General features: G+C 37.4%; 1 protein-coding gene across 1 annotated transcript; it reads left to right on the top strand.

Annotated features, from left to right (window-relative positions):
• Window positions 1-79,676: 79,676 nt before the first annotated feature.
• On the top strand, window positions 79,677-185,253 carry LOC121312743 (cadherin-12-like). The gene is made up of 12 exons (XM_041244471.1): window positions 79,677-79,927; window positions 126,736-127,108; window positions 141,638-141,932; window positions 148,861-148,977; window positions 154,270-154,437; window positions 156,693-156,880; window positions 162,452-162,705; window positions 168,537-168,673; window positions 178,284-178,405; window positions 180,349-180,466; window positions 183,006-183,257; window positions 184,077-185,253. Exons 2-12 carry the CDS (start codon window positions 126,875-126,877, stop codon window positions 184,574-184,576), a joined length of 2,385 nt encoding a protein of 794 aa, XP_041100405.1. The 5' UTR covers window positions 79,677-79,927; window positions 126,736-126,874; the 3' UTR covers window positions 184,577-185,253.
• The last annotated feature ends 103,105 nt before the right edge of the window (window positions 185,254-288,358 follow it).

Here is a 288,358-nt window from a genome sequence, read left to right as displayed (position 1 = left end):
CATAAAATGATAATTGTCAGAATAGGTTCTACAAATACTTGTACTAGTACATGTAAAGTGTGTAAATGCATGGACAAAAGTAAAACTATAATTAAACACAAGAACAACACATATCCACTAAAAACTAATACCTACTGTAAAAATAACAATGTTATTTATGGAATAGCATGTGAAAAATATTATGAAATAAAATATGTATACTGGAACAACTTTATATGAAATAATTCAGAACCACCTTTCATTAATTAGAAATAAAAAAAAGAACCAATAGTACAGCACTTCACCAGTCAAGGGCATGACATAAATGATGTAAAGTCGTCGGTAGTATTAGAACAGCTACACACACACACACACACACACACACACACATATATATATATATATATATATATATAGATATATATATATATATATATATATATATATATATATATATATATATATATATTTGTAGCAAAAGTTTTGCTTTGGTGGATGAGGAAAAAATTGCAAAAAATAGATGTCTACAATTATTTATTCCAGAATTTTTTTTTTGCAAAACTCCAAAAATGCTAATTGAAAAGTATTCATACCCTTTGATGCTATGATAGTATTGTCTACAAGTTGCTAGAAATTTCAATATGATAATGCAGAACCTAATTCTAGAAAAGTCTAGAAAGTGCTGGATTGTAGGTGAACATTCTTAGAGAGTATAAAAGGACTAGGCATAGGATGATTGCTGTCATTACTGTCAATATGGGAAAAAGTAAAGAGCTTTCTGAAAATTATTTATTGTCATAGTGCTAGAGAAGAGCAAGAAGACTCATGGTACTGTCACAACATCCCTTCGGTCTGTAAGAAAGAAGGTTCTTTCACCAAGAAAAGTAGAAGAATTATGAGGAAGGTTAATAACAATCAGAGATATTCAAAGTGAACTGGCTGCAAGTGGGACTGGGGTTTCCATTTCAACCATAGATCAAGTATTGCTAAACTTTTGGCTGTAGTTTGATGATCTTACTGTGATTGGTTTTCTGTGTGTTTGCATCCTAATATGATTGATTGGATAACTACTCTAGAGATTTAGAGAGCTGTTATATCTTTATTATGCACAGTTGGGAGACCTTCTTTTTATTAGATGAAGGAAAGGTATCCTTTATTGTACATTTACAGCACCTACTGTATCTTATCAGAAGAGATTAATCTACAGTGATCTATAGCAGTGTTTCCCAACCCTGTTCCTGGCGGCACACTGTGTCTGCTGGTCTTCATTCCAACGCAGTGCTCAACTTCTTAAATGAACCATATTAACAAACAAAGAGCTTGAAAATAAAGGGAAAATAACCAGTTAATCACTGTATTAGTTCAATGAAAGGTGCAATTAAGCAGTAGAGTGCTGCATTGGAACGAAAACCAACAGACATGGTGTGCTGTCAGGAACAGGGTTGGGAAACACTGATCTATAGTACTTTAAACAATAATTACTAAATAATATCTCTGTTTGAATAAATAAAAAATATCTTAGCATGTTTATATGTTTGTACAGACAACATATAATGGTAGCTGTTGATTTACATATACTTGGCACATAACATCTGATTTCACTATAGTAGTGGCAACAGTAGTATTTCTATCAGTCGTTTTATAGAAGAATCATTGAAAAAGGACCCAAGGTGCTCAATGTTGAAAAAAGCAAGAAAATACAATGTGTGTTTTAAAGTGCCCAGGCTCATGAGAATGCATAGCAGACATATGCCCAGGGATTATAGAGGGGAGTCTATGTCATCAGCAAGTGAACATGCATCTGTTTCTGCAGGTAATTTCTTTTTAAATACATTTTTTTTAAATCAAGATTCGGGATTGGAACGCATAGGAAATATCAAAACACTAGATTACGTACCACATATTCTGACAGATGAGTCGGCATAAACAAATGTTACCTCCAAAACTAAAGTATAAATACTTTTGGATCTTCTGGTACAATTCAGTACCTTGTTCTAACCAGTTCCTGGACTAGTCCATGGCAAAAAATAAATAAATAAAATAGAAACTAATACAATAAAAAATATATGTTCCACACAGATGTGGTACTGCTTCTTTGAATAGTAAGCATTACATAATCTTACCTAGCTATAACTAAACTGGATTAGAAACTTGCATTAGTTATACACCCAACCCAGGGTTCAAGACAACATCAGTGGCTCTAACCATCTTTGTTTGGCATAGTTTCAAGTTAGTACAATTTTACACAGTATAAAATGAAACAGACTCCCAATATTCAAACTACTTAGACTCCGTTCACACTACTACGCTGGCCCAAGGCATATTTAAGTCTGCAACCTCGTTCACATTTGTGGATTAAGGTGCTTTTGCTTTCGTACGTTCACATATGTGACTGAAAAGAAAGTAGGCCTAAAATGTGGCGCATTGCTTTATTTATTTATTTATTTATTTTATTTAAAATTTATTTTAAATGGAATGATATACAGTAATCCTTGATTTGTAGCAGATGTTTCTTTTTTTTTTTTCTTCAATGCAGCACAGTAGCAATTTTTTGGTATATATATATATATATATATATATATATATATATATATATATATATATATATATATATATATAGAGAGAGAGATAGAGAGAGAGAGAGAGAGAGAGAGAGAGAGAGAGAGAGCACAGAAAAGAATCTTGCTGTTTACGTTTTCCTTTCATTCAGTTTGCCTAAAAGTGTAATCTACAGTCTCACTGCATGATGTACAAAAACAGCACATTACGATCAACTTGAAATTCGTCCTTGCCAAACTGGTTGATCCGATCTTTAGGGGCGATTGTTTGAAAAGCTCTGGATACTGACTGAAGTAAACAGAAGCCTCATTCAACACTGAACATGAATACCAGAAGCAGTTTTATTAGACAGGTTTGTTAATTTAAAGCAAAGTTGCCTGTGTTAATATTTATATATGGAACGTGTATTGATTTGGTTGTCATCAAACTAACAAAGAAACCCTTTGAATGTTTTTTTAGCCCTTGCCAAACGTAAAATAATAATAAAAAAAAATCTCATATAGATATCATAGAAAATCTGCATTTGTCCGTGTTATCATAGAAAATCAAATTGGCAGCCTAAGAGTCTGCTTTGCATTCATACACATATGTATGCCTAAATCGCAAGTGTGAAAGGGGTCTTACTGTACTGATCGGTTTACTTCTTCCCTGAAGTATTTCATTCCAGCTGTTTTAAATTAAAAGAAGTAAAACATTTCATTGTGGTTTTGTTCAATGTTTATTCTGTAAATAAACATATGCTTTATAATAATGAATGCATATGTTAATGAAGGGCAGTGAGGCAAGGGAGAATTAAATGGAATGTCCAGACAGTAATTTATGTGTACAGAAATAAAATAATTTATTTTTATTATCTATACACAACAAAATAATTAAATAACAAAAGAAAACAAAATGGTGTGAGGGAAGGAGTGCAGGGGTGAAATCCAAAACAGATCGTGATAACTCGTCTTTTATCGTCTTCGTGGTAAACCATACATAAACAAAAAAAGACAAATGAAATGTAGTGTTTTTTTTTTTTTAAAATCCCGCTGCACCAAACCAGTCTCTCCCTCCACCCGTTACTCCTCCTATTTTACTTTCGGACCAACCCCGAACACAGTAGTACGTTCCCTTTAGTATGTAATGTCCCGCCTCTGTAGTCAGTGGAACACCAATCCCCGACTGACACGTGTCCTTATCCTTCACTTCACTCCAGTGGCTGGAATTTACATACTCGTACTTCCGCCCCTCACCAAGGTGCCGCCCCTCAAAAGATGACTTTTGCCATGGTCACGAGATCTTTGTAAGTGAAGTCCCGAGTTGGTTTGATGCCATCTACTGTCGGGAGGCTGAATCACAGACCGAAATCCCTTTGACTCATCACAAGGACGTTTTGAGTTTTGCAATTTTTAAAATGTATTTAAAATCAGTTGGATAACTTTCAGACAGGTTGGAATGGATTGTTTGGAGTTTGGATGTTGGAAAATCGAGTTAAGCTGTTTGCATGGACATGTATGTCTGTTTACAGCAGTTTCATTATTTTTGGTAAAATAGCAAGGTTAGCAATCTATCTTTAAACATGAAATATAAATGTAAAAAATAAAAAAAAAAGCTTTTACTCTTGGAACCTGTTTTTTTAATTTACTAATTACATTTCACGAAAAGGACTGCCTTCTTACATTTATTTAACCAATTCCTTGAACAGGCCAGTTTTAAATACCTGCCACAAGTTCTTAATTTATTTTCCTTAGACAAATCTATTATCTGTGGATTTATTCTGTAATGAAAACATTAACAATTCACTTAATACAATGTTACCTTAGGGTCAGTTCTTTATTCCCTGATCTAGTGTTACTCACCTTAACAATTGCATGCTTGCTTCAAGATATTTGCATATTGCTATGCTCATGACGTTAATAAAAGTTGTCAGCTTTGCTCACTAAAGTTATAATAAGATAATTATTTTTGTGGATTAAAAAGACCAGTCGAGGGTAAATGTAAAATTTCAGGGATAAATAATATACCACTAAGGATGTGAGTTTCAGTGTCATGGATCTTAACTGTCAACTGAAATTGAAGCAAATTAAAGTTCACAGAACATACTCTAATCTCAAGCAGTAAGAGTTGATGGGATTACTTCCTTTGAACCTCCATGTAAAGGGGTTCCTCAGGGTTCAGTTCTTGGACCAATCCTCTTTACCCTCCATATAAACGATCTGATATCTCTTTGGGTAATGCTAATATACGTTTAGGTACTGATGACACTACTGTGTATACATAGGCAGTACAGAGGAATTTGTAGTTTGCATTTAATATTGCACAGCACAGATTATTTCAGGACAGATTATTACTTTAGGTTAGTCAAAAATTATGTTCTGTTATAACAGGAGAAAGATTACAAATTGGTCTTGGGTTATTATTACACTACATGGTGAATTACTAGAGAACATTTCTAAATATTAAGGTATGTGAATTGATGAACATCTTACTTTTAAATACCATAGTGATACATTGGTTTTAAATTAGGATGTATTTTTAGGAACAGGGAGGCGTATACCTATCTAGCAGATTAAAGTTAGTGACTGCTACTATTTCCCCTGTTTCATGTTATGGTGATTATATGTAACATGTTAGCTTGTAAGCAGTTTCTACATACATTAGATGTATTATATAATTTATGTGGCAGATTTGTTCAGCTTTGACATACCAATGTGTTATGTATATACAACTAAACTGCTCGCCTGGTGTTCTCTCTGCCTCGCTACTCCATGGCTCCACTCACTCCACTGTCTCCTGATCACCACTCGCATCTAGTTCAAGACTCTTGTACTCACCTACCGGTGCCTTGACCAGACTGCACCCAGCTACCTCCATAACCTTTCTTTCCCTGATTTTAAATATCATAATTTGAAATTAACTTGAACCTCCTGCCAATGCTTCTCCTTCAGTCCACATTAACACATAGATATATGCCAATCTTATTTATTCTTTCCTTTGATCTCTGTAAACTGTTGATGAAGCTGGAACCACACACAAATTGCATTCATTCAAAATAATATGCCGTTCTATAGAGAAAAAGCTTTATGACTGACTTAACTTCATCCGTAATGGAGATGCAAAGTTTCAAGAAGTAATTAGACAGACCTTGATTTTCGCTGTCAGATCAAGAATTTGGTAATTTAATAATTTAAACGTAGGCCCAGTGAATGTAGGCTATTTTGACAGTCATCACATTCAAATCTTCTTAGCCACATGTCGCTATTACGGGGTGACCAGACAGCTCTGTGTCACCGGTGAGACATTTTTCTTCCAAAGACATTATGTGGCATAACAACTGGTTTATTACAGACTCCCATCATCACCAATGCATAACAGACAGGTGTGTAGGGTTGTTCAATTGATCTGTGCTAAGCATTCGTTTAGCTCAATTACAACGGTGAAATGTATTAATAATAATTATAAACTATTTGATGTTGTTCCCTCTAGTGGAGGAAGCCCAAAGAAACAGCCACTGCTCAGTATCCTCTACTATACACTGTGGGATGGCTCAGTCCTGCTATACTAACTATTCTAAATAGTCAAATTAAATAACCGTTGCGTGGCTTGCTTGCACCGCTGGGTCTGTCTCACGCTGGAGTTCCGCTGTTAAGTCATGCTCCACTATACTTCCTGTATGAGCCAGAGAGGATGCAAGAACAGTGCCTTTTTATTTAGTCATTCACCCTGTATAGTCTCACCCCCCAGCCAATCACACAACGTCAGCTGACTTCTGTCAAAAGACATAGCCTGACAGCGTGGGAATAGGAGGGGTGTCCGAACCCCCCCTCCAAGCTCATGCATGCGCATGACAGTCAGTTCAGATCCCTCCTCTTTCACACCCATATGCCATGGGAAACCCAATTTAATCCAATTTATCTGTACATGAACCCTACCATTTTTCAAAACATAAACCAGGTTATGTATGAGCACACAGGGTGATTGCAAAATACAAGCCAATTCAAAAATCTGTTGATTTTAAAAATAAATAAAATAATCATTACATGACGGATATAAGGGTGCCAAGTTAGCCTGTGCCTGGGGCAGCACGGTGCCTAGCACTGGCCCTGCAAGTACTTAGTTATTAGTCGATGATCTAACCTGTGCACCAATAAGTACTACATTATAATTTATAAATATAGTGTTTAGATGGTTTTACATAGTGTCCACTGTTTACAAGCATGAGATGGTGACAGTCCTGAGTGCAGTCCTGTTAGTGTCAAATGCCTTGGTTAGCCCACTGCTAAAGTTCTGGATGAAAGGAAATCGATTTACCACTTAAATAATATAACAGTTGTGTGCCAATAGAGTCTGGCAAGGACAATGGTCAGAACCTATAGCTTGGCTGTGTAAATGATGCAACTTTTAAATAAGACACTGATTTTATCTTGCATAAGTACCTGCACAACTCATGAAAATTGAATCCATCAACAGGCTTTTCTGAAATTATTGAGAAAATGTAAATATCAAGACATATTTTCAATTGTAAGACCTACTAAAAGTTATTTAAATCTGGATTATAATTACTTGCACCTTATAGTAAACATCTGAAATACTAAAATGGTATACTTTATTTTTCTAGCTGTTGCTGATAACTTCGTACAAATTTAAACCTATAATAAACACAATGTTTCAGAGTTAATTGAAAACATGTCTTTATTCATAAAGTCTAATTGGAATACTCCATTATCAACAGATCATTAATAGCATTGTGAACATCATAGCAATTTAGCAAGCTAGTGGGAACTTAATCAAGTAATTAATTAGCATTTGTTTTGTGGGCACCCTCCTTTACACAAATGGCAATTAGATAAATTAACATCTCAGTATATTTGAATGTGCAAACAGGGCTGTTGAGCTTTTACACTGTGTCACTGTGCTGACAATGTGAACCTTTTTTTATGTCCCTATGGCAACATTTGCATCATGGCATTGGAGTGCCCTTGTGCCACATTTTCATCAAAATTGTATTTCTTGAAGGCCACTAAGAAATTTGTTGTGACCAGGTATAAGATTCTACAACTGATAATTTGATCTAAAATGTGAGTGGGTGAGTTCTTTATTTATTTATTTTTTTCCTTTAATGTCCTTCGAAAATAACGCTAGAATCCTTTTGGATGTAATGTAATGTAAATAATAATAATAATAATAATAATAATAATAATAATAATAATAATAATAATAATAATAATAATATTATTATTATTATTATTATTATTATTATTATTATTATTATTATTATTAGCATATTTAGGTTATATGATATACATAATTCTTACCGGTCATCTGCTGAGCACTATGCAGTTTATCTATTTATTTATTTATTTCAAAATGTATTCATGTTGTTTGTGTGTTGTGTTGGGGGCTCAATAAAGCTATATCTAAATCAACTAAATAAATGTAACCATGTCTTTGTAAAATATATCTCTCTTGTAGCTTTATTACTGTGTTTTATTTTAATAATTGCCTGCATTCACACTGACAATCTAACTTGGTAGCCTGCTATTTGTTTTATCCTATAATGTATTTTATATGGGATTGTTTTATCCTTACATCGACCTATTTGCATGTTCCATGTTATATTCTGAAAATACACCAAAACAGCCAGGTGGTACTGTAGTAAAATAGCTACTTTTTAAACATGTTGCAGAGGATTCAATTTGAATTTTGTTGAGATAGGATTTGAACCACGTGCTCTGGCTGCAAACACAGTAGCTTTACATAACTGGCACAATGCTACTTGTTAAAAACAAAAGATTGCAAAGGAGACTTCAGACGTCAGTGGGAGATCTGCCTCGGACAAAATTAATTTACAAAAAAAAAATGTTATGTTCTAAATATACTGTGGCAGATACGACGGAGGGAGTCTAGAAAGGTGAAAAGTTGTAGTCTAAGCTGCAGGACTACAACTCCCAGAAAGCCACTGGACTGCAGGAGATCAGAAGCAAGTGAACTCAATTAAGCCCGCATAAGAGCAGGAGAAACCCTGTAGGAAGGAAGCGACTGACAGAGAAAAGCCAGGTGCACTCAGCGGAGTACAGAGTGTACAACTAAAAAAGAAGAGGTACTGTGTTATTTCGGTAAGAAAGTGTCAGTTAGTACTCCGAAAAGGAGTTAGGGTTTTGTTTATTTTTATTATTGTAAACAATAAAAGTGCATACAAGTTCTGTGCCTGTCTCGCTGGTGTGTGCAAGGTGAAAAGTGGACCTGTAAGGCTATGTTTAAAATATATTAGTCCCAGGCCTGGTGACCACAGTTGTCTGGTGTGGACCTTTCATTTTAGCCTTTTATTTAAATTGCAGAATAACCCAGATTTTTTTTTTTTTTTTTTTTTTTTTATTATATATATATTTTTTTATTGTGGAAAACTAGGATCCCTGCTTATCACATATTAGAAAACACTACGCTGCCTCACAGCATTTACAGTACTGGCATCCATCTTGTTTACAGTTACAAAGTTACAGCAACTATAAAACGAACTACCATAAAATATGGATGACTCTAAAGATACTGAACCACCAAAAAATCCTAAAAAGTAGTAAGTAGACATATCAATTTAGATGAACAATTACATAAACTTGAAGATAGCAAAATGGAGAAAAATACAAAAATAAATTACAAAATGGGCAACTGCCATCTTTTCAGGACTGTCTAAAACAGAAACAAATCAACAAAAGTACATCTTAACAAAATACTAAGGGGTTTCTATGAAAATGGAAGAAATACCCAAGGAGAAGAATATACAATTTCAAACTACATTGGTCTCTGAGCTGGAACAAAACATTGTCTAAATGAAAAAAAAAAAACTGGGGAATCTGTCAGATCAAATAATAGTCTTTTTAGCAGTTTGTAAACGCTACTGAAAAACACAAAAGACACATCTGCACATTAACCACCCTCTCCGACACAGACCTTTAAAAAAAGTTAAATCTGAGATGACACTGAATTTATTTTTATTCCTCCCATTCCTCTGTTCTGCTAAAAGAACAGCGTCTTGCACTGAGAGAAAAAAAATTTAAAAAAATGAGTGCCGCCTGGTGGATCTTTTCAATGGCAATGTACAATTTAACACATATCAAATATAAAGATGTACTTACTTTTGTATGGTTCAATTAAATGAATTTACTCAGCTTAATTTCGTGTGTAGTTTAAAGTTATAAATTGTGGACTACTTTTTTGATACCTTTGTTGGCGTAAGGATTTAATAAAAAACAAAAACATTTGCACTAAACATGATTTGTGCTTTTTTTTTTTTTTCAAATCCACTGTTTGACCTGGATTACAAATGCAATAAGGCCCTTCATGGTGTCTATGTAAGTCCAATATATGGACTTCTCAGGGGTTGGAGGCACTCAGTTTTGCCTTGTGATGCACAGTGTCCGAGGCATCCATATTTTGGATGCATACAGACACCCTGTTGGGCTTTATTGCATATATACTGCAGTTATTGTGCATGACACTGTGCTTTGTTTGATAACTACATGGAAAAACATAATGACAAAAGCATTCAGACTTGACTGAGTCCATTCATTAACAGATTCAACTATATCAGCATACTCCACAATTATTTCTTTCTTATTTCTATAAGCAGTCATATATAATTCATCAGTGTCTCTTGCCACAGGAACATAGTAATTGGGTCAAACAAAGATGCACTTATTACCTACACCTCCAAGGCAATTACTGCCTTTACAATTAGACGCTTCCATATAATTAGCAATCAGATATCTGATATATGACGATGTCTTGATTGAGTCTTTTCAACCAGTCTACTTAAATATACAAGAACTAAAAGATGGATTGATTGTATGATTTATTAAAAACAGTTACATGAAAATAGTCATATTTTACATACTGTTAGATGCTATCACTGGTGGAGATCAGATTCAAGTTGTGAGTTCTTCCTGAAAACTGGATCAGTCAGTGAAAACCTGGTTGTATCAAAGTGTGCCGAGTCCATAATGGTTTGTAGAAGTTGTGGACGTATTGACAGTACAGTGCCTTGGAAGTAAAATTCCAACGAATCTGCCAGCTCCACAAGTTGAAGCATGCTTGTTCCATTTGTTGACTTTGAAAAAAAAAGCTTGTAAATGCAGATAATGTACAAACATTTTTTTTTCTACTTTGATGAAATTTACTGCAAATGATGGGCATAACAGTGTATAAAAATAGCCATGGGCACCTTTTTCTTAACCTTTGCCTCCAAGCCATTCAGTTGGAATGCCATCACTGCAGCACCATCATACACTGTGCTACCAGTTTGTGTACATAATCCAGCTCATTCATTGCACGATCAATACAATTAATAATTATTCACCCCCCCCCCAAAAGTCAATACTTTGTAGAGCCACCTTTTGCAGCAATTACAGCTGCAAGTCTCTTGGGGTATGTATCTATAAGCTTGGCACATCTAGCCACTGGGATTTTTGTCCATTCTTCAAAGCAAAACTGCTCCAGCTTTCAAGCTGGATGGGTTCCGCTGGTGTACAGCAATCTTTAAGTCATACCACAGATTCTCAATTGGATTGAGGTCTGGGCTTTGACTAGGCCATTCCAAGACATTTAAATGTTTACCCTTAAACGACTCGAGTGTTGCTTTAGCAGTATGCTTAGAGTCATTTTCCTGGTGGAAGGTGAACCTCCGTCCCAGTCTCAAATCTCTGGAAGACAAACAAGTTTCCCTCAAGAATTTCCCTGTATTTAGTGCCATCCATCATTCCTTCAATTCTGACCAGTTTTCCAGTCCCTGCCGATGCAAAACATCCCCACAGCAGGATGCTGCCACCACCATGCTTCACTGTGGGGATGGTGTTCTCGGGGTGATGAGAGGGGTTTGCGCCAGACATAGCGTTTTCCTTGATGGCCAAAAAACTAAATTTTAGTCTCATCTGACCAGAGAACCATCTTCCATATGTTTGGGGAGTCTCCCACATGCCTTTTGGCGAACACCAAACGTGTTTGCTTATTTTTTTCTTTAAGCAATGGCTTTTTTCTGGCCACTCTTCCGTAAAGCCCAGCTCTGTGGAGTGTACGGCTTAAAGTGGTCCTATGGACAGATACTCCAATCTCCGCTGTGGAGCTTTGCAGCTCCTTCAGGGTTATCTTTGGTCTCTTTGTTGCCTCTCTGATTAATGTCCTCCTTGCCTGGTCCGTGAGTTTTGGTGGGCGGCCCTCTCTTGCCAGGTTTGTTGTGGTGCCATATTCTTTCCATTTTGTAATAATGGCTTTAATGGTGCTCCGTGGGATGTTCAAAGTTTCGGATATTTTTTTATAACCCAACCCTGATCTGTACTTCTCCACAACTTTGTCCCTGACCTGTTTGGAGAGCTCCTTGGTTTTCATGGTGCTGCTTGCTTGGTGGAATGCTGCTTGCTTGGTGGTGCCCCTTGCTTAGTGGTGTTGCAGACTCTGGGGCCTTTCAGAAAAGGTGTATATATACTGAGATCATGTGACAGATCATGTGACACTTAGATTGCAAACAGATGGACTTTATTTAACTAATTATGTGACTTTTGAAGGTAATTGGTTGCACCAGATCTTATTTAGAGGCTTAATAGCAAAGGGGGTGAATACATATGCATACACCACTTTTCCGTTATTTATTTTTTAGAATTTTTTTAAACAAGTTATTTTTTTCATTTCACTTCATCAATTTGGACTATTTTGTGTATGTCCATTACATGAAATCCAAATAAAAATCAATTTTAATTCCAGGTTGTAAGGCAACAAAATAGGAAAAATGTCAAGGGGGGTCAATACTTTTGCAAGCCACTGTATATCCGAGTGTAGTTTACATTGGAAAAGTGAAAAATGCCTTTTTTAACATGCATCATGAATAGCTGCAACCATTTAACCATCTACTTTATGAAATTTATTGTAATGTTTTAATAGATGACTTGTACTTGGAAATTCAATCACATCATCACAGACAGGTCATTTGTAATTGTAACTTTTTCTTCTTGAGGGGAATTGGATAGGTTATTCTATTCTGCCATAGTTAAATAAAATATAATACAATTAAGAATTTATAGTGATTAGTTGTTGAAAATGATGCTGAGAGACTGAAAAACATGGAAGGTATACAAGAACAAAAACATCTGTGGTTCAAAGGTTCACAGCAATAGAGGAAGTGGAAGATGTGACAGAAATCACATTTTTATTTTTTTTTTATTTTTTTATATACAGGAAGTGGGCAGTCATTACAAACTATGACTATGGCTTTAAAAAATAGAATGGTGCATGTATGAATGGAACAGAAGTATTACAATTAGTGGAGGAAATCCTTCTGCATGGTAGAGCTGTTATTTTGATAAACACATTGCGTAATTGGCAATTAGGCTGAAAGGTTTCTCATATAAACTTTCCAACATTTCTGTATGTTTAACATACCTTTATCAAGGGCTTGCACACAATTGGACAAGCAACATACATTATATATATATATATATATATATATATATATATATATATATATATATATATATATATATATATATATATATCAGTTGGTCTGCTGTAATCTAGCAGGATATCAGCACCCCTGTAATAGATGAGAGGAGGACTTGCATAAACACAGCTAGTGGTGAACCTAATGATCCTTGTGAACCCGGTCAGACGAACCAGCATAAGAGAGAAAAGAACCTCAATGGGCACAAGCCTGAAGTTAAATGGCCAACAGCTTCTGAGAAAACAACGTGGGGCACAGTAAACACAGATCTCTGTTTTGTATTAGAAAGGTTAGGTGGAACAGTCAAAAAGAAGCTGGATACATTTGGGGATACCATCTACACATATGGAAGCAAGAGGTTTGGAGTTAAAAAAAGAAAGGAAAAAGTACAAACTATTCATGTAAAGTCTAGACTGCAGCAGAAGATTGAATGCTTAGTTAGAGAAAGGAGGCAGCAGAGGAAGCAATGGAAGCGCTCAATCTGTTACAAAGGGTCATAAAAGATAAGTTTGCAACATCGTGCAGAGCTGAGTGCCTATGGAAACACTGCAAAAAGAAGAAGCGTACGAGAAATAACGTTTATAAAGACCCATTCAAATTTGCAAAAAAATGTATTCACCAGGGATAAAAAATGGCACACTAAAAGCAAGTAAGTCTGAGCTGGAGAGATATCTTGAGGTTTTTTCTTCAGCATTTTTGCTCGGAGATTGTTAGCTTACCTATTGAAGAACTGCTTCATTGACACATCAGAACAGAAAGCTGGTACTTCAGGTTTCCCAGGATGCTTAGAACACATCAGTGTGATCAGGAAGCAAATTCAAACAGATAAAAAGGAGAGGAAGGAGCGCCATTTGACATTCCTGGATTTAGCTAATGCATATGGTTAATTGCCAAATGAGCTTCTTTGGGCAGCATTTGATTTTTTCAGTGTACCAAGAACAATAACAATCTTAGTGTAAGCCTACTTCAGAGATTTGGAATTTTGTTTGTCAACTTAAGAATTCACCACTACATGGCAATGTCCAAGAATTGGAATAATGGCAGGATGCACCATTTCTTCACTGGCCTTTACCATGGCAATTGAAGTAATTATTAGGGTGTCAAAATGAGTAGTGGGAGGAGAACACTTGGCTTCTGGAATGCGACTGCCACCAATTAGAGCATACATGGATGAAGACATGGTTATTGGGGAAACTAATCAATAACATTGAATGGGCATGAATGCAATTCAAGCCCACTAAGTCATGAGCATCTCTATAATTAAAGGTAAAGTAGTGGCTAAGAGGTTCTTTATTATAGGTGAAGCAATAACAACAGTGTCTGAGAAGCCTGTGAAAAGTATTGGGAGATGGTATGATGGGGACCTAAAGGACAGTTCGTGTAGGAGAAGTCAGACAACAAGCAGTGCAAGGATTGAAGAGCACAGACAGCAGCGCTTTATTTGGCTTAAACTCTGGTGCTTTCAGTTTGGTCTACTACCAAGACTTCTGAGGCCACTCACTGTGTATGAGGTTTCCTTGACAACAGTAGAGAAGCTGGAAGCGTTAATCAGTTCATAAGTCAGGAAATGGTTAGTAGAGTGTGACTGTATGGTAAAGGAATACTGCAGCTGCCCATCTCAGCTCTAACCGAGGAGTTTAACTCTTTGCAGTCAATTTATTCAGTGCTTGTCAGGCGTGTCGGGTCCAATTTATTTTCACACACATTTCATACGCATTTAAAATATTTTTTTCAGAACAAAACAGGTTTAAAAGGCATAGTATCGCACAAGGACACTCAGTACTGTATCCCCAGCCAAGCCCCACCCCTTGTTCACTGTATTTTTCACATACCACTTTATACATACTGCATACTGATAAATCCTCATTTTATGACCAAACATCGGACTGGAAAGGGAAAATTCTAATGTCGGACCTGGTCCGACATAGGACCGCAAAGGGTTAAGTGTGCCAAGGTTCGATTGGAAATGACATTCGTAGAGTCACACAATGAATTTGTAAAGGGAGGCAGCACCTGTGTTGAAAACTGGAAGTGGGACGCAAAGGAAGCTGTGGAAGATACAAAAGCTGCCCTTCGTATTAGTGATATCATGGGGCAAGTACAGCATGGACGAGGAGTCCTTGGTCTCAGTTAAGCGCCTCCTGCATGGCACAAAGCAGCCCCAGCTCAATCGAAAGCAGGAGGAGAGCATGAGGTGCATAAAGGCAGCTTCCAAGGCCAAGCAAGGAGAATGGACGAGATGGGAGAGTGTGGAACAATGCAAGGTCGGCTGGTGAGATCTATGGGACAGTGGGACAGAGCAGGATCAATTTCTTTATTAGGTCAACATATGATATTCTCTTATCACCACAGAACCATAATCTATGGGTAGGAGATGATCTATGGTGTCCTTTGTGTTCATTGCTAGCTACACTGATACATTTTGACAAGATATAAGGTGGTCTTCTTTGCACTCTTTCTAGAGCAGCAATATCTTTTTTATAGCGAGGTGACCAGAACTGCACACAATATTCAAGATGAGGTCTTATTAGTGCATTGTACATTTTTAACATTACTTCCCTTGATTTAAATTCAACACTTTTCATAATGTATCCGAGCATCTTGTTAGCCTTTTTTATAGCTTCCCCACATTGTCTAGATGAAGACATTTCTGAGTCAACAAAAACTCCTAGGTCTTTTTCATAGATTCCTTCTCCAATTTCAATATCTCCCATATGATATTTATAATGTACATTTTTATCTCCTGCGTGCAGTACCTTACACTTTTCTCTATTAAATGTCATTTGTCATGTGTCTGCCCAGTTCTGAATCTTGAATGACCTTTGCTGCTACAACAGTGTTTGCCACTCCTCCTACTTTTGTGTCGTCTGCAAATTTAACACGTTTGCTTACTATACCAGAATCTAAATCATTAATGTAGATTAGTAATAGCAGAGGACCTAATACCGATCCCTGTGGTACACCACTGGTTACCATACTCCATTCTGAGGTTTTTCCTCTAATCAGCACTTTCTGTTTTCTACATGTTAACCACTCCCTAATCCATGTACATGTGTTTCCTTGAATCCCAACTGCGTTCAGTTTGAGAATTAATCTTTTGTGCTTTAAATTTGTCAAAAGCTTTCTGGAAATCTAAATAAACCATGTCACATGCTTTGCAATTATCCATTATCGATGTTGCATCCTCAAAAAAATCAAGCAAGTTAGTTAGACATGATCTCCCTTTCCTAAAACCATGCTGACTGTCTCCCAGGACCCTGTTTCCATATAGGTAATTTTCCATTTTGGATCTTATTATAGTTTCCATAAGTTTGCATATAATAGAAGTCAGGCTTACTGGTCTGTAGTTACCTGGTTCAGTTTTGTTTCCCTTTTTGTGGATCGTTATTACGTTTGCAATTTTCCAGTCTGTCGGTACCACCCCTGTGTCAAGAGACTGCTGCATGATCTTGGTTAGCGGTTTTAAATTACTTCTTACATTTCTTTGAGTACTACTGGGAGGATCTCATCCGGCCCAGGGGATTTGTTTATTTTAAGAGCTCCTAGTACCTTTAACACTTCTGCCTCAGTTATGCTAAAGTTATTTAAAACTGGATAGTAACTGGATGACATGTGGGGCATGTTGTCAGTATCTTCCTTTGTAAAAACTTGTGAAAAGTAATCATTTCATATATTTGCTATTTTTTTTCTTCATCTGCGATTATCTCTTAAACATTTAATGTCCTCTTTGAATGTTCGCTTGCTGTTGTAATATTGGAAAAACATTTTGGAATTGGTTTTAGCTCCCTTAGCAATGTTCATTTCTATTTCTCTCTTGGCCTTTCTAACTTCCTTTTTGACTTGCGTTTGCAGTTCCGTGTACTCTTTCTGCGTACTTTCTTTTTGGTCCTTTTTTAATGCTCTATGAAGTGCCTTTTTTCGCTGAATATTTTTTTTAATTGATCTATTAAACCATTTTGGCAATTTAGTTTTACATTTAGATTTGTCTACTTTAGGGATATAATTGTTTTGCGCCTCTAGTACTACATTTTTGAAGAACAACCATCCTTCTTCTGTAGGTGTTTTCTCTATTTTACTCCAATCTACTTCTGTTAGTCTCTGTTTCATACCTTCATAGTTTGCTTTTCTAAAATTGTAAACCTTAGGTTTAGTCATTACTTTTGGGGTTTTAAAAAACACTTCAAATGAGACCATGTTGTGGTCTGAGTTTGCCGGTGGTTCTCTGACCTCTGTTTTAGTTATTCTATCATCATTATTTGAAAAGACTAAATCAAGGCATGCCTCCGCTCTAGTCGATGCCTTGACAAATTGTGTTAGGAAGCAGTCATTTGTCATTTCCACCATTTCAATTTCATCCTTCGTGCTACCCACCGGGTTTTCCCATTTTATATGGGGGAAGTTGAAATCCCCCATTAGTATGGCTTCTCCTTTGCTACACGCATTTCTAATGTCATTGTATAACAGATTATTTTGCTCACCGTCTGAATCTGGCGGTCTATAGTATGCTCCTATTATCATGCCCTTTGACTTTTTGTCCGTTATTCTGACCCATATTGATTCGGCTTTATTTTCTTTGTCCAGGTTTAACACCTGGGCTTCAAGACTGTTTCTTATGTATAGTGCTACCACTCCTCCTCTTCTGTCCTGCCTGTCTTTCCTATACAGTGTATATCCACAAATATTATATTCGTCCCCATCACTCTCAGACAACCAAGTTTCTGTAACACCTATCACATAATAGTTACTTGTTAGTGCAGTAGCTTCAAGTTCTAGAATTTTGTTTCTGATACTTCTAGCATTTAAATAAATACATATAATGGTTGTCTTACCTGAGTTGTTGTTCTTGTTTTGATGCGGTCTCCCTTCTGTTTTTTTGTTGATTTCTCCCCCCTTCCTTTCTAGTTGAAATGCTAAATTTAAGGTTGATGCACTATGTGCCATGATAATTCAACTGCCCACATGTTTGCCAGTTACCAAATCCTTGTGAATAAACGATCAAAATATACATCAAATGACATAACATTTGCCTTGAATGCAGCTTTGAACTACTATTATATAGGAATGCACTGATGGAGACATAACAAAGACATTGTGAAGGTGAAGATGTTACATGATTGTTAAACAAAACCCATAATTTACTTGCAGATGTCTGAGCAATTTAAACTGCTGCACGAGAACCACACAGTGGTAACACTCAGGGGAAGGACACTTGGGGAGTCATAAATCATAGCAAGAATTAAAGGCAATGAACATTAATCTTCTTACCCTCTTAAAGCAATATTGCAAAGTCTGGGATTACAACCCAGCATGCATGTAATCATTGTTCAGGGATAAATTTAGTTACATCTTTAAAACTTTCAGTTAGACAAGATGAAGGCAGTTTTCTGCATTGGGAATAATGTATGTACTTATATGCATATATAAATAGCAAAAAGCCCAATAAACGTTAATAACAATTTAATATTCCCAATTAAGCCCAGCATTGTGTGGCTGGTTGAACGATTGCTTTAAATAGATTTTTAAAAAAAAAACATGTAGAAATTGGGCAATTCGACAGTCTTCATTTTGGCTTGGATTCATAAGAGTCCAATTTTTCTGTTCGTCATTTATCAAAAAATATATACTATTCATAGATGATAGATATTAGGTATATGTGCATAAGATCCAATAATGAAAATGCTTAAACTTTTCATTTTTTAAGTAGCACCAGAAATCATTATATTTTGTCTGAAAGATTAAACAAAATATTTTGCATACTTCATCATAGCTAGTTTCAGTCTTCAAAGCAAAAGCAGTTGGTTCTATTTTTGCAAGCCGAAATACTTTGTTCCCTTCATTCACCACCTCATATGCATACATCGGCTTTAACTGCTTATTTTATTGTCAAATTTAAATAATTTGCTCTAATGAGTAATTATGGTGATGTCAAAATAGTTTTAAATATAGGTAAACTGTACTAAGCTAACATATTTTGCAATAAGATGCCTTGGAATGTTTAAGGCTCAACAAAATAGCTACTGGGAAAAAGGGAAAGCTACATAAATTGATTCAGAGATAGAAGATGTGTCTATCTTGGTTCAATATATTTTATGAAAAATTGTTATTTACTTCATGCTAATATTGGACTTGAACATTGCTAAGATAAAATTAGATGTTTCCATCAAATGATGTGCACAAATGCAATGGATATACTTTCCAAACACATTTTATGAACTAGTGCATACTTTTCCAGTCATATGGTGGTATTTACTTGGTCAAAGCAGCACAACTCTAACCAGGCGGGGCACTTAATTAAAACTTAATAGCACATATCATGTGTCAATCAAATCTATAGCTATGGCCAAAAGTTTTGCATCGCCTAGAATTTTAAGACTGAGACAGAATAAAAAAAAATAAACTACATGAACATAATTTTGATATTTTACTTAGATTTAGATATCAATTTAGATAAACAAACAAACTACAAAATGATATCCCAAATGTACCATAGCAGTACAGTATCTCATGTTACATTTTGAAATGTCACATTTTGTAATTTTTTACAATTTTTTGTTAAGTATATGGTAACATTATTCAACAGGTTTCATTCAACTTTATGCAACACTGGTTCATTCTGTATGAAGCTGCAAAACTTTTTCCATAGCTTTAATTGTCACCCATAATTATCCAAAAGATTGATTCTTGAATAACCTATGTTTTTTGTAATATTAAAAAAAAAAAAAAAAAAAAAAAAACCTTGCTTGGGGAGCACCAGACAGAGCAGTTCCAGTAATTCAACTTAAATAACACATCGCAGGGCTCGACATAGTCATGTTACATGACAGACACCTTAGGAAATACTAACCTCACTAATGGACATGATCATACATCATATGACGTAAATTTCATTATAATATAAAATAAACATACTTTATAATGCTGTGCTAGCATTACCGACATGCAATCCCATTTAAAGCCCAGTTTTCTATACTGGATAATTATTTTGTTCATTTTCCAAACAACTGAATATGGCTGCACTCAGATTTTCTGTATTACAGCACCCAGATATTTCTGTTGGTTCAAAAACTCAGAGCAAACCTGCTTCAATATTTATAAAGCCATGGTAAATAATAAGTCATATCACTTTGGTCAGTGCTTTTATCACTCATTCTGCGCAAACGGTAGATCTACCCCTGATTTCAGAGTTTTGCTGAAAAGGCAGTCCTCAAATTTCTCATTGTTACTGGCAACAGTTTATGCACTACAGTGAAGTTTTTGGACGGCAGTGGAATTGGGGTCAATTTTTGTGGTGATTTCTTTAAAGACACAAACTGTTTCCAATCGTAACAGCTTAACAGAAAATGTATGCCATAACCGTTTTTGTAAAACTCATGACGTCATTACGTACAGCTGTTTGTGCACCACAAACCAGTTTTTATATGATAAGATTCGCATTTATTATTGTGCAAAATTTAGCAAGTTCACTAGAACTTTGTTCAGCACTGTAGGAAATTGAGTCAGATGGGTACTAGAGCAATAGATATTCTAGTTTTTTTGTCCAGGTCTATATAGTTTATATAATTATTTTGTTGGTCATTTATTTAAGTTCAGCAAAATAAGTCGATAGGTTGTGTTTGACTTTTGTCACGTATAAAAGCTATATTGTTGTATATAGTGCATTTTTAAGCAAAATTTGTTTAACAGCCAAACTAGGGTAATAATGTTAAGAAGATATGAAGTGTGTTGTCACTCAAAATACAATAATTCTTCTGCTGCTTGGGGGCTGTCCCTGTCCCCACTTCCCCCCCCCCCCCCCCCCCATTTGGCCACCAGCCACCACTGATTATAACTGTACTATTCAAATAACATAGGGTCAACTTTTGAAGATAAACTTTTAAATGAAGTCATATGCCTGAAGGCCTAAATTACACTGAACAAAAATATAAATGCAACATGTAAAGTGTTGGTCCCATGTTTCATGAGCTGAAATAAAAGATCCCAGAAATTTTCCATACGCACAAAAAGCTTATTTCGCTCAAATTTTGTGCACAAATGTGCTTACATCCCTGTTAGTGAGCATCCACCTGACAAGTGTGGCATATCAATAAGCTGATTAAACAGCATGATCATTACACAGGTGCACCTTGTGCTGGGGACAGTAAAAGGCCACTCTAAAATGTGCAGTTTTGTCACACAACACAATGCCACAGATGTGTCAAGTTTTGAGGGAGCGTGCAATTGGCATGTTGGCTTCAGGAATGTCCACCAGAGCTGTTGCCAGATAATAGAATGTTCATTTCTCTACCATAAGCCAACTCCAACGTCGTTTTAAAGAATTTAGCAGTACATCCAACCGGCCTCACAACCGCAGACCACGTGTAACCACACCACCCCAGGACCTCCATATCCGGCTTCTTCACCTGCGGGATCGTCTGAGACCAGCCACTCGGACAGCTGATGAAACTGTGGGTTTGCACAACCGAAGAATTTCTGCACAAACTGTCAGAAACCGCCTCAGGGAAGCGCATCTGCATGCTCTTCGTCCTCACCAGGGTCTTGACCTGACTGCAGTTTGGCGTTGTAACCGACTTCACTGGGCAAATGCTCACCTTCGATGGCCACTGGCATGCTGGAGAAGTGTGCTCTTCACAGATGAATCCCGGTTTCAACTGTACCGGGCAGATGGCAGACAGTGTGTATGGCGTTGTGTGGGCGAGTGGTTTGCTGGTGGTGGGGTTATGGTATGGGCAGGCATAAGCAACGGACAATGAACACAATTGCATTTTATCGATGGAAATTTGAATGCACAGAGATACTGTGACGAGATCCTGAGGCCCATCACCTCATGTTTCAGCATGATAATACATGGCCCAATGTCGCAAGGATCTGTACACAATTCCTGGAAGCTGAAAATGTCCCAGTTCTTCCATGGCCTGCATACTCACCAGACATGTCACCCATAGAGCATGTTTGGGATGCTCTGGATCGACGTGTACGACAACGTGTTCCAGTTCCCGTCAATATCCAGCAACTTTGCACAGCCATTGAAGAGGAGTGGGACAACATTCCACAGGCCACAATCAACAGCCTGATCAAGTCCTTGCGAAGGAGCTGTGTCGTGCTGCATGAGGCAAATGGTGGTCACACCAGATACTGACTGGTTTTCTGATACCTGATACCTTTTTTTAAAGGTATCTGTGACCAACAGATGCATATTTGTATTCCCAGTCATGTGAAATCCATAGATTAGGGTCTAATGAATTTATTTCAATTGACTGATTTCCTTATATGAACTGTAACTCAGTAAAATCTTTTAAATTGTTGCATGTTGCATTTATATTTTTGTTAAGTGTAATTTGTCCATTCTGTAAAATGAAATGTTTCTAAGAGTTCTATTTGCTTGATTTCAACATTGCTAATGTAAAAATGGCTGCTGTTTAAATCTTTAAACTAAGATCACCGCTGGTGTAATGTATATGTTTACATATACTTTATACGTCATAAAAGTACTGTCATTTGGATCAGTTTCTGTTTTACACATTAAATAGAACATTTAACTTGTATTGATGATACTGTGATACATGTATACGCGGCAAATTACTGTTTCTTGTGATGGACTGCAGTTTCTTCCTACTGGAGGGAAAACCAAAGCTTCAGATACAAGTCGACAAGGCCCACTTAACCAGGACCTGCCACTGACCACCAGCTGCTATGTGTGGACACAGCTTTCCCAACCCTGTTTCTCAAAACAGGTGTCATTTCTAAGCAGTGTTAATTTAAGCATCCAGTCTGTTGAGTCTCTTTGGTGGTTGAGTACCACTTGTTTGTTTTTTTTGGTCAGTTTTCCAGCAGTGCCTAGAAAGTACTAGGCAGTGATCAAGGAAGGACAATCTGTAAAATATTATTGTGGGCAATATTCATAGTTATCACAATATTTTAAACTGCATTATTTAGGAGATAGAGATCCGAAGAAAATGAATGCCCAAATGATTAAATCCTTTTAACATTTTTGGTACATGTAATAAAAAATAACTTTAATAACCAGTTTTATTCAAACTGTCATGTTCAGTGCAGCCAAAATCAAAATCAATGTATTAGCATAATAACCAAAAACAAGTTATGCATGGGTTACACAAGTTCCTTTTCTCATTTATCATCAGAATGCCCTTTGATACTCCTAATCAGGAGTTCAAACTAAACTAAGTTCCATCCCGGGGTGTTACCTTTGAACTTCATCATAATAATTATAGTCATTTTTCAGCTTCTCAATTTGAAAGATGTGAGACAGCCAACCTACAGATAAATCAAGAGTCTTGCAAGTGTACCTACTGGTTTAAATTAGGCACTAGAGATTTCTGGCAACAGCAGATCTGAAAATGAGAAGTCTTAAAATGGTGATGTAGCAGTACACTTTCGATAGTTGTCTTTGTTACCCATTTCTGACTTTTCTGTGCATGGGGCTGCTGGCACACAAAACCAACACTATATATATGTGTGTGTGTGAGTGTGTGTATGTGAGATCGGGTGTTTATTCATACAAAACATACTTGAAACACTGGAAGATTAATTAATTACATATTTTATTTTTGGGCCTGTGTCTATAATAAAATTTTACTTAAGAAATTGCTATAGCGGAAAACAAACCAAAAGAGTAATGCATAAAACTGATTGTTTTTGACAAAGAATGCAGTGCTAGCATAACATAATTGCACCCAGTTATAAAGTGATAGTGTGCGACATGCCAGTGTGAGTTTATATAACAGAATGGGGAAAATAGTAAACTTCAGCAAAAAAAGTGGTGAAATAGACTTTTAGAAAACACTGGTGAAGCAAAAAGGGAATGAAACGCACGTTGCCCAGAAGAAGAGAAGCACAATTCATTAATAAGAGACTGGGGGTACAGCGAGCAAAAGAATACTGTTAACCGGCTGCCCCTGGTATTTCCCCTTTGTATAGTTTCATAATGGAACAAAAACATGAAGTTCACACAAGACAGATTTCTAGGTTGACGCTGCACAGCGTATTGTTAATGTGCTTTTCCCGCATCCACAATAAATCACTTTCATTTTGGTAAATTAAGTGGTATTATGTTATTCTGTCATTCTTTTTTATTGCTATCAATCAATCCTTCTGTCCTATCAGTCTGTTTGACCATAGGCAATTTTTGACTGAATTTGCCAGGTGAATTCATTGACGTTGCTTGCAAACATTGATAGCGTGTTCTGGGAACGAGTGGAGATTAGAAACAAAACACAGACTACTAAATCACATAGTGACTTTCTGATATGAATTAAGAAGCTTTAAAAGTATGATTATAACTTATATGATTATTTTTCATGTGTTTTTGTTTTCAGTAAACAATTAAATTACGTATTTTTCAAGAATGCAGTTTTAGAAATGTATTTCTACAGTGCTTAAAAAACTTACTACACGGTTTAAAGTAGTATAGAAAAATAAGCACTTACTTGTTTACTATCCTGATATCATTTATTCCTGTGAGGGGGTGTTTTGCAGCCAGTTGTATTTTAGTGGGCGGGGGTACGCTACAACCTACCTCGCTTCCAATTTCTTATTCTTACTATGATTGGCTGCAAAGACAACCAGTGATTGGATAATGTTTTGTTGCATGTTTTTTTTTTTTTTTTTTTTTATTGTGCACAGGTTTCCTAGTAACTGTAATATTATTTGTGTAATAGAAAATAAAAAAAGTACTCGTTGTTAATATTTATGAATCACGGAGCCCAAATGTTCGAGTCCGAGTTACACAAGGTGACTCGAGCCTGACTCAAGTCTACAGATATAGATATATATTAAATATATATATATATATATATATATATATATATATATATATATATATATATATATATATATATATATATATATATATATTATATATATATATATATATATATAATAGGATTACCTGCCACAACAAAATCTGCAACGTATTGGCAGACAAAGCAACCAACTTGGGATGGAGGGTTTATAAGGAAACAAATTTAAGGAATGCAGAAGGAGAATTGAGGAAGCCCAACCTTATATTCACCCAAACCACAAGAGCCCTAGTCATTCATGTGACAATATGGTTGGCTGAAAAAGACAAATTGCAGTACTAGTCACCACTTAAAAGTCAGGTAGAAACATTGACCAACTCTTCGGATATACAGTTCTTTGGGTTCCCAATTGGAGCAAGAGGGAAACGACTGCTCAGTAATAATACACTGTTAACAGAGATTGGAGTATCAGAAAGCCAGAGTAAATATTTAGCAAGGCTGTTAAATCATGGAACACTCCTGTATTCTCTGGATTTATTGGCAATGTTTTGTGGAAACAGCACCATATTTGAGCAGTTCGCCTAGAGGTAGGATTAGGAGGACCAGACCTGCAGGCGTTATAAGGTTGTACAGTTATATTTGGACTTGCAATAATGTTGTACAATTGTATTTGTACCTTTAAGAAAGACGTGGAGATCTTGTAATGATTAAATGGCTTGCAAGTCTTTTACTTGACGAAGTGGACAAGCTACATAACTCAGAAAGGTACCTTACCAAATGCAGCTTCTCCGGGGACAGTGGCAGATGCAATGTTTGACTGGTGTGGTACACCTATCAAACGGTAATGCAGGTGTCCTAAGGCAAGCTCAGGGAGGACAGAAACCTCCCATAGAGCAGAAAGGCAAAAGGTCGCTTGATCTTGATTTTCAGTATCAACACAGACCATGAAAGCGGGGCCTCATGATCGTTCTGTCTTTTTGGGTTTTAAGCAGGAGGTGTCAGAAAAGTTACTACAGGGATAACTGGCTTGTGGCGGCCAAGCGTACATAGCAATGTTTGCACCAATAGTCATAGAGTTTTCACAAATCTGTTTACGCAATTGTAATATTTTTCTAGTTCAGTGGAAAAATTTGGACTAGGGGTTTTAATCTTAAACCTTTCTATTAGTCGATTAATGTATTAATCACATCTATTTGCTAGTGATATAAAATTGTACTGAAAGGCAATTACAAGTAGTGCAAAGTAACAACATTATGTTATTGTAGCTGGTCGATTGGTGAATGAAAACCACTTCTAGAAAGATGTTTGTGAAACCAATCCACATAACCTTTATTCTTCTGTCTCCCGGATACACAGTAACTTGATTATGCTTTTTCTTTTTTCAGGAATATGAACTGATATTCTTGCATGCTTCAACTTCTCCTTAACTCCTCCACCGACCCTGCAAGCTCCGTGGCACATAACATCAATCTTTTAAAGCTACAGCAGCTAAATTATAAATCAGTAATACAACTATAATACAAACTGTGTTTTAACCCATTGCAGTCCATTTATTCAACGCTGGTCAGGCGTGTCAGGTCCAATTTATTTTCACACAATAAATATTTTGTACACACGCCGTTTAATTTAGTTATTTTTTTTTTCTCAGAGTAAAACAGGTTTAAAAGGCATTGGAAAATGCAAAAGGACACTCGGTACTGTATCTCCAGCAAAGCCCCACCCCTTGTTCGCTGTATTTTTCACCGTTTTTAACAGATTAGGTTAAGACAGTCTATAAAATGCTTAAATGTGATGTACTATAGAATGTTATAGATTTGGGTGAGTCGCCCCCCCCCCCCCCCCCCCCCCCCCCCCCCCCCCCCCTTATCAGGAGGTGTGTTGAAGGTGTGCGATAGCAGGGTGGATCCATACTGATTAGAAGAGAGTAAAAGAAATGGGGTGGAAATGCTAATATATTCATAGTATTTAATGTAATGATTTTGTTTGAATCGTCAGTCAGTTCTTTGATTTGACTCCACGGACGTCTGTGTTATGATGGAAACGTATACATTAGGGTTTGGTAATAAAACAAGTAAACAGTAGAGGATTTATCAGTATACACGTCTATAAAGAGGTATGTGAAAAATACAGCGAACATGGGGAGGGGCTTGGCTGGAGATACAGTACTGAGAGTACTTTTGCAATTGAGTGCCTTTTAAAGCACAAAACCATGCAAAATGTACACCTCGATGCACGTGTTAACATACTATTGTGAATGCTACAATGCTGCTAATGTTGTTTTTACTAAAAATTCTCAATGAGCATGATAAATAGTTACTAACAAACATTAACATTACATCCCATATAAATACAATTCAAAGTGACAAGCAGTATTAATAGGATTGTTACAGTTGCACTCAGCAGAAATTCAGATTGCTATCTTTAAATGAAAACACTTTCTTTTTTCATAGGACAATAAATAATATATGTTTTAAAAGAAACAGAAGGCAAGTAGTCTCCTAAAAGGTATCTAGAATTAAATGCACCCATCCAATATAGTTAATGCACTAGATGAGTAATCAGCTGTCACCAATGCATTGTCCCTTGGGATTGAATGCTCTAAGTGTCTCTAATATAACATGTACAGCAGTTTCCTAATTTGGGTATGTTTCTACTTCTGTGTCTGTTTCACTATTAATTAAAGCAAGTTTTAATTGTAGTGCGCTGTATTAAACTTGCAAAATACAGCACACACCACTCATGCCCAGAACCAACTCACGACATGTCTTGTGTGATAACTTTCGGACCCATGTTGCTAGCTTTGCAAATATAGCTGTCTGAAAGCCATGATCACTCTTTAACTAGATATCAAAACGTTTGTAACAAAACATGCTCAACTCAACTTCAATAAAGTTCTCAATGGGTGCTGAAGACCGGAATCAAATGAAAATTGAAGAAGTCAGGACTCCTTTTACTTTTATTATACAATCTGGTGACCAAACAATGATTACGGGGTAAAAGATAACAGGCTTGTAATCCCAAACAATAAGCACAAGTGTCCCTCCCACAATGTACAATCACAGTCACCAGTCCTGGGTGCGTGCTGTAGTGCTTGTGGTGGGTAATACAGTTTAATGCGTGACAATAGTGTAGTGCTGTTTGGGGTTTTGCTGGAACATGTTAGTCGTATATTAATATAAAAGCAACAATTATAAACAAGACAAAAGAAAAACTCACAATACGTTATCACAATACTGCACGGGTCCTTCCGGGTTATTTCTCGTACCCAAAGAGAAGGAACAGATGCATCGCTTCGGCCCCTGTTTATACCGTCACTTATGATCCCTTGGTAAACAATTGCTGTTTTTTATGATCTACAGTTAGTGTACTGAAGCTCTGTCTCTTTTCAACATGACCGACTTCCTTTTAACCCTCGGAACGAAGTGTCAGGCCAAATAGTCCAGAGTAGTCTGTTCCCGTTACTTAGTGCCCTCACAAGTCAGGAGGGAGATTTACCACCAAGAATCATTGTCTTTCTGTCACAGCAGGCGACAAAAGAAAAAAGATAAAATAGCAGACGAGTTGCGGCTATCAGGCCTTCATCAGTGCATCATGAAGGAACAAAGAGACTCAACTATACAGGCTTAACAAGAATTAAGTGTATGACTACTATGTTAATCAAGTCAGGAAGATCACCAATTAAACTTAATTAGGAGATCAATTAAGTAGAAAGAGAGATTGTACTGAAATACTTCCTGTGAAATAATTAACCCAAATTAATTATTTTAGCCAGTCTTAAGTGATTTTCCATGCAACGTAGTGATTTGTGAGCAAATTAACATTTGAATTTAGCTTGTGGTGGTGAACATGCAGGATTATGTAAACCTCCCTCAAATTTGAGGGAAAAGCACTTGCGAGAGAACAATTTATTTTGAATCTCACTCAAAAGTGCAACTTTTTTTGCAAAAAGTATTTGCAGGAAAAAATCTCTACATCTCCCTTGCGACACACGCAAGGCATTTGAATATCTGGCCCAATATATTAGATTTATACAACACTATTGAGCTACGATTTATCATTTTTATTTTCTTATTGTTTATTTCTTTCATTATTTCTTTAGTTTAAATTGGTTCTTTGTTTCCCAGGGGCAGGAGTTGTGGGAATGGCATTTATTTGAAGCTCAGTTGAGCTCTGTCAGGAAAGACATTTATGTCTTTGTTATTGTCACATGTGCTGCCTGCTTTCGGAGGTGTACTATTTGCCAGTTCCTGTTCCTCGCTCATTGGTTTGGTGTCATTTTGTTTTGATGTTTTCTATTTGTAGTATATAAAAACAAAACTACAGTACTTATTAAACTGAAATAGTCAAATCTGATCAGGCTAATCACTATTGCGACAAGAGATAAACAAAACAATTTAAACCTTGGCTTTCTTTGCAATTTCTCTAAAGGAAAGACCTAGACTTTTAAGGGTTATAATGGTCTGGCTGTCTTCCTTTATTAATTGCCTTTTTCTCGCCATTATGATAGCAATATACTACTTCCTGCAGTACAATACTGTCCAAATAATGCTTAAGAGGGTGTAGTAACACAGTCTGTTCCAACACTGCCTTTATACAGACAGAGGGTTTGTAAGTAATCAACAAAAGTTGGGACACCTGTAGGAATTGTTAATCAACTTCCATTGCTGCAGAACAGCTGTAAGTTGTTAACCCATTACTTGTTCCCTGAAAAAGGCCTTTTTGTATAACTCTGAAATGTATATTATTTTTCAGTTTTTGGTAATATAAACTTTTTTTTTTTTTTTTAACCTTTGGCAGTTTACCACTTACCATTGTACCATTTCAGGTTATTCACTGGACTTGAACTGCTTAAATTTCAATAAAAACTAGAAAAATGGGGGTGTTCTAAAACTTTTGACCGGTAGTGTGTGTGTATATATATATATATATATATATATATATATATATATATATATATATATATATAATATATATATATATATATATATATATATATATATAATATACTATATTACTAATTAAGTGATTAATGATTAATCAATTAATCTTGGCTACCTGAGTGCAGTATCAAAAAACTAAACAAAAAAGAAATCTTGGAAAATGGCAGAAGGTACTTACTGGAAGGCATACCCAAGATTCACAATGTCTCAGAAACGAAGAAACTACAGCCTGAAAAATTTGCTCACCGGTGCTTTCCTTTCATGGTAGGTAGTATTACAAGTTAATCATATCATCTTAGTTGCACATAACTTCGTTTTTCTTTTTATTCAATGTACATCATTTCAAAAGGTATCAGCATAATAATATTGAAAATCATGTTTGTCTGAAAATCTGGCTGGCTTAATGATTTAACTGCTATGTATACAGTTAGTGTTTGCTGTCAGGAGCGTTAAAACAGATGCTGAAAAAAGCTAAAGAAATGTCCAATGCTGGACATTTTTTTTTATGCTTTTTACTTTTAAATGAAAATTCAATTAATCAATCATTAAAAACATGAAAACAAGAGTGAATCAAATAAAAAAAAAAATAATACAGCTTGTCATTCCAAACAACCGACCACTTATCTTTGCCCTTTTTCACTTTTAAAAGCACTATACACTTTTTTACCCGATCTTAACACCAGTGATAAAAAGAGAAAGAAAACCCTCCCTGCATATTTCAGATGCTTTTTACTTTATTCTTTGTCCAAAAAGTATATATTACAGAAGATGCAAAAGAAGCTTTCTGAATAAGAACTTTGTGTTTGTGTTTTTCGGGGGCTGTCAACGAGCCTGATATGGAGACTGGATTTTTTTCAGCAGTTCAAAAGCCTTTGGGATGATACATTATGAGTTTTAATTTTAAACACCAGCTGCAGTACTGTGGCTTTCAAAACCCCTTCTGTATTCCCACAATATTACACTTAAAGTGTCCAACCTTTTTTTTTTTTACCAATTAAGCATGTTTTTGCACAAAAAACATGCTTAATTGGTAAAAAAAAAAAAAAAAAAAAAAAAACAGGTAAGCAAATATTGAATTTACATCTCACTTCCTTCAGCCACTGTAGCCATAAAATGTTAAAGTCCCACATTCCTAGTGTTATTTTCATAATGTACTTTACATAACATTGTTTCTACACTGTTTCTACAGTGTAGGAAACTGTAAATTGTGTAATTAGCTTTCCTGTTCTTGGAACCTTGTTTAATCAATACTCTACACTGAAACATAGCATATAAAACTGCTGCTCAGGTTTTTGACATAATAAATATGTAATAGAGGAAATGATCATATATGCAAGGTTGAATAATGTACTATACTTTATGCCTTTTTGTTAGATGTCTGCAAGCTTAGCATTTTCTACACAGAGAACTCTGCCAGTGAATGCAAAAGACATCTTTTTATTTTTTCTATGGTTTCCTATTTATTTTGTGTTGTGGAACAAACAGAACCCATGGGATGGTCCTGTCTTCATGAGGTAAGTGGAATTGGAAGTGAAATATGCAGATCAGTTGTTTCTGTTTGAGGGATCAAAAAGCTACCCTCCCCCTTTCATGTCCCCAGACGATATTTCATAGTGCTCTAGAAACAGATTTCAGGTAAACACCCAAGTTTTCCTATCATCAATCGTTCTGCTTGTTAAGTACTGTGCATCTTCACTGTCATACAGCAGAATTCAGTTAAAAAAATACATATGATCCATGTGAGACTACTAACCCTTTTCAGGTTTGGTTATTTATCAGTTATTAAATTTCTACCCCAAAATAAAGTTTGAGTTTAAGCTTTCTCTATTTCATACTGCCAGTCAACAGAACATATATTATATATTTGCCTTTTGGGATTAGGAGCTACATAACCACCCTCTCCCACAGGCAGTGACATCTAACTGATAAACACTTGATCCCTTCTTTGTCAGGGATAAGGCCACAGGCTAAATAGGCTTTTCTCCCTGGCACTAGAGAGATCCAACAGCAAAATAATCATCATATTGATTTATGTAAGGTATGACTAGTGGCAAAAACGTCCGATGTCTAATTTCAAGCTATATAAACTCAAAAGTTATATTACAGCTAAATACACACCACATCCAAATTATATATTTCCATACTAGGGGTAGAACAATTACTAATTTCACAGTGTCAAAGAGCTAAAGCAAAAATAGTCAGATAGGTCGACTGGTCGCCACTCTAAAACAAATAATAATAAGTCATGCATTTGAGCATGTCTGGTACTCTGTGAACAAATTGTTGTAGTTTCTTTCTGTTGGTGCACTATATTTTAAAACAGCTTGGAATTTTTTAAAACTATTTATTCATGTTGTAAAATGTTATTTACATGTCAATGTATTGCAACCTCAACAGCACTTCCATTCATCTGAAACCACATGCTTTACAATTACATCACAATTAGGTGACGTGCGATTAGTTAATACCCAGCTTTCTAATCAACTGTTTGGAGGTACCCGTATACCATACCAGTTTATTTTATGTATCATTCCAAGGCTTGTTTATATAACATGTTGAAAATATCTCCATTAAAAAGTCAATTTAAAAAAAAAAGGATTATTTTTATTATCTGCTGTTCCTCCAGTTCGCAGAGATCATACGTTTGGGGAACAATAAAACTAAATACAATCCTCGTCTCAAGCAAGCAAGCTGTAAGTAGAGTGGTCACTATCTTACAAACAGGTTCGCTCTAAAAGCTATCAGGACTAGAATCTTGAAACTTAAGTAATTTAAAACAGCATTAATAACATCTGTTGCGGTCATTACCTGGAGACAATTACCTTGTCTTTCATTAAGGACCCTTGCCTTCGACTTGGTACACCTAACTGTCGCCACAGTTAATTATCTGATAGGTAAAAACCTCTACATTGTACATTTTACTTACTTAAACCAAACACACATATCTGACCAAGGAAAGCATTACCACTCCAAAATGTCAGCCTCATCAGGTTTTATTGTTGAATAAATGTCAAAATGAATAAAAAAAAAAAAATAAAGATTTTTTCGATGTTATTGTTATTTATTTAAAAAAGCTAACTGGAGTGTGTTTTGCTTTTGTTCAACACAACAATTTTCCTATAAGTTAAAAAATAAATAAAATGAGGTTGCATTCCAGCTGGGTCTGTTTTAAATGGATTTGGTCTGGTTCGTTTCATTTTAAACAATGGATCAATTTGCTTGCTGTCCACACTGTTCAAATGGAGCGAGTTCCTTTGGATGCAAGCTAAAGTTAGTTTTGTTGGTCCTTTTTCTTTTTTTTTTTTCAGGACAGAGTTCATAATGCAGTTTGTATGTGCACTTGGTTTGTTTATATTGTCTGTGAACCGGATAGTTACAATATCCTGCAAGGCACTTTGTATCTTGTATTGCTCCAGTTCTTCGCTAATTTAATTCATACATTAGTCGAAGGCATACAGTAGGAGAATAGTGCACTATTCAGTTGTGCCATATGGCACTGTTCTCCTACTGTATGCATTCAACAAAGTAATTTGAGAAAAGACTGAGTATATTTTACTATTTTGTGAATTGTCCAGTTCGGCTTGGATTTTGGTGTCTGACCAAATTTCTATCAGGGTTTTAGTCCATGTAGTTTAGGGTTTCCAGAGTCATTTAACAATTTTACTGTTTCCGACTGGGACAATCCCAATGTTCCTGGGATGCCTGGTAACCCTAATGTCGTTCCCCGATACATTTAGTTTTTTGCTCTGCTTGTTCCCTCAGAATATGAACTAAACTAAACTACGACTACTTCCGAGTCAGATTACCTTGTATGTACAAAAGCCTTGTATGTACAAAAGGACATCGTCCAGCAGTTGTTCACATTGAGGTTGAGAAAAGAACCAAACTACGGTTTGTTTCACAAGCAGACTTTGTTGTTCATATCTTCACACCAAACATACTGAGCTGTACCGGGTTTGGACCAATCCCCTTAAATGGACCAAGTGTAAACAGAGCCTTTAAAAAGGTGTTTTCACAAATTTCTAAACCGTTTAGCACAATGCAATTAATACAGTCAATACAGTGATAATAACAGAGCTGAAATGTAGTAATAACTCATATATGGAATGGCATACATCCTTGTTTTATTATAATAATATTGAATTTTATCCGTCGTTGAGAATGCAGATCCAAAAACAAACACCACTGCAGAAAAATACATCCCAGGTTATTTAATTTGTATTTTAAGCAGTTTAAACTAAGAATTCAGGGGCATTGCGTTTTAATCCTACTGTGACCATGTTCTTAGGGGAACAGAGGTTAGCTCCCCTCACTAGGTAGATTTGTAAAGAGTTTGAAGACCAAGGTATCTAGTGCCCGCAGCTGCAAGGCTTTGTGTTCTTTTTAGTAGAAAGTGTTTTTTGTTTGTGCGGTAGGGGGCCAGTACCCTAACTTAATAAATGTACACCACCCCATGTTTCACTGCCAACCTGGTCTTCACCTTTCTACTTAACCATCCCTACAGAAAGCATGAAACGGTCTGTGTGGAGCGCTGACCACACTTACTTTCTCAATACCACTGCAATGGCCATACTAAATGCTAATAGTTGGCATAAGAAACTACTGCAGTAAACATATTCATCACATCAGCACAGTACAACAAACAAAATAGAATCAACACACTGCAAAATAATGAAGCCTTCTGTATACTCTACCAATACACAATTTTTTTACTGGGATTAAAATGTCCCCATCTCGCAATTAACAGTATTTTTGCAGTATCAAACAATAACTAAAATCTAAGTGGAGATAGACTTCGACAGGGGGAAGGAGACACTTCTTTACACAGAGAGTGATGGGGGAATGGAATGCGCTTTCTAGTCATTAGCGCTTACAAAACCCAACTTCACAAAGTTCTCAGATCAATCAGCTACTAGGAACCAGACGAACTTAGACAGGTCATCCTTGATTGTAAATGTTCTTACAGGCCAATAAAACTGCAAAGGTTTATGTTTTTTAAACTATTATTTTCTTACCTGGTAAACTGCAATTTATTTTCCTATAGTTGTTTTCCTAAACTTATTTTCAGGATAATGGTCCCATAAATATATACAAGTACAGTTAAGTTAAATTTATAACACAATATCTATAAATTACAGTCAACGACTTTTCCAACTTCACAGATGACCGCTCCTCATATTGGGATCTACACTTGAAAATCACTTGAGAAATACAGTTAGAGAACTAATTGTGCCTGTCTGTGACAGACGGAGATCAACAGGAGAAAATCCTTCTGCTATGAAATTAAACCCACAAAATATAAAGCAAAAACTATTCAGTCAAAAATAAAAAAGAATCCCCTGTCAAACTGTCAAAGATGTAAAATAAATCATACAATGAGAAAACAATCTGGTTTAAGAAGAACATAAGAACATAAGAAAGTTTACAAACGAGAGGAGGCCATTCGGCCCATCTTGCTCGTTTGGTTGTTAGTAGCTTATTGATCCCAGAATCTCATCAAGCAGCTTCTTGAAGGATCCCAGGGTGTCAGCTTCAACAACATTACTGGGGAGTTGATTCCAGACCCTCACAATTCTCTGTGTAAAAAAGTGTCTCCTATTTTCTGTTCTGAATGCCCCTTTTTCTAAACTCCATTTGTGACCCCTGGTCCTTGTTTCTTTTTTCAGGCTGAAAAAGTCCCTTGGGTCGACACTGTCAATACCTTTTAGAATTTTGAATGCTTGAATTAGGTCGCCACGTAGTCTTCTTTGTTCAAGACTGAACAGATTCAATTCTTTTAGCCTGTCTGCATATGACATGCCTTTTAAGCCTGGAATAATTCTGGTCGCTCTTCTTTGCACTCTTTCTAGAGCAGCAATATCTTTTTTTATAGCGAGGTGACCAGAACTGCACACAATATTCAAGATGAGGTCTTACAAGTGCATTGTACAGTTTTAACATTACTTCCCTTGATTTAAATTCAACACTTTTCACAATGTATCCGAGCATCTTGTTAGCCTTTTTTATAGCTTCCCCACATTGCCTAGATGAAGACATTTCTGAGTCAACAAAAACTCCTAGGTCTTTTTCATAGATTCCTTCTCCAATTTCAATATCTCCCATATGATATTTATAATGTACATTTTTATTTCCTGCGTGCAGTACCTTACACTTTTCTCTATTAAATGTCATTTGCCATGTGTCTGCCCAGTTCTGAATCTTGTCTAGATCATTTTGAATGACCTTTGCTGCTGCAACAGTGTTTGCCACTCCTCCTACTTTTGTGTCGTCTGCAAATTTAACAAGTTTGCTTACTATACCAGAATCTAAATCATTAATGTAGATTAGGAATAGCAGAGGACCTAATACTGATCCCTGTGGTACACCGCTGGTTACCACACTCCATTCTGAGGTTTTTCCTCTAATCAGTACTTTCTGTTTTCTACATGTTAACCACTCCCTAATCCATGTACATGTGTTTCCTTGAATCCCAACTGCGTTCAGTTTGAGAATTAATCTTTTGTGCGGGACTTTGTCAAAAGCTTTCTGGAAATCTAAATAAACCATATCATATGCTTTGCAATTATCCATTATCGATGTTGCATCCTCAAAAAAATCAAGCAAGTTAGTTAGGCACGATCTCCCTTTCCTAAAACCATGTTGACTGTCTCCCAGTACCCTGTTACCATATAGGTAATTTTCCATTTTGGATCTTATTATAGTTTCCATAAGTTTGCATATAATAGAAGTCAGGCTTATTGGTCTGTAGTTACCTGGTTCAGTTTTGTTTCCCTTTTTGTGGATCGGTATTACGTTTTGCAATTTTCCAGTCTGTCGGTACCACCCCTGTGTCAAGAGACTGCTGCATGATCTTGGTTAGCGGTTTGTAAATTACTTCTTTCATTTCTTTGAGTACTACTGGGAGGATCTCATCCGGCCCAGGGGATTTGTTTATTTTAAGAGCTCCTAGTCCCTTTAACACTTCTGCCTCAGTTATGCTAAAGTTATTTAAAACTGGATAGGAACTGGATGACATGTGGGGCATGTTGTCAGTATCTTCCTTTGTAAAAACTTGTGAAAAGTAATCATTTAACATATTTGCTATTTTTTTTCTTCCTCTATGATTTTGCCATTTGTATCTCTTAAACATTTAATCTCCTCTTTGAATGTTCTCTTGCTGTTGTAATATTGGAAAAACATTTTGGAATTGGTTTTTAGCTCTGTGGCAGGCTGGCGAGTGGATAGAGGCCCAGAGACAGACTGCAGTTCAAAAAAATAACTGTTTTATTATAAATAAACAAAAATAAAGTGCACAAGGGCAAAATAACAGATACTCAAACACAAATAAAGCAAAAAGAAAAACTTACAAAAATAAGGTTTCCAGGCTGGGCAATGCCTTCACTGGATTTAGAAAATTCAAAAAACCACAAAACAAACACCAACCTGCTTCCTCAGCTCCCTCCTCCCCAAATGAGAAGCTGAGGCCTCCTTTTATATCAGGTGGCTGGGCGCTGATTGATCGTTAATCAACCTAATCAACTAATCAACCCCAGCCACCTGAACATAATAAACCCAGGCAGGCAGGGGAAGTTAACCCCATCCCTGCCAATTTAAAAAGGGCAGAGCTTTGCTCTGCCACACACCTCCCCCCATGTACAACGTACACCGGCCGCAATCGGCCAACTCCCCCCTTCCCCCCCCCCCCCCCCACCCTCCTCCCCCCAAGAGTCCAATTATGTCCCTTGGGCGGGCTGTTATGGTGGGTGGTGGTGGGCGGGGTTGATGTCGGAGCCCCCAAGCCTTCTTTGGTTGAGGGGGCCCCGAATGTCCAAGGTAGCATGGCGACGGCGGCCCGGCTCCCTCTGGTGGCGGAGGCGGCGGCGGCGGCCCGGCTCCCTCTGGTGGCGGAGGCGGGTGGCGGAGGCGGCGGCCCGGCTCCCTCTGGTGGCGGAGGCGGCGGCGGCGGCCCGGCTCCCTCTGGTGGCGGAGGCGGCGGCGGCGGCCCTCCTCCCTCTCTGGCTCTGAGGACGACGGCAGATCCTCCTCCCTCTCTGGCTCTGGGAGCGACGGCAGATCCTCCTCCCTCTCTGGCTCTGGGAGCGACGGCAGATCCTCCTCCCTCTCTGGCTCTGGGAGCGACGGCAGATCCTCCTCCCTCTCTGGCTCTGGGAGCGACGGCAGATCCTCCTCCCTCTCTGGCTCTGGGAGCGACGGCAGATCCTCCTCCCTCTCTGGCTCTGGGAGCGACGGCAGCTCCTCCTCCCTCTCTGGCTCTGGGAGCGACGGCAGATCCTCCTCCCTCTCTGGCTCTGGGAGCGACGGCAGATCCTCCTCCCTCTCTGGCTCTGGGAGCGACGGCAGATCCTCCTCCCTCTCTGGCTCTGGGAGCGACAGCAGATCCTCCTCCCTCTCTGGCTCTGGGAGCGACGGCTGCTCCTCACCCCTCTCTGGCTCTGGGAGCGACGGCAGCTCCTCCTCCCTCTCTGGCTCTGGGAGCGACGGCAGCTCCTCACTCCCTCTCTGGCTCTGGGAACGACGGCAGCTCCTCACCCCTCTCTGGCTCTGGGAGCGACGGCAGCTCCTCACCCCTCTCTGGCTCTGGGAGCGACGGCAGCTCCTCACCCCTCTCTGGCTCTGGGAGCGACGGCAGCTCCTCACCCCTCTCTGGCTCTGGGAGCGACGGCAGCTCCTCCTCCCTCTCTGGCTCTGGGAGCGACGGCAGCTCCTCACCCCTCTCTGGCTCTGGGAGCGACGGCAGATCCTCACCCCTCTCTGGCTCTGGGAGCGACGGCGGCTCCTCACCCCTCTCTGGCTCTGGGAGCGACGGCAGCTCCTCACCCCTCTCTGGCTCTGGGAGCGACGGCAGCTCCTCCCCCCTCTCTGGCTCTGGGAGCGACGGCAGCTCCTCACCCCTCTCTGGCTCTGGGGACGACGGAGGCTCCTCACCCCTCTCTGGCTCTGGGAGCGACGGCAGCTCCTCACCCCTCTCTGGCTCCCGGGAAGGCGGCTCACCCCTCTCTGGCTCTCGGGAAGGCGGCTCACCTCTCTTTATTGGAGTGACCGGTGGATCTCCCATGTCTACCGCCAGGTAATTAACCACCATGAGAGCAACCTCTGGGAAGGATATTGGGTGGTGTTGTTCCTCCCACTGTTCCCACCTCTCCCCATCTCGACGCCACAGCGTGTTGATAACTATGGGGAGATCGTGGACGAGGTCTGCCTCAGGGTGCATCAACCAGTCCCAGATCTCCTGGGACGGTGGTGAAGGTGGTGGTGCTGGAGGTAGTGGGGTGGCCCCTGATGCCCGGGGTGAACAAGGCACCTCTTCCTGGGCCTGGTTGTAGGGGCATCCTGCCCAGTTGTGGCCGTCCTCCTCACACCGGCCACACCAGTTTGCCGGTGGCACGTCTGGGCAGGACCGCCAACGATGGTCCTCCTTCCCGCACCAGGAACACCAGGGGAAGAGGCTGGCCGGGTCCTCCAGCGGTGGCTGCAGCAGCTTACATTTCTTCAGCTGCTGCTTTTCCTGCCTTTGCCGCTGTCTGCTCTTCTTTCCCATTTTTTTTTTTTTTTTTTTTTTTTCAAAAAAAAAAAAAAAATAATAATTATCCCAAAAATTCCACAAAACAAAACAAAAATACTGCTCTGAGCCTCTAGGTGGCGCTATCCCACTTCTGACACCAAATGTGGCAGGCTGGCGAGTGGATAGAGGCCCAGAGACAGACTGCAGTTCAAAAAAATAACTGTTTTATTATAAATAAACAAAAATAAAGTGCACAAGGGCAAAATAACAGATACTCAAACACAAATAAAGCAAAAACAAAACTCACAAAAATAAAGGTTTCCAGGCTGGGCAATGCCTTCACTGGATTTAGAAAATTCAAAAAACCACAAAACAAACACCAACCTGCTTCCTCAGCTCCCTTCTCCCAAATGAGAAGCTGAGGCCTCCTTTTATATCAGGTGGCTGGGCGCTGATTGATCGTTAATCAAACTAATCAACTAATCAACCCCAGCCACCTGAACATAATAAACCCAGGCAGGCAGGGGAAGTTAACCCCATCCCTGCCAATTTAAAAAGGGCAGAGCTTTGCTCTGCCACAAGCTCCCTTAGCAATGTTCATTTCTATTTCTCTCTTGGCCTTTCTAACTTCCTTTTTGACTTGCGTTTGCAGTTCTGTGTACTCTTTCTGTGTACTTTCTTTTTGGTCCTTTTTTAATGCTCTGTAAAGTGCCTTTTTTTCGCTGAATATTTTTTTTTAATTGATCTATTAAACCATTTTGGCAATTTAGTTTTACATTTAGATTTGTCTACTTTAGGGATGTAATTGTTTTGCGCCTCTAGTACTACATTTTTGAAGAACAACCATCCTTCTTCTGTGGGTGTTTTCTCTATTTTACTCCAATCTACTTCTGTTAGTCTCTGTTTCATGCCTTCATAGTTTGCTTTTCTAAAATTGTAAACCTTAGCTTTATTCTTTACTTTTGGGGATTTAAAAAACACTTCAAATGAGACCATGTTGTGGTCTGAGTTTGCCAGTGGTTCTCTGACCTCTGTTTTAGTTATTCTATCTTCGTTATTTGAAAAGACTAAATCAAGGCATGCCTCCCCTCTAGTGGGTGCCTTCACAAATTGTGTTAGGAAGCAGTCATTTGTCATTTCCACCATTTCTATTTCATCCTTCGCGCTACCCACCAGGTTTTCCCATTTTATTTGGGGGAAGTTGAAATCCCCCATTAGTATGGCTTCTCCTTTGCTACACACATTTCTAATGTCATTGTATAACAGATTATTTGTGCTCACCGTCTGAATCTGGCGGTCTATAGCATGCTCCTATTATTATGCCCTTTGAATTTTTGTCTGTTATTCTGACCCATATTGATTCGGTTTTATTTTCTTTGTCCAGGTTTAACACCTGGGCTTCAAGACTGTTTCTTATGTATAGCGCTACCCCTCCTCCTCTTCTGTCCTGCCTGTCTTTCCTATACAGTGTATACCCACAAATATTATATTCGTCCCCATCACTCTCAGATAACCACGTTTCTGTAACACCTATCACATCATAGTTACCTGTTAGTGCAGTAGCTTCAAGTTCTAGAATTTTGTTTCTGATACTTCTAGCATTTAGATAAATACATTTAATGGTTGTCTTACCTGAGTTGTTGTTCTTGTTTTGATGCGGTCTCCCTTCTTTTTTTTTGTTGATTTCTCCCCCCTTCCTTTCTAGTTTAAATGCTTCCGAACCTGCTCGAGGATCTTTTCTCCAAGTAGACTAGTTCCCTTGTTATTTAAATGCAGTCCATCCCGTCTATACAGATAGTCCTCGTTGTAGAAAGTGGTCCAATGATCAAGATAGGTGAAGCCTTCCCGTGTGCACCACGTCTTCAACCATTGGTTTTGATTTATTATTTCCAGCTGTCCATATGGTCCTTTGCAAGGTGCGGGTAGTATACCAGAAAATACCACAGTTTTGGTTTTCTCTTTTAATTTCCTTCCTAGCTCTCTGAATTTGTTTTGCAGGGATTTTGGTCTGTCTCTTCCAATGTTGTTTGTACCGATGTGGACGACTACTACCGGGTCGTCTCCTGTTCGTTCTAGGAGCCTGTCCACGTTCTCAGTGATGTGCGTGACAGAGGCTCCCGGAAGGCAGCACACTGTTGTAGTAAGGGGGTCCAAACTGCGAACTGAACTTGCTGTGTTTCTCAATATGGAGTCCCCAACAATCATGACCTCCCTTCTTTTTGCTGTCTGGTCACCACTGTCAATGGGGTCCTGGATGTTGTTTCTTTCATTCTCTTGTTGTTGGTTCTGCTCATCACAATTCTGAAGTGACTCAAATCTGTTGGTTGTTTTGATTTCTGGTGGTTGTGTTTGACGAAGTTTCTTTTTTTCCCTGCTTCTGCCTACCTGAACCCAGCTGTTCTGACCTTCTATCTCCCTGGTGGCTTTCAGTCTGTTAGGGGTGATGCAGACTTCCATGAATTGTGGGTGTGCCAGTTCCTCAAGATCTTGTTGCTGTCTCACTTCTTCCAGCTCCATTTCTAGCATACTTACTAGTTTATGCAAATCCTGGATCGCGCGGCACTTTACGCACACTTGGTTTAGCTCCGCTGGGTCAAGCAGGTGTCACAGATTACTGGCTTGAAGACCATGTTGAGGGTTTTTTTTTTTTTTTTTTGAAGTTTAGTTTCTTCTGCAGCCGTCAACCTGCTTTCAAACTGCTTCTAAGCAATTTTAAAACTGACCTGCGTGCGTAATATATATATATATATATAATTATATATATATATATATATATATATATATATATATATATAATATATGTCCAAATTAATTAATTTATTTTCCAAGGGGCCACTCTGGGTATTTTTGCTGCCATCCATAGCATAAGACAGCTGATTTAACATCGGAAGTGATGTTAAACCTATAAAAAGGTAATGCAGGGTTAATTTTAAACAATCAGGTACCATATCTCAAAGCTGTCTGTGGAGAAGGTCTCTCAGGGACTCACTTCTTTTCCAGGCACGCTTTCAGGCATCAGGGATTTGTATTTCAAATAGTCATCTTGGTGACAACAAATGCCACATCACAGCATAGTATGGGTACAGAACTGTCAAGATGTGTGAAAAAACATTTGTACATTTCCTTTTTCTGAGGAGTATGGTATCACCCGTACTTTTAAGTTTTTGCTCTGCATCTCAAATGTTAAAGCTGTGCTCCTGTAATGCATATATTGTGTTGTCACTTTTTCATCCTCAACCCTTTGCAAATTGTGAAAATTCTACCCTTTTGAGGTCCGGCTGACATAACGACTAATCAGGTTTGTCTCGGTGCAAATATCCACTGAAAGTATATAGTATTATACCTTTCTAAACAGCAGAGGGTCAGAAGATTATTAAGAAAATAACATTTTCTCTCTATGATGAAATATATCTTCTGATAGTTTTAAAATTCAATCAAATTATTATTATTTATTTGTTAAATGTCTCCGTAAGTTCATTTAATCACCGCCTACATAAAAATTACCAGTGGTTGCCACAACCCACAGGAATTAGGATCAGAAAGAATTTTATAGATACTGTGTATGGTTTTGATTTTACACCTAATTGTTTGATGGATGTACAGGCTTGTCTACTTCAGATGCTTTACTGCAATCAGTGTGAAGTAGTTCGTCATCTGAGAGATCTGTCAACATCTTTTTTTTGGGTTGGTAAGCATTCTTGGTTATGTAAAGCAATTTAGTATGCTCTCCGGTAATGCCTGCACTTTGAAGCTATGGTATACGTTAATCAAAACCATAGATACTGTGAAAGTCTGCATCCCTAAAGTTTCTCTATGAATATTTCACTGCAGTACATCTTGTTAACCCTTAACAGTCCTATGTTGGACCAAGTCCGACTTTACAATTTTCCCTTTCCAATCCGATGTTGGACCCTGTCCAACATCATTAAAAAGATGTAAAGCACAGGTCTCAGGTTTTTTCTCTGGCCGAGTGAGACCGATAGGAGCCGAATGAAGCTGGAAAAAAGGGGCGTATCTGTTTTTTTTCTCCGGAAGAATATCACAGACATTTGCAAGCTTTTTGAAATGTTATAGAAAACCTTTCAATGGGAGTTTGGTGAGACGAGTGATCAGGAGCCGAATGAAGCACATCTAAAAAGGGTGTATCTGATAGCCCCATGCAACACAGAGAAAACACTTGGCATAAGATGGAGTAGCTGAGTGCTTCTGCATCTAGCGCTCAAAGAATATCACAGACATTTGCAGAACTTTTTGAAATGTTATAGCGCGGGGGAAAATAAATTGTACCTGACTCGCCTGAAAAGCGCTGAATAAATGGACCGATAAGGGTTAACCTAATCTAATTTTGTAACATTGAAATAAACAAAAGTAATTTAACTTTTAAACTAATTTGACTAATCTTGGTATTTTAATTGAATTTATTTAACTGGTAAGCGTTGGATAATTTTTCAATTAAAGCTATTATAATTAATTTAGATACCAGTATCTGTGTTTAACTTGATTCCTCCTTGTAACAGGGTCTTGCTCGTGTCATGTGTGTGGGTAGCCGCTTTTCAAGCATATAGAGAGACAACTGGGGGTGAAGTTGAAACGCTGGCACAGACGTGCAGGTTTTATTAACACAAACACAAACGAAAGTAAATAAAGGTGATCATGTGACATTACCAGCGATGGTAACACACAGAGGACTAATACAGCAAGCATGTACAAAAATGCAAAATAAAACACAATACAACAAACTAAATCAAAGGTGCCGTGAAAACGGCAGGCCTTGCAGCAGCCCTGAGCTATCTCCCACAGTTGTTTATAAACTGACGGACACTCGGTCATCCTGCTGATTGAGGACCAGCACAGCCAATCACTTGCTGCCCTTTCCCTCAACCAAGCCTAGCAGGCAGCAAATCTAAACAATAAACAATAACTCAATCAAACAAATCAACTCCAAACGACACACAATAAACCCAGGCACACATACAAATCACACCAACACTAATTTACCATTGTGCAGGGCAGTCGCCCTGCCACACTCCTAAATAATCAATATTTAGTTTTAAATATCCAAAAAGCTTTTTAAATTTGTTTAAACCTTAAGTGGACAATCAATGAGTTCCTCCATTATGTAATTTACAATCACATTTTCACAGTCAGGTAGATATTTTTTTTTTTTATTTAAGGTTTTTCTCAAGCTTTAGCTTTCTATTCCCAGGAGAGATCCAGCTATTTTTGCCATACAGAGTACCAAAACATATTTATTCTCACAGACATGACATAAAAAATAAAATTAACTAAGGAAATGTCTTTCAACTTGGATGCTCAACTAAATCATTTTTTAATCAAGTGAGTGCACTTATTTAATAAACAGCTCTACTGGGATGTGACTTCATGCTGTCCTTGGTGGGATCTAGCCCTCATAATTCAGTTACTTATGCAGTCATTGTATAATTATAGACATAAATCACAGCAAACTTTTTACTACCACATATATCGTCTAAGTGGGTCAAGCAATAATAAGAAGCCTTCACTGATCTATGGGAGCAAAGAAAGCTTCTAAATGTAATGTCTTCAGTTAATTTAGCCATAACGGAAAACATCAATAGGCCCATTGCTATTCCCTGTAGAGTTTGTCAAAAACATAAAGAATGACCATGTTTGCTGAAAATGATTATACAAGCCCTTTATGTTTTACATGTATTTTTAAAGATTTGGATGTGTTGTCAATGAAGGGTCAGGGAAACAATGCTATATCAGTTCCTTAGGTTATCTTAGTAGCTAGCACACCATCCTGTAAAGATTCACTTATATTGTTTTCTTTAGTACAAAAACTAATTCTTGTTAGAGCCATGTGGAAAAATGGTGTGCCATAAATATTTTTGCAAGGTTGGCAGGGATGTTGTTTAAGACCTCTGCACACTATGAAGTTTCAATACACAACCTTTTTATACCAAACTGCAAACTGAATTTCCGACCATTGGTCTGTGGAAAAGAAGATTTGCGTGAAGCTCCAAGGGTCCAAATCTCTTTAATGTATCATTTTCAGGGTTGATTTTTTTTTTTTTTTTTGACTGGTTATTTTAAAACAAACTTGTATTGTATTTAATTGTTCCCCACTTTCTTGTTTTATTTTGTGTGGGGTTAGTTTCTCTGTGTCACACAAGACTTTTCAACTGATGTGTGTGAGTGGAGTACGTGATGTCTGTCAATCATTCTGCAATCTCAATGTCTGAGGCAGGAAGCAGTTAGCTTTTGTGTTTGGATTTGAGCTACCCTTGTCAAAACAATGTCTTCTCATAGTCATACCATAAGATGTTCTGTATTTTGTATAACGGATTTAAAACATGTAATTCATTTTATTATGCGGAATAAATGCGGAATGCCTATGCGGAATGACCATATTTGGTCATAAATATGAACATTTTCTGTTTAAGTGCTTGTAGTTTTGAAACCTTAAATCAGAAATTAAAACCCAATACACCTATAGAAAGACATTAAGTAGATCTTTGCAGTAATGTAACTTTTTTATGGGGTGATGTATTTGTTTTTCATATGTGCTACACTTTCCAAAAAATTATCGAAATGTGAAAAATAATAAATAATATTTTTTTTTTAAAATGGTCAATTTCAACCTCTTTCCAAGATTTATATATATTAAAAAAGACAAAACTTATATTGAGCATATATTGTAGCTGCACAATTTTCCAAGGATTTCAAATCTAAAATTAGAATTGAAATATCTTGAACAGTTTCAGATCTAGATACGCTTTTACAATGCATAGTATTTTACAAAAAACAACCTCCCAAATGGCAAATATAAAATATAAAAAAAAATAATTTTATAAATTGCTAATTTCAAACTCTTTTCAAGTTTTATAGAAAGAAAAAAAATAACTTGAGTATATTGTAGCTTCACAATTTGTCAAGGATTTCAAATCTGAAATCAGAATTGAAATATCTTGTAAAATTGCAGAGCTAGATAAGCTTTTACAATGCATAGTATTTTACAAAAAAAATCAACTTCTGAAATGGCAAAGGTAGACCAAGACTTGCCAAAAAATGAGACTGGAAACATTATTGCCCTGTTTGAGGTGCAATTATATTTCAGTATAAAAATAAAAGAAATAACACACAAGTTATCAAGTAAAATGTTTTATTTATTAGAAGAAAAAAAATCATATTACAAATATTACAAATAAAACTTTGAATTAAAAATTTTATTTGGGAGAGAGACAAAAAAAAAAAAAAAAAAAAAAAAAAAAAAAAAAAAAAAAGAAAAAAAAAAAACTTCATATTGTGCTGTATTTATGTATTTTCAAAACTACCCTGTAGCTGAAGTGCTGGGCTGGGGCTCCTCCAGGTCATTCTCCTCCTCCTCCTCCTCCTCCTCCTCCTCCAGCTCTTCATCAGGGAGGGCCCCCTCCATGGTCCAAAGTGAAAGTAAACTATAAATAATAATAATGACTACAGCTAAATAATGTCTCTCTGTTCTTCACAAACACACAATAAACAAATAATAAAATACATGGCTAAATAATAATAAAAACAACAACAATTTAAGCTAAATAATGTCTTTACATGGGCCGCATACACAAAGTACAAATAAAAACTAAACCAATAATAAAAAAATAAAAATAAATAAATAATTATTCCTCTGTTTTACACATTGAATAAAAATATGTTAAAAATATAGTAATAAATGCATAGCTAAATAATAACAAGTACAGATAAATAATGAATTGACTAGAAAAAGTAAACACAAATAATCTAATACACAGACGTACACAAACACCTAACTTTTGGCATCACATGCGTTAGACCTTATGGATCAATAGCAACGAACTGAAAGCAGCGTACTAACCCTGTACTAATCCCGTGGTTAGTATGGAGCTACGTACTAAACTAGTACACAAGTTAAGACCAATTGCAACAAACTTGGCAGCACAAGATAGTCTCCAGCTGCATACTGAAAGTGATATCAACTGCAGCGAACTCAAAATAATTGCTGCAGCCCTCTATAGGATATTAAGTAACCCTTTCTAGACTAACGATTTATAGTACCATACTAAGTGGAACAAATGTGAAAAACCCCAAAATGTATTGACAACTTTTGTAACTGAGCAATTCATAATCACAAATCCATACCGTGTACCTATATTTTACATATGAAAGACGTATTTACTTGTATTTTATTTATTTATTTTTAAATAAGAGATAATATTGCTGGCATTGCAATATATTCGTGTAGCATTGAAACGAGTTTCGTGACATTATAACAATAAGGAAAACGAAACTCCTACTCCTATTTTACTTCCACAGTGGAAAAATGATCCACTGGCAAAATATTACAATTATGGTTGAAATGAATTAATACAAATATCGTAAAATAATTGACAATATATTTAAAGCTGTACAGTAATTATCTGTATTACCCACATGGAACAGAATTGCAATATTTAATATATGAGTCAAAGTATGCTTTTAGTATCCAATGCTACATATTATTAAGCTGTAGCATGCATGGGGTAGGGTTCAGGACTGGTAGGTGACGCAACACAAGAATATTGATACGCTCGTAACTGTGCAGGGGCCAGTTTTTCAAAATCCTAGATTTTGTGATCGAGATTCCTTTAAAAACAAAACAAATTTCATAAGCATAATTATTTGTAATGTGGATACGAGTTATCCAGCAATTACATTTTCTGAAAAAAAAAAAAAAAAAAAACAGGATCAAAACGATCCATATAAAAGAAATCTGGAACACAAAATATCGGGGGGAAAAATCTGGACCACTGTTATCCAGATTAAAAGTTTTGAAAAACCGGCTCCTGGAGGTGCCCGTTTCAATCTCTGCCTCTGCAATACTTTTTTTTTTTTTTTTTTTTTTTTTTTTTTTTTTTAATAAATACTGTATTCAATATTTAGACTATATACAACACCAAACAAGTTGTTGGTCCTTGCAGGCGAGGTCTCATTTTGATATAAACAATTTAAAAAGCTCAAGGGACAATTCAGCCTGTGTATTTGTTGTGCATAAATAGACCCTTTAAGTTTAAAACATAACCATGAATAAATCAAAATAAATAAAATAATTAAGATGTTTAGGTTTTTTAAAAAAAAAAAAAAAAAAGAAGAAAACAAAACAACCTTTATGAAAAACCACACTTTTAAAATATAATTTGTAACAGTAGCTCAGATTTTGAGCTCCGGCCCTCTTCAGTTCCTGTTTGGAAGCACGCCTAAACAAACCACAATCCTTAGTTCCGTACTAAATCTGGAGATCAGCTAGTCCCCAACTTTGTTTCTTTTTTCATTGCAATTGGTATTAAATTAATACGCAGCTGGGGATGATCCTGAGATAGTACTGTTCTAGCTGGTGCGCAACTTAATACGCAGCTCCATACTAACTCTGCAAGTTCGTTGCAATTGACCCATTTAGTTTTGCCTTCTCTCCTGAGAAGAAACAAGTTTTAAAAAATGGAAAAACAAATCTGTATGTGAAAAAAAACACTGCAGATGTACTCAACACACAAAAAAACTAATATAAAGTTGAAAGAAAAAAAACAACAACAATATGGCTAATTAGCCCAAGTACTTATCAATTAGATGACATGTAGATTATCACACTTGGAATTGTAAAATCAGAAATACAGAACTTTGAATCTGCTGTACACTAGGTCATAATGGCGTTGGTAGAGACTACTCCTTGTAATCAAAATGTTATATGTCCCGCCCATCCTAGCTCTAAACCAATGGTATCATTACACATCCCGTAGTCATAGCTGTAACCCACACTTAAAAAAAATAAATAAATAAAATTTTAAAAAATGTGTTGGTTGGACTGTCGAGATATGACATGCTTTGTCATCGTAACAAAAGTTACGAAATTACAGACCGTTGGCAGCAAAGGGTTAAGGGGAAGTAGCCATCAGTGGCTGTCGGGGTGCCATATGCTTTTAAAAAACGGAAGAGGTTACATTTGCAATTGTGTGTTTGCAGAAGCATTGGGGCATGAATGTACAGTTTGGGTCCATGTATTGTTAGTGGTTTATTTTAGATTTAGTCAGACAGCATTTCTGAGTGTTCAATGCAGGTAAAGTACCAGCTGTTTTATGTGAGCCACACCCCCTCAAAACTGGTTAAAACATCAGTGGGGTGCAGCTGGGCTACATGGTTGTTTCCTGTTGTTTCTTATCTATGACAACGTTGTAGATCGGGGTATAAATTAACAAACTTGTCAAATTTACAGAGGACACCAAGCTTGGGTGAGAGGCTGACATGCTTACAGCCACCAAGGAAATCCAAAACGATTTAGACAGCATACAAAACTGGGCAGAAATGTGGCTATGAAATTCAACACATGTGGTACATGCTGGTATAATAAAATACCCAAATACCAAATAAGGGGTATAGAACTAGAACAGGCTCACCAAGAGAAAGACCTGTATCTCCACCTGTCTGCACGATATCCTCTTTAAATACAGTTAAAAAGTATTCACATAACATCTACTAAAACAAGACACTGCTTACTTGAGAAATTACAAGGTAATTTGTTATAGTATTGAATTACGAATTGAAGCAAATTATTTATTTATCTTGTCTTCCCTGTTTCCTTACAAAGCTTTTGGAACAGATTAATCATACAAACAGATGTTTGAATTCTCTATAAGAGAAGTGAAGTTTCAAGATGAAGTATTGCAAAACCACAGGTGGAAACAAGTGATTTGGCATGTTCAATAAAATGATAGAACATGAGCTCAGCAATGGGACACAGAAATTAATTTACAAAAAAGGTCAAATAAATACACTTTTAAGAAAGCATGGGAACTGTGTGGTTGATAATAGCACTGAACTGTGAGCATCTGTACGTGGGAGTAAAAACCACCCAGTCAGCAGTATTATATATTATCTTCAGGATGGCTGGCAGGATGAAAAGTGGAAGGTTAAATGGTGGAGAAGCATGCCTCAATAACAGTCTGGTTCAGTTATGTTCAGAGTTGGGCATATTACTGAAAAACATACTGTAGCTTATTACTCATTACTTGTGTCTTCAGAAACAAAAGTAATACAGTGTCCTTATTTATTACTTAATAAAAAAGTAGTGTGTTATATTACTTGTTATATTTTTTTCTCTTTTTTTTCTGAAACAGTTGTTGTAACTATTCATTACTTTTTAACTGTATGTGTGGTTCATTTTATAAATGTGCCAAGCAGGTTTCCATTTTTTTTTTTTTTAGTATAACAAACAAACTCTTAATGTATTGACTATTGCAAATAATAAGCATTACAATACATGTGACTTTGTGGAAGTATATTTCCAGTGTAAACATAAAATGAAAATTTTAAAAACACAACTACAGAAACATAAAACGCTTTTATAAGAGAATAGTGAGCATTAGTTGAAAAAAAACGTATAATGTATATAAAACATTGTTAAATAAATCACCTAACCCCGTAATAGACACGCACATATATTTTGTAGCTACTTAGTGTAGCATACATGGGGGTAGGGGTCAGGGCTGGTAGGTGACACAATCTAAAAATGGACACAGTGTTATCGGCGCTATGCTTCAGAGCAAGCGGTCCCAGGTTCACTTCCGACCTCCTCCTAGTAGATGCCCCTGCCTGCGGGAACCGAAGTTCACACAATATTATATATCTGTGCATCAATTAAACTATAGTATTTGTCATATGCATGCAATTTCAGTTCTTGAAAGCGTACATTCAGTTAAACTATTTTAAACGTTTTGTTTTTATAAATAAATCTAAACAGTCCTTGTTGTATCGCATCAAAATTGGGATTGCTGTGCTTTTATTAAGATGTAGTACTCGAGCCAATTAATCGAATTGTGCACATGCACGCAATTAGCCAGATAAAAATTAAACTAAGACCTCTGTGCTAGGTGATGAGACAAACTTGTTTATTTTTTGTGTACAAGTAACTAACATTATTGCTCACATAAATAATCTAATACATTATATTATCTCGTTATTTATGACAGAAATAATATTACAGTAACACCCCATGCATGTAAGGCACATCCGTGCTGTGCACATGTGTTCTCCGCGCACACCCGTTCCCATGCACCCCATGCACACCTGTGCACATCCGTGCCAGTACATCTATCCACGCACCTGTGGCTTGAGCGCTCTCCGTGCACATCGGTGCCCGTGCGCCCATGCATCCGAGCACCCCATGCACTCATCAGTGCACATCTGTTCTGTGCCTGTGCACTTATCTTGCACCCCGTGTGCATACCCGCTCCTGTGCTTTTGTACCGGCCGTACAACCCGGGCAAGTACTGTGCACTATGTATGGTTTCCATAAATGCGGCTCTTGTAGCCAAAAAATGCCCCCAGAGGACCCGCATGAATTCTGTGTTTCATGCCTGGGTCCAGAACATGCTGCTTTGGCTCTGTCTGACATAGCATTCTGCGCTATCTTCGGGAAGTTCCAGAGGCGAGTTCTAAAGGCTAGAGCCAACAGTGGGGCTGGGATCTCGTTCTAGCAGGGGATCTCATGATGAGTCTGTTCCCCCTTCATGTGGTACAACATCATCTCCTGCCCGCCTGCAACTATCCAGGTCACCCTCCCCGTCTCTCGGGCGACGCTCTCACTCACCTACCAGGAGCGTGGGGCAGCTTCGGCGTTCCCCTCCTAAGGAATGCTCACCTCCCACACGGAAGCTTGCGTGCCCCAGGTCCCCTAGGGACAAACAGCCTAGCGGGACCTCGGCCTTCACAGACCAGATTGGTCGTTTTATGGAGGTGATGATGGGACAACAGTCATTCATGATGAGTATGTTGTCGGCCCCTGGCACCACAGCTTCGCCGGTTCCCCAGCCGCACGTTCTGACTGTTGAGCCTGAGCCTGAGCCTGAACTTGAGCTTGAGGCCATCTCAGACTATGAAGAAGACATCCTCTCTCTGCAACCATCTGGTGATGACGAGCTTGTGCAGGAGGGACCTTCTTGCAACTCGGTGGACAGGCTGCAACAGGAACCGGAGGTATCTCCAGGGCCAGTGTTTGAGGCTTTGGTTGAGCGAGCGGCTCAATGTCTACGGGTGGAATGGGCCAGAGACAAGAAGCCCCAGGGTTCCTGGTTCTCCTCAGTTAAGCCAGTATAGGACAGGACACTTCCCCCTTTCCCCGACTTTGTCAGGGAGATCCAGTCTTCCTGGTCCAGTCCAGCGTCAGCACCTAGCATGGTGGCTGGAGCTCAGGTTTTTTCTTCCATGCCGGGAGCGGAGGGTGACGGCTTGGCAGCCTTCCCCCCAGTGGACTCCGCCATTGCAGCCCTTGGACCGGCCAAGGACCTACAATGTCCTAACAGATAGTGTCGGACAACAGAGATGCACTACAGGAAGGCGTATTCCGCTTGCTCCCAAGCTGCCATGCTTTCCAGTGTATCAAGCATGTTCTTTGTAGGTTGCAGTTTGGTGATATCCCAGTCCTGCTGGAGAACCCTGCGTTGGTGGAGGATCCCCTTCAAAATTCGTCAGGGGACAACTATGGGTCCCATCTTCTGGAGGGAAGTAATCACCACAGACGCCTCCAGCCACTGCTGGGGCGCAGTCTGGAATAGTGTGGAGACTCGGGGAGTGTGGACAGGGCCTTGGGCCTCAGCCCACATCAATGTCCTGGAACTCAGGAAAGTAGATCTCGCCCTACAGTACTTTCTTCCAGTGGTCCAGAACAAACAAGTGCTGGTGCTGTCAGACCACTACAGTCGTGTCATATATCAACCACCAGGGCGGCCTGAGATCTCCGAGCCTTCACCACATGGCAGTTCGGCTGTTACTGTGGTAACAGCCCTGGCTGGCTTCTCTTCGAGCAGTCCACTTACCGGGCCGCCTCAACCACGCCGCGGTTCACCTCTCCAGAGGAGGTCCCCTGGCCTCGGAATGGTGTCTCCACACCAGGGCGGTGGAACGAATCTGGTAGTGGTTCAGCAGAGCAGATGTAGATCTCTTCACCTCGCGGGAGTCTATACACTGTCCTCTTTGTTTCTCGATGAGATACCTCGACAGTCCCTCAGGATTCAACCAAACTCTGCATTTTTGCCAAAAGTAATATCCTCGTTCCACGTGAACCAATCTGTGGAGTTGATTGTATTCCATCCTCCTCCCTTCTCTTCTCTGGAGGACCAGCGGTTGCACATGTTATGCCCGGTGTGGGCATTGAGGTACAAGGGGTGTCAGACACACTGAACAGTTGTTTGGGTGCTATGGTTCTACGATGCTGGGTCAGGCATTGTCTGAACAACGCCTGTTCCATTGGATGTGGATGCTATTGCTGTGACTTATGAATCTGCTGGCCGTTCCCCCCGGGGCAATTGAAGGCGCATTCTACCAGAGGTATGGCGACGTCCTGGGCCGTCTTTCGAGGTGTCCCAGTGTCTGAAATATGTGCTGGGGCTAGTTGGGCTACGCAACACAATTTCATGAGGTTCTACTGATTAAATGTGGTGGATTCCTCTGCTCCACTCTTTGGAGCTTCGGTCTTGAACTCTGTTACACCAGTGGAAGAGACCACTTAGTGTTAGTCTGGATTAGACTGCTGTACAATTTGAGTATGCTCTCCAGCTTTACCCATATGGTAAGAGTATCCCGGTACGATATTGTACTGTTAAAGACTCTCTGTTCATAGAACAGTGTTAGGACATATGTCTTTCGAACAACATGCAGAGGCGCTGTTCCGTGTATATTTTTTACATGTAGACCGATCCTGTCCTACTGCCGCATGTTCTCCCTCTCGACTGCTTTGGTACACAGTACCCATTAGTTGATGGCTATTTTCGAATTGAAAGAGAACATAAGGTTGCGGATGCAACCCCAGTTCTCTGAAAGAGAAAATAGCCATCAGGCTGCAAGGTCTCTTCAGTAGCCCTTGTGGCCTGAAGAGGCTGGGCTTCCTATGTTCTGCATAGTCATTCAGCACCCGAGGGGCAGGGCGCTGACGTCAGAGCTACGGAGGCCTAAAGGCAGCTTTTATATTAAGCTCAGCATAATCCTATCACCTGACGGTGATACCCATTAGTTGATGGCTATTTTCTCTTTCAGAGAACCAGGGTTGCATTCGCAACCTTACGTTCGTTTGCCACAAAACAAAAATAAATAAAACAAAACCACTTGACCAGTACTAAACGATACTCTGTTTTCTTCAACTAGCTATAACTGGACAGCTAACTGTTATCTTTACCAACAGCCCAGTACAAACATTCGGTTCCTGTTATATACCTGCCTGCTAATTACAGACATGTGACACCCATTAAATTAAGTGAAACAAGTATATCAGTATACCTGTGGCTGTTCAAACACAGCCACACACCAACATTTATCTGGGAAGGACAGAAATTACCCTATCCTTGCCAACCACCAACACATCTTTTTTTTATATACTGTTATGTTAAAAAAAAAAAAAGTTATTTTCAAAATAGTTTATTTTTATTGATGTAAACATATATTTTTAAATACCTTTCAGTGCCAGTATTCCTTTATATGTATTAGAAACAAATTGCAATACAGTCAGCCTGGTATTTTAAAATTACATTCAGAGCTTGGGGTCCAATTAATGTATCAAGTATTAAATATTTATAAACACAAATGTATTGCAACAGGGAAAATAGTTTTAAATGCTCATATGGTTCATTAAAAATTAAAATAAAGAGGAATCAAATCATATCCTATTGAAAAAGCCTGAATCAGAACATCTGTTCAATATTAGCAATGTAATTTAAGCCCTCCATTTAAGATGAGACTTTATCCATTTTTTTTTTCTAAATTGATTTGAACATTTCAATATCCACTTGATGTTTATGTTCTTCCCTCCAGAGGTAGAATGACTTTGCAGTTCTGAGTGTCGATTCACACAGGGCACAGATGAAAAAAAAACTACTAGTTTCTTAATAATAAGTTAAGTAGTAGAAGAAAAAATGAGACTTGTTGATCCCAGATTAAATTACCTGACCATTTATTTATTTATATATTTATTTTTTTAAGTAGCATTGGTATAAAAGCAGTTCCTTTTTTAACAGTTTTCACAATTGTGTTTCAGAACATATTAATTATATTAGACTAGTTCAAGGGTAAAGCCTCCATCCCACTTTTCTCTGTTTCATTCAGTGACTTTAATCTAAAACTACTTAGATCTGTTTTACATGAGAGTAAAATTATTTTAAAACTAAATCCTGGTTTCTAGGGGATCCAGATCATAAAGTCACAGAAGTTTGTCACTTTACCTGGTTTAAAAAGGTTAAAAAATGGTTTCTTTTCATTTCTTCACATGATCTCAATGCAGTACACAGTTATAATTTAACAGCTTTTAAAGTAGTACTTGTAGTACTGCTTTAGTAGTAATGCCATACTTTAATGATGATGATACGCCATGTTAATTCAGAAAAGACCATTCCTCTCTTACCATCTCATTTGCTTAGGGCAGTCCTTGACTTGCCTCTGTGAACCTTACCAGTCCCAGAAGGTATTTTTATCCAATATAATGTGAACAAAAATGCAATCCTTCACAAGAATAACATTTTTATGATTTTTATATTTTATAATGACGAAAGTGTTTTGAAATACCTGCAAAACAAGTGTAAAATCTACCATTCAGAATAATGATTTAAGATTGGTTTATAATATTCTCTCAAAACTTCAGTTGCTAGCTGATATAAGAGAGGAACGACATGCATTGTTATAAGAATTTCCTGTTATCTGTGTGTTTAAATGTATCTGGCAGCAAACATTGTATTTTAGCTTACACCAAATAAAGTGACACTTTATTATAGTGGGGAAGTGTATTCTAAAGCAGCTTGCAAGGCTTCAGTACCTGAGTACTAATTATATTCAAACTGAACCTTTTCAACCTTGTGCTTACATTATGGAATAATAGCAGGATTGAATATAAAATACAGCAGGAGATATTCACATTATTAGATTCAACCGCAAACTTTATTTTAAGTTCAACTGTTTTCATTTGGTGAAAACTGAATATACATATTTTATATTTTACAGATATCAACTGAAAGCTTATAATCTTAAACTTTTGCCTGTACATTGAAAAAGACAGTGGGGGTATTTAGCGGTACCTTCATTAGTTATTAAACTTTGGAAGTGTTTTGATCTGCCAATATTTAGGTAAACCGAATATACCTCAGTAGGTTACACCCAAGTCAATTTATAAGGCAGAACATTATTTGAAAAAAAAATGTGCTAGGCCATTTTTTTATTAGAAAGGTGTTACGTGGGAGAAAAGTAATCTAATGTGATATGTAGGAGACAGCAACAGAATGAAGGATGTGCCTTGTAATGTGAGAGGTAAGGAAGGGTTGGTAGCACAGATAAATAATTAGTTTACTTACCACCTAAAAGAAATCTAAATAGTTTAGTGAGTCAGGATCCCATGAAAGATACATTATATATCAAATACACTTGAGCTGAATAGGAAACATTTCTTTGGTCTCACTTCTCTTTCCTGGGAGACATTGCTGAGGCGTTCAACCTGGCTGACTAGATGAGTTTATGGAACCGTTCGAGTCCTCTGCTCCAGGAAGACAGAATTGCCACATATTGTTTTCTGGAAGTCAAAGGTCTCTTGAAACAGAAAGCTAAATGTAGGTACAATAAAACCCTGACCAAACCGGGGTCATTGGATGAGACGTAAAGCAGAGGTCCTATTGTAAGTGACTCTGCAAAAACAAAAAAGGAAATACAAAGCAAAGAATTTTAACTTTTAACATGTGCATCAAATTTCAATTTCACATTATGATAATAAATAAGAATAACTATAAATAATTTAATTTGTGTGAATGGTTGTTCATTGTTGTTAAATAACATTTTGTGTTCAAAGCAAAGCACACCATTTTATTTAATCTCACAAATCCTGACTAATTTAATTACCGTTTGAATGGAGCAGGACTGCCGGTGGTAGCTGCTAGCTTGTTGTCTTTAGACGGTTCATCGACAATTTTCTGCCATTTAGACAAATTAGGGTGACCAAAACAAATTGTTAATTTTTAAAATATTTTTTCCTTTCCCTTATTTCTCCATTTGGACTGTAAGGTGTAAAAGTTGTGCGCATTGTCCAGTCAGAAGAGTTCAAGGTTGAACCTCTCACAAATAACAGTAAATAGCCCAATCACAAACAGAAATTTGAAGTGCGCGCTTTGTCAGACAGCTAGCATGTCATTGGTCAGATAGTGAGTTCGGTTCATGTGTATACTAATTGAAAGCGGTATTGATTGAAGCGTATTGAGGGCACCAAAAAAAAATATCTGGTCAGCACTTTTTTTTTTTCCCTGGCAGAAATCTGGGGGGGGGGCACATGACCAGGGGTGCCCCACCTACGTGTTGCCACTGTGTGTATGGGTCTTTTACTGGGATGTGACTCCTATGACATAGTCCTATTCAGAGTGGTGTATATAGTATTACCGTTTGCGTTGTCCATGATCACAGATCTCAAAGTTTAACCAAAAATGCCCTGTTGTATGTAGATTTTACTTGATTTATATATTATTTTCAAAATGTTTCATCATCTAGAGTTTCTTGATGTAATTTGACACTTGATGGGGATATCAATGTAAAATTTGAAATCAATACAAAAGTACAATATAATTGTGACTACAAATACTAATTAATACTTACTTTTGCTTACTTTTTCTTTGGTTGTTTCCAGGGTCATTACTGTCATTGTATAATACCAATACCACTCACTAGGGCTGAGTTTTATTTCTTACAGCCATTTGATGGTTGGTACAAAAACATCTTAGATATACACTACACTGACTTGTTAGTGACAAAGATCGATCCATGTATCATTAACAGTTGGCAGGCTACAGTGCACCACTGTAAGAGTTTCTTTAACTAAGCCTGCCAAAATTGAAGATAGCAGATTCAGGATTTAGCTCTATGGCACTTTTTAAAAATGTATTCCCTCACTTTCAATTTACTGGTAATGTGAATCAATTGAAGGTTACAGTTCCAAGAACTTTTCACAGTAAGTAATTGGACTAGTAATTGCATTCACCGAGCATTTAGATAGTGTTGGACTTGAATGTTACAAACAGCAGGATATGGTGAGCAAACTAACAGCTATTGTTCGCAGCATGTTCCAGATAATCATCTGAACCTCCCTATCATTAATCCTATCATAAACATGTTGAATTATATATAAAATATAATAATAATAATTTACTGCTGTTCTGTGACAGAGCAGAGCTCTGCCCTGTATAGATTGGCAGGGATGGGGTTAAATGTTTTTTTTTGTTTTTTTTTTTTTTTTTTTTGGTCCAGTGAAGGCATCGCCCAGCCTGGAAATATTTATTTTGTAAGTTTTGCTTTGTGTTTTGTTATTTGTGTTTAAATACCTTTGTTTTGGCCCTTGTGCCCTTTTATTTTGCGTGTATGTGTTAATAAAAGTATTATTTTTGAACTGCAGTTGTCTCTGGGCCTCTATCCACTCGCCAGCCTGTCACACGTGGTGTTAGAGTGGCATATAGTGCATAAAGGAGGCTCAGAGAAGTACAGGGTTTTTTTTGTTTTCATTTTTGGGACAGTTTAAAAAAAAAAAGAAAGAAAATGGGAAAGAAGAGCAGGCAGCGGCAAAGGCAGAAGGAGATGCAGCAGCTGAAGAAATGTAAGCTGCTGCAACAACAGCCACCACAGAAGGACCCGGCCAGCCTCTTCTCCTTGTGTTCCTGATGCGGAAAGGAGGACCACCGCTGGAGATCCTGCCCAGAGGGTCCACCAGCTGACTGGTGTGGACGTTGTGAGCTGGATGGCCACAACTGGACAGGATGCTGTTGTGTGAAATTTAATTACTTTAAATTTAAAAGGAAGTTGGTGTGGAGGTAAATAAGACAATTACTTCACAGAGTAATTTCAAAAGGTCCTTTATTATTTCACACACACACACAGTTATATACACAGTTGCTATACTGCGAATAACGATATCCCTAACGGGACACAACCCAACAAGGTTACATACAAAGATTATATTAATCACAGATCAATACAATCCATGAGACGCAACTGAACTAATTCTTACCCTTCCAAGCAGATCGGGAGAGCCCTTCGACCCTGGTAAGAGAAAGCAGCTGTCTCCAAAAAATACCGAGCAGGACTGCGCGCTAATCCTCACGGCTGACTCTCATCAGAGCAGGGGAGAACTCCGTCCTTTTTATAACTTACCAAGTTAGGCTTCTGCGTGCGAGAGAGTAATTGGCCAGATCACTCCCTCGAGGCTCGGCCCTCTGAATAAACCATCCCTTTCCCTAGAACATTCTGACAAAAACAAGTTATATAAGCATGACTAAGGCTTAGTTATATCAAATACGGGTTATAGTAGGGCAAGGGCACAGATGAACTCGAATGCATTTCTAGAACTTTCTAGAACACACTTTTTTTTTTTATTACAGATACCCCTACTCCCGCGCCCAGGAAGAGGAGCGACCCCAGACACTGGCAGCCACCCCTCTGCCACCACTGCCACGGGGTTCACCACCATCCCAGAAGATCTGGGACTGGCTGGTGCACCCATAAGGGGACCTCCACATGGACCTACCTGACTGGAAGAAAAAGTAGCACCCAGTGTCCATTTACGAGATTGCAGCCATGGACTGGGTTACCTGGCTGCCGAGAGGTCCCACCATTTCCAGAGGGGGAGGAGCTGCCACTGCCAGATCCCTGAAGGGAGGAGCCGCCGCTGCCAGAGCCCTGAGGGGAGGAGCCGCTGCTGCCAGAGCCCAGAGGGAAGTAGCTATGGACCAGGGAGCCAGGAGGGGAGAAGGCTGACACTCCACAGCAGCTTCTACATGTGCTGCTGAGAGGAGCCCAGCTGAGGCGCACCCAAATGTTATGGCAGAAGGTACCAGCCCTGCCTCAGAGGCCACTAGAATGGTCACAGCAACCACCACTGGTGGCGGAGTGGCTGCAGCAGTTGCCATTGAAGAAGCTGGAATTGTTGCTACCAGAGTTTTTGCAGTCTCGTCTGCTGTTCCTGAGGGTCCGCCGGTCCCGCCAGCTGTTCGAGAGGGAGATACGCCGCCGTCCAGGGGTGCTGCCTGCCCGCCAGCGCTGCATCTACTGGAGGGTCCAGGTCCCCTGACAGCGTCGTCTTACTTCTTTGGAGTTTCAGGGCCCTCTCAACCAAAGAAGACTTGGGGGCTCTGAAATCAACCCCGCCCACGCAAGGGACATAAAGGGACTCTTGAGGGGGGGGCTTGGGTTTAAAAGGGGGGGGGGGTTGGCCGATTGCATACTTTGTACGTGGGGGGAGGCGTGTGGCAGAGTAGAGCTCTGCCCTGTATAGATAAGCAGGGATGTTGTTACATTCCCCTACCTGCATGGGTTTATTGTGTTCAGGTGGCTGGGGGTTGATTGGAGTAATTAACTGTGAATCAGCAACCAGCCACCTGACATAAAAGCGGGCCTCAGCTTTCCATTAGGGAGAGGAGGGAGCTGGGAAAGCAAGCTGATGTTTGTGCTTGCTGTTTTTGGTTTGCTGTTTTTTTTTTTTTTTTTTTTTTGGTGTTTTGTTTGCATTTTTCTGGTCCAGTGAAGACCTTGCCCAGCCTGGAAACCTTTTATTTTGTAAGTTTTGATTTGTGCTTTGTTATTTGTGTTTAATACCTTTGTTTTGGCCCTTGTGCCCTTTTATTTTGTGTTTGTTTGTTAATAAAAGTATTATTTTTGAACTACAGTCTGTCTCTGGGCCTCTATCCACTTGTTGGCCTGTCACATGTTATTAATACTTTTTTTTTTCTTCTGCTGCATTCACTATTTTAAACTGACAGATTGCCAAGTTGTCAATGGATGTGTGGTTCTCTGCAGTGATGGTTAGCAACCCCAATGGGAGCCTGTTTTCAGATAAAAGTGTATTTTGTTATTTATATTCCTGACAACTTACTAATTAAAGTTCCAAAACTGTAAATGTTCAGATCATACATTTAATTTGAGGACTGTTAAATAACTGCATCCATGAAGCTGTTTGGAAAAAAATACAAAGTACAGGAGTCCATCGTGTGTCCGACTGCGGTGGGACCAGAGTAAGGGCGGATATGTAAAAAGACAGATAAATTAATCCTGTTTTAAATACCATTGTACATAGCAATTACTATATTCACATAATTATTGTTTTGAAATTCAGCTTTTATTAAGAGCTCCTCTAAATCCCTTGTTTAGAAAGATACAGGGTGTTAACCCTCCTATTAGGATTCGGGTCTATTTGACCAGACTCTAGTTTCCAATTAACTTAAATGCTATTTTTCTTTTCATTTTCTGTGTAATATTTTATGACTTTTCCTAAATTGGGGTCATGAACACAGAACACTGAACCTTTTGAGATGTTTAGTTTTTTTAGAACAGGTCATGTATGCAAATAAGATGTTTCAGGTCACTGTGAACCATGGCATTTATCTATCTAGATGTGTGCAGGAAAAAAAAAAAAAAAAACATTTTTAATTTGTTATTTTATTATCTTATCTCTGTATTATTTCTGAGAATGGCTTCACCTACCTGGAGATATTTATAAACAAAAAAGCAAACAATATATATCTACAAGGAATAGCCTAATTTTCTCTGTCAGTATTGCAACAGCATATCACTGGTAAAGACATTTAAAAATGATGAGCTCCCAGGTTGGCAGTCAAATAAGTTTTATCACAGCTCCTGGACTAAAAGAACAGAAAAGAGTAAAACCTTTGCAAATAAAAACATTTAATCAATTTAAGGCTGTTTTAAATTAGTTTGAAATTGCAGCGGGTCAATATGACCCAAAACATAGCAGATGTACCTAAATTCTGAACATAATAGGAGGATTAATGCTCGTGACAGGGAAGCCATCTGCCATGTGGGTGCGTGCATTCGCTGCTGAGTGACAGGCAGGAGATCAAGCAGAGGTTGTAGTTGCGCAGGCAAGCAAGATTTATTTACATTTCAACATACTGAATAGCTCACGTGACACCAGCAACGGTAGCCACAGAGTTGTTGTAACACAGTGTATGGAAACTTTGGGTGGCTCTACAATCTCCAAACTAATTTTCTCTGGTCAATAATAAACGAAATGTGGCTACTCACCGGCGGTTTAGACTTGCTTACTCACAATTCAGTATCCAACCCTGGTTCTGGTTCTCTCTCACTCACTCACTCTGAAGATCTTGATCATGGTGGATAAGTGGTTGGGGTGGACAATGGATTACTGTAGGTGTTAGCCATACATGTTACATGTGCTATCTTCTATCACCTGATTAATTATAACATGTAAGTTAAATCGTGACACTGTCCTATCCTTGTGAGAAGTCATGAGAATAAGCAGAAATCAATTTCTCAGTGTGATGGTTAGGTGCACATATGTTTTTGCATTAAACTAAGAGATGTGTTACGTTTTAATAAATTATATTTTTCTCATGATAATAAATTCATTGTTGAAGTGGTGGGAGGAAGGGATGGGGTGGTGATGTTTGATACTTTAAAATCATGATCCCTGGCTAAATCCCTTGACCGCTTTCTGTAATTTGATTGCTTAGGGTGCATGTGCAATTTGAGAAGCTGCTAGAATTGTACGGCTTTCCAATTTGCGCTGCCAATCTTCAAAATGGGAGGAGAGAGGTATAGCGAGAGAATATTGTACATTTTGAGGAGGAACTGAAATTAATTTCCATTAAGCTAAAGAACTTGTATTATTAATTGACACATCTCACCCAGATAGGTATGTATTAAGTATATAGTTGTATACTTGGACCTTTATTGTTTTTGTGGACAGTCTAGTGTTTTACATTGTAGATTTTTTTTATTTATTTATTTATTTTTTTTGAATCAATAACAAATGCTGGTAAGTCTTTACACATTTTTTAAATGTATTTATTGGAGCAGGGAGGGTGAAAATTTGAAGGTTTTTTTTTTTTTTTTTGTTATTTGTAAATAGAAATACAAATGTTTGCAACAATATTACCTTCAGGGCTACTGCAGGTTGTCATAGGTCAGGCTACAATGGTCACGATTTTCAAAAGGTAAACGATAACTAGTGTTAACCAACAAATCTGTATCTAGCATTGCTTTTGGCATTTTCAATCGGTCGTTATGCCTTTTTCATTAGTAAATAATTGTACTAATGTGATTTCTGAAATTATAATTAATAATGTTAATATCTTAACAAGCAGTGCTTCTTGTGAATATTTCTTTTGTTGCGTGGGAATTTAAAAGCAAATCCGTGTTAATTGTCATCATTTATCAGGAGTTGATTTGGACTTGGAAAAGGAGGATTTTAATTAACTCACCTTGAAACAGAAATTGAACAGACCGCAGCTGTGACACAGATGATACAGAGAGAGTTTACAGACTACCTAGATAATCCAGTATTTCTAGTTATGAAATATTTTTGCCTTTTCTATACTTGTGGTTATGAATGAGATTTATTCACTTGTAACCATTATGTAACCTTACTGAACGTTTGTTACTGCTAAAATTCTATGCTGTTATTTGCACCCAGTGTAATGTTACTACCAAGAAAATCAATGCAACTGTAGCCTTTTTGAATTCTGCAAACGTATGACAGCTGACCTCTACTGTAGATTTTATTTGAATTATACAACTGAAATATTGGTATATAAACATCATGTTAAATATTACAATAAAGTTTCCTCAGGTGATTCCGGATTTCCTGTGCATCCTTGGCTTTTAATCCACACAAGAACCAAGACTCAAGTACAAGGTACAAGTACAAGGACACACATATCCACTAGGAATGTGATGAAGTTCATTGACATGAATTTTGCCTAAACATATTTGTAATGTTGTCAGACCTTCACACGTTTGTATTTATATAAAATGTTCTTATAATACTGTAAGTGTTGGCTACTTCTAATCATGTTGCGTTTATTTATAAATAAAACTGTGTACTGTGTATTTGGTTAGGAGTTATATTGTAATTTTAAAAGCTTAATAAATATATATTGAAGTGTTGGTATATGGTATAGCAAGTCCTCATCTTGAATATTGTGTTCAGTTCTGGTCATCTTGGTACAAAAAGAATATTGCTGCTTTAGAATGAGTGCAAAGAAGAGCAACAAGAATTATTCTGGGTTTAAAAGGCATGTCATATGCAGAGAGGCTAAAATAATTGAATCTATTGAATCTATTCGATCTTTTGATTTTTATAATGCATATTACTTAAACAAAAGGTGTATTAAAATCCACTACCAATTGTTATATGTAGCAGCTCCTATATGGCGCCATGCTTTGCAGCAGGGTTATTATTATTATTATTAAGGTTATTATACCTAAGCACCTGTAGTGGTTGTATTGCTTCAGTAAAATATGTACTGAATACCTAGTGTATAAGACAGTGTAAGAGAAGTGCTATGGTAGAGTGAGTATGAAACATACAAAATATGCATAAACACTAATAACCCCACCCCTCCCTCCCCCTCCAGCATCCAGCATCCAGCATCCAGCATGTGTTATCCAGAGGCAGAACTTTAATTTCTTCAGTCTCCATCTTAACAGCAAAGCGTTGTACAGCATGATCAGTATTGAAAGAAATGTCTCAAACTCTCTGCTGTTGAATGTAAACTCTTCAAGTGACTCTTGTATCATGGAGACACATCCAATCTCAGAGATTATTTGAGAAGCATAAATTCATATTATTATTGGTATTATTTTTCTTTTTATTGGTAGTGGTATTAAAGTAGTAAAATTTGACTGATAATCTGTTTGATACGGACTTAAATAAAGCTTTGTTTTTCAGCTGCAATAAGGTGCTGCTGCAATGCAAGCTGACTGTATATATTGCAAGCAGCATTAGTTACCTGTACATAAACAACATGTATTTTTTATTTTTATTTAAATTATAAAGACATGATTACTGTTCTATATAACATATTTTTAAACCACATGTGAATGTTTTATTCCATTATATGGATTACCTGTAAGATAACAGGATTTTCAATCAAATATAAATTAGTAACTATGGTGACGTCACCACTACGTTATGCAAATTAGTACCATTGAAGGTTCGAACCTTCGCTCGGTAATGTGTTCCAAACCCTCGAAGGTCAAAATGTACCCTTCTTTACAGCCCTATAATTAAAACACAATAATACAAAGATCTCTGTATTTTCTTAAAGGTGTTTTGCCATTTACACATAAATAGTTTGGTATCTAATAATGTGTGATTTTTTTTTTTTTTATATATATATAAGAACAAATTTTGAAGCTGCCTTTTGTCTCAACGCTTGAAAACATTAATGTGTCTTTATACCATGTTAAATGACACACTCCCTACAAAATACCATCTGCGCGAAGACTTCAAATTAGTTTTAATACCAAGCAAATTGGCGGTTCTGTGAATCTGTTGTCTTAATGACAATATTTAGGCAGCACACAGAATTCAGATTTATTCTGCTTCATGGTTTGTTTTAGTACTGAACACAAAAGGTTGCTGGATGTTATTAGTTAGTCTAGAGTGAAACAGAAATGTTACAATAGCTTAATAATGAATGATGCAAGCCTTTTTTCTTAATGAAACTTCGATGAACTACTTTGATCTTCAAACCAGTAAAAGGGTAAATGCAGTGAATAAATAAATAAACAGGGTTTCTTTATCATTATGTAAGGCTCAGTGTAGGTATCCTGTATCTCAGGTTATCCAACTTAATACAGTTAGTAAGATGTAAAGCTATGGTATTTGAGCTCTTAAAAGCATCTTCAATATCCGAAGGATATTAATAATAGAAATGTTGTTTTTAAAAAATAAAATAAAAAATAAAAAATAACAAGTGTCTATGCTTTCAATATTCAAGTGACAAAAATGTTATACAACATTTTCTCACATTGTATTTTTAAAAGGAAACTGGAATTTCCTTTTAAAAATACAATGTGGTCTGGCCATTATTTATAGTATTGTAGCTTTACAGCTATTCACAGAGAAGAAGGAAGAAGAGATGAGACAAGATTCAGTCCAAATGGCAATTATTTTATTCAACAAGCACAGTAGTCATTCCTCGGACAGCTGTTCAACAAGTCCATTCATACACCATCTCTGAGGAGCTTGTAGGCTCCCTTAAATAGCCCTTCACCCGTGAACAACATTTCGATATACCGTCAAAATGTAATGCTTTAACCCTTTAAAGACGTGTAAACACGATCATACTGAAGTGTCGTTCTGGGCATGTGATTGGGTAAACACAATAAAAAACACACTTTGTTTCTCTGACTTACTGGGCCACCATACTTTGCAGTACAGTTAAAGCATATCATTGGATAGGAGAGGAATTGAATTTCACCGCGTGTTTTTTGTATGTGACGTCACTGAGATAGGCATTTCATTTTTAAAGGGTAGAGACGTTTTCAGCAGCTCTCAGAAACAAAACATAACTTGTTTACAGCTAATAAAAATTGGGAAAAACACTAACTCTTATGCATTTGATTTGTCTTAGAACATTTATTCTGTCATGTTTTAATATATATATATATATATATAGATATATAATATATATATCTATATAAAATGTTGTTCTTTGTTCACCGATATTCGTCTTTTTTTAGCTATAAGCAGATAATATTTAATTTAATATTTTTTTAGATAGAGTTGTTTTTTGTTTTGATTTTTGTACTGCTATTTCACAGGGCAGGAGCCAGGGCTGCGAGAGGAAGGGAATGTTTTTTGCAACTTAGGATTGGAGGCTTTGCCGCTAGACAAGGGAGAGAGAAAATGATGGGCCGGACTCCAACCGAGAGAGCCTTCCCTATGGAGTCGAGGCTAGCCCTAATTGCCTCCGGGCCCCTGAAAAGTCCTCTGACTTCTCGGACAGTTGTTATAAGCGTTACCTTGCGACTGGGTTCGACCAAGGATGGAACGGTACATACGAAGTCTTGACATAAGGAAGAGAAGAGAATCTGAAAGAACACAAATAATTGTTAGTTAAGGGACTCAAGCACTAATGAGGGCCACGTCCCAGAAGCATAAAGAAGGAAGTAAGACAGACCCTTCTATTCTTGAGGTAAGATATATCACTTGAGCTGCAAAAGAATAGTGTGGCTGATGGTCCGCTCTGACCACACGAAGAACCTGCAGAGTTACTGGAACTCTAGGTCGGGGTAAGTGAGACTCACTAGCCCCCCAAAAGATGGACCACCGGCTCCCACTGAACCCACACCTGTGAAGACAAACAAAATAACTAAAAACTGATGGTTAGTGGATGAAGCTATGTTTCTCCTATTAGGGGAAAACCTCTGGTGGTCCTGGCAGAGAGTGCACCCCGCAGCAGAACAGGCCGCAGCATATGCAAAAAACAAAACACCAGAGAAAGAGCTGAGCTCTGACTGGTTTTAAATCGGGAGTCCATAATGATAGTCACGTGAAATTAGTCAATGATGATAGGCAGGTGAAATTAGGAAGGGGCGAAGCCCTGGCTCACGCTCCCTGAACTCCACTAAAGTTAACATTAATGGAATGAAATACTTATTTTATTTAGAAATATTTATATAGGGAAAATAATCGAGAGTAGTGGCGATTAATGCTTTTATAGACCCTGAGAATAAATGGTTATTATGTCATTGCAATCATTCAGGTGAAACAATGTCTTGTAATTTGTCCAAACACTAAAAGGAAGCATTGTAAGGTCCCTTGGTCATAGAATAACACAATTTTATACAAGTATCTCTAAGCAGAATACATAATAAATAAAACAAAAAATACTTTAAAAACTTTTAAATTTTCTTTTTTTTTTTTTAAACTAAATATTGTGTTGGGGAAAAAAAAAAAAAAGCAAGCTTGGATGGTTTCTGAAATACTTTATAATGTGACCCAGAGTGTTTGAAAAAAAAAAAAAAAGGACACCAATTCTAAGGTGCTTCTTAATTTTTTTTTTTTGATTTGTATTAAATTTTTATAGGAAGAGAGTCAATTACAGCCAAAAAAACTAGGGAGAGCATCCCACTGAAAAATGCTTGGCACTTAAAGGGTTAATAGTATACATAAAAAGCTATATAACTGCAACCATGTACCATATACTATTGATAACAATTTTAGCATTGCACCTTTCTTTCTCAGACTGATGAGAATGATTACATGCACATTTTATTCATCAGCAGGACACAGGTTTCTTTTCTTGCTGTTTTATGCAATTGGCTTTCCTTTGTCCCACATAATGTACCGCAGGCATCCCCATATCTATATAACCCAACATGCTTTTTGTGTTATTACTTACATGATGACTATAATAATACCATTAGCAAATTAGCATTGAATTCAGCACAGGGAGTAGAGTGGACAGGCTTTGTATTTACCAACATAGATAGACAAAATAATCTTTGTTGGTAAAGTACCTCAAAACACGTCTGCATTGGAAGACCTATTGAGGCAACAACATGCATGATTGTTTTCTGTTGTCACATTTATGTCAAGCCATATTCAAACTGGCACATAAATATGTCTGCAGTTTCAGAGGTGTGAATAGTGTTTTGCTTATTAGATACATCACTCTTCGATATTTAAAGAACATACATTCATTTTCATAAACTTTTTTAAAGCTCACCAGCTAGGATGTTTGGCCTAAAATCTAGTTTATTTTGAAGAGCAGATCAAAGGAGCGCATTGAAAACTCTGTGCAATGAAATTACATGAGTTTGAATTCTATTGTGCTGGTCAGGCGATGACTAAACTACTAAATATGTGTGTGTGTGTGTGGGGGGAGTTGTATGTATAGTTTCTCCCAGTGGGGTTTCTAATGGGAAAATATTCTGCAACAGTAACTGTGTGACAGACCAGTGATTACAGATTGTCAGTGGCAAGCACATATTCTGCAAAAAACACCACAACTAATGAACCCAGACTTCCCAGGCAGAGGTTATTAAAGAAAAGGGGTTTTAGAGCTAAATTAAATATTCACCAAATCGAAATTAAAAAAAAAAAAAAAAAAAAGGTCTGAGGTTCTCCATACTCTCTTTTCTTTATCTTTTCCAAGCACAAACTTCTTCTTGGAAATTAAAAAAAAACCGAAGAGGGTCCAAACCTCTTAAGGTCTATCTTAGTGTTGAAAACTGAAACCAGTTTGCTCATGCTAATACTATAGTTTGCAAAGGACTTTATTGCAATTCTGTGGCTGTAATAAATTAATAGTATAAAGCAGGAAAGAATAACATTGTTTAATTAAGTCAACCTGCAAAGTGCACCCTGTGGACGTGATAAGCTAACAAGAAATTCTGTGCTTTAATTTCATAGGAGAGTACTGTATTCCTTTCATTTTATCCCTTTCATTTTCTATTTAAACTTATTAGGTGATAGATGTTTTTTTTTTGTTTTTTTTTCTTCCCTCCCATATTTTCATGGTGACTATCTACAAGCAGTCAAATATCCACACTCTGTACACATGTAAATAGCTTGGTCTGCCGGTCTGAGTTTTGAAACTCATTGTGAAAACAAATCAGAATACAGTATGCTGCAAGATGCCTACTGTAAATTATGCAAAAGGAAACAAAACATTACGGTCCATTTATTCAGTGCCGGTCAGGCGCGCCAGGTCCAATTTATTTTCACACACGCTGTTTAAAAGTAATTTTATTCATAGTAAAACAGGTTGGCACTGCATATCAACAGGACATTCAGTACTTTATCTCCAGCCCTGCCTCACCCCTTGTTCGACGTATTTATCACATACCTCTTCATAGTCGTACATACTGATAAATCCTCTCCTGATCACTCATTTTATCACCAAACTACGAGACAATGCTATCCAAGTCATTATTTTATTACTATGACATCTCAAAAAGCTCAGCAAATGTCTGTGATATTCTTTGAGCGTTGGATGTGGAAGCAGATATCTTGTCAGCAATTGAAAGGTTTTCTCAGCTTTTCCGGAGGAAAGACTTGTGCTTGACATCTTTTTGATGATGTCGGACAGCTGTCCAACATCGAACCGAAAAGGAAAAATTGTAGTGTTGGATCTGGTCCTGCATAGGACCGCAAAGGGTTAAAGGTGAACTTTTGGCTGCTAGGAACAGCAACTAGCTGGTGACCTGTAAGCCCCAGCCTCTACCCTGCTGAAGAACAAAAGCTTGATGCAACCTACCTTTAATTAATTCATTACCAATCAGGACCAGTTGAGTTTAACAAGCAGGGGCTCAATTAACCACCAGCTAGTTAAACCACACGTGGGGCTGTTCATTTCCGGATTTTATTTTTGATCATGTGATGTCCCTTTTTTGAGCTGACTCCATTCAATTAAACTCTTGGAAAAGTGTTGATTGTGAAACACGTTCAGTTTAGATTTTTCTCCCATAACTTGATTGAGACAATGATTCTGTTTCATTGATAATGTTAAAAATTCAAACCGAACGCAAACAGTGAGTGAAGTTTAATTGATTTAATTAAATCGTAATTAAGAGGAAACTGTTATTTGCAAAACAAGTTATAACATTTTTGCAACAAGCGATTAAGATTTTATATCCGGGAGCATCTACTTAACTGAACTCGCTTTTTATGTTATGTTTGAATTAAAGATAAGGAGCTGCCTATTTTTTTTTTTCTTTATCAATGAAATAGATTCATCATCTCATCCAAGTTACAGGAGAAAAAACAAAAGTGATCTTGTTTCACAATCAACAATTTTCCAAGAGTTTAATTAAGAAACAGTCAGTCCTAACCACATCATATCTTCCTACATTCAATACAAAATAACTAACTACCAGAGTTGGAGTAACTCATTACTTAAGTAATGCATTATATGTAGGGGTCTACTTTCATGGGTAGGTTGCGGAATAAAATTAGGATTTCACTGACATTTCGCTGACCTGTTTAAACGTTAAATAAACCTAAGTCGACAGTATTTCAGAACACTATAACGCCTAAAAATAGTGGTGCTTGCTTCCTTACTAAAACAGAGTGCTGTCATTTGTTACAGGCAAGCATGCAGCATCCCCCTGCAGTTGACTTGCCCATACATGAGACTACACGTTCTGCATCCACTGAATTGGTTAAGTTAAGGCAAAGCTTTGCCAAGTTTTATACCGATGTGGAAATCGATTAGAAACAGCCCCAAAACTTGTTTACCCAAGGGCATCTGGCATGCTTTAATAAAGGCAAAATATGCAGCACAAAACAAAACAAAGTGTGGCTATTCGGGTCTAAAATTTCAACTGCGAAAAAGTAAGCAGCAGGTTGAAGCGAGGTGGCTGTGCTAGATCGTTTTAGTACTGATTTAACTTACAGACAGGAATAACTTTTGTCTGGGCTGACTTTCCAGTTTGGTTGCTGGAAGCTGTTTATTTTACGTTCTGTTCAGTAGCCTGTTGTTTAATGTGTGGTTCTGAAGCTAAATCGATCTCATTTGCTCCAGGCACATTAAGATGTGCAAAACAATTACCTCAATCTGCATGTACAGATTCTTTGGGAAATATCTTGAAACGATCATCAGCCGAAATAAACTTTGCTTTTTTGTTGTCCACTTCTACTATTTTAAATAACTAGATTTTAATAATCTAAATGAAAACTTTTGTCCCACCCCCTACTGCACAGTACAGGCCACAGAAAAGCAGTACAGACACACTGATAGGCTGACTAAAACTTCATTGTCATTTGAATAGTAAACAACAACGTTAACCAGTTTGGATAATTAATTTTTTTGTAAATGTTATTTGTGGACATTTTTTGTTTTGGTTGTTTTTTGCTTAAGTGCAATGCACACAGGACAGCAAATGAATAAAAAAGGGCTATCTACAGAAGGAAGATAGGTAGTTTGCCTTGCTTGTGTTGTGCAGTAGTTCATTTAAACAAGGTTTCTTTTTTTTTCTCTCTGTACTTGTCCAGTATGCATTGGTCTCTAAAGAGGTGAATTTTGCGGTGACCCCTCAATTCAATGATTTCCGCTATTTGAGTAGACCCCTAATTATATGTAATAATATCACTTTTGTCAATAACAAGATAATACAGTATAACAAGTTAGATTTTTATTGCGAGTAATATTACTTTTCACAAAAAATAAACAAGCTTGTCTCGTTACCTTTTCTCTGTTTCTCTTTTCTTTTTTTTTTTTTTAAAGTACTTTTCAATTCAGTTGTAAACACTAACATCTCAGCTTATGGCAGTCCCTGCTATTTTCCTTGAACACATGGAAACCCTGCACACAGCTTTCATTGCATGTGTGTGCGCACAGTCAGGATTAACTGGATGAGTGCAGGGCTTAATAAAGACATAACACAGATCCCAACAGGTACATAAACAGCTTCTTCAGTAACCTAAGCTCCTTTTGATGCAATAACAGCAAGGACTATTCAGATTGATAAACAAAATGTTTAAAAATAGTTAAACTGGATGTACGTTTTGAAGAACTCAAATTGCATACATACGAAAAATACTACAGTATAATTGATGTATAAGTATACATCTACAAAATAAATGGGTGTCTATTACATTAAGTAATTTATCTTACACAGTGTTTTGTATACATTGTCCGTTTTTTTCCCATCTAACGGTCACTATTCTCTTATTTAAAAAAAGCCTTTATGTAACTTGTTTCTTTTTTTGTAAATTTCACTTGTTAAAAACCTGTTTGACACAGATGAATTAACAGACATACAGTTAAATAGTAAACAGTTGTCACAACAACTGTTTCGGAAGACAAGGCATGAGAAACAAAAATAACAAGGAATATAACAAACTACTCCTTTATTAAGTAATAAGTAAGGACATGATATTCGTTTTAAAACTTTTTTTCAGTAACATGCCAAACACTGCAAACTACCACCAAAATACACTTTATTTATAATAATTGTGCACATTAATTATGTGCAGGGTCTTCACCTTGTAACACACCTACAACCAATAATATCATTTGATCTTGATTGATTCAAAGAAAGTGGACATCAACTCGCTGTACAATCAAATGCACCTGTTTTTAACATTTAAATCAGGCCACGTCAACTTGAAGCTGTGGAAAGTTTAGTCAAGTAACATTGTGTTACTACATTGCTGCTGGCAGATTATGGGAAGTACTTATTTTACTGAGGTTTTCCCTTGGTTTACAGTGTGAGATCCAGCTTGCCATAACTAACTGACATTACAGTTACATAGTATGTACTTGGAGTTTGACTTGGAGATCTTGTGGTAGGGTAGTTATTACGATACTGGAAGTAATACTATTGTAGTTCTGGGTAGGGCATCTCGATGCTGTGGCTGCAGCTAGTGAAAGCTAGCTGTTGTGCTGTTATGGTACACTGGGAAAGCCTGTAAAAGAGTATCTCGTAGATGCATGTAAAAAACAGCTGCGCTTAAATCCTGCGGTTATTTTTAGTCGCTTTTTCATAAAGCATATTTATCTCTGCACGTGCTTAAGTCTGTTCTAGTCAAACCTGTAGTTAAACATGCGCAAGAATTGGAAAGGGAAAGTGCTGTGGTTGTGCAGCGTCATAGTAGGTTGTTTCTTGTTAGTTCAATGTGAAAACAGTAATACAAATAATAAAAGCACTATATTCAAATACTGCGAGCAAATTATGTGTGTCCCGATTCAGAGCATTGGAAATATGGCCACTCTGAATAATCATATCAGCCTGCAGTATCCATATATTTAAATATATGTCTGTAACATTTGCTTAGAGAATGAAATGTAACCTTTTTTGACTTTGGCAGAAGGTGCAATAACTGTTATTATAAAATAGGGCTTCCTGTTTCAACCTGTTTAGTATGTGGTACCTTTTATAAAGTCTAAGCTTCATTTTTACATTCTTTTTTCATTTATTCCTCTTCATCTTACACAAATTAAAAGGTAGGGCTTTAATGAGGACATATTAACATGCAATAGAATTGATTAACATGCAGTTCTATGTTTTTATTTTACATAATTTGCTTTTGTAAACCAGATTCTCTTAGATTGTTTCTTAAATATGGTGCCCTTCTATTCTTCAGACCTACAATAATTAGTAAACGTGCCTGTGATTTTCTCCCATAATCCCAAATCACATTGCAATTATTATTTTTTTTTTTCCCCAAACAAACCAATGACTGCACTGTACTTCCATCATACCTCAAAGCGCTCACTTAAGACAATGTTGCTAAACCTGTGAAGTGTTTTATTTGATTTTTTTTTCATGGTCCAGGCACTCTTTTAGATGCTATAGTGTATTTAAATGCCGCATTCTTGGATTTGAAGTTGCTGTACTGCATTTAAGTGCACAGGAGAATACACTGAGTCTGTCAGATGTGATTTTACGTTCAAGGCAGGGCTTAAATTATATAAATCTAGCTTCACTGGCTTTTTTTCTTACACTTTTTTTTTTATTGTGTTTTATTGTCTCAAAATATTATTTTGACCCAACATTAATTTAATCCACCAGCATTACCGCAGAGTTCAAACTAGGACATTGCATTCCATTAATGTCCTTATTCTATCTTGTGGCAAATCATTTGTCATGTAAATGGATTTCTAAATTTGTAATGCTACCTTAACTTTGTAACTCATGCATCATTGTGTCAAGTTTATGGACTAATCGCTGAAATACAAAATATAATCAAAATGTACACCTCTATGTTGCAACATATTTGATGCTGGTAATTTTGTTAGGAAATATACTTATTATTGTTTTATTACACCCATATTTCATTTTTATCCATTGAGGATTCAGTTAGTAAAACCATAAACACCACAGTTTATTTAATGTAGCTCTTTGATCAGTTCCAACATTTTAACATCGGTAATGCATGGGCAATGGCCATTCTAAACCCTACAAGCATAAGAAAATACTGTGGAGATGTTTTATATTAAAATCAGATAATATAGCTGTAATTAAAAAAATATATGTGTTTTTTTTGTTGTTGTTTTTTTTTTTTAATTTACAGATATGGTAAATTTAACATGGTTGTCACATGGTTGCGAACAGAGTCTGCTTTTTAATTTTCAGACTCAAGGCAGGAACCTTCTCTGGGAATAAAGAAAACTAACCCACCCTCATACAAATGGTTAGTTGTGAACAAATTAATGAATTACTGATCATGTGTTCAGTTTTTTCATTCTGTATTGTTTGGAAAGATAGATGAGTTTCATTCTACAAACACAAACACAGTTTTATAAAGTGCAGTTTCTGCAATGCAAGAAAGGCGCTAGCAATGGTATGATAAATTGTGTGTTGAAATAATTTGATACCTGTAGCTTACTATGTTATATTCTGTGTTGCAATTGAAATGGAACGCTGTATTTAAAGAGATAGATATTCTTGTAATCTTACTGTAGATAGGATAACACACCTGCTCAGAGAAAGAAAAGACAAGACATGCATTGATTAATATTAAAGTATAAGGGGACGACGGTTCTGGACCCTGATAGCTTACTGGCACAAAAGCTGGCTTCTGCATAATAAGAACTGATCTGTGGCCATGTTCCAGGACTTGAACTGTACAGATGGACTCAGTTCCTTACATTGGGATCTACACTTCTAGAAAGACGCAAGAAATCTGTATATAGATGTAAATAAATTAAATATGTCACTGCGCTGCATTCATACTCACACTTAATCATGAGGAAATTATTCTGTTAGCAAATTAAACTGAACATCTGAGGTACAATGAAATACAAGTAAAACTAAAGAAAAACATCCAGCAAGGAAAGAAGTTTGGCCAGCAGCCTGTGTGCTTCACACAAATGGTATTTTCTGTGGACCAATTGGGTGCATTTGCCACTAATCATAACATAAGGCATCAGGCTTCTCATTAGACTTTTAAAAAAAAGAGTAAACATTATTCAGTAGACTCAGTGTAGATTGTACAGGAGCAACTTCTAGCATATACATTTGCCACTGGGAAAAGTAGGCAAGAAGAGGAGAAGTGTGAATCAAGGGCCATATAAGACGAGGAAGTAGAGAAACTGCCAGAGCTGAATGTAAAGGATGATGACTTCCTCCCTTGTTCAATATAAGAAGAATTGCAACCACCCCAAGTGGACTTGTGGTTTGACGTTGGGGGCAGTGGGCCTAGATGTCCTGGGACAATTGCTTGTGTCAAGAAGGTAAACCTTAATCTGAATTGTTTTGGATGCCCCCAGATGGCCTGGAGCATTGGTACTGGGATTCCTACACATAACCCGTGAGCCTTTCAGTGCTGTATCTTTAAACGTGGACAGATGTAGACAATATTTGTTTTCAGAGAGTATGGGTGCAGCAGGCAGATTGTATTTTGTGACCTGTTCCAGATGGCACAGCTCAGTGATTCTCTACAGTGATGCTTTTCTAAATGTAATTACTTACTTCACCTTCATGCTACAGAACAAAACACAGAGAGCTTAAAATGATTCAGTACAAGAAATGTCCTATAGGGGCTGCTGCTGAATTCCACATGTGTGTATTCCTGTAACAGCGTGTGTTTCAGGCCTCAGCACATTTGTTCAGCACCAGGTCACTCAATGATGGTAATGCTCATAGCAAATTAACCACATGATATTGACTTCATAACTCATTTACATTTTTCATTTGTTTTCCTCACGGCTTGTAATTTGCCAATATCACAGTGGACTTTGTATAGTCTCAAAATCTTCAGAAAAACTATTGGTCTACATGGCTTTAGATTAAAAGGGAGAATACAGAAGCTAGTCAGTCTGCTCATAAAATCCTTATTTTGTGCTAAATTTCCAACGATGTTTGCGGTAGCACAAGTTTTTAAACCAAGTTATGTAACTAACACATTTAGAAAAAAATAATGTTTCACATTTTTGTTAACTTATATTGCACCCTTAGGAAAGTATCTGCAACATGTTACATATCTAAAATAAAGCAAATGATAATGTAACTCAAAGGATAATGTAGAATATATTTTACTAGGCACTAAAAGCTATCTGCTTAGCTTTCATTTTATAAGTAGTTCTTTAGAAAATAAGCTGCATTCTTTGCTTACAAAGCTATTGCCATTGCATGATGGATTTTCCTGACTTTGTGCTTGTCACATGAAGTCATTCTTTCACAAAATGTTTGTTTTGTTCCTTTTTATCCCATCACTGTCAACGCTATATAGCATGCAATTTTAAACTGAATGTTATTCAGTTACTTTCACTACATTCTGTAGCACTCTTATTAGGAAAACACTAGAAGGATTACCCGTTTGATCCACTACTGTTTAGATAATTACAATAGACACCATAATGTTCAACATATCTGTATATTATTTTCAAATACTTTAGGTATATTTTGTACAGAATTGCTAGAGGATCATCTTTGACCAGATATTTTGTTTTTCAGAAGACAAGTTTTGTCCTGTAAAATGTAATCCACATAGTCTGTTCATAACACCCTCAGGTCAGATGCAACCCCTACATGGTGATGCTACCTTCCATATGCTTGGCTGCAGGAAAGAAGTAGTGCTACAGCATCCTTTCACCTATCAGAGTACCATGGGCAAAGAGGATTTGCATAGCATTCTCAGGAACATGCACAATCTCGACAGCAGTTGATTAGTAAAGGGTTCATAATACAGGATGACTACAACCTGTAGGCAAAGATTACACATCACAGTGTATGTTTCAGGTGTATTAAGTAGAAATGTTTTTTGCAGTATCTTCAGAATAGTACTTCATGATGATTCTTACCTTGCAGGCAGCGGGTCAGGCCACGTGAATGTATGTGGCAAGGCAGACCTGCTCAAATACTTTGCTCGCGCTATATAAATAATGTGAGTTGAACACATTTTGAATATTCATGTTTATCATTCACTTCATTCTGAATGTCTCGATCTGTACCTGTAAGGCGCTCCCACTGGTCACTGGCCAGAGTGCTGATCCTGGTGAGCATATCTTTACTGCAGCTGAGTTGAAGTGATACCCATGGTGCTGAACGTCCACTTTCTGTTTTAGTTAATTTAAAGACTTTTATTTGCTCTCTCTCTCTCTCTCTCTCTCTCTCTCTCTAGCATGCAGATAATAGATAATAATAGATAATTTAATTTACACACAATATTAATTTGGCAACCAATAAAGTCATAATATGTGGGTTTTACAAAAATTATAATAGAAGAATAATATGAATGAATAGATTAGATTTTGTTTTTAAAATATAAAAATCCATTCTTAACATTGTACTTATATTAGTACTAGCTAGTTTTATATGAGCTGCAACGCAAACCTCACCCTTTGCATATATGATAGCCCCTTCAGAGGTTCCATTCTAACAAAATATTAGTCTGGTTTTATACCAGACATAAGATAAAATGAGAGTTATAGATGCATTCATGTTTAAATAATATTAATTCAGTGGGAATTACAAAATCCATGCAATATGCAATAGAATGTTTATTAATCTGATATAATGCAATACAAAGAAAGATTGTTGTAAACCAGTGTCTGGGTTTATTCAGCTCGTACTTACTTGATTGCTATTGATGAAACAGAGAGTGCCAGTAAAGGAGTCTACGTGTACTGCTCTCCTGTAGAGAACTCTACGATGAGAACTAAAGAACACACAGTCAACTGCTTACTAATTTAGATGTCATTCATCTATAAGAAAACCCCTTATTGTTCACCCTCATTGCCACAATTTCCGGGAGAGTGAAATATATGCTGTTTAATGGTGAAGGCTATTACGGTACACACTGGCCTTACTGTTAGAGGCACCAAAAACTCTTTTGAAAGATTTAGGTAATCTAAGATTATACTGACATAACCAACTACCCACCAGATTGATACAGCATAAGCACAGATGACTTTTGGTTACCATTTTGAGACCACATTATTATCTACTCTTTATTTTTTTTTCATTTCAGAAAATAAATGGTACCTTACAGATTTTGTAGCAATTGTCTTGTAAAGTACAGGATTTGGAGTTCTAGATATTCAACAGGATATACAATCATCATACAGCGTATTTTTCATACAGTTCTCATTGGACATTAGTCAGAATTCAATTAGCTTGTTATATACTTTGATAGGGCAGATTGCAGATGAAAGCATGTTACGTGGATGGATACATTCTATGGCCCTTGTGGATTTTGTAAAACAGCTCTAACCTTTTAAAATTGAAAATAAATTAAAGAGTTCTAAGTGGAAAGGGCATGCAATGGTAACAGAAAACACAGATTCCAAAATTAGGTCACCCCATAACAAGGACATTATACTTCAAAAGAAAAGTGCAGCTTTAAATATTAAACAGCTCCTGCATTTAAAATACACACTTGTGCAAATTTGGGGGGAAGACATATGGAGATCTATCCAAACCAGCTGAGGCTGCTAACTCCTTCGATACACAGACGTACCCCTTCCTAACCCCACCCCCTCCACACACACACTTATATTAACACTCTAACCACAACCCGCTACAGCATCTGCAAGTGCATTAGCCTGAAAGAAACAAGATTCCCAAGTGACCCTGTCTTCTCAATTAAAGATCCCCTAGTGATCACAAAGCAAGTCACTGCTTCACTGCAGGGGGGAGGGTTCGCCACTAATCTGGTTGATGAAGATCCCACAGCTCTGGGGGCCTGACAGAAGTCGCTTCACACCAGTCACGGATCTCTGACTACTAAATGCACATGCAAACGTCTGACAGTACAGCACTCTGTCTGCCCTGAACCTCTGGGAAATACTGTTTCGCTTATATATTTTCCCTTTCCTTCCTTTCTTCACGCAGAACACTGAGGTTCTGCACTGAGATAAAGGCAGCTGAAGAAACAATTCTAGTTATCAGAGAGAATTGCTTGCAGGGAAGTTTGATTGCCTTGTTCATTAGTCATTGGATTAAACTGGTTTACTTCATCTACCACAGGGTTTTAATTAAGGTAAGTGCCTCTGTGTTTATCTTGCTTTCTGTCTTCTGCTTAATAGCTGCTTTTTAAGGTCTCATGGTGGAATTTAATTGGCTGATTGGTAGTAAGTCAGTGCGTTGCTGTTATGGGCAAAATAAAAATAAAAAAGCTCTATGAAATTGGCTAGATTGTATTTGTTTTTCTGTGTTATTGCTTCTTCACATTATGTTGAAGATCACTGAGATTTTTCCCATTTTTCTTTCCTTTTTTGTGTTATGTGAAATATCACTTATGATGGCAAAAACCTAATATATATATATATATATATATATATATATATATATATATATATATATATATATATATATATATATGTGCTTTATTTTTAATATAAAAAGAGTTTAAAATAACAAATTTTCTATAAAAGATGAATATAATAGATAGAAAAATATAAAACAAATAGAATGTACCTGTGAATGAAAACAGCAATGGGGTCATTGAAATGTGCAGTGTCATTTTAAACTTTGCTTATTATTTTGTTTTAGTAGTTTATTTAGTTGAGTTATTTATTTAGATGATATATATATATATGATTTTTAATATACACCTGTTAAAAACCCTCAGAAACAGAAGTATGCTGTAGGGTTAACACTTTTTTTTTTCTTAAATACAAATGTTAAGTGCAGTTAAACACTGAAAATAGCATAACTTCAACCATACATGCTTTTATGTTTTAAATAATTAATGGCAATTGCGCATTTATCTTTGGATTATCGGTTTGCATATTCAAAATGTGAAGATAATTATGCTGTGAATGCTTCCCTCATTGTGCCCTAAAATACATTTCGGTAGAAGGTAAATGATGAAGGTACCATGACTTACATGCTTACAGCTGTCTTCACCATTTTCCATCAATCGCATCAGGCAATGAGCTAAAGCTCATACAGAACAAATGTATACAACATTGTCTGGATACTTTTATCAACACAGGTGTTATTTACATAGCTTTTCTTAATTTTATGATGAGCTCAGACATACATACTTGCAAACAATTTGAAACTGTTCAGCGGGATGCTCGTCCCTGAGGGGGGAAGGGGTCCTACGCATCATACACATGATACATGAGAGTGACAATATGCAAAAAACACATAAAACAGATGTATCACCGCAACCCAACACCACACGACCATCATGACAGTAAAAATAGACATAATGAAGCGTTCTTCCCTTTGTATAAGTTAGTGATCAGCAGATGTGTCAGCCGCACGAAAAGCACAGCGTGTGGTTTTCACTAACTCTACTGTGCAGAATAAATAATTTTTTTTCTATGAGTAAATATCGTGACTTTCTTCCTATGCATCAGGACGCAAGACATTTGCTAAGATGTCAGGTCTAACCCAACCATATAGGGACTGGTGGCATACAGGGACATATTATAACTTATTCTCCACTCACTGTATCTGGGATGTAAACTTCTACCAGAAACAACAAGAGTATGCAATTTAAAACTTTTTTTTTTTTTTTTCCCTGAATGATAAGGGGTAGTAAATTTATATATATATATATATATATATATATAAAATTCTACTTTAAATGTATGCAGCACATTATTTAATGCAATTTTTTAATTGGTCATGTGAGTCTTTTTTTTTTTTAAACCAATTGTGCTGTTAAGTATTCAGATTAAATATATGATGCTGTTTAATCCTAACAACACAATAAAATACAATCATTACATTTGTGAAAAATTAAGCTAGTATTTGCAGAGATAAATGGCTAGAGAAACCTACACTTCCAGTGTCACTGCACTGTTCACCACATGTACAAAAGTATACAACCGCACTTGCTGTTTTGCAGTGCTTGTGGTGGGACATTTGTATTACACTGAATATTGCACCAGTCTATGTATACATCTGTGTTCCATTTTTTTATTATTATTATTATTTTTTTTTTTATAAAAACCAAATGTCCCAACCCGGTCAACACTAATCTATCAGTGTTGTTACTGTACTCAAATACCAATCTTGTTACTTTGTCCCTCCTAGCATCTAGTCTGTAACACAACTGGCATTGCCATTATAAAATGGCTGGGATAAATTAAATGAAGTGATTGGTTGGACTAGATCACATGACTGTGCAGTAAGTATCAAAGCTCGCCTGGCAGTGTTGCCAGATCAGAGGTTTTCTGGAAGTAGGAATTTAACAAAGGTATTTTTTTAAAGCTAAAAATGAATTTTAAAAGGTTTTTTTTTTTTTTTTTTTTTTTTTTTCTGGAGTTTTTTTTTTTTTTTTTTTTTTTTTTTTTTTTTTTTTTTTTTTTTTTTTTTTTTTTTTTATGATTTAAAATCGTTTCTCAAGTTCATAATGAATTCAAACCCTCACAAAAGCCCTCTGTAACAGTGCGAAGTGTTATGTGTCATTGCTGAATAATACTGAGCCAGACACAGAGCACTGGTGTTGACATGCTGCACAGACATGCAGATTTAATTAACACACTAGTGCTGACACTAGGGTACTAGCAATGGTAGCCCTAGCGTCACATTTAATAAAGAAAAGCAAACAAATCAAAGCTAAAAATAAAAGTTTGCCACACAATCCCACTAAAAGGAATGTCCTGCTCCAGGAACCTACTACTCTACGGCAACTCGCTATTTTGGGATCTACCTCCTCTAAGCTGACCTACTACTGTTAATCCCAAAGTCCCGGCCTCCTAGTGACTCCTGGCTGCTTTGACGGTCCTGGCTGACCAAACACCTTCACAGGCACCATCTTGCAGTTCAAGGGTTCCATAGTAGTTCCTGCAGAGCAGATGGTCCATTCCTTGATATAAACAAACACACACTTCCACTCAGCGCCCGTCTGTGTAGCAGTGGCCTTGCAGTAGCCTCGAACTGTGGCACAGATGGTTTTTTTTTAAACTCCGCGCAGTATCCTTGGGTCCGCCGCCCAGCCAATCCAGACCTCCTGATCCTCTCAGCACTGATGAGCCTAACTTCCCAATCTGTTGCCTAGCAACACGTCTCAGCTACAACACACGTGTGCAGGAACCAGCAAAAGGGCTCCCTCTCCCTTTACAAACATGGCAGGTGTGGTTGTGATGTGAAGTATTATGTGCCAATGTAAGAACACACGCAACCCCAGGACAAAATATGCATTGTTGGGAATCCCAGGAAACAGCACTCATGAGACATACACTCTTCTATCTCTGCTTTAGAGTTTGAAAACGCTACAAGAAGGAGGTGATCGCAAATCTTCTCAATCTAAGAATATTTTAATTAAACATATGTTTGAACTATGATTATTATGTTCATGAAAATGTTAAGTTAAAAATTCTTCATGATTTTTCTTTTTTTTTTCGATTTTAACTTTCATAATCCGGTTGTGCAGAGGCTTTACCGCGTGTTTGTATGTGGGCCAAATGAGCAAACCTCTGCATGGTTTGCTGAAGAATTTAATGGCATGGTACCACATGTAACTCCGGTCATAAACTTAACAATCAATCATTTAAGATTTTTCTTTAGGTTTTATTTTTTGATGCCTACTATTTATGTTTTTACTAAATTTTTATATTCTTCTCGAATACCAGTAAGCACATTTGTGCAGCCAATCACATTATTTTGATTATTTGCATAGTATTTAACTTTGTTTATTCAAAAATACCAATAGAAATGCTCAATATTAGCCCTATAACATATCAATGTTGTAAAAATAGAAATCTGGAGAGTTGTTGTCGTCTGGGTCAATCTTCCAGTTCAGGACTTCAGGACACTTAGATAGTCAAACACTTACAGAAATTAAATAGAATTGTAAAAACATATATACGTGATAATATATTTCTGTGGATTTATTTTCTTTAAAATCTCAAACTCTTGATTTCTTCACGCCACATCGATAGTTGCTGTAAAGCTCTGTCGGACAGCAGAATCTGAAATCGGGGAGGAGGTCAGCAGGGTTGGATCTTAACAATGAAGCAGTGACAAAGAAAAAAACCCACATAGGTTAATATTGTCAGGAATATGGTATCAAAAGTTAAACACATTATGGTAATTGCAGACATTAGTGTGTATGTTGGCGGACATGACTGATGTGGTATTCTGCATGACTGCTTCACAGACTGGGGAACTTAGTGTTGAGAAGAGATGTGGCAGCGTGTTTGCAAGAATACAAAATAAAGGTACAGAACGTGATTGTTGTACTGGGGAAACAGTGATTTCAAATGTCAACTTTACTTACCAAAGTGTATCAGACATGGAAATAAGCAGTTATATTTGTAAACACACTGTGACCCTTTAAGATAAAAGGGACATATTTGTCCCACAAATAAAAATTATGCTAACTTTCTTAATTTTGTAATGAGGGGCACTAAATAGGGGTTAAAATGTACTGACAGGTTAGTTCTGGTTGTCCACATTGACTGTTTCCTCATAATACTTGAATCACTCTCAAATTTGTTTTAAGAAGGAACCATTTGAACAGACATTGAATTCCTTGTGTACTTAAGGGGTTAACAAAATTAAATTATAATTACAAATGTACCCAGTAGTAATGTGTTTTTCCAATAGGTAGCTTCTAAAGACAAAGTATAGGAACTGTTTTGTACTGGCGTAAGGATACATTACATAAAACTTAAAGTTTAAAATGTTTTTATTTTTATTATTATAAAATGAACAGAGTTATTTTATAAGCGCTAAAGCCTCGTGCTTCACAAGACGCCAAGGTGTACATAAGACATGTCTTACAGCACCCTGTCATGGGTTAATGCCTAGCTATGGAATAAAGAGCACACCATGCTCTACTCTAAATAAATAATGATTTACATTTTTAATAGTCTATTGTCTGTAGCATTTTAAGCAAATCACTAAATAATTAATTCGTACTTTACAGAAAAAAAAATGAGAACTGACAACTGTGTTATATATTACACAAATATTTACTGGAGTTGAGGCTTCACTTTAAAAAGTATTGCCTCAAGGGTTGAAATAGTGACCAGAGTAATCATGTGGTATAGTTTAAGTCGTTTCATGGCAATAGATGGGTGGAAAGACATGCACAATTAGGTTGTGAAAAAGAATGGTTGATGTACCATTGCCAGAACAGGTATGTTTCAGTCAAACAGCAATGTTACAGTTACCACTAGCAGTTCCATAGCCCTTCCTGTTGGACATAACTTTTCTCACTGTAACATTGCAAAATAAACTGGTGGTAACAGATTAGTAAATTAGAGCATTAATTCAGAGATATTCTGAAAAGCAGAATTAAAAATGTATGTTTTTGTGGTGTGAGTAGAAAGTGTCCAACTTAATATAAAAATATTTATAAAATAGACTAAACAGATATTTAAGTTGGTTATTTGTTTAACAGTGGAAATCCTTTAAAGTGTGAGTAGAAAGAAAAGAAAGGCCTACTTACAAGTAGCTCTATAAAATTTGATCTGGCTTACAGAAGAATTCAGAAATCAGCTGCACACACACAAACAATCAGATGGACAAACAGAAATCTGAATATCTATGCCAGCTCATAAAATACAAGTGTTTAATTTGCATACAAAACCAACATCATATTTGATGTGCAAAGGGTGGATTAGATCTGAATTTCAATGCAGGTCCCCACCCCCCCCACTGTATATTTAAAACATCTTTGTAAATACAATTTAACAGAGTGAGACAGCTCAGTCCCATACGATTATGCTTTCTTAACCAATGTTTCAAATCCACACAAACATACAAGCTAATTGCATACTTTCAATTCCCACTAGATCGTAATCAAATTTCTGACCACTTTTCAGTAAAATCTTAGCTCTCGTAGTTCTGGGGGCTTCTAATTTCCTGTCAATTAGTACCTATTTTCTATTTAAGCCCTGATCACTTGCACTTTCGCTGTCTAGCGTTTCGTTTTTGTAGCAAACGCTCAGACGCCATCATTTTGTACCTCACCGCTAATATCTAAACTTCGTTGCCTTTCACTGCAGGTCACTTCTCTGCGCAGCGCTCCCAAGTTATTTTTCTCATTCAGGTTCTCTATTCAGCTGCAGGAGCTCCAACGTTAGTCTTTCCTGCTCCATCCAGTCTCCAGCCCAGCAACAGTGCCGTCCAAACCGCAACTTCATTACTCAACTTGTCCGTGTCTTTATTAGAAAGACTGGCCCTCCGCTAAAACTTTCAAGCTCCTTCAACAAGACATCGACAGTGATTGCCTTGCCATAGCTCTATTTAAATCCACCACAAAGGTCTGTCAGCTGAATCTTTCTTTACTCCTAGCTTGCAATCAATCGCCCTTCCCCTGCTCCCAGAGCCAGCACAATTTATCCTTCCTTCAGAAGATCCTGCCCTGCATTTTCATCAGCTACGTTCAATGTTTTAAAAGACCTATCCAGCCCATTTCATACTCCATTTCAGCCTGTGGCGGCTCGTGATTTAGACTGGTCCATATGCTCCAACTGCTGTACTGTAACTTTTCGACCGGCACCTCTCAAACTATGTTTACCACGGCAGCATCCTCATTGAATGACTGTGGGGAGTGGTAAGTTGCCATGGTGACCAGGCAGGTTCATCAGGCACTGTGAGCTCCGTGCCTCAGTACTGCAATATTCTGTCTTCCTGTTGCTGCAATTTCACAACTTGTGAAGGCACATTCAACTTGTCGAATCGTGACATCTTAATACTGAGTTAACTTATTCATATACATGACTACCTGTCCTAAAACCTGTATCGAATATATTTATTCAAATCTAAAAAGAATATGCAATTGTTGTTCTACATAGACAAGGATTTTAAATACAAGAACCAAACATATTCTACCCTGCTTCACTCAAGCCAATGGTTTAATTCCAATCATAACCTCTAGATGGCAGTATAACACCACAAGTTCTATATATAGTCTTTAAGCTGGTTTGCTATCGCTGCAAAGCTTGCACACTCCAACTTTTCTATCCATTCCTGCAGTTTGTCATCAATTTGAGGGATTCTCAGGAGTTCTCCTCCTGCCTCAACTTTGCCTATCTAAATCAAATGACATTCTTCAATTTTAACTCGTCCCCTCTTCGAGGACTTGGTTATGAAGCAACGCACTCAGCTACTTTATGAGATCCTCAGTAGCTACAGTCAGTAACGTCCATCTTCCCTGCATCAGGCATCCATTCCTGTGACTTATTCTTGTTCCCAGATTTGTGTTTCCTCATCTGGCTCCAATCCAACAAACCGACCAGCTCATTAAGGCACTTTTATTCCATTTTCAAAGTCATCATTTCATCAACTCGAGCCGACAGTCAGATACGGAACCATGTTCTACGATTATCAATGTTTCAAAGTCCTCCTACCCCCAATAGTCAATACTCTCATAAACTGCTCCTGACCAAATCAATAGGCTTTGCAGAAGTCTCAGAGCAACGTATTCTTCATCCTCTTGGGTTATGCAGCTGTCTCAGACCTCTGCATTCTTCATCTCTTCCCCAAGAAGCCCCATCTCTGGCTTTATCTAAATCTAATCTAATCAAAATATGGGGCACCTGACTTCCTCAGCAGTCTATTCATATGTCTGCTCATCCTCTCAAATGTTACAGCAATAATACATTGTGAGAGATGTGATACAAGACATGGAAATCTGTATAACTGGAATTGCGAAACCCAAATCTCAGTGTGAGTTCACCTTTTCCATTTCAAGCAGACATGACAGTAACACACCGCTGACTGATCCCGTATTTACTAACACATAGAATGGTGGCACTCATCTCTCTACCCTTGTTTCCAGAATATGGGGCGCAAAAGGTGCTGTGTTTCCCCAGCAGCCAATCCAGCTGCCACCTCAGCCCTCAGTTCCAATTCTCTTTCTGCCTCTACTTTCGGTATCCAAGTTCAGTCAGCTGGTCCCATCTGCTTCCACAACCCCCATCCAGAATCCCCAGCTTCTCCAGCTGCTATTTGACTGAATCCTACTCTCAGTATTTTCAACCTTCTGCACCCAGAATCGAATAATCATATTCCTTCAATCGAAACCGGATCCTAGCTCTCATTGTCCATGCTAGGGATTCTCTCCATCTCCCTCCATTCTGTCCATACCAGCAGTTCGCCTGACCCTCTGTTGGATTCTTAAGAGCTTTCCCCCTGCCTCACCTTCCTGTCTGTCTATATCAATGGACATTCTCAAGTCCCCTAGCCTCCCTTTCTTTTCAACGTCAAGGTATCTCCCCAGCAGGAAACCCTTACCCCCCCCCCCAACCCTCTGTTCATTGATTCCTCTCGCTCCTATCATCACTCATTACTGGTTCTCAACCCACCTCTCCAACCTCGCCTCCAGAGCAGGCCTTCCTCTTCCCCCATCATTCCGTATAGGTGTAGGCGCAGCCCCCTCCTCAATGAGGGCAAACATCAATCATAGCCTGATCATAAATGTGGGGGAGCTGGTTCTCCTCTGCAGTGGATTCCTACATTCATTCATCCTCCTCTGATATAGTTGCTGCTCATTTTTAAATTGCTAGTATGCCCAAAGTGGGGGCTTCATGTCTGCCAGGGCCACCAGAGATTTTCACCTAATCAGCCTCGAGGGGTTTTTTCCTCTCCACTGAACAGCAGGTATACACAAATTACTAACCATCGCTCTGTTTATCCCATTTTGTCTTTCTAGTCTTTTGTTTTTGTTATACACTGGCATGTGCTGTCTTTTGTTCATCTCACGGTGTGGGAGATTTCGCGAGGTAAGTCTCACTTTCCAACCTCAGGGCTAAGCATCCGCCTCTTTTACCTTCAGGGGGGTCCTCACCATGTGAGTCAGATCGGACCCCCAGCCACACTGTCCTTTCGCAGCTCCTGCACTTATCTTACCTCACTATAGGCTCTGTTTTATACTCTGCCTTACTTTTGGGATGTGGCTACTCCGTGCTCGTGTCCCATAATAACCTCTATGCCTTGTCCTTATTTCGGTCCCAGGCAGCGTGAAGTTTCGGCCAATTGGGGGTCTAATGAGCGCCCCTTTACAGAAGTCTCAGATGCTGGGTACATCTCTCTCTATCTCTTTTCGTGTCCTGGTCTACCGGACCATCTTCCTCCTGAGGGGTGGCTCCCCGAGTCATAACCCTCGTATGTGTTTTCGGTTGCTGGGTCCTTTGTCCCTGGGTTGTGTCGGCATCGATGCCCTCAGTCAGCGTCCATCTTTCTATCCTGTTTCGGATGCTGGGTCCTCTGCCCCTGGGATGTGTCAGCATCGTCACCCTCAGTCAGCGACCACTTTCTAACCTAGTTTCCATGTCCGGATCTGCTGGTCTGCTACTAGAGTCAGGGCCTCGCCTGCTCCTCTATCCTAAGTCCGGTCCCTAGCCGTCATCTGTCCTACTAACGGCTCCTTTCTGCTTCTCCTGCCTTATCCTTACACCCCTAGCTCACACCCAATGAAGTGACTGTAGAATTTACTGCAATGGTAATACTTTTTTTTTTTTTGTAGAAAAATACACTATACATAGACATTCAATTTAGTAAAAAAATAACAAATAGATTACAAACACTGTTTTTTTTTCTTAATAATCATCCCCAATATTTTGGTGTTCTTTCCCTTTGAGTAGTTGAGAATGTAGTCGTGTTATTTCCATAATATAAAATGCATTTAGAACTGCATGTTTTGTATGTGTGAATGTTTTACATTGCCAATTGAGATTTATTTAACCTAATATGGAATCAGATGTAATTTTTAAAAATGAAAATATATAATTATATAACATGTACAGGACATTTCTAGCAAATAGAAGTTCACAGTCTGTTATTATGTCTTTGTTGGCTTGGAACATGATTTCTAATTGGGAGTTATGATAGACACTCTGGCCAAGAACCCAACTTCTCCTAGCTTATGACCTCTTGATGTTCTGTTAGACCTGCTTGCAAGAACCATTGTGGCTTTTTCTTCAACACCTTTAATATTTTTAAATAGAGCAGTCTGTAAATCCAGGCCATCTCCCACAATATTTCTTACATACCTGGTCTCCAATATGCTGTGGGACTTCAAGTTAAGTCAAGTAAAGTCAATTGAGATCTGTTAATTCGACAGGCAAAGGTTGTGTGGCAGTAGTATCTGAATATCAAACAGACGAAGTTCTGCTGCAGTGCATCATTTCTTGGATGGGTGCTTAGTGCAGGTAATAATGCATCTAACCATCAATTTTGCCTGTCAGATCAAAATCCAGTCAAAGTCCTTTGGCATCAAGTTAATGGAGATCTCTGGGCAGGGTGTATAACAATGTATTGATGTCATATAGCCTGACTTGTTTAGACAAAAAATGTATTAAAGTCTTATACAGATTCCAGTGACATAACTTGAAGTAGTCAACCACATTTTTTGAAGTAGAATCGACAATTGGGGAGAATGCTCAATGAGTTTTGTGCTGAGGAGCATAACAGTGAGGCTATACATACTGCTTTGTCCTCCTTGAATCTCATCAGCCCCTCTTTTTGTATTTTAAAATAGATTTAAGGGCAGTGCCTGGTCCTGTTATGTTACCATACCATACTGCACCATTATTCAGAAATATTAAGCTCCCTATCCCCCATCACTTCCTGTGGTATAGTTATAGGGCCCCTCCTGCTATATTATTAATATCTGTAAAACTGGAAGTAAAATACAATTATTGTGGCTGGAATAATTGTCTCACCTCAATCAAAGTGAAACAATCTTTGGAAAACAACAAGATTAATAGGAAAGAAAAGATTTTTTCAAGCCTCATGGCCATTATTCCTTCAAGTTAATTTTCTACATTTCTTGAAAAATGTGCCAATTGATTTATCACTCGAAGCAGAACTGGTATCCACGCAGCATAAAAAAGAGAACCCAGCATTTACTTTAAACAAGGGGTGACGCCTCACCTCAGGGTTCCTCGGTTTTAAATGCATCCCTATCACTCACAACTAGGAATGGCAGAAAGTTCATGTGATTTAACCCAGAGAAGCAGTAAATAGAAACTGCAGGATGGTACAAAATCTCAGTGTGTTTTTCTTCAGTAACATAAGATCTGACAGAATACAAAATGAAAAAGAGGAGAACAAATTTGTACGGGCTTATCGTTTTGCTAAACAATCCGATTAGTATTGAGCAGCAGTCAAATTGTCTTGCACTACAATTATATTTACATTTGTTTCCCAGAAATTGACTTTGGGTTGTATTGGGATTTAGACCGTGAGCATCACATTGCTGACCAACTAATACTTTATGCATGTAACCCATTGTATTGTTTTTTTCTTTATTCCAAAGGAAGCAAAGCAGCAAAGTATTAGGCACAAGTAGCCTTTTAACATGTTATTTGAAGTTTTGATAATATTGAATCTCATCTTTTAAAAGCCATTGGCAAGTTTTTTTTTTTTTAATTTTGTTAGAAGTGCTTTCTGTCATGCTGGCGAAATACCATTAGTAAACAGACCCTGAAGGTATTGGTGGAATCTTAATGGATACTGGTAATATTGCTGTATTAAGAAAATGTCTTGTGGCAGAGGAATACTACAGTCTGATTTTCTTCTGATCTCCCCCCCAAATGCTATGTTCTATATATTAGCTGTTTTCATTACAGGTTTTGAAAAATGATAAAAATGTGTAATAGTAATGGGTCCATAATTTAAAACTACATTGGATTTCATTGAACTGTAATTCATTTTTGTCCCTCCAGGAATAAGATTAAGCTTATATTCGTGTCACTTAAGAAGTTTATTAAGAAATATTAAAATAAACTTTCAGTGGCAAACATTTTGACTAGAAGGCATTGAAAAAGAATTCTGTCGACACATTTGTCATTTCATTTTAGTTTATTTTAGTATCTCTTATGTAAATGTAGAGAATGCATTATAAACAACTTTTAGCACCCAGAATGGAACCCTCTTTTTCTAGAATTTGTTGCCATCATACTGTCATCGTATTTTACCTTTCCGGATTTTAAAAGTACACATTCCAGCATGGAATGTCTGGAGAGGGGTAGGCCAGTGCCATTTTGGTACGACTGATATCGTTCCATCGGTCAAATTCAAGGGAGAAATTGAAGAAGCTTTATTTTACTGAGACAGAAGTACTTATCCTTATATCCTGTAATCCCACTGTAAGTCTTCTGTTAAGTAATGCGTATTGCACCACTTCAGACAAAAAAACAGTCATTGAACTCAGTGTAAAAAGTTTTATCAAGGAAAGGGCAGAGAGCTACATTAGTGCTTCATCACGACTGTCAAAAGTACATTATTAGAAATTTCAAACATACTTAAACCAGGTTAATCACAAAACAGGTTAATCTTGTTATACTGTACATACACACTGACAGACTTTTGCTGATAAAACCACTAAAATGCCAGAACCAAGCAGAAATCTCAGTGAACAATAACTTAGTCAGTAAAAACCTTTGCTTATGGGCCTAAGTCCTGCTGTTGGAAAGTATTTTAATATAAAGTTAGGTTATTATCATTCTAATAGTTATAACCTCTCTTTGAAGATTGAATTGATTTGGAATTAAGAACCATGTGTCTTTTATGTTACATATTTTGTTTTAACTTAAATCTATAAAAATGTGACCAAGGTTTTATTCATATTGGTGAAGCTCTTGATACAGATGATTGCATTGCTGATGAGGAATAATTGGATGATACGCATATTAACAGTATACAGTTCACAAATTGACTTTAGTGTAATTAGCACTGGCGGAAATATTCAACAAATAGTGACTGTATATTTAATCATCCTCAGGGTCAAGTAGAACGATCAAGTTGCACCTGTTGCTAAACCAGATGGCCACAATTAGGTTAGCAAAATTAACAAGTAAACACACAGGAATAATGTAGTGGGCTATCGCTATATTTATTGTAAACATCGCTAATGGGGATCTATTTCTTTTGAGGAAAATAATCTCCTCAATTAGCTGTACAGTAAAATGTTGCTTTGCTAAAATGTGACTTTAATCAAGCACATTAAATTACTATGCAAGAAAAATAAAATCATAGATCAATACATATTTTTATGTGTCTTTTTATAAGAGATCTAGTGGTGTAATAGATTATTTTGAGCTCCATCCCTCTTTGTGGAATTGTACATGAATGGCATTAATCTTGCAGAAGAACAGTACCGTATTAGTAAAACATCCTCATTCTAAACCTTACCGCTTGTATGCAATCTTAGTATGGAAATGCATCTTTTTATAAATGTCAACAATATTTTTACAGGCAGCATGTAATACAAGCCTCAGGTTAACATTTAAGTATTCAATGCAAACACCAGTTTCAGTTGAATGTCCAGTTCTTCAATTTCTAAACAACAATTCTGCAACTCCCTCTCCTTTGTCTGACATGACATTTATATTAAGAAAACTGTGCAAGATTTATGGTGGTGGTTATTCATAACTAAAGTGACAAGGAATTACAGATTTGTTATCTCAAGTACTGTATCAGTGACTTTACCTGCTTTTGCTGATTTTGCCTTTTTGAGGGCCTACGATTTAATGAATACTGTAGGTAGATGTTTGTGACAGACAAACCAATGACCTTGCATTTCCCAAGAAAGCATCGTGACCATTCTACAAAACTATGAATCCCCTCAGATATCTTCTTTTTTGTACTCATATCCCATCACTGTGTCTCATATGCAAGAGACAGCAGTATCTGTATTGTATTATATATCTGTATTATAGACTATTCTATCTTATCTTGTGTACATTTTTGAGGCAGCATGTTATCGTGAATATATGTATGAATTAAGTTGATGTTAAACAATTCCCCATGCACAGTATAAATTAATCATGATATTTCCTTACTTGATATATTGGTTCATAGTCCCAAGAGTTTTTATAATTATATTTTTTCAAGTCTTTTTTGGTAGATTAAATCAAGTTTGATATCCATCCACAGTCTGTTGTAGGTTTCTTTAACACTCCAGAAAAAAATTTAAAACAGTACATTCCTGATTTTTTAAAATGATCCTTATTGGTTTTACTCGATATTTCTTCTGAATTTTACCTTGCTTAATCTTGGCCCTCTAGAAGCAATACCTCTTAAAACCACTAGTGGTGCAATACACTTTGTATGCATATATTGTAAACAAGTGGAAGCTCATCTTTTATGCAATGTGCTTGAGTCTTATCAGGCTTGCTCAGTCACTGAGGTTTATGTTTACTATTTGTATGACCAGTTTCCACCATTCACCACCAATACATCTTTGATTAAAGTAATTTCCACACCGTATTGTGGTTATATGATTCCATCTTTTTAAGATGCTTTAGTGAATATAAGTTCTGTGAATTGTAAAGTATTCTAAAAATTGCCTGCACTTAGTTTGTTTTTAACCCTATGTATTTTGCAAAGTTATGAACTGTGATAAGCATATTATCAGCAAAAAACTGTATAAATAATAATACTTGGTATCAAAACAACAAACAAACTGATTTTAGGGAAAAGCTGCTCACACTTTATTAATTTATTTTCGAGTAGTTCTTGCATTAGCAAAACAATATTGAGTCGTGGCATTATTCTTCAAACATTGTTTGTGTGCAAAATTTCCTTGCACTTATTATACTGTAACACGTTTGTAACCAGCCCTTAAAAAAGCAGGGAAATTGATAATGTTATCATATTACAAAGACACGCCAATGGCGTACCAGTCTATTTTTTAAGAGCCCAGTAGTATATATGATATTGTGGTAGCCAGGGTCAGCTATAACCAGATTTTTTAAAATTTATTTAGTTTCTTAAAGACCATTTCTTTTCTGTGTTTGAAAATCCCTTCTCATAGTTTCAAAGTATATCTACAGACATTCCCCCCCCCCCCCCCCCCCCCCGATTATTTGTGTGTTTGCACATTAACGAAAGGCTGTAAAAGAAAAAAAACTAAATATGAAAAACGACCTTCCTATGTGACTCCTGCCCTCTGCTGAATGAACTCATTTGTAAGGTTAACATCTCTTTAGTAAGTAGAGCGTCAGGCTAACCTGAAATCAATAAACAAAGCAGCAAAGGATTGGTCTTTTGTGATACAGTACTCATTTTAAATAGTGATACTATTGAATCAAATGCATCACCACACAGTTTAAGTTGTTCATTTGTTTTGCTGTAGCATTATTGTGCATTCCATTACCAATTACATATTTTTATTGTTTAACTGAAACTTCTTTTTAATCTGGGTTATATAACATGTAAGTTGATGATGATAATATTGAATGCACTGTTTTCTTGATTTCATTATACTACTAAATGGGGAAAAAAAAAAAAAAAAAAATGGTAGTTTTTTTTTTTTTTCCTGCCTTTTTTAAATTACTTATTCAAAGAATTCAGTGAAGAGCCATGATCAGTGTCTTTTTTCCTAACATCATCATATCTTACCCAAAATGTTAAATGTGACATAAGAGCTTGATGAGTTAGCTTAGAATGCCATACAGTGTCCATTTTAAGACATCCTCACACCTCACCCCTCCTCGACTCAATCGCCAGACTGCTTCAAGCCATATAATCTCCTCCCCTTTTTTAAGATTATACTGGAATAGCTGGAAAGAAATTTAACAGTACAGTTTTACTTGCTAGAGAGACCGACTACGATTTTAAAAATTACATAGGCCTATATTAATATAGGTACACAAACAAACGTTAATAGGACACCATGAATTAGTACAGTTAAATGTGTTATCCGTTAATTCGAAAGCATGCTAAAGAAACTATGTAATATATTGTAATGAATGTGGGGTCTTTGAGGGGGAGGGGCTGTGTTTCCTATCAGTCCAGCAGCCTGTGGTCGACGGGCACGGACAGCAGGAACTGCTGGTGTTTGTTGTTGTTGGAAGCAAAGAGAGAAACGAGTGAACAGAATAGTTTTATCCTGATATTTATTTTCAGTTCCACCCTGAGATTTATTTATTTATTTTTTTAGCTTCGTAGCTCACCTGTTAAATTGTTAGTTAACCTTCTTATATTGTCTGTGATCATTTATTATTGTAATAAATATAGATCAAGTTTGGACCTGAAATTGACTGAAGGATCGTTATTATCTTTGTTACAATATGTGTTCTACATAACTGTAGCATTTGAATGAAAACAAACACCAACAACTCCTTCATAATCTTAGTATTATAATTACATTTATCGTTAAAAGGAGTTTAAACTTTGAAAATGTTTTATTTCTGACATTGTACATAATAGGGTGGGTTTATGAATTTAAACAACCAAAATCTAAGATGGCATAAATTAAGCAAGTCAATGAATACAAAAAAAATGTAACTGTACAAAAATACATCTTTCAGGATTAGTTGATCTGAAGTACGGTAATAATAAAAGATTTCCGTAATTTAAACAAAACAAATACATTACCTTTTATGAGGTCAATGTAAATTTAATTACATAATCACAACCAAATCTAATGGGTAGGCAGCTACTATCAATTTAGTAATTCGTTGCTTCGGACCTTCAATTATCTTTAGCCTACTTATTAATACATCATTTTCATGAATAGGTACATTAACTCAAACAACTTTTGAAATTAAAATAAAGCAATACATAACACGGAAAGTATGCATGTTACTTAGGAAAATATGAGTTATTGCTATATGCTTTCATTTCAAGGACACGGTTGTGGATTTCCATCGTCTGATTTTTCAGCATTGCAAAACACAAGCAACCTATATTAAAAGTAATAAAAAAAAGTGTAAAAACAGTGTAGCGTGCATGGTGGAAGGCAGCAGCAGGGATGGTAGGTGATGTAATCACATTCAAAGACTTAAGCCTGTTGTACAGCGGTATCGGCACTATGCTTTAGTGTGAGAGGTCTTGGGTTCACAACCACCCTCTGCCTGTTTGTGGATTGCCTCACCCTGTGTAATGCACCTGCCTGCTAGAACCTAGATCACTACAAAAAACTGTACTAAACTATTTCTGTCCAGCTGTTTCAGTATAACCATAAAAAAGGGGAGGGGATAGTATGGCATGAGGAATGAGTCAAGGAAGGGTGAGGTCTGAAGATGTCCTAAAATGGACATTGTAATAGCAGTTTTTCTTATTATTTGATGTATGATTTGTTTATTTTCAGATGTGCATTGCTTAGTCATGCACTGATTATGTAAAACAATTCTGTGCAACCCAACAAAGATCATACTGTATAAATAAGAAAAATCATATGACCTTCAATAAATTATAGATAATTGTATTAAACGGGGTATAGTACAAATACATGGTAATACCAAACACAAAATGAACATAAGGCTAACATTTTCATCCTGTATATTTTGTTTTCAGTATGTACATTGGGTTGAAGGTTTAACTTTTTCTTTGCCTGTATGATATGCTCAAATGCCTGAGGAAAGATGGTTCTGTAGATTTGGCTCAGTTACCCGTTTCTTTCTAAAAAAGAAAAATATGTGTTGTATTTTAGTAATTAATATTGATGCTTCGATTTAGTTGCCTCAGACCTGAAGAGTGTGGCGGGTAAAGGGCCTGAAGTTCCACTGAGCTTGACAAAAGTGTGGGAAGAAAATCATTTAAAAATAAATCATAATATTGAAATTAGCCCCTCCAGTTCCACTTCGGGATATTAATCTTTGACTATCTATAAATTATTTGAACTGATGCACGTCCTTGGGTAGGATATTTTTTGTTTGAATGGGAGCAACTGTGAAGATTAAATGCCTAGTTGACAGAAACACATGGATTTACATTAGTATTGCAGTAGTGGCTTTATATTGTAAATGCTTGAGCAAGCCTGACAGACTGTTAAGCTTGAAGGAAAATCCTTATACATTAGGTGACAAAACACTAGATGCATTTACATTAATTAAACAATGGCAAGAGCTTCATCTCACACCCAGATTAAGATAGCTAAAAAGGATAATTTCATGTTCAAACAGAAGTTGTAAAAAGCTATTAAAATAAAGCATGTCAGAGTGTAACGCAATACTTCTTAATGCATCTTCAGTGTGTGTGTGTGTGTGTGTGTGTGTGTATGTGTGTGTCTATATATATATAATAAGCCACTTTTCTTCCTTCAAGTTTATTTGTTCTCGCCTATCCAACATACAGAACCGTCAGCAGCAACACTCTCCTATGGCTAATACAGCATCTGAGACGTCCTGTTCTCGATCAACAGCTAGTGTAGGGCAGCTCAAATGTCATTTAAATGCATTGTGTACGTGTGTGCTTCTGGATTAATAAGACTGTCAGGCATAGTTGAGCACAGGGTGCAATGAAATCTTCAGTATAAAGCTAAAATCACAAATCAAGCCCTACTATTTAGTCCTCTATCTATCTATGCTAGTTTTAAATAGTGTGCCAAGTGCAGCTTTTTGGGTTAAGGCAGGCATTGGCATAGCTAGGCTATCCAAACGGTGTGTGTGTGTTGGCGGGGGAGCTTTCTAAGATTATATTTAACCACCAGGCAAACTCAATTTGACACTCAAAGCTTGACAACAGTTTCAGCGCAAAAAGACTGTATTCTCTATGAATACTGAATTGTATATTATTTTAGAAATGTCATATTTTCTCACTTTATATCCCATAAAATGAACACAATGTATGTATCACTGACACAAAGACTGCTGGAATGGGTGGTGTCAGACCAGAGCCAGGAAATAAACAATAAGAGAGGTGGAGTTTGGTGGAGCTGAGCGAATGGTCTCGCTCAACATTTAATGAATGAACAGACAGACAGAAAATAAACGGTTGCAACAAACAAAAACACAGGACAGGGCACTCGTCGCCAAAACAAAAAGACAAACATAACAAACACGGTGAGCAGATAATTTAACTATTCTTATTATCTTTACCTCCGTCTCCAATACTGTTCTCCACTCACCGAGCACACAACCCTGTGTATGTGAAAACATGCTGCTTTTATGCAGCTGTACAGAGACTCAACTGCTAATCAGTCATTCAACTGGAGTCACGGTACAACTGCACGTGAATTAATAAAGTGCAATTTCCCGTGCTCACATATTATTACTTTTTACTTGCACGTGAAGTGCTGTGCAATCCTTGTGCCTAAATACAAATATACATTTTAAACACTCGTGTTACACAGACCTGTTTCTATCCCATGTACCAATGACTATACACCAACATTAACACACAACATATAACACAAAATATACACGGGGCGGGCACTTTGCCACAATCACTTATAAGTAATCTTTCACTTCACCTTAAATATAATCTGAAACAAAACCTACTATATACAAGGCACTAATCTATTTTATCTTTTTCTTACAAATGCAGACCCAGAAATTCAAACACATAATACAAGTGTGCCTTGGCTCTAAGCTATTGTTTAGTTTTCTGTATAGGGAGAGAAAAGAACCTTTTTTTTTTTTTTTTTTTTTAGAAACTAGAATTGTCTGGAGGTGAACTGAAACAGGTCTGTTCATATACAGTAAATTCTACTTTAAAACAGCATGTTAAAGCATATACAAGTGCAGTGAAGCATAGTCATCCTAGTTAAAGCTTAGTAAAGTACACACAAACATGGCAAGTCTTGTATAAGCATGGGGAAAGCACAGCGACATTTACAGTGAAGCTATAATAAAAATAATGCAACAATAAGAATGTAACCATTTTAGAAGATAATTGATGAGAACAGTAAATTGTATATTTTCTAGTGTACCTAGTACCTAGCCAAAGCCAAGCCCAGAGCTCTCTCATGCTTAACTGTAACTATTGTGTTATGTTTTACAATTTTGCATTGTTTATAGGATCTGAACCAAATCTAGCTCTTAAGATTTATCATACATTTGCCCAACTCCTCTTGCTATTAAACCACAATAACTTGTTAGGACAGTACATGTAGAGTAAACTTTAACTAAACAACATACCATTTCAAGTGGACTGTGCCTCTCTATTCATAAACAATGGATTCAGAAATGATAAAGCCTTGCACTGCTCCAGTAAAATGAATAAGAAATCATTTTGACAGACTCTACATCTTGGCATGGGCAACAGCATGCTTTATCTCAAGGTCACCGGTTCCTGGTTTCCTATAGAGTTCATATTATATGACAAATTCTAAGGAAACAGAAGTAGGGTTAATGCATTCTGTTTAGCTGGAAGTGAAAGTAGCATAAGGACTACAGTTGCTGTGAAGATGATTAAAGAGGCAGCATGGAACTTTGACCGTCTGTCTGTAGTGTTTTAGAAATACTGCCGGAGAGCACGCGCAAACGATAGCATAACGTTTTATCAGCTACATAAAAACTTCCGTAAAATGAAAACAATTCTGACAACTGTTCGCTACATTTATTTTTGTAATACTTCCAACACTATAGTGTATATCTGAACTAACAATACATTCAGCAAAAGGGTATATTTAATCAATAGTATGTAGTATGCATACTCTAGGTTTGCATTGGTTAAATCACTTTTGTACTGCTTCCATGTGCTTTCATATTAATACACTTAATATTATAATGTTGTTCTAATGGAAACCACAATTTATATTACTATGCCTACCTATATATGCCTATGTATCTCTATCTTGTTTTAAATCTTCAGAATTCTGTACAAAAACTGCACTGCCTTTGCCCATAGTGTATGTGTTCGAACTATGTCCAGGTCCTTTCAACACAAAAAATAGTAGTATTTAAGCAAACCCCATAAGCAGTGCTTATATGTGTCCCTCATCTTTACATATCCACTGCCACAAACTGAATAGCCTTACTGCAATAATAATTTACACTCTTAAGGAATGTGTTGGGTGCCCTTTCTCTTTTTTAAAAATGGTTGGCTGGAAATAGACTCTGATCCAAACCACATAATAATGAAATTGATGCTGATATTTATTTTCTAAAAGCAGACTTTTATAAAAGTTTAGCCAAGTAAATTTGCACAGTAATTCTGCAGTTTCCCCCATGCTTTTCCTATGGTTATACTAGGCACTTACCATAGTTTAGAATATTTTTAATATGCTTTACAGTAACTTTACAATATTTTTAATATGCTTTACAAGATCTCTCTAGTAAGGGTATGCCTGAGTACAAGTAAAAAACAAGTGTTCATAATGGGTATATGGGATATATTATATATATATAGATAATAAATATATATATTTAATTACATTATAATTTTGGCCATTACTTGATACACCCTATATGTCTATGACAAAAAATTACATTATAATTTTGCCATTACTTGATACAGGGAGAAAAAAATATGTATGTAAAAAAACAACTAAAAAAAAACATTTTTTAAATCAGCCTTGCGATGGACTGGTGTCCTGTCCAGGGTGTAGTCCTGCCTTTCACCCTTTGTCTGCCGGGTTAGGCTCCGGCTCACCGTGGCAATCTAAAAATGTCAGCATTTTCTGAAAGCATGCACAGGAGAGGGTCAAGGTTATATAAAAAATGATGACACTTTTATAGAGATTGAAATGTTCAAATGCCTTCAGAAACAGTACTACAGACAACATAGATCCTGTTTGAACATGTTTCATTCACACAGCGCACAGGGAATAAATAGTTTAAAAACAGACAATGGAGAGTCAACAAGCTTTTTTTTTTTTTTTTTTTTTTTTTAAGTGTACTGTACATGTTCAATGCTTTTCTTGGGCCTTTCAAATTCCTGTCTGATGAAATTTGTTTGTCATAAAATAATTGTGTATATTATAGATGATTGCATAGCAAATGTTGTACAGTCCCACTTGACAAATGAAAACACTGTTACTTGTTCAATGTCGGAAAATATACTGTACTAAATATATTATATTAATACTCTATTTCATTGTGAGATTGAATTCAGAAACTTGACACATTTTGTGCATTTTTCTTTTGAAGTTCCATTTTCTAAATTCCCCTTAGATTATACACCCAGGGATGGTTTATTCACAAGAAATGGATTTCCAGTTTAAACAACTTGTTTAATCCAGTAAGGATTCTAAGTAGTCAAAGTAGTATAAAAGCCTAGATTATAAATAATTAGCCTTGGCTTTTAAAAAAATCAGTTAAATGAGCATGCAAGTTTTATTTTAAAATATAAGTCAGCTCCTTATTTAGTGCATTCGATTAAAACAAACAAAAAAAAAAAAAAAACATCTGTAGATTCAATAACGTAATAAATAAATGCATAAATACTGTTATACAATTGATGACAACAACAAAAACAGATTAATTTTGGTAAGGCAAGAAAATACGATGTACTGTATATAATAAAACAAAAGGGTAAAATTACCTACAAAAATGTCTTTAAAATTGTGCCATTCTGAGTCTTGCATGGCAGTATATTTAAATAACAATCTGATGTTCACTGTGCAAGATTGTTTTAATCATGTTGATGTATATCCAGATACTGCGATAGACAAGGCATTCAACCAATTTTTTTTCTCAGGAATATGTAAACACTCTCAACCACATCTTCACTCTGTGAACCCATACAGCAGGTGTCATTAGTTTAAATAATTTGGGTCTAGAGCACATATTGTAACTGCTGAAGAAGTTGTATTGTGACACGGGCATTTCAAATTTGAGGTAACACTATACGTGTCATAATAAACCAATTTTTAGTGCAGTTGTTCGGTATAATGTAAACAAAAAATAATTTTTGCTTTTTGTGCCATTGTTGTCTTGTGTGGACATACATGTCCCCTGACGTTGTCTTGTGCCATTAACTGACATAATAACTATACAACATCAGTGCTTTATTTATATATTTCTGAAGGGTCCTGCAACAATAACAGTTAGACCCCATATCCTCCACCATACGGCAACACTATCAGTCAATATTTGGTAAACACCAAGCTAAGTCATAAAATATTGGAGACATCAGCAGAGTTTTTTTTTTCAAATCTGTAAACATTTTAACTGACCCATGACTGAGTGCTGCTATTAGTTGCTAACATTTTATAGGTTGGTCTTTTTTTGTGAGTAATTGTACCTTTAATTTGCGCCAAAATAAGATTCCCTTGAAGCACTACATGTTGTGTTATGTGGTCCAATTACTGCTGATAGCAGCAAATATTACTGCAGGTATGTAGTTTTCTGATATTCAAAAATGTTGTCAAGTTGTGACTTGTTTATTTGTTTTCGTTATGCCATGTAGCAGCAAGGTTTTATAAAATATAGTGACAATATAGTTTCACTTTTGGTGATTGTTTCCAAGATTATGGTTTCAGAATAGAGAGACAATATGTGTTATGTGGATAATATTATGCTAATAGGCTTTTTGAGATTTTATGGGTTTGAGGCTAAAGATTCACAGATAATAAATAATACCGACTGATTTGCTGCTTGTAATTTCCAGATTGATTTTAAAATGCTTAACCATTTAAGACAGCACATCTATTTTTTTTTAAGTTTCCACTTGGGGAAAAAAGACCCTAGTGGCAAAGTGGTTAACAGTGTGCAGGTGCAGGAATGTAGACGTGATCAATGAAGACAAAGAATGATAATCCAGGTGCAATGATATTGTATTTGGAAATCCAATGGTCTGATGACACAAACACAGGAAACAGTGACAATGAGAACAGGCAATACAGCGGTGTGTATTGTTCTGTTTTAATCCATGGGTTGGTCCCAAAATAATAACAGTCCCGTTCCTAAACACCCACACGCAACACAAAACACAAACACAAGTCCAGAGTGAGTGTTATTTGTGAAGCAATAGTGAAATGTTGTCCGGGTAAGTGATAGCCTTTGGTGACAGCTCCAATTCGTGTTAGCAGTCTAATAATAACAAACAAGTATTCTTTAGACACGACAAACAAAACAAACAGAACACTTGAGATAAGAATACAGGTTTTTCCTGCCGGTTCAGCTTTTAACCATACAAAGGAACAGATCACTTTGCTACACCACTTTTGTATCATCAATCGTGACCCCTTGGGTAACTAGTGCAGCCACTCCTCCACCCCCTTTCTAGATGACCGACTTCCTTCTAACCCTGGGAATAAACTTTCTGGCCATCCAGTCCAAGGCACTCTGTTCCTTTTACACAGCGCCCTCACAGGTCGGGAGTGAGATTTATCACCAAGAATCATTTTGTCTCTGTCACAACCTTGTGAATGATTTTTGTCATAGCATACCGATGGAAATAAATATCATAATGTTTATGTGTACAATAAAATCATTTGTGTGCAATGTAGCAATGTCACAGTGTGAGACCAGGCTACCCATAGGGTCTCAGGGCCAGTGATAAACCTAACAGCTGGATATTTGAAAACTGTTTATCTATGAGACTGTTGTTAATGTTAAGACTGATCTAATGTTAACTGGTACCCAAAGATTGAGCTTTTCCTAGTATTGATTGCCAAGTACTGTCTGAAAGAAAACACAGCATGGTCAGGGAATATCCTGGGAATGCACTTAAGTGGGTTAAAAAAAGTTTTGTCCTTAAAGAGTTATGCGTCATTTTGTTTTATGTAGGTGATCGATACCCATGTAGATCGATCTGTACATCTTCGCTCATTTATCATTTTAGCTGGTCGATGTAATACAAAATTTAACTGAATTTGGTCTAGTACTGGCAGTAAGATAGGAAAAATTAGATTTTAGTACAATTATTCTAGTTATGCTAGATTACACAACAAGGCTGATCCTTTATAGTTCACATACATAATATTTTAGATTTATGAACTAATGTTTTCCCCAGATAGTAATATTTAAATCAAATAGGCTGAATACACCAGTTATCTATTTTAAGACATGAGTCCCCAATTCTAACATTACATTTGAAGCAGAATTGCTGACATTGCACAAGCTAGCAGAAGCAAAGGTAGCCTATGGTCAAAAAATGAATTCCATCAGTTTAAGTCACATCTAAAGGAAATGCTGTAGAATACACACCTTTTCACTTCATTTGGAAGAGTGACAGTTACTTGACTAAGTAAGCTAAAATCGGCTCTACTTTTGTTGTGTGTTGGGGGCAGGGGGATTGATACAACATCAGTTGTTAAATAAAACTAGTTTTAAAAGGCTTCAAAAACAGCAAAATACAGAAGCATCTCTTTATAAAAATGTAGTTACAAAATTGTATTCAAATGCTGTTATTGCAGATAACTATCACATTTCTTTGTACACAAAATCTATTTAGTCATTCTCATTGAAAAACTGTCTCTTCTTATTTAGCAGAGAGTATATTTCATAAGTCACCTCAAGCATGCTAATTATTCTTTGTAACATTGTAATTAAACAGCTGGTTTATTTATTTTCACACAGCACTGAGTAACATTTTACCAGCCTCTAAACTGAATAAATTACTAAATGTTTAAAGGAGCTAACTTAGGAAACATAAATATGGGAACAATAACACCATGAGCATACAATCAGTGTTATAACCCCCCAGCTGACATTACAGAGCCTAACATCAGAACCGCTACAGTATGTTTCATCTGCACTAAATCCGTGGTCCATATAAAGAGCAGCAACATGAAGTCGCACTATGAAACAAAAGATCACAATTTCAATCAGAAATACACACAGAATACAGACAAAACAGCGTCAAAAATTGCTTCACTTTCTTCATCTTATCAAAGCTCATGAAGGTGTTGATTATTTCTCTGATTCAGCAAGAAAAAAATAACTAAAGCATATTTGAGCGTTGCATGATAAGAAAAGGGGCTGGTGCAGAGCATGAATGAACAATGTCGTAGTTTGATCTACCATCTTATCATTCACCAGTCTATATTGTGTGCTAGCCTTGGAGAAAAAGGTCATGGCTGTCGTAATAAAGCTTGTGAATTTTCTACATTCCAAGTCTTCACTGTCTTCTTGGAGTGATGAACGTAGAGCGATGAAACCCCTGTCATGAACAGTGAACACTTTACTGCTGATGCCCTCAGAACTTTTAGACGGGTAAAACTTGCAGCTCTTTAGATGGAGTTGCTAGAGCTGCAAGAAGTATTAAAAACAAAACTTGTGGACTTGCCCTGCTACCTAAATATTTGTAGCCAGTTAATACAAGAAGTAGAAGCACATCACATCTACACATCTACATCTAGTGTACTAACTGGGGATGATCCTGTGGTTAGTACAGAGGACAATGCTTATCATACACTGCAGGTTTCAATTACAACAAATTCAGCACTTGCAGATCGACTGAAGGTTAGGTTTTAAGATGTTCTCAATTGCAATGAACAGTATCATTCGTCTGCCCCTAGAGGATTTGAAAACAAGCTATTAACCCTTTGCAGTCCATTGATTCAGTGCTTGTCAGGTGCGTCAGGTCCAATTTATTTTCACATGCGCTGTTTATTTTTTTTATTTTCATAGTAAAGCAAGTTTAAAAGGCATTGAATCACAAAAGGACACTCAGTATTCTATCTCCAGCCAAGCCCAACCCCTTGTTCACTGTATTTTTCACATACCAATTTATAGATGTGCATACTGATAAATCCTCTCCTGATCACTCATTTTATCACCAAACTCCTCAATAATGCTATCCAAGTCATTATTTTATTACTATAACATCTCAAAAAGCTCTGCAAATGTCCATGAGATTCTTTGAGCACTGGATGCTGAAGCAGATACCTCCTTTATTTATGTCCATGTTATTTCTGTGGTGCAGGGGCTATGAGATACGCCCTCCTATATTTGGCTCTAATCAGTCTCACTCGCCCATTGAAAGGTTTTCTCTGCTTTTTCTGGAGAAAAAAAGACTAGAGACCTGTGCTTGAGACGTCTTTTTGATGATGTCGGACAGGGTCCAACATGAGACTGGAAAGGGAAAATTGTAATGTCGGACCTGGTACGACATATGACCACAATAGGTTAAGTTAATCGAGTCCCTATTTGTTGGGGCCTCATTTACGAAAGGGCACGAAACATTATGGTGCACCATAATTGCAATTAGTGTGCACGTACATGGTTCCCGTATTTACTTGTGGAATTGTATTCATTATTATGTGAAATAGTGGGCATATTATGGCCCTGCAGAGGGCTGCGTCTGTTGATCACTCATTTTCAGTTCATGTAATCCATCTCCACCTTTCACAACAAGCCACTGACCTAAAGACTGGACTACTGCTGCTTTTTATATCACGGTGGTGGATAAGTCTTGGACATTACCATTATCACATTAAACATTCAATTATCACACACAATACATGTAGTGTGCACACTGTGGTATGTAAATTAGCCAAACAGTGTGCATATAAATGAACGAGTTCTCTGTTAGTAAATGAATGGGACAGTAAATTTAGATTTATGATGCATCTTAGGATCCCTATTTTATGTTTTCATTACAGCTACATTTAGAGCCCTTTCATAAATAAGGCCCAAATGACTATACCAACTTGTTTCTCATATGAATAGAGCCATGTGATGTGTATTTTCAATGTATTAAACAAAGTGACTATATTTTTTTAAATGAATAAAGCATTGCATTAAATTAATTCTGAATGTGTAAACAAAAACATACAATGACATTTATTTAGATACCGTCCATTATAATTGCAGATGCTTTAAAGAAAAGAAAAATACATACTACATGATTAAAAGGTTACACTTAATTTGATTTATTTTTGCAAAAACTGCTGAATTTCCTTCACTAGTACTAAAAAGACAACTGTTTGAACAGTATCATATTTTAAAAAAGGTTTTATTTGAAAACATAATGTAAAATGTGCCTACTAATTTTAACGTGAAGTGTATTATTATAAGTATGCACAAATATAGAACGAAGAAAAATGTAAGAAAACACCCACAAAAATAGAGCTTTAAATGATAGCTGACATAGGCAGTACAAGAATGCAGCACTCCCCTCACTCTAGAGTCCCTGCCCACTCACTGCCATTTCCCATACACCAAGTAGAAATGATCAACCCTGAGGTCTGTACTAATGCTGGGGATCAGCTGATACCAGACTTTCTTCTCTGTATTTTTTCGTTGCAACTGATACTAAGATAGTACAGCGCTGGGGATGATTTGCAGATAGTACCTTGTTAGTTAGTGCTCAACTTAGTACAGAACGAAGGACTACATTCTCAAGTTTGTTGCAGTTGATGCAAGTTATGTCTACTTTATGCACACACACACAAACATTTTAACTAATGTATGGCATCTTTTTTGTAATTAATTCAGTGGTTTAAAGTAAGGCCTTCATAACATCTTAACAACTCTTACTTCTGGGATATTTGTTTTTACTTTAATGCAGTGTCACATATAATATATTTGAATGGTGTTGAAATACTTGTGTGGATATTTGAACTGATATCTGTACATGAAAACACCATGTTTGTCCCAGGACTAAAAATGACTTACAATTGTGCCTGACTATTGCTTTCCATGCTGAAATAAGAACACATTTTTCATGTTTTAGTTTTTTCTCACACTACATATAATCTCCTGGTATTGACTATTGATCTACTAAAAAAAGTTTTTTAAAAACTAGGAAGATATTGCAGTCGGCAACCAGCTTGGGGTCATACAAGTACTAATATATTTGTGCAGTTTTTGCAAAGACTTTGTTGGGCACACAAGCCATCGTCTTATATATTATAGATTATAAAACGACGACTCGTCTGTCTAGAAAGAGAAAAGGTTTTCTGAATAAGGTGTCTAGAAGGGCTACTATTCCGATAGTATCCTAATACTAAGTGGGTATTCGGTATCACGTTTTCAGAATACTGGTATCCAGAATTCGGACGGATTCATTCAGAATACCTTGTTTCCATGGCTTGGAATAGATATTCAAATTTCCCACTATTCTGAATACAACTGGAATCCTTATAGAACAGGACAACTGGAACAGGTACCCGGACAGCAATATGGGTGCAGTCAATTGCACCTACCACACACGGCAGGTGTGCGACCTCATAAAAACCCCACATTCCGCCTCACTGTTTGCTCTGGTACTGGGGAATTTAATATGTTCCTCAGCATGTCACAGCAACGCAGTTATGAACCGGTCGAGGTGGCGGGACACGGCTGACTGGGTGATCCCCACTGTATCACCTGCTACCTTCTGGAAGGTCTTGGTAGCCAAGATACACATACAGACAGACACTACCAATTGCTCAGTCAAGGTATGACTGCCAGGTCATCATGCAGGATGTGGCATAAATGAGTCGAGATGATACCTGGACACGATTTGCTCATTGCTGGTACACCCTTTCAGCATATCTTCGCCTATGTTGGGGTTGCTGTTGCTGGGTGTGCCTTGCATCACTCACATCCACATGTCGACGGACACGTTGCATGCTACCCACGTTTCCCATTGTTGCCTGTTTGTAGTCAGTGCTGGAATGGTAGTGTGCGCGGAGTTAACGCAGTCCTTTTACAATCCTTATTCTGCGGGTCACAGACCTGGTTTTGTGCTTGGCGTATACCTTCGAATATACCAGGATCACGCATATTGTCAGCCACTCCCCCCATATTGCGCGATGCAGACATTTTATTTCTGCACAGCGCAGAATGGATTGTGATGCGCAAAAGCACATTTCGAATATGGCAACTTGGCACAATTTCGGCCCAACGGCCATTTGCAATACGCATACCCCTCTACGCGGTGCGCAAACCTTTCGAATATTGGGCCCATGCTCCCTTTAGAATATGAACCATATCCAAACATTGGGCAGCTAGGCCTATCTCTTTTCAGCAAAAAGATATCTGAAAGCTTTGATTAGCAATGCTTTGTTGTGAGAGAACAGTGTTTTAGGGAAAGTAAATTGAAATATAAATGTACAATGCTGGTAACAATGTTTTTGGTATTTGTATACACATGAACGATCATTCACTATTACTTTCACATATGTTATTACTTATATATAAAAAGGAAATTCATTTGTAAATGTTAATGAATGGGTATGCCATTCCTAAATTTTCTCAGTACTGTTTATTGTAATTCTCTTGTGTTTTGTTGCAATGTGTATACTAGTGATGTAAAAGGTTATGCATGCCAAGCCAATCTGAGTCACCCTTGGGTGTAATGGTTTGAAAAAATGAAAAGGCTGAGTCCGGTTCTTTTTTTCTTGACATCTCTCAAACAGTTCCACACTCCCATAAGCACAGATACTGTGTATTCATCAATGTGAACTGTGACCAGGATGGCTTGCAGTGGTTGTATCAGACCCGGAAGAACACAGACTCCAACAAGTGATTGGTGGATGAAACTGAGCCGCGGCGCTCAGTATTTTATTAAATGATAAAACAAACAAAAGATTTAAACAAAACACACAATACTGAAAATAAAGGGCGCGTTGGCCAACAAACAGAAAGACAAAACAAACGCTGTAGCAATTGCTATCTCCTCTCTCTCACCCGTTCTCCACTTCCCGAACACACAACCCTGAGTGAGTGCTTCGTGCATCTATATATACAATTGTGTTGGGATTCAATTACCAGTTAATTATTCACTTGAATCCCAGCACATGTGCTAATCTGTGTACTCCTGTGCTCATATATCAATACCCACTTAAATATACACGTGAAGTGAGCTGTGCCATCCTCGTGTCTAAATACAAATTACACTTTATAACACTTGTGCTCATAACCCATATTTATATCCTGTGTATTTTATACAAAAACACCAACATTAACACACTGCATACAACATAAAATACTAATAAATACAAAGGGGCGGGACACTCTGCCACATGAACCTACAGGTTTTTTTTTTTTTTTTTTTTTTTTTTAATTGTGTTATTGTGTTTTGTTCTGGTTGAAGTTGGTGCTAAATTAATGTAGGCCTTGGACATGTTCCAAATTTCAGAAAACAATATTAATGCTTTATTTCACTGACAGAAATCATAACACATAGTATGTCGATTATTTGTAAGAAATCTAGTTTGTATGCTAAGAATTATGACATTAATTTTCTATGTCTTATGAATCATTTTGTCTTGCTGTATAGAACCGTGGAATTTCATTACATTGCTACCCTTACAGAATATAAGTATGCAAAAAACATACTGGGCCAATGGTATTTTAGCTTGTTTGGAAGGTATTTCATTATGATCTTCACAAGAGATATGTGCAAGATTACTCAGCAGACAAGCATATACAGTATGTATTTTTAGTGCACAATAAAGTTAGTGCTGAAAAATCAAACAAAGAACTGTAATGGATTGTGAGTAGAGTATTAATTTTACTAAAATAATTTAGATTACGGGAATTTTTAATCAAGATATTATTTGGGTATTGACAAAAATATATATTTTTTTAAATTCTTCAGTCGTAGCCTACTGCACAGTACTGTAGTAGTTTCTTCATGTGAGTTGTATTGTATTATTTGTAGTTAAAATAATAAGCTACTTATTGATTACTGAAAAAAAAAGCTACACTAATAATATGCATCGTCTCATGTTTTAAATATTCTAATAAACTTTACTGTAATTTTGCGATTGTGGAATTTTGCTTTTGTTGTCGTTGTTCCGATATATATGTTTGCTGCACCATTAAAAGATGTAACTTACACTTGATCACATGTGTGTTTGCAAGGATAAGTGGAAAACCTGTTTGTCACTGTTGTTCTATAGTTAAGGAATATACAACATAAATGTTTTTTCCCCACTTATCGCAAGTAAAACTGAATATGTACTGTGTCCCATATTTTATATTTTAAAACCTACATACTATATGAAAATCTATCTATGGGAAACCGAAGTCATACAAAAGGATTACTGTAAAATTGTGGAACTTTGAATTTTTTTCTAAAGACCTTGAAATAAAAAAGATTGAATATCTCAAAACTGTTTGGCATGCACATTACTGTTCTTCATCTAAACAATTTACTTATTTAACCTAGCTTGTTATGGTATAATAATAAAGATCTGCAATGGTGTTGGTTGTTACAGAGCTGTGTATCAGGGGTGCACCCAGGATCTAGTCTCATCCGTCAACAGGGGTGAATGTGCTAATAAAGATCAGTGATGTGTAATCTCATCTCTGTGCCGCATACATTACACGCACCAAACTAAAGAATATGCTGTCACAACCAACCTATTAAGAGTATTAAGAGCTGAAACAAGTATGTTAAGCAAACCAATTTCTCACATAAAGAAATAATCAACAATGTTTCACAGGATTATTATTATTTTTTGGCCGTTAAGCAAACTGAAAACACTGCTTAACGGCTTGAATACAGCCTCATTTTACCAGGTAACAGCGTAAGGGCCCGTTACACTCAACAGCGCCGACAAGAACCCTGCTTATGCTCGGAGACTCCATGAAAAATGAATCTTTGTTGTGCATTGTGCCACATTCATTTGTTAGCATGCTGAAAGTATATATCAAACATATGAAAAGTACATGAACCTTTGCCCGAAGCATTATTGTTGTATTGAAATTTGCATTTAGATTACTGCTTTAATAAAATGAATCTTTTTAAGTAAAAGGGATTCATGGTTATATTGTTAAAAAAAAAATAATAATACAACTTAACCACTTTAAAATAATTTCGTTTTAGGAAATGCATTCATATTCATAACTTAATATTTCACAGATATGCTTTTTGGAATCTGCACTTATTATTTCATATTACAAAAGAATATTCAATACAGCAAAATGCAGTATTGTATATGGAATGACTAATTTGAAACTTTTAGTAAATAAAGAAAGAAATATCAATACCCACCCCATGTGAGCATCTGTTTTCTGTACATTTTAATTACTGAAAGGTATCAGTCAACAAACAAAGATGCCTGACACTGAATGAAGATTACATTAAGGTCTGGCCAATCATAACTAGATTGGGGTTCTGTTGCCAACAGGAAAAAGAGCCGTTGTAAAGGGCATGTCGAGGCTAGCACTACAAGAAGCTTTTACTGGCATTGACTAGAGTGAGAATGAAAGAGGCAGAGAGAAACATCCAGGGACTAGGCTTATTGCTCAATATTTAATTAGGGCAATTACAATAAAAGTGCAGTTTCCATGTAGGTCTGTCAGCCTCCCTCATTTATAGTGTTTTCAAAACTACTCATATCAGTAGCCTAGCTTGTTTTGAAATTAATCATTTAACAAAGTCCAGTGAAGGTGTTGCCAAGCCTGAAAAGAACAGTGTGGACAGAACAGTGGAAGAGAAGGTACCGGGATAGCTATGCTTGGGTGTTGTTTTGTTTAGTAGTGTTTTGCATTTGTTTTGTTTAAATGTTTTTTTTTTTTTTTTTTTTTTGTTCCTTTTTGTTTTTGTAAAACAATAAAAGAGCACCAAGGCGTTTAGACCAGTTAATGCCTCTGGGTGGGCTATTCTTGCCAGTTACCAGCATTGACTGCCCGCCACGTTGCCACATAGAGCAATATTCAGTAATATTGCTCCATTCAGATATCTGGCACTGTCCAGATAAACTATATGCAGCTCTGACAAGTAAAAAGTTATTTGTTTAATATGTTGTTTCTGTACTTATGTGATTCTTTATGAACATTGTCTGGACTATTTTCCTAAAACTTTTCTCAGCGAAAGATCGCCTGACGAATCATGACAAGTCCCAGGCAAATCTAGGTTTTAAAGTGTTTTTTTTTTTTTTTTTTTTTTTTTTTTAAATACATAACGAGAAAAATTCTTATCTGCGATAGTGACCACTCGATGAAGGTTCTACAGTGCGGCAGCTGATCTTGACTTTGTTTAGCGCCTTTGGCTTGGGATGCATAACTCCAGTCGTAGACACTATTACCAGTTTTAATTCTGCATGACTAGTAAAGGTTATGAGTCATCTTTGCAGAGATTACATTACACAAATGCTGGATGGCTGCAGACGAGTAAATTTCAGATAAAGCCTCTTAAGGAGCATATTGTTTCTTACAGACAAACTAAAATGGGGAGGAAACATTTTAAAACAATAACTAGGGTCCCCACACTGTCCCACCAAGAAAAAGAACTGCCATATTCTGCTAACACCAAATTGCTCCAACCACCTTTTCCTTAAATCTGAAGTATACTTTTACATTTCTTAATCGTATAATAATTAATTTGAAATAATAGCTTTGCACACACACCCCCTAACAAAGTAGATTAACCTTATTCTAGGCCACACATGTGTTTACATTACTTCTTATGTGGGGAAGTTGTAGTAAAGTAGCACATCGTCCATATGAATGGCCAAGAATAGAATAAGTCTTTATAACAACAGTGGCTGCATCCTTATTATATACTAAAGTTAGCTGTAATTTCAAAATCACAGGCATTTATTTCTTGTGCTAGTTTCTAAAAGACTGGCAGATGTTTGCATATGAATCACTTGTTTTCATTGTCATTCCCTGAATCCCAATCTTAGTCTGCAGTATCATGCTGTTCATGAGCATCACAAATAAAGCAAAGAGCTACACAGTGACAACCAAGATACCAGAAAAGTAGAAGCTCTCTATGACCAAAGCTGGACACAACACCATTCCATCCCCAGCAGTACCTTTGTTGAATAATTAATCATGACATATTATTATTTTTGTATGTCGTTGCCGTTTTAGTTGTATCTCAGTTTTGGCATTCTCTTTCATTGTGTGGTGAGTTATAGGATGTTTTGATGCCACACTTCTACATATGAATATAAATGATATAACATTGTGAGGCGAGTGACTTGACTGTGATTTGATAGCTTGATGTGTTTAATAATATTGTGCCCTGTGGCATTTGCTTGGATTTTTTTTTGTTTGTTTGTTTGTAGTGGGGGAGTTAGGGGGTGGGAAACTTGTTATTTACTGGATATACAGTGGAGTAATTGCACTCTTATTTCATTTAATTTTAGATTCCCGTCAGCAAGAACTTCATGGGAGTTGACATGGAATGACCATGTTCCAATTGAGGTGCTGTAGTGATTATTCTGTAACATAGGGTGCTTTATGCAAAATTATATGAAAATGACAAGGGGTGATTATGCAACACATGTATGTTCATACAGGTTCATGTGAAATCATCTAACATTCTTGACACAGATTCAAATACCATAAGGTGCCATATGTGCTTTTTTTATAATATACAGTATGTCCTAATAATATATATATATATATCTGACCTAGATACGTTTGCTTGTAGAGTTTTTGTGAACAGTCATGACTTTGATGTTTTATCTTTGCAGCTGTCTTCTTATCTCTTTATACTGTATGCCTGCAGTAAATAACAACTTCCTAATTCCATATGCCCTACAAAAGAATCTGGATAATAGAATGGCTATGGCTCTCTTTCTCCCTGTCTGATGTCTATCTGATGACATACATAACATAGGGGTAGATGTAAGGATACATGTAAAGTGATTTGCAGGTGCAAAATCCCATAATGCGGCCATAAATCGTGTTTAGTCTGATTTTAGCGTCTGGTAAAAATGTGGCATATGTCAAGAATGGTGTTCACCTGGCGTTCTGCACCCGCTATCAAATTTACACCAGCACTGATCCATTAAAATTATCTAGATACTAAGCAGAGCAAACATTATAATGCGATGTAAGGATTTTGTCTTTTTAAGACCCTCCAAAAACTTTACCTCTTCTTGCAAGGTGCAAACCATTGTAGAAGCAAATAATTAAGAGCAGTTTTATTATTCATTATTATTAGTTTATTTAGCAGACACCTCTATCCAAGGCAACTTACAAAGACTAGGGTGTCTGAACTATGAATCATGCATTGTCACTTACAACAATGTCTCACCCGAAAGATGGAGCACGGTGGTTAAGTGATTTGCTCATGGTCACACAGTGAGTGAGCTGGGATTTGAACCACGGACCTCCTGGTTACAAGCATTTTTCTTTATCCACCAGACCACACAGCCACCTAGTGTTTGCTGTATAAAAGCACACACTTCCAGAGACCTGGCATTGGCTTTAGGATGGCTGCTGTGGTACACTTCCTGATGCGGCGACACTTCGGTTTTGTTAAATAGAGGCAGGAACAAATATTCAATTCCAGGGTCACTTTGTTTGGGATACCAAAGGATGTGGTGCTAAAGCATTATCGTCTCATTCCACAAGTCATCCTAGACCTAATAGCTGAATTGAGGGATGAGCTAGATACCAGACCACAGTTGGAATGTCTGGAAGGATAGCCCAATCCACCTTTTCTAGAGTGCTAGGAAAATTTTTGGATGTCATGATGAAAAAGACTGGCCAATACATATAATTTCTTAAGGATACTAACATAACTGATGTTGGCTGAGGCTTTTACAGACAACTCTGTTTCATGCCGAGTGACCTCAGCTATAAGGACTCTCAGCTCCCCAGAAAACCTTTCTTTTCTTTTCCGTGCACCAAGAGGACTTTGCTGCCCTTACTCTGGCATTTTATTTATTTTTTGGTTCGTATTTTTGTGCTCCGCAAATGTCATACAGCAACTACTGCTCTCTGTACTCCGAACTCTGCAAGTGCAGCCGTTAATTAGACCAATACACTCTTTGAGACCCACATTATCATAATTCTGGATCTATTTTTGTGATGTTTGAGTCATTTGCATTGCTCTTAAGCTTACATAGGGCACAGTGCAAAATAATTGTCTGGCTGCAATGCAATTAGAATTTTGCATCAACAATTATTTGCGCTGTGCCTCAATGTTATACATCTACTCCATAATGTATAACATTCATTTATTATATTGTGTTACCAAGCAATCAGTCACTTCAAATATCAAGCCAATCTACCCTGCAGATTAATAAAATAGAGGATTTTGGAACCTTTTAAAAGGCTCAGAGGAATAATGATGCTCCTCCTTAGAGATTTTTGTTTTAACCATGTGACAACTCACTTGTACGCCCATCATGACATTTATTTTTATTTTTTTTTAATTCCTTCCAAGAAGATACTTGGTGACAGGAAGTGAGGTTTGCTCATCTGGGTGATTTCTGTTCAGCACAGTTAATTCCATTATCTGTTAGTCATGTTTTATTGCAGTCTGACAGCTAATAACTTCTGTATAACTCTGTAACCATTTTTAATCTTATTCCCAGCTCTAGAAGCCATATGTTCTCTGATTAAGAGAGGTGATGTGCAAGTATCTTGTCAGCCCTTTACTTCATGTTATCTGAACCAGACAAGAAGGTCAGAGCTTTGTACTGAGAGTTGACATATGGTAATGAACTTATCTCATCAAATATGCATCAAGTGATAGGGATGAACATTTATGTAAGTTTTGAAACAGCCAAATCACATTATGTTTTTACAAACTGAGAAATGAACTGTGGTATATATTTCCAGACTTTTATATGGCTTGTTCTGTACTTTAGGGATGTTTGACTCACTTTGGGTTTATGCAGTGAGAACCTATTTCACCCATGATGATCAAATATCAACCTGCCAATTGTATTCTGTTAAAGTAAGACAATTAATGCAACTGAAAATCCATTTTCCTTTCTACTGTGAATGTTTCTGTTTTAAATAGAAACAGCAATCAGTCAAAATGTGTTTTTGTCTAGTTCCTGTGTTAAATCCCAGGTAAGCACAAAACCACACAAGGCATCTGTCTCCATATTATACACCTCGGCAATTATTGAGCAAACGTAGTTCTGAAGCTTCAGAAACTTGTATTGATGTGTGTTGTCAAGTCCACCAAGGAGACTTGCTGTCATGTTTAACCTGGAGAAATGGTAGATTTTTCTTTAGATGTGAACTGCATTAATATATGTTCTAACAGAAGCAATTATAACTACTCACATTTTTTTTTGTCACTACCTAAAAGACAAGATGAGACATCTAATCCTTAAATAGATTGCACAGTGGCAAGGAAATCAAAGCAGAAAAAGATTGTTTGTCATGCAATATTTTCTTGCAAACCAAATGGTACCAGCAAACTAACAGTTTAAAGCAATGTACTATAGTGTGTGATACATAAAAAAGATAAAACTATTTAGAAACAATGCACACCTTAAAAATGAATAACAAAAAAGCCAAAGTTTCCCAAATATATTTGTAATTAAGTTTTTGTATGTGACTGGATTATGTAGGTGAAATTAACAGAAATTGAATATATAGTGATAAAAAGAGTGATAAACTAACTGCTGGACAAGTGTTTGATCTTCCCCCATCGCTGAATGAATCATTTGGCCCCAGTAGTATCTTGCACAAGCCAGACAGTTTTGGGTGCTTTGACACCTTGTACAGAAAACAGCCATCTCATTAATCCAGCTGACAGGGGGCAAAACAGCAGACCAATTGAGAACAAAGGGCCATCTCTGAACGAGAATAACCAATGACAAACACCCCACATGGACTCGGGCACAGCCCAAAATAAACAAACTGACCAATCTCAGGGTGGAAGTGTGAATCAAAAATGTAGCCGTGCAGCTTTCAAAGGGTATGCTTCCCATTAAATAACCTCCCCACAGGAGAAACAGGTCTCCAGGCAAGAGAAAGTCATGCTGAGAGAAGTGGATTGGAGTTTGGAGGAATGAAATGGAAGCTAAACTGCTCTGAAGAAAATTTCTGAAGTCATGGGAGCATAAGTTCTCCAATTCATGGAAGGCAAGGAAAAACCAAAGAGAGCCCTAGCTGTTTGCCCTACGAGAGACTGAACCAGTAAACGGGACACTGCCTTGATCTGAAAGCAGGTCTTGGTTTCCACTTTGCTCCATGAAACAGATGGAAGCATCTGCATCAGCTGGGCCTAAGGTCATGTGCTAGCTGTACAGAAGAATTCTATGAACTACATAACTTTTCAATTGCAACGCATTATCTGAACTGAGTTACGTCTGATCAACTGAACTATTTTTCTTGGCAAAGAGAGGCCCTAGCTGTTTGCCCTTACAGCAGAGACTGAACCTGTAAACAGGGACAACTGCTCATTTGATGCTGAAGTCAGGCTTGGTTTCTCCGAGCCGTTGCTCCATGAAACGAACGGAAGCATCTATCTATCTGGCAATCAGCTGGGCCTAAAAGGGTGCGTGTACTCTCATACGACTGTACAGAAGAATGTGGCAAACGATAACACTTGTATATACTCTACCTATAAGTACTTTCAACAAGTTGCAGCGCATTATCTGAACTGAACTTAAACGGGGCCAGAAGAATTGCAAACAGAACACTTTATGAACTACATACTTTCATTGCAAGCGCATTAGCTGAACTGATTTATGTCTGATCAACAGAACTATTTCCAGTTTTGAAATTGAACCAAGTTACGCCGACAACAAAGATATGCTAGTAAACTTGATAAATCAACAAGGTTATTTCTAAATTACGAAGAATCTAACTTTGTTAGTTGTGAGTCTGTGTGTAAGAAATTAACTGTAGCAAATGCTATCAAGTTAGTGGATAAATTGTTCTAGGAATAAAGTAGGAAAATTCAACTAGTAACGGGGTAAAGACCCAAGTAACTTATATATTAGTTAACTCCAACCGTTGTATAATACTCAAATCATCTGGCAGTTGTAGCATTTATTTTATTTAGATGTAACACTTTGACTTATAACGATTAAATCTATGACCTTATAACCTAAATTAGAAGCCTTACTTGGATTCCTTCTTAAGTAACACGTGAAAATTCTTGTGCATTTTTGTTATGTTGCTGACCTTTACCCATTGAAAACTTTCAAAGATAAACTTTTCATCTGTGAACACACATATCGGTATTAATTATAATCATATTAATTGTACATATCATTACTCACATACTCCACAACATTAAATATACTGTATAGTACAATAGTCACTGGACTCAATGTACAACACAACCACTTGAACAATAGAGCAAGTGTGTTTAGTTTCTTAGAGATTGAGATTAAAAAGGAACCCCGTTATACTCTTTTAAATCACCTATTTTCATAAATAAAATGTAGTGATAACTATCCACTCTTATTGTACAAGGAATATTCCGAGTCAATATCCTGATCCAACTTAAATATGATGTGTCTGCTCATTTTCTTACATTTAATACTACCTTGAGTAAGCGACTAAAACTGGAGGGACTAAGCTACACTCGCTGAATCAGAGTAAAATTGTATATTTAACCTTCACTCAAATTTTGGAGGCCCTACTGGGATGATCATAAGATATTACTGGATTTCCGCAACTTGACACAGGCGTTGAATTGCTGTCACATTAAATCAGAACGTGCAATTTTGGTTGCACGTTCGTCCTAAACGCAAAATTATTTTGCTATACTGCTAAAATAACAATACGAAACCATTTTTTGTGAATTTAAACACTTAATCCATTTACAATTAGGTCTCAGAAGTATCCATGCACGCTGGTATATTCGACTGTTCATTTAAGCTACAACCAACACCATTGTAATTGGTTTGTGGTATAGATCCATTGCATTCGATAGGACGATGTAAATCCTCTAGCAGTTTAGCAGTTTACTCTCAAGAAGTTTAATGAAAGATCAAATTTACTTCTAGTGAAAATGACCTTTGGTTGAACTAACACTGCAACCCAACTTTATTTGTCCGAATCAGCAGGTGGTAATTCAGGCTTAGTCGCCGAGCAAAAATTCTCTCTCGGCTCAGTTTTAACTTTCAATAAAACTAGCTTTGACCATAAATTTTTATTGGTATCTCAACCTTGTGTTTAAAACGCACCATGTACTTTGTACTGTGATTGAACACAGACGTTTTGCGTAACACATGACACATGACACTAACTTCTCCTCTCATCAAAAGCCCTAGTCGAACGAAACCTATTGGTCCCACGTTTCGTGACTCTTTGATCAAAACAGACTGACCCGCTGTGGTCAAAAACATACAAGAAAGGGGGCTGATTTTCAATCTCCCTGCCTTGCGGCATCTCTCAATCAAAACCCTTCATTCCCAGTAAATGGGGATCTCTCGCTCTCAGCCTGGGAGACAAGATCATTGCAGCTGCATGACAGACTGCGGCGAAATTGAGTTCTGCCCATACATTCTTCCCCTCGCTGTTCAGACTACCTCTCATAGAGAAGGGGATCTGAGCTTAGATTGGCAACAAGTGAGAGAATTGGCTAGAAACATTGAAACGTTTGTTCCCTCAAATCCACATTGTAAAGTAGCAACTTACATTAAATATTTGAATTTTGCCCTGCAGTTTATGCCAAAAAATACAGAGCTTGAAAAATTGTATCTCTTCCGCATCACAAGCTGGGCCTAAGGTCATGTGCTAGCTGTACAGAAGAATTGCAGCCAAGAGGGAGGACCCTATGTTAGCAACCCACAGAGTAAGAGGGGCACCTCCCTCAAGTTTAGTGCGATCATATCTCCACAACAGGAGTAATTGCTGCAATAAATTGAGACAAAAGTCCCCAGGTAAAATTGAAACATGGGACAAGCATGAACAGATCCCACAAGAGTCGGCAGCCAGTCAGTCTGACCTGGGTGCGGCCGGGACAAGCTTTGAAACAGTTCTCTCTCTCCTGGCCGAGGTAGATGTGAATCAGGTTACAATAGCCAGGCAGCAACGCGCCCCGCTGACGCTTGGCCAGTCAACTGAGAAAGGAGGGGGGAAGGGAACTGCTGGGAGACAGAATTCCCTGTGGGACTTACAAGTTTTACTTCTGAAGCATTTATTTTTGTTGGTTACCTCAAAACTGAGTAATCAGTTTGGTAAGGCTGGACTAAAATAGTTTGTAGGAATTCAACTAATTCCAATATTAAAAAAATAATATAGTTATATATATATATATATATATATATATATATATATATATATATATATATATATATATATATATATATATATATATATATATATACGATATGTGTGTGAATAAATTATTGAATGTAATATACTGAACAATGCAGAGGTGTTTGTGAAGGATGCTTTAATGATAAGTATCCTATCATTGTACAACTGATATTCTCGATGGTTTGGTTATGACTGATGTGTGCAGGTATGAATGGCATACAATGAATACTTAATTCTCAGTGGAGATTTATTTCTCTTGGTGAGCAAGCAATTTGTTCCCGAAAGCATGAAAGCTTTCATTGCTAGAGGCGTTATGACGATGACATGTCACATGGATGCTGTCTTAGAAATTGAGTTCTCTTAATGAGCAAATAAGTTCAGGAAAGTTTGGAAACTTTCTTAGCCTGGTGGTTTGCAATGTAGCTAGACTGATTCTAGACATTTTAAGGAGTAAAGTACTTCACATGTTAAAGATGTTACATAACCTAATTCTCCTTTGGGAACACAGTGATAAGGTATACTGACTGGTGTGCTGATGAGCTGCTGTCATGAGTATGATCTACCACAGTTAGTTGCAATACACAGTTAGTTATTCTGACTAATTATGAGAATCGTTTTCTATAGATTGTGTGTGAAGAGTCAACACAATGCTGATCTCCCCACATAACACTGTATATGATTTGGATATTGTATTTCATAAATCAGTTAAAGTACTGGATATGGTTTTAATACAGATTGGTAAAGGTGTCAAAATGTTTTGTCAAAACCACCTGTAGTTCTAATGGACATTAGAGTTATTCAAACTATGTCTACTGAAAGTTCATCCTATAATGAGTAAGAATAGCCTTACTCTATATAATTTACACATAGTAAATGGGGAAATGTAACCAATTAATATCATGTTGGCCTAATATCATGTGTACCACCCTGGAATAGCATTTGCGTGAAACCTTTGTTTTTGCAAACCATTATTTTAAAAGTGTACACAAATAAATCACTCATTACACCTATATGTGTGGATACTATTGTCCGAGATTAATCAGTTAGTCACATAATTGGTTTGAATATTTTTTTGGAATCGGTAATGTTGTTCAAAGGAACTTACGTGATACTAATGGCTATTAGTTATTGCAAATGCTTTTGCTAAAGTTATCCGGAGGAAATTTTGGCCATGGCCGACGTGCCACAAATGGTCATGTGGACCGGTGGGCCGCCAAGCCCAGTCATGTGAAGCCGAGTTGGAAAGCAGCATGCGATGACAGGTTCTAAACTGAAATTTACTCGGCAGCATTGAATAGGAAAATGTTAGTCCAAGTTAAATCTCTCACCACTTGTTTTATATGCATTATTCATGTGTCTATAAAAAAGTAAAGCATACTGTATTTTTAACCCTTTGCGGCCCATTTATTCAGCGCTTGTCAGGTACGTCGGGTCCAATTTATTTTCACACGCGCTGTTTATTTTACACCTGCTGTTTAAAATAATTTTTTTCAGAGTAAAACAGGTTTAAAAGGCACTGAATCAAAAAAGGATATTCAGTACTGTATCCCCAGCCAAGCCCAACCCTTGTTCACTGTATTTTTCACATACCTCTTTATAGATGTACATAGGTAGATCCTCTCCTGATCTTCTCGTTTTATCAACAAACTCCTCAATAATGTGATACAAGTCATTATTTTATTACTATAACGCCTTAAAAAGCTCTTAAAATGTCCATGATATTCTTTGAGCGCTGAAGCAGAAGCAGCTGTCTCCTTTGTTTATGTCCATGATATTTCTGTGGTGCATGGGGCGATCAGATACACCTTGTTTTCGGCTTCATTCAGCTCCGAGCGGTCTCACTCGGCCATTGAAAGGTTTTCCCAGCTTTTTCCAGTGATAAAACAACTAGAGGCCTGAGTTTATGAATTTTTGATGATGTTGTACAGTGGAAATGGAAAATTGTAATATCGGACCTGGTCCGAGATAGGACCACAAAGGGTTAATATACTGTACATTTTCAGAGTAGTGACACTGACATCTTGTTAATATCAGATCTTCTAAGAAAATAAATACATGTATACATAATTGCATATAACTAGATGTTTAGGTACATCTGTCACACATATTTATCCAATACCCTCATCTCTGTTCATTTGAGAACCAATGGGATTAGCTTCACTTATGTCTCTGGGCAAAACCAACCAACCACACTTCACACTGTGTAGGGTTTGAAAGATTAATGAAAAACTTCCAGCATTATTTTAATATTTCCAATTTACACTTCCAGGCTTACTTTTTTGTCAATAATAATATAAAAAATGATATACCTATTTAGTTGTTATCTTAAAACCATCTATATCTAGATGAAAATTATATTGCAAAATTACATTGTAACCTATGTGTCTTTTAAAAGTCTGTCAACTTCCATACTGAGGACAAACTTACATACCATACAGATGTGGCCTTTGTTAACCTGGTTCTTTTACTAGTGCTTATGTTGTGTTAAGATTTCCATTACATGAGAGTAGATGTTAAAAACTTCATGCTGATTTGAACTCGGCTCTCGTTAAGATAAACACCAACTAAGATGTGGCCTTACAGTAAACTAATGTGATCCATCTGCATTTCCATCCATTTGCGTTTCTTTCCATCTGTTGAAGTAGATATCCTTTTGTCTGGTGTTGATGGCAGAAGTGTAATGCTGGCTCCAGGGATCAGCTTATTTTGCCTCCCCAGCGCATCAGCACACACAATGGCCGAAGTTTCTTCCTCACATATGCCTCATCCACAGCACCTTCCCATGGCACTGTTAACTCTACCAGATGAACAAGGCGTGCTGACCCAGACCACAAGACAATGTCTGGTCGAAGGATAGTGGTGGCAATCTCAAGTGGAAAAATAAGCCTTTGACCAACATCTGCCAGCATCTTCCAGTCTCTAGCAGCTTCCGGTTGTCGTGGGCGAGGCTTGCTTTTAACACCTTTTCTTGGTGATTGCTCTCCTGGATGGAGAAATATTGTCTTTTGTGTGCAATGCTTTGAAGGAACTGGTGGCAACTTATTGGTCAGGTTACACTTGTCTTCCAATGCTAAGGCCAAACACCACAGCAGCTGTTCATGGTGCCAAGTAAACAGTCCTTGGCTAAGCCATACCTTACATCTTATCAAAATGTGCCTCAATGTTGCAGGTGATGAACACAAAGGACATGAGAAATCCTCACCCATCCAGAGGTTTAGGTTCTGTGGTGATGGGAGAACATCATATGTTGATCTGATGAGGAAACTGATCCTGCTCTGTTCCACTGTCCACAGGTCTTGCCAGCCAATCTTGCGTTGTGCCACACTTTCCCATCTCATCCATTCTCCCTGCTTGGCCTGGGAAATAGCCTTTACACACCTGATTCTCTCTTCCTGCTTTTGCACCTCATTGACTACCAGCTTCCTCCGTTGAGCTGAGGTTGCCTTGTGCCATGTAGGAGGAGCTGAACTGAGACCAAGACCCCCTCTTCCATGCTGAACTTGCCCATAATATCACGATTCGAAGGACAGCCTTAGCATCTTCCACAGCTTTCTTTACCAACTCAATTCTAATATCCAAGTGCAGCAGGGCTGAGGCCCAGCATATGAAAATGTGTTTTTGTGTCTTGTTTATATTGGTTGAGGGGCTTTGTGTAAATAGTTATTAGAGAGCCAGATGCTTTGCCTGAGGCGCTACCAGCCAAGTTTGTTTACAGGGAATCGCAGCTGAGGATTGGATGGCTGTGGTTCTTGACTGGCTGGTGGACATCTCCCACAATAAAATGAGTCAGGTGACACACCTTAACGTTGCTGAAAAACCAAAGGACCAGAACAGTCCACACTACCTGAACAACAAACCTGTGTTTGGTAAAAGAAACAAAACATTTCCAACCATTGTGTGTGGAACCGGGATTTGTTTCTTTTTCTTTTTTATTAGTATTAGTAGGGATTAGTTTAGGGATTCAGAAATCCCAGAAGTATAGTGAGAAGTGTGTCAACGGAACTTCCTTCATTAGTGGAGTAGCCCTAGCCATATACTCAGCAAAACTTTGTTTTAATAGTGTTTTTCAGTAGGTGGATGATCTTGAATACTGATTCAAAATTAGGAGTCTTGTTTTGTGGGTTGGGAAACTAATTTAGATGATGAATTAAAATTAAATGTCAAGCTAATTTTGGACCAACTTGTAATAATAATAATAATAATAATAATAATAATAATAATAATAATAAACATATAAGGTTAAAACAGTTTTTGTGTACAAATATCAGAAATACTAAAATAAACTAAATGAATACAATGACAAACTTGCTGTCAATGATTAGTATTTCTCAGTGTCTCAGAAGCATTCTCAGCAATATGAGAAATTAAATTGATAGTGAAAGCACATTATTTTACATCCCATTGACTGTCTTCCACCTTACGTAATGTATGTCAATAAGACAAGTGTCCATGTTGCTGTTTTGTATTCAGCTCCTCATGGGAACAGGTATTAAAACATGGCAGGCTTATACGTCACACGTTACAGAAGAAAAAAAGAGGGTTAAGATTTTGTCTCCAACAATCAGTCTAAGAAGAACCTTTATAAATACAGTTCTTTCTTTTTAAGTTAGTTATGTTAATGTACTTGATTGGTGTGCTGTGTATGTTCTAAACCTTTTGTAATATAAAATCTATGTTTTTTTTATTTTTTATTTTATAAATAGATACAATAGAATGGTATTTGAGCTGGATATATTTAAACATTCCTCTGTCAATGAACTAGCCAATCCCGTTAAGCAGTTTTATTACACACTATAATAGGTAAACTTTGAGTCACAAAATCACACCTTGAACAGTGCTTTCCATAATATAGTCATAGAATACCCTGAGCACAAACTCAAGAGGTCAGAAGTTTTTGACACTGCACTAGCACTAACACTATGTGTTAATCCACTAATACATTTGTATGTGTGTATGTCATAAATATCTTGTAGGGGTTGTAGAGAGCTGCAAGTCAGTTATTATCATGTCAATTAAAACTGCAGGAATAGTCAAACAAGATTTGCATACTGATATATATTGGTTTACTGAATGATGGAAATGTACCAGCAAACTACAAGTTCCCTTGCAAAAGTGTTTTACACTGTTACATTTTTCATATCATTTTACAATGCTATACATTTACTATAAATTGCATTGTTTTAAAATACAATACAATGCATTATTTACTGGCTTGCTTTAACTTTACCATTCTTTCACTATGCTTTTACTTTACCAACCATACATTTTTTTTTTTTTTTTTAAAGTAATAGTAGCCGATACACAATATGTAGGAACAGGGCCCTTTTCATTCTAAGGGTGTTAAGAAAATGTTTAACTATGCTTACTACTCAAACATAGTATTGGTATCATTTCAAAATGAAAAGCAAAGTAAACAAAATGTAACTGTTATATCTTTTTTCCACTTCAGGTACCATACAGGAAAGAGATTTGAACAGAACACATTGCTGGAGGAGCTCCACAGAGTCAAGTTTTTCACCTCTCTGGTTGCTGTCAAATTCACTTACATCTTTTGGAGTTTACACCATCCTGTACTGAACAGATTGCCAATGCTTACAAGGAACTGCTTGTTGTTGTTTCTTTGGTTCCTGTTTGACAAAGGTCTCTTGACACCCCTGCAGTCGCCACCACATAGAAAACTGGGAAAGGAACATCCCGGGGGCATTGTGGGGCTACTGAGAAATGCACAACCAAGTTTTCAACGAGTTAAACGTGGCTGGGTGTGGAACCAGTTCTTTGTCTTGGAGGAGTATATGGGGTCGGACCCTCAATATGTTGGCAAGGTAAAATCTGTTTGTCTACTGATTTCTCAAACACCTGAAATTCATCCTTAAACAAGTGGTAGCATTATTTTTTGGTAAATCTTTCTTACCAAACCTATTTTTGTTTAAGCTTGTTTTACCCAAAACACAAAATGATACCAGTGCAATTCACATCTTAATACAAAATCTGACATTATTAAACAGTAGTGAGATATTTTTGCACACAGTCTACGCATCTTTAAAACAAATGTGCAAGTCTTGCACCACTTTGCTGTTCTATTGGTATTAGATGTATTGCTACAAAAGTATTATATTTTGAAAACAACAACAACAAAAAAGCAGTATAAAATACAAAGTGCTTTTGAAATATAAAAAAAATAAAGTCAGTGTCAAACTTGAAGGTACTCCCAGAGTGCATGCAGCACATAAATGATATGACAAGAAATGTATGTGGCACAAGTTTGACATTCTTTAGTGCACCCGTTGCCAGTTAGTTAAAACCATGCTTTGGCCTTTCTGCTTACAATCAGGAACACACTACTGCATAGCAACTCTCCAAATCCTTGACATAGTGACTGGTGTCTGAGTTGATAAGAGTATAAAAACCTGCATCCATCGGACTAGTACAATTTAAGGACTTCAATATATTCATATAGTAAAAGTTTACATTTTTCAATATTGAAATTCATACAAAATGTATTTTTTATGACTCTCAACAGAGCTTATGGTAAATTACTTCTTATAATATGAAATCACTTAACACAAATTTATACTGTAATTCAAATTTGATTTCAGTGGTGCTGTAATGTCAATACAAACTCACAGTATGCTTAGACTCCTGTGCAGTTTGTAGAAGGTACGGTATATTTTACCTGATCTTTTTTTTTTTTTACCAGAGGAGCAGTTTATTCAGTCTGTTTTGGTATGTCCATGTGAGGCGAGAGTGTATTAAATGGAATGTCCAGACAGTAATTTATGTGTACAGAAATAAAATAATTTATTTTTATTATCTATACACAACAAAATAATTAAATAACAAAAGAAAACAAAATGGTGTGAGGGAAGGCGTGCAGGGGTGAAATCCAAAACAGATCGTGATAACTCGTCTTTAATCGTCTTCGTGGCAAACCATACATAAACAAAAAAGACAAAAGAAATGTTAGTGTTAATTTTTTTTTAAAAAATCCCTCTGCACCAAACTAGTCTCTCCCCCCACCCGTTACTCCTCCTATTTTACTTTCGGACCAACCCCGAACACAGTAGTACGTTCCCTTTAGTATGTAATGTCCCGCCTCTGTAGTCAGTGGAACACCAATCCCCGACTGACACGTGTCCTTATCCTTCACTTCACTCCAGTGGCTGGAATTTACATACTCGCACTTCCGCCCCTCACCAAGGTGCCGCCCCTCAAAAGATGACTTTTGCCATGGTCACGAGATCTTGGTAAGGGAAGTCCCGAGTTGGTTTGATGCCATCTACTGTCGGGAGGCTGAATCACAGACCGAAATCCCTTTGACTCATCACAGTCCAGCTTGCTTCTATAACTAAAATCTTACAGAAACAGCTGAACTACACATATGTTATTGCTTGTATATTGAGGCATAACTAGAAATCATTGACAATTCTAATACGACATTTAAATGCCTTTAAAGTAGTATCAGGTGGTGACTATATTTACAGTATATGCAGTCTTAAATTATGATATTACCATGCACTTGTCATGAAATGGTGATACAGCACAGGGTTAATGCATTGGGTAGACAATAGTCATCTGACTGCTGTACAAATCTTGTCCATTGTGAAAATACCACGGAGCTTAAATTAACAGCAGCAATTGGGTTACTACATAACCCAATTATATCATCATAAAGGGGCTAAAATCAGAACTACATGTAAACCCATTGCATCATACTAAAAACTGCATGACAATTTTTTGGGGAAGACTGGAGCAAATAGTTGAAAATCAGTTATTGACAAGTTCCCTGTCTACTCTTATGCATGCAGTCAGGTAGTTATCCTACAACTTGTGTTAAGTTTTACTAAAACATTTTTAGTCCAGTAACCATTGTTGAAATTTTATAGGGCTGCATTACAACAAATATGTTATAATGCAATAAATATTTTCAAAGGGACACGGTTATATAAATATAGTGTACATAAAGGCTGCTGTATACAGTACATTCTCCAGGATTTGTGGTTGATTGTGATACTGTTCTTATTAATGTTTTCAAATTCTAACTGGTGATGCTGATGAGACCATTTCAACTCTTTAGTACTAATTTGTCCATCAACAAAACATCTTTTAATGTGAAATGCTGAGGTGGTCTTGTCCATCTTCCTGTACTTCTACAAGGTATTTGTTTGACAATTTGTATTATTACAACACCTCTAATATTTTAGTTCCTGATCTGTTCATATAGTGATTTGAGATTCATTGAATATTACTATGCCTTTGTCTTTGACACCTATTTAGTCTGCAAAAAGACATTGAATATGTCCTCATTCTTTTTATTGTGCAGTGCCTTAGTAATATTCAGCATTACATGTTTGACACACCTGCATTTGCCCATATTACACCTTCTTTCAAAAAGTTTTAGAAAACAGAACATTGCCTGCATTCTTCAGATTTATCAAAAACCACTGATCAGATCTAATATAGTTCCTGCTACATTGCTTGAAAAGCAATTCTTTATCCCTGACAGAGACTTAATGGTCCGTGAAAGTTACAATGGGATATTTTATAAATTTTTCAATGAAAGTTCCAGTTTTTAAGTTGTCTTAAGTTAACTTTTAGATATCCCTTTGCCTGTTTGATCTCTTGTGAAGTATACATCAGCTTAAGGCTGGGGCGATGCCTACTTTTTCACCATCGATATATCGTTTTCCAAAAAAGCCAATGCATCGATTCATCAACGTTATGAAAGGGTAAAAAATAAACTACTGCAGTTATACATGTGGATCTCTATATTACTGTGCAATATTGCTAGTAAAGGTTTAAAAACTATTATACTAATTAAATTAAATCAGTTTGTGCATATAGTGATAATAATAAAAAAAGGTTTAATCATTCTTACCTTATCCATGTTGAATTGTGTGTCAAGGAAATTCATGGTTAAAGTAATTTTAATATAAGCATTTCCTGCATATTTAATTCACACTGTTGTCTGTGTGACAAGCTGCGGTGATTGGGTTGTTAACACAGATTCCAGAACATTCTTAACCACATCTACTTCAAAGCTAGTTATATTGAATAGGAGGTTTAAATGATAATTTGATAATGAAATAGGTGGATACATTTCATTTCTAACAGACCTTTTTGTGTGACACCAAACTGTCTATCAAATACTGAGAACCAATGGAAGGACCGACAAGGACTTGTTTACAGTACAAGGGAATGCCTATACATTGTGTTATTTAAACTCAAAACAAGGATATTCAATCTCTGGATTCGCTCTTTCTTCAAAACATCTCATCGCTCTCAACTCATCAAACTCCGAAGTTCTTCAATGAAGTTGCAATGATGTCATCTTCAAAGCTGTCACAGTGAGGATGGGCTCCCTCCGGAACGACGAAAGCTTTTGCCTATAGACTTCATGGAGATACTGCACTGCGCTGCTGCACAACTAACTTCCACAGAGAGGATGACCATGTTAAGAAGACTTTGTTTTAATCATCTCACCAACAGAATAAGTATCAAACTTATATTGTGTGTTTACAAGAAACTGAACTGAAGCCATGCTATTGATATTGTCACAATACGTAATGAGTGTCTATTCAACTAGATGCTGGAACATTGTACATGAGTACTTAGCAACTTGGAAGCTAGCGCATGTATACGTAATGTTTGACTGAACCAAACTGAACTACTAAAGACTGCTTCACTAATGCAGAACGCTAAGACCAGAGAGCACATCAAGTATTCAATTATGAACATTTAAAAATGCGTAACTTTTCCTTGAATGTTTTATTTTGTTTCTACTTTATACATATGTTTTTAACTATGAAGCCTAACCTTTATTCTTCTTCCTTTGAGAATATGAATAAATGTAATAACAATTTGGATTGTTAAGTTTCTTTTTGTCTTATAACAAATACACATTTATGAATGATTTGAAATAGTTAAACATACATTTATTTCATAATATTAATTGTTAATCTCTTTTCATCATGAATCTAGGGATAATTTGTGCTTTGTCTTTTGACATCCCTACTTCAGATAGACTGCAAAAATGATTTATAAAATGCGACGAAATGACCACTACTGCTTTTCACATGTTCCTTTCCGTAACTACCTACTATGAGCAAGTAACGCAACAACATGCATAATCATCAGGGCGCATTAACGTTGTGTAGACGTGATGACGCTGCCGTTGTGTGCAACAGTCTGTACTACTTCAGGATGGCAAAAGCATGGCGTATTGAAGTCACCAGGAGACTTCACGCTGCTCCCATCTTCGTTGCCAGGAGACTACACGCTGCTCCCACCTCCACCACTTCCACCACCAGAAGCAAAACAGCGGGAGCTGCCTTTGCCTCCATCACCTTCACTGGCAGAAGCAGAGCAGCAGGAGATGCCTATGCCTAAACCACCATCACCAGCAGGAGCAGAGCAGCAGGAGCTGCCTCTGCCACCTTCACCTGCACGACACTCCCCAAGGATGCCTTCACATCATCGCTCGAGGATGTCTACACGACATCACTTAAGGATGCCTGCCTCGCAGTACCTAAGGATGCCTGCTTCGCTCCACCTAAGGATGCCTGCTCTGTATGGCCTGGGGTTGCCTGCTGCTCTACATCACCTGGGGTTGCCTGCTGCTCTGCATCGCCTGGGGTTGCCTGCTGCTCTGCATCGCCTGGGGTTGCCTGCTGCTCTGCATCACCTGGAGTTGCCTGCTGCTCTGCATCACCTGGAGTTGCCTGATGCTCTGCATCACCTGGGGTCGCCGGAATTGCTTTGCCAGGGGTCTGCCAGCTCTGGGGATGTGATGGGATTGGAGGAGCCAGACCGGAAGACATTAATGGCTCTACTGCCAGTCGGTAAGCTGACAGCCTTTCCACTGTCAGCTAGGGAGCTGCTGGTTGTAAAGAGGGGGGAGGAGGTCCGGAGACCACCAACCCCAGCAGCAGTATCACTGCCGGAGATCTTGGAGGAGGGCAGGAGACCTGCTCTTGCGGCAACATTTTTGCTGCAGGAAGTACTGTGGCCGGAGCCCCATGAGAGGGAGCTGCCGACTACGAAGAAGGGGGGGGGGGGTGTCAGCATGTCTGACAGCCTCACCATTGGCAGCATTTCCGCTGCCAGTGGTACAGCGGGAGGAGAGACTTGCTCTGCTGGCGGCACGTCTGCTGACAGCATTGCCAGTAGCAGCCTGGCTACTGGCAACATTGCAGCCCATAAACCCCTTAAAGTTCCTGTTCTTAGCCCGGGACTTTGAGCGAGATTGGGGATTTTAAGGGGGGAGGCAGCCATTGAGGCAATGTGACCCACCCCGGTGTGTATTTGTGTGTTATATGTTTCCTGTTGTGTGTTAATGTTGGTGTATAGTCATTGGTACACGGGTTATAAATGGGTCTCTGTAGCACGAGGGATTTAAAATGTATACATTTGTATTTAGGCACAAGGATTGCACAGCACTTCACGTGCAGGTAAAATATAATAATATGTGAGCATTAATAATATGTGAATTGCACTAAATTAATTCATGTGCAGTTGTACCGAGACTCCAGTTGAATGATTGATTAGCAATCGAGTCTCGGTACAGCTGCATAAAAGCTACATGTTTTCACTCACTCAGGGTTGAGTGTTCGGTGTGTGAAAGGGTGAAAGGGTGAGAGAGAGGAGATTTACAATTGCTATTGCGTGCTGGAAGTGCCAGCACAGTACTTGTGTTCTGTTCGTCCACGGTTTGTCTGTGTGTCTATTTGTTTTGGCAAGATTTAACATTTAGCTAAATATTTAACTAAATCTTAAATCTCTTAACGAGATTTAACATTAAGCTAAATATTTAACAGGCCAGCCAAATCTGGCATTTGTATGCAAATTAACTCTGCCCACTTTGTGCTTTCACATGATTTAATTGGCTCTTGTAATGCTGAAATTTGCATATTTCCTAATTAGCATTACAAGAGCCAATCAAAACATGTGAAAGCACAAAGCGGGCGGAGCTAATTTGCAATTAGCAATGAGGGTTATGAGTTGGAAATATATAGTAGTGCATTCGAATTCTACTTGTTAAACCTGGTTTAATGAACTGGGCTTAGAAATTAACTTTAACAATGTAATCATATATATAATTATAAATAAATAGTTTCTACATTTTGCCAAAATAATTCATAGCTCCAGATGCTAAGTAATTTAAAAGGATTAATGTATGTAAAATGATGCAGCAAGTTTGCCAGTCACTTACAATTTGTCATTATTATGTAATAAAGAGCGGAAAGATTTAGTATTGTAATATATGGGGGTGATACATGCTATGAGACTTTCTGAAAATGGGTGTTGAAATGATGTCTGTATTAAGGATAATGACTCAATTTATTTGCCCTGCCAAATTATACTTTTTTCAAATATGTTATTAATGGGACTGCTGTTCAAATCACAGTCAGGACATATTTCTAAAATGCTAATGTCCCCCCATCAGTTTCACTTGTGGATCAGTTTCAGTTTCATACTGGATCCAGGTTTATAATTTATCTTGTAAAAATGAGCCTCCCCAAAGGGAAGATATATTCTATGTTTTTTTTTTTTTTTTTTTTTTATCTCATACTGATTAATAACCTTTATTATAAACATGTCAGATGAATATAACAGGAATGCTGTCTTCTGATTGGTTTCTGTAGCGGGCATTATGGCCAGGAATTGCCCTCAGGATGTCAACACAACCATCACCGATAAAGTACAGGCTCCATCTCTATCCAACAAACGAGAATGGTCTTCACATCTTTCCAATGTCTTAACTCCTGCAATTATTGATATCCACCAGCCTTCAATAGCTGAAAATCACCAGCAAACCTTCCAACAAACTGCAGACCTGCAAAAGCACATTCAAAAACCGAAGCCAAATATTTTAATCCACCCTCAGAAATCTCAGCCATGAACAAACATACCTGCTATGTTTCAAAACTGCACTTTCACAGGTATCCTGCACTTCAACTTGAAATAAATAAACTTACAAAAAAACAAAAAAAACTAAACAAACAATGAACTTTACAAAATAAATAACTCAAATATTTAAATTACTAATTGAATTCCTTTCTTTTAAGAATACATTCATTTGTTTAATAATACTGTTAGTGATACAATCAGTTTGTTATATTTACCTATCTACATTTCTTTTCGAAAAAGCAGATGAAACACAATGGTCTTATTTGTTGAGAAAATGATAGTTTGCTTCGCTGTTCACAGGTGGAATTATACTGTCGAAGAACCGCTGCAGCAGCATGGGATGAGCACCGCAAGACATATAGAAAGAAATAAATGAAAGGGTATAAATCTTAATGTTATAGCTGTTAAAACCATAAAGACATTTTATAATAGATTTACACCTCGGGCCTTGAACTCTCCCAGCCGGGGCATTAACAGTCAGGAAATACCTTGCCTGTCGGTCATTACTGTTTAAATATATCACTGGTGGAAAATTACAATTTATTTGACAGCTGTAGTGTCAGTTTTAACTAATGGAAGTTATTTTGACAAATGTATCCACATTTATGAAAAACATAATGTCCAGTATATGTTTATTTTGATACCAAGCACATCTTATTTCGACTCGGGAAAATGGAGTAATCCTTGCAGAGGGTACATTTTTGGGATGCTCTCTGTACAGTCTGCATTTCAGTGCATTATTATTATTATTATTGTATTATTATTATTATTATTATTATTACACATGGTGAACGGTAACTATCCTATACACTTGGTGCATTACAGTCTTATTATACACAGTGGTGGTGCAAGACCTGTGTATAATAAGATTAGGTGGTGACGCAAGACCCATGTATAATAAGGTTGATGATAAAACTGCTAACCTCAATTTTTAAAAACAAACTGTACCATCAGTACATGAATACAACATGAATACAACAAACACTGTTGATACCAAAACTGAATAATGCAATTAATAATAATAATAATATAATAATAATAATAATATAATAATAATAATAATAATAATAATAATCTTTTTAAACATGCATCAGTGTTCAAGAGAATTGAAGCAGGATGTTCAGGGTCTAGTATTGACATTTTATTGGATAGGCTGTATGCCAAAAAATACTTAAAAATAGAAAACGATCATTATAAATCAGCTTTATTGGCTGGATTTACCTTTGATTTCTTGCAAGGACAAATGTGACAATGCTGAAGAAGGGGATTCACTGTTTATAAGGAATTAGAATCAGAAGAACATTTTTATTTTTGCCTTAAATAACATTTTTGAATTGTTTTGTTCCTGGGCATAATATGATATGAGTATGAAATATGTCTAGTTACATCAGACAATGGGTTGTTTGACAATGCCTTTTCTGACAGGATACGTCAGATTTAAAGTTACAATGCAGAAAGGTAACCACAAACAATTCAAATGACATGTAAACATTTGTTCATTGTCACATGAAAAATAGCTAATCCTAAAACATAATAAACATGGTTTCAATAGAAAATGCTTTAAAAAAGAAAAACAATATGTGCTGTTCTGCTATCCTCAGTAAATCTGAGGACATGATGTTCTTGAATAACATTAGTTCCATGCCATAAGAGTTTATGCATTGTAAGATAGCAGGGAGAGGGTTAGATTCCTCCCTGCCTAAAAACATGTTCAAATGCACATTGGTTTAATTTAATTAGATTTCGGTTAATTGTTTTATTGTTAATTATCCCCTGCACCTGGCTATCATTGTAAATTAGAGCCAAGTGCAGAGTAAGGTGGGGGGGGGGGGCAGGGACTGGAGAACGGAGAAAGGAAATGATATGAACAAGGAGAAACACTGGGGAACACAGAAAAAGGAAAGTCTATGTAAAACTTAAAACTAATTTAAAATGAAAAGTAAAGATTGACGCAGAGAGCAACAATGAGAAAAACGCTGAGACACAAACCAGCGATGCACAGAGAACAAATGAGATTAAGCAGACAGGACAGAGGATGGATGGAGGGAGAAACAGAAACGAAACCAACAGAGGAGATGTTACAGCCGAGCCAACTGCAACAAGGATTGGCAGATGCACCTACTTGAGAAGAAGCGACATCACAGTGTCTAGACAGATCAGCTTATTTTTAATGTGTGACTAGTGTCCTGTGATAGCGTTGTTAAACATTGTTTCCTTTTGTCTGGTATAAAACACGATACAGAATATTCTTATAAGAATGTTGCCTTTTTTTTCATCTGGATACTATCTGTTGTATACATTTAGTGCCTGGATACTATGATTAACAACATTTAGTTTCTCTTGTCCTATAAGGATAGAGATAAAAATAATATATATATATATATATATATATATATATATATATATATAGATATAGATATAGATATAGATATAATATATATATATATAATTAGTGGCTTGCAAAAGTATTCAGACCCCTGACCAATTCTCTCATTTTACCAAATTACAAATGGTACATTGAAATTTCATTCTGTTTGATATTTTATTTTTAAACACTGAAACTCAGAATCAATTATTGTAAGGTGACATTGGTTTTATATTGGGAAATATTTTAGAAAAAAAAAACTGAAATATCTTGCTTGCATAAGTATTCAACCCCTGTGCTGTGGAAGCTCCCTGTTTGAACTGATGAAATAAATTGCCCAACGAGGACACAATTACCTTACCATTGGCCTCCACCTGTGAACAATTGAAGTTGCTGTCACATTTTCTGGACAAAAACCCCACTGTTGAAGGATTGTTGGTAATGCTGTGAATCTGAAGGAAAATGAAGACCAAAGAGCATTCTACACAAGTTAGCGATAAAGCGATACAAATGCATAGATTAGGGAAAGGATACAAAATAATATCCAAGTGTTTGGATTTCCCAGTGAGCACAGTTGGATCAATAATCAGGAAGTGGAAGCTGCATCACACCACCCAGGCACTGCCAAGAAAAGGCCGTCCCTCAAAACTCAGCGCTCAAACAAGAAGGAGACTTGTGAGAGAAGCCACAGAGAGGCCAACAATCACTTTGAAGGAGCTACAGAGTTCAGTGGCTGGGAGTGGAGTAATGGTGCACCTGTCAACCATATCAAGAGCTCTGCATGACATTGGCCTATATGGGAGGGTGGTAAGAAAGAAGCCGTTACTCAAAAAGTACCATCTGAAAGCATGTCTGGAGTTTGCCAGAAAGCATGAGAGTGACCAAGCTGCGATGTGGGAAAAGGTTTTGTGGTCAGATGAGACCAAGATAGAGCTTTTTGGCCAAAACTCAAAGCGCTATGTGTGGCACAAACCTAACACTGCCCATGCCTCAAGACACACTATCCCTACAGTGAAGTATGGTGGTGGCAGCATCATGCTGTGGGGATGCTTCTCATCAGCAGGGGCTGGGCATCTTGTTACAATTGAAGGAAGAATGGATGGAGCAAAATACCAGAAAATACTGCAAGAGAGTCTGCTTCAGTCTTCTAAAAAACTGAAGCTTGGGAGAAAATTCACCTTTCAGAAGGACAATGATCCCAAGCACAAGGCCAAAGCAACATTGGAGTGGCTTAAGAACAAAGAGGTGAAGGTCCTACAGTGTCCCAGTCAAAGTCCTGATCTCAATCCCATTGAGAATCTGTGGCACTATTTGAAAATTGCGGTTCACAAGCGTCGTCCAACCAACCTGAACAACCTGGAGCAAATCTGCCAAGAAGAATGGGCCAAAATCACTCCGACACTGTGTGCAAAGCTGGTGCATACTTACCCCAAAAGACTTAAAGCTGTTATTGCAGCGAAAGGTGGCTCTACCAAATATTAATGTGTGGGGGTTGAATATTTATGCAAGCAAGATATTTCAGTTTTTTTTATTTTTCTTAAAAATATTTCCCAACATAAAACCAATGTCACCTTACAATAATTGATTTTGAGTTTCAGTGTTTTAAAATAAAATATCGAACAGAACGAAATTTCAATGTACCATTTGTAATTCAGCAATATGAGAGAATTGGTCAGGGGTCTGAATACTTTTGCAAGCCACTGAATACTTTTGCAAGCCCCTGTGTGTGTGTGTGTGTGTGTGTGTGTGTGTGTGTGTGTGTGTGTGTATATGTATATAATGTGTGTGTGGTTTTTTTTTTTGTTTTTTTTTCTCCTGTTTGACTAATTTACTAGTGATTACATCCTTGGCTTTAGACTTTGGTCAGAGCCCTTTAAGTGTGATTTCTAATCTGTATTTTAGAAGAATAGGTAAGGTTTTAGTTAGTGTTTTTATGTAAAATATTAAAGGAATAAACTTTTTCAGATTGTTTTAAAGTTAAATCTGTTGGGATTAACTACAGCTTTACCCACCTTGTCTGTGTTTAAGTTAACCATTGCTATCACCCACAAGCATCAGTGCAGAATAGGACAGGACTCCAAACATTATCCCCCATCCTGTCCCATCAGAACTTTAATGGAAAAGCACTGTTGTGGGACAAGAATTCTGGACTTGTGTGGGGAGATTGGATCTGAAGCCTCTTATAAGTGCAGTTTTCAGAGCTGAGCAGGGCAGGGTTTGGCTGGGTGAGCGGCACTTGTGGGGGAGGGTGTTAATTGGCTTTACAATTTCAGTGAGTTTGGCAAATATGAATTTGCAGTCATTTGCGGGAAACAAGTGGTTGCACGCGTCACTGCCTGTACATCCATGATGGTGGCACTAGAGGCCAATGTACATTGTTTTAAATATTGTGAACTCTAAAAATTTCCAATCGCATTGTATAAATTCCTGATATTAAATAAATAAAACTGTTAAATAGTCATCTGTGGTTTGTGTTTTCAATTCTGGCTGGTGGTGGATCTCAATTGGTGTGGCCCCCTTAAATGAAATACGAGCGAACTTGTGTAAGCTTCAAAGTAAGGAGCACCTACAGAGAAAGTATAGGTGTTATTTCGTTTCTGTATTTAGTTCTCCTTATGGGTAACTATCGTGCTGGCGTAGGCGGTACTACATTGTGCGGTCCGATCATTTGGTCAGGTGACAATACTACTAATATGACTGCTAATAATAAACATTTATATGAACGTGTGTTCATAACTATATGCACAAACTGTAAGTATTGTGTGGTTAATTATTGAGGGAGGTCCAACCCTTCTTAAAGGATGTACGGATAATAATCCTGATTTTTTTTAAAGACGATATTTTATATAATAAGGTTAAGTGTGATAAAAATCCCAGCAGGATAATTGTAGAACTTAATTTTTAGAGCTGTCTTTCTTTAGATAACTAAAATATACCTCATAATATTATTTTATGTAGCAAATATTTTAAAAAAAAATGTGCATGTATATATTTAAATAAAATGGGGGGGGGGCTCTATATATTTACTGCAATTTGGGTTATTTTTTTTCTACTGCTATATTCTGTGGCGATTTGGAAGTAGTTTTTAATGTCATCACTTGTCCAGTTTTCCTGTTGCAGAGACAGATTCATGGTTACACTCTGTTGTACCAGCTACACTGGTCTGCACTCCACTGAGAGCTACACTGAGGGCACAAAGGTGCTGTTAAGTTATTGAGCTTCTAAGTCACCAAGCTGTGATGACTGAAACAGAATATAAATGCAAAGTCATTCTCAACAAGAAGAAAAATACATTACTTAAATGTAACAGACCTCTTAAAGCTTCGTGTGCCAAAACATTTAAATTTTCCTCATTACAGTTGTTACTGAAATGTACAAATGGTTTAGTTTATATATATATATATATATAATATATATATATATATATATATATATATATATATATATATATAGCACCTTTCATAGTGGACCACAATCACAAAGCACTTTACAAGATACGAGACTAAAGTGTGTGAATTGTGCATCAGCTGCAGAGTCACTTACGACAACGTCTCACCTGAAAGATGGCGCACAAGGAGGTTAAGTGACTTGCTCAGGGTAACACAGAGTCACTGGTCGTAGGAACCAAGTTCCAACAAACACAGCTCGACAGTAGTAAACCGCTACAGAATACTTGTAAACAAAAGATCCCGAGTAGCACAGAATCAGAAAGCAATATGGTCTAGCAACAGATACACATCAGGAAACCTAAACACCACCAAGGGCACAAAGAAAGAAAACCCTAGAAAAGACATTAAAATAACAAGTCGCTGGCACTCCCGGATTCCTGCAAACCGAAGAGATGAAATGTTATCAAATGCCAGCCACCGTTTATATAAAACATAAATACAAATAATAAACAAAACAGTACCTCAGCTGACCGGGAGAGTTTGCACACACGCCCATCCCAAACAAACATCATCACAACATTTAAAGCCAATACAAAAAAACAAAATGAAATACATTGAAATCACACTGGGTTAGGTGGTGTAGCCAACTTACCAAACTGCAGAAACTTGCACAGGGGAGGAAAGGACTAAAACCAACAATAACTCAAGCACGGCACATTTTATAGATAAGACAATCAAGAATTGATTAATCAATGATCTGATTAAGGTGCAGCCACTTGTCCCTGGGATTACACCGTCCCACCCACTACATATATATGTTAAATGCATGCATACACGTCACACAATTACAGGAACCCTACAACCGAGAAGCTTTGTGTCAGTTTTACAATAGTCTGTTTCCAACTTTATCAGAGCTAATATAAATAAAATAGTGGGCACTAGGATAGGTTTAGAAAATATATCACGGTTGAATAATGATCTAGGACAAGTGTAAAAGTAATATGAAAAGAAAATCATTATTCTGTTCAAATGTATGACAACTTATAAGATGTATCGAGGTAGCCTGCCTGTTTCTCAAGGAGAGGCCCTTAGGGTAGACTCCACCCCCACAACAACAAGGTCTCTCAGAGGAGAAACATTATGAAAGCAGGATGCATTTGCATTAAAATGAATGCTGTAGCATGTTTTTTGTGTTTTCCATGAACTTTGTATAATGAAATTCTGAATGCTGATTAAAATAACAAGTTTACCGGTAGTTCTATTTCTTCATACTGTAAAAATCTCCAACTTCCTTTTCCAGTATCTTGCTTGAAGATTCCTAAAAGTGAGCCCACTGATTCCTTTTTCTTATTGTAGATTTCCATTGAAATGCTGCTTCTTATTTAAAATGGAGAGACTGACAATCAAATAAATAGTACTAATGTAATGTATAGTAACATATGTTCACAGATGCCTATTGTAGAAATTATGTTTAATCTTGGTAGAGTCTATCAAGTTTTAAAGACCTAAATAAATGTTGTCAAATGCTGACAGATTTAACTCCATCCCTGCCAACCTTACATCCCCACACACTCGATTTACATTTGCAGGGCTTTCGCCCTGCCAGTTACATGCATGCATAGTTTTCTGTTAAAAAATATGTTGGAACAAACCTATTTTAAATGTATATTGTGTTTTTTCACTTTCTTTAGCTACATACAGATCTGGACAAGGGTGACACTATAGTGAAGTACACTCTCTCAGGAGATGGAGCTGGCTCTATTTTTACAATCGACAAGACTACTGGGGACATTCATGCCTTAAGGAGACTTGACAGAGAAGAAAAGCCTTACTACACTTTACGTGCTCAGGCTGTAGATACAGAGACTGGCAGGCCTCTAGAGCCTGAATCAGAGTTTGTCATCAAGGTTCAGGATATAAATGACAATGAGCCTAAGTTTTTGGATGGTCCTTACACAGCTAGTGTACCAGAAATGTCTCCAGTAGGTAAGTGGATGTTTGTTTTATGGCTTTCCATGTGATCATATTACAGTACGCTACAGTCAAAATGTTCTAACTGTGAATTAACTTGCATTTTAATTATTAAATTGCATTTTACAGTGTGTGTGTGTGTATATATATATATATATATTATATATATATATATATATATATATATATATATATATATATATATGACACACACACAAATGTCTACAATGTGACGGGTGCACAAAATCAAATTTATGGTTCATAAAGGCAAGACTGCAATGCAACACGCAACATGCAAATCCTGCTAGATTGGGACATGTTCTATCATTAAGTGGCATTGCCATTGCTTAGTTTATTTAATTTCTATGTAACCCGCCAGGACAGATTTAGCAATTTACTCAATTAGAAATACAGCCTGAAAACCCATTCCAGACGGTTGCCAATGCTGAGGCACTAGGGAGGATGCATTTTGGTTGATCCCTGGAGGCAGCATTACACTTCAGCCATCAACACTGGACCAATAGGAAATCCACACTAGCTGGCAGAGGAAAGGCATTGAAAGCTGATATATTACAGCAAAGCTATATCTTGGTTGGTCCCTACCACTACTGTCTAATTTTATCTTGGCAAAAGCAGTCTAATATTAGAATGAAGTAAATAACAAAAAATCAGTACACAAAAACATGTTAATTGACATATTACTTTGTAAAGAGGGCAGCATTAAAAAGGTCTTATCCCAGTGATAATAATTCTGCCTTAATGTGTGTGTGTGTATGTGTGTGTGTGTGTGTGTGTGTGTGTGTGTGTGTGTGTGTGTGTGTGTGTATATATATATATATATATATATATATATATATATATATATATATATATTATATATATATATCAACCAAGTTAACTTGTTCGGGAGAACTCATGGGTCCAACTATATATATATTTTTTTTTTTTTTTTTGTGCAGAATGAGACACAATTAAACAGTAAACATTGAATATTTAGACAAGCATGTCAGAATTTGATCTAAAATGTGCATTTTCAGCAGAACATAATTGCATGCCTTGGTTATCCTCAGAGCAATTTTACACTGACAGTTGCACCACATATTGAATACAGGAAATTAGAATTTCCACAAGGGCATACTTTGCATCTCTATATTGAAGCTATTTTTACAACAGTTTCTGCATGCTATTGTGCCTAGAAAGGGTTGGTTTTCATTGTGAGATTACCTTCTACCCTAAAGTGGAATTAATATTATTGTGCAAGATATTCAGCAAGGTATTACTGAAGAATACAGAAGAATTTTTTTTTTCTTTCAAGTGGGTAAAGTACCAGTTTCTAGTTTTTATAAAAATATCCACAAAAAGATGAGCACATAATGCTGTATTTTATCTTATAATGTGCTAGCCTACACTGTCTATTAAGCATTTTTACATTGCGTTTTAATGATCCCTATAAACCTATATGGTGGGTGTCATACGTCAGAGGTAACACCCTAAACATAACAGCTTTCATTGATCTGAGTGCGCATAATCAGGATTAACTGGATGAGTACACAGCTTAATAAAGACATAACAGAAATCCCGACAGGTACATAAACAGCTTCTTCAGTAACCCAAGCTGCTTTTGATGCAATACAAGGACTATTTAGATTTATAAAGAACACGTTTAAAAGTTTGACAATGTGTGCTTTGAGAAACTCAAATTGCATGCATACGAAAAATACTAAGGTATAATTAATGCATAGATCTATAATATGTATCTACAAAATACATGTGTGTATCTATTAAGTGAAGTAATTTATCTAACACAATGTTTTATATAAATTGTCAGTTTTTTTTTTTTTTGTTATACGACAACAATTTTAAAACCTGTTTAACACATTTGATAAGTGTATTACCAGACATACAGTTACATAGTTACAATAATCACAACAACTGTTTCACAGGACAATAAAGGAGAAAGAAATATAATGAGTAATATGTAACTGGTAATATAACATGGTTCTTTTTTTATTAAGTAATAAGTAAGGACATTATATATTTTTTTTTTCTAAACGAGTAACAAGAAGTAGCTTTTTTTCAGTAACATGCCCAACACTGGTAATTCACATTGGCCCCGTCGAGTCTTCCAATGTTCTGAGGCTGAACAATTGTTATACTGCAAGAGCAGTGTGATGCATTATCGTCAGTCACATATTTAGACATTATTACAGAATTTAATAAGCTGCTGGTAACAACATACACTGTGCAGTTACTTGCAACAAACCAAACCAAAGGTGCGCAAGACAAGATTTTTTTTTTTTAATTATTTTTATAAAAAAATAAATAAATAAATAAATAAAGGCTGTTTAGAATTTTAGGGGCCTTTACTTGAGAATTAGGATTTCTGAAACTCTCTATTTTCTGATATGTATCATAAACCTAATTGATTGGTCATCATTGGATCACCCAGTAAAGGCCATTAGAAGCTATCTTATCTTGACCTTGCTCAGCTGCCAATCTTGGCTGAGACCCAGCCCACTATGTTGCATTGTCCTTTGCACACACAAGAGTAGGAGAGGAAAATCAGCTGGGGATAGTTGGCCTCACCGTATTTTAGCAACCTCTACTAGTAGGGTGCCCATCAATTCCACATGGAGACATCCCAGGCTGGACCCTAGTTTCAGGATTCAGTAGCTCAGTAACATCCGCTAATTTGGTTTGGTGGTTGAACAGAACAGGAACAGAGGTCAGGTGTTGACTTTTAGTCCTCCTAAAAAAGTAGGTAGATTACAGCAGTAAAGTCAACATTAGAATTGGGCAGGCCTTGACTGCATAATTCACACTGCACAACACACGGATATGCGTTTATCAGATGAGCCATCGGGGACCCATCCAACATTGAGATTCTTCTTCTTCTTCTTCTTCTTCTTCTTCTTCTTCTTCTTCTTCTTCTTCTTCTTCTTCTTCTTCTTCTTCTTCTTCTTCTTCTTCTTCTTCTTCTTCTTCTTCTTATTTAAATGACAATCACGTTTTAAACACATTTTCAAATGAAACCATACAAATATAAAAATAAAATAAAAAACAACACTAGACTCAAATTATTTGGATTTGGGCAATATTTAAATTTTGCAAGCTGTTTTCTTGTGGATGGAAAGGTAATGAAATGCAGCATTACAAATTAGTTTACAAAGAGACATGGGAATACAGTACCTAAACATAATGAGGTAGATGGCATGTTGCCGTTGAATTCATGGGGCAGAGCAATGAGGCCCCGTAGACATATACTTTTCAAAGTCAATGATACACTTCCAATGTAAAATTTGAATAGAGCACTTCAAGAAAATTAAATGTTAACCGAAAGTCAGCTGGCATGTATAAAAGAAAAGTCCAAGGCTAGAGGTTTAATTGCAAACTTTCCCCAAAGAGGGCTGGATTGGCCAAGTGAAATATTGAAAGCTATTTTAAGCCTTTCCTTTACATATTGTCTAATATCTTCTATTCATTCAGGTACTGCATCCAAACCATAGATAGTATAAAACAGTTGTATTCTTTATAGTAAATGGTAGTCAGGCCCCTTGAAAATACAGTATAGATAAATGTTACAGTCATTCACTGAAAGCTGCAGTCTGAGTTGTGCTGCGATTTAAAAAGTAAAGCCTTTATAATGTTTTCCCTTGTATCCAACATGCTAGGATTCTACACTTTTTTAATGGAAGAATCATTTTATCAGCAAGGCTATGGTTTTGAGAGCTGAAGTGCTTTGAAACACGTTGATCCAGCTTTTTGGTAATCATTGCAGACTTGGGAATGGCTTCCTGGAGTTTAACTGAATTGTCCAATAATGGGTAATTTCTCATATATATGCAGTTGAAATTGTTAAGCAAGTAATGCACTGATAGTCCAAAGCACTCTCTTATGGAACCCCTGGATTTCCATATGGACTGAACCTGGAAGACAATGCATACTTTTAGAATTGTAACTTCAACTCTGAACTGTCTGTGTCACAGTGTTCTTAGAACATGTATCTGTAAGTCACTGTGCAACTTTAACAACAGCAGTCTGCCTGGCTATTTCTACCATGCTGTCTGAAGAAGGTGGAAATCAAAATGTCATAGCTAATTATTAAAATTATGCATTTTTTGATCAATTGATTTATGAGTATCCTATTAGATCCTGATTCTCCTTGGATATAGAGCTGTTTGTTGTTTTTAAATTCTCTGTACTCCCTCTCTGTCTGGGTTTTTGTTTTGAAAAACAGCAAGATTAACCAGATGAGACTTGCTGCACTTGCGATTGCAATAAAGACATAAACAACTCTGTCCTTTTGTGTTTATAGAATCCCTCACTCATTTAATTTTTTTTTTTTTTTTTACTATACTCACTAAGTACTATTGTGACTCCGCTCTCTCTGTGTGGGTAAACATACACCCCTGTGCTTATCAGTATTTTAAGTCTTCTAGCTTTTTATTTTGCCTTAGTAAAAGGTGTGTTCCCCTTTCAGTAGAAGAAAACAGCTTACTCCATAAGGGAGATCAGATTTCAGCATCAGCAAGATTTTTCCTCATAATACACAATACCACAGATTTACTTTTTTCTTGCTTGTGACCGAACAAGGTAATATGCTTTGAGCTTGCCATCCCCTATTTGGAATGGCGATGAAGCACTGCAGTGAGTCATAAATATCACATTTCCACATCTGTGATGTTTATGGGGGTGAGGTGGATTTTTTTTACAAAAAAATAATATATATTAGACTCATTCCAGTGAGAGAGGACATCTTCAGTTATATCAGCCTTCCTGGTTGCATTATTGCAGTTAGAATTACACAAAAGATGTTACTTTTTTATTGCACTGCTTTTTGTACATTGTCATGAACAGACATATTAGTGTATTATAATTGTGCACATATTCACATACTAGAGTAATACAGTATAACAAATAAAATAACACCTTTTCCAACATTGAACAACGAATTGCATTTTCGGCACATGCCTTGTATGCTTTCAGAAAATGACAATAATTTTGGACGGCCCCTAACATCACTTAATACAATAGAAATTACTGAAATAAGATTGAGAGTTTTATGCCTTTTTAACAGATCACATACTGTTGTGTTGACCTGATTTTAAATTATAAAAATGCTATAATAAAACACAGTTTTCATAATACTCTCATATTCAACGACAACATTTATTTTCAAGTCAAGGGCCATTAGAATGCCAGCTGAGTTTTATTTTTGGAATATAAAACATCAAATGAAACAAAAATGTATTCATTTAATTCCACAATCAACAACAAAGCTCATTAACAAAAGTTATCAATGACTAACTTAAAGTTTTAGAAGATATCAGTACACACTATAGACACATTTGACTGCCTAATTACAATTACTGTAGCTCACCAGTATAGTTTAGAAGGAACCTTACTAATGTTGTTATTTATTCCATCAAAGACTGTAAACTACTTTGAGATGACCTACCACATAACATATGTTGTTGGAAAGCAAGTGTACCATTTAAGAAACAATTCTCATAAAGGGTCTGGGAATTAAGAAAATTAACGACACTATCTTGAGAAAAGTGTGTTAGTCATGTTGCGGAGCTGGGAAGAATTTGCATAATCAATGTGCCAGTATGTTATTCACTTTCCTGTATGATGTGTTACCTTCTAACAGCTGCAAGCCTATGATATGCTGCCTATAGTGAATAACAGACAGGCTGCTGTGAATTACGAGGTTTGAATTGCATCAAGGGTATCAGGTGATATCATAAAATTAATTTCAGCTCCGTTCTCTGTTTTTGTACTATGTGGTTTCCACGTTTTACACAGTGTAAAAAGTGGGCTAAATGAACACCGAGCTCCCCAACGCCTATTTCATGTAAGTGTCTAGTCTGCCTCCTACCTATTGTAAGTACCGGTATGTTTTCACAAGGTTTATATTGAAGGCAGTTTTCTTTATTGTGTTTGCCTAATGTGGGAATTTCAAAACGGGCCGATTTTCAGTGCTTGGATCAGCAGTTTAAAAGACATAGCACTGAGAATTAAAAAAAAAAAAAAATGTTGGTAGTTATGAATTGGCAATGTGACTTTATGGAACTTATGCCTATCTGAGATACAATTATAGTATATATTACATGGAGAATGTCAAGGCCCAGCTAAAAACATTGGATTTATTTATTTATTTATTTTTGCGCTAGCCGCAACCTTGTGTCTTGATGTCATACCTTATGAATAACAAATAAATAAATCCAGTATTTCACCTTTTGACAGATTTACAAGAAGAGGGTTAAGCAACCAGTATCACCTCTACTGTCTAGAAATTATAACTGTCTGCGAGATGTGTTTGATCTTGGATTGCCTTTCAGAACTATTTCAGAATGTGTAACAGCTTTGGTGTGAATAATGTTTTTACATTAATAACATCTTCGTTCTTTTCCGGTCAGGTAAAGTGGCACCGAGGTGCACTCAATGTTAGGCTGTGGCTGTGAGTGCATCTCTCAAATCTCACCAGCCTGTACGGAAAGGGTGTGGATCTGCTTTCCCTGAGCTAGGAGTGCTTTTACTACTTTTTAAAGCTGCAGGATTGCCCACATATCGATTTTCACAGATACTTTTGAACAAGACCCAGAAGGTCACATTTTACAGATGTACTCAGATTATAGTACTATCCCTGTTTTTTTTTTTTTTTTGTCAATATGCCATTGTATAAAGCTGAAAGCTAGGTTATCAATCCACTGGAAAGTAATCCAAATTAAACAAAACCTGTAGCCAGCATATAACATTTAGCAAAACAGAATGGATAACATTTATTACATTTAGAAGCCAATGATGTTTAATTTGGTGCTGTCTTCATTGTGTGTGTGTGTGTGTGTGTGTGTGTGTGTGTGTGTGTGTGTGTGTATATATATATATATATATATATATATATATATATATATATATATATTTCTCTCTCTCTCAAAAGGAACTTATGTGCAGATAAGTGCTACAGATGCTGATGATCCAACCTATGGCAACAGTGCCAGAGTAGTATACAGTATTTTACAAGGACAACCTTACTTCTCAGTTGACCCTAAAACAGGTAATCAAACAATCTTCTTTTTCTGATGCATTATACTAAAATACAATTTTCCGCAATTTATTTGTGTATTATTTATTTATTTATTTATTTTTTTTTTCCCACATTCTGGGTGTGAAGGTCACAGTAATCACTGCCAGCTGATTGCCCAAGTCATTGCAAGCTACTTTACTTGCTACACTTTACCTTTTTATACTGTGTTCTTGGTGTCGTATGTTATCTTGTCAATATGTTAATTGAGAGTTTATTATTGTAGAAATATAACATAAATATGATAACACCTTGTAATGCACCGTCAATTTGTAAACTGTTTTAAGCTATAGCTTTAAAAAAAAAAAAAAAAAAAAAAAGAAAACACCATAAAACTGGCTGTAGTTATATAACAACAGAACAAACCAAATTGAGAGCAGTTTATATGAATGGGGTAATCCCAAGTCATTTACAGTGTATCAGAAGTACAGTAATTACACATTTAAAAAGCTGTTTAAGGCCAGACCTTTATATATACACACACACACACACACATATATATATATATATATATATATATATATATATATATATATATATATATATATATTGTTCCTCTGTCTTACGGAGCCTGTGGGAGGACTGTGGTAGTGACGTTCCCAGACCAGGAAGCTGACAGAGACACTCCGACGGGTACTACGGGTGAAAGCACTGGTGCACGTATTTATTACAACAAAAATAACTAAAAAGGTTATACAAAATGCTCCGTTCAGTTATTTGCAATGAATTTTGTTCTGGGGGAGATCTGCCCTGCAGGCAGAATAACACATATCCAATCTGATTGGTTTATTATGGAAAGGAGGTGGGATTTTGTTTGAATGACATTTCTCCAATTGATTGGTTTACATTTAGAGGCGGGGTTATTTTTGACTTTTGACTGTTGAAAGAAGCCACTGATTTGGAGGGATATGAACTTGCAAACGTTTTCATTTAGAAAGCTTTGTTAGAGGTGTTCCTTAAACTTTCAAAGTTTTAATTGTTATTTTAACAAAACGTGCATGCATACTTTTACAGTATAAATTAAGCAATCTTATTTTTAAGCTTTAAATTTTAGCTCTGTTTTCAGAGCTTTTCCTTTATTCTAAAGCATTTATTTAAGCTTCCTTCATATTAATTCAGCAACATTTTCCAACATGCAGTCCCAGCTGTATTAATAAAGAAGGTATCTTTTTAATGTTTTACTTAATTTAGGCTAGTAATAGAGTGTGTCAGGTTTTTCTACAGAATATTCTTACTTTGAGCATTATTCAGAGAACTATGTTTCAATATGGTATCCTACATTTTCACAATGTATTAATGATATTATTTACTGCATGACCAAAAATATAGATATACATGTGTTTGCAAGAATGAAGGTCACAGAAGCGGTCATTCATAGTAATTCATTTTAAGGATAATATTATATAGGCCATTGTAACAGGGCGAGCAGCCCTGTACAGTGTTTATTTTAGAACGGGGTCTCACCCTCCGCTACTGTGTTATTTTGTATTTGTTTATTGATTTATATTTGTAGTTATAGATGACGGCGAACCGCCGTGTGTTTTGTTTGTTTATTATTTTGTATGACGGCACAGCCGTGTATTTTTGTGTTATTGTTTTAAAAAAAATGTATTTGTGTATAAATGACGGCGAACCGCCGTGCGTTTTGTTTTGCAGCGTGGATGGGAAGCCCATCCACGTTAATAATTAAAACCTGTGCTGAAGGTGTCCATCTCCCGAATTAATTAAGTGATTAATTTATTGCTAATCGGGAGATAGTCACTTGTATAAATACCTGCAGCTCTCTGGACTCCGGGTCGGGTGTTCAGAGGAGTAACGAGAGCGAGCGAGGAGGAACTAAAAAGAAAAGAAAAGTAAAGAAAAGAAAATAATAGAATGTAAGGATCCGTGAAGGCTACCACACTAAACATATCCAATATATGTATATTATCATAGTTTTCGATATTATACAAGATTCTCTCAAGACAATATTTTAGGGGACACACTGTTTTATTCATTAAATAAACCCACAATACATTTAAATACACCCGTTAATTCACCCGTTCTGAAACCAATACAATACATTCTTAGAGCCTATTTTCAAAAAGTGATGAGCATGTAAAAAACAAAAGTAAACCTTTTGCAAATCTATTTTTGTGCAAGCCTTTTAAATGAGAACACAACATTAAATTAGAGCAATACACATATTAATCAAATATCTGGTCCACAAGTCTTCAAAATGTGAATTTAGATTTATTGCTACACAAGTATTATATTTTGAAAAAACAAAACAGTATAATAAGACAGTGAAATACAAAGTTTTTTTTTTTTTTTTAATATACAAATAAAGTCACTGTCAAACATGAAGGTATTCCCAGAGTAGGCCTACTTGCAGCCCAGAATCATTACAAAATACTTATGCTATATAGAGACATATTGCAGCAAAACATAAAACCTTGTTTAACTATACCAGTACATATATACTTACTGTATTGTTATTTGATACATGTGTATGTTTAAAGTATGCTTTCTGCAATGTAGTTTGTTTGAAACCCTGTAGCAACAATCACTACAATCACACTACTGCTACACAAAGCGAACATGGGTTAGTAGCTTACTACTGGCAGTGTTGAATTAGGTGACTGAATGTAGGGTCACTGAGATTGTGAAGGCACGGCCGTAGCAGTAATTGGGGTCAACACAGATGAAAAGTTTTTGAAATGCACTCATTTTCCACGTTCATAATTTGAAATAAATTATGTTTGGGAGGGGCAATTCTGACAAAGTATTATTTTATTATTTTTTAGGTCTGGCCTGATCTACATACCATTTACATAGTATGATGTTTATGTGCACACATAAAGTAAAAATATGAATTTATGTACACTGTAGAAACAATAATTATTTAATAGTTTTCTATACAGGAATGCTGTTCCTATTGATTTAGAACATGGCTCTAATTATAAAACAGCTGTTACAAAAGATAAATATCAGTGCATCCCATGTGTGAATAGAGGTATTTATAAAGTTGAATTCCACTTTGAAAAAAAAAATTAGCAGTATGTTTCCATTAGATATGCAACCATGCAAATAGCACAGCACACTCTTTGATATATTTGTGATGGTTTCTGAGAATGCTGGGTTCCCGTGTAAAGCCCTTTAGCCCTACTAGTTATTGAACTTTAGTTTGAAATAGCAACTTCAATCATGAGTCACATAACAAAGACTGATGACTGTAATGGTAATAGTGACCATTACTACTCAGCAGAGTATGGTTGCAGTCCCAGATGGATAGAATAGAAAGTCTGCTCAAGGGTATATCATCAATGCTTAAAAAATGTCATGCCAATAAAATGGCTTAAAACATAAATAGTTTACTAGAGAGAGGAATTCTCTGTGCAAGATGAACCATGACACATTTTGGAAATGTGACTGTTAACCATAAACTCTTCTTTATGTCTGAAGCGAAGGACTGGTACCCTTGGTATGTTCAATAAATTCAAACTAGTGCACAACGTTCCCTAAAGATCAGTGGCCAAAACAGTAGAATAGTTTTATTTCATCCCATACATAGTTTGCATCTTAAGGCTGGTACTATCCTTGCACTATTGCTATTATGGCATTGGAGATACAATTTATTTTAATCCCTACTTCTGATCTAATACTGTATTCTAGTATTATTTGCACTTACTGTAAACTGTACTGCGTTTAAATATGGTTTTGTTCTGTAACCTTATATTGCCCTGTAACATCTGCCAAATAAACTTATAATAATAATAACAATTCATTATCAAAAACGGTTGTAAACACACATTTCTCTGCTTTAGGTCATGATACATTTTTTTTTTTCTTATGGTTTATATCAGAACCCAAGTCTAGTGGAATAGTTAAAACATTGAGTTGACCTGTCGTTAATTGTACTGGTCAGAAAGGTTGTACACGGTTTATACCTCAGTGTAAAGCCGGGCTTACACTGCACGATTTTTGCAATCAGGAGACGCAGCGCCACTCACACTTACCGATTGAGCTACGATTTCTCACTGTAGATCGGGGGTTGCAAGCTATACACACTACACGAGATATCTTGTCATGGACTGCAACATTTTTCATTGCAGAATCGTAGACATCATTAGGGAGAATCATGTACTCAAGCGAGGTGGCGATCACTGTTGCCTGTGCATTGTTTTGCACAGAGAAAAAGAAGAAAACGCAGAGAAGATCCATTTGGACACGCAATTGGCTTAATAGACTTGGCCAGTATGGACTGATGATGCAACTCCAGTCGAGGTGCCACCAAAATAATAAAATCTAACCTGTTCAAAAACCGCAACACTCGCTCATAGTACAAAATATTTATTAGATTAAAAGATTGGCATGGGACATTGGCTGTCAAGTGATCTTTATCAGAATACCAAATTCAAATTAATAATTTGAAGACTTTTAAACTAATAAATATTTTGTACTACAAGCAAGTGTTGCATTTTTGAACATACCAGAATACAACTTTAATAGTAGGCTGCTACAAGTTTGTTATAGGTTTAAATAGGCAACAACGTAATCTACATTCTCTCTATTTCACACACACACACACACACACACACACACACACACACACACAGACGTGCACCCCTCCTCGTATTTTGTATAAATTAGCAATACAAGTATACAGTAAGGGATTGAAAGGGATATCAAATACGAGTGACTGTAGAAATTGATTGCCAGGAGAGCACACACTACCACACACAGTATCTGCTTTGGCGTTAACAAGTTATAACAATTATTTACTTACCAGGTACCTTCACTGAGCGATCATGAGAGGAAATGTCACTTATGTCAAAGAGGGGTACAACCCGTCGGCCCGTAGCCCCTCACACACTTTACGAATTGCTTTGTCGGGGACTCAAGTTTTCTGACATGTTAGAAATTTGTCGGGACGTCGTAAGAGCGAAGGGAGATCGCAGAAGCTATTTGTCGACTTTAAGAAATTAGTCGCCGACTCCTCAGCTCGTCGGCGATCAACAAAAATCGTGCAGTGTAAGCTCGGCTTAAGTCTTCTTTGCAGTGGGGAAAGTTTTTAGATCTGAGAGTAGATCCAGTTTCAAACTTCAATAGACCCTTGTCTGAACATTTTTCTTATTAAGTTTGAACTATGTATGTCTGTCTCATTGTTGTGATTTAGAATTTAAGCTGTTGCTGGTAAGTTGTTATGCTCTAAGGATGTATGTATTATCTTCTGTGAAATTAAATACTTTCCTTTTTTCTAATTTAATTCCACGACTTCACCAGGAGTTATAAGGACAGCTTTACCGAACATGGATAGAGAGGTGAAAGAGCAGTACCAGGTTCTCATCCAGGCTAAGGATATGGGCGGACAATTGGGAGGGTTAGCTGGGACAACCACTGTTAACATTACTCTTGCTGATGTCAATGACAACCCACCCAGATTTCCAAAAAGTAAGTGAAAATTAAAGTGATATGTTTGTTTTATTCCTACTTGCAAAGTACTTGTCTTACCTTGTTAAGTTGACTGTATTTGCAAATCTGCTAAATGTGGGTTCCTTGTTTGAGGTGCCATTTGGGAGATAATTCACCCACTGATATTCACATACACTATATATTGAAATGCATAACCTATATACTGAAATGCTTACACTGTATACTCAAATGCATACACTGTGGTAATATATTCCACAGGCTAAAAAGATGTGTCAAGGACTCAGGAATAACTGACTTTTGTTGGACTTCATGGGATAACTGGGGTTTAGGTTGATTTACCAAAAGCTCTTTCTATCTGTCCTTTATCACCTTCTTTAATCTTCTGATATTTATGTGCATTGGAGTTACTTGCTACTAGTTTTGTAAAATGAACAGGTGTTGTTTGTCACTGTAATCGGAGCTTTGGCAGGTATTGTATAATCAACATATTTAAATATGTTGATTACTATTATTAATAAGGTAATCTAATTCCAATGATGTATTACAGCATTTAACTGACTCGCTGGGTCCCATGCAGCAGCTAAGTAAGCTTACCTGGGAGACTGTGTTCATTTTTTGTAATGTTTAACAGTGAGCAGATCAGATGTTAGTCTTTGCTTATCTGCCTGACAGGCTCATGCTGGAAGTGGCAAGCAATTTCTGGGATCGATATAAGACTCCTATTGCATAGCACTTTCACGCATTCCAGGTTTTAATATGTGCTTGATTAGCACCAGTGTACAGGTAACAAGCTCAGGGGTGTCTTATAAAACTCAAAGAAAGTAGTAAAACCAGGAATGCATCAAAATGTTATGCAATGGGAGTCTTATTCCTATCACCGAATCTAGCTGTACATAATTATAATGGGTACCAGTACATAACCACCTTCATATATTTCAAATATGGCTGTGGTTTTATGTTTGATGCATTGTTGGTTTTATAATGGAAACTGTTTTAAACCGGGCTTACACTGCATGATTTTTGCAATCGGGAGACGCAGCGCCACTCACGCTTACCGATTGAACTACGATTTCTCACTGTAGATAATTGCAAGCTACACACACTACACGAGATATCTTGTCGCGGACTGCGCCTATTTTCATTGCAGAATCGTAGACATCATACGGGAGAATCGTGGACTCAAGCAAGGCGGTGATCAATGTTGTCTGTGTATTGTTTTGCACAGAAAAAAAGAAGAAAACGTGGAGAAGATCCATTTGAATGCGCAGTTGGCTTAATTGACGTTGCCAGTACGGACTGATGCTGCAACTCGAGTCGAGGTGCAAAATCTAATCTGTTCAAAAAGCGGAACACTCGCTCATAGTACAAAATGTTTATTAGATTAAAATATTGGCATGGGAGATTGGCTGTCAAGCGATCTTCATCTGAATACCAAATTCCAATGAATAATTTAAGACTTTTAAACTGATAAATATTTTGTACTACGAACGAGTGTTGCACTTTTGAACAGACTAGAATACAATAATAGTAGGCTACTACAAGTTTGTTATAGGTTTAAATAGGCAACAACGTAATATACATTCTCTCTATTTATAACAAACACACACACACACACACACACACACACACACAGATGCGCACCCCTCATCCTCGTTTTTTGAATAAATTAGCAATACAAGCATACAGTAGGGGTTTGAAAGGGATATCGAATATGAGTGCCTGTAGAAATTGATTGCCAGGAGAGCACACACAACGCCGAAGCAGATACTGCGTGGTAAACAAGTTATAACAATCATTTACTTATCAGGTACCTTCAAGGAGCGATCATGATAGGAAATGTCGCTTATGTCAAAGAGGGGCACAACCTTTATCTCCGTCACTATTGTTTCTAGCTTTTCCTATTGACTGCTGGCAGCATTTGTCAAGAAATCGGCCCGTATCCCCTCACACACTTCACGAATTGCTTTGTCAGGGACTAAACTTTTCTGACATGTTAGAAATTTGTCGGGACGTCGTAAGCGCGTCGGAAGATTGCAGAAGCTATTAACGGGGCATAATAGACTGTCTCACCGACCATTTTGTCCCCGACAACCTCAATTTGTCCCAGATTTTAATAAATTAGTCGGCGACTCCTCAGCTCATCGGCAAAAATCATGCAGTGTAAACCCGGCATTAGTTGAAAACATGGTTCTTCCATATTTTCATTTCATATGTTCCACTAATTTAAAAGAGTTTTTAAACAATATTGTTTTATTATAATTTTTTTATAATAGGTATCTTCCACCTTAGAGTGCCAGAGTCTTCTCGGGTGGGATCATCTGTTGGAAGAATTAAAGCTCGTGACCCTGATGCTGGTAAAAGCGCTGAGATTGAGTACAGCATAGTTCCAGGAGATGGTGGAAACATGTTTGACATTACAACAAACGACCACACTCAAGATGGAATTCTTATACTTAAAAAGGTACATTCAATTAATTTACATATGGTGTAAATTGGAAATTCTGGCCTGTGATTGGTTAAAACCTCATCATAGAAGCAAAAATAGATTTAACTATTGCCCTCACATCCTTACACCCCTGAGCAATAGTCTCAGACTGTCATTGGTTCAAATCACTGTCAGTCCTGCCACTTTTGAAAGGAACACCCTCCACCCCCACTCCTAAACAACAAGATAAAATGCCTGAATGAAAAAACTGCTGAATGCCGATTCTGTGACAGAAATTGAATTACAAAGCATACTACAAAAGAAAGAAAAGAATCACACTCATAACACCTATTTTACTCCAAAAATGTTGGCAACCTGTTGCACTGGTAGTAGTATATTACTTCAGTATGTGTACAGCATTAAGATATTGGTGTCAAAAATGTTTACATTTTTTTTTCATACGCGAAAAACACATAATAAACGGCTTGCAAATATTTATGGAATTACAGTATATAAAGTCATATTTACTATCCAACCTTGCCTTATTATTTTGACTGACTCATATATTAAATATGTACTACTGACTCAGGTTTTTATTAACCCTAACCCTTAGCTAAAAATTAACAATGTTTGCTAACAGTTAACAAACTAAAAAAGAAACCCTTAAAATAAAGCGTGAAATATATATATATATATAACAAATATTTTTTAAGTATTCGGTTACAAAAATCAGATTTCCTCTTTATAAATGTTTTAGAAAGCAAAAAGTATACAAACCAGATTATGCGCGTGCATGCATAGTAATCTCTATGGAAGGCCATCTGGATCAAAAATATGTTGTGCTGCTTTGGAGCGAGTGAGAATCTCATGGGACAGAAAAAAGGCCTTGCTTAAACAGTGTCCAACTTGCTGGAAATGTTGTGTAGTTATTTGTATATAGATTTTGTATATTATATATTTTTTGTAGTGACTTTCTGTTAGGTGGAATGTAACAAACGAGAACCAAAATGGTGAGGTTTTTTCCCCTTCATTGTACAATGCCATTTCTGCGTTTGTTTTATTTTAAGTGTTTAACGTTTTCATTTGCTTGTTCAGCTACATAAAGACACAAACAAACCTCATGATATTACTTTATGAAACCGTGTCAATGGTCACTGTTTACTGTGAAGAAACGGCAATGGCAAGGAATGAAAAAAAGTAAAAAATAAATAAAATGCGGTTCATGTACTATTTATTTCAGGAATAAACAAAACAACATTTAAGTTGAACTACTATTTGGCATTCATTGTTTTGTAGTTAATTCACTGGGGTAAAGTAAGTCCTACAGAACATATTCTTTACTCCTGGGATATTTTTCTATTTTAACGTGTTACATATTGTAACGTCTTGCTGTAAAATAAAGGCACACACACAACAGGGACCATGCCCCCTGCCCCTGCTGCACTGCTGTCTCTGCCTGCATTCTGAGCAATACAATGTATTTATTGTATTTGGAAAATGAACGAATATTAAATTATGAGCGAATACCTAAACATGAAAATCCTGTGTGTGTGTATATATATATATACAAAATAGTTATAAGTACTGTAGACATGTCAGAGACAAACCATTATGAGATATACTTGCTTGCCAAGTGTCCTCTGTCACAGTTTATTATGGGCATTTCTGCTTACTGGAAGTGGCTGTCCAAGACACAGATCTGCACGATTTACCTTTCAGTCAGGTACTTTTTGCATCTGTCATCTCTTATTCAAACTTCTTTGACCTGAATGTGTCTTGCACAAGTCACAGTCTAAACTAAATAAGGAAACAACATCACAGATTTTCATTGAGGCTTTAGTTGAGAAGACTGTACACTGATGAGGATTAAGTGACCCTTGACTTTGTAAAATCCAAACATGAACTACTTTAAAGTAAAATGCTTTCAAAATGAAAAAGGCTAAGAACTGACTGTAGCATCTCATCTTAGTTGAAAATGTTTTCATGTCTTGTACACAACTGAGGTATTCCAGTCTTGGCTCCATGGGCAAAGTAGTATATAGTAGTTTATAAAGTATGCAGTGCCATCTATGGCGTTTGAATGATAATTACAGATAATAAAAGAGTACAGGCTGCAATTAGCTGTCCCTGCATTTCTATGATCCATTCTCTAGCTACTGCATGCAGTATATTCACAATTGACCATTGAGACGCCAGGAACCAATGAAGTATAGTAAGGTTGATAACATGCAAACTCAAGCTGTGCAGAAAAATTGCACACATTCAATTTAAATATTATGAGTAATTAATATATTGTCAGTGCATTAAACACCCAGTACACTGCTTATCTGGAGGACTGGATGCAGGTGTAGGTATCTTAGTAGTTTTAAGGGTTTAACAACCCACATCACAGAGACAGTGAACACTTTGAGACATTGAAGCTTTTCTCATAATGGATCTGGAAACTTATAAGCATGTACTTTTAATTACCCTTGTTCTGTAGAAGCTGACTCACACTTGAAGGATCTGTTGTATGACCAATTCTTCCCCTAAACAGCTCATTGTAATGTTTAAATTATTGACTAGAATTTTATGTGAATAAAGGTAGCCTCTAAACACAAGCAGAAATTAATTGAACATTGCCTGATTTCAATATTTTCGCTGTAACAGTGCAATATACTTAATTACATCTGGTACTGTTTGAGGTGAACTGATGGCATGGCCAAATTATAGAGGAAGCCTGTACTCTGGTAGTCAACTAATGTTCAATAGAGGACCTATTGGTTGGGACTGTAAAACTCATCACCTTCCCAGAGAAATACTTTAATCAAAAACAGAAAAAAAAAAGATCTCGCTTATACAGACGTGTTATTAAAATCGCTTAGCCCAGTACAAACTAATTTAGACAAAATGCACTTCTTGTGATTGATTTCTTGGGTAGCAACTTCAGGGCACACCTGCACATATGGTGTAAATTAAATAATTTCTGGGTCAATGAAATGTGATATAATCATAGAGGAGACAGGCACTCTGATATTAAACTATATGAGTATACCCCATCATAACTAGATTATACCAAAACAAGTGCAAAAACGTGCACATATTTTACTGATATTTTACCGACTACTAATAAACAGAACAAGCTTCATAAAAAATGGATCACCCTGTTTCTGCTTCCAAGCTTCAGGCAGGTTTTATATTTTTTAAGTATTTGTAAAAACTTACAAATAGACAGGCAAAAAGATCTAAGACAAAAAGGGAATCTTTACATGAAGCTACATATTTTGCATTCAGAAAAAAATACAAAAAAACACATGAATAAAAACTATCTGCCTGGAGATAAGGATTTTAAATGCATCGTCTTAGTGTGTATTTAAAGAACTCTTATAAATGATGACTGTCAATAATGGCTTTTTGGCTTACAAATTACTTTAATAATGACATTTCTAGAATATTCTAAATATCAATTGATATTTGCTAATGTGCCCTTCATTAAAATGTATAATTGAAGCTTGCCTAGAGCTCATTTCTGTAGCATTGTACTTGCAACTTTGCTTAGACTTATGGGGAAAATCAAAGTGAGAGGAACATACTGTTTTTTGTAAATATTTTTTCTCAGAGGAGCAGTTTTGCCTCCTGCAGATTTGATAGAAGCTCACAGACTAATGATTTCACAAAGGAGCAAGCTTTATTTAAAGCACATTTTCCAGGTTGTGTTGTTTTGGAAATGTAAACAAAAATTAAAATAAAAATATATATATTGATGGTTGAACAGCAAAAATCCTAAAGAGATAATATTAAAAGAAAATTTTATGTTGGAACTGGAACAACTTTATATAAAAGAATTCAGAACCACATTTCATTAATTAGAAAAAAAAAATGAATGAACCAATAGTACAGTACTTCAACAGTCAAGGACATGACATAAATGATGTAAAGTTTGTAGTATTAGACAATGCGACATATACAAACTAAAATAACTTAAAAAAAAATACAAACTGGTGATATTATAATAATACAAAAACTATTCCATACCTATAAATGTGCATACAACATGTGTTTAAACTATATAAATATATACTGTCATGTATTCCTTTATTTATTTTCGGTTCTGAACTGTACCTTCTCTTTAGGATTTTTGCTGCTCAACCATCAAATGACGAGACAACTGTTGATTAGGAGCAATATTTACTGGTCTATGTAGATAGTCATTTAGGTTGAGAGAAAACATACCATGTAAACGGAAACATAAAGCAGGCTGATAAATGTCAACCTGAGACTGAAGTGGGAGACATTAAGCAGCCTCTACATAATTCCTCTCCACACCAGCTATCTTACCAAGCATGACACAAGGTTGTAGAGGCCTTTAGAGAAAAAAAAAAAAAAAAAAAAAAAAAACACTTGTGCATCTATCAAAGACTCTTCAGCGCTGTAGCCTTGACCTCTTCTCTACAGGCATGTATAACCTTCTGTCACACCAGGACAGTGCAGTAGTGTAAATGGGGATTATTTACAAGAAGTAGCCCAGAGTACAGTATATCTGTATTGTGACTGGTTTGTGGATGATTTCACCATCACATTGTCTCCTTACTTTCTGAATTACTTATATAACATTTTTTTTGTTTCCCCTCAAACAATGCTTTTGAGTTAGCCCGATAAAGTCAAAATACATTTAGCAGTACACTGATATACTGTACGAATGAAAGCCAAGCGTACACAGTAAACAGCAGTACGGACCTTGGCTTTTTTTTACAGCAGTTGCAAAGCTTCAATTCATACTTCACAGGTAAAAGATGCCCAGAGAAACATGCAAAGGCGCTTTACAAGAGACCCCAGCGACTCACCAGAATGATGTATTTTTACACAAATTATTTTGAAAATAGCAGACTTAGGCTTTAGAACTTGGTTAGCAGCTTGGGCAAATAGGTTAACTCTTATCTACACAGTGTAACACTCCACTACTGGTAGACAGATTCAACATTGCAGTGCATTGTTTTGTTGCTAAACTGTCTACACACAAATAATGTTGTGATACTCATGCTGTCCCAATACTCTCGGTTTGCTTTCAGTGCATCAAAACTGCAGTTTAATTCCTCTGAAATGGAGGTCATGCTCATATGCCTGCTGATATCACTGTCACAGCTGTTAGGTTTTTTTGGACAGATTTGATTTAGAATCAAAGCCCAGTTTGTTTTAATGCTCTTTCTTAAACTCTATTTTCTTTTCTTAGCTATGCAGAGCCCACCTATGTCTCCAAGATGAATTCTGAAATTCAAGAAAACACCCATGGATTATTAATTCAATGGACACTGGTTTTTCAAATCTTTGATTTACAAACAGCAGCTTGAATAGAACATAATAGAGAGCCCCAATATAGAAAAAGTACTAGACAGTGATGGTTATTCCTTTTGTGATGATTCCAAAATGCAACAATTATTGTTTACAGACACTGTGAAAGATAATAGACAACCCAGTATACAGGATGTTCAATGAAAATGCCCTTGATTTATTATTAGACAGCAAGTTGAAAATCTCATTAATTCCACATGGAACAGGAGTTTACATGTAGATATGACTGTTGGTGTATATGTGGGGGAGAATGATGATTCCTATTTATGTGTCTTCTAGCCATTAGACTTTGAAACAAAAAAGGCATATACTTTCAAAGTGGAAGCCTCGAATGCTCATCTAGACCATCGGTTTCATGCCTTCGGACCATATAAAGACACAGCTACTGTCAAGATTAATATTTTGGATGTGGATGAGCCTCCAGTATTCACCAAACCTTCTTACACGATGGATGTGTATGAAGACACCCCTGTTGGTATTATTATAGGGGCAGTGACCGCTCAAGACCTGGATGCTGGTAGCAGTCCTGTAAGGTAAATTCTTAGTTTGAACACGTTATTGTCTTCAGAATATATCATAACATACCTGTATGCATGATTTACTACACTGTATAATATTCTGAAGAAACATCAAACTAATCAAATGTTGGTATATTTCATGCTATAATATTTTGTTTATAATTTATACAGTGAAGTTCTATGTGTTCATTTGGTAGCCTAGGAGTCTTTTTTGTTTCTAAGCAGGTATTTAAATATGTAACAGTAGAATAGAAAAGTGCTACAAACACAAACTTTGCTGCAATGCAGGGCAATACACTGTTCCCCTTTCAATTCGAAGACGATCAACAACAATACTTTTGGGATATGCCTGCCATAGGTCAGGTATTTACTGAGCATTTTATGTCAGAGCTGCCAGTAGGCCCCTCCGGGGAGTGACGTCCTTGGTCCTGCCTACCGAAGGAATAAATAGTCACTCCGTAGAGATCACTTTCTCTTTTGCTTCTCACATCAGTAAGGTACATAAGGTAAGTCTAACTAACCTGTTACGTTGCTGTTATTGAGTCTGTGCAAATGAGCTCTCACTTGAGTTTTCTGGAGTTCCCCTGCAATTTATTGCCTGCAATTCATTGCTTGAAGTCGGCTTGCCACTTCCCTAGAATCAGAAACTTATAAGCTATAAATGCTGTGCAACTGCTTTGCAGTTGTGGTCTGCTTTCTAACTTTACAGAGTGTGCTGTTTTGTATTTTTTCCTCTGATATTTGCAGCAAAAAAAAAAAAAAGATGCGTGTTGAGTCGATTCCTTGGTGCAAAAATCTCATCGTTCACCGCGCAGTGAATTTCTACCCTCACAGCTCTTGTTGTGTATGTGCGTGTGTGTTTTCTTACTGCCTTGCAGTTAAAAAAAAGAAAGACACACGTGATTCCTCCTCTGGGACCCAGCTCTGCTGCGACCCCCTGTTGAGTTGACTCAGCCCACCTACTCGCCGCACTTGGGAAAAAAAAAAAAAAAGAAATAATAATATAGGATTTCACAGCTCACCCGCTTGGTGTGGTGACTTTTTCCTCATAGTTAACTACTGTGTGTGCGTGCTTGTGTGTGTGTACCTGTGTCTTTCTTATTACAGCTTTAAGTTAAAAAAGAATAAAAAATTACTGTCTGTAGGCTGTGCTCCACTCCGCTAGGTGCTGCCCCAGTTGTGTGACTGCATGCGGTCCACACAAAAGCACTCTTGCCCAGTACCCTTGGTGATTACACCCTCAGTGCTAAGTGCCCCTGGTGCTTCGACGCCCTGATGCTCTCTGTCTGTAGGCTCTGCTCCACTCCGCTGCATGCTGCGTGCTGCCCAGTTGTGTGACTGTACGCGGTTCAGACTAAGCACCCTTGCCCAGTACCCTCAGTGCCTTGGTGCCCTCTGCCTGTAGGAGGTGCTCCACTTCGCTGCAAACTATGCACTGCACCTGTTGTGTGACTGCGCACGAGCCCTTCGCAGAGCATTCCCTGCACGCAGGTTCCAGCCAGTCAATCTCGCAGCCGCTCAAGGTCTCCTTCAAGGAACATTAAGCGAGCAAGAAACTCGAAGCAGGTAAAGGATATGAAGAGCCACATGGCTCAGGTTCTGGAGTACCTGGTCAGGCAGCAGACTCTTTCCCCTGCTGTACCTCCGGCCTCTGCCCTGGGACTGACCTCGACCTCACTGGCCGTCACCCAGGACATCTCAGAGCAAGACGTGGCGATGAGACAATGAGAGACCCATGAACCCCACTTTCCACTTAAACTAGTCAGTGGACCTAGAGGCTTTCCACCCCCATCCTTTTTCTTCGGAGGAGGATCGGAGATTGAATTCGCTCTTCCCGGTTCGGGCATTGAGAGGTTATGTGGGACGAGAGCACTGTGTTAGGCTGACTAGCAATTCTTCTGTCATGGTGAAAGGACCCTGGGTCAAGCCTTCTCGAAGTAGCAACTGTCCCACTGGATTGTGGATACAATTTCAACTGCATATACTAATGCCTGGTCTACCCAAACCTCGGCTGGTGGCTACATCATGGGCCCCCTTTACAGGAGCTTCATTGACAGATATTTGTACTGTGGCTAGCTGGGCTACTCCGCATATATTCACCAGGTTCTACGGAATCAACATGGAAGATTCTGCAGTACCTTCATTAGGCACAAGGGTCCTTTAGGTTGCACACTCACACCACAAACATTAGTTTGGCGGTAGCAAGACGTCCCTCGTCTGCTGTCTCCGCTCATGCTCCCTCGCGACAGCTTTGATATACTTTCCCAAAAGTATTGTTGTTGGTCGTTTCGAATTGAAAGGGAACAACAGGTTATGGATGTAACCCTGGTTCCCTGAAAGAGAAGACGACCAACAAACCTTGCGAGGTTGCATCACTTGCATCAATTAAAGTTTCTACAACTTAACTAATTACATAATCAATGTACTGTATTTGTAAAGGAATGTTCTGCATATCATTTTTCATATACATATTTCTTTTAATAAAACAAATGTGACAGCATTCTGTTTTTGATGCTAAATAAATAGCTTTAGCATGCTTCAGCTATTTTCATATTTTTTTCAGCTGTCTGTTTGACATTATTCTTTTGGAGATTCAGTTAAAAAGCGTAGTGCTGCACCATTCAAAATTTTAAGTTACATGAAGGCTGCCAAATAATTTCTGATACACATAGAATGATGCTTTTAGAATACTGTATTCTGTATTTTACTCCACTGGGACTTACATGCAGCAATATTAATTTGATAGGTGAGACTATTTGTTCCACTGAACCATTGTTTGTTGTTGTTGTTGTTGTTTTTTTTTTTTTTTTTTTATTCTGAGTAATCTAAAGTAATTTCTAAACCTATTAAAGTTCAAATAGAAATCCACAAAGAAGTTATTTAATCTGTGGCTTCAGTGGACAATATAGGTAATGTCAAGCATGACTGCCTTAGAGTTGACCAGTGTAGGCATCTACTACAATTGTGCATTGGAACAGAGATGGACTTAGAACCTGTAGTTTTCTTCAAATTGGGAAACCTGGCTGCACGTGTACAAACTCTTAATCAAGGTTTTAAGAAAGGTGTGCTGCCATTTTTAAAACATTTTTTTTAGAAAACAACCTTCTGCAGTAAACAGAACTACCTTGTAAAATTAAAATAATGTTACATGTGGGGAAATAAACCTATACCATGTAGTTGTAAGCAGCAGTACATAGAATATACTTTTTCAGTTATAAACAAGTACGAATAAACACAAATAATAGGTATGTAAGGAAAAGTTAATTCCACATGTGTTCTTGATGGCATTCAGAAAAGCAGATGACAATTCTTCAGGAATAGGAGCTAAACAGACTCATAGCAGCATGACAGCTTCATATAACCCTAGATTAGCTTGCTGGATTGCAGCAGCCTTAAACGCCTTTTACATGTAAAAACGGGCATACATAGCCAACTACGGCACATGAACGTTTCATGGGTGGACCTTGGGGCAAGTGCAAGAATGTAGAGAAAACAAATGCAAGTACAGACCATCTTTCCACTGAAAAAAGGCTATGCTGTTTCACAACAGACTGGAAAGCTGTTGAGTGACTGCGACGCATTTAAAAAACAAACCTGATATTAGTATTTCACATTCAATGTTAGTTTACAGTTCATGGATTATTTAAATGATTCTTAGTTGAAGTGGAGTGCAGTAATTCCCTTTAGCATGTTTTTCTTTTTTTTTTTGTGAGCAGCTATTAAATTACTTTGTTCTGCACATAAAGGTTATTTTTGGTGCAGTGGGAGTAATGCTGTGATAATACCATTTAAAATGTAAAAAAGTTATCTTGAAAGTGAATTATTATTATTATTATTATTATTATTATTATTATTATTATTATTATTATTATTATTGTATTGCTATTATTTCTTTATCCATATGTTTGAACGCTTTGTAAAATACCAGCATGTGCTATCAAAGTAACAATTTTGACAAAAGTTGAAATTTGTAACTTTTATTATTTTCTAAACTTTTGTTTTTGTGGGTGTGCCTACTTACATTTAATACTAACATTTCCTACAAAAGGTTTACAAATACATAACTATATAGATTATATTAGGATTATTCACCTATAGTTTTGGGAAGCACTAGCCCTTTCAGCTGAATTCTTTCCTTCTGTGAATGAGATGTCATCTGCACTGCTGGAATCCCTACCACTACTATTCTCACATTTAAAGGATTCTTTTCTGCCTGAGCTGGCTTCAGGTGTATAATCAGTCTAAATCACAATCTTACTCATTAGATGAACCAACATCCTATACCTTTCCCTTGGGTGGTAAAACAGTTGCATGACTATGGGGCCTGCCATGTTGAATATCCCTACAAAACATATTCTGCATTATAGTCACCATAGACATATATATAGAACTAGATCCTCCAACAGCTGCCTTCTCAGTGCAGTCGAACGAGATTTCGGTCCGCCATCTTGGATGCTTATAGGTCTGCCACTGAGAGTGCTGTAACCAATGTAAAGAGGCAGATACATGCAGCGTTTTTCGGAGTTTAATTTATTTAGCGTCAATAAACTGTATTTTTAAACTTGGATTTTAAACTATTAAATTATTCACCAACTCTCACAATGTCTAGTTAATTTATCCATTTAGTTGCAAAAGCAAATATCATGATATACATAGAGCCTACAAGACATAGCCCCCTGGCTAGGCGTTATATTAAGGCTTTTATTAAGAATGCCTTCCAGTATTCATTTACAGCATATACATTACAATGTTACAATAGTACATAATATATTTATTTTTTTTACTAGAGTTCAGGGGCCTACTGGTCTTTTATGTGCGGTGTGTCCCTGGAGATACGTACAATTTAACTCAATGTAAACTAAATAAATAAGCATATTTTTTTACTGGCTTTAATGTGACCTTGTTTACTGATTGCTTAAAAATAGAATCTGAAGTGTAATGCGCTTTTCTTATTTGAAAAAATATGTTAAAAAATGTAAACATACCACTTTGCTGTTCCCACATGGGCCAGAAAAAAATGACAGTTTTCAATCATACCTGATGAGTAGATAACTGAGAAGCAGATGCTAGAGATTTTGTATGGATACTAAATGGAATGTATCTTGTGGGATCAAATGCCCAGTTTCTGTTCAAAGTCACATAACTTAGAGAGTGTACTAAGGAGGGTGTATCCAGTGGTGCACAATATCACTTTAAGGATTCCAAAAAAGTTTTACAGGTGGACGGCATCAGTTTATACCAAACACAACATATTTTAGTCATAATACAGTTGTTTCACTTTTAATTTGCTTGCTGTCTTTGTGGGCCACACAACATGGTAAAGGTTAGGGAAATCATGATTCTATAGCTGACCAGACTTACCTCTGATTTCACTGTGGCCCGAGTCGACTTTCATTCAATTTAATTACATCAGACAATTAGTTTGATCTACAGTAGTTTTGGTCTGATTTTAACGATACCCACCCTTTTAAACACTGCACACAACTCAGTGAAAAAAAAAAAAAAACATGCAAATATGCTTGCCAAAACCAGGCTCTATATGTGGGTGATACTGTATAAATAAAGCTCCTATGTAACAAGGTCTGCTTTCTGATAAAGTAGTATGCACATGAGACTACACTGTTGAATAATTTAGTAAACCATCAGGAATTATATTCTAGTCTAACAAGATTGTGGGATACTGCAGCTTTAAATTGTGAAGATAAAAAGTGTGAGGACATGCACACTGTACTCATAATAAAAATAAGCAAACTAGCACTAATATAAACAATGCAATGTCTGTGGTCTGTTTTATAAAAAATGTATTTCATGTATATTCATAAAAACAAACTATTGTGATTTCTCAGGTATTCTATTGATTGGAAGAGTGATTTGGACAGTTATTTTGAAATTGATCCAGTGGAAGGAACCATCGCTACAAAGGAACTCTTGGACCGAGAGAACATGGCACAGCACAATATATCCATTGTTGCAACTAAAGTTAGTAAGTATGAGAAAGAATCAATACTGATTTATGGGGAATTACACGTTCCTTTTATTGTCAACAACCACATATTATACATTCAAATCATTGTATTAAATGACCGATTTCAAATCAACAGTATTGTATTGTCTTGGAATATAAAAAACATTATTGATTGCGTTAGTAGGAACTTTCTGTATATTGTAGGCAGAATGCAAAAAAATAAATGCTATGTGATTACAGCATCTATTGACTGGTATGTGAAGGCAGTTTTTGTTGCTTGAGACACCAGACGTACTGACAGAGTAATTCATCTAAAATACAGATGTATTCATTAATAAAACTTTAATAAGTCAGGATTGTTCTGGAGTGTGTGCCTGGGTTATGCCACATTTGTACTTGTTTTTAGGGACACCTCTAGGCCACATATTGCAACTGAACTAGTATTATTCCTAATGTATGTCAATCTTTTTCTAAAATGTATCCCTTTTTACTATCTATTATCTGGCTCACTTTTTGTACAATGTTCACTGCTCGCATGTATTACGCGGTTACAGTTTTAATTTACCTTACCAGAAGGAAACATGGAGGAGAGACTGATCTATAGAGTGCTGTTTCTGTCAAAGAAAACTTAGGAGCAAACAAAGGGGGAACAAATCCTGAGCACCTTATTTTGGCACAGAAAAGATCAGCTTCACATCATTCTTTTGAACTAAAAAAACAGTTAATGTGTAAATACTGTTAGAGCAACTCAGAATAGGTTGTATGGTTTGTCAAGGTCAGGCACAGGTGCCAATGGTGTTAGTTGTGTCTGGCTTTTCTGTGGGACACAATGTAGATTGCTTTCTAAACTGCAGCTGTAAGCTTTCAGCTGGTATGGTTTTTAACATCCATAAAACTTACCCTTTTTATCAATGAATTACAAAACTGTATCACACCACACTTAGTCTTTAATAAATATTGTATAAAATTATTAGAAATAACTACTAATAGTTTAATTCATAGAAGTTTTAGAATGAACTAATTTACAGCATGTGTGGCAACTATGTTACTATGGGCCTAATTTACCAAAGTGTGGGTGCTTTTTTAGGCATTATTAGAGCTCTTGTGCTCGTTTAAGCCAGTTTCTAATCATCAACACCTTTTTCTCCTTTGTCTCTGCTATTACTTGCGTACCATTATCACCTGTAATTAGTGCTGGGGCGAACGCAGGATTTTTATGCTTGAATATTTGCTCATAATTTAAATATTTGTTCAGATATTCATTCGTTTTAAAAAAGTAATAAAAGTCATTATATTGCTCAGAATGCAAGCAGCATAGTAACAGGGGAGGGGCCGTGGCCCCTGTGTGTGTGCCTTTATTTTACAGCAAGACGTTACAACGTGTAACATGTTAAAGTAATAAAATATCCCAGGAGTAAAGAATACGTTGTGTAGGACTTGCTTTACCCCAGTGAATTAACTACAAAACAAAGGATGCCAAATAGCAGTTCAAATTAGATGTTGTTTTGTTTATTCCTGAAAATAAATAGTACATAAAGTTGACACAGCATTTTATTTTATTTTTTATTCCTTGCCATTGCCATTTCTTTGCAGTAAACAGTGGCCATGGGCACTTTTTTCATAAAGTAATAACATGAGGTTTACTTATGCTTTTTTGTAGCAGAACAAGCAAACAAAAGCTGAAATTTAATTTTAATAAAACAAACGTGGAATTATTACATTCCTGTGAGGCGAGAGTGTATTAAATGGAATGTCCAGACAGTAATTTATGTGTACAGAAATAAAATAATTTATTTTTATTTTCTATACACAACAAAAGGATTAAATAACAAACGAAAAACAAAATGGTGTGAGGGAAGGAGTGCAGGGGTGGAATCCAAAACAAACTGTGATGACTCGTCTTTAATTTGTCTTCGTGGTGACCATACATAAACAAAAAAAAAGACAAAAGAAATGTTAGTGTTTCAAAAATCCCGCTGCACAAAACCAGACTCTCCCTCCACCCGTTACTCCTCCTACTTTACTTTCGGACCAACCCCGAACACAGTAGTACGTTCCCTTTAGTATGTAATGTCCCGCCTCTGTAGTCAGTGGAACACCAATCCCCAACCGACACGTGTCCTTATCCTTCACTTGACTCCAGTGGCTGGAATTTACATACTCGTACTTCCGCCCCTCACCAAGGTGCCGCCCCTCAAAAGATGACTTTTGCCATGGTCACGAGATCTTGGTAAGGGAAGTCCCGAGTTGGTTTGATGCCATCTACTGTCGGGAGGCTGAATCACAGACCGAAACCCCTTTGACTCATCACATATCCCACCCCTCAGAGTGGAGCCGAAGGAACACTCGGAAACCTCTAACCCTTCCCTTTTACCTCCCTCCCGGGAAAAAAAATCAGCATTTTGATGTAACTTACCCGCACGATACCTTATTTGAAAGGCGAAGGGTTGGAGCGCCAGGTACCACCGCGTAATCCTAGCGTTTGAATCCTTCATCGTGTCTAACCACTTTAAAGAAGCGTGATCTGTGATGAGTACAAAGGGTCGTCCCAGAAGATAGTATTTTAAAGATTCCACTGCCCATTTCACTGCCAGGCATTCTTTCTCCACTACCGAATACCTCTGTTCTCTGGGCAGTAACTTCCGACTGATGTATAGTATCGGGTGTTCTATACCATCTCTCTCCTGGGACAGAACCGCCCCCAGACCAGTCTGCGATGCATCTGTCTGCAGGACGAACTCTCGGCTGAAATCCGGGCTTATTAATGCTGGGGCCTGACTCAAATTAGTTTTAATAGATTCAAAGGCTGTCTGACACTCTGCACTCCACTTAATTTTATTTGGAGCGTTCTTTTTAGTGAGATCAGTGAGAGGGGCGGCTATAGTGGAAAAGTGTGGAATAAAGCGGCGGTAATAACCAGCCAACCCTAACAGTGATCTCACCTGGGTTTTCGTGGTAGGTACCGGTGAATCCAACAAAGCCTGGACTTTTGAAACCAACGGTTTCACTCTACCCTTACCCATTATGAAACCTAAATATTTAGTTTCTTCTTTTCCAATAGCGCACTTTGCCATGTTCGCTGTGAGCCCCGCCCTCCTCAGAGACTGTAAGACGGCTTCTAATCTAGTCAAATGTTCTCTCCAGGAAGAACTATAAATGACTACATCATCGATATACGCAGCTGCATACTCTCGATGAGGTTGTAAAACCCTGTCCATTAGTCTCTGAAAAGTAGCAGGCGCTCCATGAAGTCCGAACGGCATAGTACAAAATTGAAAAAGACCCTCTGGGGTTGAAAATGCCGTTTTCTCACGAGAGGCTTTCGTTAATGGAATTTGCCAATATCCTTTCGTCAGATCCAGAGTTGAAATAAACCGAGCTTGCCCCAGTTTGTCTAAGAGTTCATCTACTCGAGGCATGGGATATGCATCAAACTTGGAGATAGCATTCACCCTCCTAAAATCGATACATAATCGTAGTGACCCATCTGGCTTGTCTATTGGTACTATTGGGCTACACCACTCACTTCGGGAAGGTTCAATTACCCCAAGTTTCAACATACACTCCACCTCCCTTCGAACAGAATCTCTCCGACTCTCTGGAATGCGATACGGTCTCTGTCTAACTCTTAGACCTGGCGGAGTGATAATAGCATGTTCGATCAAATGCGTTCTTCCAGGCACGTTAGAAAACACATCACTGAACATTTTAATTAGATTGCTTACCTCTTCACGCTGATCAGGAGTTAATTGTTCCCCCATCGGGACCTCAATTGCTGACTCTGACTCAATTGAGGGTCCAAAATCCTCTCCCTCCTGTACAGGAGATATAAAATGGACTTCCCGTTCTTTCCACGGTTTCAGGAGATTAACATGATAAATTTGACTTTCTTTCCGACGCCCAGGCTGTCGGATCTCATAATTGACTTTACCAATTGCTCGAATAACCTGAAAGGGACCCTGCCATTTAGCAAACAACTTAGATTCCGATGAGGGCAACAATAACAACACTTTGTCTCCAGGTCGAAAGTTCCTAATTCTTGCATTTTTATTGTAGCTTTGTTGCTGCTTCTGCTGTGCCGCTTTGAGATTGTCATGTGCCAATCGACCGACTAATTCTAAGCGATCGCGTAACTGCAACACGTATTTTACTACATTTTTAGACTCCTTTGACTGTTCTTCCCAGCCTTCTCTTATGAGATCCAAGATACCCCGCGGCTGCCGACCGTACAAGAGCTCAAACGGGGAAAACCCCGTTGAGGATTGTGGTACCTCGCGAACTGCAAAGAGCAAGTAGGGAAGCAGTTTAGCCCAATTGCGTTTTTCTTGATCTACAAAGCGGCGCAACATATTTTTCAAAGTCTGATTAAATCGTTCAACAAGCCCATCCGTTTGTGGATGAAAAACTGAGGTTCTAATTGAACGAATTTTCAATAATTTATATAGTTGCTGAATACAGTCTGACATAAAATTAGTGCCCTGATCAGTGAGAATTTCTTTCGGGATTCCCACCCTAGAGAATATTTTTACCAATTCATTCGCTACAGCTATTGCATTCATAGAGCGTAAGGGAACAGCTTCTGGATATCTCGTTGCGTAGTCCACTACTACTAAAATATACCGATATCCTGACTCTGTTCCCTCCAGAGGGCCTACTAAATCTACACCAATCCTTTCAAACGGTACCCCAATAATTGGAAGTGGAACCAGAGGTGCGGGGCGAACTGACTTAGGGGCAGCTAATTGACATTCAGGACACTCCGATACATACTTCCGCACCAGACCATAAACCCCAGGCCAAAAAAACCGGGCCAGAATTCGTTCCTGAGTCTTTTCAGTTCCCAAATGACCTGAAAATGGAATGTCATGCGCCAATCTCATGATTTCTGACTGAAAAGGCCTAGGAACCAATAACTGTTTTACGAGCTGTCCCGTCCCGGGAGCCCGGGTTATTCTATATAATAAGTGCCCAGATACAGAAAAATGCGGAAATACCACCGGTTGTCCTTCCTGCATATCCTTCCCCTCGATATATCTAACCCGTTTCCAAGCATACTGTAACGTGGGATCATTTTGTTGTTCATATCCCAAGTCAATATCTCGGTCCCAATGGTTAGGTACACAGAGAGGAGTGTCTTTTATTACATGACCTTCCACCTCAGTAACCTCGCAGCCCCGGTTACACTGAATACCTACTCCCTTTCCTTGCCGTTTCAGCGATTGGTTTACTTTTGTGTCAGACCCCTCCCCTTGTCGTCTCAGAGTTCCCTCATATTTTTCCACCCGACGCTCTCTTTTTGTTTTTCTTGGGCGGATTTTAGGGTTAAACAGGTCGGATTGCAACGGAAAAATCTCGCCAATTGTTTTCTCCTGTTGCTTTAATTGTCCCCTGGTAGAAACTAAGACCATTTCCCGACCTAAAATACGATCAAAAAACGGCCAGTCTCTTCCCAGGAGAACAGGGTATGGTAAACATTGCGCTACAGCCACTTTAACGCAAGCTGAATAATCACCTACAATAAGTCTAACTTTAGTGGTGGGATAAACCCGAGTTTCTCCATGAATACAGGAGATAGCCACTTTACCCTGTGGCTCCCAGGCTACCCCATCCAAGAGAGCTTGCCGAATCAATGTTTGTGCACACCCAGAGTCCGCAAATGCGTAAGTACTCTTTCCCCCGACCTGTACTCTTAACTGATAAGGGCCCTCCCGACATTCCCCAGTGTTCCTACCTGTTACTGCTGACCAGGATCTTGTCGCCAGGTCCACCTTTATTACTGGACAATTCCTGGCAATGTGTCCAGGCTCATTACATTGGTAGCACACTTGGTTAGGAGGCATCAACGGAGTTAATCTGTCCTGCGAGTCCGCGACCGGCAGGTTAGGGGGATTCTCTCTCGCCCAGGATGGGGCTAACCTCGACCTCCATGGTCTGAAGGTCCGGTTACCCCCTCTGGGCTTCATTGGTTGGTTGGTCCGAGTTAGTTTAGGGGCAGGAGTGGGGTCTGACCCGGCACCTTCGTTTGCGTCTTCGTAGGCCTCCGCCAGGAGGAGGGCATCCTCGAGAGTGGTAGGTCTATTCCTCTTAATCCACTCTCGATTCCCTGGCGGTAGTATAGACGCAAACTGTTCTATAACTATTTTCTGCACCAGTTCTTGGGGTGTATGTTCTTCTGGCCGCAGCCACCGGGTGCACTGATCTAAAAGATATTGTCCCGCAACCCGGGGCCGCATCCCCTTGGACAGCTGGTATTCCCGAAAACGGCGCCGGTATGTTTCCTCCGTGATCCCGAGGCGTGAGAGAATGGCTTCTTTAACTTTGACATAGTCCCCTGCATTCGTGGCCGTCAGGGCTCGATACGCTGCCTGAGCTTCCCCTGTCAGGCAGGGTGCCAATTTCATGGCCCAGTGTTCCCTAGGCCACTCTGCAGCCTCTGCCACTCTCTCAAACGTAATCAAGAAAGCCTCGGGATCATCTTCCGAGGTCATCTTCTGAAGATTAGGCTGAACTGCAAACATCCGGGCAACCGCTCTCTCTGATGTTGATATTGATAGTTTTTCTACCAGCTGTCCCAAGAACTGGGCGAGCTGTTCCAGGTGCCGTGTCTCTCTCTCCTCTCGCTTCTCCTCCTGCTCCCTAAACATTGTCAAAACTGTAGCTGGATCCATTTTCACTTCTGACACCACGTGTGAGGCGAGAGTGTATTAAATGGAATGTCCAGACAGTAATTTATGTGTACAGAAATAAAATAATTTATTTTTATTTTCTATACACAACAAAAGGATTAAATAACAAACGAAAAAACAAAATGGTGTGAGGGAAGGAGTGCAGGGGTGGAATCCAAAACAAACTGTGATGACTCGTCTTTAATTTGTCTTCGTGGTGACCATACATAAACAAAAAAAAAGACAAAAGAAATGTTAGTGTTTCAAAAATCCCGCTGCACAAAACCAGACTCTCCCTCCACCCGTTACTCCTCCTACTTTACTTTCGGACCAACCCCGAACACAGTAGTACGTTCCCTTTAGTATGTAATGTCCCGCCTCTGTAGTCAGTGGAACACCAATCCCCAACCGACACGTGTCCTTATCCTTCACTTGACTCCAGTGGCTGGAATTTACATACTTGTACTTCCGCCCCTCACCAAGGTGCCGCCCCTCAAAAGATGACTTTTGCCATGGTCACGAGATCTTGGTAAGGGAAGTCCCGAGTTGGTTTGATGCCATCTACTGTCGGGAGGCTGAATCACAGACCGAAACCCCTTTGACTCATCACAATTCCACATAACAAAATGTCACAACAGCTAAATATTATAATCTGTATAAAAATCACTGCACAACATTTTCAGCAAGTTGGGCACTGTTTAAACAAGACATTTCAGAATGACATGCTTGCCTTTTTTGTTCCAGGAGATTCTGACTCGCTTAAAGCTCTTTTTCATTTGCCATTTTTGAAACTGTCACGCAGCTTCTGGTGAGGTGGTAAATAAGTGCAAGGTATTTTTGTCATTTCTAGCGAATACGAACATCTGATTTTTGTATCCGAATACATGTCAAACAATATCTGTTTTAATATTTGTCATAGCACTACCTGTAATAGTATTTGGGGTTTGTAACATGTATTATTGTTTGTGTTGATGTTCATTTTACCCTCACAGGTTGCACTTAACGTGCTGACTTAACAGGGTAGACATGAAATGTAATGTATTTTAATATATTCAGTATTTTAAAGCATTTAATCACCAACAAAGTACAGTTTAATGCAGGGACATGTTAAAGATAGAGGCAGGGATGGCCATGTTAGCATCACATAGTTTTGACACAGAGAGCGGTGAGTGTATGGAATGGGTTACCAAGCCATGCTGTTAGTGCTGGATCATTGGGATCTTTGAAGACTAGACTTGACTCAATGGCTCAATAAGCTGACCCAAGCGAGCGCTGATGGGTCGAATGGCCTCCTTTCGTTTGTAAATTCTTATGTTATAAAATCACGGCTAACGAACATATTAATAATGGTGTATTCTAATGCCTTGAATGTGATACTTTGATATATACACTCAATTAAGACAGGTGCGATCCTGTCCATAAATTAGCTTGAGAAAATTGCAGACAATGCCATGCAATGATAATGATGTCAAAATGAGCAAACCAAGCTTGCCCTAACCTTAAAGGCATAAAAACTCCTTGCATATATCTATCTATCTATCTATCTATCTATCTATCTATATATATATATATATATATATATATATATATATATATATATATATATATATATATATATATATATAGTGTTGAGATTTAGTTCACATCAATTATTACACAGGAAGGGAAGATTATATCTCCCGGTCAGAATATGACTAAGGTGGAAAATAATTGTACCAAACGTTTAACTTTCTTAAGGTTTTACTTTCTTAAGCTTACTCTTTTCGTCTAGGGAAACACATGATAGTAACACAAGTTAAAAAGTGTGGTTTGTCACCTTGTAAATACTAATTTAATAGTTCCTTCTTTCCGTATGTTTTTCAGAACACTAAATACACATATTCATACTTGGTATTCAGCATTTTACATGTCCAAAGTAATGTATTCATGTGGCAATGTTTTGAGCATGTGATTAAGTAATAATTTTGCAGTTTTTATGTCTATACGTCCTTAACAGTATAGCAAGCATCAACCAAACAGATATTTAAGCTTTGGGTATGGTTACACAATATATTTCAAGTAATCTTTTACGGTGCCTGAGGAAATTGCAGCTGTGCTGTGTTTGGCATACCATAGTTAAAGAGCTGTTTTCAGGCCTATTGAAATTGAAATGTATTTGTTTTAAGATTGTGAAAATGTTAACTGTTAATTATACCTGGAACTCAAGAGCTCCATACACACTGCTGGGTGATGTACCCTTTCAGAGCTGCAGCATACCAGTAAACCACTAGATGTTGCTCATTCACTGTATGACAAAGAGCAAACTGTAAGCAATGTTCAGCTTCATTTTTTTTCTCCATATCTTTCTTTCATGAGATACACTCCTTGAACATTAAAAACAAAAAAAATAATAGTTGCTCAAGAGCACATCACTTTACTATTATTGATGATTACCAATTTGCATATTCAGATATTTAATTTTATATATTGATGTAATATATTTTTAATTGATTATTTTAATGCATTATTTAATGTCTGAGTCAACATGCTTGTTGACCCAAGAAGCTATCAGAAACAGGATGAATCACCTCATTTTTTTTTCTTTTAATGTATGAGTACTGTTGGCAATTGCAACGTCATTTACAGTCCCCATTTATATATATTATATATATATATATATATATATATATATATATATATATATATATTTGTTAAGGTCATTTCAAGGACTGATATCACGTATAGGACACCTAGGGAAGATTTTAGTCATTTCTGGGCCACCCCCTGAGATGGTCTCATGAATGATTTGCACAGCCTAAACATTAAGTCCTCAGACCAACTATGGCTAAAGCTTACATGGGGGGTGTTGCAGGATATGTATAAAAATGTATTTAAAACACATACATTAAAGAAAAAGTCTGCTAGAGAATTGCTTTTTCATCACTGTTTATTAACTCTTTATATGTTTTTGTTTTTTCATGTAGATAATCCTGTGCTTTCCAACAAAGTTGCAGTCATAGTCCATGTCTTGGATGTTAATGAGTTTCCCCCGGAATTTTCAATAACGTATGAGACTTTTGTATGTGAAAATTCTAAGACAAACCAGGTATCTGCCATCTTTTATATGTTTTGTTTTATAAATACATTTAAAATTATGTAGCTCTAATATATACATAAACCCCAGGACATTATTATTTTACAGAACTGTAAATCTTTAAAAAAAAGCTGAAATGAAATGATAACCATGGCTTTGGAAACTGCTTATAAGTATAACTGAGTATAAGACAGATGTATGCAACCTTTAATAAATATATTTATTTACTGAACAAGCAGTGTGACATTGGAAAAGGTCATTGAACAACTGGTGTCTGCCACAATCAGAATCAGTCCATGAAATACAGATTGTTAATTACAAAATGTTCATGACAGCCCACAATAACCCTAGTGTGAAGGGGATTATGAGCTAGATATAAAGCTTGAATGCAAAGCTCCAGTGCTTACACCCTTCCATCAGATACTTCATGGGATTACAGGTTTTTGTTAATAATATAACTGTCTAGTATGAAAACAAAACAAAAAAAAAAAGACCTCCTCCACTCCTGCGGGAATTTTAGAATTGCAACAAAACGCTAACTGCTGTTAGACGTTCTGGACTATTTTACAAGTCTGAAGTGGCTCATAACGGCCCTGTAAACTAAGACAGTCCACCCCGGTGCACTATGAGACTTTAAATAAAGCTGTTGGCACATTTACAGGTGTAGGCATATTAGACTGAATTGCGTAACTAGAGAATTGGATTTGGTACCACAACTGGGGGACTAATGAAAGACCTACAGCGAGCTGTGCCTCCAGCCACACATAACGTCATAAGAACCAAGAATGTCTGCTTTAGACACTGAAGCTAAATCTTTCTCATCTTGCACACATGTGTTGTATTTTTTTCAGGATTGTTGATGAGCTTTACTCCAACTCATGGAAACAGACTTTAACAAAGATTCAATATGACTTTTATTTATTTATTTATTTATTTTTTTACTGTACATGGTTCGATGTAACTACAATTGGGCTATTTGGAGACTGCGTGACTGTTTATTTCGTACTCTTATTTATTATTGATAGTAAAACAATTATTCCAAAGAAGGATTTTATTTAGGCTTGAAGACAGGAGAATGCAGTACGTTTGAAGAGTACAGTAAAACACTGTAACTACAAATGACTGTAATTACAGCAGCACTACAGACTATAGACAGAAAAAGTTACATCTCATCTCCTCCCTTCCACCCTCCCTTCCTAGTTAGGTTTTTCTTGCTTATTTCATTTTTCTCCAATGGGTTCCTGACATATTTATATCTCAAATAGTTATTATGCACAAATCAGGGATGATGAAAGATGTAATTTCTGGCCAACCCAGATCCCACATTGCACAAGTGAAAAATTAAGAAATCCACTGCATTAATAATGTCAGTTCAAGAAATGCAGTGTATTCAAAACCAAATGTGAAAAAAATGATACTGATAAACTTATATAAAACTATTTTTCCGGCATGATAGTGCCACCATAGTTTCAACTTTGTCAAGTCCAATTTCCAATTTCCATTAATATATTGGCAATGGTTGGGGGTAGAGTGCTGTGCTTTGGTACATTGACACTTTGTAACATTGTCTCTTTAAACTTTCCCCTGTGTACAGTGCAAATTATAAAGGCATTTTTCATCATACTTGGATATCGGCTCAATGCAGCTCATGGAATTAGGCCTAAAGAGAACAATAACCTTACATTTGCAAAATACCAATCCAAATATATAATAGATGTTCAGTATATGGGCATTAAATAAAAGACAAACGTCGAGAAGTTGCCCAGAGTAAGATATATATATATATATATATAGACACACACACTTAAAAGCCTTGGACATTGCTCAGTGAGGTTGGCTGATGATAAAATGATGCCATTAACTCAATAGCTTTGTGCAGTACAGTGCCCAAATGCAGTAGTTTTCATTTTTTGTATATTGAACAGACATAACCTCCACTTTATTTCTTCATACAGCTAATTCAAACCGTCAGTGCGAAAGACAGAGATCTGCCCCCTGCTGGTCAGAAATTATTTTTTAAATTACCCCCAGAGGCCACTGCGAAACAAAATTTTACAGTCTACGATTACGGAAGTAAGTATGCTTTAATCTGCACTTGTTTCCACATCTCTTATATATCACAACAATCTTTTTCCAGCAGTGTACACCCTACCACCTTAAATAAAAAAAGTTTACATCAATCCTGATGAAACTAATAGTGTGTCTTATGCTACTCGGATTTTAGTACACAAATCTAATAAAATAATTCTCTGAACAGGTCTTAAACTCCGGGGTTTGAAATAAACATTGATGCTTATAAAAAATATTGAATCAGCATGAAAACTGTTATTGCAGAACTTTTAATTACTTTCTATGGGGAAGTGGCCTGTCTCTGATTATTGAACTGCATCATTAGTCTTTTCTACTTTCAAACACAAATCACACCTCTTTTTATCTGGTACCCAGCCTGCGTTGACCTTCTGATATGCTATTTGATGTCACTCATGACAGTCACTTTGCATTGCCACAAGACGGATTTACATATCCTGTCTAAACCTGGATCACAATAATGATGATATCAGCTGCCCTCATACTGATTGCAAATGTCAAAATCCTAATAACTCTTTTGGATACTCAGTGTTGCTTTCAAACCCAAGAATGTGAGACTTAAAGTATAAAAGGCAATAAAAATTGGATCAACATTGTGGATAACAGGTTAAGTTTTTTTGTAATTAACTTTGCTAATGATGCTGTTGCATGATAGTAGTGTCTTAAAGCATTTAGGTTTTAACATTTTGAAATTACCAATCGGTTAACACACCTCTTAAGTCTTGGTCAGCAGAAGTAAAGGTCAAACAAGAAATGAAAACAAACCTGTACATGCAAGATGTGCTTTAACCGTTCACCTTGATTCTAAAGTCTTGGCAACTCATGTCAGGAAAATCTTTGTTAATATGAGTGGAATAAATTACTAGTGACGGGGTCGGCTAATCTTCCCTTACTGGAGAAGCACATTCAGTGCACTGCTTGACACATACTCAGTCTCTTATAGACATCTTTAGATTGTATTCACTTTGAACAAAAACATTCCTCCAGGCCTCCCCTTATTGTGTTTGTTTCACAAAAAAATAATAACCTTCACCTTCCGGTAAGTCAAAACCTCAGTTTGACAAAGTATGTATTCCAGCAACTGCTGGCTATATTGGGAACCAACTGAAGGGTTAGATGTTTGGAATTTGAAGCAAGCTTAAAACAACTATTAAGTATTTTATTTAAGTTCAAAGCATGACATATTATGAACCACTTTATAATAAATAATTTCCTGGTGTAATTCTTGTTGCTGCAAGTATTTTGAAAAAGATAAACTACGGTCTCTTACCTCTGGATTGATAATGCTTACAAAAGTGTTTTGAGTAACATTCAAAAGAGTGTCATCACCACCAAACCTTGTTCAACTATTATATTTACTAAGTCTTTTTGACTTAAAAACTGTGATTGTGAAATGTGCTTCAAGAATGAGTAAAGCATTCTCACATCCAACAACTTTTCTAATTGCAAGAGACAAAAACGCTTGTGCAGTAACTTTTATTTTAGCCTGTACCTCATTGTTAGTTTATCAAAATTAAAGTTAGGGGAGGCTTACCCCCTAGACTGGCCAAATATTGTCCCTGAAATTAACAAAACGAAAAACACCTACTGCAAATAATATGTTTAAACCAAATAAATACCGTAAAAATAAATAAGTGAAAACCCTTACACCACTCACTCCAGATGCACCATACAAAAGAGAGAGAGAGAGAGAGAGAGAGAGAGAGAGGCACCAAGCAGCTTCACTGATGCAGCTCTATACCCTTGGACTGTTGTTCAGAATTATTATTTGTATTATTAATACAAAATATATTATTAATACATTAAAAGGCTAAGCCTTTTATATAATTCAGCAACACTGTGTAAACAGGATCAAGTATACAATGTAGATGCAATAGATAGTAACAACAAGGGTTCTGAAAATCCACCACCATTGGAATCGAATGGGAACACGAGGCACATGGGCCACAGGGAGCCGATATCTCCCGCCGAGCGGACAGCATTCTCACACAGCGCCTCCAGGTCTGCTGAAAAATTACATTATAATTGTGATTGTACACAGGGGAAATTTGTACGTGTTGACCCCCCTTTTATCATTTAGAATACTAATACTATGGAAAGACTGCTTGAATATTTAAAGAGACAATGTCACAAATTCAAGTGATCCAAAGGACATCACTCTACCCCCACCATTGCCAATATATTATTGGACAGTTTAATATGGAAAAAAAAAGTTGAAACCATAACTTAATGTGCACAAACACTCCACTTATATGAATAATAAAGAAAACTACCCCCCCCCCCCAAAAAAAAAAATAAATAAAATTATATATATATCTTCAAATTTGTTATGTGGGTTTAGTTTTGTTTAGTTTAACATTGTTTTTAAATTGAACTGTAGAATGTCATGATGCCACTATATTGTTTCACGTGATAGCTCAGTGTATCTTTACAAGCTTTTTTCATCACAATCTTCTTATCAGCACTATGGTAGATGTGACTGTGTGAGCCTGTATTAATGCTGTTTTGTTGTATTTTGTTTTAGATAACACAGCTGGGATTCTAACCAAACAGAATGGCTATAGTCGTAGAATGCAGGAGATCTATTTCCTGCCTGTTGTAATAGAAGACAGCGGGTATCCGGTCCAGAGCAGCACAAATACTCTGACCATTAGAGTCTGTGGATGCGATACTGATGGCACCCTCTTATCTTGCAATGTTGAAGCAATCTTCTTACCAGTGGGGCTCAGCACTGGGGCACTGATAGCAATCCTTCTATGCATCATTATACTCTTGGGTTAGTTATCTTTCCCTTTTCTTCTCATCAGCCCTTTCTGGATTGTGATGCATTACACAGGTCCAGGTTAGGCAGGTTTATAGAGACTTCAAGGATTGGTATAAACAAGTTCTTTGAGTACCACTCAAATGAAGGCAGTACATTTGCAAACATGAAAATATGTGTTTTAAATAAGGGAAATATTGCCCAAATGAGCTTTATTAAAAGTGTTTTTCTGAGTAAAATTAAATATAATAAATTAATGTCTGCACTTGAAATAATTTTATGTCAAATGTATTATTTTACTCAATGTTTTGTGGCAGAGTATCACCATACTCCATATAAAATATGTGATTAATTGGTTAATTAATTGTTACCATGCACTGATAAAACTGAAGTTTAAAGCTCTTACATGAAACCCCTCACAAATACATACCATGAATTCACGATTTGCTTTTTAATTTGTTTTTGATAACACAAGAACACTTGTAGGTTCCTGAAAACTTGGATTATCTCATTGTTATGCCCTTCCATTGTGCCTTATTGCTTTAGTAATACTATCAATGTTTTTTTTTTTTTTTTTTTTAATAGAATAAAATTAATCTTTTTATAGTCAGACAAACTCCATGAGATTATAGATGTTTTCATTATAGCTGTTTTTTTATTTAGTTAATAGTTATTTTACAACAGGATACAATAGGTTAGTATGCAGAGCTTTTATTAAACAAACAAACAAACAAACAAAAAAAACCCTACCATATAAAAATTGGTTTTACAACACTTTTGACTCGGGTTGTCTTTATAATTTTTTTTGTTTGTTTTCTTTTGTACTTCTTGCAGTGATCGTGGTTCTCTATGTTGCGCTCAGGAGACAAAAGAGGAAAGAGACGTTGATGACCTCTAAGGAAGACATCCGTGACAATGTCATACACTATGATGATGAAGGTGGTGGAGAAGAAGATACCCATGCTTTTGACATGGGCACCCTGAGGAACCCCAAAGTAATTAAAGGCAACACGTTTCGAAGGGATGTGAAACCAGAGACTGAGACCTGTCCCAAGCCACCTATTTCCCAAGAAAGTGCAGACATCAGAGATTTCATTCACCAGCGGCTGCAGGAGAATGACGTTAATTCCAGTGCACCACCATACGACTCACTTGCAACATATGCCTATGAAGGTGATGGCTCTGTAGCGGAGTCTTTAAGCTCCATTGAGTCACTGGCTGCTGATGCTGATGAGGGTTATAATTACCTCAGGGAGTGGGGGCCTCGATTTAAAACCCTGGCAGGAATATTTGAAGAACATGAGTCTCATTTGGAAAAAACCGACACACTCTAAGTTTTTTTTTACAGGAGTAAGGGGTCTTTTTTGTGTAAATCTACTGTTTAAGTTTGGGGCTTTATTTATTATTATCAAGTAATTTTGGTTTGCTCTTCAAAGAAAACATCTTGCAAAATGTGGTACAGAAGACTCAAAGGAAATAAGCCAGCCTTCCAATTAATATTTACAGTTACGTCTCCTTCTAAGAGGTAGATGAAAGAAAGACTTAGAAAGGAAGATTGGCAAGGACTCTCTTTGGTATTCTTATAAAGTGCCTCAAGATAACTATTTTTGTTTCAAATCTCCTGTTACAGTAAGAAAAACAACAAAGTTCGACAGATTGATCCTGCTATAAGAAATAGAAGGCAACTTAATAAAATGGAAGCCCTAAAACAATGTTTGCTTGCGACAACATTACTAATGACAAAAAATGTGGGGACATGTATGTGGCCCTAGTTTGTCCAAAGCTTTTGTTCATTATTTATTTATTTATTTACATATTTATGTATTGATTTATTTACTACAAATTCTACTTCCTCTTGATGTTTTATCATGAACTACATGCAACGGACATGTCAGTCATGAGGGGGTTGTTGTAACTTGTAAAAAATGTTAGGGCTTAACGTTAAATATTAATATTCAATTCCTGTAATAAACACCTTTTTTTCTTAAATAAATAAAGCAGCAGTAAAAAATTGTTTTCTAATTGACTTTGAAATTAAATTAAATATAAAGACATTTTAGTTACAAATCTAATAGGGTAAGTATTTGCACACTTCATCCATGTATGGATTGTTTTATTTCCAATATGTACAGTACATATATATATATATATATATATATATATATATATATATATATATATATATATATATAGACACATACACACACACAGTGAAATCCCTCATTCCCAAATCTTTTGCAGCATGTGCAAAAAGCAGGGCAAAGTTTGGTATTGCCCTGGACATTAACATTGCCCTCATTATAGATTTTATAATGTGTACACATGTTTTAAATAGCTCTGGGATCATGTTCATCACCCTGGACAGTGGCCAGAAACGAAATGCTCTTGCTTGCCAATTCAGCACCAGTCACTGGATATTCCAGTATTGCTCCCAAAGTCATAGTGGCCTTCTGGGACTTTTATCAAGGTAACTGCGTGCGAATGTAGAAGAAACTAGCTGATCAGTTCTGCCACAAAGGGCTTACCTACCTACACCATAACTCATGTGCAAGAAATACTATTATTATAACCTGCTCCACCTGCAAAGAGATACTATGCTAGTAAACAGAGGTGAATATTTTGATCCAGGCCTGGAACCATCTGTCTTTATCAGTCTGTGATTCACTTTATTGGGGCTTACAACTATGGTGTGACAGCAGTAAAAACAAGAGCTTTATATAGGAAAATATCCTGGTCAAATTGTACCCCATACAATGTATTTATTTTCCTAGGCAGTATATCTAGAATACAATTTCTTGGCTTCTTTGTGAACCATTTCTTTGCCTGACAGACTGTCATTGTCGATCATATTGTTTGTAAATCCAAAGAATATTTTGTGTTTCATTTTGTGCCAAAGGTAAACCATTTACCTTATCATGTTGCTATATGACTGCCCTCACAGCTAATGTACAATTTGCAAGTATTTTATTTTTTCAGTTATATATGAATTCTGCTTACTCGTTATTTTAGAGTAATGAAGTATCTTTGATGTGCTTTGTGCTGGAGATCTGCTGTTGCATAACTAAAAAAAAAAAAAAAATCAATGCTTCCAATTTCAAAAAAAAAAAAACCTAATAGCCCCAAGCTATAGATTGTTTTAAAGCTGACATTCTGTCTAACATCTAGTGTTGGTAACCATTTTGTTCTTGGGTTACGCAAGACAATTTAGAAGTTAGCAGTAGAATATGGTAGAACATTAAAGGATCTATCAACAGCAATCAGTGGTTATACATGTTATTAAGACAGTGTGGCAAAGTGGTGAGTGCAGTGCAGAGTGGATTAATGATTCAGAGGTGCAAGGAATCATGCACAGAGAATGATTCAGAGGTGCAGGGGTATTTATTAATGATTATAGTGTCCAGAGCCTTATGACAAAACCTGCAAACAATAATAATGATGGGAGTGGTACAGCCAGTATCACTTCTGTTTGTAAATCCAATGGGTTTGACCAAAAACCAAAAGTCAAGTCTTTTCTCACCCACACAAAACACAAACACAGACACAGTTCCTACAGTGCATGAATTAAGTGCTCGCAGTGCAAAGACAGTTCATCAGTGAAAAATGAGTGTTGATATCCAGGTTTGATGCTGGCCTGCGGATACAGCTCTGGATTGTGTTAGTAATCTTGAAACAGACAATACAAAAAACAATGTTATAAGACAAAACTAAGAAACACTCATGGTTTCTTTCACAAATAACAGGGACTCCTTCTAGGTTGTTACTAATCATATACAAAGGAAAATATTACTTTCACTACACCTCCTATTTATACCCTCGCTCATGACCCCTAGGTTAACGAGCGCATCCGCTCCTCCAATCCTCGGATGCCACGCTGTCTCCCATCCGAGTCATTGAGCTTGGGTGCCGTAGCTCAGCCCCCTTCCTAACTTACTGACTTTTACCTACCCTAAGCAAAAATTGTCATGCCATTTGATTAAGGGTACTCTATTCCTTTCACATAGTGCCCTCACAGGTCGGGAAGGTGATCTAACACCAAGAATCATTTGATCTCTTGTCACAGACAGCCATGCACTTCTTCAGGTGAGGGGGAGATCCTCTGTATTTACAAAAAAAAAAAAAAAAAATGTACACCCACTATATTATAATTGAACAGATATCTATTAAGTAAATTAGTTTAAGAACTTAACATGATTAAGATTATTACTTTCAGTGGTAGTATTGTATTACTTTATTGCATTTTATAATGGTGGGGTTGTTCAAACCACCTTTTCAGTGGGCTACAGAATGCCACTCAGATATTCAAAACATCAGTGGGTGATGTCAACACTTTTACACCAGCATTGAGAGAACTCAGAAGTTTTTATTTCAGGGTGCAAAGACGAATTAGGCTTTGTAAATCAAGCCTTTAAAATGGAAGTTTAAAGCTTCCAGGTTTCTAATAATGTGGGCAAGTAATAGTCTCGTGTTATTACAAGAGACAGAAATATGTGCTGCATTTACTGTGTCTAAAAGCAATACTCACCTTGTATAACCAGATTATTTTAACACCTTGGACATGATTCTCAAACAATATTGGTTTTAGGTGTATACAATTGAAAGTTTAATTCTCAAATGCATGGTTTTATGTTTGTTTATTATTTATTATGAGATATACATTCTCTTACTTTCAATAGTGCTAAAAGTGATAAAACCTCCATTATTCATAAACTGTAAACTTGACTTAAATTATCGAAATGGGCTTTAGTTTTATGTTGGGAAAAATAAAAAACTGAAATATTATGCTTGCATAAGTATTCAACCCCTGTGCTGTGGAAGCTCCCAGTTTGCACCAATGAAAGAAATTGCCCTAATGAGGACACAATTACCTTACCATTGGCCTCCACCTGTGAACCATGTGAAGTTGCTGTCACATTTTCTGGATAAAAACCCCACTATTGAAGGATCATTGGTAAGGTGTAATGGAGTAGTGGTGCACCAGTCAACCATATCAAGAGCTCTGCATAACACTGGCCTGTATGGGAGGGTGGCAAGAAAGAAGCCGTTACTCAAAAAGTACCATCTGAAAGCACATCTGGAGTTTGCCAGAAAGCATGAGAGTGACCCAGCTGCGATGTGGGAAAAGGTTTTGTGGTCAGATGAGACCAAGATAGAGCTTTTTGGCCAAAACTCAAAGTGCTATGTGTGGCGCAAACCTGACACTGCCCATGCCTCAAGACACACCATCCCTACAGTGACGTATGGTGGTGGCAGCATCATGCTGTGGGGATGCTTCTCATCAGCAGGGACTGGGCATCTTGTTACAATTGAAGGAAGAATGGATGGAGCAAAATACAGGAAAATACTACAAGAGAATCTGCTTCAGTCTGCTAAAAAACTGAAGCTTGGGAGGAAATTCACCCTTCAGCAGAACAATGATCCCAAGCACAAGGCCAAATAAACATTGGAATGGCTCAAGAACAAAAAGGTGAATGTCCTACAGTGGTCCAGTCAAAGTCCTGATCTCAATCCCATTGAGAATCTGTGGCACTATTTTAAAATTGCGGTCCACAAGCGTCATCCAACCAACCTGAACAACCTGGAGCAAATCTTCCAAGAAGAATGGGCCAAAATCACTCTGACACTGTGTGCACAGCTGGTACATACTTACCCCAAAAGACTTAAAGCTTTAAATTTCAATGTACCATTTGTAATTCAGTAATATGAGAGAATTGGTCAGGGGTCTGAATACTTTTGCATGGCACTGTATATTTGGATTATGTGATGGACCCTGAGCCTCTGTATGTTTCATGGCTCTGCAATGGCACTTGCAATGTCAATCTGTTTTGAATTCAACAACATTAAACAGAATATACATTCAGAGACCATTAATGGGTGCATTTTAGGAACTTACCATCACACAATTTTCAAAATAAGCATTCTAATGCAGCGTTATATATTATGATGCAAATGTCTGCAATTTTATAACAAGTTCATACAGAAAATAGTAATTTAATTGTAATTTATGAAATAATAAAATAGAAAAGACTTGCATTATCTAAAACTATAACTACAAGTAAGCATTTTACATCCCACTATTAACAAAGGTAATTTGCATAATATGTCTAATTGTGTGTTATTATTCTAGGAATGTTTGGGGGAAAAAGCATAATGCTGTAATAGACATAAAACAATACATAATACCCTTTTAGTAAATATGGCAGGTGCTAACATCATTAACATTCATGGAGAGAAATAATTGTGCACAGTGAAGAGTTTCTTCAACACATCTTTTTGGTTTTCGATACAATAATCATTTCTATTACTCCTTGATAGCTCCTAATGTCTCGGGGGTTATATCCCTGAATCAGAATGAAGAATCAACCTGAAAGCAAGTCTATTTGTCATTTTAAAGACCTCCAGCCAGCACTTCAGATAATCTGTGTACTGGGTTTTTTATGCACTGCATTATGCATGAATCACCTATGATATTTATATTGAATGCGTAAAGAATCCACATAGCAATTTTGCTGCACAGCTCGAGTTTGCATGTTATTAAGCTTTTTTTTTTTAGGCTTTATGCAGTGAGGCACTGAGCCATTTCATTTTTAAAAAATCTGTTTTACAGCTTTCTCAATAAACTTCTTCACTGTTCAGCAACTTTTCAGACAGGACCTGGGTCTTCTTTGATACAATTATTTTTATTCATGAAAGCAACAAATCAGATTAATAACAGTTGTCTGGAAGCGATCTTGTAGATAGGATCAGAACTTCAACAATGAGGCTATATATCTTGGGGCTTCTAGATGTTTTTTTTTTATTATTTTTTATAGCATCTCTCAATTCAAAAATATATTTATTGCTGCCTGAGGAGAATGAATTTTACTTTTTATTATCAAGAGTAATTGCAAGCTTGTTCTTTTTCAATTGCAAGTCAGGCATATGCTGGAAGTCAAACCTGCCAAATTACCTCATTCTGAAAGTTTGCTATAAGGCACATGTCACTAAAATAGATGATTTCCTATAATTACAATAAAACTGAATACAGAATCATTGTGATAATAGGCCAAATTTACTTTAAGATTGTTTCTTTAAGTTTTTTTTTAGATTACAGTTATTAAAATATAAGTTTTATATAAATTAAACTATTTCTAAAAAATAGTTCTGCCAATAAAACACATATTATTGCATAATTAATTTTAAAAGTCTTAACATTTTTATTTAAATGTCACAATAACAAATGAATATTCCTGTGTTTTTATATATTGTATGACATTATTGTTTTCGATTACTTTCTTTTTTTTCTGTCACAATATGTATAGTAACTTGACGGTACTTGAAAACTTCATTTGCTGTCTACCACAAAGAAATGATTTTGGTAACGGGCATATTCTGTTTTTTTGTGTGTGTGTGTTTATGCATATTTTTACATTTTGCAATTCTTTTTTAAATTCCACGAGCATGTAAATACTGCCTGCTGTAAATAGCTTTAAATCTCGCAAGCAAGAACATCTTGATTTAAATCTTGCAAGGGTGTTACAATCCTCCAAAAGAAATGTAGGAATTTGCTGACACTCAGTAGTTGGGGTGGGTTTAAAGTATTCAGAAAGACTCTATACGAGATACAAGTCTGGAAAGAGGGACTTTGCCCAACTGCATTGGGAATAATTACAAGCGGTCAAGATAATGTAAATTAAGTAAACATTTCTGGTTTTATTGGTTTTTATTGGTTAAATTCATGATTGAAAACCATTATCATGATTGAAAATCAACATCTGATGATAATTGTAGAATAAATAAATACATAATCATCAAGCAGTGAAATAAATTGGAAATTTGTGATTCAAAAATCAACAAACAGTTAAAACTAAAAAGTACAGCAACAATCTCAAAATGGCATGGATACAACTAAACGAAAAAGGAGAAACTACCAGAAAAATAGCAGAAAGACTTGGTTTACCGAAAAAGCACTGTGTGGGCTAAATACAGGAGAACAAGAACTACTGCAACTAGCTGCAGGTGTGGAAGACCAAGAAATATTTTTTCAAACTCTGGAAGAAGAATTGTTTGAGCAGCCTGGAAAAATCATTGGATTACTGCAAAATATTTGACACAAGAATTGAGAGAAGATGATCAACAAATTCAAGAGTGAACAATTTAACAATACCTTTATAAGACGATTGTCTTTTGTTAAACAATACACAAAAGAAAGTGATTGGAGTTTTCCATTGAATACTGACGAATCCAAAATATAACTCTTTTTCACCAAGAAAGCAACAATATGTTTAGAGTAAGAGAGGAGAAGAATTTAAAGAAAAGTTCATCATGCCCAGTGTTAAACATGCTGGGGGTTGTGTGGGATTGTTTTTCTTGATGACCTTTGTATGATAGAAGGATCAATGAATGCTGCAAAATATCAAGACATTTTGCACTCTCATTTGTTAACCAGTGCTAGAAGGCTTATTGGACAGACATGTGTATTTCAGCAGGATAATGACCCTAATCATTCTGCAAGTCTAAAAAAGGAATTTCTGAAAAAAAGGAAGATTTCAGTTATGGATTGGTCATCTCAGTCCCCAGCCTTATATCCCATCAAAATGTTTTGGATTGACTTGAAGGCTGCTGTTGCAAAAAGGAAACCAAAAAAGTTGATTGCAGAACTCAAAGCTGTATGTGTTGAAGAATGGGCAAAAAAATCTCTGGAAAGATACCAGGAACTGGATTAAAAAAACAGAAAAAGACTGCAAGCTGTAAAGGAAGCAAAGGGTGGAAACAGTAATGTAAGGGTGCCTCAAGTATGAAATTCGTTTTTGCATATTATTTTTCATTTTATGCATATAATGTAAGAATTTCTTATTTTATTATAAAGATGAATCGTTACATTCATTTACATCTTTCAACAGGAGAATTTGAAATTTTAAAAGTCATTTTTTGTGGTTATCATTTTTAACTGGCCAAATACTTTTGTCTGCGACTGTATATACATAAACACATTTCTACCAAAACCATAGAGCCAACATACCTACATTAACAGCAATTGTGGCTGCTGAGATGAAGCTCTTAACACTAGAAGCCCAGCAGCAGTCATTTTGGTGGTTTTTTGTTTTAAAAATGTAATTTTCTCTAGTTGTTTAACACATATGGGGCCGCACGTTCGTGTACCTTTCTGTCTGTATGTATTAAATATTCACACAAAGCATGAAACGCGGGAGTGCAGAAATAAATGAGATATATTACATTATACCTAAAAGCCCTGGGAGCAGTCACATTGACGGCCACACAGAAAACAGTTGTATTTTGATTATACAGAACGGTATTCTACTTTTATTATTTTTATTTACCAGTCCGCAATGTGTTTAGCTGTAGTCTACTTTCTACTTTCTGACTGACTGAATGACTGGCAGTCTATTGTTTTCAATCAGCCTTTTGAAGGCTGGCGCCTGCTTGCCAGCTGCGCTGCTTTGGTCAGTCAATTAGGATTGGGACTAGTGAAAATAAACACCAGAGACCGTGAAGTTTTACAACACAAGAAAATATGGAGTTGATGTTTTGGATTAGATGGCACGGAAGTATTCATTGAAAGCTGGCTCCCGATGGTGGTCTGAGCAGGTGTTTTGCAATGTATTGGACCTAGCAGCCATCAACTCCTGGGTATTTTACAAAGAATGCACAGAGAAGAATTTACAAAGGAGAGAATGACTGTGTTGATTGTGAACAGCCTTGGACTCAAGGTAAGAGAATACCATTTTGTCAAAAAAAAAAGAAAGAAATTAGACTTTTTTTTCTTCTTGTGCTATACGCGTCTGTAAAAAAAATGTTCTAAGTTTATTTATCTATGTTGTTCAGTTGCTTTTGCTCATTTGATAATAAACTGATTGCTGTTGAAAAGTAAAAAATGTATTGCTATCGTTTCAGTTTTATAAATATGTATGTTGTAAACCGATATCTATTCAGATGTTTATTTACTTACATTTTCTTGTTTTGATTTGTAAAATAAATGTTCATATATATGCTTATGCTTCGGTTATGATGTTTGTGTCGTACTCAATAAATTTTTTTTTTAAAAATTACATCCGACTGTTTCTCTTTTTGTTATACTATTTACAGTGTTTTCAATACAGCCGTCAGAAAGACTGCTGCAGGGCTTCTAGGTATGAGTATATATCCAGTCCTTTTAGTGCTAACTGCAGTACAAGCAGTGGCAGAATATGTGCTCAGAGGTTTTAATTGGAAGGTTTCTTTTTTTGCCCAGAGGCAAGCCTCCATTATAAATGGCAATCTGCCATTAACCACAGTACTAGTGGTAACAGTACTCCTGAATTTTAAATCTTACTGTACATTGTCAACTTTGTAACCCTTGGAAAATGCGTTGTTGACAAAAAACCCATCAAGCCACCAACATCTGTTTTTTAGATTTTTAAGCAAACACAGCATGCTTCTGACAAAGTACCCTTTGTCTCCCACAGAAGCCATTTCAATCATGTTTGCAGTCCTGTGGTAAAATATGAGCTCTAGGTCACAGTTATGCAAACTAGACAAATCTTTATACCTTATTCATTCTTTTCAGATTTACTAATTTAATACTAGTTTTTGTCTAATTTGGGGACAATAAAGATGTTGTAATCTGCATCCTTATATCCTCGATAACAACTTTTTTGGAACACTAAAGTCTCCCCTTCTTCCAGCTAACAGAAAATAAAACACATGCTTTTTTTTACCACGATTGAGAAATTCACCCATTTCATCATAAAATAGCCTTAACTATTATGCTTTACACAAATGATTCTTAATTATGCTAAAAGTGACTACAGAATTCAGTTTTTACTGAAAAAATAAATAAATTCTCAACGCTCCTCCCATTTTGTATTATTATTTCATTATAATGTTTTACTTTTCTGTGTTTGAAATTCATGCCCAGTATTTCATGGAAAATTTATTTAAACCACTTTGTGATCACTGGCAATATTTCTACCCCACAGCGTACATGTTGAATAAATTGGACACAAATTAGGCTTGATCAATCTAAAGACCAAACAACAATACAGATTTTGAAGAAGAAAAAGTAGTCCCAAGTAGTCATCAAGGTCACACAAAGGAACGTTAAAGACTATGCAATCATTTTTAACTACCAGCATTAACAAGAGTCACTACTTTCAAAGTATTTGTTAAATGCATTTTCTTAAACAGACATTCAAATGACCAGATAACTGAGCATTATTGCACACCTTTGCAGCAGGCACAGTTTATTGTAGCAAGGTTTTTGAGCTTATTATAAGGAAATGCAATAGTTTCCTAATCTCTTTTCTTTAGTGAACTTAAATGAATCCTTGTAGTTTATTTTCTTTTTTTTTTTCAATCCTAACAAATGTTTTCTTATGTAGTGGCAACCCATTACGGGCATAGGGTATTTTTAATTTTTTTTTTTTTTTTATCCCTCACACTTTAATTTCCTTTAACTATACTTTCTTATTTTATTTTTTTAATTCAATCATAAGTGAAATAGCTCACAAATATATAATTGCTTAGATGTTAAATTTAGATTACAATACACGCATTAGCTGTGTACATATAGTACTTCAACAATTGGGTATAGGTGTAGAAAGATGGGCCAGGCTTTTCAGTGATGGGACAGATGAGAATTTAAATACTGAGGTTAAGATTGAAATAGGTTCTTAATTCTAACACACACACCTTAACATTAGGGTTAAGGTTAGGGCCATAGAAAAATCGCATTTAGGGCAAAAGTTCACGTTTCAGCACTTGATATTATTGAAGAAATGTGTTACCTTTAGAGTGTCAGTGGCAATCTCATTCACCATCAAAACGGTTACTGTATCAGTCATTTAAAAAACAGAGCATATAGAATAAGTTGTAAGCAGTGGGGTACAGTGGTCTCAAGAGCAAACAACAGCTGAAAAAGAATGTTTCGTGTGTTCGTTTATGTTCAGTGCAGGGTTTGTTTGTTCAAAATGCAATAGAATATCTTCAGAAACTGAAATATTGTAAGAGGCAATGAATGACAACTTAATAATGGTAAGTTGAATTATTTCTAGTTTCAGTGTATTTTATATTAGTATGTTTTCAGTATGCATGCATTTCAAATGAAGTAGTTGGTAGAGTATTACCAAATATTTGGGATAGAGTCAATTCTGCAACCCTGGGAGTCACCCTGCAGACAGACAGTCAATGTCCTATTATTAAATGAATCCAAGTGTGACATATTATTTACGATCTAAACCACTGAACTGTTGTGTGATTCTGTCCTGTTTTTTGAAATACAATCAAGTGGTTATCTGTTTCAACTGGCTTTGATACATCAATGAAAACTGCTTGTTAAATTAATAGTTACACTCCCTATATAAATACAGGTGACCCTAAGCAGTGGGAACACGGTAAAATGATCCACTCTCAATATTGACTGAAATTGGTAATGGTAATTCAAAGAGATAATTGGAGAGAGTAATCGGTGACATGGTATAAACTAAGTAATGGTGGCTGTTACAATTTCACATGGTAAAACAAAATCTAAACAGATGTGGGTATAAATACCGATGCCATATAAGAACACATATAAAGAGTATTTTGAAATTAAGTGAAATATTTTGTTTTGGTTCATTTGATTTTGACACCAGTCAGCAAAGTATTGTTTCACTGACCAACATTGAAAATATCTTAAAATCTGTAATTGCAGTGATGGTATTTTTTTCTTTATTCAGCATCACTTTGCATAAATAATATAGCTTTTAAAGAATAAATTAAGCTTTGTTCGATGAAAAAAATAGAAAGATTAATCTTGTCTACCTAGAAGATTATCAAAAATGCGGAAAAGAAATCTTGAAAAATTACGACAGGTGCTTCCAAAGATACTCAACTCCACTTTTACTTCAGCGCAAGGGATCATGGGATATAAAGAGAGCTCCTAGGCCATGGAGAGGGATCCGACTGGGCTTATTTTCTCAATATTTAAAAAGTCTGTTTCACTGTTGCTCAGGGCCCATGAAAGAAATATTAACCTGGTGAATGATGACATAATGTAATGATAAGAAAAAGTTTTCTGAACATCCGCACAGGTGCAGTTAAGATCACAGATTTTGTGACTGCAGCATCATATTTACATGTAACAAAATACTTTATTTACTGCTGATGCAATAAGCATTATATTGTGATGTACTAATGCAAATGTACTTAGGTTACTGCAATCGCTATTTTTAATATTACCATAATACAATATTAGGTGGAATACCGGTACATTGAATAATTAGCTTGATTGATTCCGGAAATTCACAATTCTCTTAATTAAGTTAAAAAAAAAAAAAAAAAGAAAAAAAGAAATACATTTAATTAGATTATTGCAAAATGGTAAGTAATAATGGTCTTTGTTTTATTAATGTATTGCTTTTTATATTTACAGAGAAGTTAATCAATCAAAGTGCAATTCAAATATATGGTAAATAAACAAAACAATATATAAAAACTGATAGTGATAAATACACATTTTATAATCTCTGTGCATGCTTCATCTCTGGTATTGTATTCATAAATATGTATTTTTCATATCAATTATGGTATGTCATCATTAGCACGTTATGTTTTGGTCAAAAGTAAAACAGACTTTCCAAGTTTCTTATATTTTTAAACATTGATAAAATGAGCTCAAAGCAGCTCAATTTGACACCACACCACTGACTCAATAGAAAAACCTCCCAAGCTCTCTCTAGCCCATAATCCTCTGCATGAAACGTAACAGGTCCCCATAGAGAATCAGCAGCGTTGAATATCTTGGTAATATAGAATATATCTTTGGTACTTCTAAAGACCTTGGGAAATGGGCAATTGGAAGGTATACTCAATATTTCACAATATCTCAGAATGAAGAAAAAGACTGCAACTTACACATCAGATTGTCTTTTCATCTTAAGGCTGCCACATATCAGACATGATGTGGTTTTCCATTGGGCGACATGACCACACACACCAGAAGCGACATATAAGCGATGTCAGATCTTTACAACTATTACAAATTGCTATTGACAAAACTATGATCAAGACTGGTATACAGTATATGTAACACGTGTGTTTCCTTGTTTGCTGCTTATTTGTATTGTGTCTTAAATGTTATATATTAAATGTAATTTTTGGTAGCATGTAGTTGGTGTACGTCTCCTTCCTGTTCACGGAGGTTATTGTGTATCAAGCTTTCAGCCTGTTACTTGCATTGTCTTTTCTTTTGCAGTCTCCCCCTCCCCTGCGTATGCAGGGTTAACTATCAGTGCAAGAAGATCTCTCACCTGGTTGCAATGTGTTGATCAATCTCCTTTTAAAAAGTAGGAGCACCAGGCCATTTTTGTAAAGCTGCTTTTGTGGATTGCTGAGCACGCTGATAGACTAGAGACATTGAGGGGAAACAGGTCAATTGCTGTTTCTAGGAACATTTGGGAGAGCTGCTCTCTGCCATTGGTACCTGCTGAGGATGTTGTTCGTGATAAACAAAGAGGTGAGTTGTTCTTTGTTTTTGGGTGCTTTTATGTTGTAGTGAGAATGTATAGTACAGACTTCTTTCTTTTTGTCTTTTGTGTCCACGCTCTCATCTTTGCTCTATTAACAGCGCTAGCTCCGTCCCTTGTGTCTGTGTATTTTTAGTCTGTGACACACCGGCCGTGGTAAACAAAATTTTAAAAGTACAAAATAAAACATGAACCGCAGCGGGGGGGGGGGGGGGGGGGGGGGGGGGGGGGGGGGGGGGGGGGGGGGGGGGGGGGGGGGGGTGTGAGCCCCCCGATGCACTGGGCCATCTGGGCCTAGCCTCTGCTGGGGCCCATACCAAAGATATTGTATAATATCTTCACCCATAACAATGCTTTTTTTTCCCCAAAAAATCCATTATCAAAAAACAAAAACAAAAAAATGTTCTCTCGTTGGTTAAAAAATAAACCATGGCAAGTTGTACTGTCAGTCAAAACACACATTAGCAAATCAGAGCTATGTAGGCGGGACTCAGCGTAAAACTTTATAATAGGTCAGTGTTAATGAAAGTACAAACTGTTCAATTTACGAGGAGGTTGCGTTTCTTTCACAGCTGCTGTTTATAAAGATTATAACAAACAGTTTACTAACAAGGTATAAAATCATAAATACTCCTGCCACTCAACTTTTAATTCTATGTGCGAACTCCTATAACACACCCCTATTTTCCATAATCCCTGGTAAAACCAAAAAAAATGAAAAAATTTAAAAAGCACTCGGTGGAAGTAAGCTAACTTTTCCACAGTTGTGGTAATAAGTACATAACATACGGTATATCGAATATGCCATCAAAACACAAGTCGGGTTGTTCAGAGCGAAAAAGCAGAAAAGACATCTAGAAATTTCACAAAAAGAAGCAGAAAATACTAAAAAAATTACAACAGCAGCAAATGCAAGGTACTGAATCATGTATTGTACACCCGGTACCCAGTCAGTCACCTTTGTGTGATTTTTATGATCAAGCTACTTGGCCTGACTTTTGTACCAAAGAGCTAAAAGAGTTGTAATCATGAAACCTGTGCAGCTAAAGCAACTGATGTTGCCAAAAAATTCCTTCAGTCTCACATGATTTTTTGAACAAAACTTGAAAAACTAAATTAGATTTAGGTTTTGTTTTATTTTATTTTATTTCACACTTTTGCACCAGGGCCCAGTAAATCCTAACACCTGCCTTGATTTTATACATGTTGGATTGTTGGAGAGGAATTGTTTTAACTCTTAAGAATAGATTGTTGAAGGGGTGGGATATTAAAGAACTGTTTTGTATTGTTGTGTACTATTATTGCCATTGTGTTTATTAGGCAGCTGTGTCTGCTGCTGGAGAGTATCAGTTAATCTTAAACCCTAATTTAGTCAAGCTGCTGTAGAGTACTTTAGTAGCTTAGGTTTCATTGTTTGGTTTGTTTACACTAGAATAAGCACTGATTGTTTTTTTATTGTTGAATTTATGTTATTGATGATTTGTGTTTTTGTTGCTTATATTAAGCCAGGACTTTGTTTTTATTATTTTATTATTTGTTTTGGGTTAGCACTGATAATGTGAACTAGTCTGCTCAAGCAGTCCAAGCGAAGTAATGATATTATAATTGGTTTTGTCTATTTCTACTCTCACCTATTGTTTGACATGTTGGACTGCCCTACCAGTGTTGGGACTTTTCTGTAATAAAGATATATTGATTTTTAACATTGTCTCTCTGAAAACCCCAATTAAATGAACCTGTGTGCTATATATTACCCTCACCAAATTGTTTTTTTAAATATGGTGTAGTTGGCTATAAAAGTACTGGGAAATAATTGTGATAGTTTTCCTTAAGTGTTACATATGTTCATCAACATGTGGACATTCTGACAGTATTTCAACATATATGGCAATACATCATACATATCGGGATTATCCAGTTCCTTCGAAATGGACTCTCATATATTGTCTTTCAAATCTGTATCTATATAATTGACCTTTGTCATAAAACTGTAGGTCTTTTTTCCTCTGTCATTCTGGATACTGATTCATCCTGCTGGACCACGTGCATTGAAGCGGTTTTCAGGTTGCTCAATCTAGTTGCACGACAAATCGCAAAAAAAAAAAAAAGATTCAATCCTATTTATTTTGTGTCGCTCCAGTGTCACCCTGGTGTCACTCTTGTATCACCTGTCATGTCGTCTGCGGTGTGAAAGATACTTATCAAAAGTATAGGTTTTATTCAGTTTGTCGCATCACTGCAGTTTCGCTTCTTGCATCTGACACTGTCAAATTACATATGAGTAAATATATTAAACATTAGCTGGCATTATGAACATTTGCAGTAAATATCATAATGTTAATACTTTGTACTACTTGTAATTGTCTTTCAATACAAATTCATATTACCAGCAAATGGGTGATTAATCGATTGTAGAATGGGTGAGTAATCAATCAAAAGAAAATGTCAATATTAAAACCCCAACATATTACACAAAAATCTGAACATCAATACTAGAAATGGGAGTTTTTATGAATAAAATCACCCCTGGAGGAATTATCACATCATAAGAACATAAGAACATAAGAAAGTTTACAAACGAGAGGAGGCCATTCGGCCCATCTTGCTCGTTTGGTTGTTAGTAGCTTATTGGTCCCAAAATCTCATCAAGCAGCTTCTTGAAGGATCCCAGGGTGTCAGCTTCAACAACATTACTGGGGAGTTGATTCCAGACCCTCACAATTCTCTGTGTAAAAAAGTGTCTCCTATTTTCTGTTCTGAATGCCCCTTTTTCTAAACTCCATTTGTGACCCCTGGTCCTTGTTTCTTTTTTCAGGCTGAAAAAGTCCCTTGGGTCGACACTGTCAATACCTTTTAGAATTTTGAATGCTTGAATTAGGTCGCCACGTAGTCTTCTTTGTTCAAGACTGAACAGATTCAATTCTTTTAGCCTGTCTGCATATGACATGCCTTTTAAGCCCGGAATAATTCTGGTCGCTCTTCTTTGCACTCTTTCTAGAGCAGCAATATCTTTTTTATAGCGAGGTGACCAGAACTGAACACAATATTCAAGATGAGGTCTTACTAGTGCATTGTACAGTTTTAACATTACTTCCCTTGATTTAAATTCAACACTTTTCACAATGTATCCGAGCATCTTGTTAGCCTTTTTTATAGCTTCCCCACATTGTCTAGATGAAGACATTTCTGAGTCAACAAAAACTCCTAGGTCTTTTTCATAGATTCCTTCTCCAATTTCAATATCTCCCATATGATATTTATAATGTACATTTTTATTTCCTGCGTGCAGTACCTTACACTTTTCTCTATTAAATGTCATTTGCCATGTGTCTGCCCAGTTCTGAATCTTGTCTAGATCATTTTGAATGACCTTTGCTGCTGCAACAGTGTTTGCCACTCCTCCTATTTTTGTGTCGTCTGCAAATTTAACAAGTTTGCTTACTATACCAGAATCTAAATCATTAATGTAGATTAGGAATAGCAGAGGACCTAATACTGATCCCTGTGGTACACCGCTGGTTACCACACTCCATTCTGAGGTTTTTCCTCTAATCAGTACTTTCTGTTTTCTACATGTTAACCACTCCCTAATCCATGTACATGTGTTTCCTTGAATCCCAACTGCGTTCAGTTTGAGAATTAATCTTTTGTGCGGGACTTTGTCAAAAGCTTTCTGGAAATCTAAATAAACCATGTCATATGCTTTGCAATTATCCATTATCGATGTTGCATCCTCAAAAAAATCAAGCAAGTTAGTTAGACACGATCTCCCTTTCCTAAAACCATGTTGACTGTCTCCCAGTACCCTGTTACCATATAGGTAATTTTCCATTTTGGATCTTATTATAGTTTCCATAAGTTTGCATATAATAGAAGTCAGGCTTACTGGTCTGTAGTTACCTGGTTCAGTTTTGTTTCCCTTTTTGTGGATCGGTATTACGTTTGCAATTTTCCAGTCTGTCGGTACCACCCCTGTGTCAAGAGACTGCTGCATGATCTTGGTTAGCGGTTTGTAAATTACTTCTTTCATTTCTTTGAGTACTACTGGGAGGATCTCATCCGGCCCAGGGGATTTGTTTATTTTAAGAGCTCCTAGTCCCTTTAACACTTCTGCCTCAGTTATGCTAAAGTTATTTAAAACTGGACAGGAACTGGATGACATGTGGGGCATGTTGTCAGTATCTTCCTTTGTAAAAACTTGTGAAAAGTAATCATTTAACATATTTGCTATTTTTTTTTCTTCATCTACGATTTTGCCATTTGTATCTCTTAAACATTTAATCTCCTCTTTGAATGTTCTCTTGCTGTTGTAATATTGGAAAAACATTTTGGAATTGGTTTTAGCTCCCTTAGCAATGTTTATTTCTATTTCTCTCTTGGCCTTTCTAACTTCCTTTTTGACTTGCGTTTGCAGTTCTGTGTACTCTTTCTGCGTACTTTCTTTTTGGTCCTTTTTTAATGCTCTGTAAAGTGCCTTTTTTCGCTGAATATTTTTTTTAATTGATCTATTAAACCATTTTGGCAATTTAGTTTTACATTTAGATTTGTCTACTTTAGGGATATAATTGTTTTGTGCCTCTAGTACTACATTTTTGAAGAACAACCATCCTTCTTCTGTGGGTGTTTTCTCTATTTTACTCCAATCTACTTCTGTTAGTCTCTGTTTCATACCTTCATAGTTTGCTTTTCTAAAATTGTAAACCTTAGCTTTAGTCATTTCTTTTGGGGATTTAAAAAACACTTCAAATGAGACCACGTCAGACCAAATGGCTTGTAAACATAAAGTACATTGGCTATGCCCTGAGGTTAAAATACAATGTGGAAGTGAGATGTCTGATTTCTACTGGACACTTTATTGAGAGTACAGCAGTGTGCCATCTGGACACTAATCAGTTGATCTTAACAGTGGCAGATCTAAATACTGACATTGCTTAAATTATTAAAGAAGTGGACGTGTGAAAACATCTCTTAACAATCTGTGTGAGTTTCTTCAGTTTATGTCAGGCCATTATTTCTAGTCATTTGTACATTGCAGTTTGCCTCCAACTAAAACTATATATATAAAATGTCTCTCTTTTGAAAACAATGATGAATTAAATTTGTGTCTCAGAATGGAAATTACATCAATTCATCTTGTGCTCAGCAATGAAAAAAAAGTCATTAATTTATAATGTGTTAAATGTCTCAATTTTTTTCATACATATAGTTCATTTCAGTCTTATGTAGCCATATGCACTTTACATGCCACACTACAACTAGCTGAAACATTAAAACATTATTGCATTCCCACCAGGTGAAACGTCTGTGCATATAATGAACATCAAACAATATGAATTTAGTCTTTGGCTATTGCATGGGTAAAGCAATATCATGAGCTTTGTCAACAAGTGGATGTATCCTAACAGATGTGAAGTAGTGACAAGTTCCATTTCCTGCATCAATGCCAAGAATCATTGTTGTTTTATACTATACAAATGATGAAAGATCTTAACATGCCTTAAATAGGGTAGCTGTGTGTAATCTGTACAATCTTTTTGGGTAAATGTCATTGGCTTTCTATTTTTCTCTGATTCTCTCTGATTGTTATTTTGCAATTTGTTTAAATCGCTTCGTATGAAGTCCGATGCAGATGTTTTTGTCTTCTTCTTTGATCTTGTCTTAGTCAATGATTTACACTTCGCAATTTGAGCGAAATAATTAATTTAACACCAAAAAATAAATTTAATTTCGGTCTTTCCAAATTTGGTTATGTTCAAATCGCGAAATGGTGTGTGAGTGATATATACAGTGGCTTGCAAAAGTATTCAGACTGCTGACCAATTCTCTCATATTACCAAATTACAAATGGTACATTGAAATTTCATTCTGTTTGATATTTTACTTTAAAACACTTAAACTCAAAATCAATTATTGTAAGGTGACATTGGTTTTATGTTGGGAAATATTTTTAAGAAAAATAAAAAACTGAAATATCTTGCTTGCATAAGTATTCAACCCCCACACATTAATATTTGGTAGAGCCACCTTTCGCTGCAATAACAGCTTTAAGTCTTTTGGGCTAAGTATATACCAGCGTTGCACACAGTGTGGGAGGGATTTTGGCCCATTCTTCTTGGCAGATTTGCTAGGTTGTTCATGTTGGTTGGACGACGTTTGCGGACCCCAATTTTCAAATAGTGCCACAGCTTCTCAATGGGATTGAGATCAGGACTTTGACTTCACTGTAGGACATTCACCTTTTTGTTCTTGAGCCACTCCAGTGTTGCTTTGGCCTTGTGCTTGGGATCATTATCCTGCTGAAAGGTGAATTTCCTCTCAAGCTTCAGTTTTTTAGCAGACTGAAGCAGATTCTCCTGTATTTTGCTCCATCCATTCTTCCTTCAATTGTAACAAGATGCCCAGTCCCTGCTGATGAGAAGCATCCCCACAGCATGATGATGCCACCACCATACTTCACTGTAGGGATGGTGTGTCTTGAGGCATGGGAAGTGTTAGGTTTGCGCCACACATAGCACTTTGAGTTTTGGCCAAAAAGCTCTATCTTGGTCTCATCTGACCGCAAAATCTTTTCCCACATCGCAGCTGGGTCACTCTCATGCTTTCTGGCAAAATCCAGACGTGCTTTCAGATGGTACTTTTTGAGTAACGGCTTCTTTCTTGCCACCCTCCCATACAGGCCAGTCTTATGCAGAGCTCTTGATATGGTTGACTGACAGTTTTTAAATTACCTGACCCAGGAGTTCCCAAGTGACGCATCCAGTAAAGGTGCTCTGCGTGAGTGCAGATTGCACCCTATAGCCTGGACATCGCCGGTTCGAGTTTGGGCTATTCCACAGCCAACCGTAGACGGGTGTTCCCAGGAGGTCGCGCTCAACTGGTTGAGCATCGCTTGGGGGTCTAGGTTGGCCAGCGTGTCCTCGGCTCACTGCTCACTAGCGACCCCTGTAGTCTGGCCGGGTGCCTGCGGGCTTAGCTGCCCGGGAGCTGCGTTGTTCTCCAAAGCTTTAGCTCCTGGGTGGTTGCATGGTGAATTTGCAGTGTGTAAATAAGCAGGCGGCTGACAGCACATGTTTCAGAGGACAGCGTGTGTTCATCGTCGCCGCTCCCGAGTCAACGCAGGGGTGGTAGCGATGAGCTTGAGCTGAAATAATAATTGGGCATTTCAAGTTGAGAGAAAATAACAAAAATAATTGGCAACGACTAAATTTATAAAAAAAAAATACATAAAAATACAAAAAATTACCTGACACAACATGGGTCTCTTTTTACTACACGGATATCAATTATTAATTTGAGAATTTAAAGAAATGTAGAACATCTGACAATGCAATTGTGAGCACGGGTTTCTGTCCGGCATGATAAAGACAACGTTAAAACAAGCTTTGCATTAGCGGCACTTACACCTCAATAATAATAATCATAACTGCAGCAACTATTCTCAGGAACTAAATCGCAAAGAAAACAACATCATAACAACATCCTGTTGGGTTTATATCAGTGAGAACTCTTATTATTAATAATATCCGTGCGAGTTCCAATGCTGAATGTATTATCTACAGTTATTGCACACTATATAGTTTCTTACCAAAAAGATCAAATAAGTACCATTTATTTAACAATAAATAAACACACAACTAAAGTATTGTGTACCCCAGAAAACTCAAAACTTTTATTTTTTTATTTTAATGAAGTAGATTAACTAAGAAAAAGCATACACACTCCAAAATGCATAAGGTGCAAATAACACAATTAAATCAGTATGAGAAAAACATTACTCACACACTTACAAAATGTGTACCTCTTTTGTTTAGAGTTAAATAAAAATATTTTTAAATAAATGTGCTAGTGCTTCTTTTGAATAAAATATTTCCTTGGCAGAGTTTGCAAAGAAAAAATCTTTTCTCTTGCTTGATTAAGAAATTCCACATAATGCTTTGCTTGGATGCCATGTTAGTTAATATAAGACTGAAATATTTATGTTTATTTATCAGTTTGGATTTGGAGGACTGCACCTTTTAAGTTTCGTTTTGCACTATTGTGTTTGCCATAGAGAGACCGATGAACAATAAAGTTAGAACAAACAGTGATACATAAGGGATACATAAGAAAAACGACAGAAAGAGAAAGAGCAGCAAGATATACTTGCCTATACTTTTGCTTTGTGTAAAATATGTTGTGCTCCTGTCACAAGTGACATTTTATAATTATTATTTATGCACTTGAATGGTTTATTATTGTGTTAAACTCTCTTTCTTCACACTATGAACACTTATCTGATTTTATTTTTTTTGTATTTTTTATTTTACTTACTCCTTGGAATCTGTCGATTCGAATCACTGTTTATTTTTGTGTGCACTGTATTTTACCATCTGCATGAGCACTTTACCTACATTAGTAGGAAGTCCCTCCATACAATTAGCTGAGCGAATGAGAGGGGAGATTGAGCATCCAGGGGGATATAAAAGGGAAGGACAGAAAGAAGAAAGAGAAGAGGTTTAGGAAAGCAGTTGGGGTTGGGGTTGGGGTTGGGGTGTGGGTGTGAAAATGAAAACGAAAACAGGCTTTGTTGGACTTATTATACAAATGGAAGGAAAGAAGAAATGGAAATAATCTGCTACACTGAAGAAAGAATTCTGACAGGAGGGTAAAGAACTGATTTGGATTTCTTTTTGGTCATTTTGGATTTTTTTTTTTAAATGGGACTGTGTTGTGACTTTTATGTTTACTTTTTTGGATGTTTTCTTTATTGTTTTGTGCTGCCCCAACATAGTGTTGAGTTTCTTTCTTACACCGTTTATATTGGGCTGTATAACAGACGCTGTAAGACTCATGGGATTTTAGAAGATGCTTTATTGTATACTCTCGTGGAACTGTGTAAATGTTATCTCTCCCTTCTTGCCGTCACTGAGCATGTTGGACACATCGCTCGCTACGAGTGCTTGTTGTTGGTCTGGCTTCATTGAAGAGGTCTCCCAGGTTCGAGTGGACTGCGTCGGAAGACCTGCTTCCTGCAAATGGAAAGAAGGGGGGATTGCCGAAGAGAATAGCTGCAGTTCATAGAGTGGATTATCTGGGCGAGAATACAAGTTTGCTGCTGGTTAAAAGAAGGGAAGTGACATTTATTATTATCTATCCATTTTTAATACTTTTAACAAACTGTACATGTTATATAGATAACTCATAGTTACCCACACTGAGTCTGCTCTGTGTATGTGTTCTGTTAGGGCATGCCCTAGGCCAGTCCAGGGTGATACTTACCTGTCCAACATTGAGGGTTGCGGTCCAGTGGTCCAGTCCAGGGTCAACAGCTGGGTTCCAGAACAGAGGAGAGGCTGATTCGCGAGGGCCAAAGATAGGCCAGTGGGACATAACCAGTTGGACCACAGGGGTGAATATGATGGTTCTACTTACCTGTGTAAATGTTCCTGACGGCCTCCCATCTTTGCCTCCTTTCCCATCTCAGGTTTCCCGGGATCTCTGTCTCCATATTTATCAGCAGTTCGGGGGTCGTTGCAGTGAGGGCCATTGGCGGTTTGGGCTCAGAGGACAGTGGATGTTGAGACGAGGGACAGCTGGACAGCCCAGGAACCAACTAAAGACTGACATTTGACATATTACTGGACTCCTTATGTTACAGCTAAGCATGAACATTATTTGTATTTTTTTAGAATTTTACTAGCAGGAGGGGATTCCCTTTTTTTTCAATAAGGTTTTCCCTTTTTTTTTTAATCCTCTTTTGTTTTGTTTGGTTTGGAAGATGTCTATCACCCTGTTGAGAAACAATAAAAATGGTTTTGACCTACCTAAGGTTCCATTATGTCTGTGTGTGTGTGTTGGACCCCTGGGGATATAAAGTACTTGCTAAGGAAAGGTTTACTATTACTAGGTCATAAAGGTCCTTGCTCTTTTCAAACACAAGGTGGGGTAGTTGGTACAGAGCAAGTTAAATACTTACCTACGTTTACCACTGGTCACCTCACCCGTGACATTCTGACTGAGAAAAAAAAAAAAAAAAAAAAACTCCATTATTGGAACCATTGCCTTGATTCAATACAAGTACAACATGATATTAACAACAACAGCGGAATGTGGCCAATAAATGTTGCAAAGAATCCTGCAGCATGAAGCACATTTAACTATATTCAAACTGAGATTTTTTTTTTTTATTGTTACTATATTATTATTATTATCACCTATGTCTGAGCTGGAGAGAAATCTTGCAGAAACACACAGATTGAAAACGGACATCCCATCTATCAATACGCTAGAATACCAAATGGAGGACTGCACACCTAAGTGGAAAGAACTAGAGCAAGCTGTGAAAAAGGCAAGGGCATCATCTCTTGGGCCTAATAGAGCTCCATACACAGTATACAAGAGTGTTCCTGGTGGTCTACGAATCCTGTAGAAATTGATGAACCTAGCATGGGAAAAACAGGTTATACCCAAAGAAAAAGATTCTACTAGTATCGGTCAGTTTCGCCCTATGTCCCTGTTAAATGTGGAAGGCAAGATTTTCTTCAGAATTGTTGCAGTTTGTTAGCTTATCTATTGAAGAACTGCTTTATTGACACTTCAGTACAGAAAACTGGCATTCCAGGTTTCCAAGGGTGCACATCAGTGTGATCTGGTAGCAAATTCAAACAGCTAAAAAAGGAGAGGAAGGAGCTCCTTGTGACATTCCTGAATTTAGCCAATGCATACAGTTCAGTACAAAATGAGCTTCTTTGGGCAGCATCTGATTTTTTCAGTGTACCAAGGACCATAACAAACGTAGTGAAAGCCTACTTCATTTTCTATTTTGTTTGTCAAACTTCGGAATTCACCACTACATGGCAATGTCTAGAAATTGGAATAATGGTAGCACCATTTCTCCACTGGCTTTTACCCTGGCAATGGAAGTAATTATTACAACATCAAAATGGGTAGTGGGAGGAGAACGCTTGGCTGCTGGAATGTGACTGCCACCAATTAAAGCATACATGGATGACATTGGTTGTAAAATCATATATATATATATATATATATATATATATATATATATATATATATATATATATATATATATATATATATATATATATATATTCAGTGAAAAAAGGCACTTTACAGAGCGTTTAGAAGGGACCAAAAACAAAGTACACAGAACGAGTGCTCGGAACTTCAAACTCAAGTCAAAAAGGAAGCTAGAAAGGCCAAGAGATTGAGATAGAAATGAACGCTACTAAAGGGGCTAAAACCAGTTACAAAATGTTTACAACAGCAAGCGAACATTCAAAGAGGACGTACACAAACAGCAAAATCATAAAAGAAGAAAAATATATAAAATATTAAATGATTACTTTTTTAACAAGTTTTTTCAAAGGAGGATATGGACAACATGCCCCACATGCCAACCTGTTCCTATCCAGTTTTAAATAAATTTAGTATAACCGAGGCAGAAGTGTTAAAGGGACTAGGAGCTCTTAAAATAAACAAATCCCCTGGGCCGGATGAGATCCTCCCAATAGTACTCAAAGAAATGGAAAATGTTATTTACAAACCGTTAACCAAGATCATGCAACAGCCTCTTGACACAGGGGTTGTACCAACAGACTGGAAAATTGCAAACGTAATACCGATCCACAAAAAGGGAAACAAAACCAAACCAGGTAACTACAGACCAATAGGCCTGACTTCTATTATATGTAATCTTGTGGAAACTATAATAAGATCCAAAATGGAAAATGACCTATTTGGTAACAGTATCCTGGGAGACAGTCAACATGGTTTTAGGAAAGGGAGATCGTATCTAAGCTTTGAGCTGGTTTTGTAACCAGGGAGGTCTGCATCCTTATATTAATTGAATATAGCAGTTTATGATAAGAAACATATGTCGACTAGCTAGAACATCATTTTAACAGAGAGTTCTGTAAGAAATGCTGGCTGGTTGCCTAATGCTTGAAGCAAATGATTCAAAAAGTGTAAGCGTGCAGTGCAGTTGGAATAGCTGGGAAATACTACTTCCTGTGGATTTTGCAGATTGAATTAAATAAAATCTAATTTATGAAATTGCAACCCCCCCCCCCCCCATATTAGAAATAGTAAACAAAAAGTTACAATAAACAGTTCACGTTTGTGTTCTGCCTATCCCATCATATGCGTATAGCGTATTGTAGTAATCATTAATTAGCATAAATTTCTTCAATAAACGCAAAGACAATGATATTTGTATGTAGTAAGTAAGAAACTTTGATTCCATTGATATTAATAATAATAATAATAATAATAATAATAATAATAATAATAATAATAATAACTTAAACTAGAAATAGTCAAGGAAAGTGTCAATTCAATCAGCAGGGAAAATCAAGAACTTACCTCCACTCATGCTTCCTGCAATCGTTTATCCCACAATGGCCAACAGAGAAATCCAAATTGCACTGGGCACCAGCATAACAGGGCTTCTTTTCTTACATAAATATTACACAGGTATGTTTTTGTATAATCCAGCGAGAAAGTATTTATTTCTTTTATTTTATTTTATTTCTAACAATGGTGTTCATCATCAGTTTGAGTTCCAGTTTTGTCCTTTAACTCCATTTTACAACCTGCCTTCAAAACCGTAGCAGGTGTGAAATGTTATACAGTATACAGTTGATGGATATGTTACTGACCAAATAACGCTCAGAACTGTTAATTAATATACCTGGTTTAGGAAATACTGGCAAGACTGGCTTTAATCCCTCAACTGTTTGATGTTTGTAAATACAGTACAGTTTTAAAGAGACAGAGAGAATGCATTTAGCCTTGTGTTTCTGTGAGGTTTTTGGGAGAAGCTAGGGTGTTATGCGGATCAGGGAGACTCCCAGAAGTACTGGGAGACTTGGGCTATCTGCCTTTAGCAGCCCTTTTTTAGGTGGGTATGATCTTACGTGAATATGCATACATTTACGTTTATGTGCACCGCCTTATGGGATCAATTTTCATTGCTTAGCCAGTGGATTAAAACTACCTTGCCTTAACTCCACTGCACAATGTGTTCCTTTATTCAGTAATCAACAATGCTTTTACTATATGAACAGGGAAAATGGGCAGATGGTTAACAGTTTGAAGTCCTTAAAAAACATGTCATGGACATCTCTGGTATGGTATTGCTATCTGCATTATGTTTAAAGTTTAATTTTGAAAATAATTGCAGCGTATTAAAATCTCCCACATTACATTATTGCTGGTCATGCAGAAAATTACTTTGCTGCAGGAAATACAACCATCCAATGTAATCGTTTCGCTCCCACAAAAGAAAAGATAATTGGATTAATCAGAAAAGTCAAATCTGAAAAGCTGAAACGCTTTGTTTGCTAAAGTAAACCACTCCTGGCACATACAGATGACAAAAGAGTTAAAAACTATCAGTTAACATATTAATAATTAGCGTTTAGATAACCTGTGAGGAGCAGCTGTTAAGATATCTAGCACAGAAATATTTCACTTCTGAAATCTTTCATGTTTGATTTATACCACAGTGTGTAGTCATATTTTAATTCAAGGGTATTGATGCGAGAAAATAAGGATAAGTGTACAGTGAAAGCCCACTAATAAGAAGAATTTAAATCAGTTGAGTTACTAGAAGATTAAGCATAGGGGTGAATTCATGACTTCTTCTAGTTATGTTATTTTTATTTGCCATGCATGAGATCCAATCTCAGCTTAAAGTCTATAGCATTTTTGTTATAATGGAAGTACAAAAAAAAAAAAAATTCTCCATAGATAGTGTGCTATTGATAGCAAACATAAACTATCCATCAAGATGGTAAAAGAAGAAAGCCACCACTTTTCATTTTAGGTTTTTACTGGGACAAAGACTTACAATAATGACTGCTGGCTTGCAATAATAATAAGGCGATTATGTCTGTGGTCATCAGAGACAGGCTTCAAACTGTGATTGAATATGAGATCTTCAAATAGCAAGAAATGAAATTAATTGTACAGAGTATTAACCATGAAAGGCAAGTATTTTAACGGAAACTCCAATCAGCAAAATAAAAATGCTGTCAGCTCTCTTGGGAGGAGAGCCGAGGGAGTCGGCGTCGGTTTGTTTTTTATGAATAAACTCAAAGACAATCTCTAATGCCTTTACATACCATATTATATAGGAACATGCTAATTTATTTATTTGTTATCTGACATTATGACATGTGAATGAATATTAATGAACATATGAAGTATGACAAATATGTGACTTCTTGCAACCTATGCAACAGACAAACAAAAACAATATTATGTTGCTCCCACATTATGGAATACAGTACTGTACCTTTGTTTTCCTATATTCATTTCCACCTTAAAAGAGCGCTCTGTGTTCAGTTGTGGACCTCGACTTACAAACTCGGCTAGCTGTGGCACTTAATTTTGTACTACATAGAGGTTCTGAGTCTTCCATTAATGAAGGCCTTAGCCCATTTATTTTGGTTTCTATCCAGCTGGTTGAGCCTGCATGTTATACTGTATATGTTTGCATTATCTATCATACTGCTATTCTGAAATGTAATAGCACTATCTGTTCAACCCCACAAATTAAAGCTCTTATACGTGTGACATGATGTATAGGTAATTTGCTTGTAAAAAGGAAATGACTACTGTTGTTGCTGCTCATGCATAACATGTAGAAATTAAAAGACTGGTTGTAAACTGCCAGTGCTGTCATCTTTGTGTGGTATGTCAGGCAAATTTTATTAATTAGCCTATTACTGATACTGGTACTTCATCTAACTGCTGCAGTGACAGGACAGTCACAATGATGATTTGAATTACCATTTCTGATTTAAGTATAATATTTACAACTAGCGGGTTAGATATTTAAGGTCTCCCGGTGTGTCACTGTATTTGATCTCCATAATGATTTGACCTATAATAATTGACATTCTCTGACAGATAGAACTGTGATATAAGGTAATAAATCCCCAGTGTAAGGCCCAAAGGTGAACAGAACTAGTGTGATTTTTTTTTTTCTTCTACATGGTAAATGTTTTTTTCTCCTAAAAAATGTTTTCTTCAACATGCTAAATGTTTTTTTTTTTCCTAAATTGATTGATTGAATTATTAGTTTCATCTTGTATAACTAGAAATGAATACGCAATCCTCTGGTCTTTAAATGTAGAACATTCAAAGTATATATTTATTCAGATGTATGTATTTAACCAGGATAGAACCCTTGATCTATACATCTCATTTACAAGGGGCTCCTGGCAATATACAGTGTGCAGTATACATATTTACATAGTTCACTCACCAACATGCTGTATATCATTCATGTTGTTTGGTTTACAATTCTTGTTTGGTTTCCATTTTTCATTACATCCTTGAAACTTACTATGAAAAAGTTAGAGTTCAGCATGGTTCATACTGTAGCAATATTTTCCCTACCAAAGACTGTTCCTCATGAGGGCTTTTTGCATCATTAATGTGAGACTAAAGGTAAGATAGCAGACATTATATCTCGTTAACAGCAGTAATAACTTCAACTAGCCCACCACAACACAATTGTCAGCAGGAAAGCATGTACAAATGTAGGTCAGGCTATTCATCAAATTAGCATCACTCTTTATGTTTATGTTGACAGCCGTCATCACCTTTGTTACATTGGCTGTAAGTAATGGTCGTACTCAAATCTTCATTACAGACCTGTGAAGACCTATTGCAAGTCTTTAGCTAAAGGGACTGGTTCAAACATAGTCTGACAACAGTAAACAGTGTATACCATTTACAAGTGCACATATAGTTTAACAGAACAGCAGACTTTAGGAGAATGGAAATTACACTACACCAAAATTAGCTAAAAACTCCATGGAAGATTATGATGAAAGCTTGCTGTTGTACTGCTTAAAAGTCAGCAGAAATGATGTTTTAAAGCCAACAAAATGACATTTTGGATGCATTGATACCTTTTCATCAACTAAATGTATGTATGTAATGCAAGCAGAATAAAATAAATAAATAAAATAAATGGATTCAATGGCAAAAATTACAAAGTGTTGTAAAGTGATAACGGAAAAAAAAAAAAAAAAACCTCTCAGAGTTGCTCCATGGCCATGGCCACTGTCAGAATCTGGCAGCGGCCGTGTGGCAGGAAACGGTGTTGCGGGGACCCAGACCAGAAGAAAGCACAACCAGAACACAGGTACTGTGCAGTGGCGCGTGCGCCGTTTTATTAATGAGAACAAAAAATATAAATAAAATATTTGAACAAAAATAAATACTTGCTCGCAGAGCAGAAATAAAACAATTAAACAAAATAAATCACGACCACAAAAATAAATGCTAAGGTCCGGCTGGGCAGTAGCCTTCACGGATCCTTATTCTTTTTAAATATCTCTCTAGCCTCTCGCTCTCCCGTTCTCCACTTCTGAACACCCAATTTAACATGGAGAGAGCTGCAGGTATTTATACAGGTGACCATCTCCTGATTAGCAATAAATTAATCACTTAATTCGGGAAATGGCCACCTTCTGCACGGGTTTTAATTATTAAAAGTAGATGGGCTTCCTAACAAATATAAAATAAACAAATACAAAATAACACAGAGTTCCATTGGCAGAATGACTTGGCAGAAAGGCCACATGGTGTTCAAATTAAAAATCACTGGAAACTCATTATTACTACAATACCAGCATGCTTTGTAATATATGAAAAACAACTTGTATTAACCTACACTGTCAGGTCACTGTTTTGAATAATTGACTAACCTGGCAAGTATGCAAACATACATCAGTCAAGCACTTCCCATCTCATTAAGGTGGAACCTGGTGCAGATCAACATAATGCTGAGAGCAAACACATTTAATAAGGTAATTAGATACTGTAGTCACAAACAAAACAAAAGCAGAAAGGTTATTTACTGTAATTGATCTTCAAGAAATTTAGAAACTGAAACATAATACAGACCAACAAGCAATTATTATCTCAAAGAGGTGTTCTTTGTCTGAGCAGCAGAGACACCAACATGTTCCTGTTGTTGGTGGTTCAATCCTCTGGTTGAAGCCTCAGCAATATATTCTGTTATAAAACCATGGCTTTATAATCTGTCTGTCATATGAAGGAATTCAGCAGGACTTTGTTTAAACTAGATGATAGGATGATACACAAGCAATCGGATGGAGGTAGTATGGCCTGGAAAAAAAAAATATCATGCTAATACAAAAGTAAAATCACAATGGGTCTAATTTTGGTGAAACGCATTAAAAAGCAAACTTGCTTTGCCTTGCACAAAAAAAAAAAAGGGTTCTGGAGTTGTCCTAAAATCAATAGTAGTAGCCTATATTTTAAACAATTAACCTTTATTAAATTGTACATCTAATTAAATTAGAAATACAAACACTAATGTCAGGTTACTTACTGTAACTCTGGTTCCCTGAAAAAGAAATGTCAACCATTACGAGTTGGGAAATGACCCTCGTGTCAGATGACCTGAGCACATATTTAAAAAGCTGCCTGATAGGTGTGGTGTGACCACATGTCTGTTACATTCTGGAACAAGATGCAGCGTCACACTGCAACCTTCACCATTTGATTCAGTATGGTAATGAAAGTGAGCTAGCGACCTCGCAAATGTAATGGTTGACATTTCTTTTTCTGGCAACCAGGGTTACGGTAAGTATCCTAACGTTTCCTTTTAATCTTGAAATGTCAACCATTATGAGTTGGGAAAAGTATACCCAACCTGTTATAGTGTCAGAGTGGGTCATAATATCATTATCTTGTATGAAATTAACAGAATTGAAATATACAAAGGGGTGTCTTAAGCCATTCTCTGCGTTTACTTGGTTTCTGATCACAAACTCCCCCATTGACAAAGAATGTTTTAGAAAGAGTAATAAACTAACTGCTGGATAAGTGTTTTATCTTTACCTATGTAGTGAGTTAGTAGTTTGGTGAGATCATGTAGAACTCTGATTATCTTAGACAATAACCGACATTCACACCACGTGTCAGAAATATAAATACAATAGTTTATTTAAGAATAAAAAGGAGTGTACAACGAATCTAATATTACGGAAACGAAAGGCTATTGGTTAGATACATGCGTCAATAGTGTCTAGTTCATTGATTCCACAGTCAAATGATTACAACGACCATAACATCATTAGCATACAATGTTAACATACTAATACTGAATATGTCTTATCACACAAAGTTTCTACTTTGCATTAGTATTTTGAATACCTAATTTATCAAATTAGTTTTACTGTGTTAATTTAGTTTAGGTGTACCAAACTAATAATATGTTATCAACCTCAGTTGATTATATATTCAAATTAACTCAAATGGGGCAATGATGAAATTCTCTGCATTTATGAAGCAACTGCTTTGAGTTGCATGTTTCAAGAAACAAAATGCATTTCTCACACACTCTAAAACAGGAAGTTATATTTTGTATATTCCTAGAACAGTTTATCCACTTAACTTGACAGCATTTGCTTCAGTTATTTTCTCGAGTCATAATGTATTCAATATTAGACATGTTGAAAACTTATCGATTTCCATATAAAGAAGTCAATCTGTGTTGATAAACACTGCAGCTCTAGATCCGAAGTTCCAGTGAAGACTGTACTTTGTGGTACGCATTGTATTGGCTCACAATAAACAAATAGTTCATTTCGAGCGGGTTGATCTCCAAGTCTTGCAGCATTATAGTTGTTGTTGGCAGTTTTCCAACTGGAAATAGTTCAGTTGCTCAGTTCAGATAAAGCGTTGCAATTGAAAAGTTATGTAGTTCATATAAGTGTTCTTGTTGCAGTTCTTTTATGCATCTGGCTATGCTTTCATTTACTGTTTCAGTCCCTTGTAGGGAAAAGAGCTATGGCTCTCTTCAAAGTTGATTTTAGCCATTCTTCAGAACATCGGTTCTTCCTTGTCTTCCATGAATTCGAGCACGTATGCTCCCATGATACAGAAATTTTCTTCAGAGCAGTTTAGCTTCCATTTTGTTCCTCCAAACTCCAAGCCACTTCTAGCGGGTGGAGCTCACTTCTTTCTCTTGCCTGGAGCTCTGTTCTCTGTGGGGCAAACTTAAGCATGGGTACACTCAAGCATGGACAAACTCCAGCTCTCTGACAAACTCCAGCTAGGATTGTCCAGGAATGGTTCCACGAACATAACAGTGAATTCAGCTTACTGCAGTGGCCTGCCCAATCACCAGATCTCAGTCCAATCTGTGGGATGAGATGGATCGAGCTATTCGAAAAAGATTTACATAACACTGCACTAAATATATTGAATGCATGTTGACCTAAGTTGAAGTCACTGCATTCCCACCTGGGTAAAAATTTGCCAGTGATCTGGTCTTCATTACCTCAGGACTTTAGTAAAATTTTAGACAAAATCACAAACATCCTTCTAAAATACCATGGAAGTAGGAAATTGATTAACAAGAGTTGCAATGGTTTTTTTTTTTTTTTTTTTTTTTTTTTTTTTTTTTTTTTTTTTTTTGTTTTGTTTATTAGTTTAGGTTTCTTTACGGACTATCCAGCTGGAATATATACAAAAACAAAAACAAAAACAAAAAAAGCTATTTAATACAGCAGTACATTTTAATGTAAATTTTACTATGGTTAGACTTCACAAAGTACACTGGTAATTTCTTCCCCCAAAACAGAATTTCCATTGCAAAACTTGGACACCCCTACTGGTCATTTTGATATGGACGTGTGACAGAGAAAGAATGAATCTTGGTTATAAATCTCCTTCTCGACCTGTGAGGGTGCTGTGTACAGGGAACTGAGTGCCCCAGACTGGATGTTCTGAATTCATTCCAGGGAAAAGTGAAAGTCAGCCATCTAGAAATGGGGCGGAGCTACGGAACACCATATAATCACCCCAGAAAGGAAGCAATGTGGCAGTTGCGAGTTCGAGGAGAAACGGTTACACTTGCTTACCAAGTGGGCATGACTGCCGGTATAAAAGGGGACATGGCTAAGCTATCTGGTCCTTTGTAATGGTTGCGAGCAAACCCATGAAGGAGAATAATAACATAACCGTGAGTGTTTAGTGTTTGTTTGTTTTGTCGTGTCTAATTGTACTCATTTGTTCTTATTAGATGGCTAACACGTATCGGGAGATGTCGCTAAAGGTCAGCACCAACCTGGACAACACTGCACTACTGTTCACTAATAATGCTTTCCTCTTAATTTCACTCTCACTTTGGGCTTTCTTGGGATTTATGATCCAATTTTGAATGGTGTTTGTTTTATTTTATTACACAAAGCATAGTATTGTATGTAATGTTTAAACCTCTTTTGTTCATGTAGCCCCCTAGGGGGCCTTGATGAGGTTTGTGGGGGTCCACAAAAAACGTTTAAAATATATTAAATATTCAAATGAAACTTTAACCTAACTGGAAAAACATATAACATGATTTATTAAACATAAAAAAATATATAAAGGACCATGTGTCTGGTTAAAGATGTACGATACTTAGCATCAAACCAACTACAATTTCAAATAAAGGCAAAAACTGCAATAATTATTAGGTACTTTTGTATTAAAATACTTTCCAACAGTGGATGTGATGTTATGATCTTTATTCTCAATCTTTATTGATTGAGTTACACCGAGAGTTATTTCAATGGTTTTATCAGCAACAGTCTAGAGTTGTATATATCTTGACATATTTTTTTATTTTGTTTAAATGTATAAACAGATTAAAATGTTGTGATTTCTTAAGACCAAATCTGCGACGTGTTTACTGAAGTTCAGGAAGTGTCATTTTGTCTCATAAGATAATGAATCTTTAACAGCTCTATAACCACACATGCAGATGAGCCTGGTTAAAACGCTCACATGTGGTGTGCAGAGTCATAAGTTGATGCCCAGACTCCGCCCTTTACACTCGCAAGAAAAGCAAGCAGCTCAAAAAAAAAAAAAAAAAAAACAGCTCAAAAGTTTTTAATGGCTATTGTCAAAACTACAGGGTAATATTCAGATTGTGAGAGTGCCAAGAGTATGTGTGAAATTAAGCATTAATATGCATCGTCACTGATGTGGAAAGTGGTATGATTCTGTAAGAACTGGAAGCATTGACACTTATTTCTGACAGCCTGACATTGTGGATAGGGTTGTAGGACAATGTAATCAAATGAGTCATAGTTCAGAAACCTGTCAATAATAAAGGAAAACTCTCCTTTTAGTTATAGTATGCATGTCTGATCTTTTCTGTGAAAGCTCAATAAGTCAGTCCTGTCACAATGTCACCTCATCCATTAACGATTTCCATTATGTTTATACAATGGCATCTTATCCATGCTAATACCAAGCAAGCAGAAACGTGTGGAAAACAGAAACCTTTGTACTTTACTACATGGCTTACAATCCCAGTTAAACCTAACATCCCAAGTAAATGTGTCTGGAAAGATTCATACTGGTAATGTCTAAGTTTCACATTCCAAAGCAACACTAACAGTTTTGTACAAAGTTCTGAACAATCTATCCTTGTAAGATATTTTGGTTCCTTACATTTCTCTTGGTGTTTGCACAAACTGTTTATTTTACTTACGCAATTGGTAAGGAGAGAAATATAAAAAAAAATGAAGATTTCTAATTGTATGTGACTTAGCACATAGCTCTCTAATCATAAACAGTGCTTTATACCTTGTTTTATTAAAATGCATGATTGACATGCAGGAATTGCTTGTAACATTCAACTCCTTTAATGTATTGATATAATCACTAGTCAATATAAAAGTCAATGGGAAGAATTATAGGATGGGATCTGGGATCACTGGAGCCGGATCATGAGATGCTGCTTTACTACGGGAATCTGGATCAGGCTCCACTGATCCATAATGTTGATACGATCCTGGAGCTTAACTAGGGAAACTGACCAATGAGAAGTGAACATACGTGGCATGTAATTCAAAGACCTTGGTTGACACATTTGTATACAGCCTCAGAGTACAGTAATGTTGGGGAAAAATGGCATATGAGTGGACAAAGATAAAGAAGGATGCACTACGTTTCACAGGAAAATGGTTTAAGTTTGTAATTCACCATAGCTTGTGTTATTTATTAATGTTATCACACTGAAGTGTCTGTCTACTTACAGTTTAGTTTAAAATTTTAAATGGAAACAGTAAACTTAACCCTTTGCTGTCCTATGTCGGACCAGGTCGTGAGATCTGTTTACCACGTTATAGCCACTTAGAATAGCCAGTACTTCATTACTATTTTTTGTTTATGTTTGTTTTTATTTTTATCTGTGATATCACTGTTGGTCACAGTTGGTCACCACTTGCTCTGAGGTTCTTGCACCGCACTGCTCGTGAATAATACAATATAGCCAGCTTGACGCAAAGAAATAAATATTTTTTTTAGTTTTTTCTACACTCGCACACCGGTCCCTAACAAACAGCAAAATGACTTTTGAGCAAATAAATACAGACATCAATAAAAACTGAATACATTACTTGGATCGAGTGGTTTGCATAGGTCTACAAGTGATGCGCGTGATCCAACAACGACAGACACAAAGTTCAAGGTTCAAAACAGTTCTTTATTTTTTTCTGTTTCCCGGTTTGTAACTACTTAAATACTAAGGCTGACTCTACATTGCCAGTATTGCCATCTATTGACAGCTTATAAACCATGGGGTTCAGTCCCGAAATAATAACACAAAGAGTAACACGCAAGACAGACACGGTCACGTCTCCTGATATGAGTGCTCTTAGTGCTGGTGTGGTGCAAGGCAATTTAGTGACAGTCATGAAGTGTATTCCGATAGGTGTAATATGTTCAAATCAAAGCAATAAGGCATTACAGTAGTCCAGGCAGGATGAAACAAATGCATGAATCAAACAGACTTGAGATATATTTCACAAATAATAATAAGCAGACTTCACTACAGTTGAAATGTGATGCTGATAACTAAGAGTAGAATCAAATAAGACTCCAAGACTTTTCACAGCTTGAGAAGAGCTAATGGGGGGCTGCAAAAGGTCATTGGTTGTGGGATTTTATTTAATGCTGTTTTAGAGCCAATTTAAATAAATTCAGTTTTATTTGCATTTAACTGCAAAAACAAAAATTAACATCCAAGCCTCTATTTTATCAAGGCAAGTTGATAGTCTGGAGTTTACGTTTACATCATCTGAAATCTGGGTGTTGTCCGCATAAGAGTGGAAATTAAAACCATGTTGTCTGATCACATTACCCAGCAGTAGCATGTACACATTAAAAAGTAAAGGACCAAAAACAGAGCCCCGTGGAACCCCAGAAACAACAAGAGAATTAGCTGATTTTGATCCTCCAAAGGACACAAATTGATGTCGGGAAGTTAAGTAGGACTGCATCCAGGAGAGTGCTGTACCAGTAATGCCACTAGTTTTCCCAAGGCGATGAAGAAGAATTGTGTGATCAATGATGTCAAATTCAGCAGATATATCCAAAAAGACAATCACTGATAACAGCCCCTCATCTGCATTCAGCAGGATGTCATTAACAACTTTTACGAATGCAGACTCTGGACTACGTTTAAATTTTTCAAAGAGATTACTAGCAGAGAGATATGCAGACAAATGAGCAACAACAACTGTTTCCAAGACCTTTGCAAGGAAAGGTAAATTAGAAATTGGATGATAATTAGACAAGACATCAGGATCCAATGTAGATTTTTTAAAATACTGGCTTTATAATTGCCAACTTTAAACTAGATGGAACAATTCCAGTTTTTAGGGAGAGATTCACGATATTACAGATCACAAGAGCAAGCGTATCTGTACAATGATGGAGAATATCAGTCTGCCAAAGATCAAGAGAATACAAGGTGGAACAAGCTTTACTGATAATATCTAAAACATCAGTCATATCAGTAGGGGCAAAATGTGCAAGTCTACGTGGAGCTACTATGGTCTCAATTAAATCTTCACTAGGTAGGGTAAGATAATTCCTTATTGTAACAATCTTGTCAGTGAAGCAATTAGCAAAGTTATCACAATCCAATACTGAAGTACATTGTGACAGAAATACAATGATTGTTGATTGTAAATCTTCCTCCCGACCTGTGAGGGCACTAAGCTGCGAGTTCCTTGGATGGGCTAGTCTGACAGTTCTTTCCCAGGGTTCAAGGGAAGTCGGCCAGCCTGGATGGGGACGAGACTCCATTGTAATACCACATTGAGCCGGAAGGGAAACGATGTGGCAGCCGCAGATTGCACTTGTTTACCAAGGGGTCACGTGTGACAGCATAAAAGGGGACTGTGAATCGTAATCTGTTCCTTCGCATTCATTTTGTATTAGAACCTAGGAGGACTGTGAGAGACCCCAGAGAACGTAACAGTTTAGTGAGTGTTTTATTAGTTTTTTTTGTCTGTTAGTAATTTGTCTTGTTTGTAAATTACCAGATGGCTAACATGTTTCCAGAGTGGTCACCATGGGCTGGCACAAAGCCTGGAACAACACTTCATCACTGTCACGAAATAAACTTGTATCACCCACTACGAGCACTACTGAACGCACCCAGGACTGGTGACCGTGTTTGTATTATTGTGGGGCAGATATTTTTGTTTATTATTTGGGATTGCAATCCTATTGTTATTTACCCAGTGCAGTACACATTGCTGTGTATTGCCGGGGGGTTATTATTTGGTTGCCAGACCTGGAAACAATTAATAAAATCCTTTCCAAGAGATGATTACAATCATCTCTGTGTGTTTCATTCACGCACTGCATCACTCCTAGACCTGCATCCACTCAGCCACTTTGTCACATACCTGCATAACATTTTGGTGTTATAAGCTGATTAAAAGTTTGAAATATTACTCTAGGGTCTCACTGTCCCTCAATTATAATAGAAGAATAATAATTAGACCTGGCAGAATTTAGGGCTAATCTGTAATCAAGAAGGTGCTAGCCGTCTAACAGTGACAAACACATACAGTTAGTTTCCACAAACAAACAAAAAATATTCTTTGTCTTTGTCTTTGTCATAACCACATCAAAAGGAACAGATTACATCTTCACATTTCTAATGTAGCAGGGCGGTAGAAAGCGGGCAGGGCAATTGATTTGTTTATTTTTAGAACAGAGTTTCCTCCACCACCTCTGTGTTATTTTGTATTTGTGTATTATGATTTATTTATGGTATTTATGACAGCGTGTTATTGTTTATTTGTTTGTGTGTGTGTGTGTGTGTGTGTGTGTGTGTGTGTGTGTGTGTGTGTGTGTGTATATATATATATATATATATATATATATATATATATATATATATATATACTGTGGTGGGTTATGGGAGGAAGTGATGTGATAGGAAACACATAGTTGGGGTTGGATTTTTATTTATATAGCACACTCAGAAATACAAAGTCCCAAGCAGTGGGTTTCCACACAATTTACAATGAACAAAAAAACTGCCTCTGTTACCAGCTATGGTAAGCAGAGGCTTGAAATGAAAAGCAAACAATCCACGAAGAACAGCAGGTGGCTTGGGCTCCCTCTTCCAAGCAGGAATGGTAGTTGTTGGAGGCAGCAGGCCTGGGAATCCTCAGTCTGGGTATAAAAACACAACCAAAAAAAACCCCAAACAAACTCACAGAGCTTATGCAGCATGACCATCTCAGTTCAGGATAGGGAGGCTGAATGTCGGAACCCCACAGCCTAAATAGTGCTGAGCTCCACCCATGCAATCAGTGCACTGCCCCACCTCAGCCAATCGTCGAGCACAGCACAGCTGATTGCAATAATAGGGCTTGACCATGGACCCAGTAGTGGTTACTGGAGTCAGGACTAACTCCAGGTTTAGTCAATAGACTAATTAGAGGACTAATTAGTGATGTTTAAAAGGTGTAAGTATGTGTTTTTAGGGGTGGGTGATAGTAGAAGTTGGTTGGGAGAGTTGGAGAGCGGATTATTATTATTATTATTATTATTATTATTATTATTATTATTATTATTATTATTAATATGGTGAAACTGGATATTAAACTATTGACAAAGGTATCTGGATTGAGATTTGGTTTTGGTGACAAGGTAACAGGTTTAGCCTGCCTTTTTTATTAATTGGGAACAACATCTGTTTATATAGGGCCCGAGATAGGGTTTGGTTTTGTCTTGTTTATTTTCTTTTGTTGTAAATAATAAACACACACTACAGCGTTTCCTGGCATCCTGTGTCTAAAGTGCTTATTTGGAAAATAAAAACGTGTGACCAGAGAGCAATCCATCACAGTTTCTAGAAATATATTTCATAGCAATTCTCATTAAATCTGCATCATGCCACGAGCGCTTTTGCACTCGCAGTGTTGAGCAGGGTCTGGTTGTACTAAAGGGATCTGATCCTGCATCCAGGCTCTGATCTGAGTGGACTGTCAGTGTTTTTCGAAGATGAAAGTCAAGGCTTTGTAATTCCAAAAAGCAATTGAATAATATAACTAATTGCCACACTCATCACTCATGACAAGGTTTTGTTATACTTGTTTGTTACATATTTTAGAACAATCTTCATGCATGTACCAGCTATAGTAACTGCAACCCCCCCCCCCCCCCCCCCCCCCCACACACACACACACACACACTGTTGAAACCAAACTTACGCCACTGATTCTGCACAAGGCAGTTTTTTTAGATAAGTCTGTTGAAAAACAAAAAAAGAGATAAAATGGTTTATTTATGTTTTTAGCATGGTCTGGAAACAAGCAACCATTATTTGATTTTATTGTTAACCCTTTGATGTCCATTTATTCATCGTGTCCAAATGATTTTCTCACAAGCTGTTTATTTTACACATGCTTTTTAACTGTAATTTTATTTACAGTAAAACAGGTTTACAAGACTTTGCATATCAACAAGACACTCAGTAATGCATCTCCAGCCTGTATTTATCACATATCTCTTCATAGGAGTGTATACTGATAAATCATCTCATGATCACTCGTTTTATCAACAAACTCCTCAATAATGGCATTTAAGTCATTATTTTATTACTGCAACATCTCAAAAAGCTTGGCAAATATCTGTGATATTCTTTGAGCGCTGGATGCGGAAACAGCTATCTTGTTTATTTATGTCCGCGTTATGTCTGTGTTGAAAGGACTATGCGTATTGCTCAAATCCGCCTGCTTTTTTTTTCAGCTTCTCTCTGCTTCTACTGGCCTCACTCGACCATTGAAAGCTTTTCTCTGCTTTATCCAGAGAAAAAATGACTAGGGGCCTGTGTTTGACGTCATTTGGTGTTTGACAGGATCCGACATCGGACCGGAAAGGAAAAATGTCAGACTTGGTCTGACATAGGACAGCGTAGGGTTAACAGTCAGAATAAATCTCATTGAGACAAGTCTCTTTTATGAGAATGTCTAGGCCAAGACATAAAGTCATTATCAATCTAGTTACAATTGTTAATTGTTTATAAATGTGTATGTGAATCACCCAATTTGTTTCCACTGTTTTTTTTTTTTTTTAAAGTCATGTTATATTCATATTCATGTAGGCATGCTGTGGTCCATATGTCTCCTGAGTATCAAAGGAAAGCTAACAAAACTTTGCCTTGGGCTGCCCAGTTCTCTTGAGCCTGTAAATCAACCAGGAACTATCTATCTGCTCAAGAAGTGACCTTAGAATGCTGATCCAATTTCCTTGTTAGCTCAATGCGGCAAACAAGGATCTCTAGTTATACATAGTTAAAGCTTGAAGTTTTAGGTTTTGACCAAAAACTGAAAAAAACAGCCCTGAATACCTATTAAGAAGATTCAGTTTTTATTTTGGTAAAACGACAAATGTGGGTTTTGTCAACATATGTCAACATATGTCAATCATGTGCCACTCTCTTTCTACATAAAGAAAACGGCTTTCCTCCATCACCTCTCTTTTGAGGTCCCAAATTGGCCTATTTCCTCTTCAATCAAAGCCAGTTATTACTTCTCTCAGCCTCCTCGGATAAAGCCTTCACTAATTCCTGTCCAATTAATCTAAAATCTCTGGAGGTTCTGTGGTCCGGTGATTAAAGAAAAGGGCTTGAATCTGGTTCAAATCCTGTCTCACTCACTGACTCGTTGTTTGACCCTGAGCAAGTCACTTAACCTCCTTGTGCTCTGTCTTTTGGGTGAGACTTTGTAAGTGAATCTGCACCTGTTGTTCACAAGGTGTCTGCTAAATAAAGAAATAATAATAATCTTTGAGAAGCCAGGCAATGGAGTGTATGACGAATCACTGACAACCCACCTCTACTGGATAAACCAGGACTTTCCACCCTCACATCTCCACCTTAGCATACTGGAGTCATCCTTGCATATGCCTCATACACATGGAATCCTGTCATGGCACTGTTAGCACCACCAGAGACTTGAGACCAAGGCCTCCTTTACCTGTTGTACTTGATTTCACTGATACGAAGGGCAAGCTCAAATAGTAGGCAAACAGGAGACTGAATCATTAAGAATAATTGCAAAATCCTATAGATGTGGTACTGTTAACCTGTGCACAGGATCATCAGTGCAATCCATGTGTCCAACATGAAACATGGATTTATTTAACATTTAACATTAACTATAGTTTTTTTTTTTGTTTGTTGTGTTTTTGTTTTTTAAAGACAGCAGAAATGTTGTAACTGATTTTTTTTTTGGTTGTAACACTGCAATTTTTAATGTTGATATGATTATATGTTACAATCAATTAGCTTTTTGTTAACTAATTGATATGTATTACCAAACAGGTCAAATAAGAACTGAGCAGAATGAGGACTCAGTATCTCTGACACATATGATCTTCCTGGTAACCAGGCGGGTTCTTTCATTTTGAATACTTTATTCATAGAAGTTCATGGATAGCACTGCAGCAACTGTTCTGTTGCAACATTTCTGCAGAGATTAAAGCTGGAAGATTTCTTCCACGCTGTAGGGGTATGAATTTAACTAAAACTTTTCAATTTTAACATAACCAGCTGGCAAACCACTTGAGTCAAAAGTGTTTTGTAGAAGGGTCTTCCAGATATTTAGCTTAACAAGAATGATTTTTACCTATACAGTACTATTTCATATTGTTTTGGATTCTATGCAAAATAGAGTTACTGCTTACTTCCCTAGGTGGAACAAGACACTTTTCATATTTAATAGAAAAGCAAATATCTTTATACTAATGCTTTTTTTTTTTGTCTGTTGCTTTCTGCTCCTTGTAGCAAATTGGTTTTGTGCATTAGCTTGGTATGACAATATCAACATTGTTGTATATGTAGAAATGAGTTCCTGCTGACAACAACCTAACAAGGAGCTTTTGATTCGGGATAGCATTTCATCTGAGATCACGGTACACTTACATTTTCAATTAAACTTGCCACACCCACACTGTAAACAGTAGTAGGTTTTGGGATTAATGTATTGCACCAAAATGTTCAGATTCCTACTTAAATTTTAATTCTAAATTAAGGATTTGTAACACTGATACAACATACAATGCACTTCAAATAATGTGAAACATAAAAATCACACATAGCAAAATAAGAAATTATGTAAATACATGTTAACCAATAGTTATAACTCGTGTACATTCAAATGTTTATATATATATAATATATATATATATATATATATATATATTATGATATATATATAATATATATATATATATATATATATATAAAATACATTTTATGGAAATTTTCAAAGATGAAACTTGTCACACCCAGGGTCCTAGTGATCATCCTGTTGACAATTTTTTATTATAATATTGTTAACAACAATTTGTTAAGTCACTGTTTATCAAATAGTCTCTTCCATTCGTTGTTTCTTGTAAGAACATTTTATGTTAGATCATGTGCCAAACGGTTTATCTGCATAGACGTCATCTGTTTTTGTGTCCTGATGATATTATTAATAATAATAATAATAATACTATAATATATAATAATATAATAATAATATATATATATACATATAATTTGTGTAACCCACATTGGGGATGTCGACCTGTTACAGCAATTTTTTCACACACACACACCACACCACACATATATATATTATATATATATATATATATATATATATATATATATATATAAATATATATAATCATTTTCCTCATAATGTGTCATTTTAATTATTGTTTAGCAAGAATGTATGCATTATCACATCTGGGATTGGGGTTAGGGTTAGGGTACCCTACATAGTCAAGTATGATTAGATCAGCTAAGCATGATGAAATCAATCAAAGAAGACAACAAATCTGCATTGCATACTTATTATTTGAGTGTTATTTGGGGATTTTAGGTATTTATTGTGATGTAGAAGTGATTGTGCACAAGAAAATATTATTTTTCACTTTTAGGCTAATGTCTGTTGGCTGAGTTTGCAACCTCAAAAATGTATATTCGAGTTATCACTGATGAGAAAATACACGGCCCATTAAACATTATACACAACCGTGGGGAAAAAATAAAAAATAAAAACACCACATACTACTTGTGGAATATATCTTTGCAATAAAAATATGCTTTCTTAAAAGCTAATGCAAAACAAACAATAGCTGCTGTGTACAAAGTAAATTAAAAACAGAGTTACTAGTTATTTTACAGGCACGTAGCTTATGCATGCTCTGTGTGTATACCAGTACCAGTATGACTAGTACAAACTTAAACCATACACCTGATCTTAAATAAAATATCAGGGACAACTGGTTTAACTAAAACAAGGACAAAAAACAATAAAGAAAAAAAAAAAAACACAGACACACAAACAAAATGTCTGTTCTTGCAAGAAAAACAGAATATTCCAAAAACATAAAAAAGTCTGAAATCCAACCCGAAAACACGTTTAAATGATATACTAGTGTTTTTTGTTTTTGTTTTTGTTTTGTTTTTTGCACAACCGAGCACACACACACACAAACTAAAGGACTAGCATTTAAAACGGCCAAGTTACCAAATATGAACTGAAAAAAAAAAAAAAACTAAAAGTAATTTGTCTCTGATTCTGAGGCAAACATTCCGTCTGCCAGACCTCACTCACGCAGTATGATGCTTAGCTTCAACTTGTCAGACACTGTCACATTGGTTCCTCTTGCTTCTCCCCTGGATTGGCTCTCTATCTCTAGACTTGAAATTGACAGTTTTCACTGCTCTACTGGAGGCAGAATCTGATTCAGTGCATTGTTATATATATATATATATGACCAAAATTATTTGTGTATTGCTTATTAAAAAATGACCCTACTCATTACACATACTGGTTTGTTCTTATATTCAGGCACACCCTTAGATGTCAGGTCTGCAGTTTGATTTGGGAACACTTTAAAAGGTTACATTTGTATACAAAAATAACATTTGACTAAAATGAAAATATCTGTTCTTTTAAGGTTGCCAGACGACTGTTCTTTTTTTTTTTCAACAATCCATGTCTGCGTTTGTGCTAATAAACTATGTTATGAAGTCCACATGTTTTTAGTGCTTGTCTGCATGCAAATCAGCGAATTACTTAATTTGATACCTGCTTATTAATTATGTAAACAGACAGTAATTATGGTACTATGTGGCTAAATTAGTTAAATATGCTGCAGTCTGTGCTGAATAATCATTATGTACAGTATAACGTTCTTCCTAAATATTAGTCCTGGTTCTATCGTGGGGGTAGGGTAAATCTAATTTATGTGTGGAGCACAGTGCTTAATTTGTGCCGGGGCGCTACCCTGGAATCTCTGGGCATGCAGAGTCACATTCCTGGTACTTACAGTTAAAAATCTCATAAAATGCTTTATTTTTAAATACTCAACACAGTTGTATCAAGTCTGCAAGTTCTTGGTGCGCGCTAAAGACAGTCCGCTGCCACATTTGCAGCCTACTTTGATTACTTTATGATTTCAGCTTGAAAGTCTTTAAAAAGATGACACTGGCTGCAACTCTATTGTTGTTTTTTTTTTTTTTTTTTATACACAAATAAGCTTACTTGATTTGAAAAACATCATGAATGATACAAGCAACTTCTTAAACTAGTTGGTGACAACTTTAATAAAAAAAAATAGTGTAGCCTACTTCAATAGGAACATTAGTCTGCTATATTATATTAAACCAAAACAATACAAAATAATAGTGATCTGGTTCTCTCTTGCCAGTTTCAATGAATATACTGTTATTTAATTAATAGAGAATAAAAACATATTAGGATAACATCTACCAAGCCTAAGTTTAATGAATCATTTTTGTAATCTACCAGTGGCTTCTGTTGCATTCACATCACTGATAACAGTGCGGACCGTGGGTCAAACCAATGTTCGTATTGGGATGCGTATTGCTTTATAAATCAATGTCGTCCTTTTGGAGTCCTCTGACTGCCTTTTAATATGTTTGTTTTTTAAACCATTTAAATGCAAAACCATAACAAAACATGAATACAGGCTTCTTTAAAATGTATTTATTATTTGTCCTGCGGTTGCCTTTAATTAATTTTTCTGCACGTACTTGTAATTTCTATATGATGCAGAATATGTGAATGTAAACATCTAACACTAGTACGTACAATAGTCTTTAAAATAAACGTGTTATAATTTTGAATGTGCGGTTCTTAAGGGCGGTATTATTGTCATTGTCTCTTTCTTTACAAATTAAGCACTGGTGCCCCACACTCTCAAGAGTCAGCTATATGCAGCATCTGAAGTTTTAAATGTAAAATTAAATGTCAGGGTCACCTAAAATATAGTTTTTAAAAATACAGTAGTATCTTATGAAATATGCTGTTAAAGTAAAATACAAATCCTGTAAATATAAAGCTCAAAAGTAAATCAATGACATTCAAATAAATGTTCCTTGTCACAGCGCAAACTGACTTTTAATATGGACACATCTTGTACCATGTGCATGGGGGATTCTCCCCTTATTTGGTCATGTATAGGTTCTTATCTTGGTGTAGAATAACACAATAAATCCAGTAGTACTGTTCTGCTTTCATTTCTGATCACGTATCATTCATTTGTTCAACGTGCAACAACCCTCTTTTTCTCGAGTATCAGCCCATTCTTTAAAAAGAAACGTTTATATGGCCATAATATACCGTATATATATATATATATATATATATATATATATATATATATATATATATATATATATATATATATATATATATATTGTGAGATAGCAGGGAGAGAGTTAAAATCCTTCCCTGCAGAAAACATGTGAGAATGCACATTTGGGTGAATGGGCTAATTGTTTTATTGTTTAGTAATCCCCTGCACCTGGTGTTAACTGTAAATTAAAGCCAGGTGTAGGGTATTTAAAGAATGCAGCCAGTTTGTTTGAGGCTGCTGAGAGGTAGGAGCAGTCAGAGTGAGGTACTGTGTTAAACTTTGGGTTTTGGGGTTTTGGGGTTTTGGGGTTTTGGGGTACCGGTAAACCGGTAAACCGGTAAACAGCTTATCTGTCCAGGGTGTCAGTTAACGGAATCCTGACTGTATGGTTAGTGCTCCAAGAAGGAGCTAGATGTTTGTTTGTTTTGTTTAATTTTTTATTTGTGTTTATTAAAAGTGTGCGTCAGTGCTGATAAAAATCAATTTCTGTGTCCTGGGTCTGTCTGAAAGGGGCAACAAACCGTGAGAGTTTTGAGGATCTTTCACATATGGTGGCAGAAAGTGTGGGCGCCCCTATGACCTTGGAAATGGAAAGCATTGAATAGTTAATCGCCAGGATCAACAGAGATACCGCTGCTCAACTGGAGCAGAATAAGAGATGGATCACCAGGATGAACAGAATGACCGGTGCTCAACAGTAGCAGAATAAGAGATGAAGGTTGGCACTAGGGCTGCTGGAATGGGAGCCGCCGCTCCCAGAGCCCAGAGGGGAGGAGCCGCCGCTCCCAGAGCCCAGAGGGGGGGAGCCGCCGCTCCCAGAGCCCAGAGGGGAGGATATGTGAGGAAAGGATAGCGGCACCTTTAAGAAATGGCGGCGCTAAGGAAGAAATGACACAATCCAGAAATAATAGCGCCAATTAATTGAGTGGGGTTTGCTGGGTTTAAAAAGAAGCAGGGCAGAGCTATAGAGTGAGGTGTGTGGGGAACACGGTCCGGAGGTTCTAGAAGGAAATAATGTTTAACTGTGATGAGCTGAAAACATTGTGATTTAAAGTTTTCTGCTGTGTTATAAATATATAACAATATTGAGTTTAAAACTAAGTGCGATTTTCCTCTTGTTGAGGTAGTCTTTATTTTGGTTATAAAAGTTTATTTTCTTTCTTTGGGCGTTATCTGAAGAAGCTGGATTTCTTAACCAACGAAAAAGAAACTTGCGCTGTATGGTTGTGCGGCGTCACAACAGGAGTGAGTGATATTATTCGCTTTATAACCCTGAGGGGTTTATTCATTTACACGTGACAGAGAAAATAACCAGAAAGAACGGACTCGTGAGGCTGGAAGTGTAAACGTGATTTATTTTCAACACAGACACAATACATTGGACGTGTGGTAAACATAGGGACAATGAACGCTGGCTTTTAAGGAATACAATTTACTTCCGTGATCGACCGGGAGTTGGCTGCTGGGATTTCTTCTCTGCAGCCTGGATATAACTAATTCCATCTTCGTTTTCTTCTGTGGATGGCTGGATTCATATATGTTGTGTTCCAGGACAATTTCAGCAGAATGAGCTTGTCTCATATTTTGTTGTGTTCCAGGACAACCCCAGGAGAGGGAGCTTGTCTCATACTTACCCGTGTTCCAAAATAACTCCAGCAAAGGGAGTCTGTTTAATGTTTACCTGTGTTGTAGGACAACTCCAGCAGAGGGAGCGTGTCTCATACTTACCGTGTTTCAGGTCTGTTCCAGCAGAGGGAGCTTGTCTCATACTTTCCTGTGCTCCAAGATACCTCCAGCAGAGGGAGCCTGTCTTATACTTACCTGTGTTCCAGAATAGCTCCAGCAGGGGGAGTTGGTCTGGTGCCTACCTGTGTTTTAGGACAACTCCAGCAGAGGGAGACTGTCGTGCCTACCTCAGTCACTAGATCACTCCAGGAGAGGGAGCCCATCCAACCCTTACTTGTGACTCAGGACAGCTTCAGGGAAGAGAGCTGAACCAATCCTTTCCCAAAGACTGACTCACTTCGCGCAAGGGATCCTGGGACATCGTATCTACCTTTATGCAACAAAATAGCTTAGAGAGGGTTGAAGAAGTGAGTTAGTCAGTGGCCTGGACAGGGCTTGAGCTTTAACAAAAATTGTTTAATTTGTTGTAAATCTTGTTGCGTCGGTGCCTGTTGGCGGAGCGAAAATACAGTGATTCAGCAGCACGTGGCTCCTGGTCCTTTACAAATATATAAAGTATAGCATCATATTGTAGCCAATTTTAAACAATTTTAAAGATAATGTATTATTCATCTCTTGTTGCTCTTCATATGTCACTTAATTTCTTTATTAAAGTTATTGCAATAACAACTCATCTTGTGGAGGGATCCATGATATTTCTGAAAAAAACAGACTAGACCAGAAAGTGGTCATTTATACCCTATATAAAACATCTTAAACAGTGCTTCATTATGTAGTCTCTATGAAGGCCCAGGCTCAGTCAACTGAAAATATTTTGAAATGCAAATATTAGAAGTAACTTCCAAGCTGTTGTTCATTGCAGTTTTATTCATATTTGCTGAAATACAGTACTGTACAAAATTAAGCACATTACCTCTGCCTAGGGTGATATTTTAGAAATAAACTTCTAAATGACCACAGGCACAAACTGGCCTCATAACTAGTTATTGTGTATACAATGATGCACAACATTGCAGTGATGTAGTCAAGACCAAACGTACCAAGACCAAGACCAAGACCGAACATCAAATGTACCGAGACCAAGACCAAGACTGAGACCAAACATACCGAGACCAAGACCAAGACTGAGACCAAACGTACCGAGACCAAGACTGAGATCAAACGTACCGAGACTGAGACCAAGACTGAGACCAAACGTACTGAGACCAAACATAGAGACCAAGACCAAGACTGAAACCAAACGTACCAAGACCAAGACCAAGACTAAGACCAAACGTACCGAGACCGAGACCAAGACTGAGACCAAACATACCGAGACCAAGACCAAGACCAAGACCAGGACTGAGACCAAATGTACCAAGTCCAGGAAACGTGTTGAAAGGGGGAAAAAAAAAAAAAAGTTGGCCGAATCTCCAGGGCTCCATATATAAGGTGTGATGGTAACATTTTTACACTTTTTTTTTTTTTTTTTTTACACCTTGTGTATCTTGATCTTTGATTTATATAACATAACACACAGACTTTGGTTGTAACAATAACTGACATTTATTCATAAAACCACGAGTCTGTTACTAACTGCAAACGGTTTCACTAGATAGAACAACTATACACATGAAAAAAATTGCTTACCTTGAAAAAGAAGTTCCCCACACTTCTGTCACCTTTCTGTTACAATGCTTGCACTTTGCGGTCCATTTATTATTTTTTAAAGTTGATGCTGCTTCGAAGCCATTTCAGCTCATAGAAAAGAGAAACTTGCGAGGTTTGAGTTTGTTATGGAACCTGTCAGTAGCTATGTTTCCGTCAAAACAAAAAAAATAATAAAAAAAAATGTGCTAAAACATATGCGTAGGAAAAAACAGCACGACAATGGAAACTTTATATTTTATATGGCACCTAAATCCAATCATCTCAAACTTAAGTGCTGTGCAGTTTCAAACACGGTAGCAAAAAACGTAGCAAAGCACAAAATGCAGGTGCACAGGTATATTTTATTTTTGGCACGACAAAAACAGCGATACCTAATTCCAAAATTATAAAACCTAAGCGTGCCAATAAATCAAGATGCGTTTTTTGGTCGTTATATGTTTTAAATAATTAAGAGAAAGTTTGTTTCATGGGAGAGCTTGAGAGACACTGTAGCAGCACGAAGTCTGATGCTTTAAATTTAGTAATTTTGAATGCTGCTCTCTAGACTAGAGTATAATGGCTACATTATTTTGTATTTAATAGCTGTCAATATATACAAGTGAGTGCATTTTGAAGGATAAAAAGGAATATATGATAATTGAGAAAATAAAATAATCTTGAGAATATTTATGAATGTAATTAATTATAAACGTGTAAGCCCGCCCCCCTGGGAGCTTACTATACGCAGCACGTGGAAACTATCTTCCTCTTTTGCTCTTCAGGCCGGCTTGATGGTTATTTTCTCTTTCAGGGAACCGGGGTTGCATCCGCAACCTATTGTTCCCTTTCAATTCTAAAATAACCATCAAGGTATGGGAACAATGTACCCAAGCCGTCGCGAGGGAGGATTCTCGGCAGTAGGACAGACTTACGTCATAACCCAACTGCGTAGGCAATACATCTAGGCATATGCGGAGCTGCACCTCAGTGGCTATGCTCGCAATGATACCTGTCCTAAGGTGGGGTAGTAAACATTATATTGGCATCCTGAGGTGCCATAGAGTGTAGTACAGATGCTCCAAATAGTGGAGTAGAGTAATCCAGTACGTTTAATCTGTAAAACCTCATAAAAGTATGCGGTGTAGCCCAACTGGCTGCCGCACAAATGTCAGACACTGGCAACCCTCTAAAGAGGGCCCAGGATGTCGCCATACCCCTCGTGGAATGTGCCTTCAACTGCCCTGGTGGTGGAAGGCCTGCAGATTCATAAGCTAATTTAATAGCATCCACTATCCAATAGGAAAGGCGTTGTTTAGACAACGGCTGACCCAAGGTCTTAGAACCATGGTATATGAACAACTGTTCTGTTTGCCTCACAGTCATTGTACAGTCAATATAACACCTCAATGCCCGCATGGGGCAGAGCATGTATAACCGTTCTTCCTCTGGGGAAGAAAAAGGAGGAGGATGGAACCCCACAACTCGACTGGTTGGTTCATGTGAAACGGGGATATGACCTTTGGTAAAAAGGCTGAATTTGGGCGCATGGAGACCTTAGAACTGTCTCCTGCAAAGCGATTACATGATGTATGCACTGACAGTGCATGTAACTTGCTGACGCGTTTGGCTGTTACCACTGACAGCAAAAATGCAGTTTTTATAGACATGAGCTTCATATCCACAGTGTGGAGAGGCTCGAACGGTGCCTTGGTAAGGGCTTCTAGCACCACGTCAAGGCTCCATGACGGTAAACTGGTCGTTCTCGGAGGTTGCAAATGTCTTGCGCCCTTAAGGAACTGCGAAGCCAGAAAATGGCAACCTGGTGATAACCTGTCAATGCATACATGGCAAGCTGATATGGCGGCTAAATACACTTTAAGTGTAGAGGGAGATTTTCCTTCATCTAACAGTTTCTGTAGAAACTGTAATATCACTGCCATAAGACAAGATATTGGGTCATGGCCCCCCACCAGACACCAATCTTGGAACAACTGCCACTTGTACGTATACTGCGACCTAGTAGAGGGCGCTCTAGCACTCTGAATGGTCGAAATCACCGCCGTTGAAAGCCCTAAGGCTGACAGGCGCTCCCGTTCAGGGGCCAAGCCCATAGTTGCATGAGCTTGGGGTTCGGGTGCCAAAGTCGTCCTTCGGCCTGGGATAATAGGTCTGCTTGCAAGGGAAGCTCCCGCAGCTGACCATGTAGCAACTGCACCAAGCTCGGAAACCATATCCTCTGAGGCCACCGAGGAGCGACCAGGATCACTGTCACTTGCTCTACCCTGACCTTCTCTAGAAGGCGGGGAGCATCGGAATCGGTGGAAATGCATATAGGAGCCCTGGCGGCCATTCGTGAGCCAGTGCATCGACTCCTAGGGGGCTGTTGAGGTCCCTCACCGAGAACCATAGGGGGCAATGCGTGGTGTGGTGTCACGGCACAACCGTGGTGTTGTCTGACCGCACCAACACATGCTTGCCTAGAAGTACTGGCAAAAAGTGTTGAATAGCAAGGGCCACTGCTCTGACCTCCAGAGCGTTGATGTGGGCTGACCTTGAGGGTCCTGACCACACTCCGCGGGTCCCTGAGCTATCCCAGACTGCTCCCCAACCTTGGTTGGAAGCGTCGGTGGTGACAACCTCCCTTCGGAAAATGGGACCCAAGCGCATGCCCTGGCGGATGTTCGACGGAACTTTCCACCAGCGTAGTGCCTTCAAGCAGGTTCGGGATACCGTCAACCTGCGGTGTTTGTCTCTCCGCGGATGCAACGCGAAAGCATTGAACCAGGCCTGTAGGGGTCTCTGGTGTAATAAGCCCAAGGGAAGGGCTTGCGAGGCGGCAGCCATCAACCCCAGCATGCGCTGGCACAGCTCCATGCTGACTGTTTCCCTCTACCTAAATAGGGAGAGACACCACTCCCGGGAGGCAACTCTGTGTCGACAGGGTCGCTTCCATGGACACTGAGTCCAGAAGCAGACCCAAAAACTCGGTCTATTGGCTTGGCTCGAGACGGCTCTTTTCTGAATTGATATTCAGACCTAGCCGCTGAAGATGGTCTGTAACCATCACGCAGACGAGCCAGTCGTCTAAGTAGTTCAGCAGTCGGATGCCTTGAGCCCGCAAAGGAGCTAAAATAGCATCCATACACTTCGAAAAGGTTCGAGAAGCTAGTGACAGGCGGAATGGGAGGACACAAAACTCGTACACCCTGCTCTGAAATGCGAAGCGCAGATACTTCCTGTGACCCGGGCAGATGGGAACGTGAAAGTAAGCATCTGTCAGGTCCACGGTGGTGAACCAATCGCCATGCCAGACAGACTGGATGACGTTCCTGTGCGTAAACGTCCTGAACGATAACACCCACGGGTATTTGTTCAGTACTCGCAGATCTAAAATAGGGTGGAACCCGCCGTCCTTCTTGGACACTAGGAAGTATTTGGAATAGAACCGCTGGTCAAACAGAGCAGGGTCTACTTGTTGAATGGCATCCTTCCTGAGCAATGCCTGTATTTCCACATTCAGAGCTGAGGACTGAACCGAGTTCTTCACTGCACTAGGGGGGAGGCTTTAAACGGAACTAAAGGGTGTACCCGGTGGATATAATCTTGCGCACCCAGATGTCATTGGTGCATTGTTGCCAGAACTGGAGCTGTGGGACAGTGTGGGGGTGGGTTAACAGCTGCCTGAAGATTTCAGGGCTGTTTTGGCTGCGCTTGTTTGCGAGGAGACTGGCCAGAACCACTGGGATGTGTTCTGCCACCTCCCTTAGGGCGCCACCCTCCGTGCTGCGGTCCTGCAAATGGAGGCTGATCGCGCGCTGCTGCAGCTGAAGGAGGTGTCTTAGTACCCCTCGGCCGCGGTAGGTGCTGCGGTGGTGTTCTACGCCACTGGTGCTCCTGTTGGCGCTTTGGCTGGAAGGGCTTATGCGGCCACATCTTCGCCATCTGCTGAGATGCCTCCCGGGCTTTAGCAGAGCGCTGTAGCATCTTTGCCGGGCTCTTGAACTCTCGCCTGCGAGAGCCAGAGCTGCATCTGGCAACTACCAGGGACGCAATACCTGTGCGTTTAGCTGGGCTATCTTGACAAGGAATTGAGCAATCAACGCCAATTCCGCCCTCAGAGACGCCGAAAGGTGCTCCAGAAGATCTTTTACCAGCGATGCCTGGTAGACTGAAAGGAGGCTGGCCACGTTGGACAGTCTAACCGCCTCTGTAGCTGCTGAATAGCCCTTCTTCAAGTGAACCTCCGTGGTCTTGCACTGTCTGTTAGGACATGCAAGGTCTTTAGTTAGGCCCGAGAGCGTCTGTGTCTTAACTAGGGCCGCGAAGGCGACATCGACTGGTGGGAAGGACGCTAGTCCCACCTCACTTGCTCCCTGCATGGCAAACGTGGAAGCCTTCCGGGAAGTTGCCGGTGAAGAAGCTGGGGCCCCCCAGGTGGATTGCACTTCCTTACTAAAATCAGGGAAGGCTGGGAGTGTCCTGGGCTGTGGAGACTGCACAGACGGCGACTCAAACAGTGACCGCCAAGGTAAATCTACGGCTGGCCACTCAATCCCTCGGTGGTGAGTTGCTCGCTCCACCAGTGAAAACAAGGGATCATTGGTGTCCAGCACCTTCAACTCAGTGTCTTGCTCTGAGTTGTGAGAGGTTAGCTCAGCTTCCACACTGTCCTTCTCAACGAGATGCTCCCCTTCTGAAGCATCCCTGGAGATGGCGTCTAAGTCCCAAACTCCTTGGGGTTGTTGGGCGACTGGAGCGGGCAGAGCCGGTTGGTTGGCTGTCGGCCCAACCTGTGCGTCAGTGGCCTGTGGTACCATCTTTGTCAGTGACATGAGCAGTGATTGCTGACCCATCATCACGTCCATAAACTGGGACATCTTAGATGTGAGCTCTGCCATGCCTGACTTGTCCCTATAACGTCTGTCCCGACGAGAGGAACAAGAGCGTCCCCTATGACGGGGTGACATGGAGCGAGACCGTGACCGGCGAGAGCGTTCCCTGCAAGGGAGGGTCCTCGGGGTTGGATAGACGGGCTACGAGAGCATTACTGAGCACGTCTACGATCTGGGGATCTCTGACTAGCTGTAAGCTGGGAGGGGCTCCTGGATAGCTGCAGTTTGACAGGCAGTGTCGCTGTAGACAACGGTGGAGCAAACACCGTGTAAGATGACCCAGAGGAGGGGGAGTGACTCCCCACTGCTTTCCTCGCCCTCTGGCAAAGAGTGCCCTGCTGAAAATTAGCACACAATGTACAAAACGATCTGTCTGCCAAGGCAGACATGGCGTGCTCTGGTCCCAGGCATGCCACACTGTCTTCATGTGGGTCACTTGCCGGCAATTTTGCCTGGCAGGGGATGCAACGGTGGAACCCAAACATCTTAATGATGGGATGCGTCGTGAGCGTCAAGGTGTGTGCCCTAATAATGCACCAAACGTCGAGGTGCGTGTGCTGTCAAGCGTTAAGGCATCTATGCACCGAGCGTTGAGCGCCTAAGCGCTGAGAATCGAGGTGCCTGTGCCGAGCATATCGGCACCGAGCATCGAGGTGCGTGCACCGAGCGTCGAGGCGCCGAGCGTCGAGGTGTTAATGCACCGAGCATCGAGCACGGGAACGTCGAGGTGCTTGCGCTGATCGTCGAAGTGCCAAGTATCGAGGTGTGTGCACCGAGCGTCGAGGCGTCGAAGTGCCGAGCATCGAGGTGCGTGCACCGAGCGTTGAGCGCCGACGCGTGAAAGTGCTTGAACCGAGCATCGAGGCGTCGAAGTGCCGAGCATCGAGGTGCGTGCACCGAGCGTCGAGCGCCGACGCGTGGAAGTGCTTGAACCGAGCATCAAGGCGTCGAAGTGCCGAGCATCGAGGTGCGTGCACCTCGACGCTAAGCACTAAGCACAATGCGCCAAAGCGATCCACCAAAGCGCCAAAGCGCTGACACTGAAAACGCTGAAGCACGTGTACTGAGCATGAAGACACTATGCACTAGACGACGAAACGTCAGCTAACCCGCAGATGGGAGACGCCAAGTGCTAGTATAGTGTCTAGTCAAAAGACAATGGTGTTGTGCTATACTTATCTGTTTGGTAAGGGGCAACTGAAAGTGTCGTTGGCGGTAGTCTTCCTAATGTGTTGTATGGGAAAAAAAGTACTTCTCAAGCTCAAGGCTGTCGAGTACAATCAGTGGAAGTAAATCTCTCAGAGAGAACTTACCAGCTCAAAGTCCTACAAAGGTTGAAGGCAAAAGAGGAAGAGAGTCTCAGCGCACTGCGTATAGTAAGCTCCCAGGGAGGCGGGCTTACACGGCAGCTTTGCTATAAAGCTCAGCCAATCTTACTGCCTGACGGCAATATCCCATACCTTGATGGTTATTTTCGAATTGAAAGGGAACTATTCTGTTTACTCATTTCTCTCTGCTTCCAACAACAACAAACACTCCCCCTATCACTGTTATGCACACCTGCCAGTCCCGCCTCATCCAACACCACGACCAATCACCACCAGCTGCTGCTGTCCACGCCCGTCGCCTATAGGCAGCTGGATAGATGCGAAACACAGTCCCTCCCACCCCAAGCACTATTGTACTTCACAGACCCCACATGTGTTACAATATATTACGTAGTTCCTTTAATGTACTTTCAAATTAACGCATGGCACAATTAACTGTACTAACTAATGGTGTCCTATTAATATACGTTTGTGTACCTATATTAATATAGGCTTGCTTAATTTGTGTATTTTATTTATTTTTAAATTGTAGTATTCACCAGCCTTTCTAGCAAGTAAAACTGTACTGTTAAATTTCTGTCCAACTATTCCAGTATAACTGTAAAAATGGGTACAGGATAGTATGGCTTGAAGCGGTCTGACGATTGAGTCGAGGAGGGGTGAGGAATGAGTCAAGCAGGGGTGCGGTCTGATGTCTGACGATTGAGTCGAGGAGGGGTAAGGTTTGGGGATGTCCTAAAATGGACACTGTATATGCACAAATAAAGCATGTTATATATATATCAGTGTCTTATTCGCATACAACACAATCGTTAATTTTTCCATTTAAATATTCTTCGTGTGCTGCATACACTTTAAGGAGATACTCACATCTGAGTGTCACTGTCAGGCACGGCTCCACAATTCAGGATGTTTTTCATTAAAAAAACATTGTAATATTTCATAGACCAGTCATTGTATCAGTATGTTCACTGCACAAAGGCTTCCACTAATTCAAACGTGTTGACATTACGTGTTTCTCCACTTTCTGTACTCTTTTTAAACAATCCTGTGATAAAGGGGCTTACAGCATGCAAGACACGTTACCACTATTTAGTGAATGAGGCTCAAAGAATGTGATACAAATATGTATAATGTAGTGTTTGTCTTGTCTAAGATTTAATGTTTTCTGATTGAACACCTTGAAATAAGTGGTTGATGTATGCTAGATGGATTCCCTATACTTTTGCCAGGGTATAAGTTAATCAGACCAACCCTAATACTGTAAAAAGGAGGATACAGTTCCCTCACTCACTAATATATATATATATATATATATATATATATATATATATATGAATATATTCGTAATGTTCTATAGGAGGCTAGGACTGTAAAATAAAAGTGTAGTGTGGATTGGTGCAAAAGAAATATCCTTCCAATATAAAACCTAGGTTCAGATTTTCTAGAATGTGGTATAAAAGTTAGATTCATTACAGTAATTGCAGCCGGCAGTGTGTATTGCAATGCAGTGAGTAGTTTTGTGCAGGTTGATTAATATGAGTAATATTCTGCATGACTGTCTTTGTTCAGTTGATGCCCTGAAACTGGAGAAGTTAAACTACTTTTGAGAAAAGATGTAGGCAGTGTGTTTGGATGAAAAAATAAAGATGCAGAGTTTGAGTACAGTGCTAAGGAACTTGAACAGCTAAAAAAACAAAACATAAAAAAAAAAAAAAAAAAAAAAAAAAAAAAAAAACTTACTCAGCAGGACATTTTTTCAGCAAATATGAGCTGTTTTGCATAAATATGAATTGTATAACAATTTAAGCACCAAAAAAATTATACAATGACATTGTGATAATAATTAAAAAAAAAAAAAAGAAAAGGTCTGTGCTGTTGCTGTCCTTTATAGCTTTAATCTGCTGTCCCACAATTTCTAAAAATACCCAATAGCTAAATGTCATCATAACACTGATTGTTCTGGTTGTAAATTCTATAGTGTTTTACTCGTCTCAGTTCTCAAGCCCTATAGGTTTGAAAGATTGCTTTCTAATGAGATACCATCTCTTCGGGCAAGGTGAAAACAATGTGGAATTATCAAGATAGTGATTTTATCCCTCTAGGACCATTTAAAAACACTCACCAGACCAACTTTTTGAAACTGCTACATTCAATCTAAAATCAGTGACTTAAAGTTTAGGGAATTAGAGAATTACATTAATTAGTTTTTCATGTATTTAATTTATTATAAATGAAGTATCCTTAACCAATAACATGTAAGCAGAAGCATGGTATACAAAGAATATCTAGTTTTAATGACAACGTCGTATTTTAGTAGTATCCTTCCTGACATACACTGGAGAAAGTCTTACATAAAACAATTTCAGATCCAATTAGTTTGTGAAAATCAACTACAAAAAGTACTGTAATGGGAAATAAACCATGGGGCACTCAAGGGCTGGTTTTATAGAGGCAAATAGAAAATTACAAAATTCCTGTTTCAACATCATTTAGTTAATTTCTTAATGCTCTGTAGAATGAATGAAGGGTATTGATTTACTAATGCCAAACTTAGTTATTTTCAGTTGACAACATTGTTCTGCCTAAGCTATATGACACACCAAATGTTTAAGATACATTAGTTTATCATTTTTTTCGGTAGAGAATTATGACTATTTATCCTTTTATTTGTGTAATATATTCTGTCATACTAAACTGTTATACAATGGCTTCAAGCCATTTTTGGGCATTTATGCTTTTATAGGTAGTGTAAACACAATGGATCATTTCAACGATAGTCTAGTTCTAACTGCAAGTGGTCCTATAGGGAAGGGCCCCAGTACCCTGATAAGCATGAATAAATTAGGAAAACTATTTGTTGCATGTATGAGTTTTTTTAATTGATTTATTTGTTTTATGTCCATGAACTGATTATATTCACTTTAAACTTTGTTGGGATTTTAGTTAGGCACTTACCCCAGTATAATTCGTTGACCTTACATGTCTCGAATTTGGATTTGACATCATTGGATGTGTTTTGCTGCTTGCTTTCTAGAGAAAGTTCATACTCACTATTTCCGTGGGACCTCCATAAAGGCGCTCTGGTGCAGACTTCAAGGAAAGGGGTGTTCAATTAGACAAATGGAACCTGATCACGGGGAAAGGACTAAGTAACATGGAAACTGCCTATTGAGGCTTTGTTTTAGCAAGTTTAGTACAAAGCATTGAACAGGTTTGCCTGAGGGGTATACTGTAAGCAACCTGTTATCTTTACGACTGTGTATAGTGCTTGTAATTGAGTTATTAACTGACATTTAAACTAACTAAAACTATGTCATATAACTTTGTTTGTACACATTTCTAACACAATAAAAAAACACCCTATTATGTATAGTTAATAAATTTGTGTCTATTGTAGCAGTTTATTTTTGGCATGTTTAAAATATACTGTAGAATCTCTTTTTATTGACATTTTTTCAAAGATAAAGCAGAAAAGGACAGTATTCTTAAAGAGTCATCTGGAAATTCTTGGGAAGAAAAAGTGGTTAGTTATAGATTGCCACTCATGCAGATGGCACTCAGATTCATTTTAAAATGAGTTTGTTCAAATCATAGTAGTTCCAGTCAAAACTGGCAGCTTGTTGCCATCTGCACTTAAGAATTATATTAGACTTGAACAACCGTTTCCTTAAAACTGAGCCCAGGTATAAATAGGAATTTTACTTTTGTTCAATGCATGGCTGAGATTAAACTGCACATAAGCTTCCTGACACGTGCAGTGATTAAATCATTGACATTTTCATTTGATGTCACATTAGCTATTGATTTGCTATCTCTTGATGTCCTGCAGGTGTTGAAGTTGAAATGCTTACTGCAAGGATGAGCCTGTGTGAGATTGGTGTGCAGGCAAGATGACACTGCAAACTATGCTAAACATTTCACGTCTTTATAACTTGACGCAGCCAGTGTCTTTGGAAAGCAAATCCTCCAGAGATAGCAGTATGCAGAATAATCATGGAAAGTGCTATTGCTGAAATAACCACCGTTTACAAATAAATATAAATATATTTCATTCACTTTTCATGCATCTCTGACTATGTTTACTGCAATAACATTTCTGATTTACCAAGAAACTTGGCTGTGACCTGAGATGGGTATCATTCTATTTTAAGTGAGGTGAGACATATGCAGATGAAGTAATAACTCAACTGGACATGAGGGGAAATATATTTTCTAAATGTTACCTCATTTAATACTATTTCCCCTTGGTGTGCATTTCAACTCACTTTGCAGCTGAGCATGCTAATATTTTTCAAAGAAACAGTATGAAAAAAATGCAACCTCGCATATAATGAGAGACTATAGCCAAAAATACATCATATCTAAACAATTTTACAAAAACGAGAAGTATTTTCACATTAGCAAAGGTTAAACACCTTTTTAATAATACATGGCACATAAATGCTGCCTTTCGTATTATTATTATTATTATTGTTATTATTTTTTTTTTTTCTTAGCTGATGCCCTTACCCCTAATGACTTACAGTTGTATACAAAAAATACATATCAATAATTACAGTACAATTAAGAGCAAGATACAAAATACAATGACTTCTTCAGTCTTAATAAAAGCAGTGCACTCTGGTTGACTTCCAGCAAATGCACGAACACGTGAAGTCAGGTTTCATGTCAAGATACTAAGAAAACATGGATGCTTAATTAGTTTTTCACCCTTTAGGAATTAGTTTTTCAGATTAGGTTAGACAATGTACACACTTTTAGATTAGTACTTGTATCCCTGTATTCATTTGGCCTTAGAACATAATTTTGGTTTCTTGTAATCTTGACTCCCAAAGCTATGCAAATCAGACATCTGCTCAAGAACAAACTAGGACCTCAGAGTCCATCTTTCAATTTACTTCCATCAAGCCAGTCACCTGAAGTCAGCTTTTTGTTCACTCAACCTTTTCATACAGACCTGACAATCCAGGAAGTTGATGTGTATCATTCTGACACAATCTCTCTATAAAAATGAATATATTGTCAGCTATAGTGAACAGGTCAATTTCAATTAGCATTTATTCCAGTGCAATGTTTGCATTTATATATATATATATATATATATATATATATATATATATATATATATATATATATATATATATATATATATAAAAATCAGTGATTGGAAATCCTAGCCAGTGATTGTTTAAAACCTCATCATAGGAGGAAAAACAGATTTAACTATTGCCATAACATCCCTACACCACCAGTCAATAGTCTCGGTCTGTCACGTGATTGGTTCACAACACTGTCAGTCCCATTACTTTTCAAAGGGATGCCTTTCTCCCCTGCACTCTTCACAAGAAAAAATAACTGAACACCAGTTCTGTGATTTAAATAAGAAATAACCCACAACAGGGTGTGTGGTAAGACAATTCTTTCCGCACGCCCAGAGTGCGTTGTGAGGCACAAGGCTGCAGGACAAGTGCCTTCAACCACCCAGGAAGTGCAGTAAAAATGATCTTGCTGCACATCCTGTGGTGGATTTTCCTTATACAATGGCAAAAAAAAAATAACAATAATAATTGAAAATAATTATACAAACTGGCTTTTTGAAGGATAAATTAAGAAATATATTATGCATCCTTCCACTGAGAAAAAATTGTCCCTGAAGACTGTTTCCTTCTAACATATATTTTGTACTTTTTTTTTTTTTATTTGCCATAAACATTACATTGAACATTGCCATTTATAGTAATATTTTTCGAGATGAAATAACATCTGTGAATTGAAAGCAGACTGATTTCTCACTTCTGAGGGAAGATTCAAGGAACAGCTAACAACGGCACTGCATTGGCACTCGAGGGAGGGGCTTCCGAGTGTTTTTGGGGTTTTTTGTAAGAAATTATCCTACTCAGGGCATTGCAGCCTTCAAGAGAAGCTGACCAATAATTTCTGAGGCTGTTTTCACACCGATGCCGGTAACCGGCATAATTTCCCTAGATTGTAAATCAGCATTAGATGATATGTGGACTAAACGACTTCCATGTCAGTTTGAGCAGTGCTGCAATCCTTCCCGTCCACGGCGAGCACAAGAGAATTCTATTCCAAACCCGAGTTTTTTTAAAAGCCCAACGATTGTGTCAGGAGAGCAGGAGAAATTTTAATTTTGTTTTAAATATGTTTCTGAAATCGGACGGTAGTGGTGAGATGTATCTGTTGTGTCGAGTTTAAATATTACATACGCGCTAGTCAGTTTTATAAGGCACTATTTAGTTTAATAAGTAGGTGCAGCTGCTGCATATACAGTCTATTACATGCTGAGTGAGACTTGCATGGTGATTTCTCAGTTGACTTTTGAATAGTATTACAGCTACTACTTGCCTCTGAGTTTTCTTTGTTCTGTTTTCTGACTAAATAAATACCACAGTATAATTGCTAATTTTTCTGTAATTTTTAGTAACAGAGATGGAAAATAAAACAGATTTAAATGTTGTTTCAGGTGTATATTGACATTTTTACCTACAGTAACACTGTTAGATAATGATTACTATTAAGGCATAGTAATATTAATAGATCAGTTAAGTAAGACGATCTGTGATGTCATAGCCGTGCAGTAAAACAGTTATTACTGCACGGTCATGTGATCTTGTTCAGTCAATCATAGTACTTAATTTAACCAAGCCATTTTATAACAGAAAATAAATTACAACACGTACTACAAAAGGTGCTCCAAACACTAAAATGTTGATTAAAACATTCCTGTCACTGTTTTCAGACTTTCTGAAATCCAAACAAATTTAACTTGACGATGTAAACAAATATGATGGACGGGATATAAACTGGATTATGCAGCAGTCGGCAAACTAGACCGAGACAAAGAAGAACTTTGCTGACTATAATGTATGAACTTAAAAAACATTTTCTGTTATTTATTTATTTATTTTACTAATGCTGTATCAGCTATATTTACTATCCAGCCTTGCAAAACTTATTTTCTACTACAGACCTCCTCTCCATATATATATATATATATATATATATATATATATATATATATATATATATATATATATATATATATATATATATATATATGCACACATTTATGCACTTTTTATGTCATGCTATTTTGGTAGTACCTGTCGATCAATGTGAGTTTACATGTAGTTTTCTTTTAGGGAGATACTAAAAGGCAGGAGGGTATATTTAAATGTTTCTGTCAGAATTACAATTTGTCCATGCGCAACTTCTGGTAAGACGTTTTTACGTTGTGTTTAACTGTAAGTGCAGCCTACCCCATTTGGACTCCAAACAATAGTACTATTCATGTATTATTTGCTAAACATTTTTTGACTGCATATAGATTTATTATAAACCTATTATACACATAAATATATAATATATACAAGGTTTCTTGTAGAACAGTAGCTTCAGCAGTTCTGTTCCTTAATGAATAAAAAATGCCCAGTCAAAATGTTTAGTACAGTACATTTCAAAATACGGGTAGCAAATCTGCAATAGGGAACCCTACTTGCCCACACTTTCCACTTCATAATATTCTTATAGTAATAATCAATACCTGAATCCGAATTCCACAGGAAGAGTGCAAGGCTCATGTCAGTAGAATTTTTTTTTTTGTTACTGGGACCCGGTATGCTGGTAGTCCAAATGAGTTCAAGAAACTCCTCAGTAGATATTAATCCACCCGGGCATTTGTGTAACTTTCTGTAACTTTGTTCTGTAAGCCATGCAGTAAGCTGATGTCAATCTCTGTATTTGTCTTTTTGAATAACATTTTTTTTTTTCATGTTTTCATTCTTTTGAAATAAATACTGCTCTGTGAATTAGATTTAAGAGATTATATTTCAACTCTACCAGGCTCAAGCCTGGTGCTGATGTTGGCTGCCTGCAGCAATAATATAGGAGACCGCAGGCACGAATTCCAAACTATGCTAATGTAATTCATTTTGGGGTACAAACGTGCCTTTTTTGTTTTTGTTAGGTACCCATGATAGATGCTACTTATGGCCAGTGTACAATAAATTGAATCTTATTGCTAAGGGACAGAAAAGTCAAGGCTTAAATCAATCAGATATCCAATCACCAAGTATGAAAATAACAGAAGTGTAAAGGATGAAAACAGATTCTTTCTATGCTTTGCAAAGGGATTTGTTATTTATTTATTGCAAACGGCTGCATTTTTTTTTTTTTTTTACTTTGTAGTAGCTTTAGTGTTTTTGTATAGCTCTGCTCATAAAATAACCAAACTGTAAAGCAGTATCATTTAATGAGTAACCTGCGCATGGCAATTTGAAATGCTGAATAAATGGTATCACTGAATGAAGAGTTCTCTAAACCCATTGCACTGCATGCTTATTTGGTTTTCTGTTTGGTCAAACGAGCTTGCCAAGGCTATTTTCAGCAGATATCAGTCGCTAATAGACTATCTTGATACAGCCTTTAGTTATAGCAGACAGTGATACAAGGTTACCTCACAAATGGCATCTTCATTACTGAAGTCTCGTTAACATATGGCACGGCTTTCTAATTTGATTTCAGTCAATAAGCATGAGAAGTAGATTTACCCACCCTTTTTAGCTGCACCTTGTTTTGGCCGTGCACATACAAAGCATGTAAAGGTAAAGCTAATTCAGCGGTGTTGATAACTGTCTTTCTTATGTTACCAAAAACTGACTTCCACCAAAAAATATAAAAACAAGAAATATCCCTGGTGAGAAGTGAACTAAAACACGTCTCACTGATGCCTTTCAATAAGACAGAAGTGAGGGGGTCCGGCCCCTCCATAATTCAAGCACTGACAGTACCACAATACTAGGTATGTTTAATTGTATTAAAGAACACTTGAAAAAAAACATAATTTCATTTTGAATATATACCTTGTAAAATGAAGGTTCTGGTAGAATCCAGTAAGGCATTACGTGGAACAACGTGTATGAAGAACTAGAACAGATGAAATTAGATTTGACAAAAGGCAAACCAATTTTTTCTCCTGTGTGTACCTGAAATAATAAATAGATTACTTGGTATTCATTGCATATGACTACTGGATGCATGGCTTACTCTTAAGGTGACCAGATTTTTAAGTCCTTAAACTGGGACAGTATTGAAATATTGTGAATAAAAGTTAACCCTTTGTGTAATTCGGGGGATGGTTTCTAGGGCTGTACCTCCTCCTATTCACCTATCAAACAATGTAGACTCCCTATTTAAACCCCTCACAGCCTATGCTCTCTTTCTCTTGTGTTAGCTTTTTCCTCCTCCTCCCTCCTCCTCTGTTCTAAATATGCCAAGTGCTTCTGTGTCAGTCCCCTTGGGGGGATAGTGAGTCTCACCTCCTCGGCCTGGAGTCAGTAATACGCAGGTTCTTCGAATGGTCAGAGGGGACCACCGGCCAAACTATTCTTTCACAGCTTATGTGCTATATCTTGCCTCAAGACGAGCAGGCTCTTTCTCTATCCTCCTGGAATGTGGCCCTCTTAGTTTAGTGCTTGAGTCCCACAACTAAAAGTCTTCTCTGTTTTGACTCTTTTCTCTTTTCTTTCAAGGTCCTGAAACCATTCCATCCTCTGAGGGAAATCCAGCTGCGGGGCAATGCCTATTATCAGCTCTCAAGAACCAGCTGCGAGGCAAAGCCTATTAACAGGTCTTGAGAGTCAGAGTTTCTGTCATTTCAGGGACACATCTAGCCTCAAACCCTTCAAGAAGGTTCTCCCGGGGTTGGTCAGGGCCCATCCTTTTCTCTCCCCTTCAGCATTTCTCCATTACGCGTTCCTAAGCACTTTTATCCTGGAAGCCACACCTCAACCTCTATGCACCCGAGGCCAAGCCTCTAACTAACCCTTACGCAGCCCTGGCTTCCGTCCTTTGAACCTCCAACATCTAAGCTATGGGGAAGATGCAGGGTTTGAATTTTCACTTTGGAAATGTTTGATCTAATATCACATTTAAAGAGACTTATGGTCATATTCAGAGTGGAATCTTTTACTTTCAAAAAGGATTTTTTTTTGTGAATAATTTATCTTATTGTCTTTGTAATTTCATTTCTACAAAACAAGTATAGTTCTTACATTACACAGTACCAATTCAATAATATCAAATCATATTTTATTGCTGATTACTGTTGTAAATCTAGTCCCTTTTCTGCCTAAGAAACTGCATCTTCTCGCTTTGATTTCCACTTTCCATCTCGCTCTATTGCTATGCTATCCTCCATTGTCCAGTCTGCAAATCAGGCTGTGTGACTGTGTGCAATAAATGAACCCACTAATCAGCTTTTCTGAGTTTTGTTTAGAATCTGCCCTGACCGCAGAAACAGAAATTTCCTTCTAAAGCAGTTAGTAATAGTATTCCACGTAGGCAAACCCTAAAAAAAGTTTCTCTGAATAGTTTAACATGCTGTAAGCTGACGGGCATCGCTTAAGACAGACAGGACCCTGTTGTGTGTGTGCACTGCTCCTTCTCGCGACTGGGAACAAATCAACCAGTCATCAAGGTAGTTTAATACTCAGATACCCTGCAACCGCAAGGGGACCAGGGTAGCATCCACGCACTTTGAAAACGTCAGAGGAGCTTGCCTTTGAAGGCCGGAGAGCTGGAGCAGCATGCCGGAGATGAGATGAAGCCACTGGCTGTGGGAGGATACTGTCCATGTAGACGTGCAGTATGTTCCATGAGCGCTGACATAAAGCTTGAAACCGGTGGAAGACTAGCTTCTGACGCAACCTCGGAGCTAGGCTCTGCCTCGACAGAGAGTGCAGGCTCCTCTCCTTCCTCCGTCTCGGTGGGGAAGGAGTCCTCACCCCAGGAGGCCACTGTTGATAGCGCATCCTCCTCTGTCATCTGTGATGATGCTTCCCGTTCATCCTGTCCCCCCCCGGGGGAGACGGGCTGGTACTGGGGCGGATGATAGCGGAGCCAGGACTGAGGCCAGAGCCGCAGGTGCCTGCTGCCTTGTCAGGAGCTCCAGGAGCTCGGCCATCTGCGCCTTGAGGTCCATTATGTCCCTCGCCTGCTTCGATCGCTTAACCCGTCTCACTTGTGCAGATAGGGAGCGGCTATGCAGGGACAATGCTTGAGGCTGTGCACAGGGGATACCCTGCAAGGGGCTTTGGGATAACCGGAGGAGCGGGGGACCTGGGGTCCACTGACGGCTCGGCCACAGGAGACTGGGCCTCCGCCCCAAGGCCCTAACCAGTCTATTGCAAAGCACCTGGGGCTAATATAGAGTGCAAGGCACGTGAGCGCTAAGCACCGCGTGCACCGAGGTACTGAAGCACTGAATTAAAAAGAGATGTATCCTGCCTCTAGGTAGCTTTAGATATTTTTTAGAGAAGGATGGTAAAATGAAGCAAGGACATGATTTTTTTTTTGTAATTGTTTAAAACTATTTGCATCATATATAGAACTCAACTATCAATGTAAATAATGGTTTTAAAGAATTAAATGGGCAACTGGAGACCTGAAACTATTGCATTTCATTACTGCTAAAAACAACATCAAATGGATACGTAAAGAAATAAAAAATATTCTAAAACTTGTGAAATATTTTTACAACATGAATTTTCCAAATGTGAAAATGACTATTTTGTATTCACTAAAATACATTTATTAGAGTGCCAGTGGTGAACTGAAAGTGAATATAGACTTATTTCAAGCACTAGTGTACTGCGTTGTAAATATCGCACCGTGATGTGACATGACAGCGTTGATTTGCGCAATTGTCGCCTATAGCTACACACAAGTCGTTTGCAAGCAGATACACAAATATCGTGGATGAAGAGAATAATTCCAACACAATACAATGGTACCTGTATGAGACGTTATTGTTAGACTACAGTAGTCTAACCTCTTTGAACAGTGAAAGTGATGATTCAGATGAAGATATTCACCAGTCTGTTTTAGCAACAGTCAATGAATAAACCTACCCGCAATTCTCTGATTTGCACGGCGTTGTACAGCTGCTTTTCAATGTTACTGGTCATTCAACCTTCACTTTAGTCACATCAAGTGTCATTGTACTGTAATACGTTATATATGGTAACACAGCAGCCTGTATGAAAACACAATATTCTGTATGCTCAGGGGGGAAAAAAAAAAAAAAAAAAAAAACAGGACGAAATGAGCGTCCCAATGAAAGTTCTGGGGGCACTGGGACCAGTAATCTTGATTGCATTTCGATGTTTTGCACAATATAATACAGGTCAAACATGGAAATCCAATTACCAAAGTTTTCAAAAACTTGCCTCAGAAGCCTCAAAGTCAGATGTATTAAGATTGCACATTTATTTAGAGTTACTTTGAGTGTGTATATTTTTGTAGAATTTCTTGGGTCTTCATGTCAGTATGGCACAATCAAAATGCACAAGAAGACTGGTTGCAGTTCACTGCCCCTATGTGTTAATTAACCTGAAAATATATACAAAAGTTGGTATTTCAGCATACAAATGACTTTCAATTATGTAGGAAGAGAACCTCAGGTTCCTCCACAGCTATGCATGTTTTATAACATGGAAAGTAATGAGGACATTTGACAGTGGTGCAGGGATTTCCTAATAAATATTCTATTTTGACAGTCTAGCATATTTAATCACATTGACAAGCATTGTGGTGTACTATAACTACAAACAAGGTTGTACATGCTTAGATCACTTTTGTGTCATGTTGCTCGATATCTTCCAGATATAACTACTGATGCACAAATTGGAAATACTGACTATAGCCTACACTTTACAAATACAAACAAAATGACTATAATTATATATATATATATATATATATATATATATATATATATATATATATATATATATATATATATATTCTAGACTAGACTTATCTAGATTTTTTTGTTTTATCTTTTGACTATAAAATTATTGGTTATTAGTACGAAATATTATAGGATTATAATTTCGACGTTATTATGGTGTTATATATTATAACAATAATGTAAGACATTCTTCCATCTATATACCACTATCTAGTCCATAGACACAAGATCATATGGCTCTGTGTTCATCGGGACAGTTTAGGACAGTTCAGGCTTTTCAACTACATACAATACAATACATTCTGGTAAGTGTAGTCCTGCTTCTCGTAATGGCAAGAATGGTACCTGAGACGCGTTGGGTTGCGAGTTGAAAAGCCTGAACTGTCCCAAACTGTACAATTGACTTTCCAATTTTAGCTTTGTCCCTTTGAAACTTACTTGACACAAAAAAATGTAAAAAAAATAAAAAATAAATAAAAAATTCCTTCAGCTGGATGATGTTATAAATGTAAATTGCTATATACACTGAGTGCACAAAACATTAGGAACACCTGCTCTTTCCATGAAATAGACTGACGAGGTGAATCCAGGTGAAAGCTATGATCCCTTATTGATGTAACCTGTTAAATCCACTTCAATCAGTGTAGATGAAGGGGAGACAGGTTAAAGAAGGATTTTAAAGCTTTGATACAATTGAGACATGGATTATGTATGTGTGCCATTCAGAGGGTAAATGGGCAAGACAAAAGATTTAAGTGACTTTGAACGGGATATGGTTGTAGGTGCCGGGCGTGTTGGTTTGAGTGAATTAAGAACTGCAACGCTGTTGGGTTTTTCACGCTCAGCAGTTTCCCATGTGTATCAAGGATGGTCCACCACCCAAAGGACATTCATCTAACGGCAGGCCAGTGGATGAAAACGGCTCATTGATGAAAGAGGCCAAAGGAGGCTGAAAATCATATTGTGTAGTAAAAATAAATGTAACACACATATTATTAACTATGTAACAAAGCAAAATAGCAGTTATCTTAATAAATAGATAAGGTAGCCCTTTGTAAAGATTTCAGTTGAACAGTGTTGTGTGAATGTGATGTTGCCTGTATTAAGCATTTACTGTGTTTTTTATTTTATTTTCCTAAAACAACTCCCTATTGACATTTTAACATGTAAGATTCTACTTCTGTAAACAGTGTTGGGAAAGTTACTTTTAAAAAGCAATGAGGCACAGTTATAAGCACAATCTTAAGCCCACACCAAACACTTGTTAAATGATACTTTTATCAAACATTCTGCAAATCTACAGGTAACTTACACAAGGAAACTATTATTAAAAATATATATTAAGTTTTAGGAAAATGGCCTGATTATGTCTTGTCAGCATACTGAACAGGCCATTACCCAACTATTACCATGGTTTAGTTTTTCGTATTTGGCCTTTTCTGTGAGTAACTGCTAGACGGTGGAGATACAATTCAAAGGTCTACAGTCTTGGCAGTAGACCAAACTGAAAGCACCAGAGTTTCAGTTTGCCAGTTAAAGCGTTGCTGTCTATGCTCTTCAACCCTTCTACTGCTTGTTGTCTAACTTCTCAAACACGAACTGCATCCTTTAAATTCCCGTCATACCATCTCCCAAGACTTTTCACTGGCTTCTTGAACACTGTTGGTATTGCCTCACCATTAATATTGAACCTTTTATCTACTACTTTACCTTTAATTATAGAGATGCTCCTTGATTTTGTGGGCTTGAATTACATTTGTGCCCATTCAATTTGCCCAATAACCAATTAGTGCAGGCTACTGTTGTAGTCACGGTTGTCATGTCATCTGTGTATGCTTGAATTGGTGGTAGTCGCATTCCAGAAGCCAAGCGCTCTCCTCCCACTACCCATTTTGATGCCCTACTAATTACTTCCATTGCCATGGTAAAAGCCAGTGGATAAATGGTACATCCTGCCATTATTCCAACTTCTAGATATTGCCATATAGTGTGTAATGTGTACCTATTTGTGATTATAACATGTTTTTTTGTTTTTTTTTTTCCTATGGATTAAGTATGAATTATAAAGTGTTATAATGTAAATGTATTTATTTTATATTGCTAAACAATATGCCATTCTTCCTTCCCCCAAAACAGGAATAACATAGCTGCACACTAAGAAAAGAAAATAGGAATACAAAGCAAACATTTGCATTTTTCTCTATGACACATTAGCATGATATTTCAGCTAAAATCAATAACGTTATTAAAAAGGATTTCCAGTAATCATATTCTCTCCAGGGAAAATGAAGAACTTAAAAAAAAATAATTAACAAATTTAAAACATCTGTATGTAACCTAAGATGAAGAAAGCAACCTCAACAATAAACAACAATATAAATGTCTGAAAACAACAATCTCCTCCTAACCGTCTCCTGTCTTCAAGCTTGGTTTGAACTGTGTACAATCACATGCCTTTAAACACATACCAGTACTGCCATTCGGTTTAAGATAAAACACAATGTAATGATTGTAATGAATAAAAGGTCAAGCCCAAATTTGCTGCTTTCCTGCTTCTTTCTCCACATGGGCTAATCAAGTGAAACAATGGGCCTGCGGCAGTGCAAATATATTTATTTATTTATTGGCAAATGTTTCTTTTTCTAAGACCTACCTTGTTCAGAACATTTTTTCTTTTTTTTAAATTGACATTAGAAAACTGTAATGACAAACATAAAACTGCAAAGAGCTGTTATTGCACACATACACATTTAAACAACTCTGCAAATGTTTGCACAATGATGCCATATCTATTATTAAAGCCAGACACTTCCATTTGTGAAATGTATCTAATTCCCAGAGGTCTGTCATTCTTTATAATACTTGCTTGAGTGCATTATTTCACTGAACAAATGCTTAGCCAATGCTGGACTTTTTTTGCACGCAGAATTGTGCCCTGATCCATGTATGTTTTCTCATTTGTGTATATACTTTGTTTGGGGTTTTAAAGTCCAACCTTTACTTATCTGATATGTAACACACAAGAAGACATGTGTTGTATTGATACAACCCATAGTTTGCTATTTCAGAGTGCTCTTCAGCGTTGTAAAATCTAATCTATCAGCAGTTTTCTAGGGCAAAAGTAGGTCCTCCAGAATGGATTTCATTTATTAATTAAGGTCAATCCGCATTGCCACAACAATTCAGTTCACATGGTATCTATAAAAATGGATTTTACTGACAATGCACAAACATATATTTTGGTATATTTTTCATGTTTTAATCAAATTACTTTTTTGTTTTGTTGAGGATAATAATGGGTAAAATGTAATAATGACTTAAATTTGAACCTACTGACCAGAGCATGCCCATGCAGAGTCCACTGGCTCTATTATGACCAGTTGGGTTCTAAATTGGGTGCTCTACACTAGTTCTCTTGGTTCACTTTTGAACCTAATTATTTAATTTACAAAACTTTTCAACTGCCTTTTATTTCTAATTTCATAAATATCCGTCCGTGTTTTCACCCTGTTTGACAGCAGGTGTCGTGTCCCATGAGGGTGGTTTAGGGACCAGGAGCACAGGCTTCTCCATGACCTTTCAGTAAACTTGCTATTTAAACCCCACTTCAAGCAACTGTCTGCCTGTTTTACTCCTCCATCCACCCCTCAGCCACTTGCAACCTCACCTCTGGGGCAAGAAAAGTTCCCAGCCTTGGAGGTTTGACAGCGCCAGCCTCACCTGCTTGTAGGACAAGAATGAGCGATAGAGCATATAGAAAATAAACAATCAGTAAAAGTATCAAATGTGTGTATTGCTAATTGACAGTACTGTATAGCAGTGACCGCAAAATAGAAGGATCACATGAATGAAAATGTACAGACCAATAGTGGACACATACAGAAGTAAAGAGGAAACATTATCAGAATCTTATAAATCATTTTTTTTTTCCCATAAATGCTGTATTCCAGTTACTTGAAACAATATAAACATGCAGGATTTAATATATTTTTTTAATATCTTGTCATGAAATCCTGTTGGAATAAACACCACTCAACAGATGTTCTCAAGGCACAGTCAATTGTATTTCTCTGTATTGATAGGTTATTCCCAGCTGGAAAAAATACATATAATACATGTGTTGCATTATATATATATATATATATATATATATATATATATATATATATATATATATATATATATATTTTTTTATGACATGCATTTACTAAATTTGCTAAATGACATGCACTGTGTGCATAACACATATGACTGAGAAGCCCTTGTAAAAAACCCCACTATACAATATAGAAGGATTGAAACGAATCTTAACAAAATTAAATTAACTTAAGTTTCAGATTTTGAGGAGAATTTGTTCGTTACAGTTTGAATTAGCTATTTATATAAAATATATTCAACATTTCATTCAATAAATGTAAATACTGTATTCATATTACAAGAGTATGTTATCTTCAGGTGAATTATTCCTCTTCCTAGAAATGGCATGTTTTACAGTGCATTCAAATGTTTTCTCCTGAGCCAACAATACTAGCCTCTGAATGTTCCACGGAATAGGACAAGAAGATAAATGCAAAGATGTCATGCTAAACACAAACAATTACAAGAGACTGAATAAAAAATCTCCATCAAATAAACACGTAATAGCATATGCTTTTATATACAGTATATACCAGGAGAACCAACTTCTTGGAAATATGAATTGAGTGGAATTGGAATCCAAATTGAGTATTCTTGTACATACTTGCATTGATTCCCCTTGTGGATTTTCAATTTGAATAGTAGATTTATTAATTGAATAATTTAAAGTATTCACAGTCTGTTGTGAGCAGGGTTGTTTCAAAATACATCCTAATGTGGTGGTTTGTTTACATTGGTTGATAAATCAAATTTAAATAATGAAATGATGACTACATTAGAGAGTCAATTATCAATATAACCACAAACAGCAAATCAACAATAACAACAAAAGTCTCGAAAAACAAACTCAAAATAAATAAAAGTGATGCAGTGTGGTGCCCTGCAAAACACTCCCATTCCCATCCACTCGCACATTTTTTATTGGATTTTTATCACGCTCCTACTAGCAAAAAACTTAAATCCCACAATCCTGCAACAGAGACAGATTTAAACCATGCTGATTCTGTACACATATTTAACAATATATTTATCAGTATATTATAAATATAGTATACATATATTTAGAGTTAAATTGAACTTAACAGTTACATTTTGTTATCCTTATATTTTTTTCATCAGTTATAGAACTGTGAACATAAAATAACAGTTCAATAATTTACTGACTTTATAAAGAGAAATGTTTGACTACCTCTGGAGATAGATATATATATATATATATATATATATATATATATATATATATATATATATATATATTTTTTTTTTTTTTTTATGGTATTAATTTATGTAGGGATGTGTGCCAAGACTTTTATGGAATTCAATGCTATAGTCTAAAAATTAAACAATCTCATTTAAAAAAAACCTGTCCCATACAGTCATGGGTAGAAAACATACAATATTCAGAGTACCATGTTTTTACAAAATGTTTTACTAGAGGCAAAGTAGCTTTCCTTATTGTATTGGTATATAGTAAAAGCCATGTCATTTCATTTCAGGTCTCTTAGTCAACACTAAGCTTTTAGTAAACAAGGGTTTAGTGGGGTGTAAGAAACAATGAATTCCCCACCCCATGTTCTGCATTTGTAGAAATGGGAATCAGTGGAAATAGTTATGAAATCAGCTGAACTTGTTAGATGATCTTTTCATTAAAAAAAGAAGTAAGTACGGAGTCTGATTGGGGTAAAAAGGGGTAAAAGGTACCCTCTTTCTGTTTCAAGGATGCTCTCTAGATCTGGTAGGTTGATGTGATGTGTAAAATATATTTATAAAATACATTCATATATATATATATATATATATATATATATATATATAGTCTTAATGTTCAAGTATATGTTAGGTTTTTGTGGGTTTTTTTTTTAATCATGTTACTACAGAAATAAGTTTTTTTTTTAAATTGTGTCTGTATATACACACACAATATAAAATATCTGTTTCTGTGTGATATTGTTTATATTTAAATGTATTAAATATTTCAACATTTGTTTCAGCTCATTTATATATTTTGGGATGAGTATTAAATATATGATAAGTCTGGTAATATACAGTATGCTGCAATATATTTGAAGGTAGAAAATATATTTCAAAATATGTAACAATATATTTCATTTTCACAAGGGTTGATTTCAGTATGTTTAGGGTTGGAGTACTTGTATGATTAGTAGTATAAAGAATGAGTTTCAACTATAAGTCTTTTCAATGCTGAAAACATTCCTTTTTACTGTTTTCTCTTTCTTGCCTTCCAACTTTACTGAATTCTACTTTTCTCTTATAAAATTACAACATTTTACAAATGTAACTTACTGTGATTAAAAAGCCTTTTCCATAGTTTTCTGTGACAACACAATATAGTGTAGCCTGTTTATTGTATATAGAAAGGAACACAATTATATTTAGGAGATGCATTACAACATTGCGATTGAATGCCTTATGACACATTGACTCCTGTGTCTGTCTGCTGTGACTTGTCAAAGAAATAAACTTGGTAGCATGAGTACAAATTGTATGATCATCTTGATGAAAAGAAAGTGGCAGACTGCCTGACTGGATCTGTCTCGCAAATGTAAGGCTCTTAAACTGACATGTTATATTCATATGTCTCAAGATACTTAAATCAGTTTCTAAATGAAATGATTCTTAATGCAGAGCAGTACAGAAAAAGCTTAGAGGCATGTTCCTTATCACAGACCAAGAGCATTAATACTATTGCAATAGGAATGTGCAGGTGGCCTGTAATGAAAAATAATGTATTTCCATGAAATTTATAGCCAACCTGTAACCGTTTTACACTAAACTACGATTAACCTATGATTATTGGAAATTCTAGATTTTCTTGCTTTGAATTTCTCCTGCAAATTTAAATATTGTAACAGGTTTTTTTTCATTTTCTAAATTGTATTATTACCTGAGCAGCAAGCTGAAACCTGAAAAACTGTGGGCTGTTGTGACGAAGTGCCCTGCTCCTACTGTGTATTTTCTGTTATGTTGTGTGTTTAATGTTGGCGTATAGTCATTGGTACACGGGATATAAATGGGTCTGTGTAACATGAATGTTTAAAATGTATATTTGTATTTAGGCATGAGGATTGCACAGCACTTCACGTGCAAGTAAAAAGTAATAATATGTGAGCACGGGGAATTGCACTTTATTAATTCACGTGCAATTGTACCGAGACTCCAACTGAATGATTGATTAGCAGTCGAGTCTTGGTACAGCTGCATAAAAACAACATGTTTTCACCCACTCGCGGTTGGGTGTTCGGTGAGTGGAGAACGGGAAAGAGAGTAGGAGAGTTTGAATTTCAATTGCTATTGCGTGCTGGTGGGACCAGCACGATACTTGTTTATTTAACTCACCGTGTTTGTTTGTCAATCTGCTCACCGTGTTTTTGTTTAGTATTATTCCGTTTTTGTTTGTCTGTTTATTTTGGCTACCAGTGCCGTGTCCTGTTGTTTCTGTTTGTTCGACTGTTTTATTTTACAATAAACCGGCGCAAGCAAGCGCCACCATCATTTCATTTCATCCGTCCTGTTTTGTGTATTCATTTCCTGGTTCTGACTCCGCCCACTTCGGCCGTCTTTGTGACAGCTGTTTAATAAATTCCTGTTGTTTTAAACATGATAACTGGTCAACATTGCTTATGTACCTATTGATAAGGATTGCATTGCCTGACTATTTTAAATATTATTATAGTACTATAGATTTGTGTCTTTCCTATTTTTTTCAACACATGACATTTCTCTTTTGGTTATTCTTATGCATTTCTTAATTATAAAGCAAAATATTTAACTATTGTCTCCAGGGTGTAACTGAATAGTAACAAATGGAAATTAAACCAGTCAATTTCTGTTATACTTAGACAACTTAAGCCTCAGCTGCTTGAAAACGCCTCATGCCTAAACCCTCCCCCCCTGAGATGTGGGTTGTCTCAGTACAACCGCATTATTTCAAATTTGTCATTACTATGTTAGTGTGATGAGGCAAGTGAGATCTGGAGCTATGTGCTTGTACTTCGGACATAGAGGCTGCAGTTTAAGTAGGACACGCTTGTTCATCCTGCAAATATTAACATTTTGTATATCAGATAATAATTGTCAGATTGTCTTTGAATCTATAAATTATAGTTAACCTAATTAACATTATGACATCTATTATACAATGATACATTGTACTATCTTTAATAACGATATGCCAAAAGATGTTGTTGAAATGTTCTAACTGCACATAGATATGTGGAACATTTATCTTAAAAATACTACATTGTTTGCTGTGGATTATTCTTGATTATCTAACATTTAAAATGTGATATGTTCCAATCAATGCAAACATTGTCTTACTTTCTACTGCATTCCAAAACCAAACTACATGTTTAACACAGCTGTCCATATAAACATTTTCACCTTGGTTCCAACACAAAAAATGCAGTTTAATCTTACCAGGCACCCGAGTATCCTTCAGTGAGTTTAAGATTTACTGCTAGAAATCTGTAATCTATTTGACAGGTCAAACGGAGACTACCATTTGTGTATTTTTGTTTCACACAGAGTAGCTAGTTATAATGATATTAGTATATAGTCAAATATTGAACATCCTACTGAGAGTTACTACTGCTACTAACAGGCTTGATACGGGGTATCACATTCAATGAGCTGATGCTACCTGTGAACCATCTGACACCAGGCATCACACTCAAAGAACCCATGCTACTTCTGACAGTCTGGTGCTGATTGTGCAGAGGTACCAGTTACCAGCAGTTCTATCATGATAAATTAAAGTTATACTGTCTTAAGAAGAGTGCAACGTATCACATTCTAATTTCCAAGATTTGTCTTGTTAGCTTGTACATGTACCGTAGGAAAATGAAGCCTGTCCAGTTGACAAGTAATTAAATCATGCTTCTATAACTGCAAGGTTTGACTACTGTAATGTTTTGTATGTCTGATTTCTGAAGATTGTATTTTATTTTTTATATTATATATATATAGGATATAGATATAATATATATAAGTTTTTATTTTATTTAGCTTTGCTTTCATAGTAGATAGCCCAAAAAATATAATGCTAGGTAATAGCAATTAACTTTTTTGGCAATTGGTTATGCTGTGTGCTGTTGGGACACTAAATCTGACGATATGTTCTAACTTGAGTTTCTTTCAGTGAAATGGATGCTCTACATGCTCCAATTCGAAAGAGAGCTTAGGCTGTATTCAAATTATTGTTTGTATTTACTGAGGAAGAAAGAAAAATGTTATGAAAAAAGAGGCAGTGGGTGTTACTACATTTATCCAGATGGACACAGATATAATTTAACAGGTACGACAGACACAATGTCGAAGTAGGTGTTTCTTTATTTACCGCTGTAAACCCCTGGTGACTCGGGAAACGGAGGCTGGAACATGCGCCCCCCGAACCGACTTCTTGCCAATCGGTCATTTTTCACACTACATATCCATAGCAAGGCCACCAGACCTACAGTGCTGAAGGACAACACATCTGGCTCCACTGCAGAACTGCAGGCGCCCTATTTTGCCACAGGGGTTGCTGGTGCTCAGTGAACCATGGATTGCCCTGCAGACCTAACGCCTCCCTACCTGGATGGTGCTCGGCCAATTATGCGGCCCCCTAGGAACCCCCGGTCACAGTTGGCAATGACATAGCCTGGATTCGAACCTACGATCTCCAGGCTATAGGGTGCATCCTGTACTCCACGTGGAGTTCCTTTTACTGGAGAAGTAGATGTTTAATTGTGGAGTATTTAATTTGCCATGCCATCCCTTTGTGGTCCTGTGTCGGACCATGTCCAACATTACGATTTTCCCTTCCAGTCCCATGTCGGATCCTGTCCGACATCATCAAAAAGACGTAAAGCACAGGTCTCTAGTCGTTTTTTCTCCGGAAAAATTAGAGAAAACCTTTCAATGGCCAAGTGAGACCAACAGGAGCCAAATGAAGCCAAAAAACCCCACAGAAAACAGGGGTGTATCTGAGGAATACACATAGCCCCTGCACCACAGAGATAACACGGACATAAACAAAGGAGATAGCTGCTACCTCATCCAGCGATCAAAGAATATCACAGACATTTGCAGAGCTTTTTGAGATGTTATAGTAATAAAATAATGACTTGGATCATGTTATTGAGGAGTTTGGTGATAAAATGAATTATCAGGAGAGGATTTATCAGTATGCACGTCTATAAAGAGGTATGTGAAAAATACAGCGAACACAGGGTGGGGCTTGGCTGAAGATATAGTACTGATGTCCTTTTGCCGTGCAGGGCCTTTTAAACCTGTTTTACTCTGAAAAAAATATTTTAAACAAAGCATGTAAAATAAACAGCGCATGTGAAAATAAATTGGACCTGATGCATCAAACAAGCGCTGAATAAATGGACCACTAAGGGTTAAATAAGTGGCTTTATATGCTGTATGTGTTTGTTTTGCATTTGTTGAAATGCAAACTGTAAATAATGGAATTGGCTATCTTTTGAAATTGTAGGATATTAATTATAAAACGTGGACTGTTATTGAGAGAGAATGGGGAAAGTTAATCTGTAAACACTCATATTTTCTGAACCAAGGGAACACAAATTAGTTTTACTTCTTAATTGCCTTCAGTCTCAGCAAGGTAGCAATCACAATTTCAGGGTGCCCCATCTTCTTTAAGGTTTTATATCAGGATTATAGAAGATCATATTTGTATTTCTTGCTGTTTGGTTTGCAGCCTAGAGAATTTGATAGTAAAAAAAATATTTCAACACTAACATGATTATAAAAGTTTTGCACCTAAATGCCATTTGCCCACACTTTATTTATTTATTTGTTTATTTATGTATTTTTATTTATAAAATGTTACAAAATGAATACAAAACAAAAGTTTAATTTAATGACCTATAAATATAGGGCCTATTATCACCTGCCAGACAGGACAATTTATCAGTGGAAAAGTTACTTATTATTTATTACTTGAAAAGACATTTTCATCCAGCCATCTCTGTTATATTTGTTTAATCAGATGCCTTGAAGCCTGAGATGTCCAAGGGAACAGGGAAAAACCCTACATGTGTATGGTGGTGTACACTAGCACAGAAAGAGCAAGCAGTGGATATTTACATAGATGTGTTTATGCTTGTACTGTATACAGGTGTTATCAGGAATAGCTGTGATTGAATATGAGGAATACTGTCCCAGAGAGCGGAAGGAAGGAGTGTGACAATTGTGTTATTATATTACTACAAGCCTTGAAAAGTAAGACATGTTGAATAAATAAATGTACAGCTAATTTATAAACAAATTAGCAAGTGGTTATGGTTATGTCTCAAATAAAATCCTTTATACCTTTTTTTTCGAACAAAACAAAGCACAGGAATTTATAACTAGAACTACACTTCTCTGTGGTGTAAAAGGCAGGGGTTAAATTTAACCACTGGTTAAAGGCACTTGGCTTTGACTTTTGTCTCACCACACCAGAGGTTGTATATAAACTCATGAAAGCACACCCAGTAGTGCTTTATTGCTTACATATATAGACATGATGAGGAAAAAATGAGCAATGCCTGCAGTGTAAATGAGGCTCTGTGTGTGTGATCAAAGGGATCAATACTGTTTAAGTTATGTGGGAAGTTTAAAAAAAAAAAAAAAGAAATGGAATGCTGCATTTGCATGTGCTGCAGATGGATACATTATTTATTAATGTACTGTACAAGTCAGCGCCGCCTAATCCAGATCCCGATAATCAGGATTGCTGCTTTAATGGGATACAACTCTGGGTGAGGGTTCTTCCCAATGTTATTTATGTTGTTTAATCGGGACATCACTCCGTTTAATTGGGATTAAGTTTTTTCAAATGATGAACGGAGATCGCTTTTCAGAGCAAGACAGGTCGAGTAGCAGAGTGCAGCGAGTATGCGATTACGCTATAACTTGTGTAAACCATGTTGAACTCTTGAAGTAGAAGTAGTCTCCTGTGGTTTCTCAGGCAGCTGTTGCAAAGACAGTAGGCGTCACAACATTGCAGGTGCGACTAATTTTGTTCAAGAATAGAAAAAAAAAAAAAAACATGGACTCATATTTTAAATGATGTCTTTAACATTTAATCCTAATGTCATGCGATTTTTTTATTTTTCTTTTCATTAAGAATCAGAAAAGTGTGACAAAGGTCGTCTCAAAAGATGATTTGATTAATGGTCTGTTTAATATGTGAAGTTACCAGTAGAATGTAAAGACTGTTCTTTATATAAAATATATGTCTTTGAGTAGTGGACATCAATGACCATTCCTCATCCAAATCTAACATTTTGCATGCATTTGAATCATGTTTTTATTCTAATCAAGTATTCATATTGAAATTTATTGTGGTCTTGCTGGGGGCACTAGTTGATCTGACTTGTTACTGTTTTCCAGGGACAATAACTGCCGAAGTCCACTTTTCTTAAACCCATCTATCAAACTTTCTATGGTGTCTTATAGCCTTGGGAACAGCTAACAGCAAGACAATAAGTTATTCTATTTCATTTCCACCTGCAAAAGGTCATACACTCACCTCATAAAAAAGAAAACAACCACCTATCCTGTCAGTTCTAATTCTCATTGGCTTATTTTAAGGGCTTGTGATTTAAAAGATGAAGCACCATAAATTTTTAAAATTGCAAGTCACTACAGGGAAAGTATACAGTGGAATAGTGTCAAATTGAAAAAAAGAAAGCTTAAAAAGCTGTTAATATCAGATTTGTTGGGTTTAATTTAGCAAAGCGTGTAGCTTAAAAAGAGAAACTGACCCTCACTGAAATAACATAAGAACATAAGAAAGTTTATAAACGAGAGGAGGCCATTCGGCCCATCATGCTCGTTTGGTTGTTAGTAGCTTATTGATCCCAAAATCTCATCAAGCAGCTTCTTGAAGGATCCCAGGGTGTCAGCTTCAACAACATTACTGGGGAGTTGATTCCAGACCCTCACAATTCTCTGTGTAAAAAAAAAAAGTGCCTCCTATTTTCTGTTCTGAATGCCCCTTTGTCTAATCTCCATTTGTGACCCCTGGTCCTTGTTTCTTTTTTCAGGCTGAAAAAGTCCCTTGGGTCGACACTGTCAATACCTTTTAGAATTTTGAATGCTTGAATTAGGTCGCCACGTAGTCTTCTTTGTTCAAGACTGAACAGATTCAATTCTTATAGCCTGTCTGCATATGACATGCCTTTTAAGCCCGGAATAATTCTGGTCGCTCTTCTTTGCACTCTTTCTAGAGCAGCAATATCTTTTTTATAGCGAGGTGACCAGAACTGCACACAATATTCAAGATGAGGTCTTACTAGTGCATTGTACAGTTTTAACATTACTTCCCTTGATTTAAATTCAACACTTTTCACAATGTATCCGAGCATCTTGTTAGCCTTTTTTATAGCTTCCCCACATTGTCTAGATGAAGACATTTCTGAGTCAACAAAAACTCCTAGGTCTTTTTCATAGATTCCTTCTTCAATTTCAGTATCTCCCATATGATATTTATAATGTACATTTTTATTTCCTGCGTGCAGTACCTTACACTTTTCTCTATTAAATGTCATTTGCCATGTGTCTGCCCAGTTCTGAATCTTGTCTAGATCATTTTGAATGACCTTTGCTGCTGCAACAGTGTTTGCCACTCCTCCTACTTTTGTGTCGTCTGCAAATTTAACAAGTTTGCTTACTATACCAGAATCTAAATCATTAATGTAGATTAGGAATAGCAGAGGACCTAATACTGATCCCTGTGGTACACCACTGGTTACCACACTCCATTCTGAGGTTTTTCCTCTAATCAGTACTTTCTGTTTTCTACATGTTAACCACTCCCTAATCCATGTACATGTGTTTCCTTGAATCCCAACTGCGTTCAGTTTGAGAATTAATCTTTTGTGCGGGACTTTGTCAAAAGCTTTCTGGAAATCTAAATAAACCATGTCATATGCTTTGCAATTATCCATTATCGATGTTGCATCCTCAGAAAAATCAAGCAAGTTAGTTAGACACGATCTCCCTTTCCTAAAACCATGTTGACTGTCTCCCAGGACCCGGTTACCATATAGGTAATTTTCCATTTTGGATCTTATTATAGTTTCCATAAGTTTGCATATAATAGAAGTCAGGCTTACTGGTCTGTAGTTACCTGGTTCAGTTTTATTTCCCTTTTTGTGGATCGGTATTACGTTTGCAATTTTCCAGTCTGTCGGTACAACCCCTGTATCAAGAGACTGCTGCATGATCTTGGTTAGCGGTTTGTAAATTACTTCTTTCATTTATTTGAGTACTACTGGGAGGATCTCATCCGGCCCAGGGGATTTGTTTATTTTAAGAGTTCCTAGTCCCTTTAACACTTCTGCCTCAGTTATGCTAAAGTTATTTAAAACTGGATAGGAACTGGATGACATGTGGGGCATGTTGTCAGTATCTTCCTTTGTAAAAACTTGTGAAAAGTAATCATTTAATATATTTGCTATTTTTTTTTTCTTCGTCTACGATTTTGCCATTTGTATCTTTAAACATTTATTCTCCTCTTTGAATGTTCGCTTGCTGTTGTAATATTGGAAAAACATTTTGGAATTGGTTTTAGCTCCCTTAGCAATGTTCATTTCTATTTCTCTCTTGGCCTTTCTAACTTCCTTTTTGACTTGCCTTTGCAGTTCTGTGTACTCTTTCTGCGTACTTTCTTTTTGGTTCTTTTTTAATGCTCTGTAAAGTGCCTTTTTTCGCTGAATATTTTTTTTTTAATAGATCTATTAAACCATTATGGCAATTTAGTTTTACATTTAGATTTGTCTACTTTAGGGATGTAATTGTTTTGCGCCTCTAGTACTACATGTAAACCTTCCTTGTAATTCTGTAATAGAGTTATTGTTTTCTTCCTGCTCATTCTATCACAGAGAGACAAAGCATAATAAACATTACACATTCCAGTTGCCTGTCTATGGACTATTGGGTCAGTTAAATTGATACAAACGGTGGCGGATCTAAATACTGGTGTCATTTGCATCTTTAAAAGAATAGGCCTTTGACAAAAATAACATCGCCAACATTGTGTGTGATTGTCTGAAGTGTATTTTTGTTCTAAAAAGTAAGTCAAATGAACATATACAGGATTTTTTTTTTATATAAATGTCATTTAAAATGATTTTGCATGAAACATTGAGCCACATTCACAATACTTTAAGGACTGATTTAAGGAATGTTTTGTTAAGGAGTGTTTTTTCAAACCAGTTTTGATTACGATAAAGTTTACATTTCATAAAACTGAGAGTTTCTTCTCTGTTCTCATTTATCAAGCAAGTTTCAAAACTAAATAAAGTTTATAAAAACTCGAACTTCAGACCTGAAAAAAATCAGTTCTTAAAACAGTCCTAAAGCTTGGTGGATAGGGGCCCATTATCTTAGTTTGTATGTAATTAGATTGTAATAAAAAAAATAATAATTACAGTTAGGGAAATATAATGTCTGATTGTTACAGTTCCCCTGCAGATATTAAACTGAATGAACTACAAGGTGGCCACCCCTCAAATGGCAACCTAGTTAGGAACACAAACGTGAAATGATTACCAGAATTACATTCAATAAATTGATACACGAACATCATTCCCTAGACCTATTAAATTTCTTTGTTATAATTAGAAACTTATTGGCCTTGACTTTTCTCTTGAAAGGTCAGGCTGTGACTGTTAACCTTAGACAGCCACATGTGGTTTCCCATCTTGTTTTAGCCAGTCCTCAATTTGCTTGCACAATTCAAAGTAATCAACGCTTTCAGTGGAGAAACACATGAAATAAGCTAGCTGATTAAAAACACAACTCCAAGATGACTTATCAGTGACACTACAAGGTCAGAACTGCTAAATACTTTACCTAATTTAACAGGATTGTTGTGTAAAAATATTTCCTAAGTGTCATCAAACTGAGCAGAAAGCAATGGTACATATATCAAAATACATTACACTTTAATTCACATTAGCTATGCAGGAAACGCTATAGCTTGGATAAGCCAGTTTATGTGGTATGCAATTATCAGTAGCGAGGTTGCTAATTGCATTTCAATCTGTAAGCTCAGTTTGTGATTGTTCTTGTTTAGCACCAACTGTATGTTAATGAGAATCTTTATCTTGCAAGCAGCAAATTATGTTAGCTCAACCACTACTCAACAAGAGTCATATTTAATTAAAATATTGTTATTCTGAACACTAAAGAAGGAGAGGATATGGTTATCCTGGTAAAAGCTATAATTAGAAAGCAACAATCCCTCTGAAAAATAAACAGCATATGTTTAAAAAACATATTGTACTTTTTTCTTCAAATATCTTTTGCAAAACAAAAATGGATTTTATTTTTTGATTTGAAACTGAAACCGTTATTCACTGATACAAAAGGACAGTACGTATTTTTTAAAAGCATTAGAAATAATTTCTTCTGTATACGAATAACCACTAAAATATATTATTTTGAATATATATATATATATATATATATATATATATAGATATATATATATATATATATATATATATATGTTTATTATATATATATATACAGTTTATAAAATCACTTATTCAATTTCGTTATCAAGAACGCAAAATTTTTAGTATTCAATTAGCGAACCAAGAAGCAATATTTCTAATGCTTTTAAAAAATACGTACTGTCCTTTTGTATCAGTGAATAACGGTTTCAGTTTCAAATCAAAAAATAAAATCCATTTTCTTTGAATACTTTTGTATTATATTGTTATAAGTTTTTTTTATTTTTATATATAGACATAAATCATTTGATATATTTTATATATATATATATATATATATATATATATATATATAATATATTTAAATTTTATTACCAAAAGTCAAAATTTTATATCTTTACAAAATAAAATCTGATGGGCTTAGTTTAAGGGAGGGAAATTGCTAAAATAAATAAATAAAAATAAGATGTTGATAAAAATTAAGAAACTAGGTTAATAAAAAAAGAAACAAGGATTTTACAGCTTAACAATACAGCACAGGAAAAATGTTTAATTGGTAGAGTTATTAGTGGTCTAAAAACTTTAACAAGCTTGTGGGAAAACACACATCTGCCGTTTGAGAGGGGCTCAGTCCTATACGTGTATTTGAAAAATGAACACATATCCAATTCTTGTCGTGTTTGATATGCACAGCCACACACATTTAGAATAATAGAACATTCAAATAATAACTGCATTAAAATAATTAAAATGCTTAAAATGCATTTGTATTTAATTCTAAAAGTTTATGTATTCCTTGTTCTACAGATTCTGCAATGTGCCCAATAGAACAAGCTCCCATGGTGGAATGTTTAATATGTACAGCATAAACAAAGCTAAGCGTTGAATGGGTAAAAAATAATTTACTAAGGGGCTCCCGAATGGCGAATCCGGTAAAGGTGGTCCGTGTGGAGAGCAGGATGCGCCTTATAGTCTGGACGTTGGCTGTAGGAGTCCAGGCTAATCCACTGCTGACCGTGGACTAAAGCTCCCAGGGGGCGGCACACAATTGGCCAAGTGCCTCCAATGGGGAAGGGCTTACTTCGGCCAGGGTATCCTAACTATTGCTGATGCAATCATTGTCTGCTATAACAGAGCATGTATATAAAAAAAAGATACAGTGTGTTCTCCTATTAAGTGTGTTCACTACTACGACAATAAATTATTGTTAACTGTAGTTATTGTTAGTTAACTGGTTTCATGTTTGGTGAAATATATATAAGACACATATACAACAACTGCCGACGAGGATAAACTGTAAGCTTCCCGTTGGAAAAAAAAAATAATAATAATAAAAAAGAAGATTTTGAACTGAGTCTCAATTTCATAACACAGGGCACTGTGTGAGCATGCAACCGATGTCCTAGAATTTATTTCGGGTTTTCCAGTGCTGACCTTATTCGCTTTTCACTTCTTATGGCATCTAATTATCTGAACTCTTGTTTTCGCATGTTGTTACCATGATATTATGTGCTAGATATTGTGTATCAGAGTTTTCTGATCTTGTTATATACCACACTTGATCGAGATGTGGGGAGTGCTTATAACACATAGAAAATAAGGACTTCTTGTAGAATAAAGTTTAAATCTTACAGGACAGCGATCTTTAATAAGCCAGAGGGAAATATTAAGAGCTTGGAGGCTTTTCTCATACATGCAGTTTATCAGTCATGCTGTCAGTCAGTTCATAAGCTGAGTGAGCCTTGTTTCTCTTTTCTTCTTTTTTAGAGCTGTTTGTTTGGTATTTAAGAAGTTTCCGTGTCCATTAAATTTGATGTCAGTTGACAGTGAAAACCTGTAATGTTTGTTTTTTAACTCACTTTCCATACTCTAAAAAGATTGATCTTAGTGAAGGCTTAGATTGAACCGTCAATTTCTGTAGAGACAAGAAATTTTGACATGCATTCATTTAAATCAGCAGGAAGGATATTTTTAACAAGTCGTTCTCATTTTGCGTTGCTGCTAGAAATTGTTGAAAGAGAGATCTCATTATTTGTTTTCTTTACTGTATTTTTGTTTTCATTGTCTTTAAGGAAACTTTGCATTTGTCCATTTCTACTGATTTAAATCTTTCATTTTCATTAGGCTGGTATTAATGAAGGGGCTACAGCAGGGGTGTCAAACTCGTTTCATTTGGCGGGCCTGATCAGATTCCCTGGCACTTGGCGTGGGTCGGGTGACAGCTATAAAAATACAAAGACAAACCCAAAACCCAAAATCTTTTCATGAGCAACACAAATTGTTATGTTGCTGAGATTGCTGTCATTTGCCTACCACATGGGTGAGACAGCAATGCGTCAGCTGGTTCGAGCAGACACCAGTGATACCAGAACAAGGTTCTGCAGTGACAAGTGTCATTGTGTCTTTATCCGTGAAGAGAAAGGTGGAATAAGAGTGCTGTGTGTTTCAAGAGAAATGGGGAATTTGGTATTTCTTGAGGGCATGAATGGAAAGATATGTCATGTGATTTCTCATAAAATAGCTGTTTCTCCAAAACCATTTTCTGATTGAGAGTCTTTGAAGAAATGATGCTGAAATAGTGTCTTGAGAAGCAGCATTCTTTCTCCGTCATGAATATCAACAAATCAAAATACTATTTTCAACTTAACTCGATACTCAAAATATCCTCAGCCCAGTTATTTGATCCAGATGTTGATGCACTGGTTCAAGCAAAGGTTCCAGGTATCAGGAACAGCAGTCACAAATGTTCTTTATCTTTTTGCTGAGTGCTCAATTAAATAGATACTGATCAATTTTTTTTAGTTTGCAATTTTTTTTGTTGTTGTTGTTCTAGGACGAACATAAATTGGATATGGATATTCGTTCAAGATTTAAACATTTGTTCGGATATTCGTTTTAAAAATGTTATCAAAGCCATTATATGTAGCATTGTTTTAAAGTTGAACAAAATTCCAGAATTAAGAAGGGCCTTACTTTACTCTCATGAATAATTACAAAACAAAAAAAGCAATACAGTAGTTAGTTTTTTTTTTTTTTAAATAATCACTACCCTTGTTTACAGTATAATCGTAAATCTCGAAAAAAAAATCTTTTGTAGTCATTTTTGTATTACTTTAGTATAAATACATGTTAATTTGGATTCATATGTTGTTTTTTTCTGACTTTATGTGAACGAAAAGACACAAAAGTGCCCGTTTTCTCATTGGAAATAGTGATATTTTGAAATGTACCTGTCCTGGTCACAAAAGCAAAGTTTGTGGGGAATAATAGCCATTTTCTATACTTTTGAGGCATAAGCAATTAAGAAATAACACTTACTACCCAGGAACAAAAAAAAAAAAAAAAAAAATAAAAACATTTGTTACACGGTGTAATCAGACAGGTACAAATCTTTTTTACAAGTCAATTACACATTACTACAAACAAAATAAAAATTAACAAACAAATATTTTTCATCAATGTTATAACTACTTTTGCAAACAAAAAAGGCACTTACACTGACAGAAATTATCTGAATGTGTCCATGGTATGGTATCTTTCAAAACAGTCACCGGGGTGTAACCCTGGCTGCCTTGAGTAGCTTTTGCAGAACCATACAGTCTCTCTCCTCTCCCCTTTTGTCTTTCTGTCACTGCACAGTGCACAGTCTATATTCATTTTTGGAAATGAAATGCGTCTTTCCATTCAGCCTTTCTTCTCTGTCTGTTGATGATGGACGACCCTGTTTTCTTGAGCCAGGGTTGAGCACATCTCCCACCAGTTGTATCAGTAAGGCTTTCGTGAAGGTTTTATGGTGAACAGGTAGCTGTCCTGATTCCACCTTCATCAAATTGAACAGGATAGCACTGTTCACAATTGCTATTTCCAGCAGCCAAAAGAACATCTTCCTCCACTTCAGAGACTTTCTTGTGAAAGCATAGCTGGCACAGTAGTGATCCGCCTGGTCCACTGCACCCATCTTGCTGGTGTAATCGCAGATAATTGAAGGCTTGTCCAGCTCTTCAATTGCTCCTCTCTTGATGGTGCACTGTACCTGAATTAGACAACAAGCAATGCATAAGAGAGGCAGCACCTGTGTTGAAAACTGGAAGAAAATAGACGACAAAGAAAGCTGTGGAAGATGCTAAGGCCGCCCTTCAAATCGAAGATATTATGGGGCAAGTTCAGCATGGAAAAGGTGGTTTTGGTCCCAGTTCACCTCCTACATGACACAAGGCAACCCCAGCTCAATGTAGGAAACTGGTAGTCAATGAGGTGCAAAAGCAGGAGGAAAGAATATGGTGTGTAAAGGTCATTTCCCAGGCCAAGCAGGGAGAATGGATGAGATGGGAGAGTGTGGAACAACGCAAGATCGGCTGGCAAGACCTATGGACAATGGAACAGAGCAGGATTAGTTTCCCCATCAAATCAGCATATGATGTTCTCCCATCACCACAGAACCTAAACCTCTGGGTGATGATCCCTCATGTCCTTTGTATTCATCACCTGCAACATTAAGGCACATTTTGACAGGATGTAAGGTGGGTCTTAGCCAAGGACCGTTTACTTGGCGCCATGACCAGGTGCTGTGATGTTTCGCCTTAGCATTGGAAGACAAGCGTAACCTGACCAATAAGTTGCCACCAGTCCCACCAAGGCATTATTCCTCTGTCCAGGAGAGCAACCACTAAGAAAAGGTGTTAAAACCAAGCCTCGCCCAGGACAACTGGAAGCTGTTAGAGACTGGAAGATGCTGGCAGATGTTGGTCAACGGCTTATTTTTCCACCTGAGATTGCCACCACTAACCTTCGACCAGATATTGTCTTGTGGTCTGGATCAGCACGCCTTGTTCATCTGGTAGAGTTAACAGTGCCATGGGAAGATGCTGTGGATGAAGCATATGAGAGGAAGAAACTTTGGTATGCTCAACTAGCTGCTGAAGAGGAACAGCAAGGATGGAGAGTCCAAGTTTACCCAGTGGAGGTGGGTTGTCGAGGATTTGTGGCACACTCTACGACATGGTTTCTCTGAGACATTGGGTTCAGTGGCCAAGACAGTGAAGAACTTATCTGAAGCAGCAGAAAGGAGCAGCAACTGGCTGTTGTTGAGACAGAATGATTCTGGACGGGGATCTCAAGCACAATAGAAAGAAAGCAACGCTGATGTACAGGTAAGAAAGCTGGGCTGAGCTGAGTGGGGGATGGAGGGGGGTGATGCTGGGATGCCAGAATCACTGTTGAGCCCCACTGTTGAGAGGTGTCGAGGGTTAGTCAACAAAACACAGAGGATGGAAGGTGCCAACTTGAAGACCCCAGAGATGTACCCTACTTAGCTCAATCCAGACGGTTGTCATGCTGATGCGCTGGGGAGACTGCATTGGGTTGATCCCTGGAGCCAGCATTGCAGCCGTTGCGTGTGCTGATGCGCTGGGGAGGCAAAATGAGCTGATCCCTGAAGCCAGCACTACACTGCAGCAATCAACACCAGACAGAAGGATATCTACATCATCAGAGGAAAAGCAGCTCAAATGGATGAAGATGCAGATGGATCACATTAGTTTATTGCAAAGCTACGTCTTAGTTGGTGCTTATCTTGGTGAAAGCTGAGTTCAAATGAGCATGAAGTTCAACATCTACTCTCATGTAATGGAAATGTTGTGTGAAATTTAATTACTTTAAATTTAAAAGGAAGTTGATGTGGAAGTAAATAAGGCAATTACTTCACAGAGTAATTTTAAAAGGTCCTTTATTATTTCACACACACACACACACACACACACACGCAGTTACATACACAGATGCTATACTGCGAATAACGATATCCCTAACGGGACATAACCCAACAAGGTTACATACAAAGATTATATTAATCACAGATCAATACAATCCATGAGACGCAACTGAACTAATTCTTACCCTTCCAAGCGGATCGGGAGAGCCCTTCGACCCTGGTAAGAGAAAGCAGCTGTCTCCAAGAAATTACCGAGCAGGACTGCGCGCTAATCCTCACGGCTGACTCTCATCAGAGCAGAGGAGAACCCCCGTCCTTTATAACTTACCAAGTTAGGCTTTTGCATGCGAGAGAGTAATTGGCCAGATCACTCCCTCGAGGCTCGGCCCTCTGAATAAACTATTCCTTTCCCTAGAACATTCTAACCAAAACAAGTTATATAAACGTGACAAAAACAAGTTATATAAGATATGGGGTTATTATAGGGCAAGGGCAAAGATGAACTCGAACGCATTTCTAGAACTTTCTAAAACACACTTTTTTTTTATTACATTCGGTCCTTCGGTCGAGATTCATCTATGCACTGCCAAATACATTGTTCGCTGTGTAATTCTACGAAGATAGATACATAAACATATTTGCCATACACACAGAAGAAATACAATTCCCAATAATATTAAGATGGGATGGATTAATATAGTTAATGTTCCTTTAGCCTTTGGTGACCATCCCTCAAATATGGACCACCATGCATCTTGTGCATTACGTTCAATAACTTTCCCTAACCCTAAGATGGTATTTTGTGCCATTATCGTTCTAATTTTTAATACAGTAGCATTGTGTTGATGTTGTTTTGCTAAGTCAACTAATTCAGACGATCGATTCAGCAATACTTGATGTTTTTGCAGGGAAATGTGAATTCCTGAATGCAGAACTTCCCACTGGATCCTGGTGAGAAGCTCTTGCTGAGAATGATTGGTTAACAAATAAGTATCATTTCCCCAATGCCAAAGATATATGTCTGATAAACACCCAGAATAAGGCACATAAGTAAGTTGTGGATGGGCATGCACCGTACTTACACATAATTTATGAGGGCCAACTTCGTGCAAAATTTCCCTCAACGGCTCACGTCTCCATTCACACAACCCCTGTCCGTCTGTAAAACACGGGTTAGTATATCCTGTCCTTAATAAGCAAACCATGCCTTGGTCTGTCTTGTCACAATCTAGTAAATCATATGTCTGATTAGTATGTGTATCCAACCACATGCCTGTAACCTGAAGATACCAGTGAGCTCCCCCAGCAATTATAGGATGCACATAGTACTTACATACAGGCGTCACTCTCGTTACATTATGCGTAACATATCTCCCTATACACATAGTTTTGTTACACATAGTAGACTCTTTTACCACATTCACCCATAACTCTGAAATATTCCAAATTTTTGATATTCATGATTACTTTGTCGTAGAATCAATGATTGTACTTTGGTACGTTGATGAGATGCATATAACATTTGTAATGTACATTCTGTCCAGTTCATCCACTTGGTAATGTTCTGCCACTGTTGTAGAGTTACGTTAGTTATGTCTATGACCAGCTCGGATGCTACTCGGTCCCAGTACGCTTGATACACATGCATGAGCGCACCGTCGGGCATCCACTGTACAATTTTATCCAGGGCCATCCGAGTATTATAGCCCACATTTTGCAATTTATGTGCCGTTACTTGTCCGTCAATTGTGTTCATGAGTCCTAGTCCAGTCCCTGTTCCCCCCAGTAGGGTATCATACCAGGCACGTTTAGTACGCCAGGTACATTCAGGAAGTGGAGGAAACTTAATCGTAAAGTGCACATGAGTTGAGACTAGAGGATGTGCCATACGAGTACATGTATGTATGAGGGGTAGTACATGAGCATTCATATTCTTTGGTCGATCAGGCATAACCCAGATGTCATCCAAATATGTGGTGCGATTAGTTATCTTGGTAGCGTTCATTATCCATATCGTCTTATTAGGACATATTTGATCAGTAATGTTTTGTAAGCATGTAAGTGAGGTACGATTTGCCACACAGAGGGAAACATGACTTGTTACATTCACACAGGTACCTGCCGTCACCACACATGCCGGTCGATTGTCGACATTGCAATTTTTACAGCACCACAGTGTCCCAGTGACGTTGGCGAATGAACACTTTGTATTACCATTGCAGGTGAAGTTATCTTGGGTTCGGGTTTTGGTGTAGTTATTCCAGCTCAGCGTGACCCGATCCAGCTTTGTTAATTGATGTCCTGGAGACCAGGCCTGCAGCATCCCCACCACTGCCAATATCGCCTTCGTTCACCATACCCAGTGCTTCATGGTGAATCTGCAAACAAACATACACACTCACAACTCATTAGTTTTCTCTTATATAACATTTAGTAGCTGGGACATGTTCCCAGCCCTCTTCACCAGGTTTCATTATTGCTACCGTATTATCTTTTCCTACTGCAATCACATCTGCCGATTGTGGCGGTCCTTCCGCCCTTTAGCTCCATTAATGTCCGTGGACCCAAACCCTCCTATTCCTCTAGCTGTGTTAGTTAAGGGTTTATTCTGTGACATCATTCATATTATATGGTTTTATCAGTAATTGTGCTATCTTGTCTCCTTTGTTTAGGACAATTGGTACCTCTGACGTGTTAATTTAGACCACAAGTCTTTTCGAGGGATTTTTTTTTTTTTTACCACCTCCCCCGTTCCCCTGGTTCCCTTAGTAGTTACCACGGAATGTCCACTGTGTATTCTCTTTCTTTTCTTCCTGTGTGCTCCAGTCTCCTAAGTCACCCAGTTCTCTAATTTTAACTACCACTCTCCCTACCTCTGTGCCCACTTCTGATATTAATAAAGCCAGTATGGCTCCCTTATATGGTGGCGGCGCGTCTCGTATTACAGCAGCGCGTGCACCAGCAGTCAAAGGGAACTCATCTACTTCATGCGCGTGTCCGGTATACACAGCTTCTCTCATAGTTAACTCCCGTAAGCGCTGTATGCATTCACTCAAAGTTCTCCATGAACCCCTCATTTCAGGGCAACTTTGCAATGTAGGATATTTTTCATTTGCTCCTTCTGCCATTAAAGTAAGGAGATTAGTATCACCATTATTTCCATCCATTCGGTTATGAAAACCTCTGCACCACTGTCTAATAATGAGATCTGTGCTCAAGTCCAAAAACTCAGAGTAATCACCGACATCTACACGTACATTTCCTGCTCCTGTATCGTATAACCGTAACAACCATTTATCAATTGGTTCACCTTGCTTTTGACGATATCGTTCTCTGATATCAAGACGCTCTTGTTGTGTGTAATCCTCAGTAGACAATTGAGCAGTTATTATGTTGCCTTGTGGACCAGCAACTTGTCTGCGTCTAACAATAGGTTTAGCTTGCAAAGGGGGTGGTTTGGATTCAAGGTCTGGTTCATCATTTGGATCTGGGTCAGGATTATCCGGGTCCCAAATATAGTCCCGGTCATCCGTGTCCGAGCTCCAAATGTCACCATCCCATCGTTCCGGATCCCACCCTGCTACATTTGCACTAGCCAGGAACGCACGGATCTTTTTCTTACTCGGCGTTTTCTTTTTTTTAGCATTAACTTTAGCAATATACACCGCAGCCCTCTCTGCCATTCCTGTCGTTTGCTGTAATTTTCCTCGCAAAACATCACACTGTGCCTGTGCAAGGGATGCACGTCCCATTGCATCAGACAATTCTACTATTTGCCGTTCTTGCCTTTTTTTTACTTGTTCCAACTCCTCATCCTTAATGCGGTAAGCCGTATACACAATCCATAATCTACGTTGCAATGCTCGTATTGGATCTTTATTACCAACTGGTACTTTCTTTAGACATGTCGTTAATTGTTCAGGTTTTGCTTGTTTCAATAGTTTAAACCAAGATTCTGGCAGCCCTCCGCCCTTTCTTAATTCTTGTGCCCCATCACTATAAATGGTTTCATCCCATTCAGGCAGCACCTCAGGCTCAAGCTCCTTATTCTTGCGTTCAAACATTGTGATTATTTACGTCCAAACTTCCTTTTATGATCCTGCCGACAACGCCAATAATGTTGTGTGAAATTCAATTACTTTAAATTTAAAAGGAAGTTGATGTGGAAGTAAATAAGGCAATTACTTCACAGAGTAATTTTAAAAGGTCCTTTATTATTTCACACACACACACACACGCAGTTACATACACAGATGCTATACTGCGAATAACGATATCCCTAACGGGACATAACCCAACAAGGTTACATACAAAGATTATATTAATCACAGATTGTGGAAGAGCAAAGCTCTGCCCTTTTAAATTGGCAGGGATGGGGTTAACTTCCCCTGCCTGCCTGGGTTTATTATGTTCAGGTGGCTGGGGTTGATTAGTTGATTAGGTTGATTAACGATCAATCAGCGCCCAGCCACCTGATATAAAAGGAGGCCTCTGCTTCTCATTTGGGGAGGAGGGAGCTCAGGAAGCAGGTTGGTGTTTTGTTTGTATGTTTGAAAGTTTGAATCCAGTGAAGGCATTGCCCAGCCTGGAAATTGTTATTTTTGCTTTTTGTCTTGCTTTATTTGCGTTTAAATCCCTTTATTTTGGCCCTTGTGCCCTTTCATTTTGTGTTTATTTATAATAAAATAGTTTTTTTTTTGAACTGCAGTCTGTCTCTGGGCCTCTATCCACTCGCCAGCCTGCCACATTTGGTGTCAGAAGTGGGATAGCGCCACCTAGAGGCTCAGAGCAGTATTTTTGTTTTGTTTTGTGGAATTTTTGGGATAATTATTTTTTTTTTAAAAAAAAAAAAAAATGGGAAAGAAGAGCAGACAGCGGCAAAGGCAGGAAAAGCAGCTGAAGAAATGTAAGCTGCTGCAGCCACCGCTGGAGGACCCGGCCAGCCTCTTCCCCTGGTGTTCCTGGTGCGGGAAGGAGGACCATCGTTGGCGGTCCTGCCCAGACGTGCCACCGGCAAACTGGTGTGGCCGGTGTGAGGAGGACGGCCACAACTGGGCAGGATGCCCCTACAACCAGGCCCAGGAAGAGGTGCTGTGTTCACCCCGGGCATCAGGGGCCACCCCACTACCTCCAGCACCACCACCTTCACCACCGTCCCAGGAGATCTGGGACTGGTTGATGCACCCTGAGGCAGACCTCGTCCACGATCTCCCCATAGTTATCAACACGCTGTGGCGTCGAGATGGGGAGAGGTGGGAACAGTGGGAGGAACAACACCACCCAGCCTCCTTCCCAGAGGTTGCCCTCATGGTGGTTAATTACCTGGCGGTAGACATGGGAGATGCCCCGGTCACTCCAATAAAGAGGGGTGAGCCGCCTTCCCGAGAGCCAGAGAGGGGTGAGCCGTCGTCCCCAGAGCCAGAGAGGGGTGAGGAGCTGCCGTCGCTCCCAGAGCCAGAGAGGGGTGAGGAGCTGCCGTCGCTCCCAGAGCCAGAGAGGGGTGAGGAGCTGCCGTCGCTCCCAGAGCCAGAGAGGGGTGAGGAGCTGCCGTCGCTCCCAGAGCCAGAGAGGGGTGAGGAGCTGCCGTCGCTCCCAGAGCCAGAGAGGGGTGAGGAGCTGCCGTCGTCCCCAGAGCCAGAGAGGGGTGAGGAGCTGCCGTCGCTCCCAGAGCCAGAGAGGGGTGAGGATCTGCCGTCGTCCCCAGAGCAAGAGAGGGGTGAGGAGCCTCCGTCGTCCCCAGAGCCAGAGAGGGGTGAGGAGCTGCCGTCGCTCCCAGAGCCAGAGAGGGAGGAGGATCCGCCGTCGCTCCCAGAGCCAGAGAGGGGGAGGAGCCGCCGCCGCTCTCAGAGCCCAGAGGAGGGAGGAGCCGCCGCCGCTCTCAGAGCCCGAGAGGGAGGAGCCGCCGCCGCTCTCAGAGCCCGAGAGGGAGGAGCCACCGCCGCCGCTCTCAGAGCCCGAGAGGGAGGAGCCACCGCCGCCGCTCTCAGAGCCCGAGAGGGAGGAGCCGCCGCCGCCGCTCTCAGAGCCCGAGAGGGAGGAGCCGCCGCCGCTCTCAGAGCCCGAGAGGGAGGAGCCACCGCCGCCGCTCTCAGAGCCCGAGAGGGAGGAGCCGCCGCCGCTCTCAGAGCCCGAGAGGGAGGAGCCGCCGCCGCTCTCAGAGCCCGAGAGGGAGGAGCCACCGCCGCCGCTCTCAGAGCCCGAGAGGGAGGGGCCGCCTCCGCCACCAGAGGGAGCCGGGCCGCCGCCTCCGCCACCGCCACCAGAGGGAGCCGGGCCGCCGCCTCCGCCACCAGAGGGAGCCGGGCCGCCGCCTCCGCCACCAGAGGGAGCCGGGCCGCCGCCGCCACCAGGGAGCCGGGCCGCCGCCGCCGCCACCAGAGGGAGCCGGGCCGCCGCCTCCGCCACCAGAGGGAGCCGGGCCGCCGCCTCCGCCACCAGAGGGAGCCGGGCCGCCGCCGCCTCCGCCACCAGAGGGAGCCGGGCCGCCGCCGCCGCCGCCTCCGCCACCAGAGGGAGCCGGGCCGCCGCCGCCGCCTCCGCCACCAGAGGGAGCCGGGCCGCCGCCGCCGCCTCCGCCACCAGAGGGAGCCGGGCCGCCGCCTCCGCCACCAGAGGGAGCCTGTTTGAAAGTTTGAATCCAGTGAAGGCATTGCCCAGCCTGGAAATTGTTATTTTTGCTTTTTGTCTTGCTTTATTTGCGTTTAAATCCCTTTATTTTGGCCCTTGTGCCCTTTCATTTTTGTGTTTATTTATAATAAAATAGTTATTTTTTTGAACTGCAGTCTGTCTCTGGGCCTCTATCCACTCGCCAGCCTGCCACACAGATCAATACAATCCATGAGACACAACTGAACTAATTCTTACCCTTCCAAGCGGATCGGGAGAGCCCTTCGACCCTGGTAAGAGAAAGCAGCTGTCTCCAAGAAATTACCGAGCAGGACTGCGCGCTAATCCTCACGGCTGACTCTCATCAGAGCAGAGGAGAACCCCCGTCCTTTATAACTTACCAAGTTAGGCTTTTACATGCGAGAGAGTAATTGGCCAGATCACTCCCTCGAGGCTCGGCCCTCTGAATAAACTATTCCTTTCCCTAGAACATTCTAACCAAAACAAGTTATATAAACGTGACAAAAACAAGTTATATAAGATATGGGGTTATTATAGGGCAAGGGCAAAGATGAACTCGAACGCATTTCTAGAACTTTCTAAAACACACTTTTTTTTATTACAGGAAATCACAGGTTTCCAGGAGTTCCAAAAAGAATTATGATGCAGCAGTCCTGTTAGTTTTACACTCGTATGTCTATTGGTTTCATTTACAATTTCAGTAAACAAAGCATTTGTGAAAAAAAAGTTGAAAAAACTCCAGTGCAGTCCTCAAAGTAGTACTCCCTTGATATCTCTTATTTACCACAGTAAATGGGAGTTTTGTGAAAGCATCTGCACTTACCGATGCGCGTCTCCATTCACCCTGTGGCAGCTCGTCTGATTCGTGGTCACTTTCTTCAGATTCCTCAGTAAGTGAAATATTTACTTCCTCGTCACTAGATTGATCAAAATCATCATCTAAACTGCTTTCATCTGTACTTTCTGCCTCATCCATCATCTGTGCAAGTTCTTCAGACTGTCTTGACTTTCTCTGCCTTCTCTGTGCCATTCTCACTCTGTGCGTCTCAGTCTCAGTCTGTTCAATTCAGCTTTGCTCAGCCTGTATATGGTCTATTCGGTTGTCTCCACCTTCTTTTCGATCAGAGATGATTAGGGAATGCCTCGACTCGGCTTTTTTCGGCTTAAACGCAACACAGGCTGTGTTAGATCATGGTTTTCGGCAATGTCAGACAGAATCCGATAATGGACTGGAAAAGGATTTTCGCGATGTCGGACAATAAAGCCGAAACGAAAATGCTTTTATTTGCTTTGAAATAATTTCAAACTGCTTAATAGACTAGCAAGTACTGTCAAAATGAGACCAGTTTTATATGGTGCAAAATGTTTTAACGTTTTGTTTCTGGACTTTGCGATACCTGCACGATGCCTTAATAGTCTGTCTACAACATATCGACAATAACAATCAACCATTCTGTTAGACTTTCAACAAGTCTGACACAATCATCAATTTCACTTTTTTTAATACATTGATGGAAATGTTCAGTCTACTGTTAATATTTTCAAGCAAATTGGCTTCATCACTACCATTCTCATATCCACTTTGATATCTGACATATTATTTCTCTTGTCCAGTGCTTCTTTAATCTGTTCTGTATACCAGTCTGACAGAGGGAGGGATTGCTATGACTACTGTATGCAACCCTCTGATTTGTGAAAGTATTACTGGCGATCCAATCAAAATAGCCAATAAAGCCCAAATAAAGTATCCCCCCCATTATAAAGTATAGCCTAGGTTAAGATGTGCATTGTAATTATTATTATTATTATTATTATTATTATTATTATTATTATTATTATTATTATTATTATTATTATTATTTTTATACATTTTGAGAACCGCTGGTTTAAACTACCGACGGGCAGCTCCATCCTGAATTTTAGCAGGACACCACTAGATTGGAATGCAACGAAAGACACTGGAAACTAGACCCAGTAAGCATGCTGTATGTATACACACTATTTACACTGTCTTTAATTATCAGCATGTTTTATGTGCTAGATACAGTATATCTGAGTTTTCTGATCCTGTTTGCATGCCGCTGCTGCCCATCGTCTTTCTTTTTGTTGCTATTAATATTTATTTAAATTAATATTCAATAAATTAAATGACGTCAATATTAAACTAATAACATTAATTAATTCAAATTAACATTCATAAATATGTTAATATGTTTAACAGAATTCCCCCACTCCCACCCGATACAGCCATATCAAAAATTACGTCATTAAATCTGAGTAGACTTAAATTAAAACATAGTTCCTGCTGCACAGTGCCTCATGTTAAGAGCCTCCACATGCATTGTGTTAATTGCAGTGATTAGTTTTTTTTTTTTAACAAGTTAGAAATACTTCAAAACATAGATGGCAGTACTGCAGGGCAAGGAGGGGTGTATGTTTTCGTCCCCACCCAACCCTGAGTCTCTTTAAGGCATGTAGAGGTATATCTGATATATTAGAAAATGGACTGGAGATTTCCTTTAACCTGAAAAATACATAAACACAGTATTCTTTTATGTATTTTACCTTTTTCTGCTGATAGAAAATCTCCATTCCAGTCACACCCTGTGAATACGGTCTGTCAATAAGCAACAATACAGTAAGCACAACAAGAATAGCAACTAGTCTCTGGTTTTTAAATAAGTTGTAAAAATCAAACAATGGGATGCAGACTGATTACTCTGAATAAACTTTATAAACACATGTGAATACATTACTGAACAAACAGCGTGATCATCACTAACACATGTACTGTACTGGACATTTTTAATTAGCAATTTTTTTTTTTTTTTTTTTTTTTTTTTTAAACTTTGTCCTTTGTTATTAACTTGAACTAAAGTTAACTGCAGTCACCATTTTCACTCATTTTTCTCATCAATTCTAAAATAATTTTAGGGCATACAAGAATACATGGTGCTATGTGAGAAGGCTGCCCATTAAAATATGAACTGGCCTTGTCACAACTCAGCACAAATCCTTGTCCGGAAACAGGGTTCAGAAAAAGACAGCGTCATAGGAATTTATATACAGTGCCTTGCAAAAGTATTCAGACCCCTGACCAATTCTCTCATATTACCAAATTGCAAATGGTACATTGAAATTTCATTCTGTTTGATATTTCATTTTTAAACACTGAAACTCAGAATCAATTATTGAAAGGTGACATTGGTTTTATGTTGGGAAATATTTTTAATAAAAATAAAAAACTGAAATATCTTGCTTGCATAAGTATTCAACCCCTGTGCTGTGGAAACTCCCAGTTTGCACCAATGAAAGAAATTGCCCTAACGAGGACACAAATACCTTACCATTGGCCTCCATCTGTGAGGTGCTGTCACATTTTCTGGACAAAAACCCCACTGTTGAAGGATCATTGGTAAGGCTGTGAATTTGAAGGAAAATGAAGACCAAAGAGCATTCTACAGAAGTTAGAGATAAAGTAATACAAATGCATAGATTAGGGAAAGGGTACAAAATAATATCCAAGTGTTTGGATATCCCAGTGAGCACAGTTGGATCAATAATCAGGAAGTGGAAGCTGCATCACGCCACCCAGGCACTGCCAAGAAAAGGCTCTCCCTCAAAACTTAGCGCTCAAACAAGAAGGAGACTTTTGAGAGAAGCCACAGAGAGGCCAACAATCACTTTGTAGGAGCTTAGTGGCTGGGAGTGGAGTAATGGTGCACCTGTCAACCATATCAAGAGCTCTGCATAAGACTGGCCTGTATGGGAGGGTGGCAAGAAAGAAGCCGTTACTCAAAAAGTACCATCTGAAAGCACGTCTGGAGTTTGCCAGAAAGCATGAGAGTGACCCAGCTGCGATGTGGGAAAAGGTTTTGTGGTCAAATGAGACCAAGATAGAGCTTTTTGGCCAAAACTCAAAGCTCTATGTGTGGCACAAACCTAACACTGTCCATGCCTCAAGACACACCATCCCTACAGTGAAGTATGGTGGTGGCAGCATCATGCTGTGGGGATGCTTCTCATCAGCAGGGACTGGGCATCTTGTTACAATTGAAGGAAGAATGGATGGAGCAAAATACAGGAAAATACTGCAAGAGAATCTGCTTTAGTCCACTAAAAAACTGAAGCTTGGGAGGAAATTCACCTTTCAGCAGGACAATGATCCCAAGCACAAGGCCAAAGCAACACTGGAGTGGCTCAAGAACAAAAAGGTAAATGTCCTACAGTGGCCCATTCAAAGTCCTGATCTCAATCCCATTGAGAATCTGTGACACTATTTGAAAATTGCGGTCCACAAGCATTGTCCAACCAACCTGAACAACCTGGAGCAAATCTGCCAAGAAGAATGGGCCAAAATCACTCCGACACTGTGTGCAAAGCTGGTACATACTTACCCCAAAAGACTTAAAGCTGTTATTGCAGCGAAAGGTGGCTCTACCAAATATTAATGTGTGGGGGTTGAATACTTATGCAAGCAAGATATTTCAGTTTTTTATTTTTCTTAAAAATATTTCCCAACATAAAACCAGTGTCACCTTACAATAATTGGTTTTGAGTTTAAGTATTTTAAAATAAAATATCGAACAGAACAAAATTTCAATGTACCATTTGTAATTCAGTAATATGAGAGAATTGGTCAGGGGTCTGAATACTTTTGCAAGGCACTGTATATATGTATATATATATATATATATATATATATATATATATATATATATATATATATATATATATATATATATATATATAACTGGGAAGATGGGTGATTTCCAGTATCACAGTTTTGGTATATGCCCCATAGCTATAGCAAAGCAGATACAGACTTTTTTGAGTGAGAACCTTATTGACTTAATCTGCTAACGCTGTCAAAATGACACGCCACCTTTCTGAGGCATTGTCTGCTCTCTTTATATATCCTGCGTCTACCCAGTTAATGCAAAGGTTAATCAAATTAGGACAAGCAGTTCCCAAAATCTAACCTTCAATAGCTTTCAGTAGCCCAGCTAATCAGAAGCCAAAACTCATGCAAAAGTAGGACACAGTGACAAAGATTTGGATACCCCCAAGCACTTGTGGTTTTAAAATTGATTTTCTTACCTCTGCCATTTACACGACTCCCATTATCATTGAATGCTCCCCTGCTCATCACATCTCAGTGTCTGTGCTAAAAGGCTAACCAGGATGCAGCTGAGTAATAGGTGGCATGGCATTCCTGACTTTTGTGACTTCAAGCTGCACCACTGAAGTTAATTTAATTGTGTTTTTTTTTTTTTTTTTCCCTAAGGAATTTCCATACTTTTGTGGCTTCAAGCGTAAATCATAACTATTTTGAACAAAGTTTTTTTGTAATGAATAAATGAAGTTATATGCAGTATACAGTACTTAAAATATTGCTATGTCTACCTAATAGGCTTATAGGGTAATACTCTTTAAAAGTAGAAAGAATACCAGTGATTACCGAGTGTTTTGGTGCCTATGAGTACTGCCTTTTATGTGATCCAGAGAGCTGTGTACAGAATATTTTTAACAAATAGCTCTCCCTTATTGTTGTTTACCATTATTATATTTTAACTACAATTTGCTATGCTTTCAACTCAATTGGATCAGAAATCAGGCTGAATAATTACCCCTGTGTATGTATTTTTTAGAAATATGAAGCTGGACTGCACCCCTTTAGAATCGAGTTCTGGCCGAAACTTTCAAATCAACTGGGCTGCTGAATACAGTATGGTTGAAAAAGATGGAAAAGCTATGAGTGTTCTTGTAAAGACTATGGGGTTTCACGAACATCAAGTGTTAAGCGTCACTTTGACACACTGCAGCAAAATGTCCCATGAAACACTGATGAAAAAAAATGAAAAAATTATGAAATGCAAACTCAGGCCTTTACTGCATTTGTTACACGTGGCAATAGCCTTATGCAGTCCAGTTATGTGCTTTCATTGCATGTGGCTCGGAACGGTAAACCATTTACTGACGGTCCGTATTTAAAAGAGGCTTTGATGGTAGCAACTGAAAACATGTTCAATGATTTCCCTAACAAGTAATTCAGTATGTAAAGGACTTGCCACTTTCCAACAATACTGTGAAAGACTGCATTTTGTCTAAGACAGAGAATGTTGAAGAATAGCAAACCAATGACTTGAAAGCTGCAAATGTATTTTCAATAGCAGTTAATGAAGTACCGATATTAATGATATTGCAAATCTGGGTGTGGTAGCTCGATATATTGCTGAAGACCAGTGAAGATAGGAGCTGCGTGCAGTAATACCAGTGCATGGAACAACTCGTGGAGAGGATGTGCATAATGCACTTCAGAAGCATTTTGATGAAAGAGGGATAGACTTGAAAAGACACCGCA

This window comes from Polyodon spathula, chromosome 3 (assembly GCF_017654505.1).
Source record: "Polyodon spathula isolate WHYD16114869_AA chromosome 3, ASM1765450v1, whole genome shotgun sequence".
In the NCBI taxonomy this organism is placed as follows: Eukaryota; Metazoa; Chordata; class Actinopteri; order Acipenseriformes; family Polyodontidae; genus Polyodon; species Polyodon spathula.
The sequence above is the reverse complement of the archived record's forward strand: the minus strand, read 5'-3'. Positions and strand labels throughout refer to the sequence as shown.

Bases quoted from the DNA above. Each gene is read 5' to 3' on its own strand.
- LOC121312743 (XM_041244471.1), top strand. From the start codon at position 126,875: ATGCTTACAAGGAACTGCTTGTTGTTGTTTCTTTGGTTCCTGTTTGAC. The intron at 156,881-162,451 runs GTACATTCAATT...TGTGTCTTCTAG, and splicing joins GAATTCTTATACTTAAAAAG to CCATTAGACTTTGAAACAAA. The intron at 162,706-168,536 runs GTAAATTCTTAG...GTGATTTCTCAG, and splicing joins GCTGGTAGCAGTCCTGTAAG to GTATTCTATTGATTGGAAGA.